This window comes from Mustelus asterias, chromosome 2 (assembly GCF_964213995.1).
Source record: "Mustelus asterias chromosome 2, sMusAst1.hap1.1, whole genome shotgun sequence".
NCBI classification, from domain to species: domain Eukaryota; kingdom Metazoa; phylum Chordata; class Chondrichthyes; order Carcharhiniformes; family Triakidae; genus Mustelus; species Mustelus asterias.
This window is the reverse complement of record NC_135802.1, coordinates 82,179,602-82,467,959: the sequence shown is the minus strand read 5'-3', so window position 1 is coordinate 82,467,959 and position 288,358 is coordinate 82,179,602. Positions and strand designations below refer to the sequence as shown.

The following is a 288,358-nucleotide window of genomic DNA, read 5'->3' as shown; positions in this document are numbered from 1 at the left end:
GCAGACTATGTGAACGATGCAGACTAAGTGAACTATGCAGACGCTGCGACAACGGATGAATGAACACCGCTCGACAATCACCAGGCAAGACTGTTCTCTTCCTGTTGGGGAGCACTTCAGCGGTCACGGGCATTCGGCCTCTGATATTCGGGTAAGCGTTCTCCAAGGCGGCCTTCGCGACACACGACAGCGCAGAGTCGCTGAGCAGAAACTGATAGCCAAGTTCCGCACACACAAGGACAGCCTCAACCGGGATATTGGGTTTATGTCACACTATTTGTAACTCCCACAGTTGCGTGGACCTGCAGAGTTTCACTGGCTGTCTTGTCTGGAGACAATACACATCTTTTTAGCCTGTCTTGATGCTCTCTCCACTCCCATTGTTTTGTTTCTTAAAGACTGGATTAGTTGTAAGTATTCGCATTCCAACCATTATTCATGTAAATTGAGTCTGTGTCTTTATAAGTTCTGTTTGTGAACAGAATTCCCACTCACCTGAAGAAGGGGCTTAGAGCCTCGAAAGCTTGTGTGGCTTTTGCTACCAAATAAACCTGTTGGACTTTAACCTGGTGTTGTTAAACTTCTTACTGGGAGAGAAGTAACAATGGAGTCTGACCACAAGCATTTTTCTCAAGCTATACTATCTGTTCCAAAACATCTGCAAAGAACGTTACTGCATTTACCATGATATCATAGAGACTTGACAAATGAGCAAGGAAAACACATGTAGATCAAAGACATTTGCTGTCAAGAGCAGCACTCACCATGAAGAAAGTTGAGGAGCCTACAAGAGAATGCAACTAATCGGTGTCAGAATGCCTAAAAGCATACTTCAGTCAATATAGCACTCCATATATTGTGATGAGTGACAATGTCCCTCAGTTCACGCGTGACAAATTCAGTCAATTCACAAAGGATTAGGAAATTCAGCACTACACATCATCTCTGCGTTATCCCCAGTCAAATGAAAAGGCTTAGGCAGCAGTGAAAATCACCAAAGAAATTGTCAAGAAATCGAGCAAATCTAGCACAGGCATATATATACAAGGTAATCCTCCAGTGGAGAAATGCACCAACTGAATGAAGGCATGCTGTGTAGTCCAGTAAAAACTAATGGCATGCCATATGCAAACTGATTTGATTTGGTTTGATTTATCATTGTCACATGTATTAACATACAGAACAAAGTACAAAGAACAATACAGCACAGGAACAGGCCCTTCGGCCCTCCAAGCCTGCACTGCTCATGTGCCCACTAGACCATTCTTTTGTATCCCTGTGTATACAGTGAAAAATATTGTTTCTTGCACGCTATACAGACAAACCATACTGTTCACCGAGAAGGAAACGAGAGAGTGCAGAATGTAATGTTACAGTCATAGCTAGGGTGTAGAGAAATATCAGCTTAATGCAAGGTAAGTCCATTCGAAAGTCTGACAGCAGCAGGAAAGAAGCTGTTCTTGAGTCGGTTGGTGCGTGACCTCAGACTTTTGTCTCTTTTTCCCGAAGGAAGAAGGTGGAAGAGAGAATGTCTGGGGTGCGTGGGGTCCTTAATTATACTGTCTGCTTTGCCGAGGCAGTAGGAAGTGTAGACAGAGTGAATGGATGGGAGGCTGGTTTGCATGATGGATTGGGCTACATTCACAACTTTTTATAGCTCTTGCAGTCTTGGACAGAGCAGGAGCCATACCAAGCTGTGATACAACCAGAAAGAATGCTTTCTATGGTGCATCTGTAAAGGTTGGTGAGAGTCGTAGCTGACATGACAAATTTCCTTTGTCTTCTGAGAAAGTAGAGGCGTTGGTGGGTTTTCTTAACTATAGTGTCGGCATGGGGGGACCAGGACAGGTTGTTGGTGATCTGGACACCTAAAAACTTGAAGCTCTCGATCCTTACTACTTCATCACCATTGATGTAGACAGGGGCATGTTCTCCTTTACGCTTCCTGAAGTCAATGACAATCTCCTTCATTTTGTTGACATTGAGGGAGAGATTATTGTTGCCGCACCAGTTCACCAGATTCTCTATCTCATTCCTGTACTCTGTCTCATCATTGTTTGAGATCCGACCCACTACGGTGATGTCGTCAGCAAACTTGAAAATCGAATTGAAGGGGAATTTGGCCACATAGTCATAGGTGTATAAGGAGTATAGTAAGGTGCTGAGAACACAGCCTTGTGGGGCACCGGTGTTGAGGATGATCGTGGAGGAGGTGTTGTTGGCTATCTTTACTGATTGTGGTCTGTGAGTAAGGAAATTCAGTATCCAGTCACAGAGGGAGGTGCCGAGGCCCAGGACACAGAGTTTGGAGATGAGTTTCATAGGAATAATAGTGTAGAAGGCTGAGCTGTAGTCACTAAATAGGCGTCTGACATAGGTGTCCTTGTTATCTAGGTGTTCCAGGGTTGAGTGCAGGGCCAGGGAGATGGCATCTGCTGTGGACCTGTTGCAGCAATAGGCGAACTGTAGTGGATCCAGGTAGTCCGAGAGGCTGGAATTGATTCGTGCTATGACTAACCTTTCGAAGCACTTCATAATGATGGATGTCAGAGCCACCGGCCGATAGTCATTAAGGCACGCTGCTTGGTTTTTCTTAGGTACCGGGATAATGGTCGTCTTCTTGAAGCAGATAGGGACCTCAGATTGTTGTAAAGAGAGGTTGAAGATGCCTGTAAATACCTCGCCAGCTGATCCATGCAGGATCTGAGTGCTCGTCCGGGTACCGCATCCGGGCCAGTCGCTTTCCGTGTGTTGACCTTCAAGAAAGCTGCTCTGACATCTGCAATGGTGACCCCAGATATAGGTTCACCCAGGGCTTCCAGGGTGGAGGGCGTGCTCTCACTGACCTCTTGCTCAAAATGGCCATAGAATGTATTGAGCTCATCAGGGAGGGATGCGTTGGAGCTGGTGATTTTACATGCCTTCATCTTGTTGCCTTTAATGTCTTACAGACCTTGCCATAGTCGGCGGGGGTCGGTGTGGTTAGCCTGGGACTCTAGCTTGGTCCGGTACTGTCTTTTGGCATCTTTGATGGATCTCCTTAGATCGTATCTGGCTTTCTTGTATAGGTCAGTGTCGCCTGACTTGAACGCCTCCGACCTGGACTTGAGCAAGCAGTGGATATCCCTGTTCATCCATGGTTTCCGGCTGGGGAACACATGGATTTGCTTCTTTGGCACACAGTCTTCTACACACTTACTAATGAAGTCAGTTACTGTAGTGGCATACTCGTGCAGGCTGGTCGCAGAGTTTTTAAATACTGACTAGTCTACTGACCCCAAGCAGCCCCGTAGGAGATCAGCCGATTCCTCAGACCAACATTGCACGACTTTCTTTGTCACTACCATTCCAATAGCAAAAAACCTACTGAAGCTGGAAGTACTGAAGCAGGGGTGAGTGAAAAGATCAAGATGAAGCGGCAGAAGGCCAAATATCAGTTTGACCAGATTACCAAACTGTTTCCAGAGTTGAGAGCCAGTCAGGGTACAAGTTTCAGTATTCTCGACAGGAATCAACCCAAAAGGAAACTTGAGTGCAGAAAAATTGTCACCTTGATTGTACATGTTGGAAGCGAAGAATATAAAATACAAATATACCAGCGCAACTGCAGGCATGTAGGCACAACTAATAAAGCTGCTCCTTCACAGAAATCAGCTGGTCAGGAATGGATCACACCTGGGTTTGATGGTTCTATACTAAGTACAGAACTACAATCAATCCCAGAGATCTATGTGTACCCACCAACTGCAATGGAACAACAACCTTTACCACAACAACATGGGAATGAAAATTTCTGGACAAGGATCAGCATCCGGATGAACAGCCAATACCAACGCAAATGCATACCAATAAGTGACCTGAATGGTTTAAATGCTATGTATGCAATGTTGGTACAGTGACTGACTAGTAAAACAAACAGTTTTAATGTATGAGAACAGTGGATGTATAGTGGCTCACTTGGGTAACTCACAGTCACAAAGGATCATGCATGCAAATGTGTCTTCTGTTCACTAGGAAAAGGGGAATGTTAGTATCTTTTATATCTTTTGTTCAATAGAAAAGGAGGAGATTTAGGTTTTTTAAATATAATCAGTCTGATCTCACATCTGGATTTACATTATCATGTGATTATGCAATGTAGTCGTCTCTCTGGTAACAGACATCTTAAGGTTGTTCATTAAAGACCTACAATGGTAACACACTGAAGAAGCACAGCTGTCTTTAAACTTGAAACAATGGGGGGGCTCCCATAATCTTGAAAACTGGAAATGGCACTGAATAGGGACATTAGGAAAGGAAAATCCAGAGTGGCCACTTGACTAAGAATATGCTCCCAGTAAGCATGAAAGACATTTTGAGCCAATGTGAGGGTAATCCCCATGATTTGCTGTCAAGTTTGAACTCTTAATAGGCAAAGCTCTCCTCTAAGCAGAGATTCATAAAATCAGCCATCACCTTCTATCACAATTGGACAAGGCAAACTGCAGGTTCCGTGGGAAGTCCCCGAGGCTGTTGTGTGGATGGATGCTTTGAGCTATTATTCAGCCAAAAGACAAAGTCAAGAAGCTGGTCATGCTGTGAGCTCAGGTACACCAGCTGTCACTGCAGCACACAATTTCCCATTCAGAAAAAGCACTGAAAAACTGGTGAGAAGGCTAAAAACGATCTTAACTATCTCCTTAATAGAACTATAAGAATTCATATTGTTTTAGATGAAGCAATGATTGTTTGACCAGGATGGCAAGCAGAAAAATTGCTGACTAATTCAATCAAATAACCAGATCAGCTGCAGTAATTATGAACAGAGTGGAGTAATAGCAGATTGACCCTATTAAAATTGATCAGGATTACATAAAATTTCCAGACCTCCGTACTGAATAGTTCTCATGCAATAAGTTGAAGCTGAGTTGGGTAAAGTTAGGCATTTGAGGAAGCAGAAACTTTAGAATTCTACATAAACCTCCTGTCTACTTCTGCCGGTACTGTTTTTTTAAATTCATTCATGGGACATGGTAGGCCAGCATTAATTGCCTATTCCTTGTTCCCTTGCACTGAATGGCTTGCTAGGCCCTTTCAGAGGGCAGTTGAGAGTCAACCACATTACTCTGGCTTTGGAGCCACATGTAGGGCCAGATAAGGATGGCAAATTTCCTTCCCTAAAGGACATTAGTGAACCAGATGGGTTTTTCTGTCAATGGTTTCATGGTCATCAGTAGATACTTAATTCCTGATATTATTATTGAATTCAAATTCCACCAACTGCCCGTGGTAGGATTTGAACCCGGGGTCCCCAGAACATTAGCTGAGTTTCTGGATTAATAGTCTAGCAATAATACCACTAGGCCATTGCCTCCCTCCCACTATTGTGGGACTTTGATTTGATTTATTAGGGTGAAACCTCTTAAATGCACTTAGTAACTCTCAGTCACAAAAATAGAAAATGATGGAAAAACTCAGCAAAATCTGGCAGCTTCTTTGGAGAGAGAAATAGAGTCAACGTTTTGAGTCGGTATGACTCTTCAGAGCTAAAGAGAGGGAGAAGTGGGATGGATTTTATATTGTATAAAAGTAAAGCAAAGTAGAAGATCAGTGATTGGTGGGAGCTGGGAGAGATTGCAACAAAGATATGTAGAGCGTAAGACAAAGGAAGTGTTTATGGCAGTGTGAAGGGCTATTGAATGTGCTAATTGTGGCATAGAGGTAAGGTAGCAGAATGTGTTGTTGGGAGAACAAAGGTCAGTGCTCAGTGAAAGCAAAACTAAAGAACAGGCGGCAGGTAGCCCAGTGGGGGACGGGGAGGGAGGGGTTTGTGTTGGGACAACTTTTACAGATGCACCACAGAAAGCATTCTTTCTGGTTGTATCACAGCTTGATATGGCTCCTGCCTTGCCCAAGACTGCAAGAAACTACAAAAGGTCGTGAATGTAGCCCAATCCATCACGCAAACCAGCCTCCCATCCATTCACTCTGTCTACACTTCCCACTGTCTCGGCAAAGCAGCCAGCATAATTAAGGACCCCACGCACTCCGGACATTCTCTCTTCCACCTTCTTCCTTCGGGAAAAAGATACAAAAGTCTGAAGTCACGTACCAACCGACTCAAAAACAGCTTCTTCCCTGCTGCTGTCAGACTTTTGAATGGACTTACCTTGCATTAAGTTGATCTTTCTCTACACCTAGCTATGACTGGAACATTACATTCTGCACTCTCTCGTTTCCTTCTTTATGAACGGTATGTTTTGTCTGTATAGTGTACAAGAAACAATACTTTTCACTGTATGTTAATACATGTGACAATAATAAATCAAATCAGAATTGTTTTGGATAGAAAAAAAAAGGTCAGGATGGAGGCTAAAGGTCACAGTCTAAAGTTGTTGAACTCAATGTTGAGTCCTGAGGGGTGTAACATGCCTAATTAGAAGATTAGGTGCTACTCCTCCAGTTTGTGTTGGGTTTCACTGGAGCATTGCAGCTGGCCAAGGATGGACTCACCTTCATGTGGGCATGAGAACAAGATGCTGAGTTGAAATGACAAGCAACGGGAAAACTGGGGTCATGCTTGTGGCTGAGTGAAGGTGTGCCACAAAGCAGTCACCCAGTCCACGTTTAGTCTCCCCAATGTAGAGGAGACTGAATTGGGAACAGTGAATACAGTAGACCAAATCGAAGGAGGTGCAAGTGAAATGCTGCTTCACCTGAAAGGAGTGTTGGGGGCCTTGAATGGTGAGGAGGGAGGGAGTAAAGGGGTCAGTGTTACACCTTCTGCAGTTGCAATGAAAGGTACCATGGAACGGGGATGAGGAGTTGGAGGTGATGGAGGAGTGGACCAGTGTCGCCAAGGGAGTGATCCTTGCAGAATGCTGTCAGGTGGGGTGAGGGGAAGATGAGTTTTGTGGTGGCATCATGCTAGAGGTGGCGTAAATGGTGGAGGATGATCTCTTGAATGCAAAGGCTAATGGAGTGGAAAGTGAGGACAAGGGAGATACTTTCATGGTTCTGTGCGGGAGGGGAACGGGTGAGGGCAGAGGTGCAGGGAATTTGTCAAACCCGAATTAATTCCCTGTGAACCACAGGTGGAGGAAACCTCGGTTAAGGAAAAAGACAGACATTTCAGAAACACCATTTTCGAATATAACATCATCAGAGCAGGTGTGCCGGAGATGGGAAAACTAGGAGAATGGGATGGAATTCTTACAGGAAGCGGGATGTGAGGAACGATGGTCAAGATAACTGTGGGAGTCAGGGGCTTGAAAGGGAAACCAGTAGGCAGTCTATCACTGGAAATGGAGACTGAGAGATCAAGGAAGGGAAATGAAGCAGCAGAGATGGACGATGTGAAGCTGAGAAAGGAGTGGAGATTGGAAGTAAAATTGACAATTCTTTCCAGGTCCAGGCAAAAGCACAAAGTAACACCAGTACAGTCACCAATGTAACAGAAAAAGAGTTGTGGGAGACGGCTTGGGTAGGACTGGAACAAGGAATATTCCTCATACCTCACAAAAATACCTTTTATTTGCAGAAAATGAGACAAGTTAGAGGAGAAATTGTCGAGTGATGGAATAGGTTCAGTCGGATGGAGAAGAGTGGTGGTGGACAGGGATTCTTCGGGCTTCTGCTAAAGGAAGAAACAGAGAGCTCTAAGACCTTCCTGGCAGGGGCTGAAGGTGTAAAAGAATTGGACATCCACAGTGAAGAGGAGGCACTTGGGGCCAGGAAACTGGACATTCTTCATGTGACTTAGGGAATCAGAGGAATCACAAATGTAGGTGGGAAGAAACAGGAAAAGGGGGGAGAGAAAGGAGACAAGATCGGAAGAAACGAGTACCATGGGGCAGTAACAGGCTGATACAATGGATCTACCAGGTAGCCAGAACTTCTGGAAGGAATACAGCTGAGATGCTGGGAGAGCAGAATAGTTATTCTTTTTAGCCATGGAGTGTTTACTCAGAATAGGGCAATGAAATCTTGTTTATAAATGAAGATTTCCCCTCGAGTTTTGGACTAAAGAACTGGAATGTGGGTTTAGGTGATAATGTGTTAATGGGAGGAGCTAGGTAGGTAGCAGAAAGAGAGAGAAACAGCTTTCTGTTCATTTGCTGGCTGGAGCTGTTTCAAGACAGAAGACTGCAAGCTGCTCTGAAAATTAAAACCTCTCTGAAAGCTTCAAGACTGTTAACCCAAATTATAGCAAGTTTCTTTGGTTTGCTAACTATTTTAATGTTGATTTTAAGTCTATAGGAAGAATGTTCCTTATTTGGAACTGAAATAGTGATAAGTTAGGAATTAGAGTTGTTCCATTTCATTTTTTCTAACCATTGTTCAACTGTAAAAGGTTAAGTTGCCTCATTTTGTTTGAGCTATATTTAGTCTGTGTTATGAATAAAACTTGTTTTGATAAAATATCCCAAATTTGTCAGTAGAATTACTCCTGGAGCAAAGGATCCTATCATCACATTTATGCCAAAATAAGAAAAATTGTTGGGGTCGAGTGTGGTTTCCTAATGTGAATTTGGGTTCTAGCCTGGGACCCTAACAAGAAGCTGCAGGTTTTAGAAGACTCCTTTCAAGTCCACTGACTGACAGACATCAATCGCTTAAATTAAGGGGAATTCCCTTCTCTGTAGCTGGTCACTCAGACCCATTCTTATGCCACAGCATTTATTTCAAGTCTTTGAACCTTCCCAGAAAGCTCAAAGACTTTGAAATCCCTTCAAATCCTTTGAAAACAGTTGTTTTCATTTAATTTCAGTCCAATCCTATTAACTAATCTTTGATTGTCAGCTTAATGGTTTTTAGACAGCATGCAGTCAGATTTGTTGATTTATCTTTTCCTTCATGCTTGAATGCATTTCAAGTACCACCTCCCCCCCACTCCACCCACCCCCCACCCCAGTGTTCCTAACTGCAATATTTATAGAAAAGAGGAACTGAAAGCATTTAGTTGATTTGCAGTTGCTTGTGACATTTAAATCAACAGTTTTGCATAATCACCAGGTTTCTGCCCACTCTGATTGGGAACCTAATTGGGGCCAGCAAGGCTGGCCGGATAAATCGGAAACACTTTGACACATGGTGGCAATCCTGTTCTAGCTCCGACACCCTATTCAGTGGGCTATTGGGATTCCTGCTAGAGGTGAATGGGCGGGTGAATCCGCCACCCCCTCCCCCCCTTTACATAGCAAGTTTCCAGCCATAGTTTAGTGATCCTTAGAGTAAGGAAATGTTCTACACACTGGAGATTTGATTTCAGACCCAGTTAAGTCAGCAATAAAAACAGAAAATGTTGCCAGTACATAGCATCCAATTTGGTTTGATTTATTATTTTCACGTGTATTAATAAACAGTGAAAAATATTGTTTCTTGCACACTATCCAGACAAAGCATACTGTACATAGAGAACGAAAGGAGAGAGTGCAGAATTTCATGTTACAATTATAGCTAGGGTATAGAGAAAGATCAACTGAATGCGAGGTAGATCCATTTGAAAGTCTGATGGCAGCAGGGAAGAAGCTATCCTTGAATCGGTTCGTATGTGTCCTCAGACTTTTGTATCTTTTTCCCAACAGAAGAAGATGGAAGAGAGTACGTCTGGCTTGCGTGGGCTTCTTAATTATGCTGGCTGCTTTTCCGAGGCTGCGGGAAGCGTAGACAATGTCAATAAATGGTTTGAGTGATGGACTGGGCTTCATTCAAGACCCTTGGTAGTTTCTTGCGGTCTTGGGCAGAGCAGGAGCCATACCAAGCTGTGATACAACCAGAAAGCATGCTTTCTATGGTGCATCTGTAAAAGTTGGTGAGAGTCGTAGTCTTCTGAGAAAGTAGAGGCATTGGTGGATTTTCTTAATGATAGCGTTGGCATGGAGGGACCAGGTCAGGTTGTTGGTGATCTGGACACCATTTCTACTTCATCCCGATTGATGTAGACAAGGGTATGTTCTCCACTACGCTTCCTGAAATCGATGACTATTTCCTTTGTTTTGTTGACATTGAGAGAGAGATTATTGTTGTCGCACCAGTTCACCAGATTCTCTATCTCTTTCTTGTAGCCCGTCTCATCATGTTGCGGCAGTAGGCAAATTGTCTGGGAGGCCAGAATTGATTCGTGCCATGACTAGCCTTTCGATGCACTTCATAATGATGGATGTCAGAGCCACTAGACGATAGTCATTAAGGCACCCTGCCTGGCTTTTCTTTGGTACCAAAATGATGGTCATCTTCTTGAAGCAGATAGGGAGCTTAGTTTGGTGTAAAGAGAGGTTGAAGATGTTTGCGAATGCCCCGCCAGCTGGTCCATGCAGGATCTGTGTGCTCATCCGGGTACCCCATCCGGACCTGTCACTTTCTGTGAGTCGACCTTCGAGAAGGCTGCTCTGGCATCTGCAATGGTGACCTCAGATACAGGTTCATCCAAGGCTCCCAGGATGGAGGGAGTGGTCTTGCTGACCTCTTGCTCAAAACACACATAGAATGCATTGAGCTAATCGGCGAGGGGTCTATCTGTCTCATCCCTATGAGATGTTCATGGACCTGAAATGTATCTCCTTCACTTTTTCTTTTATTTCAGAATTTCAGCGTGCGCTTTTGACCATCTTACTTCCTAATTCCAGCAGAGCTCGACAAGAATTGTGTACACAATTGCACTGGTTGCTAACCTTCGCTCAGTGGTAGCACTCTGGTCTCTGAGTTTGAAGGTCATGTATTCAAGATCCATTCCAGAAACCTATGCACTTTTGAAGGTGTTGCATTTCAAATGCTCTGTAAAGCCCCATCCGAATGGACAACTATTTGAAGAAAAGTGGGAATGATGTCCTGGCCAACATTTATCTTGCAACCAATACCCACCAAACGAAGCATTATCTGGTCACTTATCTCACTGCTTTTTTTGTGGGTTCAGTTGGCTTTGTTTCCTTCTCTAACAAATGGTTCAAATTAAATTCATGGGCTATGAGTCCTTTTCAATATCTTGTAGTCATTACCTGCAAGTTGTTACAATTATAATAAATGGTAAGATCTCCTCTTTGTTTGAGTTGAGTAGGCACATGGCAGAGATCCTGACTTTCTCCATTACTCTTTGTAACAACATTGGAAGTTTCTGTAATTGCCAGAAGTACAAAAAACAAAGAAAATTACAGCACAGGAACAGGCCCTTCGGCCCTCCAAGCCTGCACCGACCATGCTGCCTGACAGAACTAAAACCCCCTACCCTTCCGGAGAACAGTAGAGGCCCATGCATTAAAAAAAACATAACTAAAGGGTAAAGAGCACAAGCTGGACCTACAAATGGATGATATATTACTGCACTTGCTGAACCCATTATCCTCTCTCACTCATCGAATGATTTTAATTCAGGATTATTTCAAGCTTAACTGTGGACAGTTGGGAACCATTTCAGTAAAAGACAAGTGCCTACTCAGTGTGGTTGCAGAGTATGATCACAAATGCTTGTTTAAAGGATAACCTAATTGGATATAATCATTTACCAAGCCTAATTACTTATTAGATATTAATGTGACCAGGCACTTGAGCTCTGTCCAAATACTGTCAGATATTAGTAAAGGGCTTGTGGGATGAGGAACTCTCACACTACTATTATTGGATAAAGTGAAAACTCACAATGTAATTCCCAGGAATATCAAACAGGTGCTGGTGAATTTCCTGAGAAAAATTAAACTATTTAGATTAAGTTCAATCAAACTGCAGATAGTCAAATTCATTGTGGCAGGGGGGAATATTTAATATACTTAATACACGGTTTTTCAATGGCTACCCATACTCTAATGGAAGAACAGTTTCCCTACCATGAAGGAGGGAGCTGGAGTAACACAGCAACCAACACCATATATCCAAGGACTTATACTATCAGCCTGTCATAGTTTAAAATGAAAATAAAATACAGTGCTCATGGAAATATTTGCTTTCATATGATATAAGATTATGCTATATATATATTACATAATATGATGGCTCCTCATGGGAAATCCTAATTTTATTATTGTCAAGCAGGTAACTGCATGCACATGTAAGAGAATTTCTCCAAATATTGCAACAATTAAATCTGTAATTCAATTCAACAGATTCCTTCAACATCCGACAGTCTGCTACTTCCAAGGCAGGTAAACAGACTGATTTCCTCAGATTCTGAGAACTTTACCTAAAGCATCAAATAGTTAGTACAAATTGAGAAATTAGAAATACAAGATTAGCAAAACAGGAAAGACCTAACAGGAGAAATCCTGAAAGAGGTTCAACTCTCTAATTTCAATCGGTCTACAATGGTCAAACACCTCCAACATCCTATTAATTAAATTAATTCAGTTAAAGATCTTTCACAGATTCATTTATACAATTTGTTGAATAAATTATGTGATGCCACTTACTGGAGAGTAGATCATTGTGACACCAAATAGAGTACCACTTTCCCATAACATGTTTGATATTCCTGGGAATTACATTGTCCAAAAATCTCTCTTTTGTGTAACGATGATGAGGTAACCAAAAGAGATGAGGCAGCCATCAATACTGATCACAAGGTATGAGATCAGAATGGGGTTAATTGGAGAACTTTCATGGACAGGTGTTCAATGGACCAAATGGCTCCCTTTGTGCTTCAAATTTCTTGATGGTATGTTTATTAATGTTCACGCAGAATTGTTTTCCCAACACTGCTAGTAGCAAACTCATTAACTTACAGCTATTTCTATATTCGCACTAGGTAAATGCAGTCCCCAAAGATGTGAACCTAAAGAGACTTGCATTTGATACCAACAAATCTGTGTAGGGATAAGGATGTTTTTTGGAGTAAAGAGGTTCAGAGCTTCAACAGTGCGGTTGAGACTCCCTCCTGCATATTAGTTTAGGACTTAATTCTCTTCCTGCTGACAAGGGTATATTAGGGAGCCATTTTGACTGGGCTCAATGAAGAGTGCAACACTTGCAACTTTTGATTATTGAACTGTAAAAATAGAGCTGGAAAGGTCCAGTTATAATCATATGAGAATGTGTGTATCATATTTTAAGACAACAATTTTGTATATGATTGGCTATGTGCCAATTTCAGTTTGCACATGATTTTTATTTCTTGCAGTTTGTGGTTCCATCTGAAATAAATAAAATGCATTTGTAAAATAGTTGTAAATGTGGTGCAATTATCAATGCTGATATTGTTTTCCTGTCATAGTTAGGCCTTGAATTTTCTGTTTCCAACAAGTGTCACGTCAACACTATTTCAATTTTATTAATTCAAAATAACAATTAACCAATCTCTGTTTCTGAGCTATACTCCTTCACAATGCAATTAGGAACAGAAGAACATGAGTAAACCATGCAATCCTGGAGCCAGTTCCTCCATTCAAATAGATCACCTCTGATCTATACTTCAACTCCAATTATCTGCCTTTAATCCAGATCCTTTCACAACCTTACCGATCAAAAATCTATCAGGCTGAACCTTGAAAATTTAAATTAGCCTAGCAGCCACAACCTTTTATAGCAATGAGTTCCATATTTCCTCAACCTTTCGTGTGAAAAATTGCTTATTGATTTCACACTTAAATGGCCAAACTCTGTTATTAAGATTATGCTCTCTTGTTCTGGAATCCCCAATTAGAGGAAATAATTTCTCTGTACCTACCCTATTGAATTAGTTGTCATTTTAAATGCCTTAATTAACTCAAAGGTAATTGTAAAATATGAATAATGTATGATATGTTATCAATTTACCACCAAAAGAGCTGGTGGAGAGCAGTAACTCATTCTCTCAACTAAAAGATTGCAGCGTGAATCAAAACGTCAGTGGGCAGTGGGGAATTGTCTAAATTAAATATTATGAGATCAGGAGGACAAAATATAATTTTAACAATATTGAAATGTATAGGTTAAGATTAGTTAAAGACCTCACTAATCAATCTTATGTGAGGTTTCATCTGACTATGTTGGTCAATGTAAAAAAATTACACATTTGGATAAATGAACTCCAGTGATATCAAGCAAACTAATCATGAGAAATCAGAAATATGAGGATGCTGAATTAACATTAGTACAGAAAGTCATGAACCCAGGAAATATCTCAAGTCTTGTCATTCAGTGTACATTAATTCAATTCCGTTTCATTGCTGGATTCAGCAATTTCTATTAGTTGGTTCTTCTACTATCATTGACCTGATAACTTAAACAAATTTTGTTTTCCAAATTTCGCCGTCCCTATCCTCTCCTCTCCACCTCCCCATCTCTAAGTGCTATCCCATACCGAGCGCTCCACGTGCAGTTCTAACTCTCCTGTACCTCATTCAAGTTACAATTCCCTAGATGTGAGGTAAGATGTCGCAACATTATCTACCATTTGTTGAGTGAGAGTGTGTGTATATGTATATGTGAGTGGGGGTATATTTGAGCCATTTTTTAAAAAAAGAGTCCTGTATTAACCCGCCCACTTGTACTAATAATGATTAGTACAAGAGAGCGGCATCCTGACTGTTTTTCCCCCTCTCCAACCAGCTGAGATAAATTATAGTGCCCTAATGAATTCAGCACAGACCAAAGATCAAAAATAAGATCTGTATATCTTTGTAGCACATGCACAGTGAAATGCAATTGAGTACACAATTCTTGAGTGAACCTACTTTTTAAACACAGCAGTAATAAAGAGATAAACAATAGATTTGTAATATTAATCATACTTCTTTCTATCATTTTAATAGGATGCTGAAGGTAAGGTTCTTCTATAAATATGTGCATGACATTATTTTAGTTCTAAATAATTTGCATTCTTCTGCATAGCTTTCCCTTTCATTCAGACTGTACTTGTGACAAAGAATACTAAACTTACACTGTAAACTAAGCCTACAGCAAATTCTGAGGGACTCTGCCCATGGCAGTGTATAGACCTGACTTCTTGTCAAGGTCAGGGAAGGAATATCTAGGCAAGAATCTAAAATGGGGAGTGGTGCCAAAGCCTTCTGAAAAAGGTGCATTAAATGACACTACACACAGCACCGAACAAAATTTTGGCACACACATTATCAGGACGAGGTGACCGAGTGGTTAAGGTGATGGATTGCTAATCCATTGTGCTCTGCATGCGTGGGTTCAAATCCCATTCTTGTCAGTGCTCAAGTTTCCTCTCAAGAAAGGCCTTTTCTTTAGGTGGCACAGTGGTTAGTACTGCTGTCTCACAGCACCAAGGATCAGGGTTCAATTCCTGGCTTGGGCCACTGTCTGCACATTCTCCCATGTTTGCATGAGTTTCCTCCGGGTTCTCTGGTTTCTTCCCACAGTCCGAAAGACATGCTTGTTAGGTGCATTGGCCATGCTAAATTCTCCCTCAGTGTACCCGAACAGGCGCCGGAGTGTGGCGACTGGGGGATTTTCACAGTAACTTCATTACAATGTTAATGTAAGCCTACTTGTGACACTAATAAAAGTGTAAAAAACTAATAAAAAGCTGTAACCAAGCGCACAGGAACAACTGTTATCTATATGGAAAATAATATATACTCGTTACATGTCAGACAAATAAATATCAGCTCTTCTTCCACAACTTCCCCTCTTTTTAAGGATTCATTTCTCTGCTAAGTTGAGTACACAGCATGGGATTGTTTTCTGTGGTCAGAAAGTATGAAGTGAAACTCCCACATTTTAAATAGCCACAGAAGAATCTGAGGACCCCCTTGTGCTTCCCAGACCCATCAAACAGAAATGAATAGTTATTTGGATCAGAAACTGACCAGATCATCTGCAAAAAATGTCAATTGCACTACTCAAGTAGCTGATGAGCCACCTAAGTGTTGTAAGAACAAGAAGGTCACAGCAACAGCTGTGCAGTGCAGAGATTTGGAGCATTCCAGATGATAGAGCAGCACATACAATCTATAAAACCCGTGTTATAGCTGAGCTATGGAGCAAGTTTTGGAAGCTGTCCTAGAAATGAAAGTGTGGCTTTCCAGCGGCGAAAGGGTTTAAAATAGAAAATTGGCTGAACTTCAATTTGCAGTAGATGGACAATGACCAAAGCTCTGACTCAACAAATCATTTTGTATCATGTTCTACAAATAATTGAACTCCCGCTCTCTTCTAAATCTTGCTCCCATATAATTACTCCAACAACGCAACGCTAAAAGGTTTTAGGGACAGATGGGTGGTCAGTTTTATGTTACATTTGCTCAAGTTATCCACCTTTGACCTTTGACCATTTTACTAATCACAGTTTCTGATGGCTGACCTCCCTCACAGTATATGCTTTTAAAGCATAACTTTTCTACTCTGCTTGTGGCTGACTGCTGATTTGAGGGAATCTGCTGCTGAGTTCACACAGTTTGGCCCAGCCGTTGTTTGGTTGGGCTGTAGGTCTCTCCAGCCTCAATCCCCACACCCAACCATAGCCATACCTCTACTGAATCTAGAAACAAGTAGTGGACAGAGTCAATGCAATCTCCACTCAATCACATGCACAACCATTGTGTATTAATACAGTATTCGTCGTCGAAATACAAAATTAGAAATCAAGACAAATATAGGCAATAGGCTATTCTGCCACAGGAGAAAGGCCTGATGGCTCTAAGTGGCTGTGAAATATTGGGCATTGATATTGGCTCCACCACACTGTGTATGTGCATGATGTCCAGTGTAACCTGTTTAGATTGCATCATGTGTTCAAGTAACTAGTGATATGATGGAAATGCTCCTGAGAAGAGTAGGCTAGTTATGACAGATAAGCATGAAGATACTGTGCGTGCTCTGTAATTAATGAGAAGGAAACAACTATAGGAATGTTGACAAGCCAAGCACAGTCTGCCCCACTGGAACTGTCATTATCGACAATGTATTTGCAACCCAGTCTCACACGTTACCACACACTACTGGGGATCAACGCGGCAATCATCAGGGAAAGGTTCCGACACAAGCGATAAAGAGCGGACAGTGAAGAGATCTTTCAAAGTTTATTTTGTTAGCAGCAGATGCCAGACATAGCTGTTGGTAGTTATGTGATACATAGGGATGTGGACTAACTTACAGACATTTTTGAAAGGAGAAGGCTGTAATATTTGAAGAGTGCTGCCAACTTACCTCGTTGCCTGTGTTTTACAGTTACTGGTGATACAATGTGTTTGTAGAATGAAGCAACAACAAGTTATATTTATGTAGTATCAATAACATAATGAAATATCCCAAGCATTGTGGAACAAAACGTGACACCGAGCCACAAAAGGGGATATAAGCTGAGATCACCGAAAGCTTAGACAAAGAAATGGGATTTAAGGATTGTCTATGAAGAAACAAAGAAGTAGAGGGGGAGAGGCAGGGAGGTGGAGGGAAATAGTTCCAGAGCTTGGAGCCTAGGTAACTGAGGGCATCGCTGTTGTAACATGAGGTACATGTACCTTTAAGGAGGTCAATTTTAAACTGCTGGCAATCTCTACTACCCCGACATGATATGATGCATTCCTCTGTGACTAGTTTTCAATCTACAGACAGCAGTAAAAGGAGGCAGATGTACTATATACAGGCCCGGATTTTCACTCCTCGTCTGGGAGTGCAGGGTCAGGTTATTCCCTGGCCCCATCACCTTGACCCGAGAAAAAAAGAGTCCTGGAGGTAGGGAATTTTCATCTGAGCGGAGTGGCTGAATTAGAGGTCGAGCCCATCTTACTCCTGGGATAATTATCGAAGCTGCTGGGTGTGGAGGCGGGCTGGCCAAAAGGCCTGTCTCTGTGTTCTGTCACTGTGAAAGATTGCAATAACCAACAAAACATCACTCCAGCCTTCAGCCCTCACTCCCACATACACTCTTCATGCCCCACCCAGGCCAACCCATGCAACCTCATGTTCCTGTCACTTCCCCACGCACCCCTGTGCCCTTCATGCAAACCTATGCCCCTGTACTTGGTCCCATGGTGCCTCAAATCGTCTAGACCACCTTATGGCTCATTAATCACACTGCAAGGTCTCTCATACCCCCTTTACCCCACTAGCCACTCCACTCACCCCTTCAGCCCTTCATCCCTCTATGCCAACCCATGACTCTCAGCTCTTCATAGTTCTTCAAAGCCTTTATGGCAATTTAGCGTAAACACATGCTTCCCCCCGCTCTGCACCCCCCCCCCCCCCCCCCCCCACCCCCAAACCACCCTTTGCCATTATCCACTTCATGACAATTCAGCTAGTATCCATGATGGGCAAACTTCAGGAGTCATGCTGACAAAAAATAAAGTCATGCATCTACTGATGGCATGACTATTCAAAAAAGAAGTCCCATTGATAAAAGTAACATTCAATATATTGAAATTGTTCAACTAATCTCATATGAAAACAAACATTTCACTTAAGTACATAATCCCTATCCTAATGAAAATAAATATTTTCCTTAAGTATCTAATCTTTTATGAAAACAAACATCTCTATTATATAACCATTTGTATTTGTTAATCAAACTGCTCACTCAACAGGCACCCCACTGTGAGAATGTTAGGTTGTAAAATCAATCATGCAGCACAAATCCTATAATGATAAATCTCAGGCTTCTGTCAACAAAGTGAAAGGGCCAGCATTGTTTTATTTTAACCCTACATTTAAAAAACATTTCAAGCATCGCAGCATTAAACCCCGATGGTAGCTTTAACAGTTCTAAAGTGTTTTTGCAATTTCAATGAGTTTTGACAGTGCTTTGACACACTGACAGTTTTTTTACAGCTTTAACAGTTCTTTGATAACTTTGATAGTTCCAATGAATTTGTGTACTGTTGAAACACATTCATGTTGCCCTTTAACAATCCCAAAGGACATCTGACCTCTCCCAAAGAATACCTTACCTCTCCAAAAGGGTACCTTCATTCCAACAAAGTGTTTGTGACCTCAGGAGAAAAGAACTGATGTGAAAGTGAAACAACCATCAAGTCTCGCTGTGTGTAAGTGATTCTGTAGCCCTGTAGGAAGTGTACACTCTGTACTAGCATTCTGGGATTCTGTCACACCTCACTCTAGCCAACAGGCACCAGGTCCCAGTAATATTGTTCTAATTTTGGAGAATTTAAGCAATATAAGTCTATCTGCAGTGAAATCTAAGAAGGAAAGGTAATTAAATAGTTGGGATCTGGAAAGTCTAACTTTAACTGAACTCTCAAACAGGACAGACTCCATTACTGCTACTGAACAGAGAGACAGGGCAGTTAAAACACTGCAAGCTGGGCTGGGAAGATAGAAGAAACATGCATTTTTTTAAAAATTTGATTTTATTTCACTTCTGAAGCGTGTAAAACTCATTTCTTTGCGAGAGGAGCTTCAGTAACCCAGGGAAAAAAATCAGAAAGAGCTCAACCACAGCACCTTTGCAATAACTTATGACTATCTAAGGCAGTGGCCACTAAAGGTACTATAAGTCAGGGCTAAATTAACTTTGAGCCATAAAAACAGCCTGAACAGCTGTCAACAGGTCCAGATTAAGCTAAAAGATGATCACAAAATTTCTATCATTCCACTGGAAGGCAATAGATCTTCTAACTGAGTTTATTTTGTTCCAGCAATGCATGGAGCTACGTTTTCTGGACCTCAACATTTCTGAATCAGATAAAGAGGTCATAAAAATCAAATTGCTGTAGGCAATGATGGCCTCCACAGACTGTATGTCTTGGGTCTATCCAACGGCCATCTTAAAAATCCAGATCAAATATGGTCAACATTCGAAGGCAACTTCAGAGCACACCATCTAGAATCCATGTCCTTTTGACAATGACCCACCGAGACCACTGACCAATTCATAAGTAGACGCAGAGACAAGGGGCATGATTGCAAGTTTACGGTGGCAGAGCTAGCCTACAGAATAATCAAGCTTGTTTTACCATCCACCCCAATTGCAAAAAGATACATTGGACCAACCCAAAGATTACACCATGGAAGCAGTATTACAAAGAAATGCAAGTCAAGCTCGACTAATGGGCTTTTAGAATCCACGGGCTTTCATAATTTATCTACCATTGGCATAATAACCAATACAGGTGAGCCTAGCAAGCAAAGTGGGCAGTATGGCTTCATATATGCACCCAGAAGTTGCCCTGCATTAAGGCATGTGGCATCAGAGGACATTGGAAGTGCCAGTGTAGAAAACAAAGCCCAGAACAGGTGATTCAACATCATGAAAAGCCATAACCAAATGCTACAACATTCCAGTCAGTTGAGAGTGTATGTAAAACAGCATCAAAACAAGATCCATGAAATGTTTAGCCAAACTACATAGTCAGATGATGAGAATGACGAGACCATCAACACACAAAATGAGTCAACATTCAGCATGGTGAACACCAAAATTGGCATTGTGGTACCAAACAGAAGCCTTTGGCACCGTCAAAATGATATTCCCACAGATGTGGGGTCAGCAAGCACAACATATATGCAAAAGTGGATACCAGTGCAAGTACAAACATTCTATTTCGCACACTGAAATGTACAGAAGTGGCATGTGATGGTTCAGCCAACCAATGCAAACTCACCACCTACATTGGATCAGAGATTCAATCCCTGGGATCCATTACACTCAAGTGATGCTAAAAAACTCATCCTGGGGCGGAATTTTCCCGTCCCGCCTGCTACAATTCCCATGGCGGGAAGGACATGGACCATGTAAAGGTCCATTGACCTCAGGTGGGATTTTCAGGTTTTGGGCCGAGTGCGGCTGGAAAATTCTGCCCAAATATTTTATGTTCTCGACACCACAGACCAGTGATTATAAGCCATTCAACATGCAAGAACCCATCCTTGGTACTATTCATGGTCTCATCAAGACAATGGTGAACATCACAGACCAGAAGGAGCACCATTGGAAACCATATGCCTATGCTGGGAGAAAAGAAGCTAATTCTGCAATGCAGATGATCAACTAGACTGATTGGCACAATTTGAGCTGAATATGTGTACCCATTTCAAACCTACACACCTCATCATACTGTGGAACCAATGCAGAATTATTATTTGGCAGGCAAGTGTGGACAAACCTCCCCAGCACTCACCAATGCTCCCAGGAATATGTGATGCATTACTCAAAAAATAAGGGAGGATGAAAGATGCCCATAACCAGTATGCGAGTAATGAATCTGAACATCGGACAGAAAGTTTGGGTACTACACCCAACTGATGGCATATAGAAATCATCAGAAATCATCAGCATAGGCCCAGAACTGAGGATGTATCATGTATGAACACCAAATAGCATGAAAAAGAGGCCAAATCAGAGCAATACTGCAACCAGTAATCCTGTTGTGACTAAAATATAGTCTAAGATGCAGCATAAACATTGCATCCCTAACCAGTATTCTGAAAATGTGCAGCAGCCTCCAATAAAGGTCACCGCGACTAGGTCTGGACAAATGAGCAAACTGCTGAAAATTTCAGAGACTAGGAAATGTATTGTTTTGTATAATGATTTATTTTGACAAAATTTTATTTTCTTTTGCTGCCATGGAAACTGTATGATTACTCAAAGGTAGATCATTAGTTTAGAAAAACAGATGTTGTGATACGAGGCACATGTACCTTTGAGGATGTGTATCTTACTGCTGCCAATCTTTGCCATCTTCACAGGATGTGATGTATTAGTCCCATGACTTGTATTCAGTCTACAAACAGCAGGAATAGGAGTCAGATGAACTACATTGTCTCCCCGTTAACTATATTTGTATATTGTCTAATCTTCAAATAAAGAACACACCTTATTGTTTTAAGTAATCCACATCATATCATAGAAATCATAGAAACCCTACAGTGCAGAAACAGGCCATTCGGCCCATCAAGTCTGCACCGACCACAATCCCACCCAGTCCCTACTCCCATATCCCTACACATACTACCCGCGAATTCCTCTAACCTATGCATCTCAGGACACTAAGGGGCAATTTTGGCATGGCCAATCAACCTAAACCGCACATCTTTGGACTATGATTAGTATATTTACATTGGAGAGACAAAATAGCCACCAAAGGTGGAGTAATTAAAATTGGGTGCAGAAGAGGCCAGAATTAGATGTCTTGGAGGGTTGTAGAGCTGGGGGAGATGATGTAGATAGGAGGGGCAAGACCATGGAGAAATTTGAAAACAAGTGTGAGAAGTTTAAAAAGAAGACATCGTTTACCCGGTCACCAATGTAGGTCAGTGAGCATAGGTGTGATTGGGGAACAGGACTTGCTGTGAGCATAGACATAGAGAGCAGAGTTTTGGAAGATTTTATGATCACAGTTTGAAGATTCAGGATAGACCATTTAGGACGGAGGTGAGGTGACATTTCTTCGCCCAAAGAGTGTTGAGCCTGTGGAATTCATTACCACAGGAAGTAGTTGATGCCAAAACATTGAATGTATTCAAGAGGCGACTAGATATAGCACTTGGGGCAAATGGGATCAAAGGTTATGGGGAAAAGGCAGGATTAAGCTATTGAATTGAATGATCAGCCATGATCATATTGAATGGCGGAGCAGGCTCGAAGAGCCAAATGGCCTCCTGCTCCGATCTTCTATGTTTCTATGTAAGGTGGGTAAAATATGAGAGACCAGCCAGAAGTCCATTCGAATTGTCAAGTCTAGAGGTAACAAAGGCATAAACAGGGGTTTCATCAGTTGCGATAGGGGTGAGGCTGAGTGAAGTTATGGAGGTGGATATAAATGGTCGTTGTGTTGGCATGAATTTGAGGATGAAAGGTGGCTAACAGACTAGCTTCACCTCAGATTGTTACTAGGGAAAGGGATAGAGTTGATTGTGAAGGAATGGAGTTTGGAGCTGAAATAGAAATAAATGGCTTTAGTTTTCCCAATATCTAACTGAAGGAAATGCCTGCTGGATGTCAGATAAGGCATCCGATAATGTTGCAACAGTGGAGGAATCAAGAGAGGTGGTGGCGAGGCAGAGTAAATAACAGGTCTTCTTAAGGAAATCAGCTTTATTTGCAGTGATGTCTGAAAGAATTGCAAATTCCTACACTCCATGCCTGGGATAAAATCATCAATTACATTGTAGATTCCAACAACATTACATATGGTAAGCAGATAAAAAATCTCAATTAATACTTGAGAGTGATGAGATGAAAATGATGGTGTAAGACAGCACAAAGTTTAGAACGAGAGTCTTGGAAATGGTTATACATCTGGAAGATCAGCAGGCTCTTCTGGAAAAGACTAAAGCTTGCACGTGGAGATAGTGGATGATGAGTTCTATAGTTTAGGTGCCTGAGATATAAAGATGTGGTTTAAGTATTCGAGTAAATAATTTGCAGGATCATAATTAGTCACATCAAAGCATATCTAGAAGTTACAACACTGAAGCGCACCATTTAACCTAGCCACTCCTTGTTTGTGTTAATCCTTCATGTGAATAAATAGTTCTAATCACATTCACAGGCCCTAATCCCACATTCCTTGATCCTTTTCCCCTCCACCGGTCTAATTTTGATTGTTCACATTGTTTCTGTCTCAGCCACAAATCCTGGAAATGAATCCACAGCCTCATAAGACATTTCTCTTGATCTCAGTTCTAAATCCCTTACATTCAGCATTGTTTCTATGGCTCCTTGAACTAGACCCCTCAATTTTATAAAAAAAAGGTTTGTTTCTCTGAACCATGTTGCATCCTTTCATAATTTTTGAAACATTTCCATCATATTGAACATAGAACATAGAACAGTACAGCACAGAACAGGCCCTTCGGCCCACGATGTTGTGCCGAGCTTTATCTGAAACCAAGATCAAGCTATCCCACTCCCTATCATCCTGGTGTGCTCCATTTGCCTATCCAATCACCGCTTAAATGTTCCTAAAGTGTCTGACTCCACTATCACTGCAGGCAGTCCATTCCACACCCCAACCACTCTCTGCGTAAAGAACCTACCTCTGATATCCTTCCTGTATCTCCCACCACGAACCCTATAGTTATGCCCCCTTGTAATAGCTCCATCCACCCAAGGAAATAGTCTTTGAACGTTCACTCTATCTATCCCCTTCATCATTTTATAAACCTCTATTAAGTCTCCCCTCAGCCTCCTCCGCTCCAGAGAGAACAGCCCTAGCTCCCTCAACCTTTCCTCATAAGACCTACCCTCCAAACCAGGCAGCATCCTGGTAAATCTCCTCTGCATTCTTTCCAGCGCTTCCACATCCTTCTTATAGTGAGGTGACCAGAACTGCACACAATATTCCAAATGTGGTCTCACCAAGGTCCTGTACAGTTGCAGCATAACCCCACGGCTCTTAAACTCCAACCCCCTGTTAATAAAAGCTAACACACTATAGGCCTTCTTCACAGCTCTATCCACTTGAGTGGCAACCTTTAGAGGTCTGTGGATATGGACCCCAAGATCTCTCTGTTCCTCCACAGTCTTCAGAACCCTACCTTTGACCCTGTAATCCACATTTAAATTAGTCCTACCAAAATAAATCACCTCACATTTATCAGGGTTAAACTCCATTTGCCATTTTTCAGCCCAGCATTGCATCCTATCTATGTCTCTTTGCAGCCTACAACAGCCCTCCACCTCATCCACTACTCCACCAATCTTGGTGTCATCAGCAAATTTACTGATCCACCCTTCAGCCCCCTCCTCTAAGTCATTAATAAAAATCACAAAGAGCAGAGGACCAAGCACTGATCCCTGTGGCACTCCGCTAGCAACCTGCCTCCAATCCGAATTGCATAATATTGTTCTTCTAGACTGTGACAGATTTGTAATCAGTAAGGATTATGGGGATAAGGTGGGAAAATGGAGTTGAGGATTATCATATCAGATCAGATTTGATCACATTGAAATGTGGAGCAGACTTGCTGAGTAAATGGCCTACGTCTTATGGACTTATGGCGTCGCTATAACAAAAAGCACTCAATTTGTCAGCCAATGTTTTATTTTGATTTTATATTTTATTCGTGACCCCTTGGTTATTATTTTCTATGCCCTGAAATGAAAGAACTTCTCGAAGTTTCATCGAATTTCATACAGTGCAGAAGGAGGCCATTTGACCCATCAAGTCTACACTGACCACAATCCCACCCAGGCCTTATCCCCATGACCCCATGCATTTACCCTAGCTAGTCCCCTGACACTGAGAAGCAATTTAGCATGGCCAATTCACCTAACACACCTTTGGACTGTGGGAGGAAACCGGGGCACCCGGAGGAAACCCAAGCAGGCACAGGGAGAACGTGTAAACTCCACACAGACAGTGATCCAAGCCGGGAATTGAACTCTGGTCCCTGGCGCTGTGAGGCAACAGTGCTAACCACTGTGCCACTGTGCCGCGTTGAGGCTTGATGACAACCAGGCTATTGATTATGAGTGACTTTAATCTGTGTGTAGATGGAGTTAAATTAGTCACAGTACAATAGAGGAGGAATTTCTGGAGTGCATATGGGATGGTTTTCTGGAGCAATTAGTTGAGGAAACAACAAGGGAACAGGCCATCTTGGACTGGATGTTGTGCAATAAGAAAGGATTAGTTGGCAATCTAGTTAAGAGAACCAATGGAGATGAGTGACCAAATAAGGTAGAATTCTTTGTCAAGGTGCATAATGATGTAGTTGATTCTAGAGACCAGAGTCCTAAATCTCAATAAGGTAACTATCATGGTATGAGGGATGAATTGGCCATGATGGACTGGGAAATATTACTGAAAGGAAAGACAGTGGACAGGCAATGGCAGATATTTAAAGAATGAATAGGTGAACTTCAGAAGTTATTTATTCCTGTTTCCACAGGCTGAGGAGTCTAGAACGAGGTGACGGTAGTGAAAGACCTTTCAGGAGTGAAATTAGAATCATGGCATCATTACGGTGCAGAAGGAGGCCATACGGACCACAAGATGTGTAAAGGAATTGTGGACAAACCATGGCTTACAAGGGAAATTAGAGATAGTATCAGATTGAAGGAAGAAGCATACAAATTGGCAAGAAAAAGCAATAGGCCTGAGGATCGGGAGCAGTTTAAAATTCAGCAAAGGAGGACCAAGGGATTGATTAAGAAGGGAAATAGAGTATGAAAATAAGTTAGCGGGGAATATAAAAACTGCCTATAAGAGCTACTATAGATATGTAAAGAGAAAAAGATTGACAAAAACAAATATAGGCCCCTTTAAGTCAGAAACAGGAGAATTCATAACGGGGAATAAACAAAATGGCTGAGGAATTAAATTTGTACTGTGCTTCAGTCTTCACAAAGGAAGACATGAATAGTGTACCAGAAGTGCTGGGAGAAACATGTTTTAGTGAGGACCCGAAGGAAATCAGCATTAGTAGAGAAATGGCTTTGGAGAAATTGATGGGATTGAAGGTGAATAAATATACGGGTCCTGATAATCTTCATCCCAGAGTAATTAAGGAAGTGGCCCTGGAAATAGTGGATCCATTGTTGGTTATTTTCCAAAATTCTTTGGACTCTGAACTGGTTTCTACAGATTGGAGGGTAGCTGATGTAAACCCGCTGTTCAAAAAGGGAGGTGGAGAGAAAACAGGGAAATACATAGTGAGCTTAACGTCGGTATTGGGGAATTGCTAGTGTCTATTATCAAGGATCCCATAACTCGGCATTTGGAAGGCAGTAGTATAATCAGACAAAGTCAGCATGGATTTACAAAAGGGAAATCATGCTTGACGAATCTATTGGAATTCTTTGAGCATGTAACTAGTAGAGTTGACCGAGGAGAACCAGTGGATATGGTTTATTTAGACTTTCAGAAGGCTTTCGACAAGGTCCCATGTAACAGACTACTATGGAAAGTTACAGCACATGGGATTGCAAGTAATGTCTTGTGATGGATAGAAAGCTGGTTAGCAGATAGGAAGCAAAGAGGTGGCATAAATGGGCCTTTTGCTGATTGGCAGTCAGTGACTAGCGGGGTTCTGCATGGATCTGTGCTAGGACCCCAGCTGTTCACGTTATATATTAATGGTTTGGAAGAGGGAACTGAATGTATTATCTCCAAATTTGCAGATGATACAAAGTTGGGTAGGAAGGCGAGTTGTTAGGAGGATGCAGAGATGCTTCAGTGTGAATTGGACAGGCTGAGTGTCTGGGCATCTGCATGGCAGATGCAGTATAATGTGGATAAATGTGAGGTTGCCCACTTTGGTAGCAATAATAGGAAGACAGATTATTACTTGAATGGGCGTAAATTGAGAAAGATGGATACTCAATGAGACCTTGAAGTCCTTGTGCATCAGTCACTGAAAGTAAGCGTGCAGGTATAGCAGTCAGTAAAGAAGGCAAATGGTATGTTGGCCTTCATAGCGAGAGGATTTGAGTATAGGTATACGGGTGTTTTGCTGCAACTGTATAGGGCGCGCGTTGGGGATGCCACATCTGGAATATTGTGTGCAGTTTTCTTCTCTGAGGAAGGATGTCCTTGCTATAGAGGGAGTATAGCGAAGGTTTACCAGACTGATTCCTGGGATTGCGGGTCTGTCATATGAAGAGAGACGCGGGTTCAGTTCCAGCCTCAGGTGACTGTCTGTGTGGACTTTGAACATTCTCCCCGTGTCTGCACGGGTTTCCTTCAGGTGCTCCAGTTTCCTCCCACACTCCAATGATGTGCAGATTAGGTTGATTGGCCATGCTAAATTATCACTTAGTGTTAGGGTGATTAGCAGGATTGATATGTGGGGTTATGGGAATAGAGCCTGGGTGGGATTGTTGTCGGTACAGACCCGATGGGCCAAATGGCCGCTTCTGTACTGGAGGGATTGTATGAACACACTGGGATTTTATTAGGCTGACAGGGGCCCTGCTGAGAATCCTGTCAGTTCCATGGAGATAGTCTGACAGTATCAACTGCCTTTCATACACTTAATCGGCAGCCGTTGGGCCATGATTGTGGTCTTCGATGGTGACAGTTCCACCTACCAAGACCTGCCAGCCAATCAGAGGTTGGGAACTCCTCATTGCTGCCAGCATCAATGGGCAAGGTGGCTATTGGCAGCGTTGCAGCTGTTGTCTTATGTGTCTGTTAGCCATTGTAATGTAAAGGTACGCAGCAGAGCAAGTGTATATGTGGGACTAGACAATAGCTCTGCCCATGGTATAATGTATAGATTCACATAGTAATAGCCTCTGAGAGAGAACACTCTGAAAGCAGCCTGCCTGGAGAAGTAGCCCCATGCATGACAAGTCTTTGGATCTGTAAATATTTAAAGATTAACAATAAACAGTTCATGTTTAAACAGATAAGTCTCCAGACCCCATCATTAAGACATCAAAAGGTATCTTATTATAACATGGTTGACAACAGTTGCTCCAACACCAAAAATATGAAAGGCAGCATTTTAAATGATGAACCCACAAGATATAAAAGATTATAAACAACTGAAGCCAAACCAAAGAGATGAGCGTCCAAAAAGAAAAATTGAAGAAACAATTGAAGAAGCTTCACTACAGACATAGAAGCTCAGGAGACCGCCAGAGTGAGTGGAAGTTCATTGTAAGACCCTGAGTGATGCAGAGTCAAAGAACCTGGTCGGTTCATGAGACGGTGAGCAATAATTACAATAAAGAAGCAGTGCTTATGTCACAGAATAGGTGGTGGTCCCGGGGGCACAGTGGACGACAACAGTGGTGGGCATGCTGCATTGAATTTAAATAAGTTACAAAAAATTAGAAGAGACCCCAGAGAGAGGGCAAATTCCAATAAAATACCAAAGGCAACAAAAGACCCCAGAGGATAGACAATCAAGAGACTGCAGAGAAAAAGCAACAAAGGACCCAAGAGCAAGGGAGCCAGAAAACACCAGTGCAAATGAGACAGAAGACCCCAGAGTGAGGAAGACAATATTCAAGTACACCACAAGAGCATTACTGATTATGTCTGTGCAATGAAATGCACAAGCCAAAGAGTTTAATACAGAAGAAAGAAATGGCTGAGAAGCAGCAGAAAGGCAAGGTTTCTTGAAAATGCTGACACAGTGCCCAATCTGCAACAGTAGGTGGCAGTACAGAATGCGCAGATGGCTGTGAATGAAGGAAAGCTACAAACAAAAGAAGCAAAACATGGAAAAAGTAAATGAAGCTGCTTTACAGGAAAATATTCACATCAGAGCAGAACTGGAAAATTTGAACCACAAGATTGAAGCTGAGTCAATGAGACGATGCACTGAAACCCAGAGGGAATCGCCAAGAGCTCAACAAGAAAATAAATGGTTGAAAGAACAGTTGATTGTTCTTCAAGATCAAATACAAAATGAATGCATAACCAATCAGCAACATGAAGACATGAAGAATGTCTTTCACAGCAGAATGGAAGCACAGCAGAAGAAACGCGAGAAAACTTTGCTGAAAAACGCGAGATGAAGCAAACAAGCTTCGCAAAGAAAAGGAAAACCTATAGAAAGACCTTTGCACACTGGAAGAATCCCTCAGGTCAAAGTGCATTCCTCTGGAACATTACAAAGAGAAGAAAAATGTATTTAATGTCACTTTGAACAAACTGAAGAACCAGTTGGCAAAGCAGACTCGGCAATGTTCCATATTCCAGAAGGAAGCCGAAAGCTACAAGACACAGACTGAGAAACTGAAGAAGCATTTGAATGAAGACAAGGAGGCATTGAAAGGAAAAGCCATAGGACTTTCCAAACTGCAAGCACATAATGAAGCCATGAGTAGCATGATTAGGGAACTGAAAAACGTTAAGGCATAAGTGGAGACAGAGCTGGCCAACAGTGAAACCAAAATGAAGGACGAGAGCAAACCTCCGCTGCAAACAGAGAAAGAAAGGACCGAAATAAGATCAGAAAATGTAAACCTAATACTGAAAAGTAAGCAACTAAAAGAAGAAAAAGAACTGGATGTCTCAGATCGAATACCGAGAACTATTGAGTTATTGAAAAATCAAACAGCAAACAAATATTTGGCTGAGATCGTGAAACAAATGGAAATGAAGGTTCTATTTGCCAAACCTCCAGTAAAAACGTGATGGGCACCACGAAAAAAGAAAATTAGAGTCCACTCTAAGAATGAGTGGAGTGCACACTCCCCCCAGAAGGAAGAGCACAAGTACAGTGTCCAAACAGAGCAGATGAGTTGTTAATAAAGAGATGCACAATTCTTGGAGCACAAAAATTGAATGAAGTGGAGATGACCAAGTACCATAACAAAGAGTACCCCTATCATTCCTCCAAATGTAATAGACCAAAATGTGGAAGAGCTGTCAAGAGGTGCCAAGACTGAAGACTGCCTGAATTGATAATGTCAGAGACTTGGGGAGAAGGGTTAGCAAGTAAAGATTGTATCAAAAATAGTTCTGCCCATTGGCAGGGCGGGAGGGTTTCTATTGAGAAGAAAAGGGGATGTTGCATTATGTGCCTACATGCCATTGTAATGTAAAGGTGCATGGCAGAGCAAATGTTAATGTGGAACTGGAGGATAGCACAGCCCATGGTTTGATGTATAGAGTCACGTAGTATTAGACCCTGAATAGGTCACTCTGAAAGCATCCTGCATGAAGAAGTAGCTCAATGCATGACAATATCTGGGATTTATAAATCATTAAAAATTAACAATAAACTTGTATGTTTAAACTGACAAGTTTTAAGAATCCAATAGTAAGGCAACTACAGCACAGGGACCCAGGCTGTGTACCTCAAATTTAATCTAATTTTAAATTGTATGTTGGATGGATAGTTTACCCTGACCTCCAGACCTGACAGCTAAAGGGAAGAGTGCTGGAATGCCTTTCTGGCGCTGTTAGTAGGCCAGAAACAGTAGGAAAGCTTCTCTTCTCTCCCCTTGTCATAAACTACAACCTCAAATGGCTGACCCACAAAGATAATCCTCTTCACCCCACTCCACAATCAGCCTTTCCACAATTCCTCCCGCTCCCATCCATGTGGTCAGACTTCTCCATCATGTGTTTCCCCACTGAGCCATAATCTCCTCCTGACAGATCCAACTTTTCCAGTGCAGTCCTTCAGTCCTCCGTACTCCCTGGCTGTAGCCTCTGATCTCTCCCCCACCCCGGATCCTATCAATGTCCCCCTCTGTTGACCTTTCTGATCTCATATTCTTATTAGCCTCTGATTTCCTACCCCACAAAACCCCCAGCCCCCAACCCCCACCATTACCCTCCACCCATCCCAACCCTAGGTCTGTCCAATCCTGCTGTCCCTCCTCACTGATACCCAACTACAGTCTAATGCCACAGGCCCACCTCCCAATCAGCCTGGGAAACGGGGACAAAAAGATTTTTCAAGTCCCGCTGTTATCTTTGGCAAGATCTGAGGGAAAGCTGTTCCACTGGGGTTTCTCAAGAGTACAAATGTCCCCACTTGCCCATTTCCACCTCCCGGTAAATATCCATGGCAGAATGTGGTGAAGGACATATTTTTATAGCCTGATCTTTCCAGACACTGGAAGTAAATGTCATGCTCCAATCAGGAGGCACAGTCATTGCATGAATGGATAAATCAGCTTGTTAATGATGTTCACGGTGTCTTCTCAATGTCTAAAAATAGTGAGGGTCAGTACCAAGAATTTGGTTCATTAAAATATTAAACTTGTCTATAATAAAATAATTAGCATATCAACTCAATAAGCCTGCAATTCAATTATTACTCAGAGCTTTCAATGTCCTGTGCATCAACAATGAGTAAATTAAAAGGAATGCAATCATCTGAAATATACTGTTCTTGACATATTTCTCAAGCATCTGAAGATCTGTTGGTCAATCTAGATATTTATAATCCTTGAGGCAATAGTTCAAATCATATTCCAAGTTCTACATCAAAGAAATTAATTAATAGTTAGCATTTTCTTTGCTTGAAATGTTTACAAATGAGCATTTAATTTATTGCAATGGAAGAGCATTCCGTCTCTGTGTAGATAACAATGCTGTAGATAAGAATGAAGCAAATAGAACAATAAATAGTACATATATACAAGAAAATAAAAATTACTGGGTGTTTTTTATATTTGGAGTGCTGCATATAAAAGCACTCTTCAAATCTCATGTGAAGAGAAAATAGTTTGAATGGTTCAGTTGGCTCTGTACCACTTCATATCAAACACAGGATGGAAAGACTTTAGTCAGATACTTCTTTTCGGCAACAAGAAAAATAAAATTCAAATAATTTTCTTTTGATTTTAAGATCAGGTTCAATAAACACAGATTATATCCAAACATGATTTCAGCTACAGTTTCTGATGCCACAGCACATCAATACTATTTGATGTGAGCCAAAGTATGCACAAAAAGGAATTTCAACATTTAATGCACATTGTTACTCAAATAAATAAATAGTAAGCATCAATCATCATTGGTTTTGTCCATGAGCTAAAAATGAAGTGGCTAAAATTAATCAAGCGTCACTCAGGAGGATTCACAGAAAAAAACTGAAACTGTGAATTGAGCCAGTTGATTTCCCTGAGCAAACAATTAGGATCTCTGGATGTAATACAGATAAATTTCCTGCCTTAATAGGTGAGCAACAGGCCACTTTGATAATCAGCTGAGTTTACAATGTCTTACTCATGTTTAATATAAGTGGCACACATAGGGTGGGATTTTGCAGCCCCTCCTGCCAGCAGGATTTTCCTGTCCCATCAATGTCAATGGACTTTTGAACTGCTTGCCAAATTTACCACCGCATCTCACCACGACAGGACCATAAAATTCTGCCCATAGTACCTTGGTTTCCCTGACCAGAAACCAGATTGACAGGCAGCCCCACAGCCATTTAGCGGCCTGAGGGGTGTTAATTGGCTGGATATAGGACTTCCACTCTCACTCGATTGGAAGTCCCACCTCAGCTCTGCAGTCCCAGCAACATCAATGGCAGCAGTGGACAGGACTGGGATTACAAGCAGTCCCCAAATTCAAAGTCCCAGAGTCCAGGACCAGGTAGGTGATCTTATGGAATGGTGGAACAGGCTCATGAGGTCAAATGGCATGCCCCTATTCTTTTTCTTATGTTTTAATACCATTCTCAGCAGGGGTCAAAGTTTCAGAGAGATCAGAAATGTATCTGTACATTTCTGACTATAGTCAATGGTCTTAACACACTCCTGTGTTACTGATTCCAGCACCATTCTTAACCTACTATGACAGCCATAGAATTCCATCACATAAGTGAATTTGCTAATGCAATTAAAGCAAATAACATGAAACAAAAAGTCTCTCCAGTGCCTTCCTTCCAACACTTTTAAATAAACTGTCAAAACTCATAAATTTATTTAACATCAAACCAAAGTAACTATGCAGTAATAAATGAAAAAGGGCATACAAACAACTCAAAAATAATCTTGTTTAACAGTGCCTTCACACATGTGCTAATTAAACATGGTTAATGTTATTTATGTACATTCTTTAGTTAGCTCTGCTCGTGATGTCTACACTACTGAACACCAAATGAAATATTTTACTGATTGTAATAGGCAAAGCTCCACAAAAGAGACAGATTTCTGATTTCCTGCTAAATTCAACAAACACAATGATGATGACGATGTGTGTCGACTTGAAAACTTGTACAGAATTTTACTGACATAACAGTTAGTAAGAAATCCCATCAACTGAATCAAGCGGTAAGGCTACATTGAAAAGGCTTTATGTCAGTGCTGAAATATGAAGTTACAATCTAAAGATGGTGTACGCTTCACTCTTGTTAAAGTTAAATATATGTGAACTGAAGTGGCAATGTACACTGGATCAGTGTTCTCAAAGATTCAACTTTCAGTGACTTTTAAAGGTCAAGTAAAATAAACTTGAACAACTTATCAGATATTGTCCATTAAGATGAGATTTTCACAAAGTAGCAACTGTAGACTATAAACATTTGTTAAGTAGATTGAGATTCCATATATATGTCAGAAGCAGAAGATTGTGCCTGAGCTTATTCTCACCTTGGAGAACAGGGCTGGTTTTGGAATAGTACTGTCAACTACCATACAAATTTAGATGAAAATCCAGTAACCAGGCCTAATTGCTGCATATACCAGGTATAACATCCAATCAGACTTTAAAAACGTAAGAGCCCAGGTTTTGCAGTGGTAATGATGGCAAAACTGTCAGCATTCATTGTCATTACTCCACTGAAACAGACAACAGCTCCAGGGGCAGGATTTTCCAGCTGCACTTGCCCCAATAGGAAAAATCCTGACCAAGGTTAACAGACCTTGCATGGTCCACCCCCCGCCCACTATGATTCCCGTGGCAGGCAGGATGGGAAAATTCCCTTCCAGGAGTCTGCACAGGTGTAAAGGAACGTGGAAATCCAGAAGTTTCTGGCAATGGTTTTATGCTCCTCCACAGGGTGAGCTGATGAGGTATCCAGCAGCAAAAATCTATGAAACCTTCCACTTTCACATGATCAGTCTTGCTACTAAAACATTGAAAAGTTACAGGTTGTTAAATGAGGTGCAATGGGCTTTTCGCAGTATGCTCAGTTCATAACTATTGCTAAACATCCCCAGCGGCCCGGAAAAGCTCATTTTATATTTGTGGAATGTCAGATTTCTCCATTATCATTAAAACAAAGGTTCCACATTTTAAAATGATGTTTTTGAACTGTGCTTATAATATTTTAGCCTCTATCTTAATCCCAGCATAATCATTTATTTCGCTAGTTGCAAATGTAAAAGTAAAGTGTTCAGTCCTTTTAATTTCCTGGTTTGTTGTCTGTGAGAATACTTCAACATGATTTGCTGTTCATCTGCTTTCTAGCTACTGGACATTCTGGAAATCTCATTGACATGCTGCCACCGAGAAAGAGGAACTCTGTACTACTGAGATCTCGAGATCTTTGCAGGCAGCTTTCTTTGAGGTCAGCGGTAAGCACCATTGCTTTGTCGCCGAACACAATCCAGCCAAGAAATAGAAGCTGGAGACTCATTGGGCTGAATGAATTACTCCAACTTCTATGATTGTGTCTAACCTTGCTCTCACCTTAGAGAACAGGGCTGGTTTTGGAGCAGTACTGTCAACTTCTGCATACAAATCTAGATGAAAATCCAGTAACCAGACCTAATTACTGCAATCAAACCAAAAACGGCCCTGTTCTCTAAGGTGAGAATAAACTCAGACGCAATCATAGAAGCTGGATTAATTCATTCAGCCCAATGAGTCTGCTTCATCATTTACTAACGGCTAATCTTCTACCTCAACTCCAGCTTACTTAAAGATTCCCTCGATTCCTCCAGTATCCAAAAATCAATCAATCTCTGCCTTGAATATATTCAACACCTAAACATCCACAGCTATCTGTGGTAAAGAATTCCAAAGATTCACACTCCTTTGAAGAGATTAAATTTAACCGCCACTCAGTTCTAAATAATCAACCCCTTTTTCCAAGACTGTCACCTCATGTTCTCGATTTCACTGTCAAGAGAAACATTCTCAATAACTTTCCTGTCAAGTTCCTTAAGAATTTTATTTGTTTCAATACAATCATATTCATCCACACTCTAAGGAATCCTGGCCAAGTTTACTCAACCTCTCCACTTTGGACATTTCCCTCATTCAGGGTTCAGTTCAGTGAAACGTTGTTACACTCTTTCTAAGGCAAGTGTATCTTTCTTAGATAAGGAGACCCAAAACAATACACAGTCTGCAAGACACGAAGGCTCCTGTATAATTGCACCAAGACTTATTCTTGTTCCACAATCTCTTTGTAATATATTATTTGCTTTTCCAATTGGGGTCCTAGCACAGATCCCTATGGTAGCCCAATAGCTACTGACTGCCAATTGGAAAAAGACCCATTTATGCCAGCTCTTTGCTTCTGATCTGCTAACCAGCTTTCTATCCATCTCAAGACAATACCCGTAAACCCATGTTAACTTTACATAGTAGTCTGCTATGTGAGACCTTGTCAAAAACCTTCTGAAATTCAAAATAAACCACATCCACTGCTTCTCTCTGGTTAACTCTACTAGTTACATCCTCAAAGAATTCCAATTGATTTGTCAAGCATGATTTCTCTTTCACAAACCCATGCTGACTTTGGCTGATTATACCACTGCTTTCCAAATGCTGTGCTATGAAATCCTTTCTAATGGATTCTAGCAACTTCCCTACTATCAATGTTAGGCTCACTGGTTTATAGCTCCCAGTTTTCTCTCTATCTCCATTTTTGAATAATGGGCTTATATTAGCTACCCTCCAATCTGTAGGAACCATTCCAGCTTCCAAAGAATGGATCTACTATTTCTAGGGCCACTTCCTTAAATACTCTGGGATGAAGTTTATCAGTCCCTGAAGATTTATTTGCCTTCAATCCCATTCACCAATCTCAGCATGTAGGCTGTCTGGAGCAGATGAATTGGCACCATATAAACAGAGCTGACTTATAAACATACCCTTCACAAGAAACATGATATGAATACATTTCTTAAAGGCACAGTTCTTTTGTCCATGTTTTAATCAGGACTGAATCCAACCAATACCTAAACTCAGCATCAGTCACCAAGTTATTGCTGTAGAACTTCTATCACTTCACCAACAATTGGGTAGACTGGTGGAGCAATATTTGGCTGAATTGGATTTGTCCTGTTTTCTGTGGTCAGGGCATGTCTGATTTTCATGACTTGAGGCCAGTAGCTCAAGTGAAGAAGTGTTCAGACTCAGCAGACCTGCCTTGGTTTAAAGGGCTCAGTTAAACCCAATTTTTGATCCAAGTATACAGGGGCGGAATAAAGCTGGATCCGCCAACCCCAAAAACAGATTCTAGGTGGCCTTGGGCAGATAGGTGCCAAGGCCAGCTGGCTTGAAGGGCTGCCTCAGTTCTCTGGAACTTATTCCCAGTTTCTTTAGAAGCTGTTATATCCTCTAGCCCCCACCTCCCACATACCCTCAACCCCCCATCCATCCCACCTTATAATCCCACGGGGATAGGGCCTGGGTGGGATTGTGGTCAGTGCAGACTCGATGGGCCAAATGGCCTCTTTCTGCACTGTCGGGTTTCTATGATTCTATGATTCTATGATCCCCATGCCACTCATATAGTCCATGTCCCTCCATTCCAACTGATATGCCCGCCCACCACCCAGGCTCCTACATACCTCTATACCACCTCCATGGCAACTCATGCCCCCCATCCTATGGCGCTCATACCAATCATGCCAACTCAATAGCTCGTCATCCAGTATCCACCATGGGAAGATCTTAGGAGACATGGAAAAATAAACTTCTATCAATCTAATACAGTTCTCGCCAATACATACTTGATAGTGAAAGATCTCCCTCCCATTCATGGAACCTATTCGAAGCTTTTAAGCCTCAAGCAGTTAATCTCTCAGAAAACATATAAACTTCTATTCAGGCCCCACATCAAAGGTAGCTAATTCTTTAACAGCCTCTTTAAATTGTACATCAAACTGCAAACTCAGATCCACCTGATGAAATAACTGACTCTTTTGAAAGCCAGTCAAGCATTCATTTTTATTTATTGATTCATGGGACCTGGGCATCACTGGCTGGCCAGCATTTATTGCCCATCCCTAGTTGCACGACGGAAGTTGAGAGTCAACCACATTGCTGTGGCTGTCGAGTCACATGCAGGCCAGACCAGTGAAGGATGGCCGATTTCCTTCCCTGAAGGATATTAGTGAACGAGATGGATTTTATCTGACAATCAGCAATGGTTTCATGGTCATCAGTAGATTCTTAATTCCAAGGTAATTTTTATTGAATTTAAATTCCAGCATCTGCCATGGCGGGATTCGAACCCGGGTCCCCAAACATTCGCTGAGTTTCTGGATTAATAGTTAAGCAATAATACCATTAGGCCATCGCCTCCCCATGCAGTGACATAATAATAGCCCTTTGTAAATGTCAACGAAAAGGTCTATTGAAACTGCGTAAATATGTTTTTTTTTCTAATCTTCGCCAGATGGCCTGTCAATCATAACAGTCCAGCAGAGGTTTTTTAAAATAATTACCAACAACTTAAGCCTGATTTTTCAAGCTTAAGTCGGAGAATGTAAATGTCTTCAGAACATGATAATTAGACAAAATGTATCTACCTTTCAAGAGCATTTATGTCTACTCGAACCATTTGTGACTCCCATTCTGTGGTTTATGGCCTTGGAACAACCAAAGATTGGCTCTGACAAAGGGTCATCCAGACTCAAAATGTTGGCTCTATTCTCTCTCCACAGATGTTGTCAGACCTGCTGAGATTTTACAGCATTTTCTGATTCTATATTAATATCTGTTTACTTAAACATTTTCTAATGTATTGGATTTAAATAATGAGGGGTGATTTTGAGCCCTGCATTAGCAGTCAGTGAGAATGGCAGTGCTGGAAGAATGTTCAGCGGGAATCGGAAAAGGTAATTCCGTCTGGAGAGTTCCCACGACCACCTCCCTGTCACTGGCAGAGTAACGTGAAACATATTATGGGAGTCCAGGAACCTCAATTAAATACATTGGCATGTCATTAGCCAGCACTCACTCTGCAACTTTCCTGCTCACTGAATAATCAGAGGGGAAGTCAGAGGTGAGGTCTCGGGCAGCTATCACACTCCAGGGTGTAAAAGGCACTGGAGAGGATGTGGGGGATCCAGATGAGTTGGAGGCTGGGAGTGGGGTTCAGTCTCGCAATCCTGTGACGGTACTGTACGGTTAAGAAATGTATTCTCTTTAAATCATGATCTCTGCAGTTTGTAAGCCAGCCTTTTGGTTTTGTTGTAGCACTGGCTGCCTGCTAAGATGTCCTTTTATTGCTGCTTAAATGGTTTTAAATGGGGTTTTGTTTATTTTTACTCTGGGCCTCATGCAGTGTCTAGGATTTTTATGACCCTGAATTGTTAGAGAAAGAATGATTGACAGGTGAAGTGACAGGAGCTCTTTCACTTTCAGTTTGGGCTGTTAGCTGCTGTTTTTACTTAGAAGGTGTTTTACTGGAGGCTGGATGCAGTGTTCCGTCTCTCTCTCCCTGGTATTTTGGGAAGCAGTTCTGACTTCAAACTTGTCTGTGTGTGTGTCAAGAAAGCTGCAGGATCCAACCAAAGGACTAAGTTCCAATATCATTTGGAAATTCTTATTTTCTGTGCTAAATCTGTGACAGATGTTTGTCTATAGGATTTGTTTGGTTGGAACAGTAATTAGCTGTTAAGGTTTATACAACATCATGGTTGATTTTTTTTGTTTGTAATTGGTAAAAGTTATTGCTAATTTTATTTTTATACATGTTAACTGTATTCTTAAAGAAACTTTGTTTGATAAAGGCTCCCTAGTGGGTCATTTGAGTTATACCTGAAGTGAAACAGCTCGTGTTTATCTTAGCCAAATTCAAATTGCGAAACTTATGATCCAGATGGACTTCATAAAACACTTTGGAGTTTCTGACCTGGATTATAACAATCCCGGGGGGAAGGGTCGCTCACATGCCTTACCATCTATCCACATCTCAGCACTTTAAGGGGGTCTGGCATGAAGGCAGTGCTTCCCATGTCCTTCTTGCTGGGCTTGTGTCCAAATCATCATTGAGTGAGTGCCCTTCCTTGGCAGGAGATTGAAGTGTGCGGGTGAAGGTTATTACGGCGGGTGTGTACTGGGGACCACTAAGAGGTCACTGGGTGTGGTTCTGTGAGAGGCCAGGCTGCAGTGGTAGAGTGGAGATCTCAGGAATGAGGTGCTTCCCTGCCTCCTGAGGCATGAAAACCCTCTCACGTGGGAGGGCAATTGCAGTGTGTGTTGAACCCCACACTCAGGCAGCAGTGTAACCCCAAAGAGGTTTGGCTACATGGAAGTTCAAATCCACTTCTCAGGGAAGTTTGACTGTCAGGAATAAGTCTTGGTGTGCATGGCTGTGGCTGATGGAAAGCATCAAATCTATAGCCCTTGTGACCTGGGAGAATGAGGGTGCCCTCCAGGAATGTGCTTGACATGCTAATTGCAGTCTTCTCATGAATCAGCTGTGCCTTGTCAACGATAAAAAGAAGCTAGTTTCCAGAACAACATCATGTCCCTTCTTACCCTGGCCACACGATGAAGATCATTCATCTTCTAGCGGCACTGCTGCCTCATCCTCTTCTGTAGTGAGCTGGCTCTCACTCAGACTGCCGTAGCCTCCCAGACTTCCTTGCTGGAAAGATGTCTGCACAATCGTGGATACAGGACATCCCACCTCTGCTGCACACCATCCAGGAGTTTGGTCAGGGCTCCCTCCAAGAAATGTGATGCTGGCTTCCTGACAGCCGTCCCCTCAAATGGATCAGGAACAAGCGCTCGGGAGCGATGGGAGGCATTTATTTGGAGCTCCCCACTGATTGCAAAGATTAAGTTGACCCAGGGCAAGCGAATCAGAGGGAAGACGCCATGAGCATGGCATGAATCAAGTTGGGGAAAACAAATTTGTTAATGAGAATCAAAGTTCTGTGAGATTAGCACCATTTTTCCAACTGGAACCAACACTTTGCCAAGTTCTGGTCAGATCTCCCTCATGATCTCTAGTTTTAAATCACAGTCAGTGTCACAAACATCCAATTAATCAAATAATGTGCTCGAACAGCTTAGACTTCGACCTTCAGAAAATAGTGCGTCATTCTTGAACACCCTGCATCAGCATGTTAGGATCTGAATGCCCCAGACACATTCCCTGAGGTATCTGTTTTTCCTCACTGACAGCAAAAGAAATTCGAGGTGACTTATCCCAAACCACTACCTACAAGCCAGCTAAAGACTACATGAGCAAATTTCTTATCAACATTCCCAGCTGGAGTGCAGGAATGCTATGCCAAGTCCCCACAAAAAGGGAGGGGAAAAAGTCAAGATAATTTGCTCCCAAAAAATATTTTCTATAGTAGAGCAATGACCAGCTTTCAAGCATCTGATCATCGGTTGTTCATTTTAAGTTGTCCACTGGGATTAGACAGAAAGGTTTTCATAAAGTGCCAGGATTTAGTTTGCATAAATTAAGGTGTTTAGAATCTCCAATAATTCTTACATCAGCTGCTTCTATTTAATGGGTTATACCTGATCAACACTTTTGGCAATTACCAATTTGCATTAATTGTTTCCCATAGGTGTAACATGAGCTGAAAATAATAAATCATCTGTCCAATTATGTTAAATTTCTCAGTAAATCAACCAATCATGTAATTCGGTAATTTATTTCAAATCTACCAACTTCTTCAATGTTATGAGTTCACCTATGAGTGAATAACTAGACAACAAATGCATACGTGTTCCTCAAACAGAAGGAGAATCAGAACAGCTCGATGCATCTTTTATATATAATATATGTAAATTGCTAGACTCTCGAAAATGACTGGAGGACTTCAATTGTGGTTAATAATCAGGCACTGGAGGTGGGGGGATGAAGCGAGGGAGCTGGGGCTGTGTTCCAGAAACTGGAGGGGGGGGGGGCGGTGTGGTGGAGGAGGGGGAGGTATAGGGATGAGGGATGAAGGTGCAATGGAGGTACCCCTGGGAGGGAGAAAGCAACCAGGATGAGTGGGAAAGAACCTGACGGGATGGGGAGGCTGGTCTTTAATGGGAATGGGGGCCTGCAATGGAGACACCTCCTTTCCCACACATCACTCCCCCTTCCACCCCCCTCCTGCCCCCCAAAATTGTGACCAGCTCAGTGGGAGGTGGCTAGGCAGGGGGAAAAACACTGGTGAAATTTTATGAAGGTTCAAATCCCACCAAAGCAGATGGTGCAATTAAAAACCTAATGGTGATCACAAAACCGTTGTCATCAAAACCCATCTGGTTCACTAATGTTCTTTAGGGAAGGAAATCTGCCATCCTTACCTGGTCTGACCTACATGTATCCTATGAATTAATTTTTTTTAAAAACATGATCGCAAGACATTTTTGAGTCTATGGCCAGAATGTTCTGGCCATTCATGCTAGCGGAATCTTCCGGTCTTGCCAACAACGCACCCCTGTCGTGGGTTTCACGGCGGTGAAGCCTGCATTCAACAGAAAACCCCATTGACGGCGGGACTGGAAGATCCCAGTGCCAGCCAGTGGCTGGCCGCCTCCCACTGCCGCGAAACACTTGCTGGTGGGTTGCACAGTAAATCCAGCCCTATGTTTTGAAACCTGAATTTCATTTTGAGAGTAATTTCATCTCAGGATTGCTTTTCCAAAATGAGGGTTTCCATTGGAATTCATCTGAAATTAACAAAACCTGTGAACAAGATCATGTCACTTTAAAAGTGAATTATATCCAGCTTATATAATGTTTCCTCTATCTTTCGCTGCTATAAAACATTGCACTGGAAGCTAGCTCCACACACAAAACTGGTCATGCTGCCAAATTGAAATAATGAGCAGGCTGAGTTTCTATTGATTGAGCTCACTTGTGAACCTTCCCGGAGAGTCTTCAAATGAAGCTCGTTTTTAGCTGCACAGGCGCTAGTAGGCACATTTTTAAAACGTTTTAAATATTTAAAGATACTTAATTTAGTAAGAAACTAACCTGTGTACACTAATGAAAGTAATAAATGGTTCAGTGTCACTTTTAAAGTAGTTTTCAGTGATATAACACCAGATTGCACACCAAACAAAGTTTTGGCATTTTGCTACTGGCTACTTTGGAGAATTTTGACAACGGTTAGTGAGATAGTCTAGGATAAATAGAAACATTGAAACTAGAAGCAGGAGTAGGCCATTCGGCCCTTCGAGCCTGCCCCAACATTCATTTTAATCATGGCTGATCATCGAATTCAATATCCTGAACCCCCCTTCCTCCCATATCCCTTGATCCCTTTAGCCCCAAGAGCTATATCTAATTTCTTCTTGAAATCAGGCAACGTTTTGGCCTCAACTACATTGTGCATAGTGAATTCCACACATTCACCACCCTCTGGGTGAAGAATTTTTTCCTCACCTCAGTTCTAAAAGGTTTACACCTTATCCTCAATCTCCGACCCCTAGTTCTGGACTCCCCCCACCATTCTGAATCTACCCTGTCTAACCCTGTCAGAATTTTATAAGTTTCTATGAGATCTCCTCTCACTCTTCTAAACTCCAATGAATACAATCCTAACCGACTTAGTCTCTCCTCGTATGACAAACCTGCCATCCCAGGAATCAGCCTGGTAAACCTTCACTGTATGTGCACATGGAGCAACAACCACAATCCCAATTGATCCATGTTTTCAATAATTATTATATATTCAACACCAAATGCTTTTCTCTGTAGAAAAGTGTTTCTCCAAATGCATTTTACTTTTGAGATATTGGCCAGACTGTAGAATAGGTTCCCATTTCCCGATTTGCATTAAGTTGAAATAAAATGAGACTGAATAGATTGAAACTATGGGCCATTAGGCAAGTGTCCGCATTATAAATCTCTGTCTGAAATTTTGAACATAATTGTCACTAATTCCATCATGATGAATAGGTATTTTTAGTAATTGAAATGTTCTTGTTAACATAATTTATTCACCTGTGGTTGGCTGAACTGACAGATAAATGGTTTGCTCCTGAGTTATGATTTAATGCTGTACCCATTACGAGCCTGCATGATACACTCAATTCTTATACCCAAATCTGGTATTCTTATTTTCAATAAGCACAGTGAAAATCTCTCCCTTGTTTCATTTATATCGACAATGCTGAAGTGAGACACAGTCCCATGATCAAGCAAACATTTATGCTAGATGAGATTGAACAGAATGGTAAGAGGGTTACTAATTTACGTGGTGCCCGACGCTGTGTTTGGTCTGAGGTGCGCAATTTTCTTTCTTTACACAATTTGATCCATTTATGCCACAATATTGTTTCATTTATATCAGTAAGAGCTTTACATCTTTGTGCAATTTTTGTCTGCACGACTTGAGTTCTTAGTATCAGTTTTGTCAGACTTGCGAGCTGGGATTTTCAGAGGCCAATGAGAGCTGGTAAGAGGAGGGGGAGGACGCAATTTCACACTGCTGGCCAGCATGTGAGCTTGCTGGCATCATCCCACCCCTGCACCATTTTCAGGAGGCTGGATCAGGAACAGAATGGCTAGTCGCTTACTAAGCAGGTAGTTTGATGCGTAGTTGGCAGAATCAGAACATGACAGTTGCCTGGGAGCGACCATTCTGTGGCAGACCAGTGGGAATGGGTTGGAGGCAATGATCCAGGAAGACTCAGAGGTCTCCCCCTACCTACCTGGCCACAACTGCAGCAACTTGTGCGCCTTCCGCAATTGCTGTCCGATAGTTGTAGCCATTTTCTATTTCAAACCTTTTAAAAATGCTGCGAGGACACCTCAAGATAGAGCTGCCCTCCCTCTCCCCTGCCTGAAATGGCAGGTCACAGCTATTCCCATGCGAGAGATCCTCTTATTAATCCTCCATCTTAGAGAGCCCACCCACTGTCTATAATTGGACAGTTAGTCTGCCCTCTGGCCACTAGTTGTCCAATCCAGGCAAATTCACTTTGGGTGACTGCTCCCAACACAGTGCAGGTTTGGAACCCGCATTTGACCCCAATGTCGGTGTTCCAACACAAAATGGAAAATCATGCCCCTGTGGCAACCTTTAACTTTATAAATTTGTTTGTCCTCATTTAGTAAGGGTGGAATTCTCTCATTTTGAGACGAAGTGCTATGGTGGGTGATTCTAGTGGTGCCTGTCCCACTGGCCCGAATGGCAGGATCCCGTGTTAGATTCAGCACGGGATCCTTATTAATTGTGCACAGCTGAGTTCACTTTGACTCTCTCAGTGAGCTGGCAGCTGATTCATCCACCCCCCCCCCACCCCCTCACCCCCGCTCAGCTGACAGGTCCCAAGCTGCCACCACTATATTTAAATACCAGTCCAGAACACTTGTATCACTTTCCCACCCATCTTCACCAGACTGTGCAGGATGTCAGCAACCCAGAGGCAAAAGATCAGCAGCCTCAAGAGGAAGCCTGTTCTTTGATTCAACCACCCACCCCCAAGCCCTTCACCTGCAAAGCACCATACCGCCCTTGGACATTTACCCACTGCATCTGGAGTCTTCATCCATCCCCTTTCAGTAAACAATGTGGTAACCCTTTGACCCTTTTGTTTGTGAGCTTTCCATGCAGCCTTGTCAGAGTCCCGCTTCCCTCCCCTTGGTCTTTCTCTCTGCCATCCATTGTTCATTTTCTTTATCCACCTCGTTGCCACTCTGCCTGCCATGGTGAGCCCTCGCCTTACCCCCCTTCCCACTTCCTTGCTCAACTTTCCTTCCCCATTTCCCCCCTTGTCTTCATCAGGCTATCACCCCACTCCTCACACCATCCGATCCTCACCTCATACTCCCCCACGGTTGGACTCTGGGCCTATGTTGAAGTGGCTGCATAAGTCCCGTAGCACAGTGCTGTCCAACTAGACACTGGTGCATGGCACCGGGGTGAAGGAGAATCCTATACCCTCCCCCAGCCCCAGGCATTGTAATGATCCGAGATGGTGACACAGGAGGGTGCAAGAGTCCAGCAGCACGGTGCTGTCCATGAAGACCAGCTCAGCATGGAGATGGAGACAGGAACAAGTCTGCATCGGCAGAGTGGTGAACAGCGCACCAGAAGCAGCGCAGCACTATGGCAGAAAGGTTTTGTTACACTCACCTCAAGGAGTCTGATGAACTGGGTACCACCTTGTGCATGCCACTTTTTAGGAATTGATGTCAATATGATTTCCCATGAGTGTGATACAAGATTGGAAGGCCTGATGGAACACCAGCAGGCAGCTGTCTTAATGAGAATTCATTTGATGCAAATGACATTCACACCACCAGCCAGTGGGAAGAACAACCCGGCATTAACCAACCATTGGGAGAATTGCAACACAATTTTAGGTCAGTGAATTTCTGACTTTTTGGCTGCCACCCACCACCAAACTGGCCATGGGCACGATGGGAGATTTCACCCAGTGTTTTGTCTCTGTCTAAATAGAGTGACAATTGGTTACCAAATGCCACAAAACACTCACAGAATCATAAAATCATAGAATCCCTACAATGCAGATGGAGGCCATTCAGTCCATCAAGTCTACACCGACCACAATCTCACCCTGGCCCTAATCCCGCAACCCCACACATCCACCCCACTAATCCCCCGAAGTAGAAAAGACTTCCTGAATATTATTTCATTGGCTAACCTTTTCCTCAGTAGCTGACATTTCTGTATATCCAAAATAAGAGATTAAAGAAAATAAAACAACCAAAAATTACACTTTTAAAGCAGAGGCAAATAAATGGATAAACCATTTAATAGTTTATCCATTGAATGCTCTTTAAGATGGATTGGCTGACCTTGCCCACAGCTGGGATTATCCGGTCTTGCTGCAGCGAATGGAGATTTGGCTGAGTGCCGCATTCTCTGTTCTTATTGGCAGCGATGGCAGGGCGTGAATGGCTGGAGAATTCTGGCTTTTCTGTCCATTCCACTTCCACCTCTTTCAATTTTTCCATTGCCCCTGTTTTATTAGGCTGTTTGTTCATCGCCTAATTTTGGTTGAGCTACAATTTCCTCCAGCTAAAGGCCAAAGGAATCATCTTCAGTCCCTGTTAGAAACATATTACCCTTGCCACAGGATCCATGTCTCTTCTCAACTATTGTCTCAAGCTGTTCCAGACTGTTTGCATTATATTTTGACACTGAATGAGTTTCCAATCTTACATCCTCTCCATCACAAAGACTGTCAACTTCCTCAGTGAAGCATATTGGGATACTTTTCCACATGAAAAACATCACATAAATGTTGTTTTAATGCTTGCATTTTTAGCTGAAGCCCTCAATCTCTCCACAAAACCAAGGGTTGGACTTAATGACCCAAACTTTGAGAGTATTTTTGACAATGGTATGTCAGCATGTACCATCTCTGAATCGGACAGCAGCAACAGGAATTCGCATCAATACAGAAATCTTGAATTTGCGGCTTGGCATTCACTGCTCTGCCATAGGTTTCGCTGTGAATCTCCCAGAGCCAGAAATCAGTGAGATCAATTGATTTGGTATAAATGCCCTCTTTTTTGCCTTCTTGTCACCCCATAAAATGTCATACCTTGCTCTATGAGGTGTCACTGGGTTTTTAATGGGGATCGTATTGCTGAACAACTGACCTGGCCCTGGACAAACATTGCTTTGAGTTTTGGAATGTTGTTAAATATATCCATTATGATTAATTATTTGATTTTCTTTACAAAAAGGTCTGTGGTATTTCAGCTTCTACATTAAACCCATGTGTTTATTTCAATCTTTATATCATTCTGTAAGTTTTTTTAAGAAGTGATTTGAATATTGGTGCATTTCATTTCCTGGGTGGCCTGAAGATTCTTGAAGAGGTCCAATGGCAACTGGATGCAGGGAATTCTTACTAAACTATGTAGTAATCAATTACATGGCAAAAGGATAATGTTCTCACCACTAAGATCACTAGATCTCTCGGCACAGTATACTTTGAAGTCAGCAGCTTCACCACTGATCACAAAATCTGTGCCAATATTTTTGGTAAGAAGTTTAACAACACCAGGTTAAAGTCCAACAGGTTTATTTGGTAGCAAAAGCCACAAGCTTTCGGAGCCTTAAACCCCTAAGGCTCCGAAAGCTTGTGTGGCTTTTGCTACCAAATAAACCTGTTGGACTTTAACCTGGTGTTGTAAAACTTCTTACTGTGTTTACCCCAGTCCAACGCTGGCATCTCCACACCAATATTTTTGCCTAGGGTTACAACACCGTGAACTGAATTTGGATTGTGCAGTCCATGTGGTTACCTCAGATGCATCCAATCTATTTGATCATTTATATTTAGAATTAATTAAAGACAAACTACAGCACAAATGAGAAAATTATTACTGAGGAATGCCACATTTTCATATACGTATATTTCTGTGTCACACTTAGAGAAGCTATGAGGATATATTTGTTTGGGAAGTGGCACTGTGCAAACTTATGTTGATTCCCCATGGCCAGACACCACCACAGGCCATTACCTCATTGATATGTCTGAAGAAATCCATGCAAACTGCAACATTGGAACAAATGTTCCCGCTATGCATTTTCTTTGTTGCAAATAGCATGGAGAGTTGTGCGTGGGAGAGAGAGGAAGAAAGGACAGAATGCGTAAAAGTGAAAGATAAAGAGAAGCCTTGAGAATAAGGCAAAATGAAAGAAAGAAAAAGGGACTGTGATCTACTGTGACCTGCTCCCAGTTGCTACTCTCCTAGGGTGTTCCCTCCCCATATTTAATTGCCACTCCAGCTGATCTGTACTCAGCTGTCAACTCCAAGCCTAAGTTCTTCACAACTGTCAATTCTGCCTATCTCTTTATCCATCTCTAGCCTGGTCCCAACTATCAAGTTTCCAGACTACAGTCCAAAACACTTTAAATAACATATTTGTTAAATCTTTTTACCTATCTTCAATCTGCCACATGTTGTTTATCATCTTTCTGTGTGCACTAGGTTTTAAAAAGAACAAAGAGCAAAGAACAGTACAGCACAGGAAACAGGCCCTTCGGCCCTCCAAGCCTGTGCCGCTCATTGGTCCAACTAGACCATTCGTTTGTATCCCTCCATTCCCAGACTGCTCATGTGACTATCCAGGTAAGTCTTAAACGATGCCAGCATGTCTGCCTCCAGGTCAAGAGATAAAGAGAATAGGTAAAGTAGCATATACCAATCACAATATTTATGGAAAAAACAGAAGAAATTTCAGAATTTTATGCCTAATACACTGCCAAACTTTCCACAATACTGTGTGATAAAAATACAATTTGGTCATTGTAAATCATTGGTCCTGTTACAACATGTTTACATAGCACATCCACTAGATTATCATAGAATCATAGAAGATTCTATTATAAAATACCTATCCTTCAACTCAGCATAAGCAATGGGTGATTCACCAAAAAGTATGCACATCACCCTTTGGATGCCACATTTTCACACATGTATATTTCTGTGTCATGCTTAGTAAAGGAGGTTAGAAGGATACTTAGCTTTGATGTACAGAAAGACTCCTGTCATAATAGAAAATACCCTCTATTGTTCAAATCACACTAAAGCAATACAGTGAAGAGGGATAATTCTGAAATTATATCTGAGACATCTGATGAACTGCATAGGACTTTCTCTGTTTTAGCTCCTGTTTTAAAAGAATACTGCATTACTGGCGGAATGCCAAAAGAGTGTAACTCAATTAATACTAGAACTAACAGAACTACTAGGTGAGGTTGACTACTCTGGAACTTTGCACATTTTGCAAGTCTGAGGGGTGATTTGACAGTGGTGTTTAAGATTGTAAAAGATTTGGAGAATCTGGATTCAAATAAATTATTCTGCCAGGAACCGAATTGATGAATATGGGGTAGTGGTACTTTCAAAACAAAATAGGAAATGGAGATAATGGTTGGAATTCTCCAGTCGTTCACACTGCACCACCATTGCCAGCGAGGCCAGAGAATTTGGCGCTCAGCCAAATCTCCATTCACTGCAGTGGGACAAGAAAATCCCGCTGGTGTGAACAGCCAGAGAATCCGCCCAATGTGTTTTCAATAAAAATTATACAAATTAGCAAGGGTAGTGAAACTAGAAAAGGTGACAGAGCCAGAAAATACTAAAATGGTTCCGATCAGTAAACAAGATTCAGGGGTTAGTATATTCAGAATTGCATCAAGGTAATTTTGTGGGGCATTGGTGGGCAGATTTAATGAACCTCTAGTCTATTCCTTCCTGAAAATTGTTCTTATATTGCTATGTAACAGACGGGGAAGAGACATTGACATTTGTGGCTTTTAAGGACAGTTAATTATGAGGGACTATGTTACACACAACTGTGTTTTGTCTCAGAATAATGCTCCAGAATTTCTTGGAACTTTTCTGTGTAGCTCATGTGCAACCATTTTTTTCCAACGGACATTCACACAAAAATTATTAAGAGCAGTTTAATGCTGAAACTTCGATGCATATGAATTTCCTCAAACGAATGCACCATTTCTTAGATACACCTGCTGAAACCCTCTGCTGCTCATTCACTCAGCTCTACCCATATGCAAAAGTAGTAAGAGTTTTAACAACACCAGGTTAAAGTCCAACAGGTTTATTTGGTAGCAAATGCCATTAGCTTTCGGAGTGCTGCTCCTTCGTCAGATGGAGTGGATATCTGCTCTCAAACAGGGCATACAGAGACACAAAATCAAGTTACAGAATACTGATTAGAATGCGAATCTCTACAGCCAACCAGGTCTTAAAGATCTTTAAGACCTGGTTGGCTGTAGAGATTTGCATTCTAATCAGTATTCTGTAACTTGATTTTGTGTCTCTATATGCCCTGTTTGATGTGGAGATGCCGGCGTTGGACTGGGGTAAACACAGTAAGAGTTTTAACAATACCAGGTTAAAGTCTAACAGAGAGAGCAGATATCCACTCCATCTGACGAAGGAGCAGCGCTCCGAAAGCCAATGGCATTTGCTACCAAATAAACCTGTTTGACTTTAACCTGGTGTTGTTAAAACTCTTACTGTGTTTATCCCAGTCCAAAGCCGGCATCTCCACATCATATGCAAAAGGACAGCTCTCACATAACTTTCCTGCATTTAGCAATACTGTAGAAATTCACCCAAACATTTAGGCCTAGCACAGCCTGAAATTACTTAATTGCAGTGCGACTGAGATTGCAGGTTTTGAAAATGATTTGGCTTTTGTTAATTTTTGTTACTAAGACTTGCATCATATTTAACCATCTTAGTGCATCCAATTTGTTTTGCATTGTCACCCCACAGGGTCAGAGAAACTAAGCAGCTGGAATGGTCTTCACGGTGAAGGATACATTTGTTCTGTGCAATAATGGTAAAGGAAGAGGAGAAGGCACAAGAGGCTCTGAAATAGAGAGCAGCCCACTCACTGTTACCCAATTAATGACACTGCTTTTGCACTTATTTTACCTTACAGCAAAGGCAAATAAGCTCTGCAGGAAATTTCAGCATAAGTTCCTATCAGCAACACCAGTGTCACAATCAACTTAAACTTTCTGCATATGTGATCCATGGAATTGTGAGGTAATGTATTATGCATTGTAAGGCATAGTGCTTCCCTCCTTATCAAGCTCTGTGGATGGAATTTTACTGCCCCATCTCAGTGGGAATCAGGTTGCAAAATGCAGAGAGCCGTTCAAAGCTCCATTGACTTTGGCGGGAATGAAAGATCACACCGGCGGGAGAGGCCATAACATTCCACCCACTCCAAACTACCTTGAACAGCGTAATGGAACATCCATTCGTAGTAGAGAAAAATAATTCTAATTGTCTTTTGAAGTAAAAAGCACACAAATTATGACCATCAGAATTTTTTCTTAAATTCTAGCAAGTGTCTCCAGCATAGACATATACAAAGAACAAAGAACAAAGAACAGTACAGCACAGGAAACAGGCCCTTCAGCCCTCCAAGCCTGTGCCGCTCCTTGGTCCAACTAGACCAATCGTTTGTATCCCTCCATTCCCAGGCTGCTCATGTGACTATCCAGGTAAGTCTTAAACGATGTCAGCGTGCCTGCCTCCACCACCCTACTTGGCAGCGCATTCCAGGCCCCCACCACCCTCTGTGTAAAAAACATCCCTCTAATATCTGAGTTATACTTCGCCCCTCTCACCTTGAGCCCGTGACCCCTCGTGAACGTCACTTCTGATCTGGGAAAAAGCTTCCCACCGTTCACCCTATCTATCCCCTTCATAATCTTGTACACCTCTATTAGATCTCCCCTCATTCTCCGTCTTTCCAGGGAGAACAACCCCAGTTTACCCAATCTCTCCTCATAGCTAAGACCCTCCATAGAACATAGAACATAGAACAGTACAGCACAGAACAGGCCCTTCGGCCCACGATGTTGTGCCGAGCTTTATCTGAAACCAAGATCAAGCTATCCCACTCCCTATCATCCTGGTGTGCTCCATTTGCCTATCCAATAACCGCTTAAATGTTCCTAAAGTGTCTGACTCCACTATCACTGCAGGCAGTCCATTCCACACCCCAACCACTCTCTGCGTAAAGAACCTACCTCTGATATCCTTCCTGTATCTCCCACCACGAACCCTATAGTTATGCCCCCTTGTAATAGCTCCATCCACCCGAGGAAATAGTCTTTGAACGTTCACTCTATCTATCCCCTTCATCATTTTATAAACCTCTATTAAGTCTCCCCTCAGCCTCCTCCGCTCCAGAGAGAACAGCCCTAGCTCCCTCAACCTTTCCTCATAAGACCGACACTCCAAACCAGGCAGCATCCTGGTAAATCTCCTCTGCACTCTGTCCAGCGCTTCCACATCCTTCTTATAGTGAGGTGACCAGAACTGCACACAATATTCCAAATGTGGTCTCACCAAGGTCCTGTACAGTTGCAGCATAACCCCACGGCTCTTAAACTCCAACCCCCTGTTAATAAAAGCTAACACACTATAGGCCTTCTTCACAGCTCTATCCACTTGAGTGGCAACCTTTAGAGATCTGTGGATATGAACCCCAAGATCTCTCTGTTCCTCCACAGTCTTCAGAACCCTACCTTTGACCCTGGAATCCACATTTAAATTAGTCCTACCAAAATGAATCACCTCACATTTATCAGGGTTAAACTCCATTTGCCATTTTTCAGCCCAGCTTTGCATCCTATCTATGTCTAAATCCATACCAGGCAACATCCTGGTAAACCTTCTCTGCACTCTCTCTAACGCCTCCACGTCCTTCTGGTGGTGCGGCGACCAGAACTGGACGCAGTACTCCAAATGTGGCCTAACCAGCGTTCTATACAGCTGCATCATCAGACTCCAGCTTTTATACTCTATACCCCGTCCTATAAAGGCAAGCATACCATATGCCTTCTTCACCACCTTCTCCACCTGTGTTGCCACCTTCAAGGATTTGTGGACTTGCACACCTAGGTCCCTCTGTGTTTCTATACTCCTGATGACTCTGCCATTTATTGTATAACTCCTCCCTACATTATTTCTTCCAAAATGCATCACTTCGCATTTATCCGGATTAAACTCCATCTGCCACCTCTCCGCCCAATTTTCCAGCCTATTTATATCCTGCTGTATTGCCCGACAATGCTCTTCGCTATCCGCAAGTCCAGCATACATAGACATATACATAGACATATACATAGACATATACATAGACATATACGGTATTGTCTAAAACATAGCATCTACTATGGGTAGAATTGTAAGGATGGCGAGTGATTGCCACTCACCATTGCTGCTTAATGCTCACTGGAGCATTGTTGGGCAGTGGATGGAGCTTCTGTCTGCCCCAGGAAGTAAGCCCCACCTTTGAGAGTTGTCAGCCAATCAGATTGGCTGACAGCGATTCAGCCCGGTCAGACACAGCACCACAGTGACCAGAAGTGGTATGAAGTCCTGGGACCTTTGAAAAGTTAAGTCCCAGGGGTACTGGATGCAGGACAGTAGGGGATGCCCTGGGGGGCCAGGGCAGAGGTCATCATGGGGGCCGGGGGGGGGTGGTGGGACAGGCAGGGAGGGTGCCCCAGAGTTCCCATCCTCTGGGGGTGAGGGCACCCCAACTCTGAAGGGACCTTCAGAGTGAGGCACCCTCCCCTTCCCAGCTGAGATGGAAAAACGTTTCCCCACCTTATGCACACCCAGTCCCACCAGCCTAAAAATCAAGGCTGGGTGTGATAAATGGCATAAATAGGTGAATGGGTGGGCTTCCCGTCCGAAGACCTGCCCGCCCAAGTGTGATATTGCATCTGGGTTTGGGCAGCACGTTCCCAGAGGGAATCCTGTTCATTCAATTTTACACTCCTCCCCGCTTCAGAACCCACCTTGGGGAAAACGTAAAAGTCTGCCCTATGTTTTGTTGATGGTCCTTCAATCTAACAACTCTATTGCAGCCTGGCCAGATACACTGAACCATGTGACCATACTTGTGATGATAAGGTTATAGTAATTGTACACATTTGACAGTCCAACTTCCTCCAAATTCCACAGTGTCACATATACAGGTACATTTTTTATACTGTTTATTGCTTCCATATACATACTGGTGCACCAAGTTTCCAAGGAAGTTGGAATATCTAATACATGCTGTACATAATTATAACTGCCTACATCCACACTAGGTATACTGCACAGGGGCTCATACTCACACCAGTAAGAAGGTACTGGTAGATTCCATTCAAAAATGTACCAACATTCAAAAACGATTTTCTATATCACAACATACAAATATTTTTAAAATATTTATCCTTCCTATTTTGTTAAGATGTCACATCCATTTGTTTTTTTCTCCCCAGTGTTTCTGTCCTGCATGGGTAATGCAGCATCTGCAGCCAATACCATGAATGACTAATCTGTTCCAAGCCTCTACACTTGCTGCTCTGAACCAGTTGCAAGAATATGAGTGACAGTCTAACAGGCATGATCGTTCCATATTTCTGTACCCATGATGATGCGGTTTTTTCCCAGGGTTGTGCAGCTGAGATTAACAATTCAGCTATGATCAATCAAGCACACATAGCCCAATGCCAATGTGCCATATAATATTTAATTAAGTTATTACTGTACCAATTACCCTACCAATTGTGAATTTTGCAACTCTATTAGAAACCTCAACAATCACTCACAAGATTATTGCTATGCACCAGTACTGCAATTTGGCAAGGTTGAATTGTTTATGTTGTATTTTACTTCACTTATTCCACTTTAAATTATGATGTTTAGAAAATGTGTTACTAGTAGAGATTGCATGATTAATACACACCCATTGCGGAACAAGAAACTCCTCTATTAGACTTTTTGAGCTTACTTGAAGAATATTAATCAGGACATCTACTTACTTTAAATAATGTCATGGGATCTTTAGATCCTCTGGTACAGGCAGACAGGAATTAGTTTAGCATCTCATTGAAAGGATGACACCTATGACAAATCACCCATCAACACTACACTGGAATGTCAGCTTGGATTGTGAGCTGAAGTATCTAATGTGGTCTTGAATTCACAACAGTTTGACCTATAGGTGAAAATACTACTAAGTAACAAGGTGACACACATTAGACTCATGCATGTGATTCTGCACGGTGGATTTACAATCTGAAATATATCACCAATGAAGTGTTAAAATGCATCCCAACAGGGAAAATAAAAAATAAAAAGCTAGTCATCTCAGGCTTTGCAGGATCCAGTTATGAAGTGAAATTGATGGAGGGCCTGGCAGGAAATTTCAAATCTCTCCTCTGTTTGGAGAAGGATGCATTGTAAAAGATTTCTTGAGAGAAAAGAGCATGAAAAATGCATGCACAACTATTTTCTGTTTCATGAAATCAATGCATTTGCTCACCAAATTTGTGTATTAAGGGTTTGATATATGAGTGCAGCATATACCTAATTTTCTGCCACCTATAAATTCATATTTCAATGTCCATGCAGAGAAAAATAATTTAGGCAAGATCTATTTAATAACGGTAACCACTCTAATGTGACATCTGACAACTGCACAATAAATAACAGGTTTAGTGAGAAAATAGAAACTACATATGATAATAAAATAGGATATCTATGAAACGTACTTGAATTACAGGTTCCTTTTAAACTGCAAAGTAGATTATTTATCTCTTCAATAATCTTCTTTCTGTTCAGAGACAGTACTGATTTTGCCACTTTGATGAACTGCGATGATAGATACAATTCATGAATGTGGCAATCTGATTGGCCAATGGTAAAAGCCTTTATTCATTAAATTACTGTTATCTACTAATGGCAATATTGAAAGTTTCAGCATGTTTTATGATGGAACAAAAGAACTTGAGCTGATTAAAGCACACGGCTGTGCTTCATTTTTAATCATCTAGCTGTCCCCCTGCTCCGCTATAAAGCTGAAGTATTCATTATGTAAAATCTATCCACAATCATAGCATCCCACTGTAACATTTTGATACCTATGATACATACCTACATTACAGATGAATTTAATTAAAACTGGGTTCTTAATCCCCTTATAAGTTTGCTTTGATACTGGAAATAGCCTTCCACCACTAATGGTGTCAATCGCAGGAACGTCCCAGTATTTTGTTCCTGTCTGTACTGACATCAGCTTGGGTGTTAGTAAAGATTGGCCTCAGAGCCTCTGCAGTACAGATATTCCACTCCTGGTTATATTAAGTAATAACATTTCATAAAAACAGAGAAACATAGAAGATAAGAGGAGGAGGAGGTCATTTGGCCCTTTGAGCCTGCTCCGCCATTCATTAAGATCATTGCTGATCATCCAACTCAGTAGCCTAATCCTGCTTTTTCCTCATAACCTTTGATCCCATTTGCCCCAAGAGCTATATCCAGCCACCTCTTGAATACATTCAATGCTTTGGCATCAACTATTCCCTGTGATAATGAATTCCACAGGCTCACCATTCTTTGGGTAAAGAAATGTCTCCTCACCTTCGTCCTAAATGGTCTACCCTGAATCCTCAGACTGTGACCTCTGGTCCTGGACTCCCCACCATCAGGAATATCCTCCCTGCATCTACACTGTCTAGTCCTGTTAGAATTTTATAAGTCTCTATGAGATCACCCCTCATTCGTCTGAACTCCAGCAAAAACAATCCTAACCTGGTCAATCTCTCTTCATACATCAGTCCCACCATCCCCAGAATTGTTTAAGGCAAGGATAGATAGATTTTTGAACAGTAAAGGAATTAAGGGTTATCGTGAGCGGGTGGGTAAGTGGAGCTGAGTCCACAAAAAGATCAGCCATGATCTTATTGAACGGCGGAGCAGGCTCGAGGGGCCAGATGGCCTACTCCTGCTCCTAGTTCTTGTGTTCTTATGAATCAGCCTGGTAAACCTTCACTGCACTCCCTCGAGAGCGAGAGCATCCTTCCTCAGAAAAGGAAACCAAAACTGCACACAATACTCCAGGTGTGGCCTCACCAAGGTCCTGTATAATTGCAACATTTCATAAAAACTGGACAAAATGTACAGGAATGAAATAGAGAATTTGGTGAACTGGTGTGGCGACAATAATCTCTCCCTCAACAAAAACACACGACAATGTCAACAAAACGAAGGAGACTGTTATCAACTTCAGAAAGGGTAGTGGAGAACATGCCCCTGTCTACATCAATGGGGACGAAGTAGAAATGGTCAGGAGCTTCACATTTTTAGGTGTCCAGATCACCAACAACCTGTCCTGGATCCCCATGCCGACACCATAGTTAAGAAAAGCCCACCAACGCCTCTATTTCCTCAGAAGACTAAGGAAATTTGGCATGTCAGCTATGATTCTCACCAACTTTTACAGATGCACCACAGAAAGCATTGGTTGTATCTGGTTGTATCTCAGCTTGGTATGGCTCCTGCTCTCTGCACTCTCTCCTTTTCTTCTCTATGAGCGGTATGCTTTGTCTGTATAGTGTGCAAGAAACAATACTTTTCACTGTATACTAATGCATGTGACAATAATAAATCAAATCAGATCAAATAAATCAAATCAAAACATGTCAGCATTCGATGAGAACATTGAGCTCAGCCAAAGCTGAATAACCTGCAACTCTCACTATTCAGTCTTGTGAAAAACATGAAGTTGGGTGTTGTACCGGAGGGTGAGCAATGCAAAGAGTACAGTACCTCAGAAGCCAGATTCTTCTGAAAAGGAGGTGGAAATCTAGATAAGAGGTGCAAAAGGTGGACGGTTGAATAAAAATTAAGCGCAAGTATAAATTCTTCAGTGAACAATTTGACAGCATTATTGCATAGGGGCGAGATTACAAGGTCTTCATGAGTTCCTCAGTCAATGTTTTCATAGAATCATAGAAACCCTACAGTACAGAAAGAGGCCATTCAGCCCATCGAGTCTGCACCGACCACAATCCCACCCAGGCCCTACCCCCATTTCCCTCCATATTTACCCACTAATCCCTCTAACCTACACATCTCAGGACACTAAGGGCAATTTTTAGCCAATCAACCTAACCCGCACATCTTTGTTAGTAATATTCTCATTACCATCAAATCAACTTTAATTTGGGGATTATAATATGCCTTAATATAAAAAATAGTTAGGTATGAGTTATAAAGCTGTAATATAACCTTAGGATTTGTTGACACCTACAAATTATTCACAAAGATTTAGAGCAGGAGCCATAAGCCACATGCAACCCAGCAATCCATTCACAAAAACCAGGCAACTCGGTTAGATGTGAACTTATATTTCTTACTTGCAGATTTGTATCTGTTTTAATTTCAAGTGTATTTGACTGTAAAGAGCTATTAGTATCAATGTTGCCTGATTTATGGGTTATGGGTTTTCCTAAATCAGAATACCAGAATCCATTAGCATCTGTAGCTTTACATATGAAAGCTAACAGGAATATTGATAGTTTGATTTAAAAATGTGGCTTTAAATATGGTGCATGCAACTCCATGATATAAGCAGGCCACAAAAGAGCTGGACACTCTTGTCCTATAATAAATTAACTTATTTGCTGCTGTCCAGGGTCCTATCTATAATATCTGTAAAAGATGTATATTGTGCAACAGAGCATTTATTGTAACATTTAAGTTTCTGCTTAGTTATCATTAAATTTTCCCCATGCTACAATGTAGGTACAATAAAAGCTACCAAAAGCATGAAGGGCAAATATGACACATACTAAACATACTCAGCACATGGCCACACCAACAGTACAGGTAAATCTTAAGGAAGAAAAAAAAATTAAAATCACCCAAAGAAAGGGCTGAGTTGTTTTTTTGCCACTATGACCCTCAGTGTATAATGTTGTGAGACAGGAATCCAGTACCTTTATCCAGCATACTCTGGGAAAAAATACCAAATTGAACAGGGGAGGCTTTTGTTCCTTATAATTTAAATCAATTTAACACTTTAAAACAAACAGACCCTGTGAATGTGAGGATCCATTGATATCATGGGTGAGATCTTCATAACTTCAGACCCAGTACACAGAATTCCAGATAAGTATTGGAACAAACTTCTCCATATTTAAAGATAATAACATATGGGCCCAAAAAGGGGGATGGTTATTGTGCAGGATATGCAGCAAAACTCAACATAAGAGAAGCCAAATATGCCAGTTAGACAAAGTTCCTGGGCTGATTCACGACACTGGTGTCACTGATAGGAGAAAGACTGATCACCTTTGCATCCAGGTACAAATGAGTATTTGAGGTTGTACTGTGTGTAATTGTTTTAATGCATTGCTTGTAATTTATGCCTAAATAGATTAATAAAACTATCAAATCCAATTGCTGAACACTTCTTTTAATCAATACCAAATGGGCAAGTAAGATTAAACCACCCCAGAAACACAATCAGCCTTAATAGAGATTATATACCAAATGAAAAGTAAATGTCACATCATGCAAACAATCACATCTATTGGTATTCAGAAGTTTAGCCAGGCCTTCAGCAAGAATGCATTCAACTTAAAAGAGGTCAACAGATGGTGAAATTAATGTGTGAGGTCTTGGCTCAGTAAGAACAGGAGAAATTTGTTTAAAAGTGACTGATACAATGAGGAGTCAGAAGATCGATCACTTGTGGGTTGAGTCATGCAGCCGGTCCTTCAGTAAGGATGCATTCAACTGAAAAGAAGCAAATATTTGAAATCCCAAAGAAAGGACAGCAAAAAGGCTGTTTGTGTTCAGAATTTGGCCAAACTGTGTCTCCCAGCATTCCACAGAACCTTGTAATTGGCCTTAAAAAACTCTTGATGATAATCAAGAGATGGCAACGCCATCCAACGACACAACGGGCATTCATCTATCCAGTTAAACAATTTGTCCTGGCCATTGAACTTCTATTGTCAAATTATAGAACTATAAATAATGCTTTCAGGCTGATGAGCTACGTGGAGCCACTGGGTGGATTTTCCAGATTTCCCCTCCTGCAGCATGTTTTCCAATGAGCCGGATCTTCCAACGATACCAATGTCTATGGCATTTTGCATGGCTCACCCATCCCGTCACTGGAGAACCTGCCATGGGGGTCACCTTCGGCGGGATTGGAAGGTCCACCCAATAAGAAGGGCTGGAAAATTTCATCAAATGGCTGGGATTTTCCAGCTGTTCGCACCAGAAAATCCCCACTGTGGGTTTCCTGGCAGTGTGGAGTCCATTCAATAGGAAATCCCATTGACAGTGGCAGGACCAGAAAAGACCTGATAGAAGTCTACAAGATTATGAGAGGCATGGACAGAGTGGATAGTCAGAAGCTTTTTCCCAGGCTGGAAGAGTCAATTACTAGGAGGCATAGGTTTAAGGTGCGAGGGGCAAGTTTTAAAAGAGATGTACGAGGCAGATTTTTTACATAGAGAGTGGTGGGTGCCTGGAATGCGTTGCCGGGGGAGGTAGTGGAAGCGGATACGGTAGTGACTTTTAAGGGGCGTCTTGACAAGTACATGAATGAGATGGGAATAGAGGGATATGGTCCCCGGAAGCGTAGGGGGTTTTAGTTAAGTCAGGCAGCATGGTCGGTGCAGGTTTGGAGGGCCAAAGGGCCTGTTCCTGTGCTGTAAATTTCTTTGTTCTTTGTTCTTTGTTCTATCCCACCGCCAGCAATCGGCATGCCACCCTCTGCCACAAGAAATACACCACAGGGAGGCCAGAAAATAGCTCTCCCCCCGCAATGTGTCTAAATGTGTCCCCACATTCCTTGGAAATCCAATCCCAAAAAACTGTTCAATTAGAATGAAACCTGATGATGTGATAACCAGGATTTTCCCATCAAAACACCTTCATATATTAATGGGCTATGAGATTGTTGCAATATGTAAGTAAGTACAACTTTGAGGTGGTGTTGGCAGTGAACATTGTCATGGGGGTGATATTTGGTACTTATAAGAAACGTGTGTTTAGCAATAACAGGGGGAGCAGAAACAGCAGGAGCAGCACTGTTCAGTTTGGACTTTCTCAGAAAAGAACTTGAATAAGAGGATTGCTTGAAATAAAATGGTACAAATAAGCTTGAGGAACAGCAGTAACAGTGCAGCAACATTTTAGAAACAGCAACTCTTCAAAAGTCAAGACTATAATAAGACCATAAGTAATAGGAACAAAAGTAGGCCATTTGACCTCTCAAGCCTGCTCCTCCATTCCATCGGATCATAACTGATCCAACATTCCTCACGTCCACTTTCCTGCCCTATCCCAAGAACCCTTGATTCCCTTACTGAATAGGGCAGGACGGTGGCACAGTGGTTAGCACCTCTGCCTTACAACACCAGGAACCTGGGTTCAATTCTGGCCTCGGATGACTGTCTGTGTGGAGTTTGCACATTCTCCCCATGTCTGCATGGGTTTCCTTTGGGTGCTCCGGTTTCCTCCCACACAATGAAGATGTGCGGGTTAGATTGATCGGCCATACTAAATCAACCCTTAGTGTCAGGGGATTAGCAGAGTAAATGTGTGGGATTGCGAGGTTAGGGCCTGGGTGGGATTGTTGTCAGTGCAGACTTAATGGCTTCTTTCGACTCTGTAGGGATTCCATGATTATATGAAAATCTACCTATCTCAACCTTAAATATAGACAAGGACTCTACCCCCACAGTTCTGTGGCAAGGAGTTCCAAAGACGCACAACCCTCTGAGAGAAGAAATCCCTCCTCATCTCAGTCTTAAATTGACGCTCCTTTAATCTGAGACTATGCCCTCTGGTCCTAGACTCTCCCATGAGGGGAAACATCCTCTCAGCATTTACCCTGTCAAGCCCTTAAAAATCTGATATGTTTCAATGAGATCACCTCTCATTCTTCCAAATTCCAATGAGTAGAGTCCCAACCTGTTTCATCTTTCCTCATTAAAAAATCCCTCCATCCTAGTGAACCTTCTCTGAAGTGCCTCCAATGAAATGTCTTTCCTTAAATAAGAGGACCAAAATTAAGCACTGTGGTCTAGATGTGCTGTCACCAGTACCTTGAACAGTTGCAGCAAGACTTCCCTACTCTAATACTCCAACCCCCTTGAAATAAGGACCAACATTCCATTAACATTCCTGATTACTGATTGTATGCACACAACTCTGGGAGACTGCTAAACAAGTCCTCCCAGCAAAGACATCACTGGCCTCAACCCCCATGGACATTGCTGACCTCTCATTCACCCCCAAGCACATTGCTGACCTCTCATTCCCCCCCCAAGCACATTGCTGACCTCTCATTCCCCCCCCAAGCACATTGCTGGCCTCTCACCATGCCCCCCACGGACATCACTGGCTTCCCCATCCCCCAGTGACCCGGATATCGCTAGCCTCCCCATCTCTCACAGACCCAGACATCACTAGCCTCCCAGCCTCCCCATTCCCCAGTGACCCGAACATCACTGTACTCCCCATCCCCCAGTGATCCAGACATCGCTGGCCGACTGGCCTCCTCATCCCCTACTGACCCAGACATCGCTGGCTCCATCCCTGACCGAACCCGACTGCAGAGTGACAGTGAGAACCCCCCCAACCCATCAATCACCACCCCAGCATCAGGCCCTGCCCCCATTAGGCCCCACCCCCATTTACTTTGCCCCATGGACAGTATCAGGGAGCCCAGGCTGGCACTGCCATGGTGCCAAAGCCCAGGGTCACACCCCAGCACCCGACCCTCTGGGGGACCTCGATTATCCCTCTTCACTCCAGTGGGGTTGAGCCACCGGCTCTCCGCAAGTGGGGAGCTACTGTAAACCCTGCTATACTCCTGACAGGGGAAGAAGCTAGCAGACCCAAAGAGTTCAGTCCCGGGCCTGCTAACGCCATTTAAATTACATTCAAATTGCCCCCTGCATATCTAATGGAGCTCCACACCAATGGGAGATGCGCTCGGGTCTGGACGCCCAGCATGAATCCCGAGGACCGGGTGCCGCTTAAATCTCCCGACCCGCTGTGCTGATAATTCAGTGCAGCGGGATGGGAGAATCATGACCCTGGCCGGAAGTTTACCGCCACGCCTGCCCCAGAATCAGGGCTGGCCTCAGGTGGGATCTTACAAGCCTCAGGTGGGCGAGGCAGTAAAATTCCAGCACATATCTCTTTTGTAAACTGTGTATACCCCTCTCGCAACTAGCCTTTCCACCCATTTTTGTGTTGTCTACAAATTTGGCTACAGTACATTCGCGTCCTTCCTCTAAGTCATGAATACATATTGCAAACAGTTGTGCTTCCAACACTGACCCCTGTGGAACCCTACTGGCTACAGGTCGCAAAGCTGAAAAAGAACCCCTCATCCCCACTTGTTGTTTCCTGCCCATTAACCAATTCTCTATCCATGCCGATATACTACTTCCAACACCAGGCTGAACCTTTGAGTTAGGAATATACAAGGGAACGTGTGAGTTCCCCTACCTACAGGAGAATACCATTAGCACCTTCAACAAAATCTCAGTAGTTCATAACAACATTGTAGCTTCAACTTCAACCCATAAGCTTGCGTCATTCTCATTGTTTCTTCACAACTGTGCTATGCTGTCATGTTACTCCCCAAGTCTTAGCCTCAAATTGGCCATCCAGAGCACTAGAAAATCCTGCAGGATCACTCAAGAGACCATCACATCGCAGTCAAAATGAAAACCGCACTGGTGAAGCATAGTAATTTAAATAAAAATTGTATTCAAATATTCAATAAGATCTCTTGGAATTGATAGTAGACATTGCATAAATAGAGCACATCAACAATTGATGATTTACAGTAAATGCACCACTTATTTCATCATTACCATAACTCACTACAATCTGTGACAACTAGAAGTATTACTGGAGACAATAAGTAATTTTTTTCCAGAAAATATTGCACTCTACTTGCTACTTTTTAAATTCTGTTTCATAGTTATAAAAATGTATTTTCATAACATTCTGTGAATCAAAGGTTACATTGGCCTATGATTGCTTCACAATAGCCTTGCAAACCTAAATCAATGTAATTTTAATTGCTTTTAGCTTTCATCACCAATGCTTTAATTTTATTATGATCATAGGATGTGTCATTAAAAAACATTATGGATAGACAGGAATAAAAGCTTTTATAATATTTGAGATTCAAGCGATGAATGTAAACCAGGCATCTAATACTATACATACAGGTTCTAAAATTGTCAAATTAATAGCTTACCTCTATATTTAAATAATGATTCCTTAATCTCTCTATTGCCATTTCATTTGCAAAACATGTTGCCACCAAATACCATGGATAATTAAATGCTTCATGAATTACAAGGATTTTCTTTTACAACTTTAGGGTTTGAAACTGCAGTCATATGATTACTTTTACACCAATAAATCCGGTGTACATGCCAATCTGTAACCAAGTCCATTAAAGTCAAGGCTTGTGAGCTCCTGTTAGGGGATTATCTCATACCCTGTTGTAAAACATATGACCAGAACACAATTATATATTTCCTGTGAGCTTTTAAAACTTTGCACGAAATGTCACTCTTACAGGAACTTTCTGAACTTGAAGTAGATTTTCCTTCTTTTGTTCTAGTCTGGGATCGCCAGGATTTCCTATCCAGGGTGATTAACATGGCCATGGTCACCCTTTGCATAGGGGCATAGACTGATGGAAGGGGCAAGAAAGTGAAGCATTGTATCTGACTGTGAAGCCAAAGTTGCATGTTCAGCATGCGAGATCAAAATCTTCTGACTATTCATGAGGATGAGTCAGAAAATCCAAATTTGATATTTGTCACAATTATGAAGTTTAAAAGATTCTGATGTTTGGGGTCTCTGTCTGTAATTTAGGGAAAATGAAGGGGTTATGTGACCTGTTCATCTATGTGTCTGTCTGACAGCAAGCCTAGTTGGTTTGATTGTTGGAGATTTAAGGGGGTCCAGATTGAGAATATGCAAGGTATTTATGCATGGAGACAATGGCAGAAGCTTGTGTGCTATCAATGTCTCCAAAGTCCCAGAAAAGTGTTGAGAATGTCAAGTTGCAAACAATTGTGCTTCAAACTGTATATTTACTTCCAGAGCACTGGGATTCCAAGGATTGCTAATCAGCATTTCTACCGATTTCACCTAATCCTACTCGTGAGTCAAATAGCCATGGTGATGGCTTTTAAGATGGGAAACGTATAGGGGAGTTCATTGCAATATTAGCTTACAGGTTTTCTTACGCGACCATTGAATATCACAGACAAGTGGGTTAGTCTGCTAGAGTCTGGGTGAGAGAGAAAACAGCTTGAGACCAAAGCTTCTATGGTTCACTGGCCTGAATGTGGGTGTAAATTCACGGTCAGAAGGAAAAGATCAAGTTTGTGAGGAGTTAAAATGAAGCTGAAAGATTAGCCAGCATGAGCTAGAGAGGAGATCCTCAGCAATACTCTTGTGGTGAAGGACAGTCCTCTGGTTAGAAGTTACCAGGCTGTGAAAGGAAAAGAACAGAAGTAAATCTTTGAAAGCTAAGAATAATTTTGGGATTGATTTTGGGAGAACTGAATGTCTACTTAAAAGACGTTGTAACTTATGTTTTCTCCATTCTGGTGAAAATAACAAGGGAATGTTCTATTCTGTGGTTTAAAGTATAGTTGCTTAAAAAGATAGTGTTTAGTCAATCCTGTTTTTAGCATATTGTTACAGTAAACATCTTAAAATGTGAAATCCTGTCCTGTTATTATTTTCTGCTTTTAACAGGAAATTCGAATTTATTTCTTAAAAGCGACCAGTCGCTACAGAGACAGGGATCGTAACAGATTAATATCCTGGGGAGTGAAGGGGATTTTAATGTATTCAAAACATCTCCTCTTGAACCTCCAGGAGCCTCTGCCTTGCTGGTCTTAGTGCCAAAGCATAGCTAGTGATCTGGCAGAGGGCGAGGCTGGAAACCAGAAATGCCATGTTCACCTCACGTGTATGGTACTGACCAGGTTGCACCAAGAGCGGGTGGAAACAAAACTGGCCTCCGTCTCTTTCGTGTGTATCATAGAATTCCTACAGTGCAGAAGGAGGCCATTCGACCCATCGAGTCCGCACAGATTCTCCAACAGAGCATCCCACTCAGACACAATCCCTGTAACCCCACGTATTTATCCCGCTAATCCCCCTAACCTACACATCTTGAAACACTAAAGGACAATTTAGCATGGCCAATCCACCCAACCTGCACCTGGGGTAATGAGCATTAGCCAGAGGTAGAGGCAGCAATGTCTATCCTAAAAGTGTGTGGCAGCCGGGTACAGCTGTGCGTGCAGCCAGGCAGGGCATGTAGTTCCCGTTTAGGCTGCAATTTAGATCAAAGTTTTCTATGAGTCGGATACCACTTGAAACAGGTAGCTCTAACTTTAGCGAATTATTAACACGCACTCAAATGCTAACTTCTGATCCAGAAACACAAACATCAACATCTATGTCCCCCAACAATTCAAAAAAATACCCACACTTCACTGGCTGCAAGTGTTTCGGAATGATCCGAGATTAGAATAGACACAATATAAATACAGATCTTTATTCTAGAGAGAGAAGAAATCCTTGCACAAAATAAGATTGAACTGATCCAGCCACGGGTCAGCACAGCAGGCGGTCCTTTAATTAGGTTCCACCTCCTCGAATGAACTACTTGGTCTTTTGACAGCGAATTATAGAACTTCGCTGTGACAAGAGTGCGGAGATATTTGACAGTCCAATTAAATTTAGTCGGGTTTTTGTGTGTGTGCGTGTGCAATGCTTGACAGCGTCCACATTGCAAACCACTTTTAGACAAATTAAAGACGTTCCCCGCCCCACCCCCACCCAGTGGTTGTCATCCCTCCCCACCCCCCATCCATCCACCTACTACTCAGGGAGGATAATCCACATCCTCCCCCGGCTGTTACTGAATGGGAGGAAGGAGAGAGAAGGGTCGAAGCTGTACTGAACCCAGCAACATCCTAACTGTAAGCAGGGAGAGACGGACGATCACTTTGTGGTAGAATCCGATGCTGCACTCAAACCGTGCGAGTGGAAAATCCACCATCCCAAAACATAATTTGACTGGAATCTCAGAAAATCCCCGCTGAGTGGCAAGCATGAATCCAGCGTGTATAGAATTATGTTAATAAAGGCTGCGTATTGCCGATGTGAACAAGGTTATCTCTGAGGGTACAATCCTTACTCATCGATACAATCTCATAGAAAAATACTAATCCGAATCGCTGGTGGTAATAATAACCCTGTGGTTGCCAAGACATGCACGATGCACAGTGGTTCCATAGTATAATAAGAAAAGTGAAAATTATATAAATGATGTAAATAAAGGGTGCTTATGTGGACTCGCATCCATATCGCTATAGGATGTTGAATAGAGCAAAATAACAACGTGTTGCCAGAAAAGCCTCTATATTATTTTCACAATATACTCAATTACAATTACGTTTCATTGATCAAAAGCACCATGAATCACAGCCTGGTCTGTCAATAACCGTGCATTCAATGACAGATCCTCGTCAACTGCTCGCTCTCTGGAGGTGCGGTATGTCAATAGAAGATTAGTGTTCATAGGATTGTGGTAAATTACCTTGGATCGCCTCTTATTTTCAAATAGAGAAGACTGCAACAAGAGTCGCCTAGTGTCTAGCAGTGTGTATGATCACTGCGCTTGAGTGCTGATCCTTTTGAAAGGATTGCATTTGGCAGGTTATCTATCAGTCGGCCTGTCACTGACCAGCTCTTTGGAATTAACTAATAAGAGGCTGCTCAGAGAGCCTTTTCGAGGAGGGGGAGGTGTTATTCCTAGATAAAAAAGGCAAACCAATTTTATGGTTCCACCTGCCGCGAAAAATGCAACAGCCTCCTAAGAATGTACGCTGTATAGTATATGTTATATGGACATTATGGACTAGCTTAATAAAGGTGGCGTTCTTGTGCAGATTGTGGATTTGTGACCTGTTCTTGGTCGTTGCTATCTCTGTTCTTATAACCCAAATACTCAGACATTTTATTACCTACGGCAGCGACTTAATTATTGCATTGTAGATTTATGGAACTATAAATCGCAAGAGCTAATTAACAGCTCATAGGAAAAGATAGATGTAGAGTTTGCGAATCCATGTAGGTTCGAGACATAGTGAGATGCAAGTCCAAATCCTGCAAATGTGGTGAAACTTATTGTGAAATCATGAGAGTAAATTGTTAATGTTTCAGTTAAAAACCTCATTATAGCAGAGAAGCAGTCGTTAGCCAACTGTTCTGGGATACGCAGTTACATTACTGTGCATCTGAAAAAGAAATCCGGGGAGAGAATTTGCCTACTGATACCAATTAGAAACAGCCTCTAAATGGGTTACTACTAATTACCCTTTGTGTCATGAAGGTAACAGAATGGTGAACGAAAAAATAAACCCAGAGAGCTGCAAAAGCAAGATACAATTATGAAAATAAATCGCGTAACCGTCCCTGTAAAATTATTCAGACATCCATATTGTAATGATAATGTTCTCAATGCACCAATGTGCATTAGTGCTTATTGACAAACTTCCTGGATAATTCAGGTGCAGTTTAGCAGAATGTATTCAGTGTTTATTATAACCTTAGAAGCACCTAATTTCTGCAGAACAATAAATGCACTGCACATTTAAAATATATTGGAGGCCAGTGTAATGGTTATGGGGATGTTGGATGGGCCATGAAAGCTCAGGCAATGCTGGGAGGTAAGGTCCTAAGCTTCCCATTCTATTTAACAACCATTTCCCCATTGGAAACGAGGCAGTATAGCAATTAATTTAGGGTTAATGTGCTCGAGGGAGTCGAAGAAAGGACTTGTACGGTCTGGAGAATTGGCGTTATCTAGCAATGCGTTTATACGTGAAGGTGATCGCAGTAAACTGATCCCATAACTCCTCAGCCTCCTCGTTAGACGCCACTGGAACAGGCTTAGAAGGTCCTCACTATCGCCAAGACCTTTAGTGGTTTCCTGAAGTTATTGAAGGTCAGGTGACTTTTGCATTAGGTTGTTTTTCATTCATTTACAGAAACAGGCATGTGACAGTTTACAAAGATTATTGTCAACAGTGTTAAAATCGACAGGATCTGGGAAAGTGGGTCAATGTTACAGGAACTGGAGACGTCACTTCTCTGCTCAATGTACGCAGCAAGTATATTACTTCGGAGACAATCTCCTGTACCTGCTCTCACGGGAAGTGTGTTCTACAATTACATAAAATCCTTTTATTTCTGCAGTCTCAAAAAATTCTAGATTCTTATCAGTTCTGTTTTTATTCTGTGTTTAATCTGGTGGTTGAGAAGCCATTCACCAAACAAAGCTGGAGTCGAGGTAGGTTATTTTTTTCGGAATCATTCTTACCCCCTGAAACCATTCCCATATGGTAACTGCCCTCTAGTTATCAGTTTGGTTTGTTGGCCCAGAATCAAAACCATCAACTGTTCTGCGGGGAAGGGATATCCCTTGCATGTTGAACACTTACAACACAGCATCGCTCCAGGAGACCTACACTGCGCTTCTCGTAAAGTGGGTTGTACTCATCTCAAACGGGTACGGGCAAAGCAGTAGTCGTCACAAGCAGGATGAATTCAGATAGGTCTGATTTAGTATTGCAATTCTGATGAGCTGAGAAGCTGATGGAATTGCTAATGTTCAGGTAAATGCAGCTCCTCTGCTTTTTGTCTTGTCTTTTCGGGCTGTGTGGGTAACGTCGGGATCTGCTACATGTCCTCAGAACACTGATAGGAATAGGACACTGTCCTGAAATTTCTTACCTCCGCCTTCCATCAGTCATTCCTTTTGTAAAGACGTCGGTCGCCTTGGTTTCCATCGTTCGCCGTCATGAGATTAGAGACGAGCTGCATTAAAATTGTTGTAAGACTTTATTTGAATGGGCCTTTGCACCATGATGTTAGTCAGTCTTCAGAAATACCAAGGCCCGAGAAAGGTTGCAATGGAATCCTTCCACGCGAGCCACATTACTTCGATATTTCTGCACTCCTCCAACTTTGGCCTTTTTCAGCATCCTCTATTTCCATCGGCCCACATCGGCAGCGGTTTCAGCTGCCTAGGCCTTAAACAGTAGCGTTCCTCCTTCAAACCTTCCCATTTCTGTATCCGCCATTAAAATTGCACCTTGAGACCGACATCTTTGACCAAGTTTAGCCAGCTACCCCTAAAATCTCTCTGGCTTTATGTCAAATTCTTTTTTGACTGAGCTGACATTAAGTGACTTGGGTTGCTTTGTTACATAAAGGGTGCTGTATCAATGCAAGTTGTTGTTGTCGTAGCAGTAGTCAATTCCCAATCATTTCCGATTTCTGTGTAACTGTTCCAACATTGGGGACCCGGTCCGAGTCCAGAACTAAATGACTTTGCAATACGCTGTAAATTTGACCTGTGTTATATTTGTGCTTTGTGCTAACAGGAATGTGCTGATCGTTCTGGCAGTAAACGATGGCAAAATATCTCTGGCAGATTACCTTTTATGATTTTGGGTACTGATGCCAAGCTTAGACTTTCTATCTTGTCAACACTTCTGAAAGCCTTGTGCTCAGCGATATGTGTATGGGCAGTGTGACCAATGCTTCAATGTAATGCCAACAGGTGCAACCCAAACTCACAAATTTTAAAATGTCCCGCCAGCCATGTCAAAGAGCACACGGAGAAGAATTTTAAAACGAAAGTGTATGTCAGATGTCAAGAGCTTAATACGGCCGCAAGTCCAGAATAATATAAAAATGGCAGGAGTGAACCCATAAAGGAAATGAGGAAAATGAAGAGAGGGCATGAAAAATATCAGCTGGTAAAATCAAGATAAATACAACAAATGTTATAAAATGTATTTAAAAAGGGGTAGCTGGGGAAAGGGTAGGGTCAATTGGAGAACAAAAAGGCAAGTGTGTGGAGACAGAAGATGTGAGCATGTTTCATGATGTAGACTTTGCATCTGTCTTCCGAAATGACAGTGCAAACATTGAAGTTAAGGAAACGGTTGTGAAATATTGGATGGAATAAACATAATGAGAAGGGAAATAGCAAAGTGTTCAGCATTCTTGAAAGTGGCTAAATCGCCAGGCCCAGGTGAAATATGTCCCACACTGCTAAGCGAAGGCTCCATTACGTTCCAATCAGAAACTTACTGCCTGAAAAGCTGGTCGAGGCAGAAACTCTCATCGCATTTTTTAAATTAGATCTGCACTTGAGATGCCATGGTCTACAAAGAACTTCCAAGAGCAGCAAATCTTTCTGTTTCAAATAACTGTACTGAACCTTCATTTCAACGACATACGCATTGGGAAGTAGGATCAGGATAGGGGATCTGGATAGGCCCTCCTACAAGCTTTCTCTTTTTTTTCCTGGCCTTGTTCAGTTCCCACTTTGGTCCAAATTGGGAAACTGGTCCAGTTTCAGATTGCGGCGGTGGCTCAGCCGGTTCTACCCATCAATAGATCTGAAAATACTATCCGTGGCTCAAAGCTTCAAAAATACCAAACTGAACGCAAAATACTGCGGATGCTGGAAATCTGAAGGGAAGATAGAAAATGTTGGGGGAGGGGGGAGGGGGGTGTTCTCAGCAGTCCTGGCAGAATCTGTGGAGAAAGAAAGTGAGTTAATATTTTGAATCTACTCTGACTCTTCGGAATTGGAGAGGTGGGTAGTCCATTTCCACCTCTCTTCCCTCCTAATGGAGAATCGTATTGGACGGAAAAGGTTAACTCTGTTTCTCTCACCATAGGTGCTGCCAGACCTTCAAAAACACTGGCCATCTGCCCATCACCGAATAACTAAGTATATATCCGTGCAATGTGTCTCGTTACTCTTTCAGGCGAAGTCAGTAGCTACAATGATTTTTGATCACCACAGCTGAAGTTTGCTATTTTCCGAGATTACCATCCACTTTTTACATGAGGACCTGGATCAGAGGGGAGGTGGGCGCGGGGGCGAGGGGGGTGGTGGGGGAGGTGCGGACCCGCCTCACCTAGCATTTGCTGGGTCAATAGCCCAAGACAAAGGGGATTCCGTGACCGGATTGGTTGATTGCTGCCAAATCTTACTGCATCGTGCCATCGTCCTAAAGTGTGCTCTGTTCAACAAATTATCAATCCATGCTGCAACGGGATTCAGGCTACTCGCGGTCCACATTGTAAATTCTAGACAGAATCTTAGATGTTTTCAGGTATTTGGTTGTTATGAGAAGTTAATGGGAATTACAGTTCACACATAGTGCACAAACATTTCGTGGGGGTGGGTAGGTCAGCAAGGTTGTGCTGAGTACAGGTAATTTGCATTTTAGTCAGGAGACATATATTTATATCTTATAAGGTAATATCACACAACTGGTTTTAGAGTATTAGTCAGCCTTCGCCTTTACATCAATGTGGGAGCCTTCGTAAAGTTAGTCATTTCAACTGTTCATCAATCTTGTGTTTTCTTGGACAAAAGTAACCCTTTGTTTTGATTAGCCTGTTTTGGATCAAGTGTTATGGATCAACACTTAGCGGCGCCCAGAATGCAATTTTGTGGACTACACATTAAGAGTTGAAGTAAAGCACACATTTGGGAGATCATGATCTGCATTTTTAACAGATTTATTTTGCGAACAAAATGTAGAATGTGCCTGGTGTATGGGAGAGAATGGTGGGCCAAGAAAATTAATGCAGATGACAAAAGTGCCCAGTTCATGTCAGGCGATCCTTAAGCAATTGGAATGTCCGTTTAGACAGAGTTTGGTGATCAGATTCTCAAGTGTTTTCAGTGTTTTACAATTTGAGTTGCTTTCCAAGGGACAATCGCTGTTTGTAAGTATCGTTCTGTGAGAATGAGTTAATAGTGTAATTTACAAGTTGTAGCTTGTTTGAGATAACATTGAATATGTAAGTAATTTCTTTATCAAAACAGGAACAACAATGCGGTAGTGAAATGTAACATGTCTAGGAAGAATCAGATGGGAAAGTGTACATTTTCGAGCAGCAAAGATTATGATAAACTGCTGCAGTAATCTCTCAACGATACTTAGTAGTCTATCCATTGGTTATACGTGTACTGGCCATATTACATGGTAAGAACGTTTAATATTGAAAACGAGTCAATATTGCCACCCTCTCCCCCCACCCCCACCTCACGCCGCCCATATACCAAGAAAACCCACTCTTTGGTACTGCGGTGGTAAAGCACTCGGGTCATCTCCCATTTGCACAACTGAAGGAAGCATAGAACTGGCTCTTATCCAGTAAGGTGTAGTGCACTAAACGGGAAATTATGCGCGATAAAAGAGAGAACAGATTGCTATAGTTAAAAACAAATCGTGGGACTTTATTCCTTCACATTTAATTTGTTTTCATTGACAGTGTCTGGTTAGATTTGATTCCGACATCAAAACAGAGCCGGTGAACATTTTTTCCGAACTTCATAAAAGATGAGTGAGGCCACTCCACCATCCAGTTAGAAGAATCGCCAGCGTCCATCAAGGAGTAATTATGTTTTACTATAGCTAGTGAAATATAAGCACACACAAAAGTCCTCACTTCCGTGTCATCAAATGCCACAGTAGCAAATACAATCTGGATATTTGATAAGGGCAAATCGTTTATATAATGTGAAAAATATATCACATTCTAATGTAAGAATAGCAGTGCAAATTGCCATCAGCCGCAACATCATTACTTACGGCAGTTGTATTTTTATGCAGTCTTTTATTTTATTGTTTGTTCATTTGAAAGCAAAGGGCCAAATTTTTAATATTATTCCCACTGCACTGGTGTTGCCAGGTCCAGACTGCCATCTGGAGCTGTAGCAAGAAGCGTGTTATCATAGCTGTACACATACAGTAACTTTCCAAAGCACCATTCTCCACCAAGAAATGGGTTCAAAAATAATGACTGATCTGGGAATGTGGCTTGCTTTGTCATGTCGGTGTGTTTGCGTGTTGTCTTTTTGTGCTCTGCTGCATTGCCCAGGGCTTTGCAAATATGTTCCTGATGGCAGGGCCCGATAGGAGCCTATCTCTTTCTCTCATTACTTTCCCAAGCCTCTGAGTCCCGATAATCGGAATTAAAATACTTCAAGATTTTATCTGGGTGTCAAAACCAATTCGGTCATTTTGTTTTGAGGGTGGGCGAATGTATTTTTTTCCCCGACACAACATACCCCTTAGTGTAACAACTGAAACCCATTCACGGCTGAAATAAGTCTTCCAGGCAAATCGCAACAAATAAAACGCGCAATGTAAAACTTTAGCAGCATCTACGAACTGTAGTCAGCTTCGAACCAATTTGATCAAATTCAGGCCAGTGCTTACCCCTCTGAGTGGGAGGCACAAGCAAGGTTCTGCGTATCTTTATAGAGGGACGTAGTTCTGTAAAATTTTGAAATGCGCTTTTATTGTGTTACAGAGTTCAACAGAGATTGGGAACAAAAATAATAAGATGTCGCAGTGTGTCTGGCGGCGGCACGTTCTCATTTGAAAAGATGCACCGCGTCTCTTTTTGAATGGAGTGTGCATTTTCTGGCCTAGATAAGACGCCAATGGAGTACTTGCCCCTCTCCTGCTAACCTCCTTTGCATCAAAAAACTGCCAGGGAAAATTGTTGCTTTATATGTAAAGATGATTGCATCGCTGGGACACCTAATAAATCAAAGAAATTACAAAACGACTATTCGCTTCAATCGTAAATCCAGAAGCGACATCTATCATTTTGTCTATTCCAGCGCAAGTAGCTGTAATTAATATCCATTAAGTAAGCATGTAATGCGAATGGTACAGTGAGCATCCACTCCAGTATTGCATTTAAATCGGCGTTAAATAGGTGAAGCTTTTACATGGTTGTCACTTGTTTGTTGCAGACATTGAAACGGGGAACTCAAATTCGCATTTGACTTTGTTTACACGTGAATGTGTTGGAGCAACTGGCTATAATAAAATGGCCACAGAAATGGTGATGGAAAGCCCCTCGGCATTTGTTATCTATTGAATATCATGCTCCGTTGTTTCCCGGATGGAATTTCACTGCTTCGGGCTAGAGATAAAGTGATGTATTTTAATGGAATGTGATGGCAAATCTTTAATTAACAACAAGGGAAAGTGGGACTGACTGCAATTCCTGCCAACGGTGAGATTACCCAGGCTTCACTGGCCTGTAATGCCACCCAGCACCTAACAAATGGCCGAGATCTAACTTGCACGCCAACATACGACTGTGTTGTCTGAATGTTGCAGTTATTATCTTACCAACAAATGGTTCCTGGCAAATCTCCGATTAATATGCACTCCAAAATATTATATTAATTTGGATCCATGTCTCTCCGTCATTCAATTCTATAATCCTTCACTTCGGTTCATATTCAAATGCGTCTAGTTTGCTAATTCACTTGGAAGAGTTATTTTTTAAAGACGTGTTCTTTCAGCCAGTTTTCCTTATCGTCTATTAAATGCATCAGATATCATTGGAGTGTGTGTGCCAGAGCAACAGAGGAAATCGCTGCTAATATTCATCTTGGGAGCACTTTCATTAAACGTAATTCATTTGACTTTCAAGCTGAATTAAATGACATCCTTACAACCGAAGCTCCTTTTTTGCTGACGAAAAGCTAAATATTTTTACTTCACTTTATTGCCACTTTGATAAAATGCAGCTGATCAACATGACACTCTGCTGTATAGAAAATGTCTACAACTGTGTGATAGAGCAGTTGTTTTGAGTTTAGCTTACAGGGGAGCGGGGTAATCTTGCATTGTGCACAGGAATGCTTTTATTTTTGCTTTCTGCGTGCCAATGGCTGGATCAGAGAGGGAGTTCGGGATGCAGAGATCAATCTGCTTGGAAAGGCTCGGTAGTCATTTCCGTAAAAGAGAGTGGCTTCCAATATCCCTGCTCGCATTCGCTAGGAATAAAACCGTCTCTGTACTTTGAAACGCGCGAATCCCAGAAAGGTACAGAACTTAGTCAATGGTAATAACTGTCTGATATTTCGATTCTTGGGTGTACTTTAATCAAATCTATTTGTTTAACTTGCGGCGCCCTCTGTGTGCGGCCAGAACCCCAAATAACGTGGTTTTAGAGAGAAAGTTATGGAAAAATAACTGAAATCGTTTCCTCAATGCCATTTATTGTTTTATTGCAATCACAGATATCTAACTTACCCATGCACCCCCCCCCCCTCCTTCTCCACCCCTCCCCGCCCCCCCCCCCCCCCCCCGCACACAATTTTACAGCCAATATCTCAGCTATGTTTTCACAAGAGTGGAGAAATCCTGCAGCTCCTCAAAACATTGATGATTACAACCGAGCTACCTGGAATTCCAAGGGAATCAAATACATGAACACTTCCTTCCTATTAAATAAGCTAGCTAACAGGAACGCAAATGGCGTTGGGAGCACTGGGAGTAAAGGGGTATTGAATACCTCTGGGACACCTGTCTAATACACACACACGTATAGACTTGGGCCTCATCATCGCGAATATATTTATATTCAAGTCCACAGTTTGTTATGTAGGCATTTCCATTATTGAAAACAGCACTGTAGAATGTTGTTCCAGTCAAGATTGGGCTGCAGACTTGGTTAGCCAGGGGGAAACACTTCACAGCGCCAACCACTGGCCAAACAGTGAGGAGTTACTTCATTCCCCGGGCACGCTGTCCAAGCCAAAAAAAGATAAATGTACTAGTGTAAAAGGGCTACAAAATCGAATAAATTACAACTCCCCTCACTAAAAATTAGAGTGGAATTAAAAATATACCCAATCCGTTACCAATGGACTGATGATACAAGTCTGAAGGGAAGTTGATGGGGGTAAAACATTCTACCCACCCGATAGTCGATGTCCTGCAGATACCTTAACAATTGTTTTTTGCAACTTTGGAAAATGAAGGTTTCAGTTATGTACTTATGGGATGTACCTGTTGGCAATTAGTACATAACGAAACGCTCCATTAATTTTGTCATAAATGTAGCCGAATGCATGCAGGATTATTCCAGGAGGGCGGTAATAAACACGGAGCAATCAAAATCACTGAAAATTTGGAAAACATCCACCAAGGGAGTTGTGCCATTTACTGTAGGGCAGTGTAATTAAATAGTCTTCAACCGTGATCAAACCAAAGCCGACACGGCCTTTATATACCTGCGTAATGTATGAGAAATTTCGACAATGATACAAAACGACTTCAATTGTCCTTCTTGGCATCAGAATTATTGGTACCTAGATTTATCCCTGAATCTGTACAATACTGAAAAGGCCATTGGTTATTACCAGCAAAACACTTCCGTGGGCATACCGCTATTTTTTTTGTTTGTACTTTATATTGTTGATATATACTATGTCCTCCCCCTATCTCCATGTGAAGGGAATCCTTCGCACACCTTGCATCCTAGCTTGACCCTTGCTGAAGGAATGGCCCTGAGCTTCTGTCCATTCCGATAGCTAGGCGTGTGCCATATGTTGCAGTCACCTCCCAGCTGATTGTCTTCTTCCCTTTGTAAAACAGCTAGCCATTGCTTCAACATTTCCTCCCCTGCCCGAGGCTTCGGTCTATCGGGTGTTTGGCTAATGTCCAGGAATTGCTTCTTTCAAATACTGCAGATAGCTTGTGAAAAAGATTTCTCGACCTGGGATTCAGGGCAAATCGAAGTCCAGCTGCGAGACTGGAGTGATGGAGGGGAGGAGGGAGGCGAGGTAGTTGGGAGGGGGGGAAGGTGAGATTGTTATGGGGGGAGGTGAGGTTGTGGGTGGGGAGGTGAGATGGGGGGGGGGGTCGGATCTGCTATCTGTGAAAGAAAACTACCTGTCCTTTTCAGTATTACAGTTTTCCAATTCATTCTATTGTCAAGGATTTTATTTTCTTTCACAGTTACACGCTTTGAATACGCCGGGTCAATCTATATTTCTGTATTGTTCATCTGAAACAGACGTTGTAAAGTATGTGCTCCAAAGAAATGTAAAAGAGCTCAAAAAGTTGTCTTTAAAAGCTCTTCATTTCCGGGTAACATGTATTCGCTACAGGAATGTCATGCTGACATTGTAGCTTTGCGTCATTGTTAGGTATTATAGTTTAGAAATACTCGGAGGATTACACATTTATGTCTGAGATCTGTCTATTTAACAATAAACATCCTTGTGTTTAAATTCAGCATGTCTTCGCATTGAAGAGTAAATGAGCCTCACATATATTCAATAAACATGTTATAATTAATTGTTCATCCAGTCTTAAAGTGTTTGATAGCCCCTTGTAAGATTCACCCGAAATTAGCCAATTATAGGTTGTCGCTTTGTGATCTCTGTGTTTAAAGATTTGCAGTTTATTTTCATCCAAAGCTGTTCAATAATCCGGGTCCTGCTCCAACTCCCTTTCCCAATTTAAACTCTTAACTGTTATTTTGGAGTCTTTGACAAAATTATACTATCATTGAATATGTTGTTTATTTGACTTTTAAAAATACCATGTCTATACAATATTGGATACTTTCCCTTTGTATTACCATTGGAATCCCAATTCCACCATTATAGGCGACATAAGATTTGGACTGACAAACCTTACTCTAAGAGCGAATTTGCACCAAGAAGGCATTACTGCTAATGAAGTCTGTAACTAAGCGATAATTAAATCAGCATAATCCTTACATTGAACGCTCCCAATTCACAATTTCAACAAAATGAATGCGGCTATGGTGAAAACAGTGAAAACAATCACTGCGGCAATATTAGAAAAGACGGACTGTAACTCTAAAAGAAGTGCATGATGTTAAAGTGTTGGAAAGCAACCAAAGCAATTGGTCAATGAGGAACATCTTCCGAGATCTTAAATGTTAGTGGTTGTGAGTTAAGGGGTTCTGATGGCTTAAACGTTTATTCTTTTCTCTCAGTTGATATCGACTGGAAGAAAAGGCCTCTTGCTGCGTTCCAGGAGTTAACCATCAGATGTTTCCTTTGCATGTGTTCTAACAAATGGGCTCCAGCTGACTGAATTCAACGACAACACAGTTACACAATGGAATGTAGATAATTATGGAGATACTTTTCGCTTCTCTTTTGTTCCCATTCTCTTTATTTCACCACCCACGTGGTCATTTTCTCGAACATTTTATCCCTTCTCTTTTTGCCCCCTTTTCTGTGCCACTTCCGTGCTGCTTTTACCCCATTGTTACATTATTTATCTACTCGTTTTAACTATTTGAGAACACCCCAGTTAAAAACATTCCGCAGTCCCACCTGTACAGAATAACTAGGGCCGACAGATTAGCTGTTTTCAGGTCAAATTTCAAGCCCAATATCCCACAGCACAATATACCAAGTAAGGAGAGTTAGAAATAAGAAATGTTTATCCATTGTGCTGAAAGACGTGTTGGGTTCCCAGTAATAAAATATGTGCGTTCCTCGCCCTAAAATGTGCAGTTAAACATGTTCTTGAAGAACATTTTGTGATCCACAGCACTCTCTGTCGACGTAATGTTCTAACTACAATCAGTGCTGTCTGTACTCCCATTTACAAGAAGCAACTCCACAGAGGCCACCAGTATAAGTGTCCAAGGCTCCAGGCGTTCTTCCTTCAGACACGTTTTCCTTTTTAACCGGTAAAAGACATTAAAAGATCTACAGATACACGCTATCATAACATTAAAAAAGCAAATCAAGGTGTTGCTATGAGTGGTTATGCGACGACATTAAGGGCCGTCGGAAATATCCCCGATGCTTATTGTATATGAGCTAAAGTAAGTATCATGTGCAGATTGAGGTGACAGACTCACACTGGCGTTAATGCCGAGAAGCAACCAAAATAATTCCGCTCATCGAACCTACACAATTGTTACTCCGACCTGTAGAATGTAACTCTGACAGAGAGGGGGGGAAATCAAAGGAGCCCTAACAGCTAATAGAGATTTGCCAGTTTCTACATTATTGTAAGTATTCTCTCCGAGTCTCCAGTCAGCTCGCACCTAGCCATGTTACAATTAAAAATGAGAAAAATCTAGGAGGATTCATTTTCAGATCTAGGGACTGGAATAAGAACTCTCAGATTTCCAGTCATTTACAATCCTATTCTGCCACCGGTAGGTATAAAGCGCTGCACGTTGATCATAGATACGAAGTCTGCTGGAATTTAAACTGTTTAAATGAACCATTGAGCTAACCACACCGGGAAAGGTTACTACAGCCCTATTCACCAATTCAGCAGCAGCAGACAATGATTCCTTCTTCCAGATCCACAATGTAACCTGTAAATAGGTACAACAGCTCAGCACTACGGTGTTTTAAATATTGCATTTAAAAGCGAACGCAAACTTACCAGATAAAGAGTGCTCTGAAGGAGAAGGACAGCGTACCAATAAACAGCCTGCATTCTCCTCTCTTAAACTTCCTCTGCTTTCCCTTTGCTTCTTAACATAGATCCACCTTGTATCCGCCAGAGCAAAGAGGGATCTTTCACGAGCCTGTACATCTAAACAAAAATGAAATTATAGACCCCATGACCACTAAACAAGGTTAACTTCAGATAAAAAAAATACGATTAAATGCGAATTAATCCAGCAAAACAGTGAAGCAATCTCATAATTCAGTGCCTGCCAAGTTTCAATTCAGGGACGATTAAATCTGATCATTGGTGATCAGCCCCTCTTTGCCGCCGCCTCAACTCGGTTCCAAACGCCAATCCAGCCCGGGCTGGCTGCACTCGAGCACGTCACTGCCCGTGACATCGGCTGCCGGCTGCCTATCAGCGGCCGGCACCAGCCCCCCGGACCCCCCCCCCCCCCCCCCACCCCCGCCAGTCCCAATCTCAGCCTCAGTCCCTGTGTCAGCCACAGAGCTCAGCTCCAACCCCCAGTCTCTGCATCAGCCCCAGACTCTATATCAGCACCAGTCTTTGCATCAGCCCCAGTCTCTGAATCAGCCCCCAGACTCTGCATCAGCCCCAGACTCTATATCAGCCCCCAGTCTCTACATCAGCCCCAGACTCTATATCAGCCCCCAGACTCTACATCAGCCCCAGTCTCTGCATCAGCCCCAGACTCTATATCAGCCCCCAGACTCTATATCAGCCCCAGTCTCTACATCAGCCCCAGACTCTATATCAGCCCCCAGACTCTACATCAGCCCCAGTCTCTGCATCAGCCCCAGACTCTGAATCAGCCCCCAGACTCTGCATCAGCCCCAGACTCTATATCAGCCCCCAGACTCTATATCAGCCCCCAGTCTCTACATCAGCCCCAGTCTCTGCATCAGCCCCAGTCTCTACATCAGCCCCAGTCTCTGCATCAGCCCCAGACTCTATATCAGCCCCCAGACTCTATATCAGCCCCCAGACTCTATATCAGCCCCCAGTCTCTGCATCAGCCCCAGACTCTATATCAGCCCCCAGACTCTATATCAGCCCCCAGACTCTATATCAGCCCCCAGTCTCTGCATCAGCCCCAGACTCTGAATCAGCCCCCAGACTCTGCATCAGCCCCAGACTCTGAATCAGCCCCCAGTTCCAGTCTCTGCATCAGCCCCAGACTCTAATCAGCCCCCAGTCCCTGCATCAGCCCCCAGCCTTTGGTCTCTGCAGCAGCCCCCAGTCTCTGCATCAGCCCCCTGCCCCCAGACTCTGTATCAGCCCCAGTCTCTGCACAGCCCCCAACCCTCAGACTCTGCATCAGCCCCAGACTCTGTATCAGCCCCAGTCTCTGCACAGCCCCCAGTCTCTGCAGAGCCCCCAGACTCTGCATCAGCCCCAGTATTTGCACAGCCCCCAAGCCCCAGACTATGCATCAGCCACCAGCTCCCAGTCTCTGTATCAGCCCCCAAACTCTACATCGGCCCCTAGACTCTGCATCAGCCCCACACTCTGCATCAGCCCCCAGTCTTTGCATCAGCCCCCAGCCCCAACAGGAGGAAGGGGAGTGTATCAGCGCCGGCAAACCTGTCTGAGTGACAGATAAACCCACAAAACCACCATGCAAATATAACGTCTGCCTGCATGCTCCGCTTTTAGACAAGCTTTTCATCTGGTGTTTAGTTTTACAATGTTAGTAAATGCTTGCCTTGAGGTTCTTGACATCCTTCTATTCATTTAGTCAATAGGTACCTTCACTATTAGATATGGGTGCTTCCAGAGTACCGCTGGTAAATGAAAGTGTGTGTACACTACAGTGCTGCCTGTAGTACTTCATTTGTTTTATTGTTGTATTATAGAGTCACCATCTGATTAGTAATAACAATGCCCAATATTTATGCAAGAACAATGGTCCTATAATTCACCAATTCTGCATCTATTGATTATAATTGTTAGATTGTTAGCGTTTCATCAGCGGAATTGTAATGTTGACATATGTTATGATGTTAATCACATTGTTATTATTTCTGCAGACTGACGAGATTACTTTCCTCTCATTAAGACCTCACAAACTGAATAGATATCGTTCCAATGTTTATGTATTTTGCATGGATATTTGAACTACTGCGTGACATTATTTTGAAGGATCATGAGTACATTTTGCATTGTTCTGTACAGATTGTTTTGTTTAGATGTCATTAGATGAACATCAATGCCGCACTCAGATTTTAAGCATGCTTATTATTTTCACTCTCCTGACTTTGAAATACCACTCACGTTGTTTACCCAATCAACCTCCCTTTGAATTGATGTCATCATTATTAATAATATATAATTACCCAAGCGTTATCAGACGGATAATAATACCTTACTGATTCACTGGAACTGTGCTAATGATAGTAAGGTGTAACCAGTCCTTCTCCTCACATAGATTACCTGTTTCTTGTTCTGTCTCAGCAGAAGGTGCGGAGAGTTTTTGTTAAGCAATATTTTGTCCTCATATAAGACCAGGGTTCTTGTAGAATTGCGGTGGCGTGCTGGCAGAGAGGGAAACACTCCTAACTACCCGCTTCTGAGCTCCCTGGCATTTCAAAGACTTAGGGGTGGGGAAATTCAACAAGGAAAGGTTGTTTGTCTCCCCCTCTCTCCCTCCCCCCCAACACACACACACACACACACACACAGTTCACGCACCAGGAGCCTCCAGTTGCCCCGATTTCACAGCGGAACTCTCTGCTGAAGCGCCGGGGTGCCTGTGGAGCGGAGTATCGCCGTTGCAAAAGTAGCAGCTTAAAGAACAGCGAAAAGGCAGCTTTGAGGGAGTTAGATTAAAACATGCATATGAAAGCGAGCTCCCTCGCTGCTCTCCATGAACTGGCGGGCTCTGGATTCGTTCTTCACATTTCCTTTCTATTAACCGAGGGTTGTATTATATAGGATGACGCAAAAAAACAAGACAAAGCGTTCCCTGGTATTTTTAACGCGAGTGTGGGGTTCCCAGTGCAAGGTCTGTCTTCCTTTCAGCCCCAGGATAGAGAAAGGACTCCCTCAAGAGGACAAGTTTCCCTCCAGCCGAATATTACATGGTGAAGAGCTGTAGGTGGAAGTCACAAAGCAGAGGGAATATTTAAAGTTCTGTCCACATGTCCTGATTGAAGCATTAAATGGGAGGCGTCTCCGATTTTATCGGGGAGGGAATCTGGGAGCAATGGGTCTAAGACACAGGGCGAGGAGGAGTCCACTTATGAAGCTGCAGCCTGGCATCTTGTGACTATTTATGGGTGGCATTGGACTCTAAATAGTGTCGGCATCAGGGCGGGACTCCCGACTGTCCTGAGGGTCTTGGGAGACGGCGAGACAAAATCAGACTCATTGCCGGGGTGCCGGTCTCCGAACTGAAGTCTGGAACATGTTCCTTTTTTCCCAAATGCTGTGTTTATATAAATATGTTGGCACCAAGCGATTCCCGGGGCGCTCTCTGAAATAAAATCCTGACACCTTCTGTCATCATTAAGCTCCCTGGCGGGGTGAGAACGGTAAAGAATAGTGTGTGAAGTCAAATAAAAACACTGGGAACCCCGTGGCATCCGTAATGATGGAGAACCCGATGGAAAGGATCCCTTTGCCTGTCACACATTGTCAGATTATTCTCTCTCTGCAAATCGCAGCCCAACACAAACAGTTCTGAGGGCAGATATCTCTTACTAATGATAGTCGAATGAATGTTACACACAGTTTCATCCATCCAATGAAACAACATTATTTTACAAATCCGATTGCATTACAGTCAAAACAATGGGCACCAAATCTCAGTGCGAAATCGCAGGAATGTTCCTGGCGCTATATATAGGCAATAGCTGGTGGTAAAATGTACTGGCTAGTCCTTCTGCGGACAGGTCCTACCTCCAACACTTTTAACTTGTTTCAAGTCGACATTTCATGTTCCAAAGAACAGACACGAAGGGGCCGAATGGCCTCCCCCGGTTCCTACATACCTCTCGCTCATTCATTCCCGTGAAAACAAAACCGCTCACCGGCTCATTTTATTGGGGTCACCCCTTTGCTGGTTGTGATCGGATTTCTAATATGTTGCATTGTTTCAGGGATTTCTTCCAAAGATTTCTTCCTCTTTATGCTCGGGCTGCCAAATGTGCCCCAGTGCCCATCTGTTCTAGTCACAGACGGTAAATCTGTACCTGCCTGGCATTCTTTGCATCATGTAAATACGGTTTAAGACGAGTTTGCACCGGAAAATGAGAGATCCCTACATCACTGTACTTTGTAAATCTGACCGAATTAATATCTGTGTCGGTTAACATAAAGTGACCATCCCTGAGATTCAGGAATTGCTGAATTGCCACAGTCGACATCGACCACTGCTGGCACTTTCTAGTAAAAGGGAGAGATTAATTATTTCAATGAATAGTCTTCAGCCGAGCGACTCAAAGGCAAGATATTCGCAGTCTTACAGCGCCTCGATGTGGCCATAAAATATAAAACAACAAAATACTAAACTATTATTGCCAAGGGACTTTAGAACAGTAATTAAAAACACAAGCAAATAAAAAAAACCGACTACAATTACTCAATGAAAATATCGCTGAAAAGAGAGACATGTTACCGATTGTTCTTCCATGCGTGAGGACAAATGCAGGAATGCCAAATTTCAACTATCACAAGAATTTATACTGCAGGAGAAAATGGTGTAACATATTTGATCTGATTTATTATTGTCACATATACTGGGATACAGTGAAAATCATTGTTTCTTGCTCTACAAAATATGCCATTCATAAGGTATATGGGGGAAAAGAAAAGGATAGAGTGCAGAATATAGTGTTGCAGTTACAGGTAGGGTGAAGAGAAAGATTAACTGGCTGAGGCATTGCTATGGGGAAAACAATGGGGAACTATAGGCTCCCTAAGGCCCAGGTAATTTTTAAAAGTCACAAGGCTTGAACACATTGCTTTTGTTTGCAGAGAACGGTTCCCTGCACAAGAATGTACAAAGAACAAAGAACAATACAGCATAGGAACAGGCCCTTTGGCCTCCCTGGTCCAAACTAGACCATTCTTTTGTATCCCTCCATTCCCACTCCGTTCATATGGCTATCTAGATAAGTCTTAAACGTTCCCAGTGTGTCCGCCTCCATCACCTTGCCCGGCAGCTCATTCCAGGCCCTCACCACCCTCTGTGTAAAATACGTCTTTCTGATCTCTGTGTTAAACCTCCCCCCCTTCACCTTGAACCTATGACCCCTCGTGAACGTCACCATCGACCTGGGAAAAAGCTTCCCACCGTTCACCCTATCTATGCCTTTCATAATTTTATACACCTCTATTAGGTCACCTCTCATCCTCTGTCTTTCCAGTGAGAACAACCCCAGTTTACCCAATCTCTCCTCATAACTAAGCCCTTCCATACCAGACAACATCCTGGTAAACCTCCTCTGTACTCTCTCTAAAGCCTCCACGTCCTTCTGGTAGTGTGGCGACCAGAACTGGGCGCAGTATTCCAAATGCGGCCGAACCAACGTTCTATACAACTGCAACATCAGACCCCAACTTTTATACTCTATGCCCCGTCCTATAAAGGCAAACATGCCATATGCCTTATTCACTACCTTCTCCACCTGTGATGTCACCTTCAAGGATCTGTGGACTTGCACACCCAGGTCCCTCTGCGTATCTACACCCTTTATGGTTCTGCCATTTATCGTATAGCTCCTCCCTACGTTATCTCTACCAAAATGCATCACTTCGCATTTATCTGGATTGAACTCCATCTGCCATTTCTTTGCCCAAATTTCCAGCCTATCTACATCCTTCTGTAGCCTCTGACAATGTTCCTCACTATCTGCAAGTCTAGCCATTTTCGTGTCGTCCGCAAACTTACTGATCACCCCAGTTACACCTTCTTCCAGATCATTTATATAAATCACGAATGTATGTTGCTTCGATCAAGTGTAAATAAGCCACATAATGATTATCATCTGTCAAGCTCTTAATATACTCCCTTACACATGCCTGCAGATTCAAAGATCATGAATATATCATCTACATATCAGCAATTAACAGAGATTATTCATCAAGGTGCCACCTTCTGAACCTTGCCCCTTGCCTGAGGTGCGGTGATCCTCAGGTTAATCACCTCTAGTTAATCTCCCTCAAAGGGGAGAGCAGTCTATGGTCACCTGGGACTATGGCAACTTTACCTTTTATCAGCATTATGCACAGGATAGGAGCTTTGGGCACTGTCTACTGTTAGATGTGATTCTGCAATTGGGCAACACTTGCTAAACAATCACAAGTGCGTCGATGGCTACGCTAACAACCAATTTAAGGTAATCAGGAAAGTTCATTGCATGGCTCATTTATGTATACTCAAAGTGACATATATTCATAGTCAGGCACCTATTCTTTGCAAACAAAAGGAATATGTTCAAGCCTTGCGCTTTTTTGAATTACCGAGGAGCTTGGGGAGCCTATTGTTCCCTATTGCTTTCTCTATGGCAGTACATTAGCCAATCAGATGAGATTTGTCAACCAATCAGCATCCTTTTATCCTACAATATACATGATCATTTGAAATTTGGCATTTTTGTGATTGTTTCGATGAGTACGAGACAAAAATGTTTGGCACCATGTTTCTCATTTCAGCAGCACTCAAGTTCTGTATTTCAAGTAACTGTTATTATAAATAGACCCATATTAAAATCTTCTATCTAGCCTGTCCCTCAGCAAGATGGAAAGCTCCATTTGCATCTGAATGGATCAAATGTCCTACTCATAAACAGCAAGAAATAAAGAAATAATTTACATTTATATAATAACTTCTACTACGTCAGGACTCCCAAAGTGATCTATATCCAATCAACTGCCTGCTTTGTAATGTCATTTTCATAATGTAGGAAGCTTGATAGCCAATGTGCATACAGAAATAATCCACCAACAGTAATTAAATAAATGACCAGAGCATTTGTTTTCGGTGTTGGCTAAGGGATAACTGTTGAATAGGACATGGGTATTACTGAAGTGTTCTCTGAATAGTGACATGGTGCCCTCTAAATATCATGACCTCAACCATGGGCAGCATGGGGGCACAGTGGTTAGCAGTGCCAGGGACCTGGGTTTGATTCCCGGCTTGGCTCACTTTCTGTGTGGAGTTTGCACATTCTCCCTGTGTCTGTGTGGATTTCCTCCGGGTGCTCCAGTTTCCTCCCACAGTCCAAAGGTGTACAGGTTAGGTGGATTGGCCATGCTAAATTGCCCCTTACTGTCAGGGGGACTAGCTGTAGTAAATGCATGGGGTTATGGGGATAGGACCTGGGTGGGATTGGGGTCAGTGTAGACTCAATGGGCCAAATGGCACTGCACTGTAGGATTCTTCTGCACTTTAGGATTCTATGATTCTAAATCTACCTGACAAAGCAGACACATTCCCAGTTTAATGTCTCACCCAAAAGAGCAAAATTCCCCAGTAGTGCCTTGAAAATTTATTGAAGTCTCTAGATTGGAGTTTGAACCCATCATCATCTACCTGAATGGAGAAGTTGGGTGGAATTTTCCCAAAAAAATGCGAAGTGTCATAACAGCGTAAAAACAGGTGTGTTGCATGCTTGTGTTTTGCGCACACTCGGCACTTTAATTTTCTGACATGTCAGTTTTATTGATAGCTGGGGACTTTGTGCCAGCAGTGGGGGACAGGGGATGAGGAGCTTAAATACACCAGGGAAGCCGCCTTTAGAGCACCCAGGCACCATTGTGCAGGGCAACCCGATCTCCTACTGAACTGGGAGACCTCCTTACACACACCCCCCCCCCATGGACAACAGACCTCCCACTATTATCTGCAGTATGGCCACACATCCCCCCCCAATCAGGGCATCAGAACCCTCCCAATGAGTCCCCTGGCAGACCCTCAACGTGCCTCCCCCCCCCCATCATGATCTCTGTGGCCCACCCCTGCATCCCCCCCGCATGCCCCCTCCACAGACCCACCCGCATGACCACTCCCCTTGTAGAACTCTCCCCCCAGCCGCATAAGTGCATCTCCCGTTCTCCCGTCATTGCCCCACTTCCCATCAGGCCCCATACTCCTTGGACTGCCTTGGTACACTTATGATGCCCAACCTGGCACTGCCAGGGTGCCAGGTGGGCATTGCCAGGCTGGGACTGCCCAATGGGCACTGCCCATCAAGAACCCTTACCACCCAGGGACATCAATGGCCTCCAATCCCCCCACATGGCCATGGCACCTGGTCTCTGCAACTGTAGTGCAGTAGTGATCCAAGAGAGCACAAGCAGCCATGTAGCCATGCCAAACCAGCTAAGTCCTTTGAAATGTCATCATTTTTTTGTTAGTATGTTTCACGCCCTTTCTGGGCGCGAAGTTGTTCTTGCCAGTAAAGAGGGGCTGGGAGGATAGCAATCCAATTTATGCTCGGCGCGAATCAGATTTTTGGCCTCCCATGCTCACCACGCTGATCGGCCAGTGGGCCGAGCCGATAAGATTGTGCCCCTATATTTCAGGTGTTATAGCGAAATTTCACCTTTATTCCAGGTGGTGTAAAAGATCCCATGGCTGTATTTGCAAAATGCAGAGGAGTTCTCCCTGATGTCAGGATCTCAACCAACAGCACTTAAACAAATTACCTGGTTATTATATTTGTGGGATTTTTATGTGCAAAGATTCACTCCCACATTATAACGGTGACTGCACTTTGAAAGTGTACGATTGATTGTAAAACATTGACATCCGGACGCTGTGAAATATGCTATAGAAATGCAGATTTTTTTCTTTCTAAATAATAGATAAACTGAAATTGACATTTATAGTCTGTTTATATTTCATGTTTCATGTCCATTTTTGGTTCCACGCCTTCATAGATACTGACAATTTACACACAAAAAACTCAGATTGTGACCATTGCAATTTTTAAGTGTTTCTGAATGTTTCTTATTTTTTGAATTCCATTGTGATCCAAAATCTTTGCAAGGAAGGGTTTAACTTTCTGACCGGGCACATTGCTATTTTATAACTGGGATTTCCTACTAAGGAGCCAAATTCAATGGCTTGCTCTTGCCCAAATCTGCTTGCCCACATCAACTGCCAAATGTAAGTGCGAGCATCTTACCCACAGATCTCCACATCTGCTGCTGTGGAAGTCAAAACTGTAACCAGTACATTAAGCCAGCAGATGCCGGCATTGGACTGGGGTGGCCCCAGTACATTAAGAGTATCCAAACTTTATATCACTTTATCTGCTATGCCAAATTTCAAAACGTAATGCTTTACTTATGCAGTGAGGAAAGGAATGAGAAATAGGTGAAGAAGAGAAAAGAATAGAGTAGTCCATTCTAAAATATACATGTGTACATCAGTGATTGCATGTGGTATTTGAACAGTGCTATGTATATTAGAAGTCTCACAACACCAGGTTAAAGTCCAACAGGTTTATTTGGTAGCAAATACCATAAGCTTTCGGAGCGCTGCTCCTTCTTCAGATGGAGTGGAAATGTGCTCTCAAACAGAAACACAAAAATCAAGTCACATCATGTATATTAGAGCCAGTCAGTTTTACAAAGTATTAGTTCAGAAGTCATTTTGCAGGTGGTGTTTTCCTTAAAGGTAACAGTTTTTACAGTGCAAAGAAAGGACCCTTAAGTTGGGGACAGTACTATTTCATTCTTTGTTCTAACTATCTGTTTAGAATGCAGCAATCACCTCACTTCTGTATCTGTGAAATATTGTGTACTTTCGGCAGTAGAAAATGTACATCACAGAAATGCAGCACCAAGCAGCCCTGCACATACCTTGAATGGATGTTCAGAATGCTGCTTTCTGGGGGATTAATAAATAATGTGAGAAATTACAGGCATTCTAAAACTTTCAGAAAATGTATCTGACATCCCAAACATTGTGAAAATGCATTTGTACATCAGACTGGAGTTATACTACAACTGGTATAAACTCAGGCTAATGTGACATGCTCTCTTCTCACACTGTTTCACTTTAGTGCACTCAGGAAACTGACTTGTGAACTATGCTACCAATTACGCCTTGGTGCACATCCAAAAATGCTTTGCATTAATGTAAAAGTGTAGCATAATTGCACTTGGAGGTCTGTTAAATGCTTTTTCGTGAAGATTGAGCCTTGTTATGATGATCTCTGCAAATATTGATAATAGTTTAAAGAGAAATTTGAACCTCCAGTTATTAGATGAAAAAATTACATGTCAAGATTTCATGCTTTAGAAGAACTTTCACTGCATCAATGACAAAAGCCAAAATACTATTAATTAAACTCTATTTTCTTTTTGGAGGCAACTTATACTTTAAACAACCAAACAGAATTTTCCCTTTTCTACTTTTATTGACAACCAAAAATGCCAATTTTGTGATACCACTCACTCTCTTAAGTGCATATTAATTTCTTCTGGAACCAATCAAACGTTATTCACAATTTCTAAGGGTTGGATAGTTCTCCCTGTGAACTTTCCCTCTAGCTTCAGCCAGGTGAACCCTCCAGCCTAGTTTTGACCACACGAACTTGGATTTCACATTGAGCATGAGCTCCTGCCTGCATTCCCCATGGTGGAAGGTATAAGTTACAAGCTGCCCAGTAATAATAAATACAAAGACATCATAGAGAGAAGGGAGTTGTTGTTTTGTTCTTGGGTGATCTGCAGCCAACTGACAGATGGACAGCCAAAGATTGATGTTGACCAGGCTTGCACCTGAAGCAGAGAAAATTCTGACTCTCTTTACCCTGTAAGGAGTCTCACAACATCAGGCTTATTTGGTATCATGAGCTTTCAGAGTGCTGCTCTTTCATCAGGTGAGTGGAGAATTGGGTTCACAAATAGGGCATATATAGACAAAGACTCAATTGCTAGATAATGGTTGGAATGTGAGACTTTACAGGTAATCAAGTCTTTACAGGTACAGACAATGCGAGTGGAGAGAGGTTTAATCACAGGTTAAAGAGGTGTGAATTGCCTCAAGCCAGGACAGTTAGTAGGATTTTGCAAGCCCAGGCCAAATGGTGGGGGTTACGTGTAGTGTGACTTGAATCCAAGATCCCGGTTTAGGCTGTCCTCATGTGTGCGGAACTTGGCTATCAGTTTCAGCTCGGCAATTCTGTATTGTCGTGTGTCTTGAAGGCCGTCAATGAAGAAGATAAACATCTCACCAAGGTCATCCCCACACCCTCACTACTTGCCTTCAAACAACTGCGCAACCTCAAACAGACCATTATCTGCAGCAAACTACCCAGCCTTCAGGAGAAGAGTGACCACGACACCACACAACGCTGCCACAGCAACCTCTGCAAGACCTCTGCATCATCAACATGGATGGCATCATCTCACGTGAGAACACCATCCACCAGGTACATGGTACACACTCATGTGTACCGGCCAACGTTGTCTACCTGATATGCTGCAGGAAAGGATGTCCCGAGGCATGATACATTGGCAAGACCATGCAGACACTACGACAACGGATGAACTGACACCGCTCGACAATCACCAGGCAGGAGCATTCCCTTCCTGCCAGGGAACACTTCAACAGTCACGGGCATTCAGCCTCCGACCTTCGGGTAAACATTCGCCAAGGTGGCCTTCAAGACACATGACAACACAGAATCACTGAGCAGAAACTGATAGCCAAGTTCCGCATGCATGAGGACAGCCTCAACCGGGATCTTGGGTTCATGTCACACTATGTGTAACCCCCACCATTTGGCCTGGGCTTGCAAAATCCTACTAACTGTCCTAGCTTGAGACAATTCACACCTTTTTAACCTGTGATTATCCCTCTCTCCACTCGTATTGTCTGTACCTGTAAAGACTTGATTACCTGTAAAGACTCGCATTCCAACCATTATCTTGTAATTGAGTTTGTGTCTATATATGCCCTGTTTGTGAACCCAACTCTCCACTCACCTGATGAAGGAGCAGCGCTCCAAAAGCTTGTGATACCAAATAAACCTGTTGGACTTTAACCTGGTGTTGTGAGTCTTCTTACTGTGCCCACCCCAGTCCAACGCTGGCATCTCCACATCATCTCTTTACCCTGACAGTGCTCAGCCCCATTGCCGTGGCCCAAACTCACGCCCCCTCTGCCATGGGTTACATGACTCCTTTCCTCCCCCAGCATGTTTTCCAGTAGTGGAGGGATCGAGGTCTTTGGCATTTTGTGTGGCTCACCTGTCCCATTGCCAGGGAACCCACCACAAGTGGTTGCCTTTGCTAGGATTGGAAGATCCCACTGGGGGGAGAAGAGCCCCAAAAAATCCTCCCAAAGTCTTACAACATAATAATCATATAAACTTTGCACTTGTCACATTGTAGCCAATCCTCCACTTTTGTAGAACAATTAAATGTTACACATTACAGGCATGGCTCTCAATGTCTTTGCTCCGATCTTGTGAAAATTTGTTTGTTAATGTAAATATCAAGCAGTTGAAATAAATTAATTACCTGGAAATGTTAGTATAAAGAAATCATATCATAAGATTCAAATAAGTGCCAAATTAAAATTGGTTTGGTTCACTGATAAATATGAATATTTGACGCAGAAACATTTGTAAACAATAACTTAAAACATTTTATCAATCTGAAAGTTTAGTTATATCATGTCAGAACTGGATTTTATCCAAGATGCAAACTGATACAGTTGTATATTCCAAGTTACAAAATCAGAAATTCCTACGCAACACTTAATATTTGCACCCTTAATGGACTGATGCATTTTATCTTTCTTGGTTTGAAGGGTAGAACAGTGCATCCTGTGAAATCAAATTGTTAATCTCCACCCAAAACTTGTCCCTGTCAGCATTTACTTATAGGAGCAAAATTCATCATACTTATGACTCTGGATCCATTGTCAGGGATTTAACTTGTAACCTGCCCAAAGGGAAATAAGCATTCTAAATGCTGCACCACTGGGAGATCTTATTCTATTAAACTTTCAATCAAAGCAAATATCATTTTTCTTGAAAGAAACTGCTGGTTATTAAAATTCAAAACCTCATGACAAAAGACGTGAATTTGATGTGCTGGGTGTTGTAGGTTTGCAGTTTAGTAAAAGGGTTTAAAATCCAAGAAAATTACAGACTTTAATATTATATCCCAACTGCAATTTTGGTTTTGCCGTTCTTCATGGTTCCTGGAAGAGATATCAGGTAATCACTCAAAATATTCAGGATTCTCAAGTGGAGAGTTGATGACAGCTTTCCCTGTGAGAATGCAGACAATTCTCTAAAATTAATTTATATTGGCCACAGATGACGGGATTTGAATCATCTCTCATCAAAGAGTCCCAAGGAGCTAACCATCTCACTGATCACTGGAAATAATCATTGGATCAAGCCGGAAAGCATTAGCTCACTTGAAATTATGGACAACAAATTTGGCTCATTAGCACCCATCTTTTGGTGCCATAAGTGCCTTCAGAACCCCAAAATGGTGTTTGCAATGCATATGCACACTTGTGGAGTGAACTGCAATGCACGTCATATTAGTGCAGTACTGCAGTGAATGTCTGCTATAAGTCAGCAGAGAAGGAATTTCATAATGTCAATGCTAGTTTGATGCCTACAGTGTCATTTTGGAGTTTAACACTTTAGCTAATGCCATTTCTTAACCTCACATGGCTAAATGGGCAACGTTACAGAAGTGGAAATAGGTTAACATAGTGACGGTGTAGGTATTTGGTTGGTAGCTCAATTCAGGGTCAAACAGGACACTGAGGTTGAAATCAGTTGGGTTCAGCTTCAGACAATGGCCAGAGAAAGGATAGAATCGACGGAGAGGGAACAGTGTTTGTCACAGGAACAGAAGACAGCATCTTCAGTCATCCCAATATTTCACCAGGGGAAGTTCCTGCTCATCTAACCTTAGATGTCTGATAAGCAGTCTGACAAGTTAGGGACATAGGAGGGGAGATGTGGTGGTGAGGTGGAGGTGAGTGCCATTAGCACACATATGGAAACTGGCACTGTGTTTTCAGATTATGTTAACAATGGGCAGCAGATGGATGAGAAATAGGAAAGATTCAAGGAAAGGCCCTTGGTGGATACAGAGGCAACAGTGCAGGAATGGGAAGATAAGCCATTGATAGAGATTATTGCTGAGTAGATGAGTGCTTGGGATATAATACTAAAGGGTCCAATGTTAACTTGTCAGGCTTTAAAAGCTGCTCCATGTCGGTCAAATGTAATGAATAAAATTGATGCGCTATCAATTAGGCAAAAGACTACTTGTGTGCCAATACAACTGTGATTTGACCAGTAGCTGAGGTTACTAGTATAACCGCTGGGTTATGTCATTTGAAGTCACCATATTTGTATGAGGACAGTGAACTTCTTTCAGCACTGCATTAGGGCCTTGGAACTTGGCTTCTGGCATTGTTCTTGTAGAATTTTATATTCTGGTTCAGACATGAAAATTACAGGAATATTGGAATATATATTTAATGCACTAAGTGAGAGATCAAACTTTACTGAGTTAATGCAGAAATCTAAAAATCAATGCTCTACCCAATTATTGATTACATAATTCCTTATACCAGAAACATGAGGCAAGCAAAATTCGGAGTGAGAGCAGTCAAAATCATGCTGATTGTAGATCCCCAGTGACTGACCAGGTCTCTTCTTCACTCCAGTTGTAACACCAAAGTATCTAACAGTTCTCTTATACCTTAAGTTTGGGGAGGGACAAGATAGCAGACTGACAGTGGCTTATTGCTCAGGTCAGAATGCCCAACCACAAGCTGACCCCTTTGTTTGAAGAAGCCTTTGTCAATCTTCCTTGGACTTCTTCAGTCGCTTTTCTTCATGTGAAGGACCGTTGCAATAGCTGAGCATTGATTGCAAGTCTAATCCATTGAGTTGACCAACTTCCAGATAAAGCTGTTTGCAGAAGAAGTTATGTGATCAAAAAGTATTGTGTTACCTCACTGATGCGCTATCAATTAGGCAAAAGACTACTTGTGTGCCAATACAACTGTAGGCTTTTATTCATTACAGAACCAGGCGTACATCCCAACAGATAACCAACCCGAACTGAACAAGGGGGAGGAAACAGCCACCTTTGTACTAGGTGACAAGGGGAGGAGCCGAGCCGGCAGGGGATGTGTCCAGGCATAACAAACACACAACGGTGGTCCAGGTAGGACAAAGGCACAACTGAAGTCCACCACATTCACCCCTCCTTTAAAAAAAACACGGGGTGAAGCGGAAACAATATCACAAGTTCAGACGATCTGGTGGCTTGATCCGCCGTCGCAATCGTCGTAGTGCAGGTTGCAGAGTCGTCCAAGCAGGGAGTGGTGTCAGCCCAGCCTCCATGCACTGAGCGTCGAGAGGAGGTGCCAGGTGGTGTGAGGCGGACCCATCCGTTGTCCCGTCCAACAGTCGGGTACTGCGTGGCGACGGCACCGGCGACTCAAGCGAGCTGTACACGGGGGTGAGAGGAGTGAGCTGTGGCCCTGGTGGTGTATGGAGAACAGGGGGAACTGGGGCTGGGGGGGTGGAGGGACATAGTGGGCTCTGGGCGCACAACACAAGGGACTGGGACAGTGGGGCGGAGGGACGTGGTGCCCTTAGGGGCACCTGCGGGTGCCAAGTCACAGACAGAGACTGTGTCCTCCCACCCATCAGGGTACGCTACATAAGCGTATTGAGGATTAGCGTGGAGCAATTGGACCTTGCTTACCGCATCCGGAGCAGATCGATCCTTCGCCGGGCAGCGACGCAGAGGGTGCTTGGCTAGGTCGCAGAAGTAGCATTTGGGCCCTGCTGGAACAGCCGTCGTGATGGAACCGTCGATGGAACGGGGCGCAGGGTAGGCCCTGAGATTGCGGGAGGCCGCTTCTAGAGATTCAGCCATCGTGGCCGTTTTCTGGAGATCTAGGCCATCCTGTTCAAGCAGGTGCTGCCGAACTCAACACCCGCAATGTAGACTTCCCAGATCAGGTCCTCTGTGTTCTGAGCGGCTGAAACAGCCTTACAGTCGCAAGCTCGAGCTAGGACCCGCAGGGCACGCAGAAATTGGGCGCACGATTCTCCTGGCTGCTGCCTGCGAGTAGCCAAGAGATGTCTGGCATAGACCACGTTAGGGCTCTTTCGAAACTGTCCTTTTAAGAGTTCTATAGCATCCATGTATGTAGTAGCATCCCGGAAGATACCGTAGACTGCATCGCTTACCCGGACGCGGAGCACGTGGAGCTTATCACCGTTGGAGTCGACGACCGCAGAGGCGTTGATGAAGGCTTCAAAGCAGTCCAGCCAATGATCAAATTTATCAGAAACTCCGACCTCTTGAGGGTCCAATGTTAACTTGTCAGGCTTTAAAAGCTGCTCCATGTCGGTCAAATGTAATGAATAAAATTGATGCGCTATCAATTAGGCAAAAGACTACTTGTGTGCCAATACAACTGTAGGCTTTTATTCATTACAGAACCAGCAGCACATCCCAACAGATAACCGACCCGAACTGAACAAGGGGGAGGAAACAGCCACCTTTATACTAGGTGACAAGGGGAGGAGCCGAGCCGGCAGGGGATGTGTCCAGGCATAACAATACACAACGGTGGTCCAAGCAGGACAAAGGCACAACTGAAGTCCACCACACTCACTCCTGTAGGCATCTTAAGGTCTTGTTGCTCATTACTTTGGACAGTTATTTCCTTTAATTGGAACACTTTTGGTGCTTCCTGACTCCGTTATTTGGTTCCTTGCTGTTCCTGCCAGGGATCAGCAAGTTTAATTTTAAAAGGCTGAAAAATCTGAATTTCGTACATCGGTATTGTCGACAGTATTTCTCAGGGCATGACGGTTAATCTAGTCAAGCATTATCATAAAGTTATTTTTTTAGTAAAGCCATTAGTGTCTTACAGCCCCAAGGCCATCTGCACCCGCTAACTTTTTAACATGTGTTTGGAGGGCCTTCTTTCACCCTGTAAATACAGGGTATATCTGTCCTCCAATAAGGTCTCCAATTTTAGGGACTGAAAACCTGGGGACTGAAAACCTGGGGACTCATCCCCTCCCCCACTGTGCCAATTCTTACTCTTTACAGGTCAGATTTTCTTCAACCATGACTTCCAGCACCTGCTCCAATGACAAGCAACTCCTCTTTAAGAAGTGCATGTTAGCTTTAAGAGGTGCAGATTCACATTGAGTGGTACTAACCACACATCATTTTAGTCTCCTGCTGAAGCATCAAGCCATTGAACAGTGCCATTAGCATTGGTTGGTTGCAAAAATCACACAAGTGAATAGGCAGCACAATGTTGGTGAGTTGCCTGCATTCCACTCAATTGCTGCTGGTTAATATGATATCACAATCCCACCACTTTCTTTCAGGGCCTGTTCAATTTAACCCCCTAAGTTTTCCTCCTTTAGTACAATTTAACCTTTGCCAATCAAATGAGAATAGTGGGTTGGAGTGATTTACCTTTAGGCACTTTTGTTAAATTGGATTTTGTTAGTGGGAAATTATCTCATCACAATTCACCTGCAATAATAATCATTTAACACAGCTCAAGCATTTAAATGGCAACAATTGTAAAGTTTAGTGCTGCTTAATGGGCCAATAGAAGTGAAATACTCACACTTTTCTATTTCCTTTTGCTGTGTAAACATTTGTAGTGATTAAACTGGAGTGGATCTATAATCTGATGTTAACTAATCATTAACTTTCTGAAATTAGTCAGCTGATACTTATATTTGCACTGAATTAATGAGTGAGAAATAAAACAAACGTGTATCATGCAAAGTGTAATTCAATTAATCAGGTATTTCTTTCGACACCAATCAAGTAAACGAACTCAAATTAACTTAGGGACAAAGTAAAAGGGGCGGCTCCCCAAAAGGAAGGGGGGAACAGCCCGAACCAAAAACAAAGTCGAAAAGAAACTTAAAACGTCAAACCAAAAGGTGATTATCGGGGTCGATAATACACCCCAGCCCCTGCGGCGCCCAGCGGTCGCGGAAGGCATCAACCGCGCCCGTGGACACCGCATGCTCCCTCTCCAGAGACACCTGGCCGTGAATGTGGCCGCGGTAGAGGGGCAGACAATCGGGATGGACGGCCCCGTCGATCGCCCGCTGCCTGGACCTATTGATGGCGCGTCTCGCCAGGCCCAGGAGCAGGTTCACGAGGAGGTCGGCATCCCGACCCGCCCCTCTCCGCACCAGGTGCCCGTAGATCAGGAGCGTGGGACTGAAGTGCAAACAAAACATCAGTAAGAGGTGCTTGAGGAAACCAAAAAGGGTGTCCAGCCTAAAACACAGAACGTAGACATGGTCCACGGACTCCACGAGGCCACAGAAAGGGCAGTCTCGGGAGCCCGTGTACCGGAAAAACCTACGGTTGCACGGCACTGCTGCGTGCAGCACCCTCCACCCCGAGATAATTGGGGGAGATCCCTCCGTAGAGGGACCTCCACTGGGGACCTCCGCCGCCCGGCGGCAACAAGGCCCGCCAAGGTGTATCCAGGCGACAGGCGAGGACGCGGTAGTGAAAGGTGTGCAGCAGCAGCCCGTACAGGAAACGCCTCCGCGCGGTGGAAAAGGGCACGGAGGACATTTCCGCGAGGCAGCACACGCAGTGGGGCACCTGATCAATTAATCATAATAACTAAAGCAACAAATAAACTACTTGCACAATCATACAAATAGTTCAAGTCTACAGAGAGTTTCCTCTCTGAAAGACATCTTGGACCCTTTCTCAGCTTATGTGCCCTGGGGTAAGTCTGAATAACTACATCATCTCCTAGCAACTTTGATACTTCTGATTGCTTTCTATTGGTTTCTTGAGGTTACATTCAATTCACTCACCAAGTTTTTTTTAAATTCATACATGGGATGTGGGCAATGCTAGGCCAGCATATATTGACCATCCCTAATTGACCTTGAGAAAGTGCCAGTCAGCAGCTTTCTTGAACTGTTGCAGTCCAGGTGGTGTATGTACACCCACAGTGCTTTTAGGAGGGAGTTCCAGGATTTTGACTCAGCAACAGTGAAGGAATGGCAATATGTTTCCAAGTCAGGATAGTGGGTAGCTTAGAAGCAAATTTCCAGGTGGTGGTGCTCTCTTGGTTTGTTGCCGTTGTCCTAGATAATAGCGATTATGGGTTTTGGAAGGTTTTGCCTAAGGAGCCTTGGTGAGTTCCAGCAGTGCATCTTGTAAATGGTACACACTGTTGCCCCTGTTTGTCAGTGGTGGTGGGAGTGAATGTTTGTGAATGGGTTGCCAACCAAATGGACTGCGTTGTCCTGGATGGTGGGAGATTCAGCAATGGTAATGCCATTGAATATCAAGGGTTAGATTCTCACTCATTGGAGATGGTCATTGCCTGACAGTTGCATGCGGCAAAGGGTACTTGCCACTTGTCAGCCCAAGCCTGCATATTGCCCAGGTCTTGCTACATTTGGACACGAACTGCCTGAGTATCTGAGGAATGGTAAAAGATGCTGAACATTGTTCAGTCATCAGAAAATACCCCCACCTCCGATCTTATGATCGAAGTAAAACTATTCATGAAGCAACTGAAGGTGGTTGGACGTAGGACACTATCCTGAGGAACTCTGTGCTTTACGTGAAGTAATTGACTGTAACAAAAATCCTTTCATGCACTTCTGCTATGAAATCTAAACCTTAAGATACCACAAAATGCTAGTAGGGTGGATTTGTAGAATTTTAATAAGCTTGAGGTATTCCCAAGCAGTGCCATACAGAAGTAACCATTGTTAAATGGTGCAGAACTGTGAAACACTATGAAATCATAGAAACCCTACAGTGCAGAAGGAGGCCATTCGGCCCATCGAGTCTGCACCGACCACAATCCCAATATGAAGGAAATGCGTGTGCAATTCCACCTTCCTTTAAATCCCATATTTAATTTCAGAGTCTACACTCATCATTATACTAAAGATGTCTATTTACAGATGAAACACCAAATGCTTCACTACATTTTGCACCCTTATATTAATAATGACTGTATTTTGTAACATATTAGCAGCTGTTACATGGCAGCCATTCTGTCCCCCAAGATTCTATCAACTGATGTGACATGAATGGAAATTAACCCCCTTTTTTAATATTGTTGCTTATAAAGAAAGTTGGAATTTTCATCTGACCTTTCCTGGGATTTGATTCCTTCCCAGTTAATGGAACATACTTCCAAAATTGCTGCAATTCCTCAGTGTTAACCTCAAATAGAGATTCAAACCTTGATATGATGCATACTCAAGACTATGGGAGACATGTTGAAATATAATGGCCCAAATTTTGCATTCATGGGTAAAGCAATAACTTCTTTCCTGACATTACTTCATTCTGGTGTGAGATCAAGGTTATGTCCAGCAACCAGCTACAGTGCTACCATTAAATAGACTAAGGAGGCATTGTATTGAAGCATTCTCACAGACAGCAAACAAGAAAATAACTGCCACTGATTATTTTTCACTTGCTGTCAGATTGAAACATACGAGAGTAAAATAGAAGCATAAATATTATAAACTTTTTTTAAAATGAGGATAATAATGGAGAAGTTTTATATTTCACAAATATAAAGTTAGTTCTTCAATGCCAGAAAGATTTTTCAGCAGTCAACATGAACTTAGTGTGCCAGTAAAAACCCAATTACATTTCATTATTCCAAGCCTAACTTTTTCGAGCATGACTAACAGTGATAAATTGGAAGCTCACATCAGTTCAAGTGATGTTTAAAGATTTTCACCTGCAGGAAATTCAACATCACACCCCGTGGAGAAGCAACTTATGAACTTTCATGTGTAACTGCACATGTGCAGATGCCAGAAGCTGCCGTCAGTTCTATAGTTGTAATGATTGTGAATGCTGACAGATTCACCATTATAACAACTCGAAATACCATTAGGTTTCCATGCACTACAATAACAATGCAAGAACCTCTTTGTGGGTTCCTCCTTGGGCGTTCTCCTGGTCAACTGTCATTACCTTGACAAAAAAGCAGTGGAAGGCCAGGAAAAATGACATAAATATGAACATAAGATACCTGTGAGAATTCTTAAAGTTACAAAGTCAATGTGCAGGGTGGACTGGGAAAGCCCTCAATCCATCTCCTTGCTTGCTCCAAAAACCAACTCCAATTCAAATTGAATCTAATTCATGGTTCCCACAAGAGAGATAATCAAGATCCAAACTGACAAGAAAAGGCATTGTACCTGATCTTGGGCTTGTTCTGATGCTTGATCTTAGCCAAAAGGCCAAGTTTATCCCTTACAATTTTATTGAGTAATTAGTAGCTTAAGCATGGCTAAAAAAGAGAGAAATTTGTTTTGAAAACCATACAATTAATGAGAATGTGCTTAAATATAGTTAACATAATAAATACATTGTTACAATTTCTTCATTATTTTCCATTAATTAAGTGCAATAACCTAAAGTTTATTAATACTGTAATCTATCATGCAGTGTGTAAGATTGGTCAAAGCATAGCAGTTCGAATTAATGTTTCACATTTATTATGTGTATCATTCCAATATTGTTTTTCCCTTTTGCATTGTAATAATAGAGACCTTATTTAATCTGGTTTATTTTACAAATCAATATCTTTCTGAGTTTAGTTTCAATCCAACATATTTCCCATTACTAGCATTCAGGCAGGTTGATGTCATGTTTGGAGCAGGTGATGGGTATATGAGAATGAGGATTGAAATGGGACTTATTTATAATATCATAATTGCACCTTGTAAAAACACAATTTATTCACACTAATGATCTGCCATTATTGTTTTGGCATTTGTTCAATAATGTCAATAAAAGGCTTGTTAATTACTGGTAATCTAGTTGACCTTAAGAGTTTACGAACAGTTAATAATTATGAGCAAAAAATAATAATTATGAGCTGAGTTAATGTTTTTGGGACCAATTTTTCAACAACAAAGGAGAATTTTGGAGAGGATGCTTTGTCATGAATGTAATAAAAAAAGAGTGTTCAATGGGGAAGACAAAGGACTATATTACTATTATGTTTTCATGTTTTGATTTCTGTAAAATGTATGTATATTTATTGTAGAGTACTAGTAGTGTTAAACTGAAAGGGTTTGAAAAATGAAATCATCTTTGAATGTTGATGGTTCATTTTTTTCTTAAAGGGGAGGTGTGACGTTAGTGTACCTTTAAGAAGTTTTTTTTAATCATGTACTCATGAAGTTGTAAGCAAACTTTTTTAGTTTGTTTTTCTCATTGTTGCCAGGCTGTCTGAGAGTATTTTTATTGTTGCTTAAATGGGGGTTTGTTTATTTTTACTGGGATGTTTATGACTACATTGTTAGGAGAAAAACTGGTTGGCAGGTCAGGTGATAGGAGTTTCTTTTCATTTTCAGTTTGGAGCTGTAGGTTTGAGTTTAGAAGGGGCATCAAGCTGAAAAGAATTTCAATTCTAATGAATCTCTTTCTCCCTGGTTTTGGAAATCCTGCGGGTTAGCTGAAAGCAAGGTTTTGCCTTTCTGAAGGGGGGAATTGGCTGGTGGTGACTTGCCTAGAGTCCCTGGTGTTTTGGGAAGCTGTTCTGACTTCAAACTGTCCTGAGTTTATCCAGAGAACTGCAGACTTCATCCAAAGGACAAAAGTGCAGTATTATGTGAGCATTAGTCTTTGCTGTGTTAAACCTGTGAAAGGGGTCTTTTGTCTATGGGAGTGGTTTGATTGGAATGCATTAGATGTTTGCTAAAGGTTTTACATTATAGTGGTTGTTCTGTTTCTTGTTTGTAATTGATAAAATTTCTTGCTAATTTTCTTACTATACATACACTAGTGACTAGTTCCACACTAATCATATGGAAAAATGCAGGCTATATTCTTAAATAAACTTTGTTTGATAAAAGCTCCCTAGTGGGTCATTTGAATCATACCTGAAGTGAAACATATCATGCTTATCCTGGCCAAATTCAAGTTGCAAAACCTATGATCCCGGCGGGCTCCATAAAACATTTTGGAGTTTATGACTGAACCATACCAAACATTTTAATGATTTGTATGTTAGGCGGATTAGCAGGGTAAATGTGGGAAGTTATGGGGATAGGGTGGGGGTTTGGGCTTGGGTAAGATGCTCTGTTGGAAAGTCAGTGAGATTCAATGGGCCAAATGACATCCTTCTGCACTGTAGGGATTCTATGATTCTATGAAATTTGATGTTGTAGCTATAACAGAGACCTGGCTCAAAGAAGGGCAGGACTGGGCATTCAATATTCCTGGATACAAGGTGTTCAGAAAAGATAGGTCAAGAAGAAAAGGAGTTTTGGCAGTTTTGATTAAAGAGAGCATTGACATGCTAGAGAGTGAGAGGATATCCCAGAAGGGTCAAGGAAAGAATTTACTTGGTTAGAGCTAAGGAACAAAAAAGGCGCAACTCCATTGCTCAATGTAACTTAAAGGACACTAAATAGTGGAAAAGGTGTAATTCAAAAATTTCCCATCCTGCCCACTACAGGAATCATAGTGAGTGAGACAGAAAATTCGGCAGACCATTTAAAGTTCCATTACGCTCAGTCTTGTGGCGTGCGCAGCCAGAAAATCCCGCCCATAGAATTACAGAGGTATGCAAGAATTGTAGAGTAGTAACAATAATCAGCTAACACTGGGATATAGGTAGCACAATGGTCAGAAGGGGCAAGAGCTTCTAGAGTTTTTCGGAAAATTTTCTACAGCAGTACATTTTCAGTCAAATGAGGGAAGAGTCATTGCTTGACTTGGTTTTGGGAATGAATTGGGCCAGGTTGATCAAGTATCAGTAGGAGAACATTTAGGGGACAGTAGTCATTGTATCATAAGGTTCAAATAGGCTATGATAAAAGACAAATAACAGTCTGGACAAAGAATAATTAACAAGGGGAAAATCAACTCAATGGGATAAGACTGGATTTTGGCCAAATAAATTGAAATCAGAGGTTGAGAGGAAAATCAGTAGCCGATCTATGGGCTACCTTCAATGAAGAGATAGTTCAGGCACAGTAAAGACATATTCCCTTGAAGGGGAAAGGTAGGGAAAATAAATCCGAGTTCCCTGAATGACAGAAGAGGTAGAGATTAAGATGAAGAGGAAAACGTGTGCTGATGACAGACGTTAGGTGAATAATACAATTGTGAACCAGGTTGAATTTAGAAGGTTCAGAGGGAAAATGAAAAGGCAAAGAAGAGGACAAAGAGAGAGTATGAAAAGAGATTGGCAGCTAACATAAAAGAGAGTTACAAAGGCTTTGATAGGCATATAAATAGTAAAATGATGGTAAAAATAAGAATAGGACTGATTTGGGATTGAAAAGGGGATTTACGCACAAAGGCAAGGGAATAGCTGAGATATTAAATTAATACTTTGCATTTGCATTCTACCCAGAACACGTTGAAAGAGGAGGGAATTAATACACTAGAAGGATTTAAAATTGATAAAGAGGAGGTATTAGACAGTGTGTCTATAGTTAAAAGTTGATGAAGCACCTGAACTGGATGAGATGCATCCAAGAATACTAAGGGAAACGACGATGGAAATTGCGGAGGTACTGATCATAATTTTTCAGTCTTCCTTAGATTCGGATGCGGTGCTAGAGGACTGGAGAATTAAAAATTAGAGACCTTTGTTTCAAAAAGGGCGTAAAGATAATAACTACAGGCTAGTCAGTTTAACTCTGTTGTTAAGGAAACTTCTAGAAACAATAAAAATACTACTAATCATATGGAAAAATGCAGGCTATTTGCAGAAAGCCAGCATAGATTTCTTAAGGGAAAATTGTGTTTCATTAACTTGCTGGAACTTTTTTGAAGAGGCAATAGGAGGGGTGATGAGTGCAATGCTATTGATGTGGTTTCCAAAATACATTTGATATGGTGCTGCACAACAGACTTGTGAGCAAAGTTAAAGCTTATAGAATAAAAGGAAGAGTAGCAACATGAATATGGAATTGGCTGAGTTACAGGAAACAGAATAGTGGTGAATGGATGTTTTTCAAGTTGGAGGAATGTAGTGGAGTTCCTCAGGGATTAGTCTTGGGACCTTTGCTCTTCCTAATATATAGTAATGACCTAGACCTTTGTGTACAGGGCACAATTTCAAAACTTGGAAGCATTGTGAACTGTGAAGAGGATAGTGTACACATTTGAAAAGGCATAGACAGGTTGGTGGAGCGGGCAGATAAGTGGCAGATGAAGTTCAATGTGGAGAAATATGAAGTGATTCATTTTGATAGGAAGCACACAAAGGGACAACATAAAATAAGGAGTACAATTCTAAAGGAGTACAGGAGCAGAGGGACCAGCATGTATATGTGGATAAGTCATTGGAGGTGGCAGGACAGGTTGAGAGACCAATTAATAAAGTATACAGGACTCTAGGTTTTATTAATATGTGCATAGAGTGCAAAAGCAGGAGGTTATATTGAACTTTTATAAGTCAACTAGAGCATTGCTTCCAGTTCTGGATGCCTCACTTTAAGAAAAGATGTGAAGGCATTGGAGAAAGTGCAGAAAATATTCATGCGAATGGTTCCAGGGATGAGGAACTTCAGTTATGAAGATAGATTGGAGAAGTTGGGACAGTCTTCCTTGGAGAAAAGAAGGCTGAGAGTTAATCTGATCGAAGTATTCAAAATCATGAGGGATCTGAACAGAGTAGACAGGGAGAAACTGTTCCCACCGGGTGAATGGATCGAGAATGAGAAAGCACAGTTTTAAAGTAATTGGCCAAAAAAAACAAAAGCGACATGAGGAAAAGCTGGTTAAAGTCTGGAGTTCGTTGTGTGTGAGTGTGGTGAAGGTAGATTTAATGGAGGAATTTAAAAGAGAATTAAACTGTTACTTGAAAAAGAAGAATGTACAAAGTTATAGGAAAAGAAAGCAGGGCATGATTTGAAGTTAATTGCTCGTTTGGAGAGCTGATGTAGACACCATGGGCTGAATGGCCTCCTTTTGCACTGAAACAATTCTGTGATGTAGATTTGAGCCTAGTACCTGCTCCTTCGGCACTCTCCCTTCTTAACAATATTAATGTGCTGTACTCAACGTATCCCCTGTGGTTGAAAGCTGATAATTGGCTAGAAAATGATTGCCTGAAAAGCCCTTAGGATTGAGATTGTTCCCAATCTTTCAAACCTAAGCATGTTTCAGGCTGATGCACGCTCACTGATGAAGAAGAAGCCTGACCTTGTCTACTTTCTGCAAAGTCACCAGAAGAAGCAAATTGGACATTAATACCCAGATCCTTCTGCTCTTGCATCCCCTTTAGGATTATCCTCCTTATTTTAGGTTGTCTCTTCCTACCATGTTCTTCCTACCAAAATGAACATGCTGCAATTGCCCATGGCTGCTCCTGTTTCTGGATCCTCTTCACTGGATTTGTTGATCTTTGGTTAAGTAGATGCCATTGCAACAAGAATACTGTTGAAGTTCATAACAATTGCACCCTCTCCATTCAGTAAAGCTAATTAGTTATTGTGTCCATGAAGGAGATAACATTATAGCCAATGACCTGTTTGGCTGCAGATTGAACAATCAGGAGTGATATTGGCATAATGGCCTTTCCCATGTGGAGCTGCACCAAGGCCATGTTTGGTGCAGCTCCACATGGGAAAGGCCATTATGCCAACATCACTCCTGATTGTTCAATCTGCAGCCAAACAGGTCATTGGCTATAATGTTATCTCCTTCATGGACACAATAACTAATTAGCTTAGATTGTTTCAAGTTTGACTGCAAGCTTTTGGTGCTGTGCCTGACCAGCAAGGTTTGCAGGTTATAGAATTGTCCGCAATTGCTGATCTGTGTTTATGCATGTGCTCCTTTAACTCCAACAATACCTCACAGTCAAAAAACTCCCTTCTTTTAAAAGTCAGGTTCCTGGAATCAGATTCGAGCTTTTGTCATCTATAGATAGACATAATGTATATATGTGTGTAAAAGTTGACTTTTTGAGCCAAACTTTTAGGCAAAATGTAGGGGATTGGCTTGTAGACAAGTAATATTTTCAAGTCACAAAAACAGAAAATGCTGGAAAATCTCAGCAGGTCTGACAGCATCTGTGGAGAGAGAATAGAGCCAACGTTTCGAGTCTGGATGACCCTTCATCAATATTTTCAAGTGGTTGAAATCCACGCATGTCCTTGGGTACACTGATGCACTTCAGGGATTTTGCTTCACTGCACTTTACTGCTGGGCCAATGGAGCATGTGTGACCTGATTGCTGCCATTTTGGAGCTTGCTGGATCACTTCCACCTACTCCTCCTCACTTCTACTCCTTGGATCAAGGCAGTGGTCTGCCTCCCAGCTGAATGTCTCATTTCCTATGCTACTGGGTACAAACTTGCATGTCAATGTTTGTGTGAGCACAACAACAAATTACATTTCTACCGCACCTTTTGTGTAGTAAAACAACCCTTAGATGATTCGCGGTGGACTTGCCAAACAAAATTTGACACTGTGCCACATAAGGGGATATTAGGACACGTATCCAAAAGCTTGGTCAAAGCGGTTGGTTTTACGGAGAATTTTAATGGAGGAAAGAGAGCTTTAGGAAGGGAATTCAGGAGTTTGGAGACTAGGCAGATGAAAGCACAGCCGCCAATGGTAGATTAATTAAAATTGGGCAAAATTGAGTAAATAGAATAGAGTTTAGAGGCTTTAGGACAACTCTGAGTTGAGACCATGTTGCCTAATTTTGTATCTCCTGTCTCCTCCAACAAGTTTTAGTCGTGAATTTGGAGGATCAGGTCCCACATATGTCAGGAACACAAGGGTGTTTCTCCTTTCCAGTTCTGGAAATCTACATCCTGTTTTACTTTTCATCGAATGAAAGACAAGATATATTAATTATCTGATAATAGCTGTACTGAGTATCCTTATTCCCATGTGTGAAGGTACATTCTGAGGGATTCTGAAGGCACAAATATTTATCACGCAGATATTGGTTGGGAAAGGTGTTCTTAGCAGGTTGTCCTGAGTATCCTTGCATTGAAGGAGATAGTGTTAAGCAGGGACAAGGAGAGAAAGCATGATTACTGGTGTTGCTCCTGTTCCTGGGCCCCTTATCCAAACATCATCCTGCCCTCCCTCATCCCTCCCCCTCAGATCTCCTGTATTCACTTCCAAGTTTAAAAATGGCAAACGCTTCCAGTAAATTAGCACCAACCTGTTCACCTGTGATTAATGTGCTATTTCTATCCACAAAAGAAAGTTTTGTTAATTGAAAAATTACACTTTGCATTGAGTGATAAATATTTTCTCGTTTTAAATAGAAACTAACCACATCTACAAATCCCCAGCATGCAGCATATAATAGGAGAACAAAGTATTGCTGGAAATCTGGAGTATAAAGAGACAATGCCAGAAATACTCAGCAGGCCAGGCAGCTTCTGCTTCACAATCTGCACAGTGCTGATGAATGGTCACTGACCTCTGTTTCTCTCTGCACAGATGCCACCAGACACGCTGAGCATTCCCAACACTTCTCATTTCTATTGGAACAAAGATAACAGTCCTTTCGCCAGCCCTCCAAAAAAGCAATCAGACTTCCCACGAGCCGTTCATTCATCTTCAGCAAGAAACCCAGCAGCAACTGCCTGAGATCTGGCTTGGCACAACATTAGACATGAATTTTTTTTTTAAAGGTATGTAGAAAACAGAAGGGGAATGGGACTCGGCCACGCTAAGGGGGTGTGTGTGCCAAACACACAGCTGGGGAGAGGGGGGGTTCACATATTAGTAATCACGGGGCTTATGCCCTCAGGCTTGGGCAACACCACTCACTCCCTCAAGTATCTGCCTCGATGTATTTGCACAAACGCACAGTGGATACTCAGCTGAATGCTCCCACTTTGAAACTAAGTGCGGTGGCGGCAGTTCCGTTGCTGCCTATCCTGCCAGCCAAAATAGTGGGATCCTACCACCGATTCTGCACTTGAAACCCTATTAATTATGCACAAGTGACTTCCCATCCAATTCTCCAGTTGATTCGTCCAACGCCCCCCTCCCCACCACCCCCCCCCCCCCCTCCACCCCACCGCTCCCCCTCAGTTGATGGGTGACAGGTTTGAAAGTCCTATCTGCTCTCAAACAAGGCACATTTTTGTGTCTCTGTGTGCCTTGTTTGAGAGCAGATATCCACTCCATCTGACGAAGGAGCAGCGCTCCGAAAGCTAATGGCATTTGCTACCAAATAAACCTGTTGGACTTTAACCTGGTGTTGTTAAAACTCTTACTGTGTTCACCAGACCATGAAGGATGTCAGCAACCTAGAGGGAAAAGGCTAGCAGCCTCAAGAAGAAGTCTGTTCCTTGATTCAACCACCTTCTCCCACTGAGCCCATCACCAGCACATGCCCCATTTGGAGCTCTACCCACCGCCTCAAGACTCTTCATCCATCCCCTTCCAGTAAATGATATGGTATCCCTTTGACCCTTTTGCTTGTGAGCTTTTCATACAGGTCTTTTGGGGTCCAGTTTCCCTCCCCTCAGTCTTCTCTTTGCCTGCCATTATTTGTCTTCTTCATCCACCTCCTTGCCCCTCTGCCTGCCATTGTGAGCCCTCACCCTATCCCCCTCCTTGCGCAGCCCTCCTTCCTGATTGCCCACCTTGTCTCAGGTCACCATCACCACATCTTGCAGTCCAGCTGAACTTTGAACTTTAGTTGTGACGGCTACATGAGTCCCACAGCACAGTGCTGCTCAGATAGACACTGGTGTGTGGCACCAAGGGGGAAGGAGACCCCTGTACTCTTCAGCCTGTACTGAATCGAGATGGTGACAAGGGATGGTCCATGGGTCCAGCAGCACAGTGCTGTCCATGAAGACCAGCATGAAGATGGAGGCAGGAACTGGTCTGCCCCGGCAGGATGGCTTTCTAGCACTCACTTCAAAGATTCTAGTCAACTGGCAACTGGCTTGTGCATGCCATGCTTCATCAATTGGATTTGATGCCAATGTGATTTCCCACTGACGTGACACAAGATTGGAAGGCCTGACGGGACACCAGCAGCCAGTTATTTTAATAAGCATTCATGAGATGCAAATTAATGCAAATGGAATTTGCACCACCTGCAAGTGGAATGATCAACCTGCCATTGGGAGAATTGCAACGTAATTTTACACCGACAGGTTTCCAACCTTTAGGCTCTTGTCAGATTTTCACGCCTGTCCGCACGGGCAAACCCACCATGGGCTGATTGGCAGGATTCCACCTGAAGCGCTGCACTGTAAGGAGTTATTGGAGCAAGGGAATTTGAATGGCTATCATCTCTGTTTATAATATTTTGTCATAATATTCTCTCATTCATGAACAAGACATTGGCACATAGAAAATGGTAGAGTAGGCCATTTCGCCCCTCAAGCCCGCTCCACTATTCAACATAATCATGGCTGATCCTCTATCTCAATGCCACACATCACCACTCTCCCCACATCCCTTGACATCTTTGGAGTCTAAAAATCTATTTCTTTCTTAAATATATTCAGTGATTTGTCCCTACAGCTTTTAGAGAATTTCAGAGGTTCACCACCCTCTGAAGAAAATCTCTTCATCTCAATTCTAAATAGCCTTCCCCATATCCTGCGACTATGACTCCTTTTTCTAGACCCTCCAGCCAGAGGAAACAACATCTCTGCATCCAATCTGTCCAGCCCTGTCAGAATTTTATGTCTAAATGAGATCTCCCCCCTCCTTATTCTTCTAAGTGAATACATGTTCAGTTGATCCGATCTCATATGACAATCCTGTCATTACAGAAACAGTCCCATGAACCTACACTGCACTCCCTCTATGGCAAAAAATCCTTTCTTATATAAGGAGACCAAACTGCACACAATACTTCAAGTGTGGTCTCACCAAGGCCCTCAAAAGCTGCAATAAGACATCCTTGTTCCTGTACTCAATGGGGCAGCACGGTGGCAGTGGTTAGCACTGCTGCCTCACAGCGCCAGAAACCTGGGTCCGATTCCCGGCTTGGGTCACTGTCTGTGTGGAGTTTCCACATTCTCCCCGTGTCTGCTTTGGTTTCCTCCGGGTGCTCCAGTTTCCTCTCACAGTCCAAAGATGTGCAGGTTAGGTGAATTGGCAATGATAAATTCTCCCTCAGTGTACCCAAACAGGCACCGGAGTGTGGCAACTAGCGGGTTTTCACAGTAACTTCATTGTGTTGTTAATGTAAGCCTACTTGTGACTAATAAATAAACTTTTTAAAGTCCTCTTACAATGAAGCCAACATACCATTTGCCTTCCTAATTGCTTGTTGTACCTGCATGCTTGCTTTCAGTGACTGATGTACTATGACACCCAGATCTCTTTGTATGTCAATCATCTTTTATCACCATTTAAATAATACTCTGCCATCCTGTTTCTGCTTCATCAAATCATTGATGTATATTGTGAATAGCTGGAGTCCAAGTATTAATCCTTGCGGGACCCCACTAACCATCTCCCACTTTGAAAAAGACCCATTTATTCCTACTCCCTGTTTCCTGTCTGCTGACCAATTCTCAATCCATTCCAATATATTACCCCCAATCCCATGTGCCTTAACTTTTCACACTAACCTCCAATGTGGTACTTTATCAAAAGCTTTCTCAAAATCCAAATACACCACATCCACTGGTTTACCCTTATCTTTCTACTAGTTACATCCCCAAAAAACTCCAGTAGTTTTGTCAAACATAATTTCCCTTTCATAAATCCATGTTGACTTTGTCTAATCCTGTTGATATTTTGGAAGTGTCCTATTATTGCATCCTTTATATTAGATCTAGCATTTTCCCGACTACTGGTGTTAGGTTAAACAGTCAATAATTCTGTTTTCTCCCTTCTACATTTTTAAAATAATGGGTTACAATTGCCACCCCCCAATCCGCCAGGACTATTCCAGAATCTACAGAATTTTGGAAGATGACAACCAATGCATCCTCTATTTCTATGGCCAATCCTTTAGTACCCTGGAATGTAAATTATCAGGCCCTGGGGCTATTATCAGCTTTCCATCTCTTTAATTTTTCCAACGTTATTTTTCTGGTAATACTAATTTCCTTCAATTCCTCCTTCTCACTAAACCCTTGATTCCTTAGCATTTCTGGGAAGTTATTTGTGTCTACAAGACCAATATCATCTGTGGCCTTGGTATTGATATTGATCTTGATTTAAAATTTTCTCGAACGATATCACCTTCCTGAGATCTCCCTATTTTGTTATGCAGTTCAGAGGGAACACCCATCACCTGTCTACTCAAATTGCAGATTAGCTGCCAACTGGAACTACCAGCTATGACAGGAGTCTTGCATTTATTCTGAAAATTAATATAAATATGAAAATTGAGATGTAGAAACTAATTTGTATAAAACTTTGTTAGACCGCAATTGAAATATTGGGCGGGATTCTGCAATCTTGTTTGTCCCTGCACTGCTGCCAGTGAGAATGGAGAATTTGTCACACCCAAAACTCCATTCACTGTAGTGGCACTGGAGAATCCCAGCCGCGGATGAGGTTGGAGGTTTCCGGTGAATGTGTCATACAGGACTCCACACTATTGGAATAAAGTTGAACATAGAACATAGAACATTACAGCGCAGTACAGGCCCTTCGGCCCTCGATGTTGCGCCGACCAGTGAAACCAATCTAAAGCCCATCTAACCGACACTATTCCAATGTCATCCATATGTTTATCCAATAACCATTTGAATGCTCTTAATGTTGACGAGTCCACTACTGCTGCAGGCAGGGCATTCCATGCCCTTACTACTCTCTGAGTAAAGAACCTACCTCTAACATCTGTCCTGTATCTATCACCCCTCAATTTAAAGCTATGTCCCCTAGTGTTAGCCATCACCATCCGAGGAAAAAGGCTCTCACTATCCACCCTATCTAATCCTCTGATCATCTTGTATGCCTCTATTAAGTCACCTCTTAACCTTCTTCTCTCTAACGAAAACAACCTCAAGCCCCTCAGCCTTTCCTCATACGATTTTCCCACCATACCAGGCAACATCCTGGTAAATCTCCTCTGCACCCTTTCCAACACTTCCACATCATTCCTATAATGCGGTGACCAGAACTGTACGCAATACTCCAAGTGCGGCCGCACCAGAGTTTTGTACAGTTGCAACATGACCTCCTGGCTCCGAAACTCAATCCCTCTACCAATAAAAGCTAACACACCGTACGCCTTCTTAACAACCCTATCAACCTGGGTGCCAACTTTCAGAGATCTATGCACATGGACACCCAGATCCCTCTGTTCATCCACACTACCAAGTATCTTACCATTAGCCCAGTACTCTGTATTCCTGTTACTCCTTCCAAAGTGAATCACCTCACACTTTTCCGCATTAAACTCCATTTGCCACCTCTCAGCCCAGCTCTGCAGCTTATCTATGTCCCTCTGTAACCTGCCACTTCCCTCCACACTGTCTACAACTCCACTGACTTTAGTTTCATCCGCAAATTTACTAACCCATCCTTCTACGCCCTCTTCCAGGTCATTAATAAAAATGACAAACAGCAGTGGCCCTAAAACAGATCCTTGCGGCACACCACTAGTAACTGAACTCCAGGATGAATATTTCCCATCAACCACCACCCTCTGTTTTCTTCCAGCTAGCCAATTCCTGATCCAAGCCACTAAATCACCTTCAATCCCATGTGTCCGTATTTTCTGCAAAAGCTTACCATGGGGAACCTTATCAAACGCTTTGCTGAAATCCATATACACCACATCACCACACCGCCTCTTTGGTCACCTTTTCAAAGAACTCAATAAGGTTTGTGAGGCACGACCTACCCTTCACAACACCGTTCTGACTATCCCTAATCAAATTATTCCTTTCCAGGTGATTATAAATCCTCTCTCTTATAATCCTTTCCAATACTTTGCCCACAACAGAAGTAAGGCTCACCGGTCTATAATTACCAGGGTTGTCTCTACTCCCCTTTTTGAACAAGGGGACAACATTTGCTATCCTCCAGTCTTCTGGCACAGTTCCAGTAGACAATGACGACCCAAAGATCAAAGCCAAAGGCTCTGCATTCTCCTCTCTAGCCTCCCAGAGAATCCTAGGATAAATCCCATCCGGCCCAAGGGACTTATCTATTTTTACCCTTTCCAGAATTGCTAATACCTCCTCCTTATGAACTTCAATCCCATCCAGTCCAACAGCCTGCATCTCAGTACTCCCCTCGACACTGTCCCTCTCCAGTGTGAATACTGGCGAAAAATATTCATTTAGTGCCTCTCCAGTGTGAATACTGACGAAAAATATTCATTTAGTTTGCACATTCTCCTCGTGTCTGCGTGGGTTTTCTCCGGGTGCTCCGGTTTCCTCCCACAGTCCAAAGATGTGCGGGTTAGGTTGATTGGCCAGGTTAAAATTTGCCCCTAAGAGTCCTGGGATGCGTAGATTAGAGGGATTAGCGGGTAAATATGTGGGGGTAGGGCCTGGGTGGGATTGTGATCGGTGCAGACTCGATGGGCCGAATGGCCTCCTTCTGCACTGTAGGGTTTCTATGATTCTATGATTTAGTGCCTCTCCTATCTCTTCAGACTCCATGCACAACTGCCCACTCCTGTCCTTGACTGGCCCTAATCTTACCCTAGTCATTCTTTTACTCCTGACATACCTATAGAAAGCTTTAGGGTTTTCCTTGATCCTACCTGCCAAAGACTTCTCATGTCCCCTCCTGGCTCTTCTTAACTCTTTCTTTCGGTCCTCTTTAGGCCTCTATTGAGGCAATAGAGGACAATGCAGATTTACTGGGTTTCTACTTAATGTGAGTTAATATAATTTAAAAGATTTGAAAAACTTGGACTTTTTTTGATAGAACAGGGAAGATTAAGGAGTGCTTTGATTGAAATGTTTAAAATTATAAAATGGTGGGATAGAGTCAAGATGTTACCAGTTGTTAAGGAGGCTAGAATGAAATAGATATAATATTAAATACAAAAAGTTAGGACAGAACGAACAGAACCAATTTTACAAAATCACTACAGATTTTACTACCAAAGCTAGTGAATAAAGCAAATATCAACATTTAATCGGTTCAATAAGATAATTGAAGGAAAAGAGAATAAAGGGATAAGGAAACAGAGCAGGCACATAGAATTCAGATGACTGCTTACATAGAGGACAAACACCAACATAGACTGATTGGGCCGAATAGTCTGTTCTGGGCTATACTTGAACTGAAACCAGTATAATGTTAAAAAAGAAGGAAGGTCCCTTTTCACTTGTAACAAAACTGGTGACAATTACCTGCTTGGTTAAACAGAAAATTTAACTTGTCTATTTATGTCATGCCTCAAATCGACCTATTGTAAAATGGTGCAAAACACATCAAGAGTAGCAAATTATTAAAGGAGGTTCGACAACTTAGTTATGCACACTTAAACAATTAAGCTATCAGTTGGATTTATGTGGCCCTCTTTTAAAATACTCCATACATCATAACATAAATGTGATTGACTATATGGCATGGTATTAAACTAACTATTTTGGGGCACTTGTTTACACAAGTGAGTTCAAGCTGTTAAACAGCTTTTACATGACGGGAAAGCAATGCAAATCTGTAGTGTAGGAAAATGATCCATAAAAAATGATCTAGGCCATGCAAAGAAACAATGCAGTAATATAAGGCAATGGTTAATTTAATTGTGCTTTATAATAAGAAGTGTCTTGATTCAGTACAGGAATTTTAGTAAAAATATATTCTATAGCTTAGAAAGTAAACATGAAACGATGTAAACAAAATTCAGAAGTCATAATACTCCTATGGGGAGTGAGTTGCTATACTGCGTTATTATCAAACTGAAATTTAGCTTTGTTTTCTAACTTCACAAACTGTATGTCAGTGGCAATTTACAGTCAATCAGTTGTAAGAATCGTACAGAGTACAATTGTGAGGAAAAGTAAAGTCTGGGGATTAAAGGAACAATGGAAATCTAAATACAAAATTATCCAAGGGATAGAAAGAAAAGGATGGTGATCAATAATTATTTTTCAGACTGGACAGAAGTATACAGTGATATCCCCCAGAGGTCATTATATGATCACTGCACCTTTTGATATATATAACTGGGTTTGAGTACACAGAGCATAATGTCAAAGTGTGTAGATGATACAGTTATGTATTCACGGGGTTGCTGTATATTTTAGAAGTCTAAATTTATCTCAACAATGAAGCATTGACATGAATTCCAAATCTACTACATTTATTTACAATAATTTAAAATATCTCAGAACTTAGAAGGTTTTCTATAAGCACACATGTTGGATAGAACCCAGGTCATTTCTTAAGCTCTCTAGCTCCACCCACAAACTTAAGCAATCAAGTATAGTTATATAGGTCAGAGACAGACCAATACAACCAAACCCAAATCCATGAAACCATTGAACACTACAGGTACAAAACTCCGATATGTAACAATGAAAAGGAAAATAACAAATGTCAGGAAGATATAAAAAGGCTATAACATAGGCAAAAATGTTGTAGGTGAAATTCAACACAAAGCAATATGAAGTGAAACATATTGATAGGAGGAATGAGGAGAGGCAATAAATTGAACAACTTTACAGATGAAACAGGTACAGAGATTCCTAAGGTTGTTTCTACATGAATCTTTGAGAGTATCAATTGACACTGAGTTGAGAAAGTTTTTTTAAAAAAAAGCATATGACTGCTTGGGAGAAAATTGGATAGAGACCGAAAATGGGTGCTGGGATTGATGTGCTGGATTATCCTGCAAATTTACTGCTGCCTCCTAATTTAAATGATTGAAGCATTCAGCAAGCACTAAGTGCAATGCAAAGTGGTTGCACACCCAAGAAGGAGGCAGCAATGAACACTGGAATTAGGCAATGACACATGCAAAACAAACACTAACGTAATGTACAAGGGTGGTTAGTTGATGTTTGAATGCATGTTTGATTTCTAAATTTTAGTTTCAGATATTTATTTTGTGTTGGCTGTTATATTTGCATTGCTGCTAAGAGAATGCTGTGTCAGTAACAGATGGAAGGCAAGATGTGGGACTTTGGGAAATTTAGGTTTCTTTAATTCTTTCATGGAATGTGAGCATCACTGGCAAGGCCAGCATTTATTACCCATTCGTAATTGCCCGTGAGAAGGTGAAAGTGAAAAGGAGCTTGCTTGAACTACTGCACCTACGTTGCTCTTAGGAAGAGATTTCCATGTTTTGACTCAGTAGTGCTAAGAAATGGTGATATAGTTCCAAGTCAAGGTGGTGTGTGGTTTGCAGGGGAACTTTAAGGCAGTGTTGTTCCTATATGTCTGCTGCCCTTGTCCTTCTGGGTGATTGAGCTCGTGGGTTTGAAAGGGGCTGAGGCTTGGCCATTTGCTGCAATGCAACTTATAGATGGTACGCACTGCTGTCAATGTACACTAGTGATGGAGAGTTTGTCCTACGTTTTGTGGACAGAACATACCTGGGCAATTTTCCATATTGATGGGTGTGTTGTAGCATTTACTAACATTGCAGTCAGGTGAGTCATTCATGGACAGTCTGAGAAAGTGATTGTGTTGGTTGCATCTTCTCTTCCTCTTCAATTTCCTCCTGCACCCCTCGATGCTTGTCATATCCCTATTTAGAAAATCATAATATGATCAGTCAAAATCAACATAGTTTTGTGAAAGGGAAATCATGTGTATCTAATTCATTAAAGTTCTTCAAGGAAATGACAAGTAAGGTGGATAAAGAGGAACCTGTAGATGTGGTGTACTTGGATTTCCAAAAGGCATTTGATAAGGTGCCACATCAAAGATAGGAGCATATGGTATAGAGCAGTGGTTTTCAAACTTCTTTTCTGGTGACCCACTTTTACAAAACGGCTGCCCCTTGTGACCCACTGACCAGGCAAGCTGCAGTACTCCTGTACAGTCACAATCTAAATGGGATTTACTGTACATTTAAAAATATACCTCTTACCTTTTTCCTGTAGAGCTTGTACATTTTCCCCTTGTCTGCGAGGGTTTCCTCCAGGTGCTCCAGTTTCCTCCCACAGTCCAAAGATGTGCGAGTTAGGTGGATTGGCCACGCTAAAAATTGCTGCCGAGTGTCAGGGAGACTAGCTAGGGTAAATGCCTAGGGTTATTGGGATAGCGTCTGTGTGGGATTATGATCAGTGCAGACTCGATGGGCCCAATAGCCTCCTTCTGCACAGTAGGATTCTATGTGTCTAAGATTGTCATACCGCCCTCTACAAAATGCATGCTATAAAACAGAACATCCTGCTTTTCCTTTGAACAGGATCACACAACATCTGGTTTTCCTTCTGAAAAGGACCACAGAACTTAAACATGATACCCAGTGATCCATTTTCAACATCCCACTTTGAAAATCCCTGGTGTAGAGGGTAACATGGATAAAGGATTGATTAGTCAATAGGAAGCAGAAGTAGGGACCTGCCCTTATAGCCATAGTATTTATATGGCTGGTCTTCAGTTTCTTGTCAATGATAACCTCCAGGAAGTTGATTGAGTATTGCATTTTGACTTGTTCTGAATATTTACTGTGGATCACAGTCTACAAGTTGACATTTGAAGCTTCGAAACATCCTACCAAAACAGGAGTTGACTTGCACCCTGAGTGTAAAATGTGCTAAGCCAAGCAGCAAGGAGTGAAAATACTGGGACTTCTTTCCCTTGGGAGGCATGAAAAAAGTGTCCACCACTTACATAGGAAGATGGCAAAGTAAACTCTACTCTTCCAGGGAGAAAGAATATTTTCAATATGTTATTTGATACATCCAGTTTGTCCAGTTTGCCTTAGGCTTTTGTGCTGATAGAAAATAAAACAAATCGCTTTCTGCCCATTTAAACTGTACACCGCAAAGGAAACAAGATATGTGCTGAACCTATATTAAATTATATTGCAAGATATCAAGCTTTTTCCTTCCTTGCTGATATTATCTACAGAAATAGAAAAACAACACAAGAAATCATCAATCTGCATTTGACTAATTAATACACATGTAACTCCATAAAACTCATGTTCCCGCCTTCAAATCAATCAAAGTTGTGCACATTTAGTTAACATTAAAATTATTCATTCACACGACTCAAAGAATCTTTTTAAACTTACACTGAAACTCAACCCCACTGAAACCCAATCCCAGTCACCTTTAAGGCAATTTTACTGTTCGCCAGTGTAGCTGCTTTGAGTTTCAGAAAATAATAAGGAAACCACACAACTACTGCCAATCATGGCAATCCCCAGAGCCAATGTGATAAAATATTCACACTCCACCCACAAAGCATTGTCTGCTGGATAGTTTTACAGTCCACGTAAAACACTAAGAAAAATATTACTAACCAGGATGAAAAAGTTAACATACATTTATTATAAATTTTCGACACAGTTTCAATAAATGAGTTATTTTAATGTGGAAAATCATTTTTTTCATGTTATGTAAAGTTTTTAATGATGTTTCTCCATGGTATGATTCATGAATTTATACTGTCATATTGTTTCAACATCTTAAAAAGATTTTGAAATTGGTATGATCCAGGTGGACTGAAGAAATATGTTTAGCAAAGAATGAGGTCCAGTTGACTTATATGCTGAGCATAGGCCTAAACATGCATTTTGGCGCCAAATAAATGGGATTGTCTTGTATGGTGTAACGACTTGTAAGCTGTGATCTATGCCATTACCCATTCCACTATGAAAGGAACCTTCCACAGACAAGATCCCAGTGGTGTGATGTTTCATAATATTCATGTGAGTTGGATGGTATTTGATGCTCCCCATTGGCTTGTTTGGTTGCAGGTGGACAATTAATCAGGCGGGAAGGTGACAAGTTGGAATTCCGTCTGCACCTTGTTTAAGTTTGTGGTGTTAACACTCATAGATGGCCTACCCATCATTTCACCAATTGAGGTTCTTGAGTGGGCAATTAATGCCCACTGAAGGGTCTCATCCTGCCACTACTGACATTAACCTACAGGTAGGTGTGGGTGGGTGGGCGCATCATGAAGGGAGCATGGCAAATAAACTCATGCAGGGTTGTTTGTAGGCTCCTGCATGGGGCTGGGAGAAGCCCTCATTCAAAGGCATTCAGTGGCTGATGAAGGATTCTAGCATGGGACAGGGGCCTGCAGAGAGACATCCTGTTGTTGCTACTAATACTCCTTACTTTCTCTCCCCCATACCCCCTTCCAGGATGACCAACTCATTAATGGACATTTTCACCGTGGGGTGGGTGAGGGGGTGTGTAGGAAAGCTGTCTTTAACAAGAATCCACTTAATGATAAGATTAAGTTGCATTCAAATCTGCCAACTTCAAGTTTGGTTGCTCTTTGGGAGGCTCTACCTCCACCTTGTAGCTGGTAGTGGGAGCACAGTGCAACCTAATGAACCTTCTCAGGCTTGCCTCCAACATCAATATATCTATCCTTAGATAAGGGGACCAAAACTGTTCACAGTATTCCAGGTATGGTATAACTAGTGCCTTGTATAGTTTTACCAAGTCTTCCCTATTTTTATGAAATAAAGGCCAACAATCCATTTGTCTTCCCTATTACCTTCTGAGCTTCATGCTCACTTTTGGTGATTTATGCACAAGAATTGGCAACTCTCTCTGTGCTGCAGTTTTTTGCAGTCTTTCTCCATTTAAATAATATTCAGCTCCTTTATTCTTCCTACCAAAATGCACAACTTCACATTTTCATACATTCTTCCATCTACCAAATTTTTGTCCACTCACTTAACCTGCCTATATCTGTCTGTAGACTCTTTGGTTGGAATTTTACCACCCCGCCTGCCACAGGAATTGGAGTGGGTGAGGGGCAGACAATGGGAAGGTCTGTTGATCTCGGGTGGGATTTTACCATTTCAGGATGAGCCAGGCCATAAAATCCCGTCCTTTGTGTCATCCTCACCACTTGCCTTCCCACCTATTTTTGTATCATCTGCAAACTTGGCAATCATACATTCACTTCTCTCGTCCAAGTCATTACTAATTATGGCCACAGCACTGATCCCTGTGGCACTCCACTAGTTACATTTTACCATCCTGAAAATGCCCTTCTTATCTCAACTCTTTGTCTTCTATTAGTTAGCCAAATCTCTATCCATGCTAATATATTACCCCAATACTATGGGCTAGTATCTGATTAATTAGCCATTTGTGCAGTTTCTTATCGAACACTTTGGAAATCCAAGTATATTACATCTACTGGTTCCCCTTTATCTATCTGCTTGTTATCACCTCAAAGAATTCTAATGAATTTGCCAGGCATGATTTTTAAAGCTGCCAATTTAAACTGCAAACAATTTCTTCTGATTTGTTTTTTGGGGCAATGCTGTTGCTTTAGCTGGCCAACTCTATGCAGAGAAAATTGAAATTTATAGTACAACGAATATAGAAACATATTGAATTCCCAAAAATCTATTTAAATACACCCTATTATAGTGTCTGCAACCCTTTGGAAACATGGTCATGAGGCCAATCCCCTTCAGTAGTCTCGGGCTTCAATTTTGCTAATTTTCTTGAGCTTGCTGGGTTCTGCCAGGCATTCCCTCTGGATAATTTTGGGAAAAATTCCATCCGTGACTTTTCAGATCTTTCACATGTGAGGCCCCAATAACCAATGCCTGTCCACCAGATGTTCCTTTTCTCGTTCAGTCACTCAGACCGAGACCCTGTACACTCCTTGCTCTTTCTTCTGTCCTATTTTCTGGTAGCATAGCTGCAGTCTCCTTTCCTTCTGTTTTTCTGCAAATGAAGTCCATAACCTGCTACCAGACCAAATGTATCAAACATGCAATTTATAAAGCATTCGCTTTAACCTCCAGGAAATCGCTACTGGAACATTGTACCTGTTCCCCTTTTCCACAAGGACATCTTCTTCTCTGCTGCCATCAGACCCTTTAATGGACCTACCATATATTAAGCTGTTCTTTCTCTACATCCTAGCTATGACTGCAACACTATATACTGCCCCCTTATCTTTCCTTTTCCCCTATGTGCTCTATGAACGGTATATTTTGTCTGTATAGCATGCAAGAAACAATACTTTCACTGTATCGCAATACATGTGACAATAATAAATCAAAACAAAACAATAAATATGTTCTGAGCACCAAAACGCAACAAAATTTAACTCTTCTGTCCCTGTCCTCTAGATTTTAGTACTTGGTTCCCTCAGCCTTGCTACCTCCCTCCCTGCTCTCTAAAGCTTTCTTGAATCCTTCTTCTGTGCTTTTGATTTACGTTTTAGCCATTTATTTTTCTTTCAATGGGAAGATATGCAAGTGCAAGCTGCTTTTATCTCTTTGAATTAATCTTTCATCGAACGGGTAGCATCATAATCAGGGCACTATACATCAGTAGAGATGACATTTGAAGAGGCAGCATTGGTTGCTGTGGAACCTGGCCAGCTGAGTGGCAGCTTGCTGGAATGCTACGTGTTCTCCGGGCATTGTTGATGCGCGTGTGCGTCAGAGACACACCTGAGCGACAACGCGTTCAGCGCATTGAGTGTGCAGCTGCTGCTCCTTCCTGTCCCTGCAGCCAACTCAACCCAGGTAGCAGAAACATCAGGTAGGTGGCAACCATCCCTTCCAACCAATTGAAATGTTGTTGCCGGGAGAAAATTTTCATACGTTATTTAAAGCGCAGGGCAGAAAGGCAAATAGGGCTTGACGAGAATTTTTCAAGCTGGCGACAGAGAGCATCACAGCTAAATGAAGTCTCGATTCTTGTGTTCAGAATTGGTTTAATTTCGGCTCCGGTTTACAGGTTCTGTGGTTTTGAAATCTCTCTCTTTTGTTTTTTCTCTCTTTGTGTTTTTTGATTTAAACTGTGCGGCCACTGATCTTCCATATGCCATTTGAAAAGGTGGCCTAGAAGGGGAAGGGCTGAGTTGTATATAGCAGCCGGCTGTGTCTTTAGGATGTTTTCCAACAGCAGGTTATTCTTCAAGATGGCAGTAGCTCACAGCCCTTTCTGTGCGATCGCTGCTATTTACTGAATATTCCCCCAGCTATTTTAGGGACTATCTGGTCAGATATTGAAACACTGCCCAGGACGTATTGTGCATCACTTGAGCATTTGTCATATGTGAAATGGACAGCAAGTTTAATTATTGCCTTTGAATAAAGGTCTTCATTAATATTTTCTAGGTACTTTTTCTGGAAGGAAATAGCATTGTTGTTTTTATTACGGCTGTCATGTATCTGCTGTATATTTGCAAACAAAAATGTCAAAGTTTTTTGGGGAAGATTATCTTTTTTAAATGTGTTGTAAACAAAAAGGAACTAAAGCGATTTCTGGAAAAAATTAAAGCAGCCTAATTGTCATCTCTGCATTGGAAAGATGTAGAATTAATGATTTTGTTTTATTTGAAAAAAGTTGTACATGCTTTCATTTTCAGAGTTGAATATTAGACAAAATAACAGATATATTTCTAACCTGTGTAATACATTACAAATTGACTATGTACGATCGAAACCCTGCAGTACAGAAGGAGGCCATTCGACCCATTGAGTGTACTGACCACAATCCCACCCAGGCCCTATTCCTGTAACCACTCACCTGCTAATCCCCCGACACGATGGTCAATTTAGCATGACCAATCAACCTAACCCACACATCTTTGGGTTGTGGGAGGAAACCAGAGTACCCGGAGGAAACCCATGAAGAAACGAGGAAAACGTGCAAACTCCGTGGTCATTTGAGGCTGGAATTGAACCCGGATCCCTTGCAACTGTGCCGTAGTGTTCTGCTCTAATTGAAAATCAGCTTCTTGGTTTAGTTCAGTATGTTTGTATATGTTAATTTTAACTGACTATGATTTAGAATATATAATCCATCGCTAATAAATTTACATATGCATGCACTTCCTATCTTTTTCAACACATTCCAATAGTACCACCATTGATGAGGGAATTGTTATTAAAGCACAACAATTTTATGTAGCATTCATTATAAATATGGACAAAGGAATCAATAATGAAAATATAAAAAATAAGGAAAGATACATTGGGATGGAATGATATGTGTCCCCTGCTTCAATTATTCCCCAGTCTCTAATGCCCCTTCAGTTGAAGACTGCAGTAAGATTTTGACTTTCAACATGCAATCCATACAACATAGATTTTCTCCAAGAGATCAACTCCTATTTTATTAAAAGTTTTATGTATTGCATGCACTTCCCATCTACAAGTCTTGTTTTCCTGTGTCATAACCTTTCAGTTGTGCTTTCATGTCAATGTAAAATTCTATAAGAGCATCAATAATTCATTGCTATATAAACAGTTGCCTGTTACAGATGCTCCTGGCCTTGCAACATTTCCAGCTGACACCCATTTGGGACTAGCATATTATCTGCCTACCTCTGAAGAATATTCAAGCAAAATCACTTCCCATTCTGTCTGCTCAATACTTTAATAAAATAAATATCTTTTTAAATAAATGGGCCTTGCTGTTACTTCTGCCATTCATGTCTGGCTCTTCCTTTACTGTGCTTGTCCTTGAATTTTATTAAACTGCCCATAATAACTCTTAAAGAGTTGTGAAAGCAGTAACTGCACTCCTCTACTTCTGGTCTCTTGAGCATCCGCAATTATAATTACTCCAGCATTAATTGCTGTTGCTTGGACCTAAGCCCTAAGCTCTGAAATTCCTTTGTAAACCCATTCATCTTTGTTTCTTTCCTCCTTTAAGACACAGCTTAAAATCTACCTCCTTGAATAAGTTTCTGGTCATCTCCTAATGTGGCAGACTGTCAACTATTGTTTTAAGATGCTCTTGAGAAGCACCTTGGGATAATTTATAATATTAAAGATATTATATAAATACAAATAGTTGTTATCAGATCTTCTATTCACCGAATCTACTTTCCCAGTGTGTGTTGAACCCTGATACCAGGGTCCCACAAGTGCATATTTTCATTATGGCTTTGCTGCATGCTCCATGCCCAAGTGGTGATCTCCTCTACTTTTTCATATGGGACACCTGATGTTATTTCTGTACATTCACTGGTGGTTGCTGCCCTATTAGTTTACTAATTCACTAGTGCCAATTTTTGCTTGTGCCTCATGGTCTATTCATTTATAAATGATGGTTGCTACTAACTTACCGTTTTTTTTCTCAATATCTATTAACTTACTAATTCTCTTGTGATTTGCTGATGGCTCATCCTCTCTAAATTAATTGGTGCCAATACAATTATTAATGTGTTTCCATGTTGCACCATTATTTTGTTCATTAATATGAAGTTGTATGTTGCTTCATTAATTTACTGATTTTTTTTTTTCCCCACTTGTCCATTGTTTCATTATTTCATTCATTCAATACTGTCTGTTGCTTTGTTAATTTATTCATTTGCTCATACTCTGAATTTATTAATGCATGATTGCCTATTGCTTTATTATACCTTCTATAGTGTGTACATTTATTAATTTAGTGCATCTGTAGTATGAATTATTGTTCCAGTCATAGCTAGTGCTGTATTGATTTATTAATGAACTTTACTTGTGTAGCAGCATTCATCAATAAGCTTCCATTGTTGTAAATGATTGTTGATGTATGATTTTCTGTGGGTTGAGTTTTCCTGCAGCAAATGTCTCATATGAAACAAAATCAATAACATGTTATTTATAATTAAGGTTCTCTATTTTATTCTGCTAATTTTTAATCTCTACAGTGCCAGCTTCTGTTGGTCAATGTTCTCGGATCTGTGATCAACATGTTCTTTGATAACATGGATATAAAACTTTTCCAAACCATACAAGATCGATTTTTTTTCCCCAAAAACAAGATCAGGGTAATTGACTGGAGGAATGTGCTGGCCATATTGAGCATTAGACCACTAGATTCTTCCTTTTCAGATAACAGTCTAATTCCCTTTTGATTGCTTAATTTGAGCTTGCCTCCAATACACTCTCAACCAGTGCATTTTATACTACTCCAGCAATCTCTGGCCGGAAACTGAGCATTGCATAGCAATCCAACTGACATGCAGAATAGCAGATGGAAAACTCTTTGGAACAAGGGTCAGTTGGTGTGACAGTTGCCCAGGCTTGACTCTGAAGAACCGAGGAGACCTTCTAATCAGTCTGCCTCAGCACTCAACCACCCCTTGGACACCTTTGATCCACTTCTGGGGGCGGTGATCCATCTCTAACCCACACCTGCTCCCTCACCCCCATCCCCAAAAGGGAAAATTGGTTTTGATGTGGGTACTTTTTATACAAGCAGGGCTGTTGAGTTGGGATAGTTCCACCTGCACCTCATCCGGCCCAATATATTGTGCCATAAGACCAATGTCAATATAACCTATTGAATTATTTAGAAGTAACTACAGAATGTAAAAGAAAATAAAACCCAGCAAAAGTACATCATTCTATATATGATTGTTATAGTAATAATCATTATGATTAATAATAATACTATAACAAAATCAAACACTCACACTGCTACAAGAATAAGTTACTGAACAATTACGTCAAAAATCAAGGATTAGGAAAGAGTGGGCACAAATTTAATGTAATTAGTAGAAGAAACAAACATGATATGAGGAATAACTTTTTCACGCACCAGGTAGTAGAGTCTGGAATGCACTGGTTGAGAGTGTACTGGAGGCAAGCTCAAATTAAGCAATCAAAAGGGAATTAGACTGTTATCTGAAAAGGAAGAATATTCAGGGTTGCGTGAAAAAGCAGGGGAGTGGAACGAGGTGAGTTGTTCAGTTGGAGAGCCGGTGCAGACACAATGGCCTCCTTCTGCACCGTAACAATTATGTGATTATCATGATCAGAGTTTGACGAAGGTTAAATCCTGAACTATCAGGAGATTTTGTTCAGGACCAATACTGGGAGGAGTGGTGAAGACCAGAACTGAAGAGTAATCATGGAGTTTATACTAGGAACGGTCTTGAACATGGGTAGGACCTTTGTCCACTAGGCAGTAACCTAGGGTGACAAGAATTTGTGGGCAGAGGAGCGGGCAGCAAAAAACCTATACTGTAAGCTGCCCAAATATTGGAAGGATAGTAACTGCTCAATTACTGTCAGTTAACTTGACAGTTTGATTTTGTTTTTAACCAGCCAACCGCTAAGCTGCCCGAAGGGAAGCAGCAGTTCCAGTTGCTGCAATGGGAATTGACTAGAGTTATGCCTGGAGGAACAACAGGTACAGAAATGGCAGAGCTGCTCCTCCAATCATAGATTCTGTCTCTCTAGGTTGGTGTGCTACGGTTGTGTTTGTAGTAATTTCCTGCTCTATCATTGTTTCTCATGAACACACATCACTTGAACATGTTGGAAAAGTTGAACGCATGTTTGGAGGCAGCAGGTTTTCAGTTGCATGTTCACAGCTTGAAGGGGGCTGTAATTGGAGCCAGAGGGAGGAAAGAAAGTCTTCCAAGGGAAAGCACTCTACCCTGGGATCAATGAATGAACAATAGATTGGCAGTGATTAACATACCATATCAGAGCAGATAGAAAAAGTAGAAGAGGGAGAATCAGAGTGTGACAGGACCAAAAGCAAAGAAGGACCCAACAGAAGAATGAGAGACCGACCGGGAGAGACACACATGTGCACATACACACAGACCAACAGATCGATAATGAGGTACACACCACACAGGAGAAAAGAAGACATAAGAAATAGAAAACACAATGACAACTAGAGATGAGCAGAGACACAAAAGGAGAGAGAAAGAGAGGAAAGTAAGGCCAGGACAAGACACCTCTGTGTAGATCAAGCATTTCTGTAAAAACAGCTGGATTCCTTCATGAATAGATTCTTGTGGGGGGAACAAGTATTTTTAAAAAAACATTAGAGTTATGTTTGAAAGTTTACCAAAGCTGGGAAACAGTGGCAGGTGGAGGTTACTTTATCTGGATTTGCAGCTTCCTGGTTCCTCTCACCTGAGTGTCAGTGAACCATTCAGTCGCACAGTTAAAATGAATTCAAATTAATGTTTAATGTATAAATTTAAATAATGACATTCAAACGTTAACTTCAAATAAGGATTGTGCTTTAAAGTTCACCACAAGGATGAAACCTTTTCATACATTGGATTGGAATCAGTTAGCAAATTTGAAACTTTTTGTGTTGTTTAAAAGCTGTTTGGCTATTCACAAAAGTACATAAACGGGCTTCAGCATACACGGGGAATATTTTACTGTTTTCATTTGCACAAGTTAATTGTAGGGGATGGATGTGGATGGGCACAAGGCTGAAGGTTTGCTTAGGGTACCTAAATACTATTATACTGGCCCTGAGCATGACATTCAAAGTTCTGAAGAATCCGTCCCGCCTTAAGAGTTGACACAAGAGGAAAATTGTCAAGCAATAATATGGGGAGGGGTAGGGACAGATTTATTTTGTCGGCCTCCCTCCCTGCAAAGTGGGAAAGGATGGATTGGGAGAAGTAAGAGGTCTTTCGTATCCCCAACTTAATTGAGTGCAGCCCTAGAGTAGACATATGGGTAGATTGAAAATATATTATTGATTAGTTTGTAATGATTCAAACTATTCAATGTGATACATAAAAAGTTGGGAAATTCAGAGTTTAGAGTGAATGGATGATTCCTATTAAGTGAGGAACAGTTGAACATTCTATCTGCATCTATTATTCTTGTGCATTATATAAGTTAATTGCCCATTTTGCACACATAGCATGATTTGCAGCTGACTTGGGACCCAGAAGCACGCTATTAAAATTTGCAGATTACACCAAATTAATGCTAATAAGGCAAACTGTAACAGAAGATTTAAACAGAAAATTAATCCAAAAGTGAGTTCTGATGAAAGGTCATCAAGCTGAAACGATAACACTGTTTCTCTCCACAGATGCTACCTGATCTGCTGAGTATTCCCAGTATTTTGTTTTTATTATACAAGAAAACATTGACAGTCTTGTAGAATAGGTTTGCAAATGACAAATAAATTCACTGTGGTTAAGTAAGAGATGGTTCATTTGATTTATTATTGTCACGTGTATTGGGATACAGTGAAAAGTATTGTTTCTTGTGCACTGTACAGACAAAAGATACTATTTCTAGGGGAGAAGGAAAGGATAGGGTGTTGCAATTAGAGATAGGGTGAAGAGAAAGATCAGCTTAATATATAATAGGACCATTCAAAAGGCTGATGAAAGCAGGGAAGAATCTGTTCTTGAGTCAGTACATGGAAAATAAGAGTCTAATGGGGTGGAGGTGCAAAGTGATCTGGGTAAATTTCTTAAATCATTAAACATAGCATCATGGATTAACGAGATAAAACATGGGCGGCACGGTAGCACAGTGGTTAGCACTGCTGCTTCACAGCCAGGGACCTGGGTTCAATTCCCAGCTTGGGTCACTGTGTGGACTTTGCACATTCTCCTCGTGTCTGCGTGGGTTTCCTCCGGTTTCCTCCTACAGTCCAAAGATGTGCGGGTTAGGTTGATTGGCCATGCTAAAATTGCCCCTTAGTGTCCTGAGATGCGTAGGTTAGAGGGATTAGTGGGTAAATAAGTAGCTTAAGGGGTAGGGCCTGGGTGGGATTGTGGTTGGTGCAGACTTGATGGGCCAAATGGCCGCTTTCTGCACTGTAGGGTTTCTATGATTCTATGATGTAAACAATATGGGTTAATTTTAGGAGAAACAGATTTCAAAAGCAGAGAAGTTATTTTAAACTTGTACATAACTTTGGTCAGACCACAATCTGACCTCCGTAAAAACAGGCATTGGAACCCAGAAAAAAATGCAAAAAGGATGATATCAGAAATGAGATACAATTATGAAGGAAGAATGAGCAGGCTGAGGCTCCTTTTGGTAGATCTTTTCATTTGAGAAGTGACCTGACAGAGGCCTTTAAAATTGTGAAGGGATTCAAATAGAATCAATATAGAGAAGGTGCTTCCACTTGTTGGGGAGTCCAAAACTAGAGCCATCAATACAACATCAATATATACCAGTAAATCCAATAAGGAACTTAGGAGAATGATGATAATGTGGATTTTGCTATCACATTGGGTGAGGCAAACATCTAAAGAAAAAACTGGATAAATACATGGGGGTAAAGAAATCAACAGTTTTGTTAATAAAGATAAGAGGAGACTCGTCTGAAGCATAAAGACCAACATAGACCTGTTGGAGCAACTGACCTTTTTTGTACTATAGAATTACAGAAAATTACATCTCTAACCTAATTCTTTTACAGTAACTAAATTGAAACATATTAAAAAGCATGCAAAGCAATTTAAATTCAGACAATAATTCATAATGAAATTATACAAGTGCAAGACATTCACAATGGAATTAATAATGTTCATAGAATAATGTCTCCATTTGTTTACTAACAGTTGATTCTTGTACCATCCTTTGTGTCTTACTCCAATGCTTCTACATCCAATTTTGTGGAGACCATGCTGTGCATTGTATTGTAACCGTGGTCTAGCCAAAGTTCTATCCAAGTTTAAATATGATTAAGAAATAGTTCTTTGGTTATGGAAGTATTTGCAAGTTTTGTCTGTGTAGTGGGTAAACAGAACTACCTAATTTTGAAAAATGCACAGTCATTTTAATAAGTTTCTGCACATTTAATATGTTCTGTATTTATTTCAGGTTCTGGTGAAATCATGGACCATCCAGATTAGTAAGTATTGTGTCATTGCCTATCTCCCTAAAATTACTGAAAATCTTATGGAGGCACAGAACATTGAGGAAAGAAAATGCATGAAGAAAAGGACAACCAACATGAAAGAGTTGCAAATAAATAAATGAGAAAAGTTTATTTGAACTCAAACATAATATGCATTGCTTCGAAGCAGCAGTTCAACAAGGTGGAGTAAGAAAAACTAAGAAGTGAAGCAACTTGAGAATAAGCAGTGAATTATAAAAATAGCTGTAGATTTTATTATTAAGATGTGATGTGATTAACCATACACAGTTCTATTTGTACATTTTGCTTACTTGTATGTAGAGGAAAAATCAAAAGAGATTAATTGAAATTACAGCACATCAGGTCGTTAAGGATAGGCAACAACAACACCAGCACGATCATCCTCAACACCGATGCCCCACGAGGCTGTGTTCTCGGTCCCCTACTATACTTGTACACCGATGACTATGCGGCCAAATTCCCCTCCAATTTGATTTTGAAGTTTGTTGACAATACCACAGTAGTGGGTCGGATCTCAAACAATGATGAGACAGAGTACAGGAATGAGATAGAGAATCTGGTGAACTGGTGTGGCAACAATAATCTCTCCTTCAATGCCAATAAAATGAAGGAGATTGTCATCAACTTCAGGAAACATAAAGGAGAACATGCCCCTGTCTACGTCAAAGTAGAAAGGGTCAAGAGCTTCAAATTTTTAGGTGTCCAGATCACCAACAACTTGTCCTGGTCCCCTCATGCCGACACTATAGTTAAAAAAGCCCACCAATGCCTCCACTTTCTCAGAAGATTAAGGAAATTTGGCATGTCAGCTACGACTCTCACCAACTTTTACAGATGCACCATAGAAGGCATTCTTTCTGTTTGTATCACAGCTTGGTATGGTTCCTGCTCTGCCCAAGACTGCAAGGAACTATAAAAGGTTGTGAATGTAAACGCAAACCAGCCTCCCATCCATTGACTCTGTCTACACTTCCTGCTGCCTCGGCAAAGCAGCCAGCATAATTAAGGACCCCACGCACCCCGAACATTCTCTCTTCCACCTTCTTCCTTCGGGAAAAAGATACAAAAGTCACGTACCAACCAGCTTCTTCCCTGCTGCTGTCAGACTTTTGAATGGACTTACCTTGCATTAAGTTGATCTTTCTCTACACCTTAGCTATGACTGTAACACTACATTCTGCACTCTCTTGTTTCCTTCTCCATGAACGGTATGTTTTGTCTGTATAGCACGCAAGAAACAATACTTTTCACTATATGTTAATGCATGTGACAAGAATAAATCAAATCAATCATTCTACATAGATGACCAATCAGCTTCACCAGTGAAACTGATGGTGTGGATCACTTCCTCACTGTTGAACCCACCCTGTTTTTGCCCTTTTGATATTAATAGGATGAAAATTGAACAGGTTCTACCAGACCTGGTGATCCGCTCCATCAGATTACTGCCAGCTGATGAAGATGAAAATAACCCCAAATATTTGCACTCCTAAAACTCTATTGGGGCGATTCTCCCAGCCAGTGCAGCAGGCCGGGAGTCTCAAGTGGAGGCTGTTTAGTGATGTACGGGTGATGGATTTCTGGCACCATTAGCTCCGTTCTGATTTCTGGTGCGGAGCTGTATAAATTATTCAAATTCTCATTGAAATACAATTTGATTTCCATTAGTGGGCTGAGGACTGAAGTCTCCAGGCCCGCTAGCCTCTCCCCCACCACCAGGAGTGTTTCACTGCAGCAGGGTTTACAATAGCTCCCCACCTGCGGGGAGCTGCCGGCCACACCCCACTGGAGTGAAGGGGGGCCATCGAGGCTCGCCAGAGGGTTGGGGGTAAGGGGGGTGATGCCCCCTGGATTTTGCCAGCCTGGCCCCCTGGCACTGCCCAGGGGACAAAGTGCCAATGCTTGAAGGTGCATTGGCACTGCCCACCAGGCATTGGAGAGTGCCAAGGGGATGGGGCCTACAGGGGGGGCGATTGGTGGGGGTGAAGGGTCCTGCTGCCACTCTGCAGAGGGATCAGTGACAGAGGGAGGGAGGCCCGAGATCAGGACTCAGCCTCGGGGGGGAGGGGGGGGGGGGGGGAGAGTCAGGGCCACTGTGGGGGGTGTGAATCTGGCTTCGACACATTTGGGGATCAGCAATCGGCCCATTGGGGGGGTCGGAAGGGCAGCAATCAGGAGGCCAGTAGTGTGGGCCCAGTGGACATGTGGCAATCTGGGTGTTGACATATTGGCATATGTGCAATGACCCGCTCATTGCAATGCTGCCAGCCTCTCCAGTGGGAATAAGCTCCGCCCCCAGATTTTTCACATGAATCACGCTAGTGCACAGAGTGTGGGAGATTCATTTTGAAAATCCTGCTGAAAAAACCAGCGGGATTTACTCCAGATTTTATGCAAATTCGACACTTAAGGCCCTATTTTACTATTTTAATGCTAAGTGCTGGGCAGACTTGAAACTGGGAGTGTTTCAGATCCGACTTTTGGACCCGTTCTCAGGCCACCCCATACGCACTCTGTCCGAAAAAAAGCAGCGATTCTGAATCACGCTGCACAAGCCAGTGGGTGGGGCTTAACGCACCCGAAACGCTGCAGCTCTGATCAAAGCCTTCAACTGCACATGCGCAAAAAATAAATAGAAAAGCGCTCCTCTGACACATCACTCCCGGGCTGGATAATGCCTCCCCTTAGCCCCCACAGACATTGCCCCACCCCCGCAGCATAACTGACCCCTTTATCTCTTCTCTCTCCCCCCCCCCCCCACCCCGCATCAATTGCATGCAGACTGGGAGCAGACACTCCCTTCTCCCCACCGATCACACGCAGTGTGGCAGCAGACCCCCCCCCCCCAAGAGCCATCCGACCTCACCCCCCCCCCCCCCCCCCCCCCCAACAAGCAAGGTGATTGAGACGGACACGCTGGGATCGTTTAAGACTTATCTAGATAACCACATGAACAGACTGGGAATAGAAGGATACAAAAGAATGGTCTAGAGGGGCACATGAGCGGCGCAGGCTTGGAGGGCTGAAGGGCCTGTTCCTGTGCTGTATTGTTCTTTGTTCTTAACACCAATCTGAGCCAGAGAGCCGCTGGAAGCTCTGAACGTACCTCTTCAGAAGCTGGAGCGCCTGAATCAGACCTTTGCAGTCCATTTCTGTTTCGCACCGAATCTGGATGGGTGAACGCAGTGGTAAAGGGGGAACACCCGCGGAGGTAGTTGGGGATCGCGCTATTCACCTCATGCCCGACGCTACCAAGTTTTTGCACCTGAAAACGGGGGCAACTTGATGGTAAAATCAAGCCCTTAGAATTTTTTGGGAGAATCGCCCTCTTATGTTTCTCAACTCTGTTAAGATGCTTATTATTCAGAGTTTGCTTCCTTTCACTGTTCTTTCCCCCAAATGTTCTAGTTCTTGTTGTGCTGCATTCTCACATTCATGACTGTCCATGTGGTTCCCCCAAATTGTTCCTTACAGTTCACCATGCCAACTACCTTGATATCAGTAATCTTTGAGATTATTCTTCATTCTGTGTTCAAATTATTTATGTAATTGGAAAACAAAAGTAGTTCTTCTACAAAATTCCTGGGCCACTTTATCTATTTCTTTATCTAAACTTCTTCTGTTTTCCGGAATGTATATTAGGGATGTTTTATTTGGTTTAATATTGTCACATGTATTATTACACAGTGAAAAGTATTGTTTCTTGTACTCTATACAGACAAAGCATACCATTCATAGAGAAGGAAATGAGAGAGTGCAGAATGTAGTGTTACAGTCATAACTAGGGTGCATGAAAAAGCAACTAATGGTAGATCCATTCCCTGGCAGCAGGGAAGAAGCTGTTCTTGAGTAGGTTGGTATGTGACCTCAGACTTTTGTATCTTTTCCCTGGCAGAAGAAGGTGGAGGAGAGAATATCCGGAGTGGGTGGAGTCCTTAATTATGTTGGCTGCTTTGCTGAGGTAGCGGGAAGTGTAGCCAGAGTCAATAGAATGGGAGGCTGGTTTGCTTGATGAATTGGGCTACATTGATGACCTTTTGTAGTTCCTTGCGGTCTTGAGCAGAGCAGGAGTCATACCAAGCTGTGAGACAACCAGAAAGAATGCTTTCCATGGTGCATCTGTAAACGTTGGTGTGAGTCATAGCTGACATGCCAAATTTCCATAGTCTTCTGAGAAAGTAGAGGCATTGTTGGGCTTTCTTAACTATAGTGTCAGGGTGTGGTGTGGGGGGGAGGGGGACCAGGACAGGTTGTTGGTGATCTGGACACCTAACAACCAGAAGCTCTTGAATACTTCTACTTTGTCCTGATGGCAGCAGGGTAAAAGCTGTTCTTGAGTCGGTTGGTATGTGTCCCTCAGCCTTTTGTATCTTTTTCCCGATGGAAGAACATGGAAAAGAGTGTGTCTGGGGATGTATACCATTTGGGCCTGGTGACATTCCAACATTTAGTATGAGTAGTTCTTTTCAATAAATTCCTTTTGAATATTTACCTTCAGAAATGCATGGCTGTTGCACATCTCCATCAAGTACTCTTGCAGTTCTCACCTCCATATTCCTCTTTAAGTAATGAGGCAAAATAGTTAGCATCTCTGTTATTCCCATATGCTTCAATATCTTTTCTTTCCCCTCTACATGTTCCCACCTGCTTCTTCAACTTAATTTTATTTATAGAAGTCCGTGTAATTTCTCTTTAGTTGTCTGGCAGTCTTCTATCATGTTCCCTCTTGCCTTCATAGTTTTAGTTTGCAGCTTTTCTATTATTATACTTTTCATAGTTCTCTTCTGTGGAAATATTTCTGCTTTAGCTGGAATGGGGGGGGTTTCAAAGAAAAAGCAGCTATTATCTTTCTGAATTTATTCCTGAAATTGGGTGCATTGACAAGTATTTATTGTCATCCCTAGTTTCACAGTGAAGGTGGTTATGGGCTACCTTTTGGAACTAAGAGGTAAAGAGTTAACGCAACTCGCAGCTTGCTATGCCATTCCAAAAGTAATTGAGACAACCACATAAGACAATCACATAAAGGCCAGAGCGCACAAAGATGGCAGGTTTCCTTCCCTAAAAGGACATAAATGAACCAATTGGATGTTTGCAACAATCCAACTGTTTGATGGTCTTGTTTTAGCAATAACAGCTTTTTAATTGCAGATTTTCTGATACCATGTAATTTGAGCTCATGCTCTGTGTACTAATGATCTAGACCATTCTTTTACTAATTGAGTAACTTAACCACTAGACTACTGTAACTTGGACGGATCTGATATTTGGATGACAGTGAAATAGCAAACATATGAACAAGAACATTTCAGGCATTCAGTCAGGGACATCTTCCAAGAGGCAAGAAAAATGCTGACTTTCATTAGTTAAAAACTGACTGTCAACATGGAACATGATGGTTAACATATGGCAGATGAGTATAGCTTTGGAACTGAGTCCATATTTGGGAATTGAGGAGTTCATTGAGAAGGAGATGTTTCTTTTGCTTTTTTTTTACCTTTTTTGACCCTGTCGGAATTGGTTCTTTAGTATAGGAAAGGAGCTGGCTGCTTGGTGAGCATCTGGTAAGTGATTAAGTTCTAATCCAGTCCTAAGGTTTAAAATAATATACAAACTGGTGATAAAGTTAACAAAATGAAATGGGAAAATTAGTAAGTAAATAATGTAAGTAATGAATTAAAACACATTAGGAATGGCAGGGCAGTTGATTTATCAAGACAGCAGTATATGGGTGCTCCTGGACACTAATATGACCCAGGGCAAACATGTTATAGTTGGTGTTTGCAGCTCAAGGAGCTTCGGCTCAGAGACATTGAGTGGAGAGTTGGCTGCAGACAATGCGGCACACCAGGGAGGGGGAAAATTATCTGGCTCCTTTGTACCAGGAGGCAGTCACACCGCTTAGGATAGGGTCTTCTGATTTGGTCAGTGGTCAGGCATAGGAGGGTGTGACTGCAAGTCAGGCAGGTAAGGAGACCCAGGGGGCAGGAGTGTAAGAGCTTCAGCCTTTGAAATTGTCCAATAGGTTTGAGGTTCTCTCAGCTTATTTGTATGAGAGTAGAAGCTGCAGGGTGGATTTCTCACTGCTCTGCTTGGACAGGGGAAATGTTAGATGCTATTATTAAAATCATTATAGCAGGGCACTTGGGAAAAATCAAGGTGATCGGGCAGAGTCAACATGGTTTTGTGAAAGAGAAATCGGGAGGAAGTTTACGAGAAAAATTAAGTGTGCAACTAGTATGAAAATGGGAGAGTTGCAGATCCATATTTTGGGAGAGTTTTTATTCCCAATCTTGTGCACATAGTCTGTTTCTAGCTACTAGAGGCAGCGGACAGGGCTTAATTCGCCTTGTTCAGGCAGCAGAAGGAGCTATTGCATATGTGCAGACCTCTGAGACTGCACGTGCGCAATTCCAACAGCAGAGCCCCAACAGAGGGAGAGAGCTGTCAAGCCTCTGCTGTTGCAGCCAACCTTGACCCAGCCCCACCCCTCCCACAAGAACAGGGGCCCGCGGCTGATCACGAGCGCCACACCACCCAAAAATATTGTGTCCCCCCCCCCCCCTGCTGCCCAGATGGATTGTGCCCCCCCCCTCCCCCAACCATTCACAGACAGAGCAGTAGCGGGCCCCCGTGGTGACTAGCTTCTGACAAGGCCAGCAATTATTGCTCTTCGCAGGTACCTGCTGGAACCATGGTAGTCTGCATGTTGCAAGTTCCAGGATTTCATCATTTTGATATATTTCCAAGTCAAGGTGGTATGTGATTTGAAGGGGAGCTTGCAGATAATGTTCCCATGTACTTGTTGCCCTTGATCTTCTCGGTTTTAGAGATTGTGGATTTGGAAGGTGCATCACAGGAGCCTTGGTGAGTTGCTGCAGTGCATCTGGCATATTGTACAAACTGCTAGCTGTGTGTGTGTGAAGGGAGTAAATTTTTAAAGGGTAGATGGGATGCCACTCATGTGCTTTTTCCTGGAGGTAGCCAAGCTGCCTGAGTGTTGCTGAAGCAGCACAGATCCAAGAAAGTGAAGGGTATTCCATCACACTTGTGACATGTGCCTTGTAGGTGGTGGAAAGGTACTGGTGAGTCAGGTGGTGATTACCCACTGCAGAAAACCTAGTCTCTGACCTGCTCTTGTAGCTACAGTATTTGTGTGAGTGGTCCAGTTATATTTCAGATCAACTGTGGTTCTCAGGATGTTCATTGTCAGGGATTTCGGATGCTCTCTTATTGGCAATGGCAACAGCCAGGAATTTGTAAAGTGTGAATGTTAATTGCGACTTATCAACCAAGACTGAATGTTGTCCAGGTCTTATTGTATGTGGGAAGAGTCTGCTTCAGTATCTAAGGCGTTTTGAATGTGGCAAGCATTGCAATCATCAGCAAATGTCCCTAGTGCTGACTTTAAGATGGAGAAAAGGTCATTAATGAAGCAGCTGAAGATGGTTAGGCCTAGCATACTTCTTTGAGGAACTCATGCAGGGATATTCTGGGGCTGATCTGATTACCTTGAACAATCTTCCATCTTTCTTTGCGCTTAATATGACTGCAGCCAACAGAGCGTTTTCCCCAATTCCTTTGACTTCAATTTTACTAGGTCTCCTTGGTGGCTTCTTGGTCGCATGTTGCCTTGAAATCAACAGAAGTTGCTCTCCCCTCACCTCTGGAATTTGACTACAATGTCCATCTTTTGACCAAGTCTGTAAGCAAGTCAGGAACTGAGTGGTGCTGCTGAAAGCCACACAGGTTATTGGTGATTAAGTCCCAACCAGTAGTAATGTCAATGACACTTTCCATCACTTCACACATAATTGAGAGTAGACTGGTGGATTGGCGATTGATCCTGCTTTTTGTGGACAGGACATACCTGAGTAATTATCCACTTTGTCAGCTAGGTGGCATTTTTTGTTGTAGCTGCACTGGAAGAGTTTGACTCTGGGCATGACCAGTTCTGGAGTTCAGATCTTCAGCACTACTGCTGGAATGTTATCAGAATTCATAGTCTTTCCTGTATCCAGTGCACTTATTTCTTAATATAACACAGAATGAATCAAATTGACTGAAAACTGGCATCTGTAATGCTGGGGATCTCAGGAGGAGGCAGAGATGAATTATCCATTCAGTGCTTTTGGTTGAAGATGGTTGCAAGTAATCCAGCTTTACCTTTGATTCACATTTTCAAGACTCCATCATTAAGGTTGGAAATGTTCATGGAGCCTCCTCCTCTAATAAGTTGTTTAATTGCCTATTGCCATTCTTGTGGCAGGACTTCAGAGCTTTGATGTGATCTGTTGATTGTAGGAATGCTTAGCTCTGTCTAAAGCAACCTGCTCCCACTGTTTAGCATGTATCTAGTCGTATATTCCAGCTTCGCCAGTTGGCACCTCATTTTGGGTGTGCCCGATCATGCTCCTGGCATGCTGTCCTTCACTCCTCTTTGAACCAAGGTTGGTCATCTGGCTTCAGTGAGGACTATACCAGGCCAGGAGATTGCATATTGTGATACATTTAATTCTGATGCTGGTGATGGCTTGCAGCATCTCCTACATGCCCAGTTTTGAGCTGCTGAGTTTGTCCTGAATCTATCCCATTTAGCACAGTGATAGTGCTGTGCAACCTAGAGGGTTTCCTCTGTGTAGACAGGACTTTGTCTTCCACCAATACTGTGATGGGTAGATGCATCTACAATAGGTAAGTTAATAAGTACAGATTGAGTATGTTTCTCTGGTGCATTGCTTCCCTCGCCACCTGCCGTAGGCCCAGTCTGGCAAATATGCCCTTCATACGGAGGTCAACTCAGTCATTAGTGGTGCTATCGAGCCATTCCCGATGATGGATGTTGAAATCCTCCAACCAGATTATATTCTGTGTCCTTGCTATCCTTGGCGCTTCCCCCAAGGGATGTTCAACATGAAGGAATACAACTGGTTCATCAGTCAAGGGAGGGCAGGAGATGGTAATCACCAGAAGGTTCCCAGGCCACATTTGACCTGATGCCATGAGACTTCATGTGGGCCAAAGTTTTCAGCCCAATATGCTATTGGGATCATCCAGCTGCACCAATGTGAACTGGGATTTCAATGGCTTGCTGGTCCTGTTGAGGGTTCTCCGGCGTGGTGTAGGGTCAATGTTGAGGATTCCCAGAGCAACTCTGTCTCAACAGTATATGACTGCCACAAGCTTTGTTGGGTCTGTCCTGAGATTGGAACAGTGTGCCTGTGGAGGGTGATGGAGAGGTTTCAGGCACTGGCTGAAAGGCATGATTCTATGAGTATGACTACATCAATCTTTTGCTTGACTAGTCTGTGAGACAGCTCATCCAATTTTGGCTCAAGTCCCCTGATAGTAAGGAAGAAGTCTAACAACACCAGGTTAAAGTCCAACAGATTTATTTGGGAGCAAAAGCCACCTTTTGCTACCAAATAAACCTGTTGGACTTTAACCTGGTGTTGTTGGACTTTAACCTGGTGTTGTTAGACTTCTTACTGTGTTTACCCCAGGCCAACGCCGGCATCTCCACATCGTTAGTAAGGAAGACATTACAGGGTTGTGTCTTTGTCCTATCTGGCGCTTGGGTCGATGCCAGATGTTCTGCCTGGTTTTTGTCTTCTGAAAATCTCCTTTGGTGTTTTTGATACAAGTGAATGGTTTGCTCGGTCATTTCAGAGGGCAGTTAAGGGCCACAATGCTGCAGGCTTTGAAGCACTTATACACCAGACTAGGTAAATATAGAAAATTTCCATACCTAAAAGACATCAGTGGATCAGATGGATTTTTACGACAATCGGTAGGTTGTTGTCATTTTTAATACTAACCTTAAAATTGCAGATTTATTTAATTTAATTTACCAAGTTCCCTTGATGGAAAAGCTTAGTACATATACATTGTAACCTCTTTCACCTTGCATTATTTCAAACCAAACATGCTACTTGCCTTTCTCTGAGGCTCACACTTTCAAGGAATTATTTGTAGCCCGAAGTCTCTTTGTTTCTCCATATCCTTAAGTGGTTTTCTATTGATTGTATACTTGCATTCCTTTTTTTTCTCTCCAAATACACTACATCACATTTTTCCACATCTGTCACCTCTCTGCCCATTCCCCTAAATTGTCTGTATCTTCCTGGAATCTTCTGAAGTCCTCCTTGCTGTTTGCCATTCTATTTTTGTGTCACCACCTTATTTACATATCTTGCTCACTAAACCCCAGTCAAAATGATTTATTTAAATCAAGAACAAAACCTAGTTCTGACTTCTGAAATAAACTTTTCTCCCATTTGAGAAGCACCCATTTACTGTTTATGTGGACTGCAAATCAAGTTAGTCTGAGTTGCTCCAGGTCAGCAGAATGAACTGAAATGACAAGATGACATAATGTAATGTAGATTGAATAAATAACCCAAGTTGTTTCTCTTTTATCAGTAGCTATGCTCGAGAACTCTATAGTCGGTATGTCCGAAACCAGGACAGTTCGGTTGTAAACAAAATGCAACAAAGGTACTGGAAGACCAAGCAAACATTTATTAAAGTGACCGGAAAGAAAGAAGATAAGCATGTTGTTGCATCAGATGCAGACCTCGACTCTAAATTAGAGGTAAAATGGTGGATAATATTTGTCAGTGATTTGCATTAAGTTCAACCATGGTGAATGCAATTTTTTTTGTAAGCTTTAAGTTTATTTTGACTTAATTGTCTCATTTTTCGAAAACACATTTTATGGCTTCAACAATTTGTATTTGCATTCTTATTATTTTAAATTTCTAAGTATTTCAAAATGGAAAGAGATAGATGAACTGATGTCAAATCATAGAGACAGAGACTAGGGGCAGGATTTGCAGCCACGTTTGCCCCTCGACCGGAAAATCCCACCTGAGGTCAACGAACATTTGCATGGTGCTGTCCTGCCTGCTATGATTCCCGTGGTGGGCGGGATGGGAAAATTCTGCCCTGGGGTTGGGATTTTTTGACCCCAGTAGCAGATACACGAGCCATTGGCTGCTGGTGGGATCTTCTGGTCCTGCCACCATCTACGGCTTTTGAATGGCTTGTCCAGCCCACCATCAGGAAACCGCCATCAGAGGTTGACTTTGATGAGAAGGACTGGAAAAGCCCATCCTAGGAGTAACCAGAAAAAGGTGTAAAGGTGCTCATTACTTGTTTTTGGGATGGAGAGGGAAATGGGGAGATCAAGTAGGTTGAGGGAATATGATAGAATAGAACCAAAGGCAGTTGAAGGTTTTGTAACCAAATAAGTTAGGAGGGTTGCAAGTGATGCTAGAGTCAGGACCAAAAGAGACTGGAAGATTCAGAGATAGGATGGAGCTAAGAGGAGGACAAGAGAGATAAGAATGAAGGTAGTCGTTATGGAGGAGGTAAGAGTTCTTGGTGATTGATCTTGGCAAGGATGTTGACTTGAAGCTTTGTTCAAGATCAAACAAAACTTCAATAGCCTGTATGATCTGGTACAGACCAAATGGAGCTGATTTTAAACCTGCCTTGATGGAACAGAAGGGGTCTGCATCTAGAGTTAAGTTAAAACTGAAGATGTGGCTGCTGCAGGGGCCTGCCAATGATTGGCCAAAGTGATCACCTGCTTCAGGTAGTACTTTGCCTTTAATATAGCACTTGGAGTTCTCTGACATATAAGACTCCGAATCACATTTTAGGATGGAACTAGTTGGAATGTGTGCCATACAGTCTGCAACAATAATGCCAGTACTGCTGAAGAGGTCCCATAAAGCATATTTTGAAATATTTTTATTCTGGACAGGAGATATCTCCAAACTCCAAAGTTATTATTTAGGTTGCTCCCAACCCAGGCTCTTACTACCCACACCTGCCAGGACTATCTTACAAGTCAGGTTCCTGCAAGACACTCAAAATTGCACCATCCTATATCTAGCAAGCCTATTGAGATGCCCATTTAAACAAAGTCTAGACCTCAAAATGGTTCCACCCTATAGGCTGAAAAAAATGAACAAGCTGTCATAGGCAGAATTGGGTAGTCCAAATGTTAAAATCTCCTCCTGTTTGTGCCTGTGGAGGGGATGAAGTTAAGAGCAATGAAGCAGTCTATGGGAGTGACATGATTTTCAGTCAATGTTTTCTGATGTTTTGAATGGAAGTTTTAACTTGTATGTAAATTGATGTTAGACAGATGGTCTGATAGTAGAAAGATTGATGTAGGATTGAGACAAGTGTGGGAGAGACAGAGCTGGAAGACATAGAGAACAAATGGTGGAAGATGTCCTGTGTTTGTATGTATGTTGATTTTTTAAAAAGAGGAGAGGATTAAGGATAGATCATTGGGGAACACTGGAGAGAAGATAGTATCTGAGTGAGAAGAGAACCTGTTGCTGCAGATACCCTGGCTACATTCAACATAGTTTAGCATCATCCAAAAGCAATGGAAGAAAATTGTATAGTTGGTCATATCAAATGCGGCGAAGTGTAAGGAGACCTAAGGCCCGTGATCACAATCATAGAGCATATCATGTGATTTTTTGACCAATAACTTCTCTATGCTGTGAGAAGAAGTCTGTGAACTAAGTACAGTAGTAGACCAAATTAGTAATTTTTTGTATAAAGATAGGAACACTTGCTCTTAACATGATTATTTTCACCATAATTGTTACTGGAGTAAATTTTGTGGTGCATTTTTGAGGAAATTGTAATATAAGAATAAATAATATTGATAAAATAGAAATTCAGCTTGTTATTTTTAAGATATATTTTTATGGAATAGAAATGTCATTTTAGAGCACTATTTATTTTAAATTCCAGAGCAAATAGGAAATAAATGAATATAACATAGTCAACAGCATCATTTCCTTTATTTATTATTTCTGCCAAACAACCTCCCAAAAATAAAGTATATAAATTCAGTTTGAACTAAGTTATGACATTGCAAATTGTAATGACGTATTCATCGCAAGCAACTCTCACTTTAATGATCTAGCATTTGAAAAGGGACCTTAGCAATAATTTATCACTAATTAGCCCCTTTTTTGTATTCAAGCTGTGTATTAAATAGAGATAATTGTACCTAGTCTTAACCCTGGTGTGGAGATTCACTTACCAGCCGAGTCTGTCAGGAGTTTGGATTAATGTCTTTCACAACTTTCAGCTCAATAACACAAGTGGCCATAGTAAGAAGTCTCACAACACCAGGTTAAAGTCCAACAGGTTTATTTGGAATCACAAGCTTTCAGAGCGCTGCTCCTTCATCAGGTGAGTCACCTGATGAAGGAGCAGCGCTCAGAAAGCTTGTGATTCCAAATAAACTTGTTGGACTTTAACCTGGTGTTGTGAGACTTCCTACTGTGTCTGCCCCAGTCCAATGCCAGCATCTCCACATCACGAGTGGCTATGAAATGGGTGTGTCCAAGATTTTTGGATCCAATTCAAAGCCAGACACAGTTCTGTAAAGATACCTCCAATAGTTAAAAGCTATTTTCTGATGGGTCAATAAGTCAGTTAGTCATTTGTTTTCTCCATCTTCCTCTCCTAAAATTAACTTATTTGCTGACTCATAGTTCAAGTAGAGTGAGCACTCCAGGATCCTTTTCCCCTAAACAATGCAACTGATATCTAAAAACATATTTTCAGTTACGTAGGTAATGACTAACCAACTAAAATATAATTGTGCATCAGCAGACTGGTTAAATATGAAGTTGCTGAGAAGCATTCATAGAGATTAAACTGAGGATGTTACTTATTTCAGCCATATGGTTTTATTCCTCTTTTTAGGGAGAATAAATGATCATTACTATTGTGAGATTGATTTTTTTGAAAGGTAAAGGCAGATACAAATGCACCGTTGTGCAAGTTATGATGGGATGAAAATTGCCCTATCCTTCAGCACTTATTCCTTATTAATGTTTTTTAAAGTTGAAGCCCCTTCCAGTTCTTTTTTGATTTGATTTATTATTGTCACATGTATTAACATACAGTGAAAAAGTATTGTTTCTTGCACGCTATACAGACAAAACATGCCGTTCATAGAGAAGGAAACGGGAGAGTGCAGAATATAGTGTTACAGTCATAGCTAGGGTGTAGAGAAAGATCAATTTAAGCAAGGTAAGCCCATTCAAAAGACTGACAGCAGCAGGGAAGAAGCTGTTCTTGAGTCGGTTGGTACGTGACCTCAGACTTTTGTATCTTTTTCCCGACGGAAGAAGGTGGAAGAGAGAGGGTGCATGGGGTCCTTAATTATACTGGCTGCTTTGCCGAGGCAGCAGGAAGTGTAGACAGAGTCAATGGATGGGAGGTTGGTTTGTGTGATGGATCGGGCTACATTCACGACCTTCTGTAGTTCCTTGCGGTCTTGGACAGAGCAAAAGCCGTACCAAGCTGTGATACAACCAGAAAGAATGCTTTCTATGGTGCATCTGTAAAAGTTGGTGAGAGTTGTAGCTGACATGCCAAATTTCCTTGGTCTTCTGAGAAAGTAGAGGCATTGGTGGGCTTTCTTAACTATAGTTTTGGCATGGGGGTCCAGGACAGGTTGTTGGTGATCTAGACACTTAAAAACTTGAAGCTCGCAACCCTTTCTACTTCATCCCCGTTGATGTACATAAGGACATGTTCTCCTTTTATGCTGTGTAAATATTAGAAATTTCAGCAAATTGGAAGGAATGTAATAATATAGGTAACTCTGTCACAGGTTTTGAAAGTGCGACATTATGTGGCCAATTTTCCTGTATCTCCCCACCCCACTCACCTACTGCTTGAAGTCGGCTGGGTCTCTCCACTCTGAACTGTGCTGGCAGGGTACAATGTTGAAAATGAAGCACACGTGTAGCTGTGAGAGGCTTTCAGCTGCCAATCTCAGAACTTTCAGCCGTTACTTTCCAGGAAGTTCATAAAGGATGGGTCAGCTTTGGTCTTACCTTGTTCCTTTATGACTTGCTACCATCTCTCTCTTTGATAAAAGGGTTTGAGGAGGGCCGTGGCATAGCTTTACTGCCAATTATTTGATGTATTCTCTGTGCGTACACCAACCTCACAAATGGTACAGAAGAAACAGAAGCTGGATGGTGGGAAAGACCTCTCCTACCTTATTCACCTGTGAGTGATGAGCTCGCACCTATTGCCATGCCCTCTAACCCTCACACCGCCTCAACCCCCAACCATGCCAACTCATATTCCATATTCATCCCCATGCCACTTCCATTGCCACTTGCCTCTTATCCACTATGGACAGACCTCGGGAGTCTTGTAGAAATGGGGAAAAAAATATCCCAACAATCTACTACTGCTCTCAGTCAAAGACACTTGATGGTGAAAAATGTCCCATTCATGAAACCCATTCAAGGGTTATAAATCTCCTCAAATGGTTAATTTCTTGTAAAAATAAATTTCTATTCAGACTCCACAAAGCTAATCCTTTAATAGACTCCTTAAATTGGCACTCAAACTCAGAACCTCCTGATGAAATAAATGTAGGTTTTAAAATTCAGCTAAGCATTCTTAATGACATAATAGCACTTTGGAAATATTAACAAAGACCTTTATTGAAACTGTAGGAACATATGTTTTTTTCTAAAATACACCAGATTTCCTGTCAATCAAAGCAGTCCAGCAGAAGTTTTTTTTAAACTCTCACTGACTGCTTCAGCCTGGTTTCTTCATGACTAAAGAGCAGGAAATTTAAAGAACTTTCAATCACGACACTTAAACAGTACTCATCCAACCTTCAAGAGTACTTGCATCTTTTACATAAATTTATGACTACTATGGGTTAAAATTCTTGGACCAGCCAAACTGTGGTTCATTTGAACTCTGCACTAAGTTCAAATAGCCCTGCCTGAGTGATTCATACTCTCCCACATTCCCCCTGCTGGGGAAAATTGGGTTTGTCAGAAATGGAGGCAGGATTTCCATATCTGGGTCCTGCATGCCATTTTTTAAATATCGGTGAAGTCTTCCCGACTCAGTGGAAGTCTGGTCCTAAGACACTGCAGGCAAAGTCCATTAATAGTTATGTTTTGAGACAGCACATATTGCTGGTCTAAATTCTCTTTATGATTTGCTGTTACAAACATATGAATATGGTGCAAGAGTAGGCCATTCAGCCCCTCAAGCCTATTCCATCATTTAATAAGATCATGACTGATCTGATAGTAACTCTATCTACTTACTCCCAATAATCTATCATCCCCTTGCTTACCAAGAATCTATCCATCTCTTCCTTTAAAATATTCAACCACTCTGCTTCTGCCACCTTTTCAGGACGAGAGTTCCAAAGATTCATGACCTTTTGAGAGAAACTTTTTTGCCTCATCTCCATTTTAAATGGGCAGCCCTTATTTTTAAGCAGTGACCCCAAGTTCTAGATTCTCCTACAAGAGGAAAAGTCCTCTCCACATCCTGTCAAGACTCTTCAGGATGTTATTTTCTAATGCATGAGAAGGGTGAGCATTTGAAGGTCAGAGGATTTAAAATATCAGCTGAGTGAATAATTTAGTTCTGATTTGAAAGTGGAGTTTTGTGATTTGGAAACTGCTTAGTTCATCAGCGATGAATTGAATTTGAAATGGATTTTCATAAATAGCAGTGTTGAAATTTTCTGTGTGTTTTTATTGGCAAAAGCAAAGGGCAACTTCTGTTTGTATATGAAGGATTGAATTTTGTTTTTAAAAAAGTGTTATAAGCTTCAATTCAAATTTCTTTGGCAACATTGGAAAATACATTTACATTTAAGTTTGAGAATTAATTCACCCACTTGATCATGAAAATATTAATTAAACGCAGACTATTTCCAGCTGCTAGCAAAGAATAAGGGACCCGAATCAGGATTTTGCTGGCTCAGAGACCAATAGTCAAAATTTTGTTCCGGAAAAGGGAAGGAAAGCAGCAGATGTGGTACAGTAGGTGGACTTTGTGGTACCTGTTAGAGGAAAAGATGCTAGGAGCATGATGGAACACCTTGAGATTCCTTGTTGTGAAGACAAGATGGTGCCGGAGCATGGTGACTTCTTGCGAGCTGTGCCCAGCATACCCTCGAATTCTATCTTTTAATCTCATTCTATGCTTCAAAAAGTCTAACTCTTTTATGACTGTAACGCTACGTTCTGCACCCTCTCCTTTCCTTCTCTATGTACAGTATGCTTTGTCTGTATAGTGTGCAAGAAACAATACTTTTCACTGTATACTAATATACGTGACAATAATAAATCAAATCAAGAAATGAGATGTCAACATGAGGAAGGGCTAAGTCCAAAATTGTGGAATTGGAAGAGGCAAGCAGTGATGGAAATATTGAAAGTAGAAAGGTAAAAGTTAGAAAAAATCAGAATGAAAATAAAATGTGAAACAATGGCAAGGAAGATTAGTAGACTTGTTCTGGACATAGCATGAAGTTCCTCTTCCAACAGTACAGTTGGTAGGTAGACTTGAGTAAATTTAATGTTAATTTGAGCAAGTCAACTATCATCACCCATTTAAATGAATACAAGCAGCCATTATTTTCAGTGTTATCAATTGTCACAATGTGAAAACAATCATGGCATAAGGAGAAGGGTGTGGTACAGGAAATGCATATTGTGGCATAACATCTCCTATGTCATTGTTCACAGTAAGCAATTTTGTAAGAGCACCGGTGTTATATCAAGCAGCACAGGTATTCAACTTTGAGAGGTTTCCTAAAAATAAATCAGGAGAAACTTGCTCCACTCAGTGTGATCATCAGCAAAAGAATTAAAGAAGTTAGAAGTTTTTGTTTAATAAATGCAGATGATTATTAGGATGTGGAATGTCCTACCTGAAACAATTTTGGGAGGAAGAATTCATTATAAAAACTACACAACCATAAACACAAAAATTGTAAAGTGTGGTTCCACAGGAGCAGGCTGAGGGTAAGAGAGTTTGTTTCTAGACTTGATTTACTCATTTATTTTTCAGTGATTTTTTGGTGTTTAAAATCGGAGGTTTTTTCCGAAACTGGAAGTAGGCCCACGAGAGGCCTGGGAAGGTTTTTGGTGGGTTTAAAAGCAGGCCGCACTTTTGAGCGGGCAGCGTTGTAGCAGGCAGTGGAGTGAGCAGGGAGCAGAGTGAGAGCTATAAGGGCTTTGGCTCACACGGCTTCGGTGAAAACAGGCAGAGGCAAGGAAGGTTGTTGTTTTTCCAAACCTATAAAGGAAATGGCAGGTATGAGTGAGAGGCCAGTTTGCTGCATTCGGTGTGGGATGTGGGAGTTCCTGGAGACGACTTGCCTCCCGGAGGTCCATATCTGTGCCAGATGCATGGAACTGCAACTCCTGAGGGACCGTGTAAGGGAGCTGGAGCTGCGGCTCGATGACCTCAGTTTAGTCAGGGAAAATGAGAAAATAATAGATAGAAGTTATAAGCAGGTAGTCACACCGGGGCCTCAGAAGGAAGACAAGTGGGTCACAGTTAGGAAGGGTAAAAGTCGTAAGGTTGATGTACCAGAAAGTACCCCGGTGGCAGTCTCCCATAATAGTAAGAGCTGGGCAACAGATGGGAGAGGGGAAGGGAGTGAGCAGTCAGTGGAGGGATCCCCTGTGGTTGCCCTCCAAAATAGGGTATATTGTTTTGGATTCTGTGGAGGGGGATGACCCTCCAGGGGTAAGCCACAAGGACCAGATCGCCTGCACAGAGACAGGCTCAGAGGCCCAGAAGGGAAAGAAGGGGATTAGGAGAGAAATAGTGGTGGGGGATGCGATGGTTAGAGGCACAGACAGGCGGTTCTGCGGGTGCGAACAAGACTCCAGGATAGTAGTCTGCCTCCCTGGTGCTGGGGTACTGGATGTCTCCGAGAGGGTAGGAAGCATATTAAAAAGGGAAGGTAATCAAACCTTTGTAATTGTACACATTGGTGAAAATGACGTAGGTAGAAAGAGCAGGGGGGTCATACGAGAGCAATTCAGGGAGATGGGTGCTAGGCTAAAAAATAAGGCTTCTAGGGTAGCAATCTCTGGACTGCTCCCAGTGCCTAGTGCTAGTGAGGCTAGGAACAGGGAGATTCTACAATTGAACACGTGGCTAAATGACTGGTGCAAGAGGGAGGGTTTCAAATTCAAAGATCATTGGGAAGTTTTCAGCAGAGGATGGCACCTGTACGGAAAGGATGGGTTACACCTTAACTGGAAGGGCACAAATATCCTGGCTGGGAGTTTTGCTCGAGTGTTTCAGCAGGGTTTAAACTAGTGTGCCAGGGGGGTGGGGATCAAAACAGTAGGTCAGTAAGTACTGAGGCTGGGGTCATGATGTGGAGATGCCGGCGTTGGACTGGGGTGACTGGGGTATTTGCTATCAAATAAACTTGTTGGACTTTAACCTGGTGTTGTTAAAACTCTTACTGTGTCGAGCTGGGGGCCAGGGCAAGGCTAGCTAAGAAGAAGAGCATTCTGGAGCAGGCTGACCTGAGTGGGCCTGGAGGTCTGGAGTGCATCTGCTTCAATGCGAGGAGCATAATGGGTAAGACAGACGAACTTAGGGCCTTAATGCTTACGCGGAATTTGGATGTGGTTGCGGTGACGGAGACATAGTTAAAAGAAGGACAGGACTGGCAGCGGAATATTCCGGGGTATAAGTGTTTTAGGCGAGACAGAGGAGGGGCTAAAAAAGGTGGGGGAGTAGCGGTATTAGTTAGGGAGCATATTACAGCGGTGCAGAGGGTGGACAATTTAGAGGGGTCATGTAATGAGTCGCTGTGGGTGGAGCTCAGAAACAGGAAAGGTGTAATCACTATTCTGGGGGTATACTACAGGCCACCCAACAGCCCACGGGAAGTGGAGGGACAGATATATCAGGAGATTCTAGATATGTGCCGAAAAAATAGGGTGGTTGTAGTGGGAGACTTCAATTTCCCTGGTATAGACTGGAAAGTGCTTAGGGCTGGGGGTCTGGACGGGGAGGAATTTGTAAAATGCGTACTGGAAGGTTCTTTGGAACAGTATGTAGATAGCCCAACTAGAGAGGGGGCTATACTGGATCTAGTTCTGGGAAATGAGCCCGGTCAGGTCGTCAAAGTTTCAGTAGGGGAACATGTGGCAAATAGTGACCATAACTCTGTTAACTTTAGGATAGTAATGGACAAGGACGAGTGTTGTCCTAAGGGTAGGGTGCTAAATTGGGGGAAGGCTAACTATAGCCGGATTAGGCAGGAATTGGTGGCCGTTGATTGGGAGAGGCTGTTCGGGGGTAAGACCACGTCTGGCATGTGGGAGTCTTTTAAGGAACAGTTGAGAAGGCTGCAGGACAGGCATGTGCCTGTAAAAAGGAAGGATAGGAAAGGTAGGATTTGAGAGCCGTGGATAACCAGGGAAATTGAGGATCTGATCAAAAAGAAAAGAGAGGCATATGTTAGGTCCAGGCAACTGAAAACAGATGGAGCTCTGGAGGAATACAGAGAGAGTAGGAAAGAACTCAAACGGGAAGTTAGGAGGGCAAAAAGAGGTCATAGAAACATAGAAACATAGAAACCCTACAGTGCAGAAGGAGGCCATTCGGCCCATCGAGTCTGCACCGACCACAATCCCACCCAGGCCCTCCCCCCACATATTTTACCCACTAATCCCTCTAACCTACGCATCCCAGGACTCTAAGGGACAATTTTTAACCTGGCCAATCAACCTAACCCGCACATCTTTGGACTGTGGGAGGAAACCGGAGCACCCGGAGGAAACCCACGCAGACACGAGGAGAATGTGCAAACTCCACACAGACAGTGACCCGAGCCGGGAATCGAACCCGGGATCCTGGAGCTGTGAAGCAGCAGTGCTAACCACTGTGCTACCGTACCGTCCCAAGGTCACGAAATGTTCTTGGCAGACAGGATTAAGGAGAATCCTATGGCATTTTATTCGTATGTTAGGGACAAAAGAGTTGTCAGGGAAAAAGTCGGACCTCTCGGGAACAAAGGAGGGGAATTATGCTTAAAACCCAAGGGAATAGGGGAGATCCTAAATGAATACTTTGCATCGGTATTCACAAAGGAGAGGGACTTGTTGACTGGGAGTGTCTCAGAGGCAGGTGTTGACCCATTAGAGAGAATCTCCATTACAAGGGAGGAAGTGTTAGATTTTTTAGGTAACATTAAAACTGACAAATCCCCAGGGCCTGATGGCATCTATCCTAGACTGCTCAGGGAGACGAGAGATGAAATTGCTGGGCCTCTGACGGAAATCTTTGTCTCTTCATTGGACACAGGTGAGGTCCCTGAGGATTGGAAGATAATGAATGTGGTACCATTATTTAAAAAGGGTAGCAGGGATAACCCGGGTAATTATAGGCCAGTGAGCTTGACGTCCGTGGAAGGGAAGTTGTTGGAGAGGATTCTTAGCGACAGGATGTATGCGCATTTAGAACGGAACAATCTCATTAGTGACAGACAGCATGGTTTTGTAAGAGGGAGGTCGTGCCTTACAAATTTGGTGGAGTTTTTTGAGGAAGTGACAAAAACGGTTGACGAAGGAAGGGCCGTGGATGTCGTCTATATGGATTTCAGTAAGGCATTTGACAAAGTCCCTCATGGCAGGTTGGTTAAGAAGATTAAAGCTCCTGGGATACAAGGAGAGGTAGCTAGATGGGTAGAAAACTTGCTTGGCCACAGGAGACAGAGGGTAGTGGTCGAAGGGTCTTTTTCCGGCTGGAGGTCTGTGACCAGTGGTGTTCCGCAGGGCTCTGTACTGGGACCTCTGGTATTTGTGATATATATAAATGATTTGGAAGAAGGTGTAACTGGTGTTATCAGCAAGTTTGCGGATGACACGAAGATGGCTGGACTTGCGGATAGCGATGCACATTGTCGGACAATACAGCAGGATATAGAGAGGCTGGAAAATTGGGCGGAGAAATGGCAGATGGAATTTAATCCGGATAAATGCAAAGTGATGCATTTTGGAAGAACTAATGTAGGGGGAATTATACAATAAATGGCAGAGCCATCAAGAGTATAGAAACACAGAGGGACCTAGGTGTGCAAGTCCACAAATCCTTGAAGGTGGCAGCACAGGTGGAGAAGGCGGTGAAGAAGGCATATGGTATATTTTACACAGAGGGTCGTGGGGGCCTGGAATGTGTTGCCGGGCAAGGTGGTGGAGGCGGGCAAGGTGGTGGAGGCGGACACACTGGGAACGTTTAAGACTTATCGAGACAGCTATATGAACGGAGTGGGAATGGAGGGATACAAAAGACTGGTCTAGTTTGGACCAGGGAGCGGCGCGGGCTAATTGTTCTTTGTTTCTCGTTTCAAGGCTTTATTCTATGATCATCTTGCTGGTGCCAGTACAGAGCGAGACTGCGGATAGTTGGGAACCTGTCTCGGGGGCAGGGAATTCAGATGGTGTTCGTAAAGCAGAAGTGGAAATGAATAGGGTTGGGAAGCATTTTCTGATCAGGGCCAGTGTGATCTCCTGGACTCGTTTCAATCGCCACAGGGGGTCGGAGAGGAATTTCCCAGATTTTTTTCCCCATATTGGCCCTGGGGTTTTCACTCTGGGTTTTCGCCTCTCCCTGGAGATCACGTGGTCTGGAATGGGGGGGTGGGGGTGAGTTAATAGGTTGTGATGAACAAAGCATCGTAGCTGTGTGGGACAGCTCGGTGGATAGGATATTAGGATGTAGATAGGCTGGAAAATTGGGCGGGGATCTTGGATTCAGGATTCCATCCTGGACCGGGGAGCGGCGCAGGCTTGGAGGGCCGAAGGGCCTGTTCCTGTGCTGTATTGTTCTTTGTTCTTTGTTTGTATACTTGTCTTTATAAGATGGGGTATAGAGTATAAAAGCTGGAGTATGATGTTGCAGCTGTATAAAATGCTGGTTAGGCCACATTTGGAGTACTGCGTCCAGTTCTGGTCGCCACACTACCAGAAGGACGTGGAGGCTTTAGAGAGAGTGCAGAGAAGGTTTACCAGGATGTTGCCTGGTATGGAGGGTCTTAGCTATGAGGAGAGATTGGGTAAACTGGGCTTGTTCTGCCTGGAAAGACGGAGAATGAGAGGAGACCTAATAGAGGTGTACAAAATTATGAAGGGCATAGATAGGGTGAACAGTGGGAAGCTTTTTCCCAGGGCGGAGGTGACGATCACAAGGGGTCACGGGCTCAAGGTGAGAGGGGCGAGGGACGTTTTTTACACAGTGGTGGGGGCCTGGAATGCGCTGTCAAGTAGGATGGTGGAGGCAGACACGCTGACATCGTTTAAGACTTACTTGGATAGTCACATGAGCAATCTGGAAATGGCGGGATACAAACGAATGGTCTAGTTGGACCAATGAGCGGCACAGGCTTGGAGGGCCGAAGGGCCTGTTTCCTATGCTGTCCTGTACTGTTCTTTGTTCTTTGGTTAATTCATTTTGACAGTCTGCATGGGCGTACTAGACCAACTAGCCATATTTTGTGCTGTAAAACTCAGACTTAACAGAATTAGGAACACATGGGAGGTAAGAGGATTGGGAATACAATCTAGGTTTTGACAGTACTCGGGTAATATAGTGGTGTTTTGAAAGAGGATAGCAAGGCCTGGGAATAAAGTGATCTCTGGATTCTGAACAGGCCCTGAAATGATTGGAGAGGGATCTTTGGATCTGAAGGTATTGTTGAAGAATCCAAGATCAGAGAATTTGCAGTTTTGAGATCACAGAGCCATGGGTGTGTATTCTCGGGCTTGATGAGCAGAGTAAAAGTACTGGGCTCTGGGATTAGAAATCTGGAGAGGGAAATCTTGGGATCCAGCAAAACTGCGGAAGAAGTTTTAAAGTTTTTTCTTGGGGGGAGAGGAGATAATGGAACTCAAATTGCCATTGGCCCATTCTGGTACTAAAAGACCGTTCTCTTCTTACCCTTCAACAGTGTCCTCAGGATTGCTTTCACTCATCTATTTTATCATCAACAAGTAATTCCTTTTATGTTCCTATGACGATCTTCATCCCAGAGTACTTAAGGAAGTGGCCCTGGAAATAGTAGATATAATTTTTGGTTATTTTCCAAAATTCTTTGGATTCTGGACTGGCAGATTGGAGGGGAGCTAATGTAAGCCTGCTATTCAAAAAGGGTGGTAGAGAGAAAACGGGGAACTATAGACCAGTGAGCCTAACATCAGTACTCGGGAAATTGCTAGAGCCCATTATCAAGAATTTCATAACTCAGCATTTGGAAGGCAGTGGTATAATCAGACAAAGTCAGCATGAATTTACAAAAAGGAAATCATGCTTGACTAATCTATTGAAATTCTTTGAAGATGTAACTAGTAGAGTCGACTGAGGAAAATCAGTGGATGTGGTTTATTTAGACTTTCAGAAGGCTTTCAACAAGGTCTCTCGTAACATAAAGCACATGGGATTGCAGATAATGTCTTGTGATGGATAGAACGCTGGTTCACAGATAGGAAGCAAAGAGTTGGCATAAATGAATCTTTTGCTGATTGGCAGTCAGTGACTAGTGGGGTTCCACAGGGATCTGTGCTAGGACCCCAACTGTTCACATTGTATATTAATGATTTGGAAGAGGAAACTGAATATATTTATCTCCAAATTTGTAGATGATACAAAGTTGGGTGGGAAGGTGAACTGTGAGGAGGATGCGGAGACGCTTCTGTGTAACTTGGACTGAGTGCATGGGCATATGCATGGCAGATGCAGTATGATGTGGATAAATGTGAGGTTATTCACTTTGGTAGCAATAATAGGAAGACAGATTATTATTTCAAAGTAAATTGAGGGAGGTGGATACTTAGCGAGACCTTGGTGATGTCATGCATTAGTTGCTGAAAGTAAGTGCGCAGGTGCAACAGAAAGTAAAGAAGGCAAATTATATATTGGCCTTCATAGCAAGAGGATTTGAGTATAGGGTAAGGGATATTTTGCTGCAATTGTGTAGGGCGTTGGTGAGGCCACACCTGGAGTATTGTCTGCTGTTTGGTGTCCTTATCTGAGAAAAGATGCCCTTGCTATAGAGGGAATACAGCGAAGGTTTACCAGGCTGATTCCTGGGATGGCAGGTCTGTCATATGAGGAGAGATAAAGTCGGTTAAGATTATATTCACTGGAGTTTAGAAGAGTGAGAGGGTACCTCATAGAAACTTATAAAATTCTGACAGGGTAGATTCAGAAAGAATGTTCCCAATGGTGGAGGACTCCAGAAGTAGGGGTCGTAGTTCGAGGATAAGGGGTTGTAAACCTTTTAGGACTGAGGTGAGGAGAAATTTATTCACCCAAAGGGTGGTGAATGTGTGGAATTCGCCACCACAGAAAGTAGTTGAGGTCAAACATTGTGATTTCAAGAAGAAATTAGATCTAGCTCAAGGGATATGGGGGGAAGGGGGATCAGGATATTGAATTCGATGATCAGCCATGAATCATCAAATGAATGGTAGAGCAGGCTCGAAGGGCTGAATGGCCTACTCCTATTCCTAGCTTCTATTTTTCCTGCAAATATTTTGGCTTAAATTTACTACTTTGTAAAATTAGTGGACAAAAGTCATTAAAGGGGCAAATTCCTAATGTGAAAGTTGTGCAGAGTTTGAAAATTTAGTGCATTATTATTGGGCTTGTTGACTAATGTAGGGGGCAATTTACAATGTACCTGCTTGAGTTTCGTCACATTGATTGCACAAATGTCCATAAACAAAAACAGGCTGGCAAGAACCAATTTCTGTGTTGATCTACCTTATCCAATACAGTGTTGGAAGCAGAATGCACAAAACCTTTTAAAAGGAATGTGGATATAGATTGAAAAATAACACTTTTTTAAAGGGTATTTGGAATGGGTGGCAGAATTGGACTTTTCTTTCAGAAAACTAATAATAGCAGGATCAGTCAAGTGTTCTTCCTTCCATGCAGAAAAGTTTGGTTGCCATCAGTTTCCTTTGAAAACTGACTATGACACTGACTAGAAGTAATTGTTATCTTGTTAGTCAAATTGAAACGTGTGTTACAACATTCTATTCAAAACTGTTTTGGAAATTACTGTCTGGCTCACTGAGGGGAAAAAATGTAACGGATTTTAGCCTCTACCTGCATTAACAAAATATGGAAAATGGTTAATTGTCATAAATCTGACTTACTACTAGTAGTTGACATTTTAACTGGCCTATTTGTACCTTAAATCTATTACTGTAATATTAGTTAGGAATACAAAATTTGACATTGTAATCAAATCTTTTTGATTTGTCCAGCACTAGCATACAATAGCCACCTGATGGCACCATGGCAGCATCTTACTTCCAGTACCATACATCAAGAAACCCAAATAACAGCTAAGCTGCCTGTGCTTAATGGACTTAACTCCACCATGTGCAGCTAAGGAAATTCAGTGGAGTCTGGTATAAAAGACAGATAAGTAATAAAAGTGAGGTCCTTAAAATCATAGAATTCTACAGTGCAGAAGGAGACCGTTCGGCCCATCGAGTCTGCACTGACCAAACTCCCACCTAGTCCCTATCCTCATATCCCCATGCATTTACCCTAGCTAGTCCCCCTCAACCTAAGGGGCAATTTAGCATGGCCAATCCACTTAACCCTCACGTCTTTGAACTGTGGGAGAAAACCGGAGCACCCGGAAGAAACCCACCCAGACATGGGAAGAACGTGCAAACTCCACACAGACAGTGATCCAAGCTGGAAATCGAACCCGGGTCTCTAGTGCTGTGAGGCAGCAGTGCTAACCAGTGTGCCATGCTAGAAATGTGACATCCAGCTATGATAAAAAGAGTGTGACAGGACATAGTATTTATGGGTGACTGAAAGGCAAACATAGAAACTAGAAGCAGAAGTAGGCCATTCGGCCTTTGAGCCTGCTCCACCATTCATTTTGATCATGGCTGATTATCAAATTCTATATCCTGAACCTGCCTTCCCCCTTACCCCAAGAGTTATATCTATTTTCTTGAAATCACACAACGCTTTGGCCTCAACTACTTTCTGTGGTAGTGAATTCCACACATTCACCACTCTCTGGGTGAAGAAATTTCTCCTCACCTCAGTCCTAAAAAGTTTAAACCTTATCCTCAAACTCTGACCTGTACTTCTGGATTCTCCCACCATTGGGAACATTCTTTCTGAATCTACCCTGTCTAATCCTGTTAGAATTTAATAAGTTTCTATGAGATCCCCTCTCACTCTTCTAAACTCTAGTGAATATAATCCTAACCTACTAGGTCTCTCCTCATTTGATGGATCTGCCATCACAGGAATCAGCCTGGTAAACCTTCACTGTACACCCTCTATAGTAAAGTCATTTCTCCTCAGATGCACACAATACTCCAAGTGTGGCCTCACCAATGCATATACAATTGCAGTAAAACATCCCGTTTCCTATACTCAAATCCTCTCACTATGAAGGCACATGTAGACAGAAGATTTAATATATTGTTGGTAAATTACCTATGACTTTGTTCATGGTGAGTCAGGGTGGCACAGTGGTTAGTGCTGCTGTCTCAGTACCAGAGACCAGAGTTCAATTCCAGCCTAGAGTGACTGTGTGCATGGAGTTTGCATATTCTCACTGTGTCTGCGTGGGTTTCTTCCAGGTGCTCCGATTTCCTCCCACCATCCAAAAATGCGCAGGTTAGGTGGATTAGCCATGATGAATGCATGGGATCAAGAAGATAGTCATGATGTGGAGATGCCGGCGTTGGACTGGGGTAAACACAGTAAGAAGTCTCACAACACCAGGTTAAAGTCCAACAGGTTTATTTGGTAGCAAAATCCACTAGCTTTCGGAGCGCTGCCCCTTCGTCAGGTGAGTGGGAGTTCTGTTCACAAATAGGGCATATAAAGACACAAACTCAATTTACAAAATAATGATTGGAATGCGAGTCTTTACAGGTAATCAAGTCTTAAAGGTACAGACAATGTGAGTGGAGAGAGCGTTAAGCACAGGTTAAAGAGATGTGTATTGTCTCCAGACAGGACAGTTAGTGAGATTTTGCAAGTCCAGGCAAGTCGTGGGGGTTACAGATAGGGAACACTTCAGCGGTCACGGGCATTCGGCCTCTGATCTTCGGGTAAGCGTTCTCCAAGGTGGCCTTCCCGACACACGACAGCGCAGAGTCGCTGAGCAGAGACTGATAGCCAAGTTCCGCACACATGAGGACGGCCTCAACCGGGATCTTGGGTTCATGTCACACTATCTGTAACCGCCACGACTTGCCTGGACTTGCAAAATCTCACTAACTGTCCTGTCTGGAGATAATACACATCTCTTTAACCTGTGCTTTACGCTCTCTCCACTCACATTGTCTGTACCTTTAAGACTTGATTACCTGTAAAGACTCGCATTCCAACCATTATCTTGTAAATTGAGTTAGTGTCCTTATATGTCCTGTTTGTGAACAGAACTCCCACTTACCTGACGAAGTGGCAGCGCTCCGAAAGCTAGTGGATTTTGCTACCAAATAAACCTGTTGGACTTCAACCTGGTGTTGTGAGACTTCTTTTTAAGAAGATAGGGCAGGGCAGTGGGCCTGGCTGGGATGCTCTTTAGGAGTGACGGTGCAGACTCGATAGGCCAGATGGCCTCCTTCTGAATTATAGGGATTCTATGGTTCAAATATACTGGTTCCTTTAGCTGTGCACTCAATGTAAGGTCTAGTTCAGGTTTTTGCATTGACAGGCAAGGAGTGTAGGTGGTGAAAGGGGGGAGAGACGGTGCTTCTCTGAGGGAATCCTTGTCCCATTGCTCTTTCATGTGAACGCATACCTGCCATTGTCTCCTCAGCCCCCTTTTCAGTATAATGCCTTGCTGTTCACTGACAGCAGCTGGCATCAGTGAGCAGTGTGGGAGTATAATGTTGAGGTTGGGTATACAGCTTTAGAACAGAAACAAAGGAAAATGTGTTCGTGAAACTATTCTCTTCCCCAGTGACCAACCAATATTGGACATCTTGATAGCAAACCTGTCATCTATTATCCCTTGGCAAGTTTCTCGGTATGGCCCTCTGTTTATTGTTATGTCCTCACCACATTAATCCTGCTTCTTATTGGTATTTTGTTTAGATATTCCATTCCATCCAGAGAACATGTATGGAACTGCTGAAGGTCATCGAACAGTACCAGAAACGAATTTGTTGTATGTATTTTATTTACTATTCAATATATTTGAAATTTAACTGAATGATTTCAATTCATTGCTGTTCACTTATGTTCCCATTTGCACTTTGTCTTAAATTTGGAACTAAAGGTTACAGGGAGAACTTGCAATAAAATTGCAAAGATAAGTCATTAAAAGTATTATTCAATGCAAGTGGTAATTTAGGAATAAATTTGATAGAAACAAAGGGCCTTTTAAACATTTGCGTTAATTCCACTATTCTAATAGTTAATGGCTGCTCTGGTACCTCAACTCCTGTTGCCTGTGCATGTCTTGTCAGATCTCAATTTGATATTCTCCCTGACTGATTTCCCAAGATTGGCAGTTCAGAGTGAGGTGTTGTATTGACTTCAACGAGGTCCATGAGTTGGACTTGTTGGAATATGAGCTCCCAAATTGAGGCCTAACCTGCTCCTGTGCCTGGCAAGGCATGCCATCTACAGGCCCAGGCAGCAGGCAACTGAGGGGATCATCCAACTTGACTGTCTGCCATGGTTATATTTGTGGCCCGGTGTCCCTGGCGAGGGAGCATGCTGTGTCCGAGGGTACTGTTAATACCTTCCGTGCCCGCTGGGCACCGCAGGGACTAGGGTGTATTATTGACCCTTTTAATCACATTTTAATTTGATGTTTTAAGTTTCCTTTCCACTTTGTCTTTTGTTTCGGGCTGTTCCCCTCCTTTTGGGAGTTGCCCCTTTTGAGTTGTCCCTAAGTTAATTTGATTTTGTTTATTTGGTTGGACATCAAAAGATGTCCCAAATTGAAGCCTGTTAAGGTTGCCCAATCAGGGAGCTCTGCAGAGTGTATTGGAGTGTCCGGGTCACCGGCACTTGGGGTGAATATTCTGTACTGGGAGGTACACGCCTGAGTATTGCAAACCATTGCAAATGAATCCGTTTTGGTGAAGGGACACCAGCCTCTCAGAAGTTATCTTAGGGTTAGTATAATTCCTACCAGCAAGTAGGAGCCACCCACTCCTGAGGTGGAACATTTGCACCATTGTCTATGCAGCGCTGGAAGAGGTGGGGAATCACTTGAAAGAGCAGAAGAACCTTAAATCAGATAAAATTTGTTACTGATGACCTGTGATGGACTGAAGCTTTCAAATGGATTGAGATGCTATGGAGCAAGGAGTGTTACCAATTAATTTTCTCTTTGTCAGCAATTTTGGCCATTTTGTTTGCATCATTATTGCTATCTAGTAAACTACAGAGATCAGGGTTTAAATCTGGGAACTTCTAGTTCTGAATCATTCAGAATCAGAAGTGGTCTCCTATTTAAGAAGGAGATGAAGAATTTCTTCTCCCTGAGGATTGTTGGTCTTTGGAATTAATGGAGACCAATTCATTGAATGTATTCAAGGCTGAGTTTGACAGATTTTTGATTTGCAAAGGAGTCAAAGGTTATGGGAGACGGGCAGAAGTGGAGTTCATGCCACAATCGGGTTAGCCATGATCTTATTGGATGGTAGAGCAAGCTCAATGGGCCAAATAGCCTGTACTTTCTATTTCTTATGGCTCAGGCCTATACTGGACACCAAATGAGAATCAGCCTCACAGTAGACATCACCTGTTCTCAGCTGAGGGAAATAATTAGATATAATGAATGAAAAGGGAGGGTAAACAAATGCAAAACCTAAAAGTTTGAGTTGTGGTAAAATTATAAGTGTTGTTTTTCCTTTCCAGTTTTGTCTCAGGAAGAAAATGAGTTGGGACGATTTCTCAGATCACAGGGTTCACAGGATAAAACCAGAGCAGGAAAAATGATGCAAGCATCTGGAAAAGCACTATGTTTCTCCTCACAGCAAAGGTATCAAAAGTATTCCAGGAAATATTCTATGGCATATTTGATAAAGATTATCTGATGGTGCACTGAGTTGATGAGCAGCATGGCATATGATTAGTAGGAAAACAAATCTGACTCCGCCTCAAGCACTGAATTCACAACCTGGTCCAAGCTATCTGAGTATTCTTCTGAAGTGTGCGAATGTGAGCTGTTAATGTTCATTTCCTAGTGGAAACCTCTGGATCAGCATTGCCAAAGACCTGGAATCATGTCACCTGTCCAAATCACTAACATGAAATGGGTGTAATGCAGTTGAGGAATGGGAAAATGTTACATTAGAAATAAAACAATTTCTGAATCTGATAACTGTACCGACGCGCATTATTCTTGATTCCGAATAAGTTAATGAGTTTGTGTCCAAGGCTATTAACTTGCTTGTCTTGATTGTAAATCATTTTTTTATTCTTCACAAAACACTTCATTTGCTCAACAGGGCCTCTTTTTCAAGCAAAAACAGAAAATGCTGGAAAATCTCAGCAGGTCTGATAGTATCTGTGGAGAGAGAATAGAGCCAACATTTCGACTCTGGATGACCCTTCATCAGAGATCTTTTTAAATATTGTACTTGCCTCTGAATTACCATCTGCTTTTATTGTGGCCTTTGGGGCATATTGCAGAGCAAAATTTCAAATCTGTTACTGAAAAACTGAACATGAATAATTCTTCCCAAAAAATACCAGTTCCCTTTAAAGATGATTGAGACTTTATTCTACCAAAAATAGGGGTGGCACAGTGGCTAGCACTGCTGCCGCACAGCTCCAGAGACCTGGGTTCGATTCCCAGCTCGGGTCACTGTCTATGTGGAGTTTGCACATTCTCCACTGTCTACATGGGTTTCCTCCAAGTGCTCCGGTTTCCTCCCGCAGGTCCAAAGATGTGTGGGTTAGGTGCATTGGCCATGCTAAATTGCCCCTTAGCGTCCTGGGATGTGTAAATTAGAGAGATTAGCAGGATAAATATGTGGGATTACGGGGATAGGGCCTAGGTGGGATTATTGTTGGTGCAGACTCAATGGGCAGAATGGCCTCCTTCTGCACTGTAGGGATTCTATGAATGTGGTTAAGGAACTATGCCTAACCTCCCACACCCATCTCAATAATGATGCCATAGATGTGAGCTTGTGTATTGTTACTGGTGCTTGACATCTATTTCTATAAACCGGTGAGGTTCATGGAGCAGGATTAGCATCTGTTCATAATACAAACCTTTTAATTTTACCAACAAAAATAAAACATCGATTCCATTAACATGCGGTTCATGTGCGATGCCACTCACCTTCAGTGAATGAACACATCAGCGATCACTGTCTAGGAAACTGGCGTAATGTGTTCATGATGTGACAGTACACCATGCCAACCCCCAAATCCATGTACGAGGATGGTTGATTGGGGCAAAACTTTGGTAGACAGGAGTTAGACATTCTGAAGTTTTGTTTTAGATGTCTAGAAAAATCTGGTGGAGCCTCGCAAACTCACCTGTATGAACAGTGGGAGCTCCATGAGGAAATAGAAACAGGATAATATTAAATGAATATTCAGCCTTAATTGTACGCTATGTTAAGGTATGAATAACAATTTTAAGTACTTATCTGTTGTGTTATTTTGGAATGTATTATTTGCCAGCACAAATTGGAGGTTAGTGCTGGTATAATTATGAATATTACAAAGTTAATTAAAGGATGTCAGAATATTGATGAAAATCTGTTTCTCAATTTTCAGTTTTCTGTCCTGCTGGTTGTATTTTATTTTAAAACTCATCTCCTTGTATATATCCCGCAGTGCTGCCTTGGATTTATATAATGCCTTACTCACCTGCCCTACTCACCTGCAGCTGTTTTCTCTAATTCTGCTCTCTTTTTTCTTGTTATTACTCATCTCTTGGATTTCAAATCTCCATCCCTTATTCCTTTTTGTTTACTAACCTGTTTCCATTTCTGCTTTGTGTTGGACTTCCTTCTCAAATGAAGATCACTATCTTCCATGCCTGTCCTGTTCTGAAATATAATCTCTATACTAAAGTAATGAGGTTCAACGAATTCAAAATGTGAGGGACAAGTGAATACATAACAATGGCCAAAATAAAGGAAAAAGATTTATCAACATAAAATATGATTTCCAATTATTTTCTTATTATAACTAGTTGCTTTTTGTTCCCAATATCCTGATTTAACGTTGCAACAGCTAAAACATTGAGATGGGAGGGAAGTACAGTGTTGCTTTTCTTTTGAGTTTTAAGATGGAAGTAAAAGTACTAATTTGCTGTGGTTTGATGTTTTAGGTTGGCACTCCGCAGTCCTTTATGTCGACTGTACCAAGAGGTGGAAACTTTTAGGTATCGTGCCATTTCTGACACCTGGTTGACAGTGAACCGAATGGAACAGTCTCGCACAGAATATCGGGGGGCGTTACTGTGGATGAAAGATATTTCTCAGGAATTGGACCCTGATATGTATAAGCATCTTGAAAAGTTTAGGAAGGTAAGAATGATATATTTTGATGAGATCTTTTGTGACCAGTTTTTGTTAAGGGTTACTGTTACGGACAGGAGGAAGATTAATTTAAAATGGCTTATTTTTTCCTCTCCATACCCATTCGTAAACAGATGTTTTTATTTTAATTTTTGATTTCCCCCTTTTATAAGTAGTGGTTTCCCCAACTCTCAAATTTGGAGTGTTAAAAATCCTCTATGGAAAAACTTGCTCAGCAAACTCGAAGTAAGATAAAATAAAAGGATTGTTTTATCTTTACACACATGCAAGCAAGAGAGGGGTTTTGCAATGTCTGCTCTTGAGGGATAAAGGAAGGTGGTTCAGGGCCAGACCACAATACAATTTAAGTTAGGGTTTTACATGTGTCCAGAATCAGAAGTCTAATGGAACCTTTCTTCAGAGGACAGGTTGACTATTGCAAGGTGATCTATCTTTTCACAAACAAGAGAAAGCATGTAGAATTGAATTGGTCTTGGGGGCACAAGTTCCAATAGTTTTGATGAGGGGCCAATGCTCTTTCTGCTGCCACCTGTTTGATGGTAAGATGGTGAACAGTGCAGGCTGTTTGCCTAGAGCTACTTTTCTCTTTTGGAGGTCAAACAGTGACTGCCTGAGTTCAAATCCACAGGGCAGTTTTACAAGTTCTCTCAACTTGGGGAGGTCATGTGACATAACCCCACCACTTTCCTAGCTGTTGGACAAAAAATGTATTTTCCCAGGGCTGGAATCTTGTGTTCAATAAGAGTCTTGGAGAAACTGGTTGCAAGTTGTTGAACAAGGCCCCTGGCTGAAAGCCATTGTGTATTGGAACAAGTAATGGTTAGGCCATTAGTACCAGATTGGAGACTAGAAATTGCAAACTGCTGCCTTAGTTCCTCAAAGTTTATTTATTAGTGTCACAAGTAGGCTTACATTAATACTGCAGTGAAGTTACTGTGAAAATCCCCTAGTCACCACACTCCGGTACCTATTCGGGTATACTGAGGGAGAATTTAGCATGGCCAATGCACCTAACCAGCACGCCTTTTGGACTGTGGGAGGAAACTGGAGCACCCAGAGGAAATGTGAGAACATGCAGACTCCGCACAGACGGTGGCCCAAACCAGGAATCGAATCTGGGTCCCTGGCGCTGTGAGGCAGCAGTGCTAAGCACTGTGCCACCGTGCTGCCCTAGCTGTCTGGACAAACATCCCGTCTGTGAGAGCATTGTATTGGCTTGGCTGGAATGTTTGTGATGCAAGGAATGTTACATTCCAGGAGATGTGAGGTGTTAGCCTTTTTTCACTTTCAAACGGCTCAGAAATTTGCAGAAGCTAGCATGTAACCAGTTGGAGCTATTGTATCAGCCAGCAATTGTCCATTTTGAAAAATAGGAAAAAATAATTTTATAAATGATATATATATTTTTATTTTCCTTCAATTCTTGACTGGGACAGTTAAAATTGGGAATAAATACTGACAAAAGATATTTTGTGTTAATGCACAGTTTGCAGAAATGTATACTTCAGAACTCTGATTTTCCCAAACTAGTGAAGTTGTGTTTTTAATCAGTGACATGTTTTAAATTTTTGTTGCTTTGGATTCTTAATTGTGTTCTTTGCACTGGCATAAATGTAAAGGTTCATGCACTGATATTAAGACATCTGCTATTTTGCAAGGTTTTCAATGCATCCAGGAATTTGTTGATCAAAAATTGTGCTGCACAAAAATTGTAAATATTTACAACCGTGTGCCAAGCCACAAGTCACAGGATTTAATTATTGACAAAAAATACTTTTTTGCATAATGTTCCTATTATTAACTACATATAACATAGAAATCATAACATGTAAATAGGTTGTCCACATGAACAGTAGTGTTAATCCCATTTCCCAAGCCCCATTCATGTGCTCATCCCGTTCCCAAATCTTGTTATCTACCTTACTTTCTAACCTATTATAAATGTTCATCTGTTTTCTGTTTCAATCACTAACTCTGGCGATGCATTGTTCGACCTCTCGACTGCCTGTATTTAAACGTTTCACCTGCTCTCCATCCTAAATATCTTGCATTTAATCCAGGTCCCCACATTCTAGACCCTTCAACAACTGATAATTTGTTTACATCAAGGTTGTCAATGTGGAATGGATATATTTCTGGAGGTTTTATCACATGACTTCAACTGTCCTGACCAAAGTGCAATTTCTTTCTATCTCCAGTATTTTTATAACTATTAAATAAACACATTCAAAAGAGTAACTAAATCACAACAGGTCTGAATTTGTTTTAAAAATAGTGGTGAAGATACCAGTGCTCACCATTATTTACATGGAAATTGGACGTCAACTTTCAGCGAATGTACATGCACAGTTATACATGGAAATCCAAATGTTATTGTCTGAGATGTCCTGCTCCCCTAAATGCTGCGTATAAATGGCACCTCACCATCTGACTCCACTGGAGTACTTTGAAAATCAGCAGTTGCCCATACTTGCTTCACAAATATAGACAAAACTGGCCAAACAAAATGTCAGGGCTTGTCCAATCCAGTATGTAACATTTTAGTGGTGTGGCAAGTCATAATTGCTGCCAATCTTGAGAAGTAGCTTTCAGGAGCATGGTCTGATTCCTTCAAATTTTAGTTGTTTGTGATTTTTAAAAATGTTTTTCTTTCACTTTTTCCTTTCTCTTTCATGTAATACAATCTTTCATCCCTTCCCGTTGTTTTATCTTGTGTATCTGTTTATCTGGTTTGACATTCAAATCAATATTCTAACAAAAAGGTTCCTGGTTCAGACTCTACTCTGCTCAATAACACATCAATCTGATTGAGGAAGGTACACAGTTGTTTGCCCTGTTAACACAGGTGCCTGGTGCCCTGTAGAATGTGCTGTGCATTTTGCTTTGCTGCTGCCAACAATTTGCCATGCAAAAGCCCAAAAGCAAGCGCAAGTCAAACAAATGGTGGATGAGGTTCATTCACTACTCAGAGCAAGTTGTCTAGTTCAACGATTTTTTTAATGCACCTATGATTTTTCTCCTGGGTTTCTTGCATCTGTGTCCCGGGGGGTGCATCTTTAATTTCAGGAGACCCCTGGGAGATTTGGCAACCCTAACCCTGTGCCACCCAGACTATAGTTAATCGAATCACCAGAGGTGGGATTAACCCTGAGATCTTCCTGCTTCACTGGCTACAATAGTTCGGTGGATAACTGCCTTTGGATAAATGCACTGAGCTGTACAGGAGGAGGAACCTACTTATTTCAAGGTCACTTCTGGATAGTGTCAGGATGCCAAGCACACTTGTACACTCACCACTTTTCATTAATTATCTGGGGTGTTTCAGAGGTTGTTGCTTGTATAAAAGAAAATAGCTTAATGTATTTCCATTTCAGCACTGTACTAATGGTGTGTCATTGACCAGGGTGTATTACATTTTCAATTGCTGAAGAGGAAATCAAATTTCAGTTACAGAATTCCTTAAAAGAGATTTTTATGAATACTGTGCACTCCTCGGCAATACAATTGAATTAACACTCCATCCATAAAATTAGGCAAATGCAGCCCTTAAGCCCTGTTGTTAAAATTTGGAGAAGTAATGACTATTTTCAGATTTGATTGTCAAGGATAACAATGTAACTTCAAACGTTTTGGATGATATTTTCTTCCCCTCCTCTGTGGTGTGCTTCACGGCAGTGGAATGTGGCAATCATGAAGAGGAATAGGGATAGCCCAGGAAATTACCAACTGGTGAGTCTAACCTCAGTGGTTGGTAAGCTGATGGAGAAGATCCTGAGGGACAAGATTTATGAGCATTTAGAGAGGTTTAGTATGCTCAAGAATACTCAGCATGGCCTTGTCAAAGGCAGATCGTGCCTTACGAGCCTGATGGAGTTCTTTGAAAATGTGACTAAACACATTGACGAAGGGAAAGCAGTAGATGTGGTTTATATGGATTTTAGCAAGGCGTTCGATAAGGTCCCCCATGCAAGGCTTCTCGAAAAAGTGAGAGGGCATGGGATCCAAGGGGCTGCTGCCCTGTGGATCCAGAACTGGCTTGCCCAAAGGAGGCAGAGAGTGGGTATAGATGGGTCTTTTTCTAAATGGAGGTCGGTCACCAGTGGTGTGCCCCAGGGATCTGTTCTGGGACCCTTGCTGTTTGTCATTTTCATAAATGACCTGGATGAGGAAGTGGAGGGATGGGTTGGTAAGTTTGCCGACGACACGAAGGTTGGTGGGGTTGTGGATAGTCTGGAGGGATGTCCGAAGTTACAGAGGGACATAGATAGAATGCAAGACTGGGCGGACAAGTGGCAGATGGACTTCAACCCCAGATAAATGCATAGTGGTCCATTTTGGCAGGTCAAATGGGATGAAGGAGTACAATATAAAGGGAAAGACTTTTAGTACTGTAGAGGATCAGAAGGACGTTGGGGTCCGGGTCCATAGGACTCTAAAATCGGCCCCGCAGGTGGAGGAGGTGGTTAAAAAGGCGTATGGTGTGCTGGCTTTTATCAATCGAGGGATTGACTTTAGGAGTCCGGGGATAATGATGCAGCTATATAAGACCCTCGTCAGACCCCACTTGGAGTACTGTGCTCAGTGCTGGTCGCCTCATTACAGGAAGGATGTGGAAAAGATTGAAAAGGTGCAGAGGAGATTTACAAGGATGTTGCCTGGATTGTGTGGCATGCCTTATGAGGATAGGCTGAGGGAGCTTGGTCTTTTCTCCTTGGAAAGACGTAGGATGAGAGGAGACCTAATAGAGGTATATAAGATGTTGAGAGGCAGAGATCAGGTGGACTCTCAGAGGCTTTTTCCCAGGGTGGAAATGGCTGCTACGAGAGGACACAGGTTTAAGGTGCTGGGGGGGGTAGGTACAGGGGAAATGTTAGGGGGAAGTTTTTCACACAGAGGGTGGTGGGCGAGTGGAATCGGCTGCCATCAGTGGTGGTGGAGGCAAACTCAATAGGGTCTTTTAAGAGATTCCTGGATGAGTACATGGGACTTAATAGGATGGAGGGTTATAGGTAGGCCCAAAGGTAGGGATATGTTCGGCACAACTTGTGGGGCCGAAGGGCCTGTTTTGTGCTGTAGTTTTTCTATGTTCTATGCAGTTCGTTGGCAGTGGGATCTTATGGTCCTCACAGCCAGAAGATGTACGCCATTGGCGGGACCATAAGATCCCACCGGCATAAATGGTAGCAAGATTTCAGCAATTGTATCTTCTTCAATTACGTACAACCATAGAATCATATGAATTTCAGCACAGAAGGAGGTCACTCAGGCCATTGTGCCACTGATGTGGCACAAATGTTACTTGCCACTTGTCACCCAAGCCTGGATAATGTCCAGGTCTTGCTGCACTTGGACATGGATTGCTTCAGTATTTGAGGAGTCATGGATGGTGCTGAACATTGTGCAATCATCAGCAGACAACCTATTTCTGATTTTCTAATGGAAGGAATGCAATTGCTGAAGCAGCTGAAGAATCATTGGGCTAGGATATTGTAGATGGTATCTTGAAGCATGTTACATTTCACTTCAGCATTCTGTGTGAATGCTGAAGAGCAACTGTTAAATCGAGTTGAGGAACTTTTTTTTTAATCTGGGTAGGCATTATGGTTGATATTAATATGAGGACGTCTTTTCAGCTTTGAATGAAAAAGCTTCTGAGGGTTGCATCATTATCCTAGTGCTCAAAGGGTAGTGATCTGTATCACAGTGAGTATGTGTTGAGAATGCTGTTCAGATATTCATGTCTGGTGATGATCAAAATCAGTTGGTGTCATTGCCCTGATCTTGGATGTGTCCACAACACCCTGTAGCATGGTTTGTTTTGAAACCAGGTGTTTGTTAGCTACACAAGCTTATGGTAGTGGCAAAGCTCAAGTAGTCTCTGTCCATTCTCATTTATGATGTGGAGATGCCGGCGTTGGACTGGGGTAAACACAGTAAGAAGTTTAACAACACCAGGTTAAAGTCCAACAGGTATATTGGAAAGCTTGTGTGGCTTTTGCTACCAAATAAACCTGTTGGACTTTAACCTGGTGTTGTTAAACTTCTTACTGCATTCTCATTTATCCATGATGTCCGAGGCAGAAGGGCCATGCTTCATGGTCTATTTCCATAAGTTGAAATCCTCCAGTATGTAAAGATGTTCTGACTTAGGGATTCTGTTGTCAAGACCCACATAGAATTATCTTTCGCTCTGTAGTGGAGCTCAGTGTTGGAGCATAGGGACTCACGAGGTTAACTGACTGTTTGCATTGAGAAGCTGGTAGAGTAAACATGTTCCAACAGTTTCTGGGTTTTCTATCATCGAGGGTAGTGAGTTTCTTAATGTAAAGCCCACAACTTGTTCATGCATTTCCTCTGACCTTTTCCCCAGTCAGATGAATGCGCAATGTTTTTCCTTCAATGATCCATTCGAGGCAAGCCTGTTATCTTGTAGGGATGCTATGTCAATGCTCAGCCTATCAAGTGTCATGTTGATCACAGATGTCTTGTGCACATAATTGACTGGCTATTAGTCCCATGAAAATAGTCCTGACATTCCAACTTGCCTATTGAAGAATGTGCATCTTCTTTCTACTTGTTTGTTTGCCTGGAGCGATGTATTCCATCCACTTTTTGAGCAGAAACTCTTAAGTCCCAAGCACCCCAAGGCGGACCATGGCATGTCAGCACCTTATTAGTTGAGACTGCTGGACTTGAGATGGGTGGTGGCTGATTGGTGGGCCACAGTGGAGCCTTCCTCAATGTTGGAGCATAGGTACTCATGAGGTTAACTGACCCTGTTTAAATTGAGAGGCTGGTGGAGTGAACATGTTGTAACCATGTAGGGCTAAACATTTTTATAATTGCAGACCAATGTTTTTTGTGATGGAACTGGAGTGGCACGAGCCAGGGCAAATTTACGGAGAGTCTGTGTTGCCTAAACACCAGGGTCCCCCTTAAGACCTTCCCAACTGTGTCCAAAGGAAAGTAAAACACCTCATTAAATCTTGGTTGCAGGAGTTGAGATCACATATTTAGACAAAAGTCTGCCTATAGGCACTCCAGATTTTTTGTTATGGCTTGTTTCTTTAGCCTTCAATTCTCCAGAGATATCTACAATGCAATAGAGCTATTTGTCCATAGCTGGGAGTTTGGTTCATGAGTGCCAGGGCATATCCACTTGTCTGGAGGCAAGCCTCCTCCAGGTTCCTCTGAAACTTTAGCTTGGGGCCACGAAGGACACAGTTTGCATGCGTCCATGAGAAGGCACAACTGAGGACTTGCCAGTGGAGAGGCTGTGTACTGACAGAACAACATGTTTTCCCTTTTTCACATTGCTACTAGCCAGCAGCGTGGGCTGAAAATGAAAAGCAAACTGGCACAGAAAAGCAGAAAACATGCTAACTCTCTCCTCACTCACACAGCAAGGCACATCATATCAAACTGTTGGACACTGTATGATTGTACGTATAATCTGTGTATAAACAACATTTGTGATACCAACTGCTGTAATGGTGGATTTTATTCTCCCCATGTGGGTTTGTTCGAAAGAGTATAATTGTTTTTTTTCTGTAGTTTTAATATTCATGCTTTATTTTGGCATGATTGAAATTAGTTTCCTATTCGACAAAATAAGTAAGTGTCTCAGCTAGTGGTCTAGAACATATATTTGACAGTGTAAGTAGAAGTGCCTCAGTTAGTGGTCCAGAACATATTTTAATAAAGTTGGTCTAAATTTATAACTTTGATTCATGGCACTGTATGAATTTGATTAAGATCAGCAGTTTGAAAAGTAATTGAAGCGTGAATCTGTAAATTAGTCTGTTAGCGCTCATCATCTTTAAATATTACAACAATATAAGTAGAATGCCAATTAGAAATTTTGGAATAAGCCATGATTTAGTTTAAATATTATGTTATTTGGGCTGCAGTTACTCAATTCTGACGTTGCAGACAGGAGAGAGCAATAAACCAAAACTCCCAATTTCCTTTCCCTTCTGTCTATAATCAATGTAGCTTTATTTTGATAAGGCTGATGTGTATTCACAAATTCCCATTAGTGTGCGGTCAATTAACAGACTTTCCTGGATTAAAACGAGGGGTATTATTTATTCTCCCACTCGCACACCCCAGAAAGATGCAATTAAAGCCAGTAGTTCACTTCTACAATTAAAGCCAGTAAGCACTTCTACAAATATTAAAACCAAACAGTTATCAGTTTACATGTCTTTCAGAATCCAGTGAAGGAGAGAGCTATTGCCATTCTGTAATTGAAGTTCATTTAAGTTCACATGGTTGGAATTAAAACTCTGATTAACTGCAAGGTTCCTTTGAAGTGTAGACTGTTCAGCAGGTCATGTAGACAGGTCCTGATGACTGTTGTAACTGAAGTCCAATTTCTTACAGGCAAACCTGGAGCTCTTTAAAACAGGTTGGAGGAGGTTTTTAAAAGATTTCAAGCCTCAGAGGGCTTGAAAGACAAGGTGACATATCCTTCCTTTGCCACTCTGATATTGCTGTTAGTATTCTGCAGATTGCCTAGTCTATCTCAGTTTTTGGATAAAAGGATTGAAAAATCAGAAGGCAGTTTCAATCGCATGATGAATGGTCGAAGATACACAATGGAAAGCAAATGGTGGTTTGTCTTAGTGAAAATGTTTAGTCACATGGAGAAAAGCTATTGATACACAATAGAAGGTGGATTGTAATCTTTAACTTTCCATTGTCGATACTAAGGGCAGAATCATTTTTGTATTTGGCAGAGTGCAGGAGCGGGCAGGAAAAGCGACATTGGAAGCTTTTTCAACGGTATTTTTGGGAACATAGATTTTAAAAGTCATGGGACGGGTCCCAAGATGTAACACTAGCGACAGAGCCCGCACGCCAGCAAATTAGTTTTTAAAATATTGGGCTGCCATTTCCAAAGGCCTCCCCAGTGCACAAAGGTCCATGTAAAACTTCCACCCCCCCCTGCACTGCCAGGGAGTAGTTCCAGGAATGACCCCCTCCCCTCTGAGCTAAGCACTCATCTGAGCCTCTCTCCGAGGTCTGCCTGCTTTTGCACGCCGTAGGAGACCAGTCATAATTCACACAGGTCTGCCCTCACGTCGATGTGAATGGAATTTCTTCCAGGGGAATGATTCAAGCATAGGAGCCTGATGATGAGATTCAAATGTGTTATAATTATGTTCCTGATGTTGAATTTACATCACTGGTGGAGATGATCTCGGAGAGATTTGCTGCTGAGGTAAAGCGCAGTTTGGGCCTCTCACAAAATTTTCCCCTCCCATCATCAAACCCATCCAAAAGAACAGGAGCATAAAATCCCACCATCAGTCTCAATAGTTCTCCTTTGTTGCATGGCAGAGTGTCAAAGAGCCTAGAAGCTTATTGTCCCTGTGTTTTGGAGTAAACCATAACAACAGTAAGAGTGAACTTCCATAGAAGAGTGCTGTCGATGCATGTCCATTCAAGGGAGATCCTTGCCCTTTATATTTGATTTGGTTTCTTATTGTCACGTATTAGTAATACAGTGAAAAGTATTGTTTCTCGCTGGCTATACAGACAAAGCATACTGTTCATAGGGAAGGAAAGGAGAGGGTGCAGAATGTAGTGTTACAGTCATAGCTAGGACATAGAGAAAGATCAGCTTAATATGAGGTCGGACCATTCAAAAGTCTGATGGCAGCAGGGAAGAAGCTGTTCTTGAGTCGGTTGGTATGTGACCTCAGACTTTTGAAGTGGAAGAGAGTATGTCTGGGATGCGTGGGGTCCTTGATTATGCTTGCTGCTTTTCCGAGGCAGCAAGAAGTGTAGACAGAGTCAATGGGTGGGAGGCTGGTCTGTGTGATGGACTGGGCTTCATTCACAACCTTTTGTAGTTTCTTGCGGTCTTGCACTACAGTCCAATTTGGAACCTTCCAGAAAGCGTGCTAGGCTGTTGATGTTGCAAAAGTCAGGTGACCCTCCAGCAGCCATCTTACAATTAATTAGGGTCCATTTTAAACAGAATCCAGTTTTTAAAAAAGTAATATCTTCATGCCTGTGCTGGTATGACACTTAACTGCAATCCACACTAAAATGGTGAGCAAATTCTTATTAAATCATGCATAACCACAGAGGTATACCTCTTACCCCTCTCCATTTATATGATTGACATTTTATTATTTTACTGCACATGTATAATATGAGCAGAACCTGTAATGATGAACTTTGAGATTTATGACACAAATTTGGAACCTACATATTCCACATGTACCTGTTTGAGTGATTCACGCCCTGCACTTGGGGTAAGCGTTCAGCAAGATACTTTTTATATCCTCTTGTGTGATTAATAATTAAATCTTTAAGTCTGAAAAAGGGTGTTTCAATAAATTTAGACTTGATTTAATTTAGTTGCATGTAGCCCAGTCACTGGAATCTAAGTTAGCCCTTTAAAACTGATTTTCTTCAACAGAGATATAACCATCAGGCAGACTCAAATGTTGATTTAGCAAAAAACCAAAATTTATTGAACATAAACAAAAGAGAACAACAATACACTTTTGAATTAACCAAAGACTTGCCAACTAATGTTATGATTCTGGACTAGAACATAGAACAGTACAGCACAGAACAGGCCCTTCTGCCCACGATGTTGTGCCGAGCTTTATCTGAAACCAAGATCAAGCTATCCCACTCCCTATCATCCTGGTGTGCTCCATGTGCCTATCCAATAACCGCTTAAATGTTCCTAAAGTGTCTGACTCCACTATCACTGCAGGCAGTCCATTCCACACCCCAACCACTCTCTGAGTAAAGAACCTATCTCTGATATCCTTCCTATGTCTCCCACCATGAACCCTATAGTTATGCCCCCTTGTAATAGCTCCATCCACCCGAGGAAATAGTCTTTGAACGTTCACTCTATCTATCCCCTTCATCATTTTATAAACCTCTATTAAGTCTCCCCTCAGCCTCCTCCGCTCCAGAGAGAACAGCCCTAGCTCCCTCAACCTTTCCTCATAAGACCTACCCTCCAAAACAGGCAGCATCCTGGTAAATCTTCTCTGCACTCTTTCCAGCGCTTCCACATCCTTCTTATAGTGAGGTGACCAGAACTGCACACAATATTCCAAATGTGGTCTCACCAAGGTCCTGTACAGTTGCAGCATAACCCCACGGCTCTTAAACTCCAACCCCCTGTTAATAAAAGCTAACACTATAGGTCTTCTTCACAGCTCTATCCACTTGAGTGGCAACCTTTAGAGATCTGTGGATATGGACCTCAAGATCTCTCTGTTCCTCCACAGTCTTCAGAACCCTACCTTTGACCCTGTAATCCACATTTAAATTAGTCCTACCAAAATGAATCACCTCACATTTATCAGGGTTAAACTCCATTTGCCATTTTTCAGCCCAGCTTTGCATCCTATCTATGTCTCTTTGCAGCCTACAACAGCCCTCCACCTCATCCACTACTCCACCAATCTTGGTGTCATCAGCAAATTTACTGATCCACCCTTCAGCCCCCTCCTCTAAGTCATTAATAAAAATCACAAAGAGCAGAGGACCAAGCACTGATCCCTGTGGCACTCCGCTAGCAACCTGCCTCCAGTCTGAAAATTTTCCATCCATCCACCACCACCCTCTGTCTTCGATCAGATATGATGTGGAGATGCCGGCGTTGGACTGGGGTAAACACAGTAAGAAGTTTAACAACACCAGGTTAAAGTCCAACAGGTTTATTTGGTAGCAAAAGCCACACAAGCTTTCGAGGCTCTGAGCCCCTTCTTCAGGTGAGTGGGAATTCTGTTCACAAACAGAACTTATAAGACACAGACTCAATTTACATGAATAATGGTTGGAATGCGAATACTTACAACTAATCCAGTCTTTAAGAAACAAAACAATGGGAGTGGAGAGAGCATCAAGACAGGCTAAAAAGATGTGTATTGTCTCCAGACAAGACAGCCAGTGAAACTCTGCAGGTCCACGCAACTGTGGGAGTTACAAATAGTGTGACATAAATTCTGATTCTAGGATCGCATGATAAAGACTCAGGAGGAAAAAAGCAGAAATATTTATGTGAAATAGTGTGACATAAACCCAATATCCCGGTTGAGGCCGTCCTTGTGTGTGCGGAACCTGGCTATCAGTTTCTGCTCCGCGACTCTGCGCTGTCGTGTGTCGCGTTGTAAGTAAGTTGTAAGTATTCGCATTCCAACCATTATTCATGTAAATTGAGTCTGTGTCTTATAAGTTCTGTTTGTGAACAGAATTCCCACTCACCTGAAGAAGGGGCTCAGAGCCTCGAAAGCTTGTGTGGCTTTTGCTACCAAATAAACCTGTTGGACTTTAACCTGGTGTTGTTAAACTTCTTACTTCGATCAGATAGCCAGTTACCTATCCAATCGGCCAACTTTCCCTCTATCCCACACCTCCTTACTTTCATCATAAGCCGACCATGGCGGACCTTATCAAACGCCTTACTAAAATCCATGTATATGACATCAATTGCCCTACCTTTATCAACACACTTAGTTACCTCCTCAAAAAATTCAATCAAATTTGTGAGGCATGACTTGCCCTTCACGAATCCGTGCTGACTATCCATGCTGACTAGACCCACAAGTTCTTGGTACGATCTAGTTTGGGACCAATACCTTTCGTTTAAAGCAGACAAAGTTTGAGATTCAAGACACTTGATAAGAGAATAAAGCCACGAGATTCCACAGATTTGGAACAAACAAAAATAAACTTTTCTGTACATGGTTAGAAATATAAAAAAATTTACAATATCCATCCCATATTCTAACATTAACGGTATACACGAGGTGCATGTGAATTAATAGGCAAACTGTTCTTAAACACACCACACTGCACTGTAAATGGCAGATGCAACCGAGACATGTTCCACAGATTTCTCAGCAACCCACCTAGACGTCAGTAAACATTAAGTCAACCAATCTTGTTGAAACTCTGTTTCTCTCATGAGGGATTATAGTCTCCATCTTCAAAGATTTTGCCTTGGAATTCTCTCTCAAAATTGCTCCAAATTAGTCAGCCTCAACGACAGCCCATCATGCAATTTTAGTTTTTGTTCACCAAAACTCCATTCCCTTGCATTCCTGAGTCTGCACTTCAGCACCAACATACAAGCACAACTTCAGCTTTTCAGCCATGCTGAGCAGAACATTACTGCTACCTTTACCCCAAAGGCCTGCAGCACAAAATCACCAACCTTCTGCTGCTTTCTTAGATAAACCTGTTGGACTTTAACCTGGTGTTGTAAGACTTCTTACTGTGCTTTCTTAGATCATCAGGGCTGCTCCCAAGCCCTCTTTGACAGGGCTTCTCCCGAGTCTTCACCACTTAAAAGTCTGTTAATCGCAGCCCTTTTTCTGCTTGAAGCTTCTTTGTTTGCTCCCCTTCCCTCTTAACTGGGACCTCTCCATTATTCCCTCTGCCTTTTGATGCTCTTCCTGTCTCCTTTCTGGGACTTCTCACGACAATGGCATTCCACTACGTGGTCACATGATCTGAGTTACTCACTTTTTTCTCTTTGTGCAAGCGCAGTGGACCCAAGAACTTCAAAACTCTGGATTGGTGCATGTGTGAAACTCCAAAGGCATTTTTGAAGTTGTAGTTCCCAACAATAAGGCAGCTCTGGATTTCCTGACAGTAATGAATAAAAGAAAACAAAAGTATAATTATCAGTCATGCACTACAGACTTCATGTCTTCAAATGGATGACGTGTCCAGAAGAAGCGGAAAACAACCACAAACGTTCTTGGCCACATTAGTTCTGCCCCAATTTCAGAAGGAAACTGCAATATTCGGGGTCCACACTGACAGGAATTCTGTCTCAGTCCCTGGGCTTTGTGCTCCACTATCAGTCCCTTTGTTGACAGGAACCTCTTCTGCCCCCAAGGGTCAAACTCGTTTCCCTCTTAGTGTGTACATGCAAAATGGTTCCTGAAACCCTCTTTTATACCTAATCCTGGTATCACCCTGCCTGTTGTTTATGGCTAATTAATCATTAATGTTGTAAGAGTTAATTCCAATGGATCTGACCATTTGAACATATTGGGTGGGATTTGCCATGCAACCTGCAGCGTGTTTTACAGTGGCAGGAGGTGGCCCGGAATTGACGAGCAGCAGGATCTTCTGGTTGATCTTCCGTTGAATGGACCCCATGCCCCCATGAAACACGCAGCTGGGGTGTACCATCAGCAGGACCAAAGATCCCACTGGTGTGAACTGCCGGAAAGTTCCAGCCATAGACTTAAACATTAGACAGCGGATTCTTTCAAGATCTATTCTTTATCTTAATATTTCACTAGTGTCTCATTCATTTGACCAGCACTGGGCCATTCAAGGTCATTATGTTCTGATAGGGGCCAACAATGCATTGTGTAGATTCTTTCTCCGAGATTCTGTTACAGCATTCTTAAGTTTCAAACTTTAATCCTAACATAGAAATATTGAAGAAAATGTAACCTGACTTTTAAATTATTTGCTTATCCTTCAGGATAATTGAGGCACTTCCTTCTAATGCAATAATCTGTTGCTGGTCAGTGTCTACTTCATAATACTAAATTAAGTTAACTTGTTGGAAAAGGTTAGCAACATCAAAATGGCTTATTTTCTGATCACGTCAATATAAAATAGCGACTAGTGGTTTATTGCAGCACGCAAAAAGTGTTTGAGATAAAATAGTCAAGTTAAGCAAGCACACTAAATAGTTCTAAAATAAAATCTAGGTCAGTTTATAATTCAGTTACTCAGGGCCATCGCCTTCCCATTGCTGCAGATACTTTTTTTTACTGCAATCCACCCCAGCTCCCTCCTGTATTTTCTCACAGATTTTGCACAATTCCCTAGCAAGCATGAATGTAAGAATTATGAGAAACACTAAATAGTCTGCATGCTTTAGTGTGCCATTTTGGCTCTTCTGTTGTTGTTATTGTTACTCTGTTTTCTCTCTCCTGTAGTTCTTTCTCCAGCAGAGATGTGAGCCAATGCACCACACAATGTGCTGCTTTAAAAATGGCTTTGATTCAATGCCAACAAAGAGCTTTGATTTTATGGAATTATTGCACTATTTGGAATGGAATTCTCATAAAATATTGGAATCCTTTATGGAGGAATCATTGAAATTAGACTTTTAAATAAGTAAAATCCTGCATTCTCTGCATAATTTGTTTGCATTTAATTACTGTTCTTGGCAGGATCTGCCGTATGATGAAACTGTTCTGAGGTGAAGGAAACAAAAATTATTTTAACAGGCAAAATAAAATCTTGATAATTTGAAAATGCTTAATTAAATGGAATGAGCTAATTTTTGAATTTTTTTTTCCTCATCATGAAATAAGTGCCAACCTCTTCAGCCACATAGAATCATAGCAGTTTCCAACACAATTGGAGGTAATTTGGTCCATCTCGTCTGTTGCTGGAACAGTCAAAAAATAATCCCACCCCCATCTCTCACTTCACTTTCTCCTGCTTCAACTATTTATCTAATTTCCCTTAAAAGATGCAACCGTTAACTTTTAGTGGAATGAGACTCTAGGATGATTTGAGGTGGGGGTTTCCCTGCTTGCGATGGAAGAAGTGCAGAAATCCTAGACAAATGTGGGAATCCCCATATTTTGTGCACAGGAGCAATCAAAAGGTGATGTAAAATTCAGTTTCTTCTTATCGATGCATAACTGAATTTCAGCTTCATGAAATTAATATACATGTGGAACAGTTCACGGAGGATCCAATGTAACAAGAAACAGAAAACTCATCAAAGTTTGGAGGTGGAGGTTAGACTAATTTTTACTTTCAAATAAATAAATTGAATATTGCTGCAAAAAGAGGCATGCTGTTAAAGCTTTAAGTCTTACACTCATCAAGACAGATTTGCAAGAATGCCAATTGTAAAAGGGGCAACAATTTATATTTCATGAAAAGAGAGTACTGATTGATAGAGGTGATGCCATGGAGAAGGCACCAAGGAACAGTAAACTGCAAAGCTTTTGTTTAAATTCAAACCAAGCAGGTCCCCTCTGGCCAAAGCATTTCCATGGAGAATAAACCAGAGAATGGCTATCCTTCAGTTGATAATAGTTGATGAGGCACAGTCCTACAATTGAGCAAGCACTTATGCAAGACGAGATTGAACACATTGGTAGTAGGGTTACTAATTTATGCTGTGCCAGACACTGCACTTGGTCAGAGGTGTTCAAATTTCTTTAATTTTTGATTTGATTAATTTATGCTGCTCTTGCCTCAATGAATGACTGCACCATCAACAATATTTGCTTGAAACATGTTTATTGTAAACGTATTCAAGCAGAAGTGGTTTGACAGCACAATTAGTGACACTGCCAGATAGGTAGTTAATCTCTCCAACCATGTATTCTTTGAAAATGAGGATTTTTTTCTTGCCCATAGCTTCAGTTTTGGTGTGCCCTCAGCCCACATCAAATGAAAAGAAGTATTTGCTGATTTCAGACTTCTCTACTCCCAGTTATCCCACCACAAACCAGCGTGCGTTAAATGTGTTGAATCCTTAAAAGCATGCCTAGCTGATCTAATGCACACCTATTGCAGGATCCTGAATGAGTTGACTGATTTTCACATGCAATGCAAATGTCTTTCCGAGGCATCATGGCCAACCCAGACATGCATATCTCAAAATGCAACAAAGGAACTGGAATAATCATCCTTAAGAAATGGAACCATGTCAACAACATGAATGCCATTCTTAATGGAGGATCAAAATTTGTACCCATTGGACTTGCCACTAAGCATGAGTGGATGACCCTGCTTGAAAGCAAGTTACAGAAACCCTTATTGGACTTATGTAAAAGTAATGAACTGCTGGGTTAATTAATCTCATAGCTCACTGCGTCCACATATCATAGAACCCCTACAATATAGACGGAGGCCATTCGACTCATCGAGTCTGCATCCAGTCTCCAAAAGAGCGTCTTATCCAGCCCACCCCCCCCCCCCTCCCCCTCCTTAATCCCTCACATTTACCATGCAAATGTCAGAGATGCAGTATCATAGAAGGGGGGGGGGGGGGGGGGGGTAGAGACATTCACTGCCTGTGGCCCTTAAACTCTCAGTCATTCTGAACTTCTACATGAGTGGCTTATTTCAGGGCAGCACAGGCGACCTATATAGCATCTCCCAGTCGGCCACACAAAAATGGATCTGGAAAGACACAGTTACCTTTTTTGCGAAGGCTAACATGTATACCAACTAGGACCAACACCAGGTGAGCCAAAATGCCAGGGCCATAGGCTTTGCTACCTTCACAGGCTTGTTCCAGGTGCAAGATTTGATTGACAGCACCCATGTGGCCCTGTGCACTCCATGGCTCCACGCGGCACCATTCATGAACTGCAAGGGATACTCCTCCCTCAATGTAATCACACAGTGTGCTTCATGCAAGTGTGTGCCCATTTTCCGGGGACTGTCCATGACAGCTACATCATGGGGCACTTCCAAATCCCAGCCATCTTTGAGGGAGAGCGTTGACTGAAGGGATTGCTCTTTGGGGACAAGGAGTGCCTACCAGTGCAGAAGACAGGAACACCTGCTGAGACTTGTTATAATGTGGCTCATGCTTGAACACATGTTGTCCCTTCCTTTTCTAGAGTACACTTGCACTCTCTAGGGCTGCCACTGCATCCCAGGCAAGGGTAGTGACCTTGCTGGAAGGTCATCTCCTGGTGTGGGGTAGAGTGTACCCCATCTCTGCTCCACTCCATCCAGCATCCTGATGAGGGCTCCCTCCGAAAAATGAGGTGCAGACTTCTTCATTGCCTTCCCCTCAATTGATCTGGAACAAGTGCTGGGAAGTGCGATGCAATTTTCATGTGCATAAAAATTTTCAGTAATGAGGCATAAGATTTGATCAGAAATCACGATGTCGCCATCAGTGGGAATCGGTCTGTTTTGCGCCGGAATCAACACTGTCATTCTTAATAAGATTTCACCCATAGAATCCAACATGTGATTCTGCAATTGGATGACACTTGCTCAATGACCCTGATTGTACTAAGAATGACACAAACAGTGTTAAGAACCCCGCTAATGTTACCTGCAGGCATGTCTTAAAACCCTGAAGGATAACTTGAAACACTGGTTCTTAATGATGTATTGTTTGAAATAATGTACAACCCAGTGAGGAACCAGTCCAATCCTTGTGCAAAAACAATTAATAAATAGTATTTATTAAAGTAAAAGAGAAGAAAAAGTATATGCACTGACACACAGGCCGGAATTTTGCCGGCCCACCCGCCACGAGAATCTTTGAAGGGAGAACATCTGCAATCTGTTATGGATCTTTAGATGGAGCAGGCCTGAGTGTTGGATTGAAAACTAGTCTTTTTCGAACTGTTGAATGGAAAATTTGCCACCCTCCCAATGAGGGCACGAGCTGTTATATCCGTTTTCTTTGATATCCGAGAACCTCAGGTTTTTTAGGTGTTCAGATCACCAACAACCTGACCTGGTCCCCCCATGCCGACACTATAGTTAAGAAAGCCCACCTACGCCTTCACTTTCTCAGAAGACTAAGGAGATTTGGCATGTCAGTTATGACTCTCTCCAATTTTTACAGATGCACCATAGCAAGCATTCTCTCTGGTTGTATCGCAGCTTGGTATGGCTCCTGCTCTGCCCAAGCCCACAAGAAACTACAAAAGGCCTTGAATGTAGCCCAATCCATCACGCAAACCAGCCTCCCATCCATTGACTCTGCCTACACTTCCCGCTGCCTCAGCAAAGTGGCCAGCATAATTAAGGTCCCCACGCACCCTGGACATTCTCTCTTCCACCTTCTTCCGTCAGGAAAAAGATACAAAAGTCTGAGGCCACATACCAACCGACTCAAGAACAGCTTCTTCCCTGCTGCTATCAGACTTTTGAATGGACCTACCTCATATTAAGTTGATCTTTCTCTACACCCTAGCTATGATTGTAACACTACATTCTGCACTCTTCTTTCCTGCCATATGAACAGTATGCTTTGTCTGTATAGCGCGCAAGAAACAATACTTTTCACTATATACTATTACATGTGACAATAAATCAAGTATCCCACCCTATGGGTTGGGCTGTCTACCTCCTCAAATTCATTGCCTTTAGAAGTTATCATTTGTGTAGATTCACTCATCTCTGGTAAATAGCTTTTCTGATATGGCAATTTGCATCTCTGTCTTTAGATGCCTGCTAATCTTACTGGGAAAATTGCTTCATTATTCTTTTAGACACTTGTAAATCTTATTACTTGTTTGTTATTTTATTAACTTCCAACTTTAACTTCACAAATTTCCTAACAACCGCAGATTTAAGATTGTCAGTTGTGTTCACACTGTGGGTCACTTACCCACATTCAAAGCAACATATATTCACACAGCGGGCCCTGTCCTTTGCAGACAGAAAGAGCTATCTATGCATTGCACCTTTTTCAACAAAACAAAGGCTTGCAGTGTATTTCCTGATTTCCCCATGACAATGCCTTGATCAATCAAATTTGAACTGCCTGCTTTGAATTTTATAAAAGCTTTGCAGTTAACTGTTCCCTCGTGCACACTCCATGGCAATTCACTTGTCAACCTGTCATCACTCTTCTTATGCAGCACAAATTGTTGTTCTGTTTACAATTGGTATGTGTCTGAGAAGAAAAGTTTTGACAGCATATATCTCTTTTTCCAGCAATGCTCAAGTTCAATGCTGCCAGACAATTATATAAATAAATTGATTAATTTTATCAACATATAATCTAAAAAAGTTATTTTTAATCTGTCAGCTAGAAAATAGAATTTTCCATCTTTGCATTGTACTTTGGTGTCTTGATGGATTCTAATTGCTAGTTTGCTGAGTTCCTCTTGTGTCTATATTTGTGTATGAATGATACAAAAAAAGGAATTTAAAGCTTGCACATGTACATCCTCACTTTATTGCAAGGTATTTCCACAGCAATGAGCCACATTTTGAAATTAGTTGCTGTTGAAATATAGGCAAATATGGTGGTGAATCAACGCATAACCAAATCCTATAAGCACCAATGAGATTTGGCGGCACGGTAGCACAGTGGTTAGCACTGCTGCTTCACAGCTCCAGGGTCCCGGGTTCGATTCCCGGCTCGGGTCACTGTCTGTGTGGAGTTTGCACATTCTCCTCGTGTTTGCGTGGGTTTCCTCCGGGTGCTCCGGTTTCCTCCCACAGTCCAAAGATGTGCGGGTTAAGTTGATTGGCCAGGTTAAAATTGCCCCTGAGATGCGTAGGTTAGAGGGATTAGCGGGTAAATATGTGGGGGTAGGGCCTGGGTGGGATTGTGGTCGGTGCAGACTCGATGGGCCGAATGGCCTCCTTCTGCACTGTAGGGTTTCTATGATTTCTATGATTTCTATGAGATAATTGACCAAATTTGCTTGAGTTTTGTTGAAGGATTGATGTGGTCCTGGATACCAGGAAAATATACCTGCTCTGCTTTAAATAGCATCATTGGATCTTTTATCTTGACCTGAACCATTAAAAATAATGTTAAGATGTGATTCTGCAATTAGGTAGTACTTGTTCAACAATCCTGAATGTGCTAATGGTTCCATTAACAACCAATTTTAAATAATCATTCGAGCTAAAAGCAAAATACATCCATACACAGGAGCCCATTTTCTGCAAATAAAAGTATATATTCAAGTCTTCTGCCTTTTGAACTAGTTGGACCAATCAGCAGTAAATTGGGAGCTTGGGGAGTACATAGTTCCCCATTGCTTTCTCCATGGCAATACCTCAGCCAATCAGAGTCAAACTGCCATCCAATCAGCATCTGCTTCTCCTGTGGTATAATTTGTTGCAATTGCTTGAAATTTTGCAAAATGTCTTCCTTTTCAGCAGTTTAAGTCTATGCTAAAAGCTGGATGTGAAAGTGAACAAAATAATGTCTGACGTTCAATTATAATACTGTAAAATCTACTGTTGGCTGATTGAAATGCATTTCATCTGTTTCTTTTGCATCAATCAGCATGTATTTTTAGATGAACTTGCGTTGATGAGACAATGGCATCTTTGAGTCTTCTTGATATGTTGTCTTTTTCTTTCTGCCTTGCTATTCAAGTCAGTTGACATTGTGACAACTGCTTTATCCTACAGGTTTTTTTAAACCAAGCACCTTCCAGTTTTTAAGCAATGTTTAAGATCAAAAGCCTAAAGATTTATTTATTTTGTACTTTTCATGAATATTTTGAGTAATATTTAAAATTATTAATAATTTGGCTACTCTTTCCTAAATAACAGAAATACATGTAATTTGGGAACACTGCAATTTCGACATTTTTATGAAATTAAGAATAAACTGTAAACCATATCCTAAATTTTGAATCTGTTGAAGTATTCTAACTCTCAGGAAGGTAGATCATCTTATGACCAACTGAATCTTAAATCTTAGAACGAACTGAAGTCTACAGAAATAGCACTGAGTTGGCATTTACATAGTACATTTAACATAAGGTTAATTGATAAACTTCCTGTATGGAAAAAGGATTTTTGTTCAAAGTAAGAAGAAAAATCTAATATTTTCAAAGTAAACTTAGAGGCTTTAATTTTATTTGCACACATACCATAGGCTTCTAAGTGAAGGGGTTATTGACAAGGGAATGAAAAGACTGTTATATAAAGCACAGCCTATAAGAGAGAGACTACTTTTTAACGTAACTGCTCGTACAATTTTAATCAGGGGAGCAGCAATTGATTTGCATGCTAGAATATCCCAATTTGTTTATTTATTACATTGCAATTTTATAACTTGCACCATAGTTGAATGCTAGTATTTTTATAAGGTGGCATTGATTTACAAAGACATATTGAGGAAGACAAATTTACAGTTATACTGTGTAAAAGTTTGCTCTGAAAAGAGCAGTTGTTACCTTAAAAAAGTTCATTGGAAGAACTGATGGGTCTCAACATTTCAGGTAACAGTCTTTGCCCATTGTCTGGAGAAATGACCAGAATAGGTATATGTAGTGAAGGATGTTGTGGTTCAGGTCAGAAACTCCAAAGTGTTGTATAGAGCCCACCTGAATCATAAGTTTTGCATCTTGAATTTGGCAAGGATAAGCACGCTAGGTTTCTCTCCAGGTATGATTCAAATGACCCACTAGGGAGATTTTATCAAACAAAGTTTATTTAAGAATATAGTTAACATGCATAGTAAGAAAATTAGCAAGAACCTTTATCAATTACAAACAAGAAACCAAAATAGCCACTATAATGTATAATCCTTACAAATGTATCTAATGTGTTCCAATCAAAACCAATACATTCCATTGACAAAACCCTTTAAACATGTTCAACACAGCAAAGATTAATGCTCACGTGATACTGGGAATTGAGTCCTTTGGTTGAAGTCTGCAGTTCTCTGGATTCACTCAGAACAGTTTGAAGTCAAAACAGCTTCAGAGAACCCCAGGGAGAGGCTCTCTGGTCAAGCCACCAACCGCAAAATCTTTACTGCAGGAAGGCAAGACCTTGTTTTCAGATAACCAGCAGAATTTCCAAAATAAACAAGGAGAGAGAAAACACCTTTCAGCTGGCTATTCCTTCTAAAAACTAAACTATAGCTGAACTGAAAATGAATGAACAACCATCACCTGACCTGCCAACCAGTTTTTGTTTTCCGTCCGAACAATGCAGAGTTATAAAAAATCCCAAAGTAAAAACAAACAACTCCCATCCAAGCCAGTTAAGGAGCAATGAACAAAAAAATCTGGTAGCCAACCTGACAGCAATGAGATCAGCTAGGGCTATGAGCTAAGAAAACACTGAAGCTGTGGGAGCTGAAGAAATCATGATTTTTTAAAAAACCTTTTTAGGAACACTAACACCACAATGGGAATTATGGGCAGGATTGCTGATTGGTCAAGTTGTAATTGGTCAGTGCATGTTAACATTCTCATTGCTGATTGGTCCAATATAGAATTGAAAGTAACGTGTTTCTTGTGTAAGGATAGCCAGACATCAGTGACTCAAGAAGACCGCTTTCTTGGGGGACAGTGTGGTGTTGGTAGATCTCCATAGCCTCCCTGACTCATCTTGTATGTCAGTATGTGATGAATGAAATAAACTTAGAGCTGGACTATTGGATTTGGTTGTCATTTAAGTTGAGCATGTTTGACGATAGCTGATTTGTCCCATTCATTGTATTTGAAATATGTTTGACTTTCCTTTAGTCTCGTATGTAGGCTGTGATCTATTTTGCCAATCATATGGTATACTGTAAATTCCTGGTTTATTGTGAGCTGGTTTCTTGCCTTTGTGGATATGAAGAATGGAGTACAGTTTCTTAGTTTACTTGGATCAGTCTGCACTTACTGCTGCTGATGGCAAGGAATGTAAATCCGCATTTCCCCCAACCAAAGGACTGGCTAGCTCTGGAAGCATAATAGGTTTAGGAAGCTCCCCACTATTATTACAACAAGACCTGAGGCCAAATTTCTGTGCAGCCTTGGGGCTCAGCTCAACATGCTTTGGAAACACCATCAATTTATCACCCAAAACTGATCATGACAAACTTGTGGCCCTTTGTCTTGTTATCCTTAAATTTGCTTTGTAAAAATATTTTGACTGAATTAAAACAGTATGAACACTTTCAGAGATTGAACGTTTTGAGAAGGAACACATTATTTGTGATGTCATCTGTACAAGTTGTTTCTGTTTCAAATAAAAGTTCTCCACTGTTGTGGATAGCTTTCAAATATATTTCTTAAAATTATAACTTCACTCAGCTGAGAGGAATGGCTTGAGTGGTGACTCTTCCATGATCACCTTCATTAAATACTTCAAAATTAGCCAGTAACTTGACTAATTTTGTCTAAAATGAGCTGGACACATTTATTTTAGTTTCATTTCCTCATTCCCTAACACCGCTGTTCCCTTACCCCCCCCCCCCCCCCTCTGATCCACGCATACAACTCGTTGAATTACTTGGCCATTGAGAATTGATATAATGAAAGAAGATATGTAAATATGTACTAATGACTGGCAAATCGCATCTCCGAAGTAATTATCAACTTTCCACAGTCAGTAGTGAGCCTCACCTGTCGGTAGAATGTACAAGCAACTGGATTTCTGATTAAGGTTCTCTGCTTGCAGCATAAAGTAAAAAAATTATAACTGTTTCTGTACACTTCAGAATAGACAAATTAATTTTCCTTAAGTTTTTTGCATGAGTGGCTCAGATACAAATTTAGTCCAGTAAGTTTTTTTAAAGCCTTTAGAATGTACACGGAAGCTATGCTGTCAACAGAAACTACATTGAATAATATAAGAGGTAGAATGTCTCTTGCATGTGATTTAATTTAGCACTTAATTTTAAGAATTAAAAAAACTCGGCATTTTACCCTGTGTCTGATTTACAGCTTGAAGAGCAATTAAAGCCTGATTGAGTGACTTTACTCTGCACAGTTCGCTCATCAAATTCCACTTTTATTGCCTTGATGCTTTTTACTTGACTGTTGGACTTGTGGATTTAAAGTGACAGAGCCCTATCTGAGTAACAAAGTAATATGTTGCACATTACACGTTTTAGCAGTCATGTCCTTCTAATGCAGTTATTCAATTTAGAATCCCTACAGTGCAGAAGGAGGCCATTTGGCTCAACGTGCCTACACCAACAATCCCACCCAGGTGCTATCCCTGTAACCATATGTATTTACCCTGCTAATCCCCCTGACACTAAGGGACAATTTAGCATGGCCAGTCAACCTAACCCGCACATTTTGGAGTGTGGGAAGAAACAGGAGCACCTGGAGGAAACCCATACAAACACTGGGAGAATATGCAAACTCCACATAGACAGTCACCCAAGGCCGGAATTGACCCCAGGTCCCTGGCGCTGTGAGGTAGCAGTGCTAACCAATGTGCCATCTGGTGCAGATTTCCTGTGCTTATTTAATAAACTTAGCAGATTTCCTGTACTTGTATAATAAGTTGCCTATTGTGCATGAATATGCCTGTCAGACTTGCATCTTTAAGTCTGCCCTTTTTGTTTACAACTGGCACAATCAGACATTATAGCTATCATAATGAATATGAAGTGTTTGGTATGCTAGTGTGTTAGATGCTTTATAAAGTGTTTTGCTTAAAGGATCAAGACAACTTAGAAAGGAGTTCTAATGCGAAATGTTCCACTTGTCTATGGTTTGTTCTGAAAATGCGCTCTCTTTTCCCATGCATTTCTTTGTGCATGTACTTATTGATTATTTCTTGACCACTCCAAACAACCAACTAATAAAATGATATTAACAACAAGTAAAACACTGCAGTTGCTATTAATCTGGATAAAAGCTCAAAAACATTGAAGACATTCAGTAGGTCGGTCAGCATCCATTGAGAAAGCATGAGTTAGTTGGTGCTTCAGGTATAAACCCTTGCCTTATTATTGAGTTGTCTTTGATGCAAAATAGGTCATGAGGGCATGAAATGACTTTTGTGCCCTCTGCTATATGAACACTAATCTGTAGTACAATCAATCTTTATTATAAGTTTGTGGGAACCAGTTAAGAACTCTGCCAAGGGTAGTTCTTTTTAAAAGATTTGAACAGTTATAAACTTACTAATTAGTTTCCAGTGAGAGCAAGGATAAAATTTGTTATTACTCATGCCACTTTGTAGAGGGAAGATATTCTTCCAATATTCAAACAAAAGAATAAGTTGTGCATCTGATGTGAACAGAGATCCTGGTTTGTAAGAACAAATCTCCTGATACAGCCTGCGTAATTGGCTTTGTTAAGCACTAGCCTAATCATAAAGTGAAATATTTTGACCTTCACCTTTCACTTGTGCTTCTCGCTCTGAGAACTGCGTTCAATCACTGCATAATTAGGTGATTTCTTCATAATTTAAGGTTCAAGGCCAAGTTCGCCACACAAAGATTCACTTTGACAAACTAAAGAATGATGTGTGCCAGAAAGTGGACCTTCTTGGAGCAAGTCGATGTAATCTTCTTTCTCATATTTTAGCAACATATCAGGTAAAAACATTAGAACTTATTAATCTTACTCTTTGTTACTGTCATTAACTTGTCTAGTTTACTGGTTGTTTTAAACAGAACAAGTGAAAAATCAAAACAAGTCTGTGTCAACTTCTTTGAAAATAAAAATTAGTTAGAAGTGAAACAAACAAATAATCCTAATTTTACACTTCCTCTGCACATTTCCAAATATCTCTGCGATCTGACAGAGAAATAAGGCTTCAGTATATTATATTTAATCCGGGATCATTCTGCTGTTGATCCAAAACTGTTTTGTGTTTGAATGTTCAGCAGTCACATTGACTGAAGTCGTACTGAAACTCAAATCTGTTGAACTTTTGAGTTATTTGAATGATTGAATAAATCTAGTTTAGTTTTGCTAGAGATGTGGAAGTTCTGCCGAATTTAATGATAGGACCTAATTGGCGTGTTGTTCTATTTCCTGTCCAGCATGGCAGTGGGGTGACTTCCCACTACCCTTCCCGATGCCAGGTCCCATGATGTGGCTCAGAGTGCCTGACAATGATGGACGTTTGTTTTCATGCCCCCCACCTCCCTCCGTCCCCTCCCAGAATTCTGCAGGTAAACCCGATTAGGATTTACTGGAAAGCCTCTCTGGATGATGAGTTCCCTGTCTGTTGTTGGTTGAAAACTAGTGGAAGGAGGATCAGGCCCTTCAATGGCAATTAAGGGTCTTGGTTTGCCTCCAGGCTGACGACCATCCACAAGCCTTCCTGTCTGCACCTTTTCAGAAGGAGATGGGAAGGATCTCCACACTGCACCCTCTTGCCTGACCACAAGGGACATTAAATACCATCCATTAACCTCTGCTCTTCCCTGACGGATGCTTCCAGACTTGCTGAGTACTTGCAGCATTTTCCATTGTTGTCTCGGATTTCCAGCATCCACAGTATTTTGTGCTTGTGTTATAATTCTTTACATCACGTTCCTCTCAACCAGCTCGCCTGTGTTAGTATCTTTTGCTAGACAAATGTTCTCCTATTCCAGCGTTCCGATATGCATAATAATATGCGAATAACCATTGCTTCAGAAACTCTATTTTTAGTAAAATATTTTTAGTTTTCCGTACCCTGCTTAATCTTTCAAAATCAGCAGAAACAAGTTCAATCCTTCTTTTGAGGCCTTCTACATAACTTCTTATTCCCTCATATTAACCCACCAAGTTATACAATCCTTCCCACCCATTTAACTGCATGCTCTCCAAGTGTAACTCTACATCAACTTCATACTTCCCAAATTAAATGTTCTTGATAATCTTTATCTTAATCTGTAATCCAAATATATGTGGTATGGTAGAACATTTTATTTGCTCATCACTACAAATCTTTGTTGCTATGAGGTCAATGTCATCAGCATATCACCTGAGATTTTTAAAAGATTCCTGCTTCCATTCCTAGGGTTAAATAAATCAAGTGATAACATGCATTGCTGCCTCATCTGAACTGTTGATTTAAACCATTGTCAGTTTCCTATCCACTCTAACAGCACTTGGAGACTAGATGTTTTCTATCAATATCTGACACATTTCTCCAGGACCTTTTTTTAATATCATTCATGGGATGTGGGTGTCGCTGGTTAGGACAGCATATATTGCCCATCCCTGTGGCACTTGAGAAGGTGATGGTGAACTGCATTCTTGAATCACTGCTGTCCATAGGGTGTACTATACCCACAGTGCTGTGAGGAAGGATCTTCCAGGAATTTGACTCCATGCATCCTTGCGACATACTACATGCCTTCTCACCATAACACTGGACTAGCTTAAAATCTGTGGACTTGTGGCAGCATCGGATGTTGTGCACCATAAATTTATCTGAACTTTGTTGTATCACAAACTCAAATAGAAACATATAACTTATCAATTGAACATTAATGCTGACATTGAATGTCAGCTTTCTTTGGGCCTACATCAGATTTCTTCTTGAATGTGCCTGTCTTTTGTTACCCGCTATACTCTCGCTTAATTATAGCTTAATCGTAACAGCATAAATTTAAGAAAGTTGTGTAATAATTAACATGAGGTGAAGTTAATTCTTTGCCTCTGAAGGTTTCCAGCTTTAAGATATAATAATTAAGTTGCAACACAATGTCTCTAGTCTTGTGAGGTTATTTAAACAAAAATGAACATTAAATCACTTTGCTTCACAAGTACTCTAAACCAAAAATAAAGTCTGAAGGATAGAAATTAATTTGGTGTTCCTCTTCTGAGAATTGTCACAGACCTGACAAATTTACATTTTAATTATTGACTACTCTATTGATAGTTTGCTATTACAGTAAAAGGCAAATTAGCAGTTAACTATTATAATGAAAGCTAATTTTCTTCAAATATGTTGCTCAGTTCATCTTTAATGTTGATGAGCCCTTTTTAAGTGTTTGGATAAAGGACTTCTAATTCTGAGGAAAGTATTTGCAATGATTGATTTGCGTAAATCATAAATAACCTAATTATATGTATTGAAAGTTGCAGCTACTTTTCTATTCCCTTTGCGTGTATTCTCTGTTTTTCCTTTACCAAATTAATTGTATGTGAATTTAGTTTTAAATATTGTTTCTTGCTCGGGAAGGTTTAGCTGGGCATGGTTTCAGTTTGTTTTATGTCGGCTAAAATCTGCCGAGCAGAAGCAAATGATCAGTGGTGGCAGGTCGATCAATTTGGATTTAAACAAAATTTGTCTCAGTCCTACAATTCAAATCTTATCAGTCATTTGTGTTGTTGACTTCTACTTAAACTTGTTCTAACTAGCCAGGTCACTCAGTTTTTAGATTGTATTACAAGTTTTCTTTTGGCCATTGATTTTACAGCTCAATTTGACTGCAACCTAATCGAATTTGGTCAGATTTACAAAGAGTTGAGCTTTTGTGCTGCTTTGTAAAACCCTTACTTCAAGCATTGATCTGACTGTAGAGAAAACAGCCAATTTTAAATTACATCTTTAATCCTCCATGGAATATTTTGACATTAATGAAAATGAGATCAGAACTTGTACTGCAAAGGAGATTTAGACATTTGCGGATTGTAAAGCTCAATTCAGATCACTGTTATTGAAAATTGAGTTTGATTTATAAAAAAGTTATACATTTGCATAACAAGAACATAAGAAAGGGGAGCAGGAATAGGCCATTTGACCCCTCGAGTCTGCTCTGCCATTTAATAAGATCATGCTAATTTGATTGTGGCCTTAACACTACTTTCCTGCCTTCCCCACATAACTGTTGACTCCTTTATCTCCATTGCTCGCTGGAGAAGAGAATTCCAAATACTAATGATCCTCTGTGATAAAAAATTCATCATTTTCTCCATCTTTAATGGGAGATCTCTTATTTTTAAACTATGTCCTGTAGTTCTAGAGTCCCTGACAAGAGGAAAGATCCTCTCAACATCTACCCTGTCAAGCACTTCAGAAACTTGTGTTTCAAAAAGATCACATCATTATTGTAAACACCAAAGGCCCAAGCTGTTTAACCTTTTCATCTTAAGAAAAACACCTCATCCTAGGAATCAGCTAGCGACCCTTCTCTAAACTCTTTTCATTGCAAATATGTAATAAGGTAACCGAAACTGTACAAAGCACTTGTGATCTCAACAATGCTCTGTACAGTTATAAAAGACTTCCCTACTTTTATATTCCATCCCCCTTGAAATAAAGGTCAATTTTCCACATGCCTTCCTAATTACTTGCTGTACTTGTATGTTGACTCTTTGTGATTTCATGGACATGACTCCCTGAACACTCTGCACTGCAGCATTCTATAGGCTCTCTCAATTTAAAGATATTTTCTATTCTTCCTGCTAAAGTGAACAACCTCACATTTTCTCACACCTATATTCCACCTGTCCATCTTCTGCCCACTTATTTAGCCTATCTGCATCCCTTTGCAGTCTTTTTGTATCCTCCTCGCAACTTGTTTTCCTACCTATCATCCTATTGTCAGCAGATTTGCCTACTGTGCAGTTGGTCCTTTTTATCCAAGTTATTTTGGAAGATTATGACCAATTCATTTACTATCTCTAGATACATCACTTAATGATTCTCTGTGATTGTATTGTAAGTGATGTATCTACAGATAGTGGATGGCTTTGTGAGTGGAAAATCATGTCTCAAATTTGATTGAGTTTTTTGAAGGGGTAACCAAGAAGATAGATAAGGGCAGTGCAGTTGATGGTGGCTACAAGGACTTTAGCAAGGCCTTTGACAAGGTACCCGCATGGTAGGTTGTTGCATAAGGTTAAATCTTACGGGATCCAGGGTGAGGTATCTAAGTGGATAAAAAACTGGCTTGATGACAGAAGCCAGAGGGTGGTTGTAGAGGGTTGTTTTTCAAACTGGAGACCTGTGACCAGTGGTGTGCCTCGGGGATCGGTGCTGGGTCCACTGTTGTTTGTCATTTATATTAATGATTTGGATGAGAATATAGGAGGCATGGTTAGTAAGTTTGCAGATGACGCCAAGATTGGTGGTATAGTGGACAGTGAAGAAGGTTATCTCGGATTGCAACGGGATCTTGATCAATTGGGCCAGTAGGCTGACAAATGGCAGATGGAGTTTAATTTAGATAAATGTGAGGTGATGCATTTTGGTAGGTTGAACCAGGGCAGGACTTACTCAGCAAACGATAGGATGTTGGGGAGAGTTACGGAACAAAGAGATCTAGGGGTACATGTTCATACCTCCTTGAAAGTGGAGTCGCAGATGGACAAAGTGGTGAAAAAGGCATTCAGCATGCTTGGTTTCATTGGTCAGAACATTGAATACAGGAGTTGGGATGTTTTGTTGAAGTAGTACAAGACATTGGTAAGGCCACACTTGGAATACTGTGTACAATTCTGGCCATCCTATTATAGAAAGGATATTATTAAACTAGAAAGAGTGCAGAAGAGATTTACTAGGATGCTACCGGGACTTGATGGTTTGAGTTATAAGGAGAGACTTGATAGACTGGGACTTTTTTCTCTGGAGCGTAGAAAGCTGAGGGGTGATCTTATAGAGGTCTATAAAATAGTGAGGGGCATAGATCAACTAGAAAGTCAATATATTTTCCCAAAGGTAGGGGAGTCTAAAACTAGAGGGCATAGATTTAAAGGGAGAGATACAAAAGTGTCCAGAGGGGCAATTTTTTCATGCAGAGGGTGGTGAGTATTTGGAACAAGCTGCCAGAGAAAGTAGTGGAGGTGGGTACAATGTTGTCTTTTAAAAATCGTTTAGACAGTTACATGGGTAAGATGGGTATAGAGGGATATGGGCCAAATACGGGCAATTGGGACTAGCTCAGGGGTTTTTTTTTTAAAAAGGGTGGCATGGACAAGTTGGGCCGAAGGGCCTGTTTCCATGCTGTAACCCTCTGACTATATGACTCTAATTGGTCATAATCTTCCAAATTAACTTGGATAAAAGGACCAACTGCACAGTCGGCAAATCTGCAGACAATAGGATGATGGGTAGGAAAACAAGTTGCGAGGAGGATACAAGAAGACTGTAAAGGGATGTAGATGGGTTAAATGAGTGGGCAGAAGATGGACAGGTGGAATATAGGTGTGAAAAAATGTGAGGTTGTTCACTTTAGCAGGAAGAATAGAAAATATCTTTAAATTGAGAGAGCCTATAGAATGCTGCAGTGCAGAGGGTTCAGGGAGTCATGTCCATGAAATCACAGAGTTTTACTAATTAAGCTATGCATTTAGCAAAATACTTGTATCTCTCTGGTACCAGTTTAAACTGCTATCTCTGTAGAGGAAAAAAATTAACTCACCAAACACTTCCTACCTGCTCACTTAATTGATGCTTTCGTCCTTCAGCTCCCACACCCTGCTGCTGGTCTCCAGCTCCCCCTCTAGGACCATTCCTTTTTTTGTAAAAGATCAGAACAGTAGCTCATTCCACACCGCACTGAATTTCCTCAACTACCAAATGTTTCAAATAAATGCAGCTTTGCCTGTATAAGGTGCAACACATCCATTTCATGATTTGTGGAAAATTTGAGTTGGTTTTGCTGATTGGGTAGTTTTACTGCAAGAGTTTTAAGCAGTGCAAGTTATTTGGTGGATGTGAAAAGATAAAGTATATAATTTTGTTACCATTGGGGATTGTAGTTACTTAATTCAGGAATGATTAAGTTGCAAGAATGAATGTGAGGTTTTTGTTGATCTTCAAAACTAATCCCCTAAATGAAATGTTCAGTATTTGGCTGGCAAACATCTATAGTTTACCTATTTGTCAGTGATATTATGTTAAAATGTTTGACTCTTCTGCTTCAGACAACATTACTGCATTTCTGGGAAAAGACATCCCACACAATGGCAGCAATTCATGAAAGTTTCAAAGGCTACCAGCCATATGAATTTGCAATGTTGAAGGTAATTTATATTTGGATTTGCATGTTCATTAAGATTATGTAAAATTATAAAACTATTTACTGTTTTGTCTTCCTCCCTCCTATCTGCATCCCTTTGTTTAAGAAAAAAGATTCATATCCCTTCCAAGACTTGTGTGAATTTGCTTGAACTGAAAAACACAAAGAAGTATTAAAATAATACTCTGGAGTGCAATCTGGAATGTAGGGAAAGAGGACTTGAGAATGAGTTTCAAGTCACTTGTACATTTAGAAGTGGGTTTAGTTTCAAAATACTTTTTTGAATGTTTGTAAATTATGGGTGGGTTTCTCCCTTCCTGCTTGCAGTGAATGGAGATTTGGCTGAGCGCCAATTTCTCCATCCTCTCTGGCTGTGGAGGCAGGGTGTGAGTGGCTGGAGAGTTCCAGTCTATGTCTCATTTGTTTTTTTTCAGTCCTGAATACTGTCCCTCGCAAATTAACGTAAATTGAGGTGCTTGAACTTTCATTTGGATAATTTAGAGAGAAGTATGACCACGTTTTTCATTCATTCACAGATATATGGGCATTGCTAGCTAGGTCAGCATTTATTGCTCATCCTTAATTGTCCTTGAGAAGATGGTGGTGCTCCATCTTCCTGAACTACTACAGTATGTGTAGTGAAGGCATTCTCATAACACAGTTATTTAGGGACTGCCAGGATTGTGATACAGCCATGATGAAGATTTGGAAATATATATCCTGGTCTAGATATTTCGTGATGAACGTTTTAGAAAACACTGATTTGGGCTGAACTACAGCATTGCGTCCAATTTTGGGGACCGCACTTGAGAAAGGATGTAAAGACTTTAGAGGAGCTGTAGACTAGGTAAACTAGGGTTGCTCTCCTTAAAGAAGAGATGATTAAGATAAGATTTGATAGAGGTGTTTAAAAACCATGAGAGATCTGAACAGAGTGGATAGACTTTTTTTACTCTTTCATGGAATGTGAGCATTAATAGCAAGGCTAACATTTATTGCTCATCCTTAATTGCCCTTGAGAAGGTAGTTGTGAGCTGCCTTCCTGAATGGCAGCAGCATGTATAGGCAGACTGTGTTATTAGAAAAGGAGTTCCAGAATTCTGACCAAGCAACCATGAGGAACAATGATATCGTTCCAAGTCAGGGTAGAATGTTGGCTGAAGGGAAACTTTTCCCTTTGGAGATTTCAAGAAACCAGAGGACACCAATTTTAAACTAATTGGCAAAGATCCGAAGGTGATGTGAGAAAACATTTTTTTCACAGCAAATGGTTTCGCTCGGGAATGCACCTCTGCGAGGTGGTGGAGGCAGATTCAGTTATAGCTTTCAAAATGAAATTAGATGAGCACCTGAAGATTAAAACCATTACAGGAATATGGAGAAAGAGCCAGGAGAGAGGAGTGAATTGCTTTTAGAGAGTCACTGTGAACTCAGTGGGCTGAATGGTCTCCTTCTAGGCTGGAACTATCTATGATTCTATGAAAGGGAACTTGGGGTGATAATGTTCCCATAAAATCATCTAGCAATCGATTCAGGAAATAGTAAAGGAAGAAAATGAGGAGAATACTTTCTGGTGTGGAATATTCAACTTCTACTAAATGATGTCAAAGTTGCAATACCTGAATCATTCGAAATAACTCTACAGAACTCTTCCTGTTGTGCAACAAAAAATTATGTGAAGTAATTGGAGAATGCAGCATAGAAATTGTACAAATCCCAGAAGCACCATTCTGGCCTGGAAGTTACAGCAGAACCTGTTCTTGAAGTTGAGGAGGGGTAGATTCAAAATGAATAAGTGGAAATATTATTTCAATGAGTAAGTGGTAAAGCTGTGAAACAGTTTCTCTAGGGAGATGGTGAAAGTAGAAAGTGTTGATTCGTTCAGTTACAAATTATGTTTCTTAACATAATTTGGGATTCAGTGTATGAATAATTTTAGATATAGTAAGTGCAGCATACTTGGGAGGAAGAGTATGGTTCCCAAGGCTCTCATTCACAGAAGGATTTTCTTACCTTGTGCAATATATAATTGATGATTATTATTTACCATGAATAGTTTAACAATTCAATTGTTGTATCAACGAGCTTGTTAGAAGCTGAAATAGATGGACCTTGGTCCAGCAATTCTTCTGTTCTGTAATTTGAGGTGGCACCTAGATCCACAAGGCCTTGGCATGTTGAACATTTCTCATAAATTTCTAATCTGGGAGGTGGGTAGAGTGGATTCTCCTCCTTCCACCCTATTTCATCATCACCAGTACTTGAACATTTTAGGGATGTTCTCAAGTTATTCTCACTTCAGTTTCATTGATTTATTTTTGTAAATAGTTCTTGGGGGGGGGGGGTGGGGTGTGTGTGCGCGAGTGATGTTGGCCAGGCTGCATATATTGTCAAATAATTCCGAGAGATTGACTCTGTATGATGTACGAGTGATATGTATGCTCAGTTAGGATGATCTATGACACAAAGGGAAACTTGAACCTCTTTTTGTTCCCAAGTTATTGCTGCTCATCGCCTTCTCTGTAATAAAGATTGCAGAAGAGGAAGATGTCCCAAAGTAACATTGGGAAGTTGTGATCCTGTGCTCTGTGGATCATGTCTGCTACTGTGAGTCAATAGTGGAGGAAAATTATGATTGCACTCATTGAAAGATGTCAATCAAGTGAACTTTTCTGGCCTAGATCAACCAATATTGCACTGCATCAATTCAGGCAGGTGTTTTGGCAAAATCGTGTTTCCCCCACACAGCAGGCTGACACGCTGAGAATCCTCACTTCTGTGAGGTGGGCACCTCTGCAAGTTTTTATTCATTCATGAGGTTTGGGATAACAGGCAAGGCCAGTATTTATTGCCTATCCCTAATTGCCCTTGAGGAGGTGGTGGTGAACGCCCATTGAATCCTTGTAATTCTTGTGTGGTAGATCACAATATTGTTTAAGGAGTTCCACGGTTTTGACCAATAAACAACAGGGAAGAATGGTGATATATTTCTGAGTCAGGATGGCGTGTGAACTGTTCGAATAATGAGTGGGTAATGGTGTTCCCTTATTCTTCTAAGTAGTAGAGGTGACAGGTTTGGAAAATACAGTCAAAGGAGCCTTGTTGAGTTGCTGCAGTGCATTGTGTAAATGGAACACACTGCAGCCATGCTGCACCCTAGATGGAGGGAGTGAAGGTTTAAGGTAGTGGAAGGGATGGTCTGTTTTGTCCTGGATGGTGCTGAGCTTCTTGAGTGTTGTTGGAGCTACTGTCACCCAGGCAAGAACAAAGAAAATTACAGCACAGAAACAGGCCCTTCGGCCCTCCGTGCCTGCATCATGCTGCCCAACTGAACTAAAACCCCTACCCTTCCGGGGACCATATCCCTCGATTCCCATCCTATTCATATATTTGTCAAGATGCCCCTTAAAAGTCACTATCATACCTGCTTCCATGACCTCCCCCAGCAGCAAGTTCCAGGCACCCACCACCCTCTGTGTAAAAAAGCTTGCCTTGTACATCTCATTTAAACCTTGCCCCTCGCACCTTAAACCTATGCCCCTGGGTAATTAACTCTTCCAACCTGGGAAAAAGTTTCTGACTATCCACTCTCTCCATGCCCCTCATAATCTTGTAGACTTCTATCAGATCGCCCCTCAACTTCCATCATTCCAGTGAGAACAAATTAAGTTTCTCCAACCTCTCCTCGTAGCTAAGGCCCTCCAAACCAAGCAACATCCTGTCAAATCTTTTCAGTACCCTCTCTAAAGCGTCCACATCCTTCTGGTAGTGTGGCGATCAGAATTCAACATTATATTCCAAGTGTGGCCTAACTATGGTTCTATAAAGCTGCAACATGACTTGCCAATTTTTAAACTCAATGCCCTGGCTGATGAAGTTGATGTTGGCCGATGATATGCTTTCTTGACTACCTTCTCCACCTGTGTATCTGTACACCCATATCCCTCTGCCTATCAATACTCTGCCATTTACTGTATATTTCCTATCTGCATTAGATCTTCCAAAATGCATTACCTCACATTTGTCTGGATTAAACGCCATCTGCTATCTCTCCACCCAAGTCTCCAACCGATCTATATCCTACTGTACCCTCTGATGGTCCTCATCGCTATCCGCAAATCCACCAACTTTTGTGTCATCCGCAAACTTACTAATCAAAGCAGTTACATTTTCCTCCAAATCATTTATATATATATATATATATTACAAACAGCAAAGGTCCCAGCACTGATCCCTGAGGAATGCCACTTGTCACAGCCCTCCATTCAGAAATGCACCCTTCCACTATTACCCTTTGTCTTCTATGACCAAGCCAGTTCTGTATCCACCTTGCCAGCTCACCTCTGATCCCATGCAACTTCACCTTCTGCACCAGTCTGCCATAAGCGACCTTGTCAAAGGCCTTACTAAAGTCCATGTATTCAACATCCACTGTCCTACCCATATAAATCATCTTCGTCACTTCCTCGAAAAATTCGATCAAGTTAGTGAGACACGACCTCCCCTTCACAAAACCATGTTGCCTCTCGCTAATATACCCACTTATTTCCAAGTGGGAGTAAATCCTGTCTCGAAGAACCCTCTCCAATAATTTCCCTACCATTGACGTAAGGCTCACTGGCCTGCAATTATCTGGATTATTTGTGCTAGCCTTCTTAAACAAAGGAACAACAGTGGCTATTCTCCAATCCTCTGGGACCTCCCCTGTACCAGTGAGGATACAAAGATTTCTCTCAAGGTCCCAACAATTTCCTCCCTTGCCTCTCTCGGTATTCTGGGATATATCTAATCAGGCCCTGGAGACTTGTCTACCTTAATGTTTCTCAAGAACCCCAATATCTCCTCCTTTTTGATTTCAACATGATTCAAACTATCTACACAACCTTTCCCAGACTCATCATCCACAAAGTCCTTCTCTTTGGTGAACACTGACGCAAAGAACTCATTTAATACCTCACCCATTTCCTCTGGCTCCACGCATAGATTCCCTCCCCTGCCCTTAAGTGGGCCAACCCTCTCCCTGGCTATCCTTTTGCTCTTTTTATATATATAAAAAGCCTTGGGATTTTCCTTAATCCTGCTGGCCAATGATTTTTTGTGACCCCCTTTTGGCCCTCCTTACTCCTTGCTTAAGTTTCTTTCTATTTTCCTTGTATCCCACACTTGCTTCGTGTGTTCCCAGCCTCCCAGCCTTGATAAATGCTTCCTTTTTCTCTTTAACTAGGCTCACAATATCTCTCGTTATCCAAGGTTCCCAAAACTTGCCACACTTATCCTTCACCCTTACAGCAATGTGCCGGTCCTGAACCCCTATCAACTTGTACTTGAAAGCCTCCCACATGCCAGATGTTGATGTGCCCTCAAACATCTACCCCCAATCTACATTCTTCAGTTCCTGCCTACTATTGTTGTAATTAGCCTTCCCCCAATTTAGCACCTTGACTTGAGGACTACACTTATCTTTATCCATCAGTACCTTCAAGCTTACTGAATTGTGGTCACTGTTTCCGAACTGCTCCCCTACTGAAACGTCGACCATCTGGCCAGGCTCATTCCCCAATACCAGGTGCATTATGGCCCCTTCATTAGTTGGACTAGAAACATAGAAACCCTACAGTGCAGAAGGAGGCCATTCGGCCCATCGAGTCTGCACCGACCACAATCCCACCCAGGCCCTACCCCCACGTATTTACCCGCTAATCCCTATAACCTACGCATGTCAGGGGCAATTTTAACCTGGCCAATCAACCTAACCCGCACATCTTTGGACTGTGGGAGGAAACCGGAGCACCCGGAGGAAACCCACGCAGACACGAGGAGAATGTGCAAACTCCACACAGACAGTGACCCGAGCCGGGAATCGAACCCGGGACCCTGGAGCTGTGAAGCAGCAGTGCTAACCACTCTGCTACCGTGCTACCGTGCCGACTATCTACATACTGTTTCAAGAAGCCCTCCTGGATGCTCCTTGCGAACTCTGTCCCATCCACGTCCCTAGCATTAAGTGAGTCCCAGCCAATGTAGGGGAAGTTAAAATTTCCCACCACAACAACCCTGTTACTTTTACACCTTGCCAAAACCTGCCTACGTATCTGTTCCTCTATCTCCTGCTGGCAGTTGGGTGGCCTATAGTAAATGCCCAACGTTGAGACTACACCCTTCCTATTCCTGAGCTCTACCCATATTGCCTCGCTGTATGAGCCCTCCGAGGTATCCTCCTGCAGTATAGCTGTGATATTCTCCTTAATCAGTAGTGCAACTCCCCCAACCCTTTTACATCCTCCGCTATCCCACCTGAAACATCTGTATCCTTGGATGTTAAGCTGCCAATCCTGTCCTTCCCTTAACCAGATCTCTGTAAGTAACAACATCTTAGTTCCAAGTACTAATCCAAGCTCTAAGTTCATCTGCCCTACCTGTTACACTTCTCACATTGAAACAAATGCATTTTGGTCCACTAGACCCTCTTTGATCAGCTTTTTAACTTTCTACCTAACTCCCTAAACTGCTGCTGCAGGACCTCATCACTCTTCCTACCTATGTCATTAGTACCAATATGTACCACGACCTCTGGCTGTTCACCATCTCCCTTCAGAATGCTTTCTGCCCGTTCAGAGACATCCTGGACCCTGACACCAGGGAGATAACATACTGGAGTCTCTTTCACATCCACAGAAATGTCCATCTGCTGCCTTGTGATGGAAAGGTTTTGGAGAATCAGAAGGTGAATTACTCATTGCAGAATTCCAAGTCACTGACCTACTCTTGTAGCCATAATATTTAGTGACTGGTCCAGTTAGGTTTCTGGTCATTAGTCAATCTCCCAGGTTGTTGACAATGGGACACACAGCGATAGTAATGCAGTTGATTGTGAGATGGCTACATGGCAACAGGTGTTGGGGATGGGCCAGTCAATTCAAATGATCATACCCCAGGGTTTGGAACGGGATCATTGTTGGGTGAAACTAAGGAGTGAAAGTCCTGCTCACTACCTTCTGAAGGTGCACAGAATCTCTTCCCTTGTATATTTATTGTAGCTTTCATATAACTTAATATTTACTTTCATTTTTTAATGTGCAAATCTAAGCCACATTGTTGGACTTGATCACTTTTCTTTAAATATGAAAGTTACCAAAGCTGGTAATTATTTCTTTAGCTTGCACTGATCTATCAACTGTTCTGGGGCTGAGACTCATATTTTAAAATTTATAAATCCTGCCTCTAATTAAAATTCAATGTGTTTAAGGTATTTTTTCATCCATTCATTGCTTCCCTCATTGCCATTTACTTGATCGTATTACATCAGGGAAAGTCAAATGAGTGACTTATTTTCTGAATGAAAAGAGAACTATAGAATCATAGAAAATTGCTGAATAGAAGGAGGCCATTCGGCCAGTGATGTCTGTGCTGGCTATTTGAAAGTGCGGTTGTACCTAGTCCACACAAGTTTCAGGCATTTCTGTCTGATGGGGATCTAACCCAGCCACCATGTTGAGTCACTGCAATATAAGGTGATGGCCACACTGCCCATCTTTATCTAACACTTTTTTTTGCTTGGAGTTCAATAAAACCTTTTTAATCCAGAGATAATTTCAGGTTTTTTCTCAAAGTGGCACATTGATGCTTCTGTGAGTGAAGGTCAATGCACCCAATGGATGCAGTTCATTCAGTAAGAGTCCCTATGACGCAAATGCACTAACATATAATGATTGGGGTAAGTGGCAATGGTGGTTGGATAAATACTCCTGGGTGCAATAAGGAGGAGAAGGGGATGCGTATAATGTGCGTAATAGGTGGAGGGTAGATGCTGCTGAAAATTGAGTGAGCATGAGGAAGGATGTGATAAAGAAAACTGGGAAAACTGAACAAAGTGACATGGGACTTAAACAATAGGATGTAGTTGATTCAGTAAATGTGATCTGGTTAGGCCATTAAACTGCTTCCTGCACTACGTACAGAACCTGGGCACGGCCTGTCCCTCTCGCTCACTTATCATCTACCTACAACCTTACTTTCTTGGTGAGAGGCAAAGGATTCCTCCTCCCAGAGGAAAAGTATGATCATCCTCTTCTGCCACCACTGTTGTCATCATCGCCACTACCTTTAATGTGGGTGCTGCCCTTATTCTTTATGCACCATCCAGCCTGAGCACATGCAATTTCTGTTGGTGCAGCTGAGATTGCATTATGCAGGTTTGCATCATGCTTGATGCAGTTAATCCACTTAGAAACAGACAGGCCAGAACTTTCCAGCCCCAATAGCCACGAAACATTAACATTTCCATTTGCATCGATGGGACCGGAAGATCTCATCAACGTGAAGGTCTGGAAAATTCTGGCCACAGTCAAAAATTAATTGGTGGAGTTGAGATTGAAGATCCCATCCATTCAGTTTAAATCTGAGGTAGCCCATACTCTTCTTAATAATGGGCCATATTCATAATAACATTGGGCACAGTCTCTGAAGAAGGGTGACATCCTACCCACTAGAGACATTTGTCAATCATTTCCTGCTGAATATCACATGATGCTGACTGTGGGTTGTCCTGTGTCATCACCTCTCTTTAATGGATGCCCTTGAGATGATTGATCGATTTGATTTATTGTCACATGTACTGGGATACAGTGAAAAGTATTGTTTCTTGAGTGCAATACAGACAAAACATACCATTCATGAGGTACATGGGAAAAGGATAGGGTGCAGAATATAGTGTTGCAATTACAGGGAGGGTGAAGAGAAAGATCAACGTAATATATGATAGGACCATTCAAAAGTCTGATGGCAGATGAGGAAACTGTTGAGTCTGTTGGTACATGTTTTCAGACTTTCGTATCTTTTTCCTGACTGAAGAAAGTGGAAGAGAGAATATCTGGGATACTTGGGGTCCTTTATTATGCTGGCTGCTTTCCCAAGGTAGCGGGAAATGTAGATGGAGTCAGTGGATGGGAGGTTGGTTTGCATAATGAACTGGACTATGTTCACAACCTTTTTTAGTTTCTTGTGGTCTTGGTGTGGTGAACCATCGTTGGTTCCCACTGGATAGTACTGAGCCAGGGTCTGGCCAGTACTACAAGGATGTACATATGTTACTGTTGGGCTGTGCTATTGTTGTTGTTGGGGTTAGGGTGGGGTTGTTACACCTTTGTACTGTAGTGTTGTGGCACATCCCAGTCGGGCTCCGCCTCCTGGGAGAGGTATAAGAGTCCCTGCTCTGGCCGGGACCCCTTCAGTGTGGGATAGTGTATATAATTACTGGCTGCTTCATTACAGTAAATAAAAGCCTTTCATTTACCGAGCTTCAGGCCTCGTGTTTGAGTAGTGCATCACTTGGTCAGAGCAGGAGCCATAACAAGTTGTGACACAGCCAGATAGGATGCTTCCTATGGTACATCTGTACAAATTGATGAGAGTCGCAGTGGACATGCTGAATTTCCTTAGTCTTCTGAGAAAGTAGAGGCATTGGTGAGCTTTCTTAACTATAGTGTCAGTGTGGAGGGTCCAGGACAGATGGTTGATGATCTGGACACCTAGAAACTTGAAGCTCTCAACCATCTCCGCTTCATCACCGTAGATGTAGACAGGGGCATGCCCTCCACCATGTTTCCTGAAGTCGATGACTAGCTCCTTCCTTTTACTAACATTGAGAGAGAGATTATTGTCATCATGTCATTTCACCAAATTCTATCTCTTTCCTGTACTCTGATGATGAAGGAATCAATGGTTCTTTTCATCTTGAGTGGATAAAAGGCCTGGACTTTTCTTAAGCTCAATATTTTTCATTATGCAACATGCTACCATAAGTCTGGACACACTTGGGCTATGTTGATCTACTGATCTATCCAGATAACAGAAGTAGGACTTGAGAGTATCAACAGGTGATCAGTAATGTATATATTACATAAAGCATCATTGAACTTGTTAACATACTTAATCCTGAATTGACACAATGGTATCATTAGCCATAGTTGAAGTAGGTAACTGTTGTCACCATGCAATGACCCTGACACATTTTTGGGGCTAAATACTGTATCTTTGATCACCAGAAAATACAATTTCCAGTTAGCATACAAATGATATGGCTGACATCACTGATAAGCTTCTTGTTCATATAATGAAAACCCTGTTGAACATCAGGACAGGTTCAGGCAGGGCCTTCAATTACACACTATTTCTGGAAATCGTGACATTGATGAATTTCGAGTGCTCAGTCTCTGCTGTTTCCATTGGGAACGATATGAAATCTGTTGCCTGCCTGAATAGGGCTGATTAACCTATGTCAGCCCAGGTTATACATCCATGTATATATCCAGTGGTATAAAGAAAAGTTACTTTCGCAAATACTGCAAAGTCCATGCACCTGGTATGAAGAGATTTCCGATCTGGTGCCAACAGCTGGCATAGATCAATAACTGTTTCTGAAGGAAACCACACTTCACTCACTGCATTCAGACGAATTCTATATGCAATTTCCTTGGTCTATAATACCTGTAGTGTTGGTACTTTTATTTCAAGTGGTGCCTATGCACGTGATGCTGGTTTCTTAGGGTATCCGTCCTTCTGTCCATGTCCACATCTAACCTCTTCCACAAAGCATAGGTGTAATGCAATTCCAAGAAGAAAAATCCTTTATTTCCAAGGTCATTCCCCCTTTAAATTATTTGTGTGGAGCACATCAATCTCCAGCCTCCCCCCACAACCCTCCAGCACGCCCTGATCGTGGCCTCCCTCCAGCCGGAGCCTCGACAGATCTAATCTGCAGAGTGGCAGCAGAACCCCCCCCACACCCACCGATCACCTCTATACCCTGCCCACAATATGCCTTGCACTGCCGATGCCCAATGGGCAGTGCCAAGGTGCCCCCTGGGCATGGGCACTTTGCCCCTTGGGCAGTGCTGGGGCACAAGCTGGCACCGCCTGAGTGCTCATGTCCAGGGGGCACCACCTCCGCTGTCACCCGACCCCCTGGAGGGCCCTAATTGCCCCCCCTCTTTACTCCGCCGGGGTCTCCGGCTAGTTCCCCACAAGTGGGGAGCAACTCTAAATCCTGCCGGAGTGAAATACTCCTTGCAGGGTGGGGGTTGCTATCGGGTTCAGAGAATTCAGTCCCGGGCCCGGTAATGACATTTAAATAAAATTAAAATCATTTACTTGATCTTTCCACCGATTTCCAGCGTGGTGTCGACTGCAAATCCAGCGAAATGGTCGACACGCGCATCTCCCAACCCGACGTGCCAAAAAACATGTACATCGGGATGGGAGACTAGGGCACATGGAGATTTGGGAATGACGGATGTGGATTTGGGCAGTGGTTACATAAAGGACGTTGAAGAGAAATGTGAGGTTGGAGATGGTGTAGTTTACGTGGATGGTGGGGTCATGGATTCGTTTTTTGGGAGAGGGGTGAGGAAGGCAGTTTCAAAGGTGAGAGGAGCAGGACTTGAAGAGGGAACTGTTAGCAATGTTGGCTAACATGGGGACGAGGAGAGGAAGTTGGGTAGTCAGCAATTTAGTAGAAATAGGGTCAAGGGAGCAAATCTCGTGAACAAAATAACCTCGGAGAGGGCATGACAGGAGAAAGGAGAGAAACTAGAGAAAGATGTGTTTTGTGCTAGGGTAGAGTTGAACATTCGAAGAAGTTTAGCCTGATGGACTAGTGGAAGAGGCAAACCCAAAAGAGGCGGCTGATCAGATGGTCTCAAGCTTAGTGGCAAAGAAGTCCATGAGCTCCTCACATTTATTATTGAAGGTTCTGGTGGAGAAGACAGAGTGAGAGGTTTAAGCTTCTTTGCAATCAATAAATAAAGCAGATTATCTTTGCATTCCAGGATGAGCCTGGAATAGTGAGCAGTTTAGCAGACAAAAACAGGATCCAATAAATATTGCTTTATGTGGTCCAGCAGATCTGATGGTGATGGCTAAACCAGTTGTCTGCTGCATCCATTCAAGTTTGTATCCCTTGGACTTGTGGGAGGGGAGATGGGTGCCAGGGGGAATGGACCAGGGTGATAAAGAGTAATGGTTTTACTGGGGATTAGGGTATCGAAGATGATGGAGAGGGTACGGTTGAGCAGATCAGTAGCTGCAGAAATTTTATGGCAAATGGAGGGCCAAAGGGATTTGGGATTTTGAAATAGCAGTTGTAAGAGAATTTGGGGATAGTTTTTTTCCAGGGGTTTACAATTCTAGTTTTATGTAATCAAACAAGATAGCTGTACCAAAGAAAACATGGAAAGTACTTGTATGTAAAGTTAAGAGAAAGAAAATATGACAATTGCTTTAGATTTCCTTTGGCAAGTTTTACCGCATAGTGTGAAAAATGACAGTGCTGATTATTTTTATTGTGCATTTCATGCTGTGAAAATCTGTTGCTGCTGGTTTTACTGTGATATTTTTATCATGCTGATAAAATTATGCTTTTTGTGTATTTCACTCTTTCTCAGTAAGTTAAAATAGTAGAGCAGCATTATTACAAAAAAGATAATGCACTTGTATTCAAAAAAAGATGGCATTAAATACCTGATTTTAAATAAATGATTTATTTTCAAGCAGCTCTCTGACAATTTTATGACTTGTTACTCATTGGTTTGCCAAGATGGGACTTAATTGCTTCAGTCTGCTTGACTTGGCATGATAGTGTCCAATTAAAATCAAAACTCTGTCAAAGTAAATTTAGTTAGATTGATTGATTATTAGTTTATCTGTTTCTATTTCACATCTCAAAGGGGGAGGACACATGACTATCACCTTTCCATATGTAGCCTATTGTAACATTTAACTGCCTTTTGAATGATTCAAGAATTTTTTTATCATCACCACTCTACTTGTTGACCCAACCATCTTCTGCTTCATCAATGACCTCCCATTCCAAACATAAGGTCAGAAGTGAGGACGTGTTCCTTGTGTAAAGAAACATATCTTGACATCAGTCCTGAAATTGCTTCTTAACATTTTTTGCAACTATGTCCTCTTATCCTTCATGATTTAATTTGAAATTCAAATATTATGAGGAGTCACGCCTTAAATTCTGAAGAACTAGCTGTGCCCCAAGCCAAGCTGTTTCAGTACAGCTACAACACTGGCTTCTACCCGACATATGGAAAAGTACCTAGGTAGCAAAGTGATGGAAGATGTGATTAGCAGTGTTATAAAATAGAACTGACACAGCAATGACCTGCTCACCGATGCTCTTTTTGGGTTCTGTCAGTGCCACCTGGCTCTTGACCTCTTTACAGTCTTGATCCAAATATGACTGCCCTTGACATCAAGACAGCAATTGACTGAGTGTGGCATCAAGGGCTCATGGTAAAACTGAATTTATTTAGAATCAGGGCAATACTCTCCACTGGTTGGAGTCATCCTTGCACAAAGGCAGATGGTCGTTTTTCTCGCTTTCAAGGAATGTGGGCATCCCTTGCTCGGTCTGCCCATCACCAATTGTCCTTGACAAGTTGTGGTGAGTCGCCTTCTTGAACTGCTCCAGTTAAGATGCTGTAGTTACACCCACAGTACTGTTAAGAAGAGAGTTTCAGGTCCAGTCTCTTGGAGATCAATGATTTCAATCCCAGGACATCACTGTAGAAGTTCCTCAGGATAGCGTTCCGCACCCAACCATCTTGCTCTTCGTCATTGTCCTTCTATTCTAAAGATAAGGTCAAACTTGGGGATGTTTGCTGATGATTACACGATGTTCGATACTATTTGCGAGTTCTCAGATATTGAAGCATTCTGTGTCTATATACAGTAAGACCAGTACAACATTCAAGCTTGGACTGATGAGTGGCAAATAACATTCATTCCACGCGCAATGACCGTCTCCAACAAGACAGAATCTAACCATTTTCCTTTGACATTTAATGGCATTACCATCTCATATTCCTCCGCTATCAACATCCTAGGAGTTACCATTTACCAGAAACTGCTGTCCATTTTCATTGTGCTCTAAGCCATGTGTTTTATCTTCCAAGTTGTTTGGCTTCTATCTTCACTCTGCCCTGGCTCTCTGATCACTTTTCTCACTATACTTTGTTCTGTCCCATATCTTTGGTCTTTCCCATGGCTGTATTTTCTAAATCAATCTCTTGTTTAATTCTGGGAACTCTATTCAATAGTGTGTCAGTCAGCATTAGTAAGAAGTCTCACAACACCAGGTTAAAGTCCAACAGGTTTATTTGGTAGCAAATACCATAAGCAAATACCATAATACCATGACAGTCAGCATTAGCACAGAGTGAAATTGGATTCACAATAAAAAATATTTGAAGGTAGGATGTTTGCAGTTTCAGCCTTGTGCCTGTGAAAACTCCACTTGGGTACCAGACTGAAATGATATTCTAGGCTACATATCTGTTCAGCTTGCACTAAATTCATAAAAAATGAATGATCAGAAAATCATAGCCAGTATGTGCTAAAATTTGTGCTTTGTTCTGAAGTGGATTAAACTTCTTGCCAGGATCTTCAACTACTATAATTGCTGCTTACATATCTCTATCTAACTTTTAAAAGCACCTTTTATAATACTAATTATATCACTGTGTCACAATTTTAAGTGTCATACTCAAATATTTGTGCCATTTAATGAAAAAATAAAAACAAAGTGAACACAAATACAAGAGCTAAGATATATGCAACATCATAGTCTCACTTCCCTAACTCCCTTAATTGTCCCTTCACACTTGCCTGAATTTTTACGATTTAGCCTGTCTTTTCCAAGTAACACGTCCACTCACTCACTGACAGTGATGCAGAAGATCAATACGAGGGACTTTCCTTGGGATTCATTCACTCTGCAGTGCAACTTTGGCAGAAGTTCTCAACACCACTTCCTTGTAAATCCACTATACCTAATATCTTCCCGTGAACAATAAATTGAGATATCAAATAATAATATGTTAAAAGTGTATTGGCTATAAATTCAACCTTGTCAGCATCATCAGAATGCGAGAACGTATGTTTTTAATGACTGGTGTATCATAGATATAGAAACCCTACAGTGCAGAAGGAGGCCATGCAGCCCATTGAATCTGCACCCCAGGCCCTATCCCCACAACCCCACACATTTACCCCGTTAATCCCTCTAATCTACACATCCCAGGACACTGAGGGGCAATTTAGTGTGGAAACCTATGGAGACACGGGAGAATGTGCGCAAACTCCACACATAGTGACCCAAGCCAGGAATCAAACCCAAGTCCCTGGAGCTGTGAGGCAGCAGTGCTAATCATTGTGCCACTATGTTGCCCCTCTTGTTCATAACACTTCAGTTGTCAAACCTCTGTGTTCCTAAATCATGTCCCCTTTAATTGTGGAATCAGGCGGAAGATTCATCCTCCATCAGAAATGCCTAAGTGAAAAATACAAGGTGAAACCAAGGGCCCGCTTTTACCATTTTCATTCTAAGTGCCAAATCTGGGCGTAGTACAGATCCGACTTAGAAATCCGCTTTCAGGCACCCCCATACGCTCTCAGCCATCTCCAGTCCGATTCGCACTGTGGGCGGGGCTTAGCACGGCCGAAACAATCGGAGCTCTGAACTGTGCATGCGCAGTTAGAAAAAAATTGGAAAAAGCGCGCCCGTGTCAGATCGCTCCCGAGCCGCAAAAAACTGAGAAAGCAGCCCGGGAGCGAAAAGCTGGAGCGAGGGTGTATCTTGGGGGGGGGGGGGGGGGTGCAGATGAATCTCTGCTGGGGGGTGGCAAATGGATCTCTGGTGGGGATGTGGGGGGCACAGGAGGCTCCGCTGCCACTCTGCGGGGGAGGGGGGCAGGGGTGGTGATCGGTCTGGGTAGGGGGGGTGGTGGATAAGGGGGACAGTGATGTGTGTGTGTCTCCCTTATTCACCCCGCCACTACCCAGACCGATCACCACCCCTGCCCCCCTACCCCCCCCCCCACCGATCGCCCGCAGAGTGGCAGTGGACACCCCTGCCCCCCCACCAGAGATGCATCTGCCCCCCCACCAGAGATGCATCTGCCCCCCCACCAGAGATGCATCTGCCCCCCCACCAGAGATGCATCTGCCCCCCCACCAGAGATGCATCTGCCCCCCCACCAGAGATGCATCTGCCCCCCCACCAGAGATGCATCTGCCCCCCCACCAGAGATGCATCTGCCCCCCCACCAGAGATGCATCTGCCCCCCCACCAGAGATGCATCTGCCCCCCCACCAGAGATGCATCTGCCCCCCCACCAGAGATGCATCTGCCCCCCCACCAGAGATGCATCTGCCCCCCCACCAGAGATGCATCTGCCCCCCCACCAGAGATGCATCTGCCCCCCCACCAGAGATGCATCTGCCCCCCCACCAGAGATGCATCTGCCCCCCCACCAGAGATGCATCTGCCCCCCCACCAGAGATGCATCTGCCCCCCCACCAGAGATGCATCTGCCCCCCCACCAGAGATGCATCTGCCCCCCCACCAGAGATGCATCTGCCCCCCCACCAGAGATGCATCTGCCCCCCCACCAGAGATGCATCTGCCCCCCCACCAGAGATGCATCTGCCCCCCCACCAGAGATGCATCTGCCCCCCCACCAGAGATCCATCTGCCCCCCCCACCAGAGATCCATCTGCCCCCCCACCAGAGATCCATCTGCCCCCACCTCCCCGAGATACAGCTTACCAGCCTCCCTTCCCCCTCTTCCCCCCCCACTCCAAGACAATGATCTGGCCTCACTCCCTCCCCCACCCCACCCCCCCCCAAGACAACGATCTGGCCTCACTTTCCCCACCTCCCCCACCCCCCCCCCCCAGACAACAATCTGGCCTCACTCTTCCCCCCCCCTCCCCAGACGATAATCTGGTTCACTCCTCCCCCCCCCCCCGCCCCATCAACAGACAACGAACTTGCCTCACCCCCCCCCCCCCCCCCAGAATGGTCTGGCCCCACTCCCCCTCCCCTCTAGAGGAACATCTGACCCCCCCCCCCTCCCGGCACCAGACAACGATCAGCCCTCTGCCACCACCCCCCCCCCCACCAGAGATACATCTGACCCGCCTCTCCCCCCCCCCCCCCCCAAACCAGACAACGATCTGACCTCACTCTCCTCCTCCCCCCTCCAACCAGGGAATGGTCTGACCCGCCTCCCCCCCCCCCCCCCTTCCCCACCACTGATCTGAGTCAGAGAGCCATTGGAAGCTCTGAACGTGCGCTTCAGAGGCTGGAGCACCCGACTCGGACTTTTATTTAGCAGGTCCCTAAAAGCGCGGTTCCGGATCGGCAAACGCGGTGGTAAAGGGGGAAATGCTGATAGAGTTGGGCGGGCAGTTCATTAATTCAATTTAAATGCATTCAAATGCATTTAAATCGTCATTGCGCCCGATTTGGGCGCAGAACGGATCCCCGCCATTCACGGGTCTCGGTAAAGTGGCGATCTGCACGGACGCGGGTGCAGATCGCGATAAAGGCCTCACACCCGACTTTACTGTAATTTCGCGCCCGAAAACAGGCGCAAATTGTTGGTAAAATCGGGCCCCAAGTCTTCTCCTTTAACTGACCCCTCTCTTTCCACCTCCCCTACAACCCCCGGATTTAGAATTCATTAGGTTTCTACCATTGGTCCTTTCCTATAATGTGAAATACCAGAACCAGGGTCACAGTGGGCTGATGATTGAATTCTGCATAAATCCAATTTTACTTCGCAGCAGTTAACCTTCAAAGCCTTAAAAGTCTACAGCTACCTACTCAAACAGAAAGTAGAAACACTCACATTTATAGAGTGCCTTTCATAACCGCCACATATCTGAAAGACAATTACAGCCAATGAATCATGAAAAAATTATATAATATGTCATTACAAAATAATCCATTCAACGACCCAATGGAGATGCACAGCAACTAAGGCCCTTGTGGCCACAAGCTAAAGATTCTGAGGAACTTGGAGGAGCTTTGACCCCCAGATTTACAGTGTGCAGGCCCTCTGACATGTGGACACACCCTTGCACTCATGAAACAAACTTGCATCTATGGGTATTTGTTCCATTGCATTGAGGATACCTCAGGAACGTTGAATGCTAAGGGACGAAACACTGACAAGAAAATCTGGAATGGAAGCCAAAGGTGGACTTGTCTAAATATGTCACCTTTCCCACAACCCCTGAAACCAAGCCAATGCCAAAAAACATTATGCTTTGCATTCTTTTGGATTGCAGCAAATGCATAGAGACTCGTGCTGAGTGGAGCTCCTGAGCCACACCAGGTACTGCTGAAGACAATGTTGATCAGCACAGCAGAATCCACCATTTTACAAGATGGAAGGTTGCCAGCAACAGTATCGTTTTGCTGGTATTTCCTGAAGAAATGTTATCATTTACTATCAGTTGCTTACTAACGCTTTGCAAAAGATTTTTGGACTTCTCAGTTGAATTTGTGATAGGGAATCATTCATTATTTTAAAAAGTAATTTTATTTACGTGCAGAATCCTTTAGCACAAAAGATGTGGCATTCGTGCGTTTGCATTTCATTTCCATGTGACTCTGTTTTCTTATAATGTTGAATGTAAAATGCCAAGAAGCCCATTGCAATGGTTATTTAACATGACATGGTGTTAGTTACCTAAGGCCGGAAACATAGGCTGGAACTTTCCGGCTGTCCATGCCAGTGGGATCTTCTGGTCCCACCATAGGCAGTGAGGGGTGTATTCAACAGGAAACCCTGTTGACAATGGTGGGACCAGAAGATCTTGCCACCGGCCAGTGGTGGGGGGGGCACCTCTGCTGTTGCAAATCACACGGCGGGTTGCACGGGATATCCAGCCCATAATTTTGAAGCTTGCTGTAGTGCTTATTTCTGTGTTCCAGCTTGGAAATTATATATTTTAATTTCAAATTTAGTGCCAATCCTCCCATATCTGAAAAGTTGAAAAACAACAATTTGAATGCATAATGTTAGTTCAGTGCTTTCTGTTTTCTTCCTTGTTCTTTATTTTAGCAGTAGTTCACTAATAGTAGTTCATGACATTATCAAAGTTTTTAGTGTGAGGGGATAATAATTACTTAGAAGTAATTTATTATATCTAAACAATACACATAAGTCAAATCAATTCAAGTCTGGATACCTTTCTCTCACAGTCAACTTGTCTGAAATGAAAATTAGCCATTACGAATATGGATTCTCATTCCTCCAAGTGTTAATTGTTGTTTGGGATTTTTTTTACTTTTTCTGTTTCTTTACTCTTTCTCTTTTAATCAAATCTTTCTTTCTCCACCCCCTCCCGCCCCATATCATTTCCCATTGAATTCAGCATTCTAACAATGCTCCTTTTCTTGCCCTGTTCATTCTCGAGTGCAAGTAGCGGGTGCTGCATCATTCCACCTCACACGTGCAACAATTTGCAAAGTAAAATATCATGGAGATTAAATTTATTATTCAGTGAATGGAAACCCCCGATGCCAAGTAATAGCCCCCTCATTTGCTCAGTTAAGGTTTTCAATTTCAGTCTGCCACCTAGTCTGTAGAGGATACACTCCTCAGTAATGTGCAACATTGTTCATGTCTCTCTACAAATGTATGAGCGATTTGTACTGAGGCATCAGAGGTGAAGGTTGGCTACATGGGCCTTGGCCTGTCCTGAATCTGTTTAGCAAGGACCACATTCGTAGTTCAAAGACCACTGTTCAATAGGTGAGGTTTATTACAAGGAACTTGGTGACTTCCCGTGTTTCTTATTCCTTTATCCAAAGAATGTCTGTATATGTTTCTCAAGAATCTTCTCCATATAGGGCGCTGAGGAGGAAAGCAAGTGTGGGTGGGTTGAAAAGGTCATCATGGAGTGGTAAGTGATGTGTGGCAGCAATGGTTTCAACCAGTTTCTGGGATTTTGTAATGCGGCAGCTATGTTGGGAAGTGATGTCTGCGAGGACAGGAAGCCAGGGGAGAGGCATTTAGCGAAGAGTTCGAGTTACGATGCGCATTATTGCATTAAACCGAATGTCCATATGATATGTGTATGGACTCTTTGCCACACAGAGTTCAGTACTCTGTTGCAGAGTACGATATGGTAGGTGCTGAAGTCCAAAGTATTGTAGCAGCAATGCCCCACAAAGACATTGAAACTTTTTAAAAAAGATTATTTCTGTTTTTGGCCTTTGCTGCTGCTTTCTTCAGATGTTCCTGGAAGAACAGAGTCAGCATGGGCAGCATGGTGGCACAGTGGTTGGGGCAGCATGGTGGCACAATGGTTAGCACTGATGCATCACAGCGCCAGGGACCCGGGTTCAATTCCTGGCTTGGGTCACTGTCTGTGTGGAATATGCACGTTCTCCCTATATCTGCATGGGTTTCCTCCGGGTGCTCCAGTTTCCTCCCACAGTCCAAAAAGATGTGCTGGTTAGGTGCATTGGCAATGCTGAATTCCCCCTCAGTGTACCCGAACAGGCGCCGGAGTGTGGCGGCTAGGGGGTTTTCACAGTAACTTCATTGCAGTGTGAATGAAAGCCTACTTGTGACTAATAAATAAAAACTTTAATCCTATCCACAGTCACTCCCAGAGTAGATTGGGTTGGGATCATGTTTTAGTCTCTGGACATCCATGTAGATACACAATTATTTTTTGGCATCGTGGGGTACGTTGCATATGGTTTTGGAGGGATTTGGTATGAGACGCCATATGCTATAGTACTGTCAACTTTGTAATATCTTCATTATGGGTCTGGTCCAAAGTACAGAACAATGGAGCTTCGGTGATACAGTAGATGTAATCAGTATAGATGAACTTGTGGGACCTGATTGGCAGGTGTTTGTATATATGTTGAACAAGATTGGGGTTAGCATTGAGCCCTGTGATAGTCTGTTGTCCTGTCTTCTCCATGCACTTCTCCCTTTCCCAAGGTGGACTTTGAAATCACAGACCAGAAAATTACAGTTGATCCCTTTGCAAATTATGCAAATTCTTTTAAGACCCTTTCAAATGTTCTTTAAAAAAAAACAAATAGAAATTTCACAGACATTTTAAATAAATTACAACATTTCCTCGTTTCACTGCTTCTAGGTCAAAGATCACAAGAGAAGTCATGACTCAATTCTGCCAACTGTTGCAGCCACAACTGCAACCTCAAAAGAGGACAAAGACAGCAGGCTTCCCATACTGCACATCTATTGCTTGCACATTGCCTCATGTGCACCACATGCAAACTCAGTCACTTTCATGAACTAAAATAGATTTCATTTCCTCAATGGTCAGCTGGTGTACTAACATAGACAGTACATCATATAGATGATTATTCATTATCTCAGCAGCAGTCACACTTCCTTCATTCCGTAACTGTCCTCTGTTCCATCTATTTTTGAGCCACCATGGCAAGTCAAAGCTGGTGGCTGGGCAGAAAGGCTTTTCCTCCTATATCCTCACTCATCCCTAATAGTCCCTCTCTCCCTACAGCAGCTTTACGTGCAAGTGCAGGAGGTGCAATGACTGTCTTATCACTTCCTCCCTTCTCGCCAATCAAGGCTCCAAACACTCTTTCCACTGAGTTACTTGTACTACTTTCAATTTAGAATACTTTTATTTGCTTCTCACAATGTGGTCTCCTGCAGATTGAAGAGATCAAACCTTGACTAAGGGACTGCTTTGCAGAACACGGCGGCACAGTGCTTAGCACTGCTGTCTTACAGTGCCAGGGACCCAGGTTCAATTCCCAGCTTGGCAATTGAGTCTGCACATTCTCCCTGTGTCTGTGTGGATTTCCTTGGGTGCTCCAGTTTCCTCCCACAGTCCAAAAGATGTGCTGGTTAGGTGCATTGTCCATGCTAAATTCTCCCTTAGTGTACCCAAGGTGCTGGAGTGTGGCGACCGTAACTTCATTGCAGTGCTAATGTAAGCCTACTTGTGACAGTAGTAAATAAACTTTAAAACATCTCCATTCAGTCCACAAACATGACCCTGAGTTCCCTGTCACTTGGCCTTTTAATTCTCCACCGTTCTTCCACTCTGACCTTTCTGATCATGCTCTGCTGCAGTGTTCCAGTGAAACACAACACAAGCTTGAGGAACTGCACCTCATCGCTTGTCTCAGCACTTTTCAGCCATCTGCGCTCAATATTGAGTTCAATAACTTTAGATCATAATCACCAACTCCAAGAAGGATAGGAAGGGTAGGATTCGAGAACCGTGGATAACCAGGGAAATTGAGGGATTGGTCAAAAAGAAAAGAGAGGCGTACGTTAGGTCCAGGCAGCTAAAAACGGAGGGAGCTCTGGAGGAATACAAAGAAAGTAGGAAAGAACTCAAACGAGGAATTAGAAGGGCAAAAAGGGGTCACGAAATGTCCTTGGCAGACAGGATTAAGGAGAATCCCAAGGCATTTTATTCATATGTTAGGAACAAAAGGGTTGTCAGGGAAAAAATTGGACCTCTCGGACAAAAGTGGGGAATTATGCTTAGAGCCCAAAGAAGTAGGGGAGATCCTAACTGAATACTTTGCGTCGGTATTCACAAAGGAGAGGGATGTGTTGACTGGGAGTGTCTCGGAGGGGAGTGTTGACACGTTAGAGAAAATCTCCATTACAAGGGAGGAAGTGTTAGGTTTTTTAGGGAATATAAAGACTGACAAATCCCCAGGGCCTGATGGAATCTATCCAAGGCTGCTCAGGGAGACGAGAGATGAAATCGCTGGGCCTCTGACACAAATCTTTGTCTCGTCACTGGACACAGGTGAGGTCCCAGAGGATTGGAGGATAGCTAATGTGGTCCCGTTATTTAAGAAGGGTAGGAAGGATAACCCGGGAAATTATAGGCCGGTGAGCTTGACGTCCGTGGTAGGGAAGTTGTTGGAGGGGATTCTTAAAGATAGGATGTATGCGCATTTAGAAAGGAATAAACTCATTAACGATAGTCAGCATGGTTTTGTGAGAGGGAGGTCATGCCTCACTAACCTGGTGGAGTTTTTTGAAGAAGTGACTAGAATGGTTGACGAGGGAAGGGCCGTGGATGTCGTCTATATGGACTTTAGTAAAGCGTTTGACAAAGTCCCTCATGGTAGGTTGGTGCAAAAGGTTGGATCTCATGGGATAAAGGGGGAGGTGGCTAGATGGGTGGAGAACTGGCTTGGTCACAGAAGACAGAGGGTGGTAGTGGAAGGGTCTTTTTCCGGCTGGATGCCTGTGACTAGTGGTGTTCCGCAGGGCTCTGTATTGGGACCTCTGCTGTTTGTGATTTATATAAGCGATCTGGAAGAAGGTGTAACTGGAGTGATCGGTAAGTTTGCGGACGACACGAAAATGGCTGGACTTGCAGATAGTGAGGAGCAATGTCAGAGGCTACAGAAGGATATAGATAGGCTGGAAATTTGGGCAAAGAAATGGCAGATGGAGTTCAGTCCAGATAAATGCGAAGTGATGCATTTTGGTAGAACTAACGTAGCGGGGAGCTATACGATAAATGGCAGAACCATAAAAGGTGTAGATACGCAGAGGGACCTGGGTGTGCAAGTCCACAGATCCTTGCAGGTGACGTCACAGGTGGAGAAGGTAGTGAATAAGGCATATAGCATGCTTGCCTTTATAGGACGGGGCATAGAGTATAAAAGTTGGGGTCTGATGTTGCAGTTGTATAGAACGTTGGTTCGGCCGCATTTGGAATACTGCGCCCAGTTCTGGTCGCCACGCTACCAGAAGGACGTGGAGGCTTCAGAGAGAGTGCAGAGGAGGTTTACCAGGATGTTGCCTGGTATGGAAGGGCTTAGTTATGAGGAGAGATTGGGTAAACTGGGGTTCTCATTGGAAAGACGGAGGATGAGGGGTGACCTAATAGAGGTGTATAAAATTAGGAAAGGCATAGATAGGGTGAACAGTGGGAAGCTTTTTCCCAGGTCCGTGCTGACGTTCACGAGGGGTCATTGGTTCAAGGTGAGGGGGAGGAGGTTTAACACGGATATCAGAAGGACGTATTTTACACAGAGGGTGGTGGGGGCCTGGAATGCACTGCCGGGCAAGGTGGTGGAGGCGGACACACTGGGGACATTTAAGATTTATCTAGATAGCCACATGAACGGAGTGGGAATGGAGGGATACAAAAGAATGGTCTAGTTTGGACCAGGGAACAGCGCGGGCTTGGAGGGCCGAAGGGCCTGTTCCTGTGCTGTATTGTTCTTTGTTCTTTGTTCCATCTTGTTCTGTTTGATTTTTTTGTTAGCTTCTTCCTTTCTTTATCCTCAGTTGCATTCTGATGGCACATGTCTAGCCATTCATCCCTCATCTGGACACAACATTTGTCTTTTTCTTTCTATCTATATCACTCTCGTTGGCTTTTGTATCATGAAACCTTTTCTTAGTTGATCTTTCCTGCATTCGACCCTATCACAGACTTCCACTTTTGTTCTTCTTGTCCCTATCCCTTTCTGCTGGCCTCCCTCTTCCTTCTATTCTGATGAAACGTCATCAACCTGAAATGTGCAGGCCTACAATCAGAGCCATGCTACCACAAGCAACAGTACAAAGCACACCTTGGGTGTTCTTAAGCAATGTTCTCACTGCCTAGACCAATCTGGAGAAGTCTTCCGTAATTAGCTGGGTGGGTATTGAGATTTGTGGTAGCATGCTACAAGCTGTGCGATCTTACCATTATGAGGGAACAATCCTTTCCAACATCTATCAGACCAGAAGCAGAGAAGCTGGAGCTGAATTGTAACTGGAAGTGGAGGAAGAGGAATGGAGGTTACGCTACATCATGGGCAGTAACCACAATGCAATGTATCCCTCCACACACCAGCAACATTGCACTCTTTACCTTGCCTCTGTCATTGATGTCACATTGTCTTCTTTCTGACAACATAAAAATAAATCCACTGGAAAAAAGCCTATTCCAATCCAATTTAATCAATACACTTTTATTGTATAATCATACAAAATTAAACCAATCACCCTTGAGCATTCCTCTAGAGCCCATCTTCCACATGCCTTTGCCCACGCTATTGCTCCTGCAAGTCGCTTGTCCAGTGCCTGTAGTATGGGTGGTGAAGGCTGCTCACTTTCCATTGAGGAGACTGTGTATGACCTTCAGGGACAACTTCAAGGTTGGGCTCTACCAGTCTGGGCTAACTAGCTGACCAATAACAGTGAAGGCACTGGTGGAATGGCAGAGGAGAATGCACATATGCGGTCGCATTGAGAGCGGACAGCAGATGTGTGTTCCATGGAGCTACTGCCATCCTCGTGGGGCGATGTCTCAGAAATCCGAATGATCTGTTGGGGATTAAATTTATGGACTTCTGCGACACCCTGAAAGGCCCTTGAACAGTGGTATGCAGAGCCACGATAGCGGCAATTTGAGATTCTTCTGCAACACTCAGACCATTGAAGTTTAGGGTTGAGTACTGATGAATAGAGATTGTTGGTGATAGAGGTGCACTGAACTGAGCAGTGGATGAAGCTACTCTCACTGTTGGTCAGATATGCCATTTGATTATTGCATTCACTTTGACAGATCTTGTCAGATTTCAAAATTCCCAGCACTTATTGCAAAAATAATATCATTCCCATTAAAGACATGCAGCTGTTTTCAAGTAGTGTTGACCAATGGCAGTGCTGGGCCAACTGCTGATGTGTGCAGCCAGTGAACAATGCATGTAATGCTGGGTATTCAGAGTAACCATTTAAAACAGCAGGCAGCATGAACTTAATGCAGTGAATGGATGTGAGTTAATCACATACTGCTTGCAGACTGGGCATATACTTAAACATGGATAAATATGAAGTTTAATATTATGGTAACAAAAATAAGGAAGTCATTTTTATTATCGAGTAGAGGAGCAAGAGATCCAGGGACACAAATACAAAAATAACTGGAAAAAAACTTTGCAAAACCAAGGACTAGTGTTATATCTGAAGGGATAGAATTTTGTTAGCACATCTTCTCACACTTTTTTCCCTTTGGGGAACAGTGTGAAAATGGTGGAAAGATTCCCGAGTTGATTATTAGCATTATGAACGCTCCTTCCATGGCCATAAGTCTTAGTGTTGGAGTTGAACCCAGACCTTCTGGTCTAGAGGTAAGGATGCTACCACTGTGCCACGAGACCTCCGGGATAAATATGAAAAGTAGAAAAGCTGCCCTAAACCCTTATTGAACCTTGGTTAGACCATGTTCTGATTTCCATATTATGAAAAGAACGGAGAGGCACTGCAAAAAAGTTTTACAAAGATGACATTAGAACTGTGAGGTTATGTCCATCAGGAAAACTGTCTCAGTTCCTTTTCTCTAAAAAGGAGGAGGCTGAAAGATAATCTAATGGAAGTCATTAAAATTATGAAAGGTTTGGTCGAATAGATAAAAGGAACAGGCAGGAGTTTTGCTCCCAGGTCCTGATGCTGCCATTGGGATCAAACACGTTTTAGGAATGCACAAATGCAGACTGAGAGACCCAGAGGGAAATTTTAGAGGAGGCAGCCACAGCCTCATCCAATTAAGGATGGCAGGTGGGCTTCCAAGAGGCTGTCAAGCACTGGAAAATTGGCAGCCCCAATACTCAGGGGTTGGGGATGGGAATGGTGTGGGGGGTGATATGAGGGTGCTGAAACTTGCAGAGGAACTCCTGCCCTGTGTTTCGGGTCCAAGACCTTTTTCATTAGAACTGGAAAAAGTTTTCAAGCAATCGAGTGGCAGGGAAATGGCAAACAGGGTTTAAAAGCAAAAGGGAAGATCCATGTTAGATGGAAACAAGGGAAGATTAAATTAGAAAAAGAGATCATGGTGCAAGGCAAAAGTGAGGTAATGGGGCCACTAAAATTCACTTTCACGGTCACATTTCTATCGAATATCTTCTGTTATAAAATATACTCTCTGAAGACAATAAATGTTTTTTATTGCATTGATTCAATGATGCATTACTTTGAACCAAAACATGTGGCAAATTGCAAGTTCCAATAAACGTATAATGTTCTGTGAATGCCATGTAATTTTAAAATAATTACATTTCTATTTACAGATTTTGCAAGGACCTGTAAACAAATTAATAGAGCAAGCATCACAGGAAGATAATGATGCAAAGGTTGATGTGGCAAAGGATGCATGTGATAAGGATAATGAGTAAGTTGGAGACCATCGTTGATATATTTTAAGGAAAAGGAGCAAAGTTCAGCTGGACTATAAAATTATAAAATAGTTCCATGCTTATGATCTCATTCTTGCTGTTTCAAGACTTAAGGTTGAAGGAAAGGATTCTGCCTCAAATTCTTCAGGATGCCAATGCTTCCATTTCCTAATAATTTTACTGCAGGGCTGAAATTGCACTCTGAACAAATGAGCAACATATGTATTTTTGCAGAAGTGAACTTAATGTTTTACCAGGTTTTCTGGATATAGATGGTGCACTCCCAGCCTGATTTGCATTAAATATCAGGAATGCAGAAGCGGGAGGAGGACTGGATGTCCTGTGCAGGGTATAAATATATTGGCACAATCATTAAAACTAAATATACTTCCATGTTGTCTGCAGATTGGTAAATACCTCTTTCTTTAGTGTGCATCATGTTGAAATGGGCCAGGAGTTCACCAGTTCTGATGAGGGATGGTGGATAGCTTCCTTTTCTAACACTGCCCTTGAGATATGCAAGGAGAAAAATACCAGATTTGAATATGATAGGCACTCTCCTCAAAAGCTGGATTAAAAAATAGATATCAGACAAGTGATTGTGGTTTCTCAAATGAAAAGATTGTCACATGAAAAATAATTCAGCACTCCAGAAAGTTTGCCAAGGTAAAAGACTGCGACATTTATGCTGACGAGTGGTGGACCAAACCTAGTCGCGCCCCTCTCTGAGCTCTTCCAGTACAGCTATAAGCTGGTAAATAGAAGATTGCCAAGGTAAGTCCTATTAACAAATATCAGAATAGATCTACCTCTACTAACCATCAGTCTATTGGCCTCATTCCAATTATTAGCAAAATAATGGCATTAATTGTCCTTCAAGACAGTAGAGAGATTTGAAAGGTGCTGTTGAAGGAGCCTTGGCTCCCAGGCATCATTGGACAGTCAGACCTGCCTAGAGTGCTGATCAAACCTCACCACTCCCCCACACCTACTTTCATCCAGGTGCACCTAAACTGGCCCCCTCTGCCTACAGACCCTGGAGGCTGACTGGAAAATTCCAGCAGCTCAACTCCGGGCTCATGAATGCAAATAGGATGTAATTCACTTTGTGGAATTTTGAAGACTATGGAAAAAGAGAAAGACAACAAGCATCACTTCCAAACTGAGAACATTGAGCTATGAAGGTAGACTTTAAGGGGGAAATATAGCAATTGGCTAATAGGGTAAAGTAAACAATATTGGATCAGCCAACGTAACACATCCTGAAAATGAGAATTGGAAGAAGTGTGTAACATTGAAGTGAACTGAAACTGTCTCTTTCACAATCACTCAAAGTCAGAACTGTCTCTCTGTTTTGGGTTTAGATTCCTTCAAGAGGCTCAGGTGTAAAAAGGGAACTGATTCAGGCATTTAAAATGATTAAGACTGTCAACAAAATATAAGTAGATAGTGTTGGAAGTATTTCAATGGGACGATACAATAGATTGAGAAAGCAGTTACATGTAGATATTTGGCTTTTTCAAAGGGTGGTTGTCCTAAAGAACTGGATTGAGAGGTGAATATGAAAACTGATTCTTTGCAGTCCTTCAAGAAAGTGTTGAGAGTTCTGAGATAAGGTCTAGGGTGTGTTTTTATTAGTCAGTTAATCAGTTAGTTAGTTAGCTGGAAAGTGTTAAGGAAGAAAAATGAAAACACAGCCAGCTGCTGTGCTTTCTACTTCTCATAACTTTCACTGCTTGTGACCCACCAATAGTGTCAATGGTGCCATCCTACTTTGGATTGAGAGTTTGGAACATGATTGCATCACCCAGTTTCTTCTGCCTTTGTATACAAGCTTGACCAGCAAAGAAATGAGACCAGATTAATGTGTTGCATATGAAAGAGTTGTGAAGATATGTCAGGTATAGTGTGTGCACTCTGAGAGAAAGAAACAGATGTGTACAAATGGGGCAAGTCATTAAATGAAAGAAAATGTATACACTTTAAATATCAAAGAAATTAACAAAAAATAACAAAATTAATTCAAATCCAAATGAAAAATACACCTTTGAAAGGTGTTGGGTGTAAGCAGAAATAGGTGGAGTGCAGTGCCCTGCTGTGATTGAAAGAGAGATTTGTGTATTGGAGATGGGACGAGTTGGTAGCCATTGGGGATAAGTGTGGTGTTGCAGGGCTATGTTCAATGATGCTATACAATCCTCTGACAAAATCTTGGCAGTGATGTCACTAGCGCTGACTTGCTCAATTATCTCCTTCTAGGCATATTGACTTGCTGGTTGTGGAACCTGTCTGCTTCCCAAGGGAAACAGGACCCCCCCCCCCCCCCGCCCCCCGGGCACCACAACTTCTGGCCCTGACTTCTTTAATGAACACAGTAAGAAGTCTCACAACACCAGGTTAAAGTCCAACAGGTTTATTTGGTAGCAAATACCATAAGCTTTCGGAGCGCTGCTCCTTCGTCAGATGGAGTGGAAATGTTAATCAGACACCATAGTGCCTGAAAATCAGGGTGCCCTGACCATTGACATCATGCCTGCTACTATACAACGTGCTTTACACACATCACAAATGAAAACTGTGGCTCCCTTTTACGAGGTGAAGGCTGGTTTTAAGTGGCAGACCCTCCCAAATAGAGATCTGCCTCTACACAATGTGACTGGAGTAGCTCAGTGCTTGTATTTCATTGGGCCCAGATCACCAACACAAACAGGCAAGGCAGATGGCCTACATGTCATTTGTCCAATATATACTGCAAACTAAAATCACCCCCATACATAACTCCTAATGCATTTAGTTGAAGGAAAAGACCAATTTGCTCAGAGATTGTCAAAAGACCTTGCTGCCAAAATTACCAGTTTCCATTGATTCATCATCAGGCAATCGCAAAAACATGAGTGCCCATTCTGTCACATCAGCAACTGGATGAAGTGCCTATGCATTTTGATATGTCCAGCAACTGAACTGTGGACTGGGGAAGTTTGCAAACAGTTCTAGTGAAAATCACAGAACATGAGAAGATAAGCTTCATGTTGCTACTAACCTGCATGGTCAACCGAACGAAGTTAAAGTTTATGATCATTTTCAAACATAAAACCAACTCCCTGTAGGAATTTCTATGCCAGTTAAATGTTTGAATTTGGAGTGAAGTTGTGGATTAATAATGCATGGAATAGTGTCCAGGTTGCCTATGCAAAGAATGTAGCTTATTAACGTGGGACATGTTCAGTTCCCATATAACTGATGTGATCAAGGGATGCGTGTGAAGAAATAACGCTCAAGTTGCTGTTATATCAGAGGATCTAACATCCATTGTTCAATCGTTGGGTCTGTGCCTCAATAAGCCATTCTAGAATCATGTTAGTACCGAGTGTAATAGGTGGATAGTTGGTGGAGAAAACTTTGAAAATGAGTTGAAAGTTGCATGCTGCCCCATTTAAAGTTCTTTGTGGTTTTGTCATCAAATCGTGAGATGCTATTAATGCAGAAATTGTCATCAGATCATTTCAAAAAATGCCGAATATCCAATTCAATGGATGGGAGGGATATGATTTGTTATAGTGGAACGATTGTAAAACTAAAAATGCCACATAGTGGGATCCTTAATGTCATAGCCAAAGTGACTCGGTATGAATTTGATGAACTCTCTGCATCGGATGCTAAAGACAAGGAATGTAATGGTTTTAAAAATGTTATGACAGTGGTTCAAACTATCCTTTTAGAATAGTTTAGAGTAATAGTTTTAGAGTACATTCTTCAGGTCATCATCAATCCCAGCTATGAGGTGGTGGAGTCAGACTACAGCAATAATGTTGTGAAATGTCGCTGCAAGTTTGATGGACATCGCATCTGGACTTACAACTGTCATGTTGGTGGTTCTTTCAGCTCTGAATCGGAAGAACTCTTTGACCATTATCCCGGATTAATGAGCAACCATCTGTCTACATGGTAACATCCCGCAGCAGAGAAGAAGTCTTCAGTAAAGCTTACCAAAAAACGGATGTCCAGTTACATACTGCCAATGGCAGAGACTGATGTGTGGTTGTTAATTGAATATTGGTGCTGCCATTACTACCACTCTAAGATACGCATGCAGAGTCTACAGCCTAATCCTAAGGCGCAGTACAAGAATGTATTTGACGGCCTGCTGCGAATAATACACACAGAGGGCCACTGGAGACCTTTTCGAGGACTGAATGCAATGGTGCTTGGTGCAGGACCCGCTCACGTGATGTACTTTTCCAGCTAAGAGAAAAAGAAAAGGACATTAAGTGATGCCATCGGTAACGGTGGCAGTAGTCACTGAGCAAACGGTGTCGCTGGAGGTTGAGCAACCCTGATACACGATGCTGTCATGACGCCAGCTGAAGCTGTCAAGCAGCGGATGCAGATGTTTAACTCCCCCGTACACGGGGGTCCTGCAATGCATCCGGCTGGTGCGGAGGTCGGAGGGGATCCGAGCGTTTTACCGCAGCTACACCACCCAGCTGACCATGAATGTGCCGTTCCAGGCCATCCACTTCATCACCTACGAGTTCATGCAGGAGCAACTCAATCCGTGCCGTCATTACAACCCCTCCTCGCACATGGTCTCGGGGGCTCTGGCCGGGGCCACCGCGGTGGCCACCACCACCCCGCTGGACGTGTGCAAGACGCTGCTCAACACCCAGGAGAATCTGAAGCTGGGGGCGCTGAGGAGGAGAGGCGGGCACCTCTCTGGCATGGCCAATGCCATCAGGACCGTCTACCAAATCGGAGGCCTGCCCGCCTACTTTAAGGGCGTGCAAGCCCGTGTCATTTACCAGATGCCCTCCACCGCCATCTGTTGGTCAGTTTGATGCACCATCAATCGAGCAAAGACTAGTTTGTACGCAAGAACAAATAGGCTTTTATTAGCAAAAGACTTGGAGCACACCCATGCCGATGAACTGGTTCAGACTGAGGCGGGGGGTGGGGAGCAGTCGCCTTTATACCTGGACCAGGGGGGGGAGGAGTCTCGGGTAAGGCCGGCAGGGATGTGTCCAGGCATGTCACATATACAGGTAATAAGCTAACAGTGGTTTACCACATTCACCCCCTGTTTTAAAAAAGAGTCCGGCGGGGGTGAGGTGGGTGGAACGATATTTACAGAATTACAAATTTAGTCTCTCTGGGGGTTTGATCTGCCGCTGCGACCGCCGTAGTGCCGGTTGTGGTGTCGGTTCAGGTGGCCGCGGTGTTGGTTCATGCGCCAGGTCGTAGTCGCTCGAGTCATCTGTAGTCCCTTCAGATTGTCAGGTGCATGGTGGTGGCTCCTGGGGCTCAGGTGTGCTGTATACAGGGGCTAGGGGAGCGTGCTGTGGCCCTGATGCTGTATGGACAAAGTTGGGGGTGTGGGGTTGTGGGTCGTAGTGGTCCCTGGGGCATCTGCGGGTGCCAGGTCTCGAATGGAGACGGTGTCCTCCCGCCTGTCGGGGTACGCCACATAGGCATATTGGGGGTTGGCATGGAGGAGTTGGACCCTTTCGACCAGGGGGTTTGACTTATGGGTCCTCATGTGCTTCCGGAGCAGGACAGGGCCTGGGGACATCAGCCACGACGGTAGTGAGGTCCCCGAGGAGGACTTTCTGGGCAAAACAAACATTCTTTCATGAGGGGTAGCATTGGTAGCTGTGCAAAGGAGTGATCTAATCGAGTGTAGTGCATCAGGGAGGACCTCTTGCCAGTGGGTGACTGGAAGACCTTTAGATCTCAGAGCTAGTAAAACGGCCTTCCAGACTGTCGCGTTCTCCCTCTCTACCTGTCCGTTCCCCCTGGGGTTGTAGCTGGTGGTCCTACTCGAGGCTATGCCTTTGGAGAGCAGGTACTGTCGCAACTCATCACTCATAAAGGAGGATCCCCGGTTGCTATGAATATAGCTAGGGAAACCGAACAGGGTGAAGAGGCTGTGCAGGGCCCTGACAACAGTGGCCGAGGTCATATCCGGGCAGGGAATAGCGAAGGGGAAACGTGAATATTCGTCAATGACGTTGAGGAAGTATATGTTGCAGTCAGAAGAGGGGAGGGGGCCTTTGAAGTCAACGCTTAGGCGTTCGAAAGGGCGGGTGGCTTTTATGAGGTGTGCTCTGTCTGGCCGATAGAAGTGCGGCTTGCACTCTGCGCAGACCTGGCAGTGTCTGGTTATAGACCTGACTTCCTCAATGGAGTAGGGCAGGTTACGGGCTTTAATGAAGTGAAAAAACCTGGTGACCTCCGGGTGGCAGAGGTCATTGTGGAGAGTCTGCAATTGGTCTATTTGTGCACTGGCACATATTCCCCTACTAGCTGTTCTGTCTGGAGACAATACACATCTCTTTAACCTGTGTTTAATGTTCCCTCCACCCACATTATCTGTACCTTTAAGACCTGGCTGGCTGTAGAGATTTGCATTCTAATTAGTATTCTGTAACTTGATTTCTGTGTCTCTGTCCACTCCATCTGACGAAGGGGCAGCGCTCCGAAAGCTTATGGTATTTGCTACCAAATAAACCTGTTGGACTTTAACCTGGTGTTGTGAGACTTCTTGCATATTCCCCGGGACAGGGCATCTGGGGGCTCATTGAGCTTCCCGGGCCGGTATAAGATGTCATAATTGTAGGTGGAGAGCTCGATTCTCCACCTCAATATTTTATCGTTTTTGATCTTGCCCCGCTGCGTGTTATTAAACATGAATGCAACTGACCATTGGTCTGTGAGTAGGGTGAATCGTTTACCAGCGAAGTAGTGGCGCCAGTGCCGTACAGCTTCCACTATGGCTTGGGCCTCCTTTTCGACAGAGGAGTGTCGAACTTCAGGGCCTTGGAGGGTTCGGGAGAAGAAGGCCACGGGTCTGCCCACCTGGTTAAGGGTGGCGGCTAGGGCGAAGTCAGACGCATCGCTCTCCACCTGGAACGGGATGGATTTGTCTACAGCGTGCATCATGGCCTTCGCGATGTCTGCTTTGATGCGGTTGAAGGCCAGGCAGGCCTCTGCCGTCAGGGGAAAATAGGTGGATTTGATGAGCGGACGGGCTTTATCTGCATAATTGGGGACCCACTGGGCGTAATACGAGAAGAAGCCCAGGCATCTCCTCAGTGCTTTGAGGCTGGTGGGGAGGGTGAGTTCCAGGAGGGGACGCATGCGGTCGGGATCGGGACCGATGACCCCGTTTTCCACAACACAGCCAATGATGGCGAGGCGGTGTGTGCGGAACCCGCACTTCTCCTTATTATAGGTTTAGGAGTGTGGCGGCGTGGAGGAATTTGTGGAGGTTGGCGTCGTGGTCCTGCTGATCATGGCCGCAGATAGTGACGTTATCCAGGGAAGGTGGCCCGCAGCCCGTTCTGGTCTACCATTTGGTCCATCTCACGCTGGAAAACCGAGACCCCGTTGGTGATGCCAAAGGGGACCCTAAGGAAGTGATAGAGGCGGCCATCCGCCTCGAAGGCAGTATATTGGCGGTCCTCCGGGCGGATAGGGAGCTGGTGGTATGCAGATTTTAAGTCGATGGTGGAGAGCACTCGATATTGCGCAATCTGATTGACCATGTCAGATATGCGGGGAAGGGGGTACGCGTCCAGCTGCGTGTATTGGTTAATGGTCTGACTGTAGTCAATGACATGCGATGTTTCTCCCCAGTTTTAACAACTACTACCTGGGCTCTCCAGGGGCTGGTACTGGCCTCAATGATCCCCTCCCCTTGGAGCCGTTGTACTTCGGACCTGATAAAAGCTCTGTCTCCAGCACTGTACAGCCTGCTCTTGGTGGCGATGGGCTTGCAATCGGGGGTGAGATTTTCAAACAGTGAGGGAGGGACAACTTTAAAGGTCGAGAGGCTACAGGTGGTGCGCGGTGGGCGATCTAAGAACTGCTGATTGCAAACGGAGAGCGGGGGAAAAGGCCAATTATACTCCATGGTGACGCTCTTAAGGTAACACAGGAAATCTAGCCCCAGGAGTACGGCAGCGCAGAGTTGTGGCAGCATGAGGAGCCTGAAATCTTTGTACACTGTGCCCCGTACAGTCAGGGTCGCCACGCAGTACCCGAGGACATCCACTGAGTGGGACTTTGAAGCCATGGAGATCGTTTGCTTCACTGGCAGTACTGAAAGGGCGTAGCGACTCACTGTGTTAGGGTGAATAAAGCTCTCCGTACTCCCACCGTCAAACAAACAGTTTGTAATGCGACCGTTTACCTCGATGTCCATCATGGACCTGGCGAGTTGGTGAGGCCTGGATTGGTCCAGCGTAATCGAAGCCACCATTGGATTTTGCGAGTAGTCGCACGTGGCTGACGGCGTCCAAGATGGCGGTCCACACGGCCCACACGCGGCTGATGGCATCCAAGATGGTGGCCCACACGCGGCTGATGGCGTCCAAGATGGCGGGCTGCACGGCCCACACGTGGCTGATAGCGTCCAAGATGGCGGCCCGCACGGCTCACACGCGGCTACCGGCACCCAAGATGGCGGCCCCCGTGGTTTGCACGCGGCGCTACTGGGCTTGGAGGTCGATTTCACTCTGCATACCTTCACGTAATGGCCCTTCTTTCCACACCCGGAGCAGATCGCATCCTTCGCCGGGCAGCGTTGTCGGGGGTGCTTCCCCAGGCCGCAGAAATAGCACTTCGGGCCTCCGGAGGCTGCCACAGCGGTTGGGTCATTGGTGGGACGTGGCGTGGCGTAGGCCTGCGGCCCTCCCGAGTACAGAGGTGGCGGCGGCTGCGGTGTCCACTATGCGCCCCCGTGGTCGGAGGTGTAGGCCTCGAGATTATGGAAAGCCACCTCTAACGAGTCGGCAAGCGCCACAGTCTTTTGTAAGTCCAGCCCACCCTGTTCCAGCAGTCGTTGTCGGATATACTTTGACCTGATACCCGTGACATCGGCATCTCTGATTCAGTCCTCAGTGTTTTGGGCGGCTGTTACGGTCTTGCAGTTGCAGGCCCTGCCAAGTGCTTGCAACGCACGCAGGAATTGATCACCCGATTCTCCTGGCTGTTGTCTGCGAGTAGCCAGAAGATGTCTGGCGTAGATTTCATTAGACTGTTTGTTGTACTGGCCTTTTAAAATTTCGATCGCATCCTCGTAAGTTTCAGCATCTCGAATCATCGAGAATACTTGATCGCTTACCCGGGCGTGGAGCACATGTAGCTTGTCGGTTTCAGTCCGGACGACGGAGGAGGAGGTAAGGAAAGTTTCGAAACAGCGCAGCCAGTGATCGAAGCTGTTAGAGGCTCCTACAGCTTGAGGGTCCAGTTCGAGTTTATCGGGTTTTAGTATCTGCTCCATCCCAAAACTTTTGCTAATAAAATTGATGCACCATCTGTCGAGCAAAGACTAGTTTGTATGCAAGAACAAATGGGCTTTTATTAACAAAAGACTTGGAGCACACCCATGCCGATGAACTGGTCCAGACTGAGGCAGGGGGGGTGGGGAGCAGTCGCCTTTATACCTGGACGAGGGGGGGAGGAGTCTCGGTAGGGCCGGCAGGGATGTGTCCAGGCATGTCACATATACAGGTAATAAGCTAACAGTGGTTTACCACACAGTTTATGAATTCTTCAAGTACTTTATCACAAAGCAGCAATCCTGAGGGCGACCCCCTCCCTTCTTCCCTCCCAGGTGAAGATGGTTCTCGGGTCGATTCCCTCCGCCTCCCAAGAGGTGATTGAGAAAGTTGGCTGGCTTGAGAGACACCCCTGGATGCTTGGAGAAGCCCCCCATCTCTGCCCTCCCCCGTTTATATTTCAGAGGGTACTATCCGGGTGTAAGACAGTGGAGATGGGAGAGGGAATGCTTCCAGCCCCCCCCCCCCTCCCCATTGGGGTGGGGTGGGGGGAGAGAATGTGTGAATGTCGGGGACAACAGCAAGCCCGATGACCCCCTCCGCGTGTTGCAACGCCTGCTGAATATCTCTTTGAATAAATGGTCTCACAAAGCAGCAATGTGAGAGTTGGCTGTTTTCACTCACTATCTGAGCGGGGAAGGTGGAGGGGGGGGACTCGCTTTGAAAGGAGTTTCAGTGAGACTGCGGTGTGGGGTGATGGGGGAACGCCAGATTAACTGTCCTTCCCCATGTCCTGGCCTAGATAGAGACACACACACGCCGCTCACTGGGGGCACACCCTATTCACCAGGATCTTTCAATGCAACTTTGTACCAAAGAGTGGCCCCCAGCTCCTGAGGTGCGTGGCTGCTAAACTCCACAGAGATTAGCGAGAGGTCGAAACAGCAACACCCTTGTGGCCTCATTGACTGGTCACTGCGGGGGTGGGGTGGGGAGGCATGGGAGGTGTGTTTTAAATTGCCCCCTCTAACTGGGTGTGGGAGGAAGACTTGACATTGGCCTTTGGGGAGGGGGTTGGGGGGTAGGGGGCAGCGAAACAATATAAAGAAAGGCCGTGGCTCATTATTGGGCAGAGCGAGAGAGAGAGTGTCGACATTAGGCAGAGACAGAAATGGGCTGAGTGATGCCTTTCACAGCCCAATAGCTCGATCGTTCCACAGGGTATCTGTGGAGCTCCAGTGTGTGTCTGGAAGAGGAGGAAGGTAAAAGGGCAGGATATTTGCCGCAGTGGAAGGAGTGTGTGTCTGAGATACAATATATATATATATATATATATATAGAGAGAGAGATATTTTATTATTGCAGAGAGAGATTTTCACCAGTGTGTGAGTTCAGTGGAATGTATTGAGAAGGACTAGAGGATGTTTTTCACAAAGTGAGCAGGAGATGTTGGAGCTTAAATGGTTTTTCATGTCTTCACTGATTTATTTTTAGCATGTGAATGTTATAGGATCCCCGAAACACCCCTGATTTTAAAGGAGTTTATTTCCTGTCAGAATATCCCTCCAAATAATCTTCCCCATGTCTTTGTGGGTTTCCTCTGGGTGCTCTGGTTTCCTCCCACACTCCAAAGACGTGCAGGTTAGGTGGATTGGCCGTGCTAAATTACCCCTTAGTGACGAAAGATGTGTAGGTTGGGGGATTAGATTAGCAGGGTAAATATGTGGGGTTATGGGGATAGGGCCTGGGTGGGATTGTTGTTGGTGTGGGCTCGAAGGGCTGAATGGCCTCCTTCTGCACTGTAAGGATTGTAAATTGTACATGATTGAATTCAACCTGCTGTTTTATCACATTTCAAAATGGCAACCGCCTACACCAATAACGTCGCTTCACATGTTATGCTCTGTATATAAATTGATCGCCATTTTTGGAAGTATTTTTTAAAAATTTAAACATGGACTTAAACACAGCGATCTACAGTACCTGAAGTTGAGCTATCTGACAGTACCATACAGAAACATACTGTTAAAATATTATTGTAAAATGAAAACTATGAAATTTATTTTAAGTTCATAAATCTTGCTTTGGGAGGAGTTACATGTCTACTATTTTATTTGCTGTTGTAACCACATGTTACATCGGATGTTTGAACATGAGAGTAATATGTGGGACCGGGAGCAGTTCTATAATTTACATGGACTCTGTGAATGCTCCAAGTGTATAAGGAGAAAGAAAAATAAATTATTATACATGCCATCCATTAATTTTGATTTGTTATATTTAATTTCCATTTTAAAATCTGTTAGCTGTTACTGTAATCTAATATATAATTATACTCAACTTATTGGTTTTTAAATTTATAAACATGTACCCAATTTTAAAATTTGACTTTGGACAAATTAATTTTTAGACATTAATTTGTGGTAAATAGTTACTAAAAGAATCAAACATGTAGAGTTTATTTTTTAATATTCTTATAGTGTTAATTGTAAATTTACATGTCTAAACATTGGGAATTGTTTGGAATTACTCATGTATATCAATCTTCATCAATTTACACAATAAACAATAAGATTTAAAGTCTAATTTATCCAAATATGTGCAAGTCAGAGATCTAACATTCACAAAATATTTGCATTAATTTAAATTTCAGATCTTCTTTTTATTGTTTTATTTTATAGACTTATTTCATTAGAAGAAGAAAAGGAGAATAAAGAATCCAACAGTTCAGGTATGGTTACATAATCTTGAAAAATTTGATTTGTAAGATCAGTAACAATTTGCATGCAATACATAGTAAAGCATTCTAAAGTACTTTACATTTCAGTGAGACTGGAGTGGGTGTTAATTAGCCCCAAAAAAACCCATAGAATTTATAGCACAGTAAGAGACCATTTAGCCTACTGCATCAGCTCTTCATTTGGAGCTAACTCATTCGCTAGATTATTCAGAGGACCAGTGTAGACATGGTAAGCCGAATGGCCCCCTCCTTTACTGTATCAATTCAGTCATTCCATTACCATCATCCTTGTCAAATATTTAACTAATTACTTTTCAAATGATGTTTTCATGTTCTTTTCAATACCCACTTGTAGTCATAATTCCATTTTCTAATTATGCTCTAAGGGAAAAAAATATTCATGTTACCTTTTCCAACAGTGATCGAGTGATAATCCTAAGTCTACACCCTCATGTTGCTGACTAATCAACCAATGGAAACAATCTTTCACTTTAAAAAAAAAATTCATTCTCAGAATGTGTGTTTCAGTATTGCAGCATTAGCAGTTTAGATACAACTGAGTGGTTTGTTAGGCCACTTCAGAGAGTGGTTCTTCTATTCTGTTAAGAATCATTGGCTGTGTTGCCTCAATGTCTGCTTTTTAAGATCAAAGGGCTCCAGAATACACCTGTGACACACTTCTGGTACAAGCTCTTCTGGCATCCCTTTTGAGGGTGCTTGCATTGACAAATGGAGCACATGCCAGAAGTAAGCCAAATAGGCATTTGGAACATTAATGAGCGTGTAATACTGACTTGATGCAAGCAGTCCCATTTTGGACTTGCATGTACCAGCTAATAACCCCTCTTAACCTTGCTGAACATGTGTTTAGCACCACGAAGGACAGCCCACCCCTATCCCCACCTTCCGCAAACACTATTTAATGGGAAAATCAATTATTTTTAGGTTAGTTGCTAATTCATTTCTACTGCTGTTGCTGCTGTGGTAGTTTCTAGAATTCTTTAAAGTTGTTGAAGTCTTAAGAGATTGGTGAAGGACTTGGGCCTGACTTCAAGTATTCACACAAATCACTTGCACCCTAGACATGTGTGCAATATTTTGCATCCCCTTTTGGACTACTTCATAACATGGAGAATGAACGGAAATGACACAGCATAGAATAAGTTTCTTGAAAAGAGAAAAGAAAGGAGAGCAGGATGCTCAGCAACACTCTAAAGATGTGTGGGTTAGGTTGATTGGCCATGTTAAATTGCCTATTAGTGTCAGGGGGACTGGCTGGATAAATATGTGGGGTTATGGGGATAGGGCTTGGATGGGATGGTTGTCAGTGTAGGCTCAATGGGCCGAATGGCCTCTTTCTGCACTGTAAGGATTCTATGAAAGAAGGCCGCATCTATCCAGGGTGTTCAAGGAGAAATTCTCCTGCCTGAACTTCAGTGAGGAACAGAATATTGTAAAATTCTACTCTGGGAGAGTCACAGATTGCCCAAAAAGTGGGTCAAGCTGATAAGTGATTTTAAAGGTTTTTAAGAAGCAACAGTTTAAAAATGATGAATAAGCTAAATAGATCGGAAAATCTTGTTGCCTGTGACAGGTGACAACAGTTTACTAGTTCTGGAGGAAGAACGAACAGGTGGCTTAGTGTTGATCTCTGTAACTGGTGATGGCAGCCTTCTGTCCAGTGTTAGGGAGCTCTTCATGGGTCTTTCTGCGTTTGAAGATGGCCCAAGCCAGCATGGATCGCCAGAAAACTCTTTCCTGTCCAAAATGATTTTTCCCTCTCGAGCCTCTTTTTAATCTTTTCTCAACTGGTTGGCTTACGTACGAGTTAATTCAGCCTTATCAGGAATATCTTATATTCCTGTGATTTTCAGCCAATAAGTTGCCATGGAAGCAGCTTATGATTTCTATAATATTCAATATAAATTTCTTAAGTTTTTTATAAGGTTATTCAGTGATTTCTTGCAGATCTCCCAGTGTGAGAAGGAAATTTCCTTATTGACTTCTCACTATTGATTTCTGGCTCACTTATTTCTAAGCTACGAATGTGTTTCCTTAATTTCTTGGTTACATATCATAGTTAACATACTAAATCTACTCGCATTTTCGGTTCTCTGTCAAATTGGTTTGGCACCCCCTGCCCCCATCTGCAGGCCACCTTACTCATAGAATTCCTACAGCGCAGAAGGTGGTCGATCGGCCCATCTAGCCAGCCCCGACTCTCCAACAGAGCATCTTACCCAGGCCCAATCCCCGGAACCCCACATATTTACTCCACTAATCTCCCTATCCTACACATCTTGGGACACTGAGAGGCAATTTAACATGGCCAGCCATGATCCCTGCCCTCTTGTATAGATGAGAAACATGGCCAATGTACAACAGACACCTCAAATCCCTGGAAACATATCACCAACATTACCTCCACAAAATCCTGCAAATCCACTGGCAAGATAGGCATACCACTGTGAGTATTCTTTCCCAGGCTGATATTCGCAGTATCGAGGCACTGGTCATGTTTGACCTGCTGCAATGGGCAGGCCATATTATCCGCATGCCCGACACAAGACTCCTGAAACAAGTGTGCTACCCTGAGCTCTGCAATAGTAAGCGATCACTAGGGGGGGGTCGAGGAAACACTGCAATGACACTCTGAAAGTCTCCAAAAATAAATACAACATCCCCATTGACACATGGGATTCATTTGCCTTAGAATGCACAAACTGGAGAAGAAGCATCTATGAATGCGCCAATCACCTCGCACGTCACTGGGTAGAGCACACGGAGGGCAAACATAAACAGCGCAAAGAGAGCACAGAATCCAGAGTGTCCCACCCAACCACCTCATCAAATACCACCTGGAAAACCTGTGGCACAGTCTATGGCTCCAGGATTGAACTATTCAGCCACTGCAGAATCCACCTTCCCAGTGTGGGAGCAAATTATCCTCGACCCTGCCAAACAAGAACGAAGATCAGTCCTTAGCACATGGTGTGAACTGAGCTTATTTCAGCTAGATGCCTGCAATGACCTTCAGAGCTATCTGGTCCTGTTTCCTTCACAGAGTTTGTCTGGAGGGTCTCCTGGGCCCCTGGGTAGATTACATGTCTCTTTCCCTCCAACAAGGTGATGCAGCATTGGATATTCTTGGAGCTGACTCTCTGTCATGTTGCGCTATTATTGGGAGATCCTCACATCAAAATCATTTTTAAAATGGCTTCTATCACCTGCTGCAGTAATAATGTGGCCCTTCTATAAAAGGTTCAAGGCTGTGTCCATGTGTCCATGATGTGCAGGCTAACCTAAACTCTCACTAGCCTCTCATGATTTCCTGTTCCATGCTCAAGTTTGAGCTATCAACACATAGCAAGATTTATAGGGATGCATTTGAAAATGGCCACTCTTGGATCTCGAACCCACTTTTCAATGCCTCCCCACTTTCCCTCAGGGAACTCACCAGTGTGGAAAATAGGAAGAAATGGTTTCTATCCAGCTTGGCATACCAAAACACCCTGTCCTCGTATCTGCTTTCTGAGCGTAACCGAGATGAAAATTAGTTCCTCGAATTTTCTGAAATCTACCTCACTCAAAACTTCAAGCTAACATGGGTCCACTTTAGATCTCACCTGAGACCAGAATGACTCAAGAGCCCTTATTCCTAAATATGGATGGAAGTCAGTAATCAAATCCAGTACCTGTGGACAAACCGCTATTTCTCTACCTAATATGTGGTTTCTGACCTCCCACAAAAATTCCCAAAGCAATTGTGAATGCAGCAATAGAGCAGTAGAAGGATGTAGTGACCAATTGTTCTGCCTGGCTGCTAGCTACAGAAACCAGCTACTATGTATGTTGACATTCTTTTTGTCCCATGACAAAGAAATTTGGATATTGAATTAATGTACAATTTCAACATGCATTCACACTCTAAAACAGCTGAGTAACTCCACCAAAACAAATAGTGTTAGTGTACAATAGACTGAAATCCTGCAATTCCACAGTCTCCTATTGAAACTTGAGAATGAGAATGGTGGGACCTCTAGAGAAACAGTGTAAATGGTTGCAGTCATGAACATTATTTTGCCAGCAGTTCCACTATTTCATGGGATGATCTGTTATTTCAATGGGTAGCGAACTGCAAGTTTGTTGTCAAGGGCAGGACAAGACTGGAATTTCTGCATTTAAAAAGAATCTCTGGAGATATAGAAGGAATTATATTTAAAGTTATTTTTAATTGTTAAAATGGTAACGCTTAGTTCTATATTCCAATTTCTCCCAAATCTTTTTATTTAACCTTGCCTTCAGCTGATAGGAATTATGTAATTTTCTGCAACTTGTTACAACCAGGTTAGGAGAGGTGAACTGACTCCTCTCTTTTTCCACTCCCCTGTTTGTTCTAACAAAGGTTTGAATTTTAAAAGCATGTGAAGTTGCCAATTCAGTCTGTATCTGACTGCGTGCAGTCTTGTAAGAAATAAGGCATTCTTGAGTTAAACACGTGGGGAGTTAGTTTATTGCAAAAGACCCATCCAGGTAAAATTATTTAAAATGTTAAGGCCGTGGTTCTTTTCATTTGAACTGAGAAGGCTGAGGGGGGAACTTATTGAGATGCACAAAAGCATCGGGTAGATAGGAAAGAACTTCCCACCTTAGTAGAGAGGTCAATAACCAGGAGGAATAGAGTTAAGATAAGGAGCTAGAGATTTAGAGGGGAACATAGAACATAGAACATAGAACATTACAGCACAGAACAGGCCCTTCGGCCCACGATGTTGTGCCGACCTTCATCTGAAACCAAGATCAAGCTATCCCACTCCCTACCATCCTGGTGTGCTCCATGTGCCTATCCAATAACCGCTTAAATGTTCCTAAAGTGTCTGACTCCACTATCACTGCAGGCAGTCCATTCCACACCCCAACCACTCTCTGCGTGAAGAACCTACCTCTGATATCCTTCCTATATCTCCCACCATGAACCCTATAGTTATGCCCCCTTGTAATAGCTCCATCCACCCGAGGAAATAGTCTTTGAACGTTCACTCGATCTATCCCCTTCATCATTTTATAAACCTCTATTAAGTCTCCCCTCAATCTCCTCCGCTCCAGAGAGAACAGCCCCAGCTCCCTCAACCTTTCCTCATAAGACCGACACTCCAAACCAGGCAGCATCCTGGTAAATCTCCTCTGCACTCTTTCCAGCGCTTCCACATCCTTCTTATAGTGAGGTGACCAGAACTGCACGCAATATTCCAAATGCGGTCTCACCAAGGTCCTGTACAGTTGCAGCATAACCCCACGGCTCTTAAACTCCAACCCCCTGTTAATAAAAGCTAACACACTATATGCCTTCTTCACAGCTCTATCCACTTGAGTGGCAACCTTTAGAGATCTGTGGATATGGACCCCAAGATCTCTCTGTTCCTCCACAGTCTTCAGAACCCTACCTTTGACCCTGTAATCCACATTTAAATTAGTCCTACCAAAATGAATCACCTCACATTTATCAGGGTTAAACTCCATTTGCCATTTTTCAGCCCAGCTTTGCATCCTATCTATGTCTCTTTGCAGCCTACAACAGCCCTCCACCTCATCCACTACTCCACCAATCTTGGTGTCATCAGCAAATTTACTGATCCACCCTTCAGCCCCCTCCTCTAAGTCATTAATAAAAATCACAAAGAGCAGAGGACCAAGCACCGATCCCTGCGGCACTCCGCTAGCAACCTGCCTCCAGTCCGAAAATTTTCCATCCACCACCACCCTCTGTCTTCGATCAGATAGCCAGTTACCTATCCAATCGGCCAACTTTCCCTCTATCCCACACCTCCTTACTTTCATCATAAGCCGACCATGGGGGACCTTATCAAACGCCTTACTAAAATCCATGTATATGACATCAACCGCCCTACCTTCATCAACACACCTAGTTACCTCCTCAAAAAATTCTATCAAATTTGTGAGGCACGATTTGCCCTTCACAAATCCGTGCTGACTATCCCGGATTAATCCGCATCTTTCTAAATGGTCGTAAATCCCATCCCTAAGGACCTTTTCCATCAATTTACCAACCACCGAAGTCAGACTAACCGGTCTATAATTACCAGGGTCATTTCTATTCCCTTTCTTAAACAGAGGAACAACATTTGCCACTCTCCAGTCCTCTGGCACCATCCCCGTGGACAGCGAGGACCCAAAGATCAAAGCCAAAGGCTCTGCAATCTCATCCCTCGCCTCCCAAAGAATCCTAGGATACATTTCATCAGGCCCAGGGGACTTATCGACCTTCAGTTTATTCAAAACTGCCAATACATCCTCCCTCCGAACATCTATTTCCTCCAGCCTATTAGCCTGTAACACCTTCTCTTCCTGAAAAACATGGCCCCTCTCCTTGGTGAACACTGAAGAAAAGTATTCATTCATCACCTCGCCTATCTCTACTGATTCCATACACAAGTTCCCACCACTGTCCTTGACCGGCCCTAACCTCACCCTGGTCATTCTTTTATTCCTCACATAAGAGTAAAAAGCCTTGGGGTTTTCCTTGATCCGACCCGCCAAGGACTTCTCATGTCCCCTCCTAGCTCTCCTCAGCCCCTTTTTCAGCTCATTCCTTGCTAACTTGTAACCCTCAATCGAGCCATCTGAACCTTGTTTCCTCATCCCTACATAAGCTTCCCTCTTCCTTTTCACAAGACATTCCACCTCTTTCGTGAACCACGGTTCCCTCACTCGGCCATTTCCTCCCTGCCTGACAGGGACATACCTATCAAGGACACCCAGTATTTGTTCCTTGAAAAAGTTCCACTTTTCATCAGTGCCTTTCCCTGACAGTTTCTGTTCCCATCTTATGCCCCCTAATTCTTGCCTAATCGCATCATAATTACCTCTCCCCCAATTGTAAGCCTTGCCCTGCCGTCCGGCCCTATCCTTCTCCATTGCAATAACAAAAGACACCGAATTGTGGTCACTATCTCCAAAGTTCTCTCCCACAACCAAATCTAACACTTGGCCCGGTTCATTTCCCAGTACCAAATCCAATGTGGCCTCACCCCTTGTCGGCCTATCCACATATTGTGTCAGGAAACCCTCCTGCACACACTGCACAAAAAGTGCCCCATCCAAACTATTCGACCTACAAAGGTTCCAATCAATATTTGGAAAGTTAAAGTCCCCCATGACAACTACCCTGTGACCCCCACACGTATCCATAATCTGCTTAGCAATTTCTTCCTCCACATCTCTATTACTATTTGGGGGCCTATAGTAAACTCCTAGCAACGTGACCGCTCCTTTCCTGTTTCTAACTGCAGCCCATATTACCTCAGTGTGCATATCCCCCTCAAAGTGCTTTTCCGCAGCCGTTAAACTATCCATGATTAACAATGCTACTCCTCTACCTCTTTTACCAGCTTCCCTACACTTACTGAAACATCTATACCCCGGAACGTCCAACAACCATTCCTGTCCTTGTTCTACCCACGTCTCCGTAATGGCCACAACATCGTAGTCCCAAGTAGCAATCCACGCCCCAAGTTCATCCACCTTGTTCCGGATGCTCCTTGCATTGAAGTAGACACACTTCAACCCATCTTCCTGTCTACCGGTACCCACCCTTGACCTTGATACCTTCCCCAATATCTCACCACCCTCAACACTGACTTCCGGACTACAACTCCTTTTCCCACTCCCCTGACAAATTAGTTTAAATCCCCCTGAAGAGCCGTAGCAAATTTCCCTCCGAGGATATTGGTGCCCCTCTGGTTCAGGTGCACCCCGTCCTGTTTGTAGAGGTCCCACCTTCCCCAGAACGTGTTCCAATTATCCACGTATCTGAAACCCTCCCTCCTGCACCATCCCTGCAACCACATGTTTAAGTGCACTCTCTCCCTGTTCCTCAACTCGCTATCACGTGGCACCGGTAGCGTACCAGAGATGACCACATGTTTTGTCTTTGCTCTCAGCTTCCAGCCCAGCTCCCGAAATTCCTGTTTTAAATCCCCGTCCCTTCTCTTACCTATGTCGTTGGTACCAATGTGTACCACGACTTGTGACTGTTTCCCCTCCCCCTTAAGAATCCGGAAAACACGGTCCGAGACGTCACGGACCCTGGCATCCGCTAGGCAACAAACCATCCTCGAGGCTCTTTTGCTGCCACAGAACCTCCTATCTATCCCTCTAACTAACGAGTCCCCAATAACTATTGCCCTCCCGCTCTCCTCCTTACCCTCCTGAGCCACAGGGACGGACTCAGTGCCGGAGATCCTCTCACTGCGGCTCACCACTGGTATGTCGTCCCCCTCAACCGTATCCAAAGCGGAATACTTATTGCTAAGGGGAACGACCACAGGGGATCCCTGCACCGACTGCTTCTTCCCAGCCCCTCTCACCGTCACCCATCTATTTTCATTCCTCGGAGTAACTGTATCCCTGAAGCTTCTGTCTATGGCCATCTCTGCATCCCTAATGATCCTAAGTTCCTCCAACTCCAGCTCCAGTTCCCTTACACGGTTTTGGAGGAGCTGCAGATGGATGCACTTCTCACAGGTATAATCAGCAGGGACTTGAGGAAACATTTTTTCAGTGAGAACTTTTTCACTGAGGACCTGGAACTTGCCATGGTGGTAGAGGTGGGAATGCTCAAAATATTTAAGTAACATTTAGATGAGCATGTGAAACACCATAGCACACAAGGCTATGGAATAAGTGCTGGAAAATTGGATTAAAATTGGTAAGTGCTTGATGGCCAGTGCAGACATGATGGGCTAAAGGGCCTCTTTCTATGCTGTGAAGTGCTATGATTCTAAAAATGTGCAAATAATTCTTATTAAGGCATGCAAATGCACAAACACACTTCCCAAGCTTGCAATAAAAAATAAATGCGACTTTACAAAGTATCAGATGTTAAACTTGGCCAAGTAAGATGTAGGTAAAAAGATTACTGATTAACACAATCAGTAAAGATTGACTGATTTTGTCCAGACTCTGGTTCTTCACTGAAACAGTTGCTTTTCAGTTGTGGCTGTTAAGATCCCCCTTGTTGCAGAACATCCAAAGGCTTTTTTAGTCAAGTCTCCATTTGCTGCAGGCATGGAGACACATTTCTCAGCCAAATGGGATGTAGACCGAGAAGAAATGTTGTAGAGTGAGAGGGAGACCACTGCTCCCTGTGGCAGCCTGCATGTCCGGTGCTTAGACCCCAATTCCAACATCCACATATAAGGTTGTATGTTCCAAAGAATATAGAAGATTAGCTCATTTCTCTCATAGCCAAGACAATTTATATTTTAATGTCCCAGCCCTTAGCCCCTGAATGGTCCATCCTGCACCTTGATGAGAGTAAAAGAGCTGTTTACTACTGCCACTGTCTCTGTTGGAGCCTTCACAGACTTTGCATCTTGATGAAATGGAATGTGACTTCACAGCTACTTCAAGTCAGTTTCTTTTGTCCAGCAGAAGTATCTTTTCTTATACATGACCAGCTCATGATGTAACAAATTAATATTCCTTATAGCACATTTTCGTAACAAACTCAAATTATTTATCAATAATCTAAATTTGCACTTGAATTTTTTCAGATACTCCACTGTCCTTTGGAATGGAAAAAGATGCCTTTTCACCTGTGGAGATAACATCTTCTAGCACTCAACATAAATCAGGTAATGTCATCTTTAGTGCATTTGTCGTAATATTCATGAGGCATTTATTTCTTATTTTTGTACAGGGAGCTAACAACATTTTAAAACTTTCCCTTATTAGAATCTGTAGATGATTTGTTAGATTTGAAAAAGGAGGAAAAAGCATCTTTATCTCTGAATGGTAAGTGCAAAAAAATGCTGCAAATTATCTGAACAAGTTAGTTAAAAATCAGCCAATCATTGATCAAATCAAAATGATGTTATAGATTACAAATTGCTGTAATTTATACATTTCTGGACTGCTGTCCATATATTTCTCAATTAAAAGTTAATACGGTTCAGATCCCTCACCTCTGATTTGACAGGGCTGAAATTTCTTGGCCATCTGTTTACCGTCAGTGAAATATCTTTTCCGTCGTGCATACTTTGGTTGCATCTCACAATGCTTCAAAAAAAAATTTTAATTGTATTTTTGCGGTAACTTCTGCATAAATATTTACTTGTTTATAAACATTTATTTCTACCGTGTTTTCACAATGGAAAGCCAGAATTCTAGACAAATGGCAGGAAGGCTGATTCAGCACACGCTATGGGACAATTTGTCAAACAAAATGTGGGTAGATCAAGAATTGCTTTTTTCACACTCAGCCTATTCCACTATTACCTACCGTATTCAAATTTCTCCCTATTATTGACAATGCACTGTAGGAGTTATGCTGCAACATGAGAAAGTAGAGTGGCCCAAATTTTACCGTTATAAGAATGTTGAAATTGCTAGTGTTTACTGTCATTATTTTGTGAATCTAGGAGCATAAGAAATTAAGAAATCAGAGTGGTAAGAGACCTTTTGGCCTTTCTAGTCATTTCCACCATTTAGTAAAATCATGGCTGATCCTCTACTGTTGGTACATCTTCCTGCACTTCCGCCAAAATTCCTTGATTCCCTTAAGAGCCAAAAATCTGTCAATATCTGATTCAAATGCTCTCAGCAGTTGAGCATTCATAACCCTCTGTGCCAAAGAATTCCAAAGGTGTACAATTTTTTCAAGTGAGGACCATAGTTTTGAGGGTGAATGCAAAATCCAAGCTAACAGCTTTCTTGATCATGAAACAAGCGAGCTTATATGGTTCTCTATGGTATAAACGGAACAAATTAAGTTCGTTATTTACCAATGCCTATGACTAAAAATTTAATAGCAATTGTTTCTGTGGCTCTTGAACAAGTGTTGTATTAAATTTTATATCAGTAACTCTTGACTGTATCATGCTGCTGTCAAATATATAAACTCAGCATCCAGCAAGAGGCCACAGTAGAATTCGATAGATTTTGCACAGTTCGCAAGTCTGATTTTAACAAATAATGACTTGGAACAAAAAAGATCAAAGCAGGTATCTGAGCTGTTTGCTTATCTTTACAGTGTAGTCAAGACGTATAAATTAGAACAGAGCAAAAAAAGTACTTTTGCTCCCTGATATCTTTATGATCAAGTTGTCAGGATAGTGGAATACAGCATGGTACAAAGAAGAAAACACAAGATTCAATCCTATTGCAAACAGAGGGAGTTGATCTACATTTGGCTTCAATTTCTCCTGATTGGACACTGAACAAAATATATTAATTAGGGTTCCTTTGACTGCTATTCAGAAAACCTTGCTGGGACCATACTTGCAGGACCATGCTCAGATTTAATGCCCTCAATAATAAAGGTGCGGAAACTCACTGTCAGGTTCACAGGTGAAGAATGCCACTCAAACATAAAGAATCCTTACAGAACTATAATCTGCACCACCTTCAAGAGGAGAAAAAGGAGGAGACTGGCGACTGAAATGGTAATTTTAATTTTTGTATACCTGTGTAAAATTGGCAGCCCATTTTACATCACTCTTGACCTTGAAGTCAATAGAAATAAAAGTTGTGGGGTTTTGTACAGGGGGATGAGATTTCCCCTCTCAGGTCACTGCTCAAGTAGTGAAGATGGAAATCTACTGATGGAGTTCAAGGTACATGGTCAATTAAGTGTTTGAATTCTCTTCCCACTGATTTTGTAGTTGTTGTATGATGCATGATTCTGAGGGCATAGAATATCTTCAGTCATTTTTGCTACTGTAAGTCACAACTCACTTCTTTTGAAATTACAGTGCAAATCTTATTTATGGATTTTTTTTGCTTTTCCGTTTTTTAAAATCAAGAATGCTTCAAATGACAAAATGTACATGTAAGAAATAAGCGCATAAGAAATCGGAGCAGGAACAGATTACACAGCTCATTAAGTCTGCTTGAATATTAACATTGGGAGTTACGTTTTTGATGGAAGCTAAATAGCCTGAGAATATAACAGTGATAAATGCAGGCAAGACAATATAGCTCTGATACAATTAAAATGAAATCAATGCATACTATTTCCCTTTAATCATTGATGATATTTAAAGGAGCAGGCCTATTTAAATCAGCCTCCATAAGATCACAAGCTCTTTTTTGATAATTTGCGAAATGAATAAATAACAGTCAGTGATTAGCAAGGGCTGTGACTTTTGTAAAGTTATTTTTGAATCTGGTGATTTGTTTGAAGTGATCTAAAACAAAGCTTGAATAAGACAGGTTGCAGTTAACCGGAAAATAATGCAATACGTGGTTTGTTAAGTTAGAATTTGTGTAACACTTTCAATACAGATATGCTTCTGTTGCATATGTTTTACTTTCCTTCTGCTCCTGGTCTTCCTGGCCCCATCTATAAATCTTAGGCCTTCACTGCCTGAATCTCAGCAGGATTAGTGGGAGGATGGCGGGTTGCGGGGGTGATGTGCCTGATCAGGGGATCTCAGCATCTGATCCTATTACTTACCTGATCTTAGTGACAAGTAGCTGCTACTTCCAGATACCTTCACTACAAGAATGGTGGGAAGTTGGCCACAGATTTTAATGAGGCTCAAGAGTTAAAATACCCTGAGAATGTTTTTAACTGCAGTGGATGAGCTTTGGACTGACACTAAAAGGATAATTTGAACTTTACCTACCTTGTGGAAATCATTTTACACACTGCCCAATTTTACTTTAATTGATTCAAGCCTATTAATTACTAAACTTATTGAATTCAATTCCGCAACCTGTCATTGTGGGATTTGAACTCGTAATCTCTGAATGCTAGTCTGGTCCTATAACTAATAGGTTGCCTTGGCTGTAGATGAATCCTATTTTGAAAGTTAATTTCATCTGTCGAAAATCAATTTTCTATATGCTATACTCTATCCCTCAAATTAGATGTCTGCCCCTTTGTGTGGTTCAGATGAATTTTGCATAGCTAATGTCAGTTTTCAAAGAAAGGGAGGAATGTCCTGGGCAATATTCCTCACCAACAACACCACCAAAACTAATTAACTGTCTATTCATCTTTGTCACATTTGCTTATACAATTCTTCAAAGTAATTCATTGTATGTAAAGCACTTTTTGATGTTTATGAGAAACATAATAAGGTGCTATGAAACAGCTAGACACTTTTTCTTTGTGTTTTTTGTGCTGTATTCTGAAATATTTGAAGGACATCAGTACTGGGAAGCAATTTGAATACATGAATAGAAAATAAAGGTAGGGTGTAAAATGGATGATTGATTCGCTATTGCAGTTTTTTTACTGCTCAAGGCCAATTTCAGCCTCAATGACTCCACCCTAATTAACTGTAGTGTCACTAAATCTTTTGAATTTAAATCGTAATAATGTGCAGTGATTTATTTTGTGTCGGGCCCCATTTATGTATCGGGGTGAGAGTGTGCTGTATGATGGGTGAAGTGTAACACACGGTCATGCTATTATTTCAACATATTGCAGCCAGTTCTTTTGAAATAAAGTTTTGGAATGCTTGTACTGGGTGTGGGGGTTTCCAAGAGAGAGTTTAAGTGAAATAACTCTTTACCAAATTTTATACATGCTACTGTTCTGGTGGGGAAGGCAACATTTCTACCCCAGTGACATTGACTGGAATTTAATCCTGGCGACAGAGGTCCTGCCTGTAGGTTGGAGAGCCAACAAGAGCCTGTATTGCCTCTGTTGGGGAAAGGTACGGTGGCACAGTGGTTAGCATTGCTGCCTCACAGCACCCAGGACCCTTGGGTCACTGTCTGTGTGGAGTTTGTACATTCTCCCTTTCTCTGCATGGGTTTCCTCCGGGTGCTCCGGTTTCCTTCCAGACGCCAAAGATGTGCAGTTAGGTGGATTGGCCATGCTAAATTGCCCCGTAGTGTCCCAAGATGTATAGGTTAGGGCAGTGGTTCCCAAAGGGTGCGGCGCACCACACTGGTGCGGCGAGAGAGGATGGCAAGTGTGGCGGGAAGATTCAAGGACAATCAAAGAAACATTTAAACATGATTTAAACAAGCATTGTTTTATACTTTCTGGATGTCCCATGATCATATTATAAAGTAGTTGTGTTCTATGTTATGAATCAAGCACTGCTAGGAGTTGTTTTTTTTTTTGTTTTTGAATGTATTTCTTATCAATAAAAAATTCGGTGTGGCGCGAGCAAATTTTTATTCCGAAAGTGCCGCCCAGTGAAAAAAGTTTGGGAACCACTGGGTTAGGGGGATTAGCAAGGTAAATACATGGGATTATGGGGATAGAGCCTGGGTGGGATGCTCTGTCAGAGAGTCAGTGCTGACTCGATGAGCCAAATGGCCTCCTTCTGCACTGGAGGGATTCTATGATAATGTGCCCATCAGTCCACCATTAGCCTTCCTTGGAATTAAGGGCCCCAGCAACGGAAATCCGAACTCAGCACCATCCCACCCAATTAAGTGCAATTTCCTGCCTTCAAAGTCACCGCAAGGGACACATAGGGCCCTATTTTACCATTTTGATTAAGTGCTGTGCGGACCTAAAACTGGGAGTGTTTCAGATCCGACTTTTAGACCCATTCTGAGGCGTCCCCATACGCACTGTGCCTGCAAAAATATCAACAATTCCAAATTGCGCTGCAGAAGCCTTTGGGCGGGGCTTAATGTGCCCGAAATCCTACAGCTTTGATCGGCGCCTCCAACTGCGCATGCGCAGAAAAAAACGATAGAATGCGGCTCCCCGCCATATCGCTCCTGGGCTCGCCAATGCCTCCTCTGGACATTGCCCCGTAGTGTCCCAAGATGTATAGGTTGTGGGGACATTGCCCCATCCCCACAACAATACTGACCCCCTAATTCCCCCCAACCCCTCCGCCTCCCAGACCGACCAAGAGCCCCTCTCCCCGCCCCCCCCACCCCCCCTTTTTCCCCCACAACTGATCTCAGGCAGAGTGGCAGGGGACCCCCCCTTCCCCCTCACTGATCTCAGGAAGAGTGGCAGCGGACCCCCCCTTCCCCCTCGCTGATCTCAGGAAGAGTGGCAGCGGACCCCTCTTCCCCCTCGCTGATCTCAGGAAGAATGGCAGCGGACCCCCCCTTCTCCCTCGCTGATCTCAGGAAGAGTGGCAGCGGACCCCCCCTTCCCCCTTGCTGATCTCAGGAAGAGTGGCAGCGGACCCCCCCCTTCCCCCTCGCTGATCTCAGGAAGAATGGCAGCGGACCCCCCCTTCTCCCTCGCTGATCTCAGGAAGAGTGGCAGCGGACCCCCCTTCCCCGTCACTGATCTCAGGCAGAGTGGCAGCGGACCCCCTCACTGATTACAGGCAGAATGGCAGTGGACCCCCCCTCCCTTACTGATCTCAGGCAGAGTGGCAGCGTAACGCCCCTACCCCTCATTGATCTCAGGCAGGGTGGCAGCGGACCCCCCCTTCCCCACCCCCATCAATCTCAAGCAGAGAGCCATTGGACACTCGGCACTTACCTCCTCACTAAATGGAGCGCCCGAATCAGACTTTTGTGGAGCATGTCTGTTTCGCGCCGAATCTGGATGGACGAACGTGGTGGTAAAGGGGGAAGTGCCGGTAAGGTTGGGAGTGCAGCCCATTAAGTCAATTCGGTCCCAATTGTGGCCATTTTCAGGCCTTGGTAAAGGGGGAACCAGCGCAGAGGCGGGCATGGATCGCGCTACTCGTCTCATGCCTGACTTTACCAAGTTTTCGCGCCCGAAAGCGGGTACAATGCGATGGTAAAATCAGGTCCATAGGTTCCACCCGTTGTCAACTTTCTCTTGGCCTACCTGTCCCTCCTCTTGTTGTACTCTGTGGTGACTTCTTTTCTAACTGCATGCTTGTGCAGCATACAATAAATCAATATTATTTAGGAAGTTTGTTAACATACAAATATATTTCAGGTCACTTTCTAATGTAGGAATGCCTTACAAAGCGGTGGGAGTTTAAACTGACATAGAATAAATGCATCATAATGTCTTCCAGGATAACTAGCTTCAACCTACGTGAAACTCTGAATGAATGGTATCACATTGATGCAGGGAGTCCATGTAATTGCATGAATTCAATCAAAAAGGCTTTGCATTTTTACAAGCAATTAATCTGAAACATTAACAAGCACTTTCTCGATGGACGATTGTAATTAGGAAAAGAGATGAGTTCCTCGATTGTGGCAAATTAAGCTCAGGTGAACTCTTGGACCTCATAGCTGCTGAGCCATAATGCTTTCATCAAACTCAAACATGGAGTTGTGGATGGTCTGGTTGAGGATCTTTAGAAAGTGTTCCACCTGCCTCACCACCTGCTCCTTGTCCATCAGTGGCATCCTGCCATTCTTACCCTGGATTGGCACAGCTTCCTGCACCAGTCAGTTCCTAAATGATACTGTACAATGTCTTGGAGTCGTTCCGATTTGCTGCTTCTTGTGCCTCCTTGCCTTTCAACTCTATCAGTCCTTATTTTTCTTTTCCACAAGTTTTCTACATGGCTTTATCCAGTCTTCTGTGCTTCTCATTATCATCTTGTCTTTGCTCCATGGTCTTTTCCTAATCTCTCTTTTAGTTCTCCAGCTTTCATTCATTAATCAACTTCCATTTTGGCTCAGTGAATCCATCGGTCTTTGTTGGTTCCTCTCCTCCATCCAATGATGAATTCTGTACTTTCCTTAATTTTAAACTCTCCTCTTTTAAAGATTTCCCACTATTCCTTGATGTTGCCCGACCTCCGTAGTATCTCTGATCTGTTGGAGAGGACCAGTCAGGCACTGTCCGACATGCCCTTGTCCTTTCTGTGGCAGGTAGCCATTGTGGCTTTGTGGTTGTCACCACCTTCAATTTCAGCTGAATCTTGCCTAACACAAAATGGTAGCCCAATTCTACATCAGCATCCTGACAAGTGGTAGACATCTTGTAAGGGGATGTCCTCCATCTGCTCCTGATGCATTTAGAGTCAACCTCATTCAGGGGTTACTATCTGGAGACCTCCATGTCTTTTTGAGGATGTCCTGGTGTATGAGAAATGTATTCTCAACGCTGAGCTCAGTGCTTTTGCAGGAGACCAGCAGATGTTTGCTGTTTTTTTTTGTAGTCTACTTGTTGCTGCAAAGGATCTAATTATACAGTTCAGTCCTTGCCTGTTGCTGTCAACCTTAGCATTTAGATCACTGATTGGTAACTTGATTTCATAGCTGGGTTCCTCAGTCAGCATGTCCCACAATTGGTCATAGAATTAATCTTTTTTTCTCCTCTGTGCATAAACCTGCACAACAGTGACTTTGGGATGCCTTGTGTGGAATCTGGTAGTGATGATAACGATGGTTTACTAGCTTCCACTTTGTTTGTGCTAAGCATGTTAGAAACATGGAAACACAGAGAATAGGATCAGGAGTAGGCCCTTAGAACCTGCTCCACCATTCAACATGATCCTGGCTGATCTATCTCAACACCATATTCCAGTACTGCCACCCCCCCCCCCCCCAACCCCCACCCCACCATACCCGCAGATCCTTTTTAGAGTCTCATTTAAGAGGTACTTGGATCTACATCTGAAGTACTGTAATCTGCAAGACTACTGACCAGGTGCTAGAAAATGGGATTAAAATGAGTGGCTGGTTTATTTACTTTTTTCTTTGACCAACATAGACACAATGGGCTGAATGGTCTCTTTCTGAATCGTACCTTATCTATGGTTCTATGGAGAATGGGAGACAATGGTGAAAGAAGTAACATTGAAGGAACTGCAGACAGCGAACCAAGGACCTGCCTTTAGGCAGAGAATTCATGAATGAATGAACATCCAAACAACATTTAAAAGCAACAACAATGCAATGATGAAAGCTTTCAAATATTTTAATGTTTTTCCATATCTTCTCTCCTTCACTTAGAAGCATAGAACACTTAAATCCTTGAGGCTGTTCCACCATTCACTGAGTTCATGACTGTTCAGTGACTTAACTCCATATTGCCGTACCTTTAAATAACAAATATCTATCAATCTCAGTTTTAAAATTAACTATTGATCTAGCATCACTTGCCATTTGCAGCGGCATGTTCTAAACTCCTACCATCCTTTGTGTGTAGAGAGTTTCCTATTTTCACTAATAAAAGGACTGATGCTTAATTTTAAGGCTATTCCCCTTCGTGCCCAGCTTTCCAACCAGTGAAATAGTTTCTCTCGATCTAACCTGTCTATTCTCCTCAATATTTTGCAAACTTGGATCAAATCACCACATCACTGTCTAAAATTCCAGAGAATACAACCTCGTCTGTGTAATCTCTCCTTGTAATGTAATCGCAGAGTCCACATAACATTTTGATAAGTCTCTGCTGCACTCTCTTTGACTCTCTCCCACTCACCTGAAGAAGGGGCTTAAGGCTCCGAAAGCTTGTGTGGCTTTTGCTACCAAATAAACCTGTTGGACTTTAACCTGGTGTTGTTAAACTTCTTACTGCGTTTACCCCAGTCCAACGACGGCATCTCCACATCAGCACTCTCTTTGGGCCAGGGTTTCCTTCCTATGGTATGATACTCAGAGCTGTTCACAGTATTCCAAATTTGGTCTAACCAGGTCTTTCTACCACTGGAGCTTCTACCCTTCTGTATTCTAGGTCTCCAGATATAGAGGCCAGCATTCCATTTGCCTTTGTGATTCAAATGTCTTGAACAAGGACAGAATATAATGAACTACGTACCTGAATCCCTAAGTCTTTTTGAACATTCACTGTTTCTAGCTTTTCAGCATTTAGAAAATATAGTGTTCTATCCTTTTCTGATCCAAAGTTGATGACCTCACATTTGCCTATATTTAAATCTATTTGCCACAATTTTGTCCATCCACCTAATTTATTAATGTCTCATTGTAATTCACCCCCTCCCGCTCCTCAAAGGCATTTAGAGAAGGAAAACAAATGCTGGCCTTGCCAGTGACCGTGCCACATCCCATGAAAGAATAAGATAGACGGAAGTATGTGAACACAAAAGGAATTGGAAAATCATTATGAATTCCTTTAACTTTGGACTGACTTGAGTTATCTGCTATGATTGAAGTGATCTTTGTTTTAAAGTTCATGCTAAAGTGCCATCTCTTTTGGGAACTGCCAAATTGAGACCCCTTTGTCTCTTCTTTTCAACCCTTGATGAAGGAAATGGGAGGGCACTCCTGCTGATCCAGTAATAGTACATTTAATTTGAGTTTTCTTTTCCTATTTTCTTAAGCCCACTAGCAAGAAAGCATTACATTGCAAAATATTTGGAATGTACATTTCATGGGTGATGCGCGATTAAATCACTCGGGAGGCTAGATCGTACCCGGGAAATAAAGGCTTTTATTAATAACAAGAATGGAGCATACTATATAACAATACAATCCCAGACTAAAGGGTCACCAGGCAGTGCAGTGACCTTTATACTCCTCCAGGTAGGCGGAGCCAACTGGAGTGTACCACAGAACAATATCAACAGGTAGAACACCCCAACCCTAACCCCAACAGTGACAACAGTAACATATATACAAATACCCATAGTGCTGACCATCTATGGTTCACCACATTTACCCCTCCTTTAAAACAAAGGCCGGCGGGGCAAAAAAAACAGAATGAACTGTCCATATATTCACAAGTTCAGTCGTATTGGAGGACCGCACCATCTCTGCAACCTCCTCAACACTGGCGGTAGCGCCGGTTCTGGTGACCGTGATGACCCTCTCTCCAAGGCAGTGTCCAGTGACTCCTCCAGTTCCTCACAGACAGATGGACCACGAGGTGGCGACAATCTCCTGGACTCGAGCAGGCCTCGAGGTGGCGACAATCTCCTGGACTCAGGCAAGCTGTACACGGGAGTAAGAGGGTTAAGTGGTGGTCCCGATACTGCCCGCGCCGTGTCAGGAGGGGAGATAAAGGTCAAGGGGTCCCTAACTAGGGGTGTGGGAGTGACAGGGGTTTCCAAGTCCCCTGCAGGCGCCAGATCTCGAATAGAGACCGTGTCCTCTCGCCCGTCAGGATATGCCACATAGGCATATTGAGGGTTGACGTGGAGGAGATGGACCTGTTCAACCAAAGGGTCGGACTTGCGGGTCCTAACATGCCGCCGCAGGAGGACAGGTCCTGAGTACATCAACCAAGACGGCAATGAGGTCCCAGAAGAAGACTTCCTAGGGAAGGAAAACATCCGCTCATGTGGAGTAGCATTGGTTGCCGTACACAGGAGGGACCGGATGGAATGGAGCGCATCAGAAAGTACCTCTTGCCAACGGGAGACTGGAAGACCCTTAGACCTCAACGCCAGTAAGACAGCCTTCCAGACTGTAGCATTTTCTCTTTCAACCTGCCCGTTACCCCTGGGGTTGTAACTCGTAGTTCTACTAGAGGCAATCCCTTTTGAGAGCAGGTATTGCCTCAAGTCGTCACTCATAAACGACAAGCCCCTATCACTGTGGATATAGCTGGGGTAACCGAACAGGGTGAAAAGATCCCGCAATGCTTTGATAACCGTGGCAGCGGTCATGTCTGAACAGGGAATGGCAAAAGGGAATCGTGAGTATTCGTCAATCACGTTGAGGAAGTACACGTTCCGATCTGTCGAAGGAAGGGGGCCCTTGAAGTCTACACTCAGTCTTTCAAAAGGGCGAGTGGCCTTAATGAGGTGTGCCCTGTCAGGTCGAAAGAAGTGCGGTTTGCATTCAGCACATACCTGGCAGCTTCGGGTTATTGACCTGACATAATCCACTGAGTAAGGTAGATTCCGGGCCTTTACAAAATGGAAGAGCCGAGTGATCCCCGGATGGCAGAGATCATTGTGGAGGGCCTGTAATCGATTCTCCTGCACACTTGCACATGTTCCACGCGACAGGGCGTCTGAGGGCTCATTGAGCTTCCCCGGACAGTACATGATATCATAGTTGTAGGTGGAGAGTTCAATTCTCCACCTCAAGATTTTATCATTTTTGATCTTACCCCGTAACGTGTTGTTGAACATGAACGCCACGGACCGCTGGTCCGTGAGCAGGGTGAATCGTTTTCCCGCCAAATAATGGCGCCAATGCCGGACGGCCTCCACAATGGCCTGAGCCTCTTTTTCCACCGCGGAGTGCCAAATTTCAGGGCCTTGGAGGGTGCGAGAGAAAAAGGCGACGGGCCTGCCCGACTGGTTAAGTGTGGCGGCCAGGGCGAAATCAGATGCATCACTCTCCACCTGAAAGGGGATGGACTCATCGACAGCGTGCATCGTGGCTTTCGCGATGTCAGCTTTTATCCCTTCAAAGGCTAAGCGAGCCTCTGCTGCGAGGGGAAAAGAGGTAGACTTTATGAGCGGACGGGCTTTGTCCGCGTAATTGGGAACCCACTGTGCATAGTATGAAAAGAAACCTAAGCATCTTCTCAGTGCTTTGATGCTAGTGGGTAGGGGAAGTTCAAGGAGGGGACGCATACGGTCTGGATCAGGGCCAAGGACCCCGTTTTCCACCACGTATCCGAGAATTGCTAGGCGGCGCTTGCTAAATACACACTTCTCCCTGTTGTAGGTCAGATTCAGGTGAGACGCAGTGCGTAAAAATCTAAGGAGATTGGCATCGTGGTCCTGCTGGTAATGGCTGCAGATAGTGACGTTGTCCAGGTACGGGAAGGTAGCCCGTAGCCCGTTTTGGTCCACCATTTGGTCCATTGCACGCTGGAAGACCGAAACCCCATTAGTGACGCCAAAGGGGACCCTTAAAAAGTGGTAAAGACGACCATCCGCCTCAAAGGCCGTATATTTTCGGTCCTCTGGGCGAATGGGGAGCTGGTGGTAAGCTGACTTCAAGTCAATGGTGGAGAACACACGGTACTGCGCAATCTGGTTGACCATGTCAGATATGCGCGGGAGAGGATACGCGTCCAGCTGCGTGTATCTATTAATGGTCTGACTATAGTCTATGACCATCCGGGGTTTGTCTCCAGTTTTAACCACCACGACTTGCGCTCTCCATGGACTAGTGCTAGGTTAAATGATCCCTTCCCTGAGAAGCCGCTGAACCTCAGATCGAATAAAGATCCGATCCTCAGCGCTGTAACGCCTGCTGTTCGTTGCGATGGGCTTGCAGCCTGGCACGAGATTCTCGAATAAAGATGGTGGGGTGATTCTGAGTGTCGAGAGGCTACACGTGGAGCGCGCTGGGCAATTTGGAGGCTGCTGTTCTCCCACTGAAAGTGGAGGGAGTGGCCCATCGTACTGCAGGGTTACACTCCTCAGGTGGACCATAAAGTCTAGTCCCAGGAGTATCGGAGCGCAAAGGTGCGGTAACACGAGGAGCCTGAAGTTCTCATAAACTGTGCCCCGCACCGTCAGGTTGACCACGCAGCTCCCAAGCACGGTAACAGATCGGGACTTTGACGCCATCGAAATTGTCTGTCTGACAGTCCGTACTCAGAGACCGCACCGTTTCACGGTGTCAGGGTGAATGAAACTCTCCGTGCTCCCGCTGTCAAACAAACAATGTATTAGGCGTCCATTTACCTCTATGCCCATCATGGACTTGTCGAGTCTGTGAGGCTTGGCCTGGTCCAGGATGATTGACGCCACCGTTGGGTCTTGAGTGCAACTGCAGGCAGCTGAGATGGTTGATGATGATGACCCCTGCTGGTCGTCTGCGGTCGGTGCCGACCAAAATGGCTGCGCCCATGGATCGCACGTGGTCGGTGGCGCTAAAAGTGGCGGCCCCTGCAGGTCGCACACGTCTTGCGTCTTCGTCGTCAGGAATGGCGGCGCTCGAGAATCGCACGTGGTGGAAGACCTCGAAGAAGCTGGAGACAAGGAGACAGGCTCTGGAGAATCACACGCCGCGCTGCTAAGCTTCGAGGGTGGTTTAGCCCTGCATACTTTGGCATAGTGCCCTTTCTTCCCACACGCGGAGCAAAATACCGTTCTAGCTGGACATCGCTGCCGAGGGTGTTTCGCCAATCCACAGAAATAGCACCGTGGGCCTCCTGGAGCTGCCGCCGTCATCAGGTCCGAGGTTGAAAGCACAATCGCGCTGTTTTTCGGAGCCGCTGGGTAGAATTGAGTCGGTGGCTGTACTTGCCACGATGTTCCCACGTGGTCGGTGGGGTAAGTTTCTAGACTTCTGGAGGCCGTTTCCATTGTGTCAGCCAATTCCACCGTCTTAGCTAGGTCTAGGTTACCTTGCTCTAGCAGCCGCAGACGAATATAAGATGAGCCGATTCCCGCCACGAACGCATCTCGGATCAAGTCGTTAGTATACTGGGCCGCCGACACTGACTTGCAGTTGCAGGCTCTGGCTAGCTGCTGAAGTTCACGCAGGTACTGTCCTGTCGTTTCGCCGGGCTGCCGCCATCGAGTGGCTAGAAGGTGTCAAGCATGAATCTTGTTTGGCGGTTTGTTGTACAGTTTCTTAAGTAGTTCGATGGCCCCTTTGTAGTCTTGGGCATCGCGGATTGATGAGTATACAGTGTCGCTTACCCTTGCATGGAGGACCCGCAGTCTATCGGCGTCGTTTTGAATGGCTGTTGAGGCATCGATATAGTCTTGAAAACACTTCAACCAATGGTCGAAAGTGTTCGACGCTCCCGCTGCACATGGATCTAAGGTAAACCGATCGGGTTTCAACATTTGCTCCATGGTATCAGATATCAGAAGGACATATTTCACACAGAGGGTCGTGGGGGCCTGGAATGTGTTGCCGGGCAAGGTGGTGGAGGCGGACACACTGGGAACGTTTAAGACTTATCTAGACAGCTATATGAACGGAGTGGGAATGGAGGGATACAAAAGAGTGGTCTAGTCTGGAACAGGGAGCGGCGCGGGCTAATTGTTCCTTGTTTCTCGTTTCATGGCTTCATTCTATGATCATCTTGCTGGTGCCAGTACAGAGCGAGACTGCGGATAGTTGGGAACCTGTCTCGGGGGCAGGGAATTCATATGGTGTTCGTGGAAGTGGAAATGACTAGGGTTGGGAAGCATTTTCCGATCAGGGCCATTGTGATCTCCTGGACTAGTTTCGATCGCCTCAGGGGGTCGGAGAGGAATTTCCCAGATTTTTTTTTCCCCATATTGGCCCTGGGGTTTTTCACTCTGGGTTTTTGCCTCTCCCTGGAGATCACATGGTCTGGAATGGGGGGGTGGGGGTGAGTTAATAGGTTGTAATGAACAAAGCATCGTAGCTGTGAGGGACAGCTCGGTGGATAGGATATTGGTATGTAGATAGGCTGGAAAATTGGGCGGGGATCCTGGATTCAGGATTCAATCCTGGACCGGGGAGCGGCGCGGGCTTGGAGGGCCGAAGGGCCTGTTCCTGTGCTGTATTGTTCTTTGTTCTTTGGTTTTTTTTTACCAGAATTGTTATTAATAAAATTGATGCGCGATTAAATCACTCGGGAGGCTAGATCGTACCCGGAAAATAAAGGCTTTTATTAACAACAAGAATGGAGCATACTATATAACAATACAATCCCAGACTAAAGGGTCACCAGGCAGTGCAGTGACCTTTATACTCCTCCAGGTAGGCGGAGCCAACTGGAGTGTACCACAGAACAATATCAACAGGTAGAACAACCCAACCCTAACCCCAACAGTGAAAACAGTAACATATATACAAATACCCATAGTGCTGACCATCTATGGTTCAGTACCCATAGTGGTAACCATCTATGGTTCACCACAATGGGTTTCCTCCGGGTGCTCCGGTTTCCTCCCACAGTCCAAAGATGTGCAGGTTAGGTTGATTGGCCATGCTAAAATTGACCCTTAGTGTCCTGAGATGCGTAGGTTAGAGGGATTAGCGGGTAAAATATGTGGGGATATGGAGATAGGGCCTGGGTGGGATTGTGGTCGGTGCAGACTCGATGGGCCGAATGGCCTCTTTCTGCACTGTAGGGTTTCTATGATTCTATGATACATTTGGATTAGGCATGAAAACAGGCGCAGGGTTGCCTGATTAACCTACATCTGTTTGTAGTGAAGCAGGCAGCATGCTAAATTTCACTACCTGTTAATTTACATGATAGTGATATGTAACTCAGAACCCATGCAAACTGGGGAGAGCTCAGATCAGAGGGAGGAGAGATCCAGTTGTGGAGGAGAGGGAGATCAGATTGCAGGGGGAGACACCTAATTGTGGTTTGGGGAGGTGGGGCTGTGGTATGGATCATGGGGAAGAGATTAACTTCTGGTTTCTTTGAGGAGGCAGGAAGGAATCACCTCGGCTCCTGACCCACACATGCAGTGCTTAAAAGAACTGACCTGTTGGTTCTGGCAGCTCCCACCCCCCCTCTTGGCTACTGTCTTTCCTTAATCCTGGGATGCATGGCACACAGCTGCTTAATACAAACTGCCTTCAAAATCTGAGGAATGTGGCCTCGTTAACATTTTAATGTCATCAATTTATCTCTCCTGAGTGGTTTACTCTGTCAATCCCAAACCCAATGCAGTTAAGCTAAACAAGCCATGCTTTCTGTGGAGGTTTCATACTTTTACCAATATATCTGTCTCCTCCTCAAGCTTGAACTATCTAACCATAGCAAGATTTATAGGGCATCAGTTGAAAATGGCAGCTCTCAGATCCTAAACCCACTCTTGAATGCTTTTCTGACCACCACCACCCCACCCCCCCACCCCCAACCAAACCTTTTCTCAGGTCAGTCACCAGTGTAGAAAATGGGCAGAGATTATCTCTATCTAGCTTAGCACACAATAACACTATGTCCTTCTATCTGCTCTCTGGGCGTAACAGAGGTGAAAATTAGTTCCTTGATTTTCTGAAATTTACCACACACAAAATTTTGAACTAGACACAATGGTTAGCACTGCTGCCTCACAGCACTAGGGACCCGGGTTCAATTCCCGGCTTGGGTCACTGTCTGCGCGGAGTCTGTACGTGTGCATGGGTTTCTTCTGGGGGGCTACAGTTTGCTCCCACAGTCCAAAGATGTGCATTGACCATGATAAATTTTCCCTCCGTGTACCTGAACAAGCACCAAAGTGTGGCGACCTAGGGGATTTTCACAGTAACTTCACTGCAATGTTAATATAAGCCTACATGTGACATTAATAAATAAACTTTAACGTGGGTCCACTTTAGATCTCACCTCAGACCAGAATAACTCAAGGGTCTTATTTAGAAATATGGCTGGAAGTTAATAACCAAATCCTGAGCCTTTAGAAAAACAGTTATTTCTCTACCTAATATGCAGTTTCTGACCTTCCACAAATATTCCCAAAGCATAATAAACAATTGTGAATGCAGCAATAGAGCATTGGAAGGATGTAGTAACCAGTTGTTCTGCCCAGCTGCCTGCTACAGAAACCAATTACTATATATGTTGACATTCTTTCTGACACATGAAAAATAAATTTGGATATGGAATTAATATGCGATTTCTAACAATTTCAACATGCATTCACACTCTAAAACAGCTGAGTAACTTCACCAAAATAATTAGTAGTTAGTGTACAATAGACTGAAATCCTGCAATTCCACAGTCGTTCTCCTTGTCTCCTATTGAAACTTGAGAATGAGACTTGTGGGACCTCCAGTGAAACAGTGTAAATGGTTGCAGTCATGAACATTATTTTGCCAGCAGTTCCACTATATCACGGGGTGTTCTATTATTTCATTGGGTAGTGATCTGCTAATTTCCTGCCAGGACTGGAGAAAACTGGAATTTCAGCATTTAAAAAGAATCTTTGGATATGTGGAAGGAATTAAATATAAAGTTATTTCTTTAATCTTTAAAGATAATGGTGAATATGCCTGATTTTCTAGCATTTTCTATTATTTCATATTTTCAGGATCTGTGCTTTTCTTTCTTTTTATTGGTGCCATTTACAAGACAAATGTCCTAAGTGGCCCTGTCATGTTGCATACACAAACCTCTCACAGAACCTTAAAACATTTTTATAGGTGACCTTGTATATCTCTATTCCATCAGCAGGCTATGAAAGACATTGAAAGTGGTTAATGTTACTGCTAAATGTTACTGCTGGATATTCCTATCTTGTTAGCTTCCTTAAATATACCATCTCCCACATTTGTTTCCAGGTCCTGAGGGCAATGTACGCAGCAGTGATCCTATTGCTATTTCCTATTTCTCTACTGGGGAACATGCCCTAAATTGTCAAACAAGTTATTAAGAGCTAGATTCCCCAGAAGCTAGCAAAACACATCCTTTAAATCTGGTCTGAAACCCAATAAGGGCTGTATTGTTCCAGACTTCCCATCACTTCCCTTCTATGACTAACTCCCACCATTGGGCTTAATCCAAATTGGGAGCTCAGTTTGAATAATGAATGTTGTACATTCCCAAGTGTTCCAGCATGGTTGACCTTGTGCAGGAGAAAAAATTGCCATGCCACAACACTGGGGCGTGCAAATCTACCATCATATAAATTTTTATAACATCCAGTAAGAACATAAAATTGCCATGGTCATACACAAAAAATTCAATTAAACAGTGCTTGTCACACTGGGGATGAAATGATCTAAACTCAAGCACACGTATATGTATTTTTTAAAAACTTATTATTTTACACAATGAATAATGAGAACATGGCAAGGTAGCTAACTTTATGCCCAGTTTAGAGAGAGAGTCATTTCAACACATCAAGGCGATAAATATAGTTCCTTCCCTAATATCCTTTTGGTTTTTCAATTTGAATCCTCACATTGTTGGAAAAGTAAATTCAATTATAACATGCTAATAGAAGGTTGAATGTTGAGGTGCAAATTTTGACAGTCCTGTTAATAACAAGCTGTCCCTGTGTACATAGCCATGAGGGATTGTGGAACATCCTCCTCAAATTCAGCTGCCCACAGAAATTCATCACCATTCTCCGCCTGCTCCACGATGACATGCAAGTCATGATCCTCACCAATGGAACCACCACAAACTGGGGTGAAACAGGGCTTTGTCATTGTGCCAATGCTCTTCTCCATCTTCCACACAGCAACACTCCACTCCATCATCCTGAAGCTTCCCGCTGGAGTGGAGCTAACCTACCAGACAAGCTTGTTGTTTTGGTGCTTTCCTGAATGAATCTTCTCTATTTTGGTCAGTCGTAGACCAGGTACTGCCATGAGTCAACCACAATGTTTGATTCAGTCAGGGATGCTTCTCGGACACCCCTAAAGTATTTGCACTGTCCTCCTGGGAATTTCCTGCTGAGATTGAGTTCCAACTAGAGCAGTTGCTTTGGGAGTCTGGTGTCAGGTATCCAAATGATGTGTTCTGTCAGCAAAGTTTATTTTGAATGATCAGTGCCTCAATGCTGGGTGTGTTGGCTTGGAACAGGATGTTGTTTTTGGACCAACTTTCTTGCACAGGATTTGAACGATCCTGCGAAGGTACTGCTAGTGATGATTCTCCAGTTCTATGAGAAGCCTGCTGTAGCTTGTCCAAATTGCCGAACCAGATAATCTCCTCCAGAGCAAGGGATTACTGCTGCCTGTAAACCATGACCTCTGTGTTGCGCTTGAGATTCTGGTCCTCAAATACTTTTCTTCCTCAGTTGGCCGAAGGCTGAGCTAGCACAATGGAGATGATGATGAATTACATCCCCCACAATCTAGCTGCTGTTCATGCTGATGGGATCTTACAGTCCCACAGACGGCCCACCCCCATCCTGGTTTTCCCGGCAGTGAGGAGTGCGTCCAATGGGAAATCCCTTTGACAATGGCAGGACCATAATATCCCATCGGCAGCGGGCAGTGTGTTGCCTCCCACCACTTCCAAACACACCATGGAGAGGGAGAAAAGTCCTGCCCATGGCCTATGTCTGCCTTCGTTAAAAGGAGTCTCCCAAGATCTGGAAAATAGTCTATATTTTCCAGGCTCTCGTAGTTGATACTTTTTGAGGGAGTGGGGGGAGTGTGGTAGTTGGTTGCAAGATGACCTTAGTGTCTGGATGGTTAGTGAAAGGCCAATTTTTTCATATGCTTCAAAGAAGAGGTCGACAATAACCTGGAGCTTGATTTCTGAATGAGTGCACATACAAGCATCACCTGCTATTGAAGTTCAATGACTAAGGTTAGTTTGGGATTGAAGGTGGCATAAATTAAACAATTTCCCTTCTATTCTGTAAATTATCTCCATGCCTGTGGATAGTTTGCTGGTGATGAGGTGTAATATTGCAACAAGGAAGATGGAGAAGAGGTTTGTTACAATAATGCAGCCTTGTTGGATTCCAATCTTCACTGAGATGGGGTCTGTGGTGGTTCTGTTGGTGAGGATCACATCTTGCATGTCATGGTGGTGTAAACAGAGAGTGGTGACAAATTCCTGAGGACAGCCAAATTTGAAGAAGATACTCCATAAGCCTTCTCAATTGACAGAATCAAAGGCTTTCCTGAGGTCAAAAAAGATCATGTGCAGCATTTGGTGCTCTTTGCATTTTTGGGGATTTGCTATGCAGGGAAGATCGTGTCTGTGATGCCTCTCAATAGGAAAAATGCATTGCGACTCTTGAAGGAGTTCTTCAGTTACTTGGAAGAAGCCACAATGAGGAGGATCCTTGCAATGATCATCCCTGTGGCAAACAACATGGAGACATCTCTTGAGTTTCTGCAATCAGACTTGTCTCCCTTCTTGAACATAGCCATGGTCACAGTGTGCCTGAAGTTCCCCGGCAAGCACTCCTCTTCAGAGAAGAGGGGTATCAGGTCATGCAGCCATGACAGAAGTCTATTTCAGCAAGGATTCCATCTGATTTTGAGGCTTTTTTTCTTTCTCAGTTGTCAAATAGCTTTGTTTACTTCATTCCAGACAAAGGTGTCATTGAGGCTACTGGATGGGTTATGGAGGAATGCAATTGAGGACATTTAAGTTGAAGAGTTTCAGTTGAAGGGTTCTTCAAAATGTTCGCTTCAGTTGGCTCATACACTATGTTGACAACACATGTCATTGGTGTCCATGAGTTGTTAGATCTCTTGCAATCTTTCCACCCACCATTTGTTATGCTGTGGGTTTATGTGGCATCATTGCATTCAGTTGCCTGTGGGACTGCTGCTTTTATCTGATTTGGTCCTCTGATTTGGAGGTAATGATGTGACTGCGAGTGAGGTAGTTATGAGGATTGAGAAGGTCAAAATGGAGGAACATTAGCTCTTGTAGTTCTTCAACACTTTTGAGGTTCTTGTATGATTGGCAGTGGGGCTTGAAGGTGGATAAGCAAACTGACCATAGTGCAAGAAACTATTTAAGTGGGGGAAGTAAATGGGAATGTAATGGTTTTAGGAGATAGTATAGTCAGGGGGATAGGTACAGTTCTCTGCAGCAAAGAGTGAGAGTCCAAATGGCTGTACTGCCCAGTGCCAGGGTTTGGGACTCTGCTCAGGTTTGTGAGGAACTTGCAGTGAGAGGGGTGTAACTCGTTGTCATAGTCCACATGATGACCAATGGCATAGATGAGTGTATGAAAGGTATTCTGCATAGGGAGTATGAGCATGTAAGAGCTAAATTAAAATAGCAGATCAGCAAAGGTAATAATCTTTGAATTATTACTTGAGCCACAAGCAAATTGGAGTAGGACATATCGATTAGAGAGATGAATGCATGGCTCAAAGACTGATGCGGGAGAATTGGGTTTTGATTCATGAGGCCCTGGCATCAGTTCTGGAGAAAGATATCCCCAGGGTGGGTGCATGACAGAGTTTTCTGTGTATAAGGCATTAAATCTGGAACTCCTTTAAGGAGAATTAAACCCATTATGTTTTTTTTAGGAAAGCCAATTCTCAAAATGATTTGTTTTTTTCTGTCTCTCAGTATTCCCTTCAATAAATCTGTTCCCGTTGAATATAAACAAGCCATTACAAGACAGCGCATCTTGAACAAATTTGCACTCCCAGCACGTGAAGATCCACACCAGGAACGCAGATCATGAATTCAGACACAGTGTCAGACACAAACACACAGGGCAGAATTATTCAACCATTCGATGAGGCTGCATTTGTAAAATTTGCATTGTGTTGTGTACTTCCTACAGTGATTAACTTGGAAATAACTAAAAATATGACTGGTTTAAACTGCATTGTATTTAGAGAAAACTGAACAGATTCTAAAAATTATCTGAAAGGTTGAAATATATACAACACAACATGTGAGCCAACTTAAGTGATGATCTATTAGCAGAAATGCAGAATCATAGCCTGGTAGTAAAATATGTAATTAAAATAAATAGAGATGCTAAGAAACTGTAATGTATAATATCCCCAAAAAAGAGACATTACTTAAGAAGGAAAATGGATGGAAGAGCTTCTACATTTTGAATTGATATCGAATTAACTTTGTCAGCATTCTTCACATCTGTTGTCGTGCATGTACAGCAAAGCTGTTATGGTTATAATATTGCTTATTCAAGGTTGGTACACTCTAGTACCAAATGAATATTCTTATGACATGGATCAAACATTAATCTTTCTGTTAATTTCTGGGAATGAGATTTTCATGTTTAAATATTTGCATCCATACCAGCAAATCGCAGCATTTTCTGTGAATATTAACATCAGAATGGCATTTGTCAATTTTAATTCTAGCTCCAACAGATCTGCTGACTGACGTCATGGAATTTCAAACAAACGAGAAGGATGAAATGGCCCTGCTGAATGAAATTCTAAATGGCACTTCACTGGAGGAAGGTGACTTTAGCAAGGAATGGCAGGCAGTGTTTGGAGAAGATCTCACTTTTCCTAGCAATCCAGCAGCTGGGGAATCAGACCAATCTCCCTCGCCTTCAGGCTTCCTTCCATCTCAACTATTCGACAAAAGTTTGGGTGATGCATCATTTTCAATTGCCAGTAAGTATGAAAAGTCAAAACTTGCTAATAATACCTTGTATAACTTTTATATCAATCACATTCTGTCTTTAAATTGCTTACCTTATATTTCATCGTAGTGATTTTGTAAATCTAACACGAAACTTTACCATTCAATGGTGATTCGATTTTCCATTCGAGAGTAATAATTAATTCCCATTAACCCAAATAATAAAAACTGAAAATTTTCAGTTTTTGTACAAAGATGTAAATTATCTACAATGTCACTTAATTAGTTTGGGAAGCCATTTAACTTAAAGTGGGATGTTTACCCAGCAATTTTCACCTTTGCTTACCTGAACAATATTAGGGGAAAACTGGATGGCTAATTAAAAGTACCTCTACCAGTTTTAGAAAAAGAAAAGACTTGGACCATTTCATGTTGCCTATACTAGCATGTGTAAAAGAAAACCAAAAAAAATTAAATAAAAAGTTGCCACCCATACCCATTGAGAGGGATCACTGATGGCTGCCTGATTTGCACCTGGAAAGCATGTGCTCAGTAGTTGGAAAATCAGGGTGAACCTTAGCTTCTTTATTGCTCCAAGTTGTGTCTGATCCCATATTTAAGGGAACTTAAGTGGAAGAACAGCACACAAACCTGAAATGACTGTAATGCTGCTCAAATTTGAAAATTAGAATCCTACACCATTTGTGGGGCCCTAAATGTGTGGCGTTTGCACATTCTCCCTGTGTCTACGTGGGTTTCCTCCGGTTTCCTCCCATAGCCCAAAGGTGTGCAGGTTAGGTGGTTTGGCCATGCAATATTGCCCCTTAGTGTCAGGGGGACGAGCAGGGTAAATACATGTGGTTATGGGGATTGGGTCTGGGTGGGATTGTTGTCGGTGCAGGCTCGATGGGACGAATGGTCTCCTGCACTGTAGGGATTCTATTATTCTATCTATGACAAATGCAAAATTCAGGTACAAATAGGTGCAGTGTATGCAATTTGCATGCCTTGTCTATTTGTACAAAATATTGAGTGACAAAACCAGCAGCCGCTGACACAGTGCATTGATGGTGGAGCGAGTGAATGTTTAAGGTGTTGGATGGGTGGCAATCAATTGGGCTGCTTTGTCCTGGATGGTGTTGATCTCCTTGCATGTCATTGGAACTGCAATCATGCAGGCAAGTGGTGAGTATTCTATCACACTCTTGACTCACATGTGTCTTGTAGATGAGGGAGCCAGAAGATAAACTCTTGCTGCAGAATTCCCAACCTCGGACCTGCTCTTGTAGCTACAGTATTTATATGGCTGATCCAGTTCAGTTTCTCGTCAATGGTAACCCTGAGGCTATTGATAGTGGGTGGGATTTTGTGATGGTAATACCATTGAATGTCATGGGGAGGTGATTAGATTTTTTTCTTGCTGGAGATGGTCATTGCCTGAATGTTGTCCAAGTTTTGCTACATATGTATCTGAGGAGTTATGAATGGTGCTGAACATGGTGCAATCATCAGTAAACATCCCGACTCCTGACCTTATGATGGAAGCAATATCATTGAAGCTGTTGAAAATGGTTGGGCCCAGGACACTCCCCTGAGGAACCCCTGCCAACAGAACCTGGGACTGAAATGATTGATGTCCAACAACCACAACCATCTTCCTTTGGTATAACTCCAACCAGTGGAGAATTTTCTCCCTGATTCCCATTGACTCTAGCTTTGCCATGGTGTCTTGATGCCATACTCAGTCAAATGTCTCAAGGAGACATGTCTCAAGGGCCGTCACTGTCACCACACACCTTTTGTTCCTTGTTTGGACCAAGGAGCTGATTTGCTCTGGTGGAATCAAAACTGAGCGTCAGTAAGCACCTTATTGCTGGATACGTGCAGCTTGATAGCACTGTCAGTGACCCCCTTCCACCACTTTGCTGATGATCAAGGGCAAGCTGATGAGGTGGCAATAGGCCAGATTGGATTTGTCTTGCTTTTTGAGGACAGGACATATTTGGGCACCATTCAGGACTGGATGTGGTAGGACAGCAAAGATTTGAACTGATCCATTGTTGTGGGATCACTCAGACTCTGCCTATCAAATGCTGCCTACGCTGTTTAATTATGTTGTAGCCTCCAGGATGATACTTCATTTTTAGGTATACCCGGTGCTGCTTTTGGTATTCTCTCTTGCACTCCTCTTTGAACAAGGGTTGGTCTCTCGTCTTGCCAGTAATGGTAGATTGGGCAATATGTCAGGCCATGAGGTTACAGATTATGTTTAAATAAAATTCTGCTGCTGCTGATGGCCCACAACACATCATTTTTGGCCAGTTTTGAGTTGTTAGCTGTCTTTGAAATCTATCCCATTTAGCATGGTGGTAGGTGCCACACAAAAAATAGAAGTTACTCTCAACGTGAAGATGGGACTTTGCTTCCACAAGGAATGTGCAGTGGCTACTCCCACCAATATTGTCATGGCCAGAAGCATCTGAGATAGATGGATTGGTGAGGATGAGATCAAGCAAGTATTTACATCTTGTTCGTACCCTCACTATCTGTCATAGACCCAGTCTAGCAACTATGTTCTTTAGAGCTCAGCCAGCTTGAGCAGCCTTGGTCCTATTGAGCCACTCTTCATGATGTGTATTGGATCTCTCCACCACCAGCAAAGAATGGCAGCTGTGTGTACCATCTACAAGATGTGACTGTAAGAAGGTTCCTTAGGCAGCACCTTCCAAACCCATGACTTCTACCATTTAGAAGTTCAAGAATAGCAGATACTTGGGAACATCACCATTTGGAGGTTTCCCTCCAAGTCACTCACCATTCTGACTTGGAAACATATCGCTGTTCCTTCACTATTGTTGGGTCAAAATACCGGAATTCTCTCCCTAACAGCACTGAGAGTGTATCTACACATCAGGGGCTGCAGCGGTTCAAGATGACAGCTCACCACTACCTTCTGAAGGGCAGCTTGGGATGGGCAATAAATGCTGGCCTAGCAAGCCACACCCACATCCCATAAAATGAATTTAAAAAGTACATTCTGTGCCCTTGTCATCCTCAGTATTTCTTTCAAGTGGTGTTCAACATGGAGAACTTTTAAGACCATAAGACCATAAGACATAGGAGCGGAAGTAAGGCCATTCGGCCCATCGAGTCCACTCCACCATTCAATCATGGTTGATTTCAACTCCATTTACCCGCTCTCTCCCCATAGCCCTTAATTCCTCGAGAAATCAAGAATTTATCAATTTCTGTCTTGAAGACGCTCAACGTCTCGGCCTCCACAGCCCTCTGTGGCAATGAATTCCACAGACCCACCACTCTCTGGCTGAAGAAATTTCTCCTCATCTCTGTTCTAAAGTGACTCCCTTTTATTCTAAGGCTGTGCCCCCGCGTCCTAGTCTCCCCTGTTAATGGAAACAACTTCCCTACGTCCATCCTATCTAAGCCGTTCATTATCTTGTAAGTTTCTATCAGATCTCCCCTCAACCTCCTAAACTCCAATGAATATAATCCCACGATCCTCAGACGTTCATCGTATGTCAGGCCTACCATTCCTGGGATCATCCGTGTGAATCTCCGCTGGACCCGCTCCAGTGCCAGTATGTCCTTCCTGAGGTGTGGGGCCCAAAATTGCTCACAGTACTCCAAATGGGGCCTAACCAGTGCTTTATAAAGCCTCAGAAGTACATCCCTGCTTTTGTATTCCAAGCCTCTTGAGATAAATGACAACATTACATTTGCTTTCTTAATTACGGACTCAACCTGCAAGTTTACCTTTAGAGAATCCTGGACTAGGACTCCCAAGTCCCTTTGCACTTTAGCATTATGAATTTTGTCACCGTTTAGAAAATAGTCCATGCCTCTATTCTTTTTTCCAAAGTGTACGACCTCGCACTTGCCCACGTTGAATTTCATCAGCCACTTCTTGGACCACTCTCCTAAACTGTCTAAATCTTTCTGCAGCCTCCCCACCTCCTCAATACTACCTGCCCCTCCACCTATCTTTGTATCATCGGCAAACTTGGCCAGAATGCTCCCAGTCCCGTCATCTAGATCGTTAATATATAAAGAGAACAGCTGTGGCCCCAACACTGAACCCTGCGGGACACCACTTGTCACCGGTTGCCATTCTGAGAAAGAACCTTTTATCCCAACTCTCTGCCTTCTGTCTGACAGCCAATCGTCAATCCATGTTAGTACCTTGCCTCGAATACCATGGGCCCTTATTTTACTCAGCAGTCTCCCGTGAGGCACCTTGTCAAAGGCCTTTTGGAAGTCAAGATAGATAACATCCATTGGCTCTCCTTGGTCTAACCTATTTGTTATCTCTTCAAAGAACTCTAACAGGTTTGTCAGGCACGACCTCCCCTTACTAAATCCATGCTGACTTGTCTTAATCCGACCCTGCACTTCCAAGAATTTAGAAATCTCATCCTTAACGATGGATTCTAGAATTTTGCCAACAACTGAGGTTAGGCTAATTGGCCTATAATTTTCCATCTTTTTTCTTGTTCCCTTCTTGAACAGTGGGGTTACAACAGCGATTTTCCAATCCTCTGGGACTTTCCCTGACTCCAGTGACTTTTGAAAGATCATAACTAACGCCTCCACTATTTCTTCAGCTATCTCCTTTAGAACTCTAGGATGTAGCCCATCTGGGCCCGGAGATTTATCAACTTTCAGACCTTTTAGTTTCTCTAGCACTTTCTCCTTTGTGATGGCAACCATATTCAACTCTGCCCCCTGACTTTCCTGAATTGTTGGGATATTACTCATGTCTTCTACTGTGAAGACTGATGCAAAGTACTTATTAAGTTCCTCAGTTTTGTCTGTTTTGTCTGTTTCTGCAGCTTATTATTGAGTCTCTACATCTGTGTCACAGTACACTTACAGCAGTTGGTGCCAAGCTAGTTCTGAGTTCTCATGAGCCTTTAGCACAAAAATCTTTGCCTTAATTCCCTTCAAAGAGATTGCATGATATTTGATGTGGACAACGGCTGGGGTTCTACTATATATCTGTCTGTGGAATATTGGACCTGGAAGTGCTTGGTGTTGGCACTGGGTGCATGTAATGAGAAAAGTCCATTCTCTCGCATCATTATCCTTCACAATGATTAGCACAAACAGTTAAGAGAGGGAAAAGTGTCATAGAATGAATTAGAGACCAGGAAGAAATCATTACCATATGCACCTGTCATAAGTGTACACACCTCAGCAATTTAAAAAACATTGTACAAGTTCATTTTTAGTTTTGTAAGAGTGTGTGCTGTGTAGGGAATAGCAAATATATGCCTTTATCTACCCGCCCCCCGCCCCCCCATTAAGCTCCATATATTTCTAAATGAGATTTTAACTTTCTAAATTTGTCTCATCTATCATGTTATGAGGCCCTATCCCAAAAATGGGATATGGTTGGAAACATTTATCTAATGCATTTGTGGATCTATTAGAAAAAGTGTGTTATTGCAATGATGTTAAAAATGCATCACCTCAAAAAGCTTCATTGTAAGAATAATCACTAACCAGAATCAGTACTCTGAACATTTTGCTGCTGAGAATTAGAAAATGATTCAGAAATTTAAAAAATGACTTCTATTTACAGTGATATTCCATTGTCCTTTTCAAAATTGGTGTCTCATTTTTGAAAAAGGGATGTATTGTCAAGAGAGCTACACGGATTTCAGACAGGATGTGTGTGTGAGTTTGATTTGCATACAAATTACAGGGCAATGATTGAAGCAAACACTTTTCATGTCAGTCTCACTACCAGGAGGTTTGCAGCTGGCTGACCTCAGTTAAATAATTTAAATTAATATGTTGCTTGAATACATGTCACTCACCTGGGAGAAGCTAAAGTGCTGGAACGAGATTGGGAGGAAAAGCTGTAAGGGAAATTAAGTGTAGCCTCCTATTTCATTTTTAAACAAAGGAAAAATATGTTTTTCTCTTGTATTGGCAAATGCTAGGTTAAGCAAGCCCTCACACAAAATGACCAGCTCCATTGTAAATCGTTTTGATACTTGGTACAATTTTTATTTTCAGGAATATGGTAGGGAGGGTGAACCTTTAAGTTATCTACTCCCTTTCCCATTTTCTTTATCTTCTCGTGTCGCATACCATCAAGAGCTGAGAGAATGAATAAGCTTCATTTGATGCATTCGCTCTGAAAGTCATTGTTGGAAATGATTCGGGAATCCCAAATGCCTGCTACCAGTTTGATACTTGTACATGGCAGCAAATGAGAATGGAAATTTACAGTGCGAGTAACCTGCAAGAAAACATACCAGTCCCTTGATGCACCAAATCACAATGAACCTTAATCTCAGTATCATAAGCTTTTCCCTCCACCAGTGCAAAGAGTCTTCCGACAACTGATAATTTGGGGGGGAACAGAAAGAGAGAGATGGAACAGGGGGAGATGCAGGACTGGGTTGAAAGAGGATCAACAGAGACAGAGGGAGAGGCAATTTTGGCTCGTGGGTAGCAAGGTAAAAATGGGTGACTGGCGTTTGATGGAGTTGGAATCTTGGGGTGGCCGGAGAAAGTGAGATCAGACTCTGCATCAAGGGAGATGGATACAGGTCTGGGAGCTGGGTGCTCGTGGAGAGAGGAAGACTTATGGAATGGCGGCTCAATTGGAGGGTGCAAAATGAAATTTGGGTGAGGTCTCAAAGGTGACGGGCCGGGGGAGAGAGAGAGAGAATGGGGTTTGAAAGACCGGAACTTGGGAGACAGAGCGAGACTGCAGAATGGGACTGGAGCCTGGGGTCCAGAACAAGGAAGAGGGGAGATTGGGGTCATGGGATTGAAGCTTGGGGGTGATCTGGTGTTGGGTAATTGGAGGCTTCACTTTAAACCAAAGGGAAATAAATGTTTTGTTTTTATATCAGAAATGTTAGCTTAAGCAAACTGTCATGTTAAAAAAGGAGCACCTCCATTATGACATCTAAATCAGGATTACTGTACATGTATGTGAATGCACAAAGTATAGAAAATAAGATTGGGGAGTGATGGATTACATTGTGGAAATATGTTGTGTCAATAACAGTGACCTGGCTCAAGAAAAGGCAAGACTGGGTGTTAAATATTCCTGGGTACAAGGTGTTCAGAAAAAGCACAAAAGAAAGGAAAGGGGGTGGGGTTATTAGTTAAGGAGCAAATTGCAGTGCTGAAGAAAGAGGGTGTCCCAGAGGATTCAAAGGTGGAATTGATTTGACTAAAGCTAAGTTTAAAAAAAGGGGTGCAATTACATTGCTCAATGTAGTCAATAGACTTTCAACTAGTGAGAAAGATGTTGAAGAACAAATCTGCAGGAGAATCGCAGAGCGATGCAAACATTATATAGTGGTTTTAATGAGAGACTTTAATTATCTGAATGTACACTGGGACTGTGGTAGTGTAAATGGAGGATGGGGGCAAAAGTTTATAGATTGTGTTCAGGAAAACTTTCTATAACGGTATGCGTCCAGTCCAACAAGAAAGGATGCACCCAAAAGAGAAAATGCTGGAAAATCTCAGCAGGTCTGGCAGCATGTGTAAGGAGAGAAAAGAGGTCTTGTTTCGAGTCCAGATGACTCTTTGTCAAAGCTGGCAAAGCTTTGCCAAAGGGTCATCTGGACTCGAAACATCAGTTCTTTTCTCTCCTTACAGATGCTGCCAGACCTGCTGAGATTTTCCAGCATTTTCTCTTTTGGTTTCAGATTCCAGCATCCGCAGTAATTTGCTTTTATGAAGAAAGGATGCACTGTTGGACCTGGTTCCTGGAAATGAGGTGGGCCAAGTAGATCAAATGTCAAGTGATCATTGTACTGTAAAATTTGGGATGATGCTCAAAAAGGAAAGTAGGCAATCCAGAGTAAAAATAATTATCTGGAGTAGAGCCAACTGCAATGGGGCAAGAACAGAGCTGGGCCAGATAGGCCGGAATGGAAGTTGCGGGAAAAACTGTAGCTGAACAATAAGTTACCTTCAAACAGAAATAGTCCGGACACAGTCTAGGTAGATTCCCTTAAAAGGAAGAGTTAGGACAAATAAATCCAGAGATTCCTGGATGAAAAATGATATACAAATTAAGATAAGGAAGAAAAAATATGCTTATGACTGGTGTCAGGTAAAAAGTACAGCTAAGAACCAAGAGGAATACAGAAGGTTCAGAAGGGAGGTGAACAAGCACAATAGAGAAGTGAAGATAGATTATGAGAAAAGATTAACAGCCAACATAAAGGAAAATCCTAGAATCTTTTATGGACACATAAATAGTAAAAGGGTGGTAAAAGGAGGAGTAGGGCCAATTAGAAACCTAAAAGGGAATTTACATATGGAGGAAGTTGGCATGACTGAGGTATTAAATGAATACTTTGCATCTGTCTTTACCAAGGAGTTAGGTGCTACCCAGGGCTTGGTGACAGAAAAGGAAATTCTGTACCTAGAAGTGTTCAAACTTGATAAGGAGGAAGTGTTCAATAGACTGTTGGTATTAAAAGTTGACAAGGCACCAGGAGAGACATGAGAATGGAAATTGCAGGGGCACTGGCCATAATCTTCTAGCCTTCTCTAGACTCTGGGAAGGTGCAGGAGAGCTGGCAAATTGCAAATGTTACGCCCTTGTTCAAAAAAGGTTGTTAGGTTAACCCCAACAATTACAGGCCAATTACAGCTGAACATCAGTATTGGATAAGCTTCTAGAAACAATTATTTGGGATAGAATTAGTAGTCACATGGAAAATGGTGGTTGATTAGGAAGAGCCAGCACAGATTTCTGAGGGGAAACCTGTTTAACTAACCTGCTGGAGTTTTTTGAGGAGGTAACCAAAAGGATCAATGAGGGTAATGCTGTTGATGTGATGTACATGGACTTTCAGAAGGCATTCGATATAGTGCCACACAGCACACTTTGAGAAAAGTTATAGCTCATGGAATAAAAGGGACAGCAGCAGTATGGATACAAAATTGGCTGAATCATATGAAGCAGACAGTAATGGTCAACAGATGTTTTTATATATAAAAAATATATAGCAGTTGATAGACTTTGATCATTGACAATAAAATGAAAATAGATGACAGACACATTGGGCTCAATCTTACAAAAAAAATTTTCAGTGCCAAACAAGTGGATGTAGGAGAGAATGGCGTTTGGTGAGCTGCGAGCCACAATCTTATGGCACTCGGTGCAAAAGAAGTGCCAGGATGTGATTCTCTCCAGCAGCTGGGGGGGGATAAAGCCTGATCTCACCGGGGAAGCCAGCTGCTGAGCTCTTGGGGCACAATTGAGGAGGCGCCCCAATCTCCCAGTGAATTGGGAGGCACAAAGTTTAGATGCTGTTTTGGAGAGCTGGCACAGACACGATGGGCCAATTGGCCACCCCCTGTGCTGCAACAAAAAAAATTATGAAACAAGGGAGACTGGGGAATTAGTTGAACACGGGACAAAGCATTTCCTGCAGAAGCAGCAGCAACATTGAAAGTCAGGGAGGCAGAACCAGGCTGCTGACATAGAAGCTAAAATGGGATAAGAATAAAAAGTATCTGGAGGGAATGGAATTACAGGAGAGAGCTTTGGGAGCTGAATATCCTCCTCCAGCATTTTCGTTTCTGTCAATCTGTGATATTGAGTCGATGCCCAGGAAGTGGTTTAGAAGTATTGGTGCTGAGCCAAGTTCAGGAATATGTGACCTGTGTGAACATCAAGTCCACTGCTCTTTTGTGTAATCACTTTGAAATTAGTCTATTGATGTTAGCAACCAGCAAGCAAGTCACCAAAAAGGATGCAATCCTTTCTTGCATTACATAATTCAAAATAAAAGGTTTATGTGTAGGACCATTGTATTTTTGCTGCTTACTATTTTACTTGCAGTACTATAAAGCTGCCCTAATTTGAGTGGATATGTTTATGTTACTTTAGTAACTGGCAAGTTGCTGTTCAGATATATGAACTGTCAGCAATTGATAGATTCTGATCATTCACAAAATGAAAAAAGACAAACACATCGGGCTCAATCTTACAAAATAAATTCTCAGTGTCAAACAAGTGAGAATACGGGAGAGAATGGCATTGATCTGTTCGGTGAGCTGCGAGCCACAATCTTATGGCACAGTGCAAAAGAAGTGCCAGGATGTGATTCTCTCCAGCGGGGGGGGGGGGTGCGGGGGTGAAGCTGAGCTCACAGGGAAGCCAGCTGCTGAGCTCTTGGGGCACTATTGAGGAGGTGTCCCGATCTCCCAGTGAACTGGGAGGTCTCCTGCCCCCCCCCCCCCCCCCGCGCCCCACAACCCATCCCACAGATATTGAGATTCCACCCCCCCACCTTGCCAATTTCCCCCTGTGCCACCCCCCGCTCTACCGACATCACCACCCCAACGCCAATCATCCCTGTCTGCAGAGTTCCCCCACCACCACCCCGACTGCCAAACACCCCAATCTGCAGAGATCCCTCCTCCATCAAACTTCTGCAGAATTCCCCCTCCCCACCCTCAAAGATCCCCACTCTGATCACCCACTCAGGTCCTGCGTGGATCAGCTGGCGGGTGTATTTGCAGACATCTTTAACTTCTCTTTACAACACTCCTGAGGTCCCTATCTGCTTCAAGAAGACGACCATCATCCCAGTACCTAAGAAAAACCAAGCAGCGTGCCTTAATGACTATCCGCCGGTGACTCTGACATCCATCATTATGAAGTGTTTCGAAAAGCTAGTCAGGGCACGAATCAATTCCAGCCTCCTGGACTACTTGGATCCACTACAGTTTGCCTACCGCCGCAACAGGTCCACAGCAGATGTCATCTCTCTGGCCCTGTACTCAACCCTGGAACACCTAGAGAACAAAGACACTTATGTCAGACTCCTATTCATTGACTACAGCTCAGCCTTCAACACCATTATTCCCATGAAACTCATCTCCAAGCTCCGTGGCCTGGGCCTCGGCACCTCCCTCTGCAAATGGATCCTGAACTTTCTAACTCACAGACCTCAATCAGTAAGGATAGGCGACAACACCTCCTCCATGATCATCCTCAATATCGGTGCCCCACAAGGCTGTGTTCTCAGCCCTCTACTATATTCCTTATACACCTATGACTGTGTGGCCAAGTTCCCCTCCAATTCGATTTTCAAGTTTGCTGATGACACCACCGTAGTGGGTCAGATCTCTCACAATGACGAGACAGAGTACAGGAATGAGAGAGAATCTCTCCCTCAATGTCATCTAAACGAAGGAGATTTGTCATCGACTTCAAGAAGCGAAAAGAACATGCCCCTGTCTACATCAACAGGGATGAAGTGAAAAGGTCGAGAGCTTCAAGTTTTTAGGTGTCCAGATCACCAACAACCTGTCCTGGTCCCTCCATGCCGACACTATAGTTAAGAAAGCACACCAAGCCTCTACTTTCTCAGAAGACTAAGGAAATTTGGCATGTTAACTACGACTCTCACCAAACTTCACAGATGCACCATAGAAAGCATTCTTCCTGGCTGTATCACAGCTTGGTATAGTTCCTGCTCTGCCCAAGACCACAAGGAACTACAAAAGGTCGTGAATGTAGCCCAATTCATCACGCAAACCAGCTTCCCACCCATTGACTCTGTTTACACTTCCCGCTGCCTTGGCAAAGCAGCCAGCATAATTAAGGATCCCACGCTCCCCGGGCATTCTCTCTTCCACCTTCTTCCATCGGGAAAAAGATACAAAAGTCTGAGGTCACGTACCAGCCGACTCGAGAACAGCTTCTTCCCTGCTGCTGTCAGACTTTTGAATGGACTTACCTTGCATTAAGTTGATCTTTCTCTACACCCTAGCTATGACTGTAACATTACATTCTGCACTCTCTCGTTTCCTTCTATGAATGGTATGCTTTAGATATATAGCACGCAAGAAACAATACTTTTCACTATATGCTAATATATCTGACAAATCGGGGAGGGTGAGAGAATCTAAATGCAAACCAACCAGTATTATTATCGCTCACTCACTGGAATCTGACCAATGGTTTTGGCAGGGAACATTGCATTTCTCCAAAGATGTGTGGGTTATATTGATTGGCCATGGTACATTGATTCATAATGTCAGGGGGACTAGCAGGGTAAATATGAGGGGTTAAGGGGATAGGGCCTGGGTGGATTGTGATCGATGCAGATGGGCTAAATGGTCTCCTTCTGCACTGCAGGTATTCTATGATTCTTTGTTCTTATGGCCCAATAAGAAAGTCATAATAGCCTTCCAAGTGAAATGAAATAAAAATAGAGGGAGTTAAATTATTTATTTTGATAATTATACTAAAGAAAGTGTGAATGAGTAGTGGCGGAATCTAGATTTAAAGTAGTAATGGACTGTTCATCTATGTTCAACCTCTACTGCCAATCCTGCCTCTTCGAAAACAGATGATAATTTGCATGAAAAATGATTTTTTTACAGTAACTTCATTGCAGTGTTAATGTAAGCCGACTTGCGACTAATAAATTAACTTTAACTTTAATTTTGTTGAGGCCTTGGTAAGGAACATTCTGTAGTTAAATTCAAAATCACTTTAGTCCAGATCAGACCTGAAATTAGTAACATTGCAATTTGCGGGAAAACTTGAAATATTCCTAAATGCCTTGAGAGAGGCCAAAGTTCACTGGTCCGGTCTGCTGGTCAGAAATAGGGTGAAGCACATTCACTGAGGGCAAAAACTTGCTAAGATTGTTGCTCAAAAGAGAAAGAAAGTTTAAGAAGGTTACGTTTCCCACTCGTTATAACAGAAAATAATAAGAATCGATATAAATTTTCTTGGAGGGCATCAAGCAGAGTCCTCGGCAGTGAACACAACTCTGCTGTTCCATTAGCTACACTGTAGGTTAGGAAATCAAGATTTTCCATCCACTTAACCGATTTAATGCTTTCAAAGTAAGCAGCCAGCAGTGGCAGTGAGAGGCTGAAGATGCCTGAAAATTTAAATTTCAGACCCAGATATGCAAGTGTATTTTTGGAATCCATGTCTGTACTGCATTCTGAGAGAATTCATCAGAAAATTACAGGCCTGCTGTTCCCAGTTTTCAGACGGTATCGTTGAATGCCCATGGCTTGTGAGGTAGCTTTCCAGCTTAGGTGTATGTTTATAGCTAGTCTTGAACTCGTGGCCAAATATTATCTTTCACATTCTAATATTTATTTTAAAATTCCAATATATAAAATGTAATTGATACAAATTCACTGCTGTCTTTTCTAACACTCGTAGTTCAGTGTACCCAGTTCTGAAAGGAAGTGTCTGCATCCTCTGATGAAAGATTTTGAATCCAGCCCCATTAAATCTGATTAGATATTCTCAGTTTCTGAGCTAGTTGTTTGTTTTTATACACAAACTGACAAATTGATAGCAGTGAAAAATATCTTTTGGAGGGTTCATTTTTGTTCAGTGGCTGCCTATGATTCAAACACCAAAGCCAAAGAATGCCTTCCACATAATATTATGCAAATCATATTTCATGGAGGGAAAATCTGAATTTCATTTAATACAGTTTGCCAACACAGTGAATAAACAGCGTGGAATGCTTGTATACTGATTATTGTTAAAGGGGTCAAATACCTCCTGTATAAAATCCCTTGCACGCACTTTTGATGCAAGAGAATGTTGTGGGCTGGCACATTATTACTGATAGCTCTGCCTCAAGGGTTTAATGCATAATGTTAAAGACCATAAATCAGCAAAAGAAAACTTATTTGCTTTACCTCTTGCTTGCTCATCATTCTTATTTGCACAGCTTGAATATTAGCTGCACTATAGCAGTGATATAAATCAAAGAAACTTGCAAGAATTAACCCTGTGACAACCCTATAATTTGAATATTTCCTATAAAACTAATAAATTGAAAGAAGTCAAGGTGAAAGATGCTTGTGTTTTGCTAAATATTTTACAGCCAGATATACATTTTGATGCATGTTATAAAACTACCTTAGTCAATGTCTATAACTCTAATGAAATACCATTTGAACAATTTGATCAGTGGGCTCAATAATTTAACAAAAAAAAAATCATATTGGCCTAGGTTTTGTATTCCAGCAGCTGTACATGTATAGTTAAATACTAAAAACAGGAATGTGCTGTTTGGGTTATAGGACTGCTCCAGACATTTCACTCTAATAATATCTCAGTAAGAGACTCAGCAATGAAAGTGTGCAAAGTTGTGGTGCCAACATGATAGATACGCAATAAGCTTATAAGAAAAAGTTAGGGCTAGTTCAAAGAACAAAGAACAGTACAGCACAGGAAACAGGCCCTTCGGCCCTCCAAGCCTGTGCCGCTCCTTGGTCCAACGAGACCAATCGTTTGTATCCCTCCATTCCCAGGCTGCTCATGTGACTATCCAGGTAAGTCTTAAACGATGTCAGCATGCCTGCCTCCACCACCCTACTTGGCAGCGCATTCCAGGCCCCCACCACCCTCTGTGTAAAAAATGTCCCTCTGATATCTGAGTTATACTTCGCCCCTCTCACCTTGAGCCCGTGACCTCTCGTGATCGTCACCTCCGACCTGGGAAAAAACTTCCCACTGTTCACCCTATCTATACCCTTCATAATCTTGTACACCTCTATTAGATCTCTCCTCATTCTCCGTCTTTCCAAGGAGAACAACCCCAGTCTACCCAATCTCTCCTCATAGCTAAGACCCTCCATACCAGGCAACATCCTGGTAAACCTTCTCTGCCCTCTCTCTAACGCCTCCACGTCCTTCTGGTAGTGCGGCGACCAGAACTGGACGCAGTACTCCAAATGTGGCCTAACCAGCGTTCTATACAGCTGCACCATCAGACTCCAGCTTTTATACTCTATACCCCGTCCTATAAAGGCAAGCATACCATATGCCTTCTTCACCACCTTCTCCACCTGTGTTGCCACCTTCAAGGATTTGTGGACTTGCACACCTAGGTCCCTCTGTGTTTCTATACTCCTGATGACTCTGCCATTTATTGTATAACTCCTCCTTACATTATTTCTTCCAAAATGCATCACTTCGCATTTATCCGGATTAAACTCCATCTGCCACCTCTCCGCCCAATTTTCCAGCCTATCTATATCCTGCTGTATTGCCCGACAATGCTCTTCGCTATCCGCAAGTCCAGCCATCTTCGTGTCATCCGTAAACTTGCTGATTACACCAGTTACACCTTCTTCCAAATCATTTATATATATCACAAATAGCAGAGGTCCCAGTACAGAGCCCTGCGGAACACCACTGGTCACAGACCTCCAGCCAGAAAAAGACCCTTCGACCACTACCCTCTGTCTCCTATGGCCAAGCCAGTTCTCCACCCATCTAGCCACTTCTCCTTGTATCCCATGAGCTTTAACCTTCTTAACCAACCTGCCATGTGGGACTTTGTCAAATGCCTTACTGAAATCCATATAGACGACATCCACGGCCCTTCCTTCATCAACCGTTTTTGTCACTTCCTCAAAAAACTCCACCAAATTTGTAAGGCACGACCTCCCTCTTACAAAACCATGCTGTCTGTCACATATACCTTGTTTTGCAAGGTGTTTGAGGCCGTGGTTGAAGTGTTTTTGAAGAAGACTTGTTGCTGTGCTGTATTTTGTAGTTGGAACAGACTGCTGCCACTGTGTGTTGGTGATGGTGCTTGTGAACTTTAAGGTGGTGCAGATCAAATGGGCTGCTTTATCCTGAATGGTGTCAATTGTCTTGGAGCTGTGCCAATCCAGGTGAACATATTCCAGTACACTCCTGACTTGTGCCTTGTAGATGGTAAACAGCCTTTGGGGACTCAGGACACATCACCACGGAATTCACAGCCTCTGACCTGGTCTTGTAGGTAACTATATGGCTGGTCCAATTCAGCTTCTGGTCAGTGATGACCCCACAGCAAATTGACGGTGGGAGAATCTAGTGATGGTAATGCTGTTGAACGTCAAAGGGCAATGTCTAGATTCTCTCTTGTTGGAAATGGTCATTGCCTGGCACGTATTTGGCTCAAATGTTTCTTGCCACCTATCTGCCCAAGCCTGAATGTTATCCAGGTCTTAATGCCTGTGGACATGGACTGCTTCAGTATCTGAGGAATCACGAGCAGTGCTGAACATTGTGTACTCATCAGTGCACATCCTCACTTGTGACCTTATTTTGGAGAGAAGGTCGTTGCTACTGCAGCTGCAGATGTTTGGACTGAGGACATGACCCTGAGTAATTCCTGCAGTGATATCCTGGGCTGAGGTGATTGGCCTCCAAAAATTACAATCATCTTTCTTTGTTCTAGTATGATGTTAACAGAGAGTTTCTTCTCCACCTGTCCCCCCAACCCTGTTTTCCCCCCACCCCTCACCACCGAACCCCCTTCTGATTCTTATAGACTTCAGTTTTTCCAGGATTCCTTTGTTCAAACTGTCTTGATGTCAAGGGCAGTCACTTTCACCTCACCTTTGGAATTGAGTTCTTTTGTCCATGTTTGCACCAAGGCTGTAATGAGATCAGGAGCTGAATGATCCTAGCAGAGCCCAACCTGAGTATCAGTGAGCAGGTTATTGCTGGATAAGTGTCGATTGGCTGGCAGTTTCATCAGTCCCATGAGCACCAATAGCCATTAGTGGGTGCTTCTGAGATTACAGGAGGAGGGGATCCCTGAAAACAGGTAAGTCCAGAATGGTGGGCAGGGAGGGTTTGAGTAGGTCAGGGAGAAGACTGCGGGGGTTGGGCTTAAAGTTGCGTGAGTGGGAAGAAAGGGTTTTCATATTCTTTATCTTAGAGCTGCCTCCACCATTTGGCAAAAGGCAGCCCTCAAAGATAAAAATCCCCACTTCCATCGCACCCTCTGAAGGGATCATTTAAAAAATAGTGCTGACCCAACTGCCGCGCCAAACATTTTATCAAGGTCAGTTGTCTTAATAACCAGACTAACTGACCCATAATTATCCATTTAAATAAGGCCGATGAACTGCCAATTTTGGCACCCCCTGAATTGTGGGATGAACTCAGGTGGGTGGAAAGGTGGTAGGGTGAGCAGCTACCCTGTGAAATTCTCCCCAAGTCTTCAGTACTATAGCCAGGATCTTGTCAGCTGTATAACCTTTGATGCATTCAGTGCATTCCACTATTTCTTGATATCATGTGGAGTGGCAACTGTGATGCTGGGCATTTCATCAGGAGGCGAGACTGGTCATCCAATTGGCCCTTCAGGCTGAAGCTGGTTTTCTATTCTTTAACCCTGTCTTTTGCACTAATCTGCCGGACTCCCCCATCATTGAGGATGAGGATATTTACGAAGCCTTCTACAACAGTTAATTGTTTAATTGTCCACCAACGTTCAAAACTGGATATGGAAGGACTTTTGATCATTGGCTTCAGGATTGTTTAACTTTGTCTTCAGCATACTGTTTCCTCTGTTAGCATGCATAAAGTCCTGTGTAACTTCACCAGGTTGGCATTTCATTTTTCTAGATATGTTTACTATTGCTCCAGGCATGTTTTCCTAAACTCCTCATTGAATCAGGGTTGTCCTGGCTTGATGGTGATGATAGAGAGATGAATATGCCATGCCATAAATTGTTACAACAGCATTATCTTCAACAATGTGAATACATAGTTCTGGATTAAGATTGTGGTGCTAATCCAATTAATATGCAAAATGTTTAATATGAATTCTGATAGATTGGCAATATAAATATTATAGTTGGCTTTTTCCAATCAAAAATCAAATGGCCAATAAATTAAGATAGTTTGAAAAACATAAAATTAGGTTTGTAATTTAAATATTAATCCAGTATATGGTCCTAATCTATTAAGAAGTATGTGCATGATGCATTTTGGTTAAAAGCTGATGAGTAGTTGTTTCTTTAATGTTTGTGTTTAAAAATTTAATAGCTTTCAGCAGTTTAGAAATCTGCTATTGAAATACTTAGGATTGAGGATTTTGTGTATAAAGTTTATATTAGTTAATATTTGATGTTGTACTTTAGGTTGGGCAGCAGGTGGTGTTAGCCTTCAGACTACCTCGCAATCAACAGAACAACTTAATGGGTTGATTGAGAACATTAGTAAGAATCCAAATAAAGGTAATCATACCATTTGTCCTTTCATTAAAAAAGTGCCATGCAAAATTACCATTTTGTCTGTAACCTACACTGAAATGCTCAATGTGAATGTTATTGCTAATTTATAAAATACAGGCCATGTTTATTTTATCCCTACATTCATGCTGAACACCCTGAGTAAAGACAATAGTGTGCTTTAGTGAATGGGTATCACACAGGCAAATACCATTGAATATCTATTGGTTTTAAGTCTGGTTAACTGTCCAAATGTCCATTATATCAAAGTCACTAATTTTGTCCAGGTCATCCAAGTTTGGGGAGAACATGTTACTCACATTTTAAATGCCTAAGAGGAAGTACTCATTCAGGATGACAAGCTGCTACAAGATCTAATTTCTTCTTTGGTTATTCACTTTCAGTAACAACTTGCATTTATAAAGCACAGTAAAGTGTCACAAGTGCTTCAAAGGGACACCATTAAACAAAATTTGATATTGAGCCACATAAGGAGATATTTAAACAGCTTAAAGCAGCAGAGAGAGAAGCAGTGATGTTTGAAGAGGGAATTCCAGACCTTAAAACCTTGATAGCTGAATACACAATAACCAATGATGGGGGAAAAAGTAGAGGATTCGCAAGAGGACAAGAGTTTTCTGAGGGGTCTGGGCTGGAGATGGTTACAGAGCTAAAGAGGGGCACGACCATGGAGGAATTTGAACACAAGAATGGAAATTTTAAAATTGAGACATTGTCCATTTGGAAATCAATGTACATCAGTGAGCACAAAGTGATAGGTGAACTTAAATGTGAAAGCAATGCTGGATTTTTGTACGCAAGTATGAGAGGCACGAGGGAGGCATCACAGCTAAATCTTTTGAACTTAAGTTAAAAATCATGTGTATAACACATTTCCTTTATTCATCCCATTTTCTTTCTGTCATATTTCAGTGTATCCTCTGATTTACTGCAAGAAACTCCATGAGAAATGAGCTGATACATAATCACAAAATTCACTTGGCTGGCAGAGTTGCAAGCAATGACTCAACAGCCATGTCCAGTGATATCGAAACCCAAAACTTACTGTATTTCATGTTTTGTGTGGAGTCTGTTTGGTAATGAGAATGCACCTGTCATTTATTACAATAATAATTGTCATTTATGAAACATGAGTACAAAATTTAAGTATAATGCAATATAGTGTATATCCTGAATCTGTCCTTCTGGGGATATCAACCTTTTATTATCATCAAATGCTGAATCAAACGGGTGACAGTTGAGTTTGTATATACATACAGGCAAAAGCTGTGCACAACCTAGTCTATCGCATAATGCAGTTGCTGTTTTGTCATGTAATTTATTGTAATGCCAGATTCAAAGGAATTTGACATGCATTGTCAGACAGTGTGATAACACAATTATTTCTTGTGTTTACAGCTGCTCAGAAAAACCCAACTGACCTGTCTACATGGTTTAACCTTTTTGCTGACTTGGACCCATTGTCAAACCCAGATGCTATTGGACGAACTGACAAACAGCATGAACTACTCAATGCATGACGCATACCTAAATAACCATTGTCTGTAATCATGACTATAATATTGTAATCTTTAGTAAATCTATTGACGGTTGAGTACTAGAGCCTAATTTTCTAATATACCTGTCAGAGAAAACTGCTGAGAAAATGTTTAATCATTTTTATCAGCATAGAAGATGAAGATCTGTTTAAAAATCTAAATCTGTAAGCTTCAATGTCTCGTTGCCAAACAATAGAGTAAAGAGAATAGTTAAAAGTATTTTTGTCCAATTAAGCATACTTTGTCCTTTTTATTTTCTACAACAGCAAGCCTGCTAAGTTTCTCAAGAATGTTGAAAAGTTCTGAGGCGATTCAGCAAATTAACCTCACTTTTTTTCTTCTTCCACATTCTTCCTTATTCACCCTCAGCCTGCAAAGAGAATTTTGTTGTTATTGATAGGGCTCGGGTAGAAATGATGCTGTCACTTTTAGAAACTTGTACCATTATGTCTCCATCTTTGACAATTAATCTTCTCCCACTGCATTGCATATTGGTCACCTTCTGAACTGTATCTTAATTCACTGGCAGTGATTTAAAAACTCCTTTGTTACTTACACGTTTTCCTTGATGTAACTCAGTAACTATATGGTTCAGTTCTACATATTACACATTGGCAGCACTTATCCTTATAGCACCAATTTCAGCATTAATATCAATACATGTAAGTACCGACGCCAATAGAAACTCAGCATGTCTTTCATCACTTGGTGCAGGAACATGTAACACCATTGCTGATTTCCCTAAAAATCAGTCAATTTCTCAGAGCAACAGGATGAAGCTGTCACTAAATTCAACTTAAAACTTCAAAAGGACATAGACAAGTCGGTGAACTGAACAGACAGGTGGTGGATGAAGCTAAATTCAAAGAATTGTTACTAATTTATTTTGGAAGAAAGTACATTGGTAGACGGTACAAAATAGAGGGTACAACTCTAAGGAGGATACAGGAGCAGGAGAACCTGAGTGTATATGTGCATAAGTCATTGAAGGTGGCAGGACAGTTGAGAGAGAGTGGTTGATAAAGCATTTGGCATCTTGGGTTTAATTAATAGGGACATTGAGTACAAGAACAAGGAGGTTATATTGAACTTGTATTAGATACTGGATCAGCCTCAGCAGGAGCATTGTGTCCAGTCCTGGGTGCCGCATTTAAGGAAAGAGGATGCTTAAAAGATTCTCGAGAATGGTTCCTGGGAGGAGGAACTTCAGTTATTAAGATAAATTGGAGAATTTTTGACTGCTTTCCTTAGAAGATTTGATTGATGTTTTCAAAATCATGAGGGATCTGGACAGAGTAGAGGGGGAGAAAATGTTCCCATTCATGAAAGGATTGCGAACGAAAGAGCACAGATTTAAAGTAATTAGTAAATGAAGCAATAGTAACATGAGGAAAACTTTTTCATGCAGCAAATGATTAGCGTCTGGAATGCACCACCTGAGTATCGTGCAGGCAGGTTCAATTGAAGCATTCATTTAGACTGTTACCTGAAAAGAATTAATGTGCAGGGTTACAGTGAGAAGACAGGAGAA

General features: G+C 42.6%; 1 protein-coding gene, 1 non-coding gene and 1 pseudogene across 3 annotated transcripts; all 3 read left to right on the top strand.

Annotated features, from left to right (window-relative positions):
• The first annotated feature begins 15,021 nt into the window (after positions 1–15,021).
• trnas-gcu (transfer RNA serine (anticodon GCU)) lies at positions 15,022–15,103 on the top strand. The gene has a single exon. It is a non-coding gene; the product is annotated as a tRNA-Ser (tRNA).
• A 126,149-nt stretch (positions 15,104–141,252) lies between these two features.
• ica1 (islet cell autoantigen 1) lies at positions 141,253–287,346 on the top strand. 2 transcript variants are annotated; one of them, XM_078228011.1, is made up of 13 exons: positions 141,253–141,330; positions 159,696–159,768; positions 161,475–161,598; positions 163,912–164,110; positions 189,993–190,118; positions 196,396–196,494; positions 223,408–223,508; positions 235,472–235,521; positions 245,106–245,186; positions 245,287–245,346; positions 267,013–267,273; positions 285,179–285,274; positions 286,688–287,346. In XM_078228011.1, the coding sequence occupies exons 2-13, from the start codon at positions 159,723–159,725 to the stop codon at positions 286,807–286,809; spliced, it is 1,365 nt and encodes a 454-aa protein (XP_078084137.1). In that variant the 5' UTR covers positions 141,253–141,330; positions 159,696–159,722; the 3' UTR covers positions 286,810–287,346. The 2 variants fall into 2 exon arrangements, with proteins under 2 accessions (XP_078084137.1, XP_078084144.1); XM_078228018.1 differs by lacking the exon at positions 245,287–245,346.
• LOC144503553 (mitoferrin-1-like) lies at positions 227,600–233,096 on the top strand (annotated as a pseudogene).
• Positions 287,347–288,358: the final 1,012 nt, after the last annotated feature.

What these genes read in the sequence shown, in the direction of transcription:
- ica1 (XM_078228011.1), top strand. Translation starts at nt 159,723, where the DNA reads ATGGAACTGCTGAAGGTCATCGAACAGTACCAGAAACGAATTTGTT. An exon ending in TGTTTCTCCTCACAGCAAAG is followed by an intron (nt 161,599 to 163,911) that starts GTATCAAAAGTA and finishes TTGATGTTTTAG; the next exon opens with GTTGGCACTCCGCAGTCCTT. An exon ending in TAGCACTCAACATAAATCAG is followed by an intron (nt 245,187 to 245,286) that starts GTAATGTCATCT and finishes TTCCCTTATTAG; the next exon opens with AATCTGTAGATGATTTGTTA.